Source organism: Falco rusticolus, chromosome 8 (assembly GCF_015220075.1).
Source record: "Falco rusticolus isolate bFalRus1 chromosome 8, bFalRus1.pri, whole genome shotgun sequence".
Taxonomy (NCBI): domain Eukaryota; kingdom Metazoa; phylum Chordata; class Aves; order Falconiformes; family Falconidae; genus Falco; species Falco rusticolus.
Window position 1 is genome coordinate 51,328,775 of NC_051194.1, and position 248,061 is coordinate 51,576,835.

The following is a 248,061-nucleotide window of genomic DNA, read 5'->3' on the forward strand; positions in this document are numbered from 1 at the left end:
AATACATATATTCATGACTTGAGAATGATGCAGCAAGGCAAGAGGGTGCTGGGAAGCCACGAGCGACCCACCAGGGTCATGGCAGGAGTCTGGCTGTCCTGCCAAGCTGGCAGCCAGTAGTAAGTTTTTCTCAGCTTTTAGGGGAGCATGGCATGGGGGCCCGATGGGTGGCCAGGGCACAGGGTGCACAGATTTTGCTCGGTGTTTTCTTCCCAAAATCGTGGCTCACAAGGTCAGGACGGAGCTTGCCTGGGGCTGTTCACGGAACTAGTGACCCGAGCGTCTGTGGGCTGAGCAAGATGAGGGGTGATCATCTGTTCTTTCATAGGGCGCCTTCCACCCCGGCAGCTCTAGGAGCTCCTTGCATGCCAAAACTGCCACCGCTGGGACCCCACAGCAGCTCATACCCGCACCCTACGGCAGGGCAGCACCAGAGAGGGCGAAGAGAAGCTCTAGATCAGCAGGAGGATTTGCTCCCACCATGCTGTCAGCTGGGGTCAGGCTGGTGGAGCGGTGCGTGCCTGCACGCCTGTGCATGCCTGTAGCTGTGTGCAACTTACAGACGTGCCCAGGCGAGCAGAGCTCCCGCCTGCCTGCGGCTGGCCCCCCTGCACACACCAGACTGACACACAGCCTGCAGCTGGCCCCCCTGCCCGCACACCAGACCAACACACAGCCCACCAGTGGCCACCACTCAGCCCTGCGATGGCCACCCAGCCTGGGAGCCGGGGGCTTGCCGCTTCGCTCCAGAGGAAGGGACGGTGCGGTGACAGGCTCAGGCATGGGGGAGCATTTGCTGTTAAAGCCAGCGGGTTTCGTACTTTGATGATGCTCTGACTTCTAGTTGGGGTGAGCTGGGAAGAGCCTCAGCTTTCAGGTCCACAAGGGTTTATCAGCGACCGCTGCCTCTCTACTGCCAGTGAGAGCAGGCGAGCCCCACCGGGCTGCGGGGACCTGAACACACCAGGTCCACAAGGATGAATGTGTTGGCCCTCTGCCACACGTGCGTGGTTATCTCAATCGTATTTGATACTGAGAGGCAACACCTCTTTTGCTAAATCAGACATAGTACATTAAGCACTGATTCTTTCCTTGCCCAAGTAGTAGCTGGTGTGATTTTACAGACAGTTTATTTTTATGTGTCACAGCTTCCATCCGAAGCCCACTGCAACCCATGGAAACCCACCAATGCGGGAGGTTTTGTGTCAGAGCTACAGTGAGTAAATAAACATGCAGAGAGGAGCCCTTCAAGCAGCTGGCACCAGGCACGGCCGCTGTCACCGGCAGCTCCGTGTCGCAGTGGTAAATTCTCGCAGGTCTCCATAACTCATCCCAAACGCCTCGCTCATTTTTCTTACAAATGCAGTTTCACCATGATCTCTGAATTCAGGACTGGCATGAATGATACTTGTTATCCTGGGATGTCAGCAAGGACAGGTAAAAATATTCCTTCTTCCACTTACTGGTACACAAATTGGTTTCGGCAGGACATACGTGCACCACCCTCGCAAAGACTAATCACCGGCCAACCCCCAGGTAGTCAGAAGAGGGGAAGGCGTCGAGCCCAAGCACACAGAGGGACCAGGAGGACAGCAAGCATCCTCCTCGTAGCCGTAAATCACAGAAATCGAATTAGACCATCTCAAATTGAGGGACAAAAAGCCAGTTATAGATCCATTTTGCAATGCCAGCCGACATGACTTCCATTTGTGACTCACTGAGTGACATTACTTATCCTGAGTGCTCCTCTGACAATATAAGCACTTAATGTGAAGACGTGTGTAAAATTACAGCAAAATGAATGAAACCTAGGAAATTATGTAAAGTTTATAGGGTTGTACTTTTTTGGGCTTTTTTTTTTTTTGGCTTTTTTTTTTCTTTTTTTGAGGCCTCCTCTCAATTCCTGCCTTCTAAATGAGGATCTGGGCAATGCATCAGCTGACAGTGGCTTGCCAGGGCAATGGGCTCTTCTGCTCTTGATGCATCTGAGCGACTTGAAACTAATACTGCTGTGCACTGAACAACGAATAGACCTTCATGTTGATGAGGCAAATCCTGCGGCACTTAAAAGCTATGCTGAAGTGTCCCGTGTATCTCTGTCTTCAAAGTGCAACACACTTATGGAAATTGCAGATGCTGTGGTGCTATCTGTCTGGAAGGAGACATTACAGATGACATATGAACCTGATTTCTCAAACAGATGAGGTCTGTGAGAGGATTAAGGAAACATCTATAAATTAAGATGCAGAATAAAGTTCCTGCTGTCTTCCTTGGCCTCTCTCTCGTTGGCTTGAGAGTCAAGTGCTCACGACTGCGTACTTGGCAGAGCACCAGGCATCCCTCCCTTGCCTGCTGCTATCAAACAGGCAGATCTCATGCCACGACCCCCCTTTGGTAGAGCGGGCAAACCCCCAGCACACGGGGCTCTTGGCAGTGCCCCCTCCCCAGCCACCCGCAGCCAGCCTCTCAGCAATCAGCCCCTGTAAGCCAGGCATCTGGCATGCAAAATGTGTATTCATCTCAAAATTATTTTTCTTTTTCTAGCTGTGCACTGCAAACCTGCGTGGTGTCCATTCCCAAAAGCCATCAGAGGCAGCATGGAGATGTCACCCTGGCCGGGAGCGCAGGCAAGCCGGCAGCTCGTGGGACTGTGGGTACAGCCTGCGGTCCCCACACCAGGTGGAGGATCCCAACAAAAGGCCTCACCTTTTGTTCAAGACCCACACGGAGATCTCTGGGTTTCTTCAGTGTTCTTTATGCATGAAATAGGGTTAAATGCAAGAGGAGAAAAGTTCATCTTTCTCCACAGTGACCACATGAGCGGCATAATTAAACCCGTTTCACAGCCCCATTCGCACTCCGCAGCAGCCCCTCTCGCAGATGTGCTTCCAAGGAGAAAAAATACGGGAAGGGAAACCAAATTCCTGCTGCCATCTTCAGCTCTGCCCTGATAATGCATGTGCGCGGGGCTGCGCAGGGGCAGCCGGGCTGGGGTAACCCACAGCCCCTCAAAACCTCCCACGGGCAGATCCCACCCTGGCTGTGCCCGGGAAGAGCGCCCGGCAATGTGCCAGGAGCAGGCACTGGTGGCCGAGCCAGGGAGCGCCGGGCTAACACCATCCCAAAATCAGCACCCAAGGAATAAGTGTTAAAAGTCCCAAGATGTTCGCAGGATTCTTATAGAGGATTCACAGTGACAGAGCAAATGGGAAAGCACCAAAATATTTTTGGTTTTCTTCAAAACAGATTTTTTTGTTGTAGCATTGGACATTGATGGGTTTTTTTTAGAAAGGGTGAAATAACTCTAAGCCATGAGGGTCTGTACCAGCCAAACGATCTGGGCTGATCTGAACTACATCTTTTTTCTTGACCTGGTCAGAAAACGCACTGTTTGTGTGACTCCACAGACTGTGTAAGAGGAAACACACAGTAAGAAATTACTCTTTTCTTTAATGGGCACAAATCTTGGTGGATAAGGTCCCAGGTAGGAAGGCAAATAAAGGGAACAGAGATGACTTGGTCTGACCGAGGTTGCAGCAGATGCTGTTGCCAGTACCCGTGTTTGGCTGAAGCAGACCATCGGCCAGCGCTATCCCCCGGGACAGTACCGTCTGCACAGGGAGTTAGTTAGGAAGGCGCAAGAGGTGAAGGAGCTTTCCTCTGTCTTTAGGGTCTCACCTTTCCTGACTGCAGTGGAAGCAGGGCAGCAGGCACCCAGTGAGACCAAGCCCCGAAAGCAGCCTGGGGGCATTCAGGCTGCGCTAGCAGCTTGGGGCACCTCACAGAGGCCGGCTGCAAGCCATTCTCCTTTTTGTCAGCACAGTCTGCTTCACAGGAACAAGGAAAATCTCCAAACCTGGAACATAAAAAAGGCATCAAGCAAAGACACAGAAGTATTTCCATTTATTTCATTGCAGATAATGGGTGGCAGCTACCCATCGAGATCAAGTCTTGCTCTGCTGAAGACCTCCAGCTGACACATCACCAGTCATTTACAATCTGCCATTAAACATCCACAGTCATTACAGCTCTTTTCTCTGCTAGCTGCAGCTTCAGGACTTTTGCTTAGGTTGCACATAAGGTCTTGTTTGGAAGATTTAAAAGGAGAAAACAAAATAACAATCTTGTTCTCCCAGAAGCTGTCTTGTGGTGCTGGGAGGGGAGATCATGCTAGTGCCCCAGCAGGGTGGCAGCTCAGCACTGGGCATGGCATTCCCGTGGGTGTTTCAAGGGGGAGCAGGGCAGCGTGCCCAGGCACAGAGCCCCCAGCAGAAGGTGTGCCCCGGCCCCCCGAGCCCCCAGCCAGGCTCCTCCAGCCTAGGAATGGGGGTGGCTGTGGGAAGGGCTGGGGAAGCAGGGTCCTGCCTCTGCCTGGGCTCTGTCTTTCTGTGATGGGTTGACCCTAGCTGGACACCAGGTGCCCAGCAAGCCACTCTATCATTCCCCTCCTCAGCTGGACGGGGGAGAAAAATACGACGAAAAGCTCATGGCTCAAAATAAGGACAGGGAGATCATTCACCATTTACCATCATGGGCAAAACAGACTCGACTTGGGGAAATCAGTTTAATTTATTTCCAATCAAATCAGAGTAGAGTAACGAGAAATAAACCCAAACCTTCCCCCCACCTCTCCCTTCTTTCTGGGCTCAGCTTCACTCCCTATTTCTCTGCCTCCTCCCCACTGAGCAGCAGAGGGGACAGGGAATGGGGACTGTGGTCAGTTCATCCCATGTTGTTTCTGCTGCTCCTTCCTCCGCACACTCTCCCCTTGCTCCAGCGTGTGGTCCCTTCCATGGGAGACAATCCTCCACAAACTGCTCCAGTGTGGCCCTTTCCACATGTTCTTTCCACAGGGTGCAGCCCCTCAGGAACAGACTGCTCCAGCGTGGGTCCCCCGAGGAGTCACAAGTCTCACCAGCAAATCTGCTCCAGCCTGGGCTCCTCTCCTCATGGGTTCATGGGTCCTGCCAGGAGCCTGCTCCAGCCTGGGCTTCCCACAGGGTCACAGCCTCCTTCGGGCATCCACTTGCTCTGGTGTGGGGTCCTCCTTGGGCAGCAGGTGGGTATCTGCTCCACCGTGGACCTCCCTGGGCTGCAGGGGGACAGCCTGCCTTAGGTGGGCTTCACCAGGGGCTGCAGGGGAATCTCTGCTCTGGCACCTGGAGCCCCTCCTGCCCCTCCTTCTGCACTGACCTGGGGGGCTGCAGGGCCGTTGCTCTCACACAGTCTCACTCTCTCTCCTGGCTGCTGTTGCACAGCAGGGTCCTTTTACCCCTTCTTAAATACATTATTCCAGAGGTGCTACCACCGTCACTGATGGGCTCGGCCTCGGCCCACTGTGGCCCACCGTCTTGAGGCCAGCTGGCAGTGGCTCCACTGGACACGGGCGAAGCTTCTAGCAGTTTCTCACAGGAGCCACCTCTGCAGCTCCCCCAGTACCAAAACCTTGCCATGCAACCCCACTCCTGCCCTCCCAAAAGCAAGACCAGATCTGCAGGGAAAGGTGATACCCTCCATCGGACCTGCTGCTGCAGTAAAAGCAGTAGAAGTTTCGGCACTGCTGGTGTTCTGCAGGCATCGCAGCAGCCACCCCTGTCCCACGCTGCACAGCAGCATGGAGAAGGGCCTGGCCCGAAGTCCACCCCGTTTTTCCAACTGCATGCTTTATTCAGATCAGAAATATCACCTCTCCCTACAAACCTTTCATCACTTGAGATGCCTCCCCGCAGAGATGACGTGAGAGGAATGATGGGGAAAGAAATGATCAAAGAACACTATTATCAGGATTTTTGGCAGCTGAGCTGCCGTAGGCATGGCAGACACCGCTCCAAAGCGCTGACAGGCTCATGGCTGCATACCTGGGTGAGGCATCCTTAGCAAGCGGGGATCCAGCGCAAAGAAATCAGTGCTGGGAAAAACATTCCTTCCCCCTCACGGTGTCTGTCATGGGGTAGTTCAAGTGAGCTGGCGTAACAGAGCAGACACCGTCATCTGAATTTGAACTTGGTTAAGTAACCAGCATCCAGCCCGGCACCCTCTGCAGATGAAGCTAACCCCAGGTTATCTGGACTTCACAGCTGTTTAACTCAAGGTTATTCCTGCTGGACTGGGGTTGGCACCCTCTAATAAAGCTCCAGTGCTGTGCTTACAGAAACAGCATGTTTCTGTTAAACAGGAGTTAGTGCTGTATCATGGTGCTTTCTCTTGCATTTTTGGGTTTCTGTGGCTCTCACCCTTCTGCCTTGCTGAGATATTTGTGTCAGCCAGCCCATGAAAATTTGGCACTGAAATTGTGCTGTGTTGCGTTGCACTCTCACTGTATAGCTCATGACCCCTCGCGTTCCACACAAATCACAGTAATCGTAAGGGCTGCCAAGCCTTGAAGCCAAAAGCAGCTTTGAGATATTTATCCCACCTTCTTGTTTGACATGTTGATGTTATAGCCACAATGGAAGTGGCGGTAAAGGCAAGCCCAGAGAATGAGAGGAGGATGAAATCTGGTGCTCAGGAGCACAAAAACTGCTGTAACTCAGGGTGGGTCTCGTGTCAGCCGTGAGAATCTGCGGTGGGAGACATCAGGAGGGAGATCATATCTGTCTATGGCTTCGCAAACTGCAAAGCTCCTACTGCGTTTCTGTTTTGAAGAAATGCAGATTCATCCAGATGTGGTTGACTGAAAACTCCAAATTTCAGTGAGAAACCTGGATAGACAGTGTCCAGTTTGTTCCTTCTCTGCTAAAAACATCCGTGAATGAAAGCAAACTGTTGCCATGGGTCTTACCATTGGTTTTATCTGCTTGCTTATGCTGCCAGAAGAGCTGAATGTATTTGGCAGATTGAGATAGGTCTGATGGGTGGAGGGCTATAGATCACCCATGTCCAAAGCCAGATAAAAGTGAGGAAATTACGCTAAGCAGCCTCAGGTCCCCACGGGCTGGTCTCCCACAGCATCCTTGCCGCTGTCATCCTTAATCTCTTCCTACAGATAGAAATGGGCAGGAGAGTTCCTCTCTCATGGTAACTTGCTCTTCATCCAGGGCAGAGTCTTTCCGGCATGATGCTATTCAAATTAAATCACAAATCTTCTCTTCTATGGATAACACCCTGCTGTCTTCCCAAACCTGTTCTTGTTTTCTTTTGCTGTTTTGGCACCATTAGCCTTCCACAAGTGCTAGCACACACACAGAGACAATACTGTTAATTTTATTGTGCTTGAAAAGGCACAGAAGAGCCTAAACTCAGCCAAATGCTTGGCTTTGCCTTTTCCCTATCCTTTTAGTTATCTTGCCAAAGAGATCTGCAGTCAATAGCTGCCCGTTTTCCTGCGGGCAGGGCCAGCGTCACAGCTCGTGTGTGCGGGCTGCCTGCTGCCCGGCCAGGGGGAGCGCGCCATGAAGCTCGCTGCTCTCCAACCCAAAAATCGTCCAGCGGATACAAACCCACAGAGAGGACGGCGCAGGCCAGCCAGCTGCCTGCAGAAAGCTTTACCATGGGCTGCTGCCTTGTCTGGGAACCATGAGCATCCTGGGGCTGCTGGTCATGGCTGTGGGTCGGAAACATGGCACATCTGTAGCCCTCGGGGTTAGGGGGAACAGCAGAACAGGAGGGGAGCGTCCACTTCCACGGCTGTAAGAACAGGGGCTTTCCAAAAAAAAGGATGCTTTAAGCTGCAGATGAGGAACTGCTCTTCAAACACTAATTTCTTGTGCAGACTTTCATGCAGACGGTCCCAGGGCTGTTTCCCCAGCCCTCAGCAGCAGCTCACTGGGGCTCGCTGGGAGCAGCCAACAAGGCGGGTGCACATTGCAGCATCAGGAGACCCTGGGCAACACTGAAAATGCTGCTGAGCATGTTCCCAGCAGTGGCGTGTGGGGGTCACTTCAGTGGGACTGAGGGCCATAATACCAAAGAGGGGGCACCAGGTCAGACAGGAGCCTTGGGGAGGGCTGGAGGTCACTTCCCACCGCAGCCCTCACCTTCCCCCAGGACATCCCCCCCAGGGAGAGAGACAGAGGGAGAAAGCAAACATTTGTTCCCCAATTAACTGACCAAGATTTTTTAAATGACTAGATCCCTTCTTTATGCACAGTTTTTATATCAGGCATGGTGTAGAAAAAAATCGATTTGTTTTTCTCAGTCCAATTCCCTTCTGTCTAATAGGTCTGTTGTAAACGCCAATTTTACTGTCATTTGCACTGTGCCCATCTGAGCTATTTTATCAATAGTTAAATAAGAATACTTTAAAGTAATGTGATTTTTTATTTGAATTCCAATTTATGTTCAGATGGTTTGACACAAATCTAGTAAGGAAGGCTCACTATTTTCATAGAACAAATTAAATTATATGTTATATAGCCACACAAGTAAATATGTTATATAATTGGATAAATAAATACTTGTGATTAGATACAGTATCTCATTCTTACCTACACATAATAGCAAGGCTAGTGGAAGTATTGTACAAATCACTGTGCTTTAATAGTTAGCAGGCCATGAAAACCAATCTGAAAGACAACAGGCAAGAACAAGTACAAAAAAAGCTAAACCTAGTTATTTGAAACAAGGTTTAAGTGTGATTCAAATCAGCATAGAGTCATTTTCCCTTAAGCTAGTGCATCTGGGCAGAGAGGTCAAAGTCTAATTAGTTGTGCAGGTGGTGGTGGTGGTGGATAAAAAGTGATGAAGGACCCTGCAGGTGGGATGGACAATGGGGATGAGGATCGATGATGGGGATGGACAGTGGGGATGTGTCACCAGTTACAGGGCACAGTTAAAGCCTGCAGGGCCAAAATCCATACCTGGACAACCAAATGGTTGAAATTGCTCATTTGCAGGGAGTTTGAGACAGAGCATTGATCTTGGTTCGTGCTGTCAGACAACGCTTTCCTCCTGACTGGGGAAAAGAAAATCAGTTCTTTTTAAGCTGATAAACACAGCCCAGCTGGGACCCAATTTGTTGTTTGGATGATATTACAGGCTGAGAGACAGACCGGAGTCCTGGCATGTTTTAAAGAAATCGTGGCTCCCTCATGCAGCTAAATTAGTAATGGATAGCACACGCCTGTGATAGAAACCAAAGAAGGCTAATGGTAATCGTTCCTCTCTTCCACCCACCCTCTTTCTTGTCTGCATTTTGCTTCAGATTGACCTGTGCTACTTTTTAAGAGTTTCCACTGTTTTTTCTGTTCCAAACAACCTCCCCCTCCTCCCCACAACTCCTGCAACCTGACTTCATAGTAAACGGATGTGCTAAAATTTGGAGCTGTTGAACATACGCAGACATTTGTTAAACCAAGACAGTGAGATAGTGACCCTGAAACTGAGCACCACACGCAGGCTCTCCTCTTTCTGCCACCACCAAAATTATTCACCAGATTAGTGTTTTCTAGATTCTTGCATGGAGGAAAGGCAGCTAGGGAGGTGTAGGATTCATTTTTTTGAGGTATGAAAGTCAGTCTAAATAATACTTTCTATATGATAGGAACTGACTCGAAACCAGCAGGCTGTGCTGATAGAAAGGGGGTATTTACCAGAGCAATGTAGAATGTAGACAAAAATGGCCCTAGCAGCCACCCTTAGCTGAAATGTGGGCACTCAGGGCCAAAGCCAAGGGTTTTTCCAATAATTATTCCCTAACAATTTCCCCCCCTGCCCCCCAATTCATTCTGACAGCAGTTACTGGGTTGGGTTTGGGGTTTCGTTTCAGCTTTGACTTCCACTGTGCCTCATCCAACAGCTTTTTCCTTCATGTGCGGCAGGTGACATCCCATTCCCATTTGAAAGGAAAAGCTCTCCGACTGGTGGGTTACTGGGAAGCCCACACTCCTTCTCCCTAACACGTAGGGCCGATGTGGCCTCATGACAGCAGTTGCTTCATGGCATGCAGGATCCCGGGTGTACTTGCAGCACCTATCTACGCCAGGTCAGTATCCCATTCATATTGTATTTGCCATGTCTGCTACTTTAATGAGCTCTAATAGTATCAGTCATCACTTTTTGTAACTTTTAAAACAACAGAAGGTTTCTGAGGTATGTGATAAGAGTTTAACAGAGAAGAAAAAAGGTCACCATCATTTGGAGCATAACCAGGTATTTATGGTATGTCTAAGCCCCTCCCTGGTCAGCAATTCATTTTAGTTGTCCCTTCTGTGTGACAGTCTGTCATGTGAAAACACAAGATGCACTTCAAAGCTTGTGTAACCTTTAGAGGCTCAGCCCAGAGCAGTTTTGCTGACATCTGGCACACGAGGAACTTGCCATAAGTTGGAATAACAGCAATAACCAAGCTTCTGCAGGGCCATCATCTGTCAATCCCAAAGCAGGGAAAGAAGCACAGAGGAGTGAGTCTGAGAAGCCGCAGCTGAGCTTGCACTGCAGCGCTGAGGCTGTCACACCTTCGCCAAGTCATGGAGGGGACAGAGGTAGGGACAAAGGAGGCAGCCCGGCAGGAAGGGAGTTTAGTGGGAACACAATCATTTATCTTTGGATAAAGAGTGGGGCCCCCCAGAAGGCACTGGAACTATGTGAGCCAGGGTATCTCTGTGATGAGAAGACACTGTGTGGAGAATTTGATCTAAATTCACAGTTAACTCAGAACAAAGTAACCAAACCCAGAAATGGTTAAGCAAGGGTTAAGCAGGAGTCAAGCAAAGTGAGAAGAAATCCAACTTCATGAGGAAGACAAAGAAAAGTGAAGCTATAGTGGCAAGAAAATTACTTTCAAGAGGCATTTTTCATGGACTGAAGAGAAAGCCTAGGCTTCTCCCTAGTCTGCACGGAGTTGTTCAGACAGTGGGCTAGGCTGAGCTTGCTAGCGTGCTCGGGGAGCCAGAAGATTTATTTTACTGGCTAGGCTTAGAAAACACAGCACACAGCATTAAAAAGCTAGTTGTGTTCATCTACTCCTGCGCTCCTGCCCTTGAAATATCCCTTCTGCTTCTGGGGGGGATGATATTTGATAATTCAATTCAATTTGATAATTGAGTTATTTAGCAGAGAATGTAACTAGAAGTGTTTGGGGATCAGAAATTAATTGCTACGCCGGCCGGAGCAGGCAAATCCTGCTGTGGCAGCCTGTGAGCCGGGAAGCTCCTCTGCTCCACACAAGGTGAGGCACGGCATGCTCGGAACAGAGGATTTCCCCTCCCTGGCTGCTCCTTCAATGGAAGAAACGGATCCTGCTCCAGCGGGATGGTACGGCAGCGGGGCTCCATATTTCAAACAGCAGGGGTTAAGCAAAGTGACCAATTTCCTTAGACTAATTGAGCATGCAATCTGCCTGCTTGTAAAGCCTGTATTTGGCCAGGAAGATTTATTACTTTTAGCAATGATGAATGTCCAAGAGCAGTGAGGGCAGACCTGAGCTGCAGTTCATTAACTTTAAGTGGGATGATGTTGAAAAACCATTTCTATTTTTGGTTACTTTGTTCTGAGTTAACTGTGAATTTAGAACTACTTCTCTAACAAAGTGCTCAGGGAGTCCAGTGAATCTTGTTCTCTGTGGCAGATATTAAACCTGTAGGGGTTTCTCCTTATCCTGATGAGTAAGCAGTTTCAGTTGGTCCTGGGAGGATATGAAATGACAAAAGACTGCTTTGTACAAGAGTTTGAAGTTGAGCCTCCATCTGTCTCAGAAGTAGAGACTGAAATGGAGGACTGACATGCCTTTCTCATTGGGTTTCAGCGTAACACCTCTTCATCATCTTCGTCTTCTCCTCAGAAAGTGATAATCAGTTCAGTGCTTTGCCTGTGCTACCGAATGGCCACCCATCACAGGGGTATGGTGACACCCCTACCTTCCACTACATCTGCTTTTAAATCAGTTGCTCTATTTGTATAGAATAGAAAGTGCAATGCAATACTCCTTCCACTGAAAAGTGCTGGATACTTTACTAACTGTCTACGTAATCAATCTGCCCCCTTCCACATTTATTATTTGCAAATACTCTCTTTCCTTGGGGGAATACCCATTAGTGACAGTAGCTGTAAAGCCCCAGAGCAGACCCTGCCTTCTTTTCTCCCCAGCAATACTTGTGCTTAATGTCACACACACCCTCTGTGTCCCTGCACTGCAAGACCACACTGGTGCTCTAGAAAGTGTCAGTGAGCGTTTGATGCTGAAAGATTATTTTGTCATAAATCATTCCCAGAGGTGGCTGTAAAAAACACTTTTGTGTTGCTGTCTTTACAGCTGTGTGTAAGCCGAAAATGCATGTCTGTCTGTGTTTCCACAATAAATATTATTGTGCATGCTACCAGTGTCAGCAGTGTCCACTGCTCCAGAGTGCTTCGTATGCATTGTGGCTCTGCCACGCCTTACAGCCAAGCGTGAATCTTTCTTGATCTATAAGTTACCCGTTAGCCTCTATGAGCCCTGGGCCGTGGGCAATCAACCTGCAACGCTGTATGCAAGGAGTCCACTGCCCAGGGTAACCAACCTGGAAGCTGCAAAGCTAATGAATTTGCCTCTGAGGCTTAATTGTAAGAAAAAGTAATTAATCTTGCTGGTTTCACTCATCATCAAGCAAACTTTTACTGATGAAGAAGAAAACTGCTGAGCATTCAGTTCACTCCCCAAGTCAGGCTCTCCCTGTTGGACTTTGTGGGTAATTGGCACATCATTACTATCCCATTTTCCACAGATTCCTCAAGAGGCAACAGTGAAAGGAACATGTAGATGTCAGTGAGGGAAAGAGGCTTTGCAGCGCAGGCCTTCAGTCTCACTCCCAAAGAAGTTCCAGTTTTGCTTTGTCCTGATTTTGCTCAGATGTAATGTGAGGCAAAAAAACCAAACCAAACCAAACCAAACCAAACCAAGAAAACCCGTAAAACCTGTAAAGGAAGGAGGAATGTACAAAGCAGCTGCTCAGAAGGTTTCACAGCAGTTGTGTATGAGATGTTCACCCAGCCCTGCCACTGTGCCAGCATGAATTAGGGATCAATCCAGCTCCCATCTGTGTACGGTCTAAACCTCAGCAATGGGGCAAGAGATGAAGATACCAAAGACACGCAACATTGGGTGTAATCTCAAATCGCTTCAGGCATCTGGCCTATCTGAGGCATCTGTTTTAGTCTGAGAGATAAATTGCTCTCTTGAGTTGTCTGTTATATGGGGAGCCTACGCTGGCTGGCAGAGAAGTACCCACCACTGCAAGATGCCCTTTGCAAACTCATCAGTGATCTGCCAGACTTTCAGAGAAGTGCTAAGGAGCTGGCCAGAGAGCTGTGAGTGAGAGCAGGGCTGGCAAGAATCAGCAGAGAGCCACAGTACTAGCCCTAAATGGGCAGCAGGATCAGAGCCATGCAAGGAGGCACCTAGCTAAGGGCAGTCCTGGCTGGTCTGGGGGACCAGGTAATTCAGTACCACCAGCAGCACCCTCATCACTCAGGTTGCAAGTGTTGCCCAGGTTTCTGGTAGGAGCCATTTGCTGAGATCTGGTTAGAGCATTTTAGTTGCTTTTTGAGGACAAAGAGTTTATTCCCTTAAAGGCTTATTGCTGTGATTCTTCAGATTTGCTGAACAAGGGTGAGCAATACAGTTCTGGGAAACATGCACAGGTGGAGAATGTATGCGATTATGGTCATTTGGGGGATAAAAGAAGCTGATGCAACACAAATATTAACACAAAGGGAAAGAGAAGGATGGCAAAAAAGGTAAAGAAATCCATGACTCAAACAGGAGACACTCAGATAGCTACATTTGTTCTGCTCATTATAAATATTTTCTCACAGAAAGTAGTTTACACCTCCTAAGAATAGCACAAAGGCTGAATCCTTACACTTCGATCTCGGAACCCCTCCTTGAAAAGCAGGAGTTTTAGAAAACTTTAAAATCCACACAGCAAAATGTCCATGGTTTAGCTGAATTAAATCATATTTTTTAATTACCTAATCTGATTTTGTAACAAAATGCATAGAAGACACTTTATGACACACACATTAAAATATCAAAATGCTGTGCAATGGGTCTAGAGTTCAAATATCAAAACTGTCAGAAACAACCTGCTACCTCAGTACTGGAATGAAATGAGAAGGGCATGATTGTGAGACAAGCCTTTCGCATGTCTACCAGTAATTTGGAGTGGAAGTATTTCCATTCGCTATCAATGAATAGACCAAATTAGAAACACTGATTTTAGATTTCTCACCTGTCTCAGAAGCTTTAAATGGCAGAAAAATTCTGCTCCCAATAGGGGTTGCAAATGACTTATTTAGTGGGTCGAGCTCACATATCCTAGCAGACTCTAAAAAGAAAAAATAATTTCCAAAAATTATGTCAGCTGTACACTGCAGACAGGATTGGGCATGAGCCAAAGGCACAGCACAGGTCCATAACACCCAGGGGGAGAAGCAGGCATGAGGAGGGTAGCTCCCAAGGCTACGCTGTGCTGCAACCTTGGAACTTCTGTCCACAATCAGGACAGAGGGAAAAAGCACAGCAGAAGCAGAAAATGTGCTGCGGCCCAAGCCATAGTATGTGTCGTCAATAAAACAACATTTTATCTGTTTAACTTCAGCTGCCTTTTTTTCTAAAAAGCATCAAAGGTGGATTGTTTCAGTTTATTTTAGAATAACTGTAATCAACAAAATCAAAGGCAAAGTAAACCCATAATTGCTCACTGTCTTTTGTAATTTTTGATGGAGTTATGATATAAGAATTATTTACTTTAAAAAAGGAAGGGAAAAAATCTAAATATCTATAGTGAAAAACAAGAAAAGAATCGGAAAACAGAGGATGTTAGTTAAATCCTTATAAACAGTTAACAAAACATGGCCTTGGGAGAAGGAATAGACATCATAAATATGTCAAGCTGGGACACAGCAAGATAAGCTCAAGGAGAACCAAATGGTTAATGAGACTAAACAGAAAATTATTTGAACTATATGTGAACTATGCTAATTAGCATACTAAAAGATCCACCCTCGAGCAAAGAGAGCCCCCAACCAACAAAGCCCCCTCCCCACAGAACATGCGCAGTGAAAAAAAAGGACACTGTACCTTTAAATGGAGACGAGGCTTGTAAGAACCAGTGAGAATTAAGTCTACATGTAATTGTAAACAATTGTTTGAAGTGTACAAGAAGTTCAGCTATGTGTTCCACCTCTGCCCAGGCCTGCTATTAAACAAGCATCTCGGCTCTTGCACACTGATGCTGTGCATCGGCTCTTGCACACTGGGTGAAGAACCTGGATTTGGGATAAGAGTTTTGGCCACCTGGATGGGACTGCCATAAGGCCTTGCCCGGATCATCCTGCCATCCCTGACCAGCAGAACATGGACCAAGCAGGACTCCAGCATGCACCACCCTGTTGATCGGGGACTCCTCTGGCCCATCTCAGCTGTGGGGTGGTAGGCAGCTCAAAGGTGCAACACCCTTAGAGATATTTTTATGGGGGGGACGGGATCGTGGAATTGGTAAGCAGCCGCTATTATTCCTCTGCCTAAGTCGTGCTCAGAATGTTTGCAGCAGTAGGATTAAAGGTTGTAAGTTTCAACACACAGACGCGTGACAAGGAAAGGGGTAAATACCTTGTCTTTGCTGACAGAGAGGATCAGAACTGAGCATATGAAACTTTGGGTTAAGCGGAATTAAGTGTAATATGGGTATGGCTACTTCCAAAGAAGTTTCCCTGTGCGCTCCTCTGGGATGCATCCTGAAACACTGGAATAAGTTTGGAGGGGAACCCTTAACTAAAGAAAACTGACAATGCTGTTGTAACAACTAGAGGCCAAATTATAAATTGGGTGATGGTGAACGGTAGCCAGAAAAGGGGTCTTTACAATTTAATACTGTATTACAACTGATGCTGTTTTGTTGCCAGTTGGGGCAGTGGAATGAGGTGCTTTATACTGATGCCTTCATATAGAGACCCATGTATTCAGAAAAAGTGTAAAGTGAGGGGAGATGTGTTCATGCTGTATGTGCTAGAAAAGAGAGTGCATGTGGAGGCAAAAAGAATGGGACTGTATATTGTAGGGGGGGAGGAACCAGATGATGTACACTTGCTGGTGCCCACAGTCCTATCCCTATATGGTACAAATCCAGGAAAAATCATCAGATACTTCTGAAAAGAAGGAAAAAAAAGAAAAAAAAAAAAGAAAAAGGAAAAAGAGAAAACCAAAAATCCAGATGGGTGACGAAAACTTTAGTCCTGCTTCCAGCAGGCCTGATCTGAGACAAGCAGTGGGGGTGAAGGGCTTACCAGTTTTTGTACATGCGCTGTTTGCTACCTCTGATTTATGGAACTGGAAGCAATCTGTCAGCTCTTGTCGGGAAAACTCACGGAATGTACTAGCTTTTGGAAAACAGGGTCCTAAAGAAAGTCCATTGGCTTAGATAGCGGAGCAACTTATTCTGCAATTACTAGTTGTAAAGGGCCTTTAAGTAAAGTGACAATCCCAATTGTTGGGGCAACAGGAAAACAAGCAATACAGCCTTTCTTAAAACCTATGGAATGCACAATTGGAAATCCTAAATTAACTCATAAATTTCTGTATATGCCAGAATCCCCCCTCCCTCTACTAGGATGAGAATTATTATGCAAACGGAACGCTCACATAACTTTCTCTGAAAATTCTGTACAGGTCCACATCCCACCTGATGAGGCATGGAAAGCACAAATTTGCTTGCTGACAGATAAAACTTTTGAGGAGCCTGAGGACAACATCCTGGATGGGGTACTGAATGCAGTAATTCCCATGGTTTGGGCATCTAAGAAATCAGGAAGAGCAAATAATATGTCTCCTATTGAAACTGAGTTGAAACCTGAGGTAAAATCGGTAAGGAAAAGACAATAAATGCCCTATCAAAATGGAAGCTATGAAAGGGTTGGAACCAATAATTACACCTTCCTAGAACATGGACTGTTGCGAGAATTCCAGTCTGACTATAATACTCCCATATTTAACCTGTAAAGAAGCCCAAGACTCATGAGTACGGGCTGGTCCAAGATTTAAGGGAAATAGACGGGATCACTGTGGATGTTCATCCTGTGGTGCCAAATCCATATATGCTTGTAGCCACAATAACTAAGACATGTTTATTTCACAGTTCTGGATCTGAAAGATGCTTTCTTCTGCATACCTGTTGCTGAGCAGAGTCAAACTCTCTCTGCCTTTGAATGGGAGAACCCAAGCACCAGAAGAAAAGTGCAGTTATGCCGGACCATGATCCCGCAAGGTGTCAAGAACAGCCCCGCTCTGTTTGGTAATGTATTGGCAAAGGAACTGGAGCCATGGCAAGGTAAATACCCCGATATTACTTTACTTCAATATGAAATAAAAAGAAAATTGATGGAAGCTCCAGCTTTAGGCTTACCTAACATGAATAAGCCTTTTCAACTCTATGTACATGAAAGACAGCAGTTAGCATTGGGAGTGTTAACTCAGCTGCCTGGTGATTGTCGCTTACTTTTCTAAACAATTAAATGAAGTAAGTAAAGGCTGGCCTGCTTGCCTAGAGCTGTAGCTGCCACAACACTGATAACTGAAAACCAACTTTAGAACAACCAATAACTGTCCTAGTGCCCCATGCAGTAACAGCCATTCTAGAACAGAAAGAACATCTCTGGATCTATCCTAGTCAACTAGTGAGATACCAAGCAGAGTTGCTTGAACAAGATGACACTAATCTTAAAACAGTAATCTCCCTGAACCCTGCTACCCTATTGCCCCTGACAGAACAAGAACCTAATCTTGGGAAACAGATAAGCAGATGCAGCAGCAAGAAGGGAATCAATAAATGAGTCAAGACTAGGAGCACCGATACCCAAAAGAAAAATGGGTTTGGAGTTACCAGAGTATACAGAAAAGGAAGATAAATTGGCTGAAATACTAAAATGTTCCAAAAATTCCGAAGGATGGTGGGTGATACCTGACCATCAAATATTAATATCAATAAGAATGATGGAGAAACATGCAGAAAATGCATAATGAAACCCATTTGGGAACAGAAGCCTTAGTAGCCAGTATCAAAAGATATGCAGTATCACCAAAATGCAGACCCTTGCGGACATCACTGTGAAGAAGTGTCAGACATGCTGTATGAATAATCTTAAAATCCAAAAGCAACCACCAGCAGGAGATGTGGAAAGAAGAGTTGCTCCTGGGGAACACTGGCAAATAGATTTTTCTGAGTTAATGAGGTGTAATCAGTATAAGTAGTTGCTTCTTTCAGTAGGTACCTTTTCAGGATGGCCAGAAGCTTTCCTTTGCCATACCAATCGGGCAAGAGAAGTCACTAAGGTAATAGTAAAAGAAATAATTCCTAGATTTGGGATTCCAGAAGGATTGTCCTCTGATAACGGACTTCATTTTGTCGCAGAGATACTCCAAGGAGTGTTCAAATTCCTCCAGTTTAAATGGGATTTGCACACCCCTTAGAGACCACAATCTAGCAGGAAAATAGAAAGGATGAATCAAACAAATAAGAGACAAATAACAAAATCGTGCCAGGAAATTCATATGAAATGGATTGAGGGATTACCTGTGGCCTGAGGAGAATTAGGATTGCCCCTAGAACAAAGAAAGGGGTAAGCCCATTTGAAATTTTGTATGGGAAAGCATATCCAATTAATAGCCTAACCACAAAAGAGGGCCAAATGCATATTAAAGGTGAAGAAATATTAAGGAGATGCTTAATCTCTCTGCCACCCTCCTTAAATAGATAAGTAAATCAAAGAGCTCCTTTGCCTTCAGATTCACCAGTACATCAGTTTCAACCAGCAGATTTGGTTCACCTCAAAAGTTGGAAAAATGAACCACTAAAAGAAAAGGGTAAGGAAACATATACTGTTTTAATGACTGTCTACAGAGTAGTGAAATGAGAAGTCAACTCCTGGATACCTTACACCCAGAGGAAAAAAGCACCTATAACAAAACAGTGGACCACTGAACAAACCGGGGACTGTACATTAAAATTTACTGTATTTGGGTGAGCTCCACAAAGGATTCTGGAAAACCATGTCTTGAATTAGATCGCGCTTAAGGATTAATTTTGTATTATTGCATGCTAATAATAGTAATACAACATAAAAAAGAATAGTAGTAGTAGTAGTAGTAGTAGTAGTAGCAGTAGAGTGCATCCAGAAAAATATTAATTTTCTTGCAATGAGAAATGGTACTACAAATTGCTATCCTTTGCTTATTTATAGTGATAGGACCTGGGAGAAGCAGCCATTAAAGACCTTTGGGAGAAAAGTAGGCATTTTTTAACTAGTACAGGTAACAATACATACAGCAAACAGAACCAATTGCTGGATCTGCACACACTTCCCAGAAGCCTTGGAAAGAGGAATACCTTTCTAATGTATCTTGGGGAGAATTATGGAGCATTATGTCCTTTAATACAAGCCAAAGGATAGAAGAACAGGAATGGGAAGTAACTACCCCAGATCTCCCAGCCCCAAAAGGAGCAGGTAAATTAGACTGACATGCTGTTAGCATCTAAGGGGAGTGTATGCGTACCGAAGGGGTAGAATATCTACCGACCTTAACGAGATTTGAAAAAACCCTAAAATTTTACATGAGATACAAAAGAATGACACTTCTCTTGGCTTTGTTGAAACGTAGAAATGGCTGACCTCTTAGGTCATTTAAGTTCATGGATAAAGTGATACGCATCGTGATTGCAAGAGTTCTAATATATGACAAGTATATATGTATTAATTCAATGTACACAGAGATGTTGTTTGATCTTGTGTGAACCAATTTATGAAAAGATGAGACTAATATAAGGGAAAAATACAAATTCTTCCCTTATACCATCACAAATGGGGGATTTGATGTAAGAAGTATTTACTTTAAAAAGAAAGAGAGAGTGAAAAAATGTAAAAATCTATAGTGAAGAAAAAAAAAAGAAAGAATACCAACAGTTAACAGAACACAGCTTTGGGAGAAGGAGAGACACCATAAATACATCAAGTTAAGAGTTATCAAGCTAAGCTCAAGGAGAACCAAACGGTTAAGAGACTAAACAAAAAATTGTTTGAGCTATGTGTGAACTATCCTAACTAGCATACTAAAAGATCCACCCTGGAGCAAAGCAAGCCCCCTACCAACAAAGCCCTCTCCCCACAGAACATGCCCTGTGTACCTTTACGCGGAGAGGAGGCTTATAAGAAATGATGAAAATGAAGTGTGCCTAAACTAAAGATAATTGTAAACAATTGTTCAAAGTGTACAAGAAGTTTTACTGTGCGTTAGGAGGTGTGCTGGCTTTGCAGGGTTACCTCCTAGTACCCACCTCCGTCCAGGCCTGCCATTAAACAAGCATATTGGCTCCATGTGCATCAGCTCTTGCACACCGGGTGAAGAACCCAGATTTAGGATATAGGATAACAGATGAAACTCAGAGTGAGTAAAATCAGTTCGACCTTCTTGAGAAAACAGGGCTTGACAAGAGGAAAACTAATGTAAACCACACACCAGTATCACCGGACTGCACGGTGGCCTGGCAGCAGGTAGGATCGCTGGGTGGCTGTGCCATGTGGCTGCAAAGACGAACCACATTTGGAGCTTCAAATCTTGTTGTGTAGTGCCATCTTGAGGTTTTGTGAAACGAAAAGTAGCTTCTCCAAGGCTTTCTATAGTTTTTATCTGGTTGTAGTTCCAGCAGTTCATTCTTCAGGGTGGATGGTCAGGTGGATGTGATCACCTGTGTGTGTGTGGGAAGCGGCGGAGCCGGGGCTGGCCTGGCCCCGCTGCAGCTCCACGGCAGCATCAATGCTGAAAAACCTCCACTAGGAAAAGTCCACCTACCCAGCGTCCAAAATCCCCAGCGACAGACACCACACGGGCACTGCCGATGGGGTCAAGGGCCACAGAATGCAGCTGCTCCTCTTCAATGATGAGATACAAACCCGCATCTCATCCCCTTCCCGGCCGTGACACCTGTCCCTGCGGAGAGGTGGCGAGGCATGGGGCCGGCGCCATGGTGCAGCCTGCCGCCTCGGCCACAGCCGCTCCGAAAACGCCGGTGTTACAGCGTCAGTGCCAATGCAGGCTTGTCCCCTCAGCGCTGGTGGAGGCCTGTTGCTCAGGGCTGCGGGATGTCACAGGGATACTTGCGTGGCGATGGAGCAGCAGGCACCCCGGGCCTGGTTCTGGGCTGCCAGGGCTGGCCGCAGGGCCAGCAAGGGCCGGGCGCAGGACCGAAGTCGAGCCCCGGAGGGAAAACCAGGCAATGGAGGAAGGTTTGGAGGAGCCACCTGAAGGAGATGAGCGCTTCCCCACGTAGGGAGGGGGTGGTGGGGATGCCCGGCTGCCGGGAGGCAGCGAGGAAGGGCAGGATGGCTTGTCACCCACCATGTTGGGCCTGCGAAGACCAGGGACGCTTGGCTCGAGGGGTGGGAACCGGGGGCCTGAGGAAGCCCCCTTCCCCAGGCGGCCCGGCAGCGGGGCACCCGGGGAGGGGACCCGGGAGGGCGGCACGTCTCCCGGGGTGCCAGTCCGTGCGCCCGGACGCGCACGGCGAGCTCGGAAGGGCCGGCGCCCCCGGGGCGGGGGGCGTCCCTGGGGCAGACGGGCCCGCGCTCGGCCTCCCGCGCGGCTCAGCCATTTCCGTGAGCGCTCGCGGCTTTCCGGCCTCCTCGGCTCGGCTGCCGCGCCCGGCGGGAGCGCGCGCCCCCCCGCAGCCCTGCTCGGTGCTTTCCCCGCGGGCCGCCCCGGGCGGAAACGCCGTTCGCGCCTTCGCGGGGCCGCTCGGCTCTTTCCGCCGCCCCTCCGGGGCGCTTCGTTCGTTTCCGCGGTCGCTCGGCTCTTTCCGCGGGGGCCGGCCGCGCGCTCGGCCGTTCCCGCCGCCTGCCGGGCGCTCGGCGTTTTCCGTGAGCGCTCGGCGTTTTCCGTGCGGGCCGCGGCGCGCTCGGCGCTTGCTCCCTGGCTGGCGCTCCTCAGTCGGCCGCTGCCTGCCTGTCGCCGGGCTGGGAGCGCCTGTGTGTGTGTGAGTGACGCGGCGGAGGTGTAGTTTGACGCGGTGTGTTACGTGGGGGAGAGAATAAAACTGCGGCGAGATCCTAGGCGCGAACGAAAGCAGTGACGGAGCAGCCTGGTAACCGGTAAGAGGAGGAAGGCGCCCAGCAAACAGGGGCGGGGGGGAGGGAAGGAAATGGAGCCCGGCGGGGACCAGGGGAGCCGCCGGGCGGCAGGACGCGGGGGCCCGGCCTTGCACCGCCCGCGGGAGGGGCGCCCGCTTTAAAGATGGAGCCGAGCCCTGCAACATCCCCGCCGCCGCCGCGCCGCGAACAAAGGATAATGGCGGATGGGAGCCGGCCCCGGCGGCGGCGGCGGCCGCCACGGCCGGGCGGCGGCGGCGGCGACTCTGGCGGCAGCCAGCGGCGGCGCTCACCGCGGCGGGGAAGGGGGATCGCGCCCCCCGGCCCCAGGAGGAGGCGGCGGAGGAAGACGACGAGGGGGGAGCGGCGGCGGCGGGGGGTGGCCGGCACCCACCCGCGCCCCCTCCCCGCGCCGCCCTCCGTGTGCGCCCCGCGGCCTCCCCCCGGCGCTGCCCGCCTGGCTCGGCGGCGGCCCCGGGCGCGGCCTCCCGGCCGGCGCGGCCCCACCGGGCTCCGGGGCCGGCCGCCGCGGCGGCGGGGCGGGCGGGCAGCCCTCCTGCGGGGCCGCCCCGGCCCCCCGCGCCCGCCGCTCCGCGCCCGGCCGGTTTCGCTTCCCCGGTGACCCGAATGCGCTGTATAAATAAATAAACAGACTCTTGCCGTGGTGGAAGCGAGTGCGTGGGGCGCTCCTAGGCTCTGTAACACGCTCCCAGGCTCTGTAACGAGAAGTTTTTAATAAAATCTGCATGGACGCTCGGGCCGGCGCTCGGTCTGGTGGTTTGCTTTCATTTGCAGCGCGGGGCAGGGCCGCCGCGCCGGGCGGCTGCGGAGGGGCCGGGGCGCCCGGTCAGCCACGCCGCGCTCCGCCGGCCGCTCGGAGGGGAGCGCCTTCAGCCCGGTGCACTTACCGGGAACGGCGGTGCCGACCCCAGCAGCCTTGCTGCTTTCCCGGCGGTATTTTTAACCCACGGTGAGCTCGAGCCCGGCCGCGGCTGGTAAATCTCGGTTTGGGATTTGCTTTTGCCGGTCTTGCACGGGCTCCCGGGTGCTGCGCAGCCGGCAGGATTTGACCTCTATCCCGGCTTTAGCAGCAAATGTCAGCTCGGCTGCCGGCTTCCACCGGCCTGGTCCTGCCGCAGCCGTGGGGCTTTTTCCCCCCTTCCATTGCCTAGGAGAGAAGCCGTTGTTTTGGCTTCATTTCTACTGTCAGAACCTGCATATCTGCTTTTTTGGGCATAGTAGTAAGTAAAAACGATGTGGCAGTCTTAAAAAACCTTTTAACCAAAGATTGTTAGCACCTCTCAAACGTGTGGAAGGATACCAAAATTTCGTTGGCCATATGACTTTTCTTCCCAGAAAGCTGGGGGCTTTTCTTAATTTTATTTTGTTCTCCCTCTTAAATGTTGAAGTGTCTGCACGTAATCTGCTGCTGGAATAACACCTGTCATGAATATTTCCCCCCCCTCCCCGGCCCCAGCCCTGCGGTTAGAAGCAAGTTTCCTATTTCTTAAATAAAGGACTAGAGACTTACTTAGGAATATCGGATATCTCTGTTCAGTCCCTTGTGACCACTGAACACTATTTCAGAATACAGGAATTTTGAGATTCTACTTGTTCCCTTTCCCTGTATCAACAAATGTGTTGTTTTTTTTAAAGTGTGAAGTCACTGACATAAGTTTTTATTCAAGACGTATATTTGTGATTCACATGTGTAGATAGGCCTGTCCTTCCTTGTATGTGAATTTCCATTTTCTGACACTTCCACCAGTTCTTTTGAAGTAAAGGCCGAAGGTGCTCCACATCACTTCAGAGTAATACCAACATGAGAAGAGGTTTTCTAAAGTTGTAGTTGATTAATAGGCATCTGAGGACTTCAGTAAGCAATGTAGCTGCTATTAGTGATTAAAGAGAGTGTAGTAGTTGGTGTATTTCATTCATTCTTGGTTCAATGGAATATGCACTTTATTTTAAATACAAAAATGACCGTAAATTCTTGCATGTTTTTTGTAGCTTTAAAACACAGCATTTTATTTTATTCTATTTCATAATAGAGGGGAAGACTTTCAGATCCGTATTTTCTGATACAGTTCTATTTCCTTACCAGCTATGTATCCTCACAGATCAGAGAGAAAAGGGAACAGGGAGGTGGTTGTGTATTTGCTAAGCATCACTTACAGGTGACCCAAAATGAAATATTTGCATGTAGGAAAGAAGAGCGTAATCATTTTTAATGCTTAAGTTTCATTGATAGAACATCAGTGTTTAGATTAGTACTCTCAGCTTTGTGTCTAAATGTGCAGTAAATTGTCTGCAGCTGATCTCTATATTTTTTTTTTCCCTTCTATACTTCCGGCCATAAGGGTGTCTGCTACACTGGGTGAAAAAAAAACGCAAAAACCAACAAACCGAAGGTCTGAAAGGGGAGAGGGGTCTGCTGATACAGAAAATTTAGAAGCATCTCATTTAGACTGTCAAGTCATCAATCTATCTATTTCCTGGAAGCCTACACCAGCGTAGCTATTGCTGGTACTGATGTCAAATATAAAATACTCTGTAGTAGCTGATCGTATTCTGGAAAGTAGCTGTTCTGCTGCAGTAAGAAGCAAATGACCTCTTCTTGCCGAAGTGCAGCAACAGCTCTGTAGGTGCAGATTTTGATAGCAGACAAGGTCCTGACGAGGGGTTTCTGATGACACCCTTTTGAAACAAATGGGATATTCACACTTCACCTCTATTTTGGGATCTCTGGAAGCAAGTCGAGATCAGTTACTCATGTCACACTTCTCAAGGCTTTTGTGCAGTGAGAAGGCCATGCTAGCTTTCTGCCACTAATCTAAGGTTACTTTCATGGGACATGACAGCAATCCTCATCCACAGGAACAACCCTGCTGAATTCAGTTTGAGCCCTCTGGTGCCCTACCTGCGTACAGTTAGTTTCGTGACAAGGCAGTGATTCTTCTCTGAATCAAAAATTGTGTTGCCTCATCTGCAGTCTGTGTGATCATATTTCATGGTAATTATGAAAACCTGAGCAATCTGCAGTTACCTTTGTACACCACTCAGCATGAAGGCATTGATAACTCTTTTCTTCTTCACAATTTTTAGATTGCTTGGTTGTACCGCAATTAAGAAGGTGAGTGAGAACAAATACGGCACCTTCCATTTTTCCATGTTTCTAAAATAGCCTTTCAGCTGTACAGGAGATGAAGATGTGCCGGGGTCTAGTTGGTCTTCTAGGTAAAAAAGCATTTGAAAACAGACAAGGGTTTTCTCATTCTGTGCTGCTCCTGTTTTTCTCTGGCAGTGCTGGATTTAGAATATCCCATGCAAAGTGGACAGAATAGGAAACTAGGTGGTGGAGGAACCACGTAAAGGAAAGAGGGTAGAAATTTGGAGGAAGTGTGTTCCTATTTGGATCAATGTATATGTTTTATATATAGGTAAAACATATACATACATACAAGTTTAAAGCAGCACTGATGCTTGTTAGGTCAGTGATTTTGAGCAAAGTGCATAGGTACAGTGTTTCTTTTACTGCTTAAGATAATAAGCATACCTTTTTTTTCTCCTGAGAGTATTGTGAGATTTGATGTTTGTCATAAATCAAGGCCATTAGGTGAAAGATGGAAAAGTATTTTGAAAGACAGGAGAGTCCTGACAGTTGCTGTTTTGGTTTTCATTGCATTTCAGTCAATCTCTGACATGAGACTGTGCTAGCTACTTTAGGCAGAGCTGCAGGAAGCATTATAATGAACTATTTTGAAGCTACCTTCATGCAGGAAGCTGAAAAAAATGTCTGCCCTTGATGTTTTCACACTTTGGAGGGGAGAGTTCAAGTGATGTGTAAAAATCTCTGATCCTCTAAGTGTTGTTCCAGTGATAGCTTGTTTGGTCAATGAGGTTATTGGCAAATTTTTTTTCCCTTCATTTAGAAGAACTGTAAAGCTGGGTCATATTTTCCTCTTTTGGCAGAAACTTTTTCAGATAGCTTTCTAAACTTAGGAAAGATCAGGTTCTTTTCTTGAGCAGACTCAAAAAAACCCCCAACCTAACCTGAGAAATCCAAGAATTTCTGAAGTTTGTCTACTGCCTGATGGACTGAAACCATAGTGCCACACACCTTTTTTTGACAGTAATATTGGCTGAAGCATACTCCATGTCTGGTGATTTTTTCATGTCTTCTCCATTGCACCAGTACAGATGTTTGGGCTACTGCATGGCAGGCCTGACGGGAAACAGTCCAGCAGGGTGAGGGCTGGGGAGCCTGATTATTTGTCACCTGGATCATTCCCTCCCCTGGTTGCTGCATGGCTGCACAGTAGCTGTACCAGCATAATCAGGGGAAGGAATGGGGCTGGAATGAGCAGAAAGATGAGGGCAGCTCAAACAGCAGTGCTGCTAAACAAGAAAATGCAGCCTACGTAAAAAAAAATTAAATTATCGCTGTGTTTATAACTAAGCTGGATGACATAGGTCCTGTTGTGGTTCTTCTTGCTGCAGCCCTGGATCATTTAGCTAAGTTTAAGTTTTCATGTGCGCTAAATGGGAGCAAATGAACATGAGCAGCAGCCTTTCCCAAACTTTAATATCATGTATACATACTGTTCATTGTGCTACTTATTTACTTGGCTTAAATACCTTTTGTGTGTTTTTTTTTAACGTCTGTCATGTTCATTTCCTCAGTCCTGTTCTCATGTGTTTTGTTCTAACTTCTAACCTCCTGTTGCTGTTCTCTGCAGCTCTTTGCCACAACTTCTTAATCATTTCTCCAGCAACTCTGCAGCCTCCTGTGACATTTTGGTTCCAATAATAGCATGCACTTTTCTGATAGGTGCTACCCTTACTTTTCTCTTGTTCACTACTGCTGTTGCAGTATCAATTGAATTTTGCTTTCCCTTGCACCTTTCCTAGGGCTTGAATGTAAAATCTTTTCTCATTTAGCTTATCTTTCATACCCCATGGAATAATGGATGGCAAACATTATTTTCTTGCCTTTTTCTGATAACTCTTCTTCTGGCTCTCTGTAGCTGGCCCGGCCTCAGACTCTGCTGGTGCCTGTCCATTCCTCCAAGTGACATGCAATATGAGCAGGGTTTGTAAATTTATGCCTTTGTAGATTGCAGAGAGCTTTCTCTTAAAAAAGAAAGCCTAGGGTGTTACTGTAAAAGTAGGACCCCTGCCTGTCTTCGTGAAGGTCGTCCAAATCTTTCTCTCTTGTGCTGATAGGAAAATTCTGGGTGATACCAAGGGAGGGAAGATGTGGAAAAGGGCACTGTGTGCTAATGCCGCAGCATAATACCAACAGAACAAGTCTGTTGCTGTGGTTTCATCTGAGCTGGTAAACTGTGTGTGTCTCTCAGGAGACAGACATCATACTCCTTCCTGCTGGCCTCCTCCTGGCTGTATGGTATTCAGCCATCCCTTACATTGGCTGTAGTGTTGATTGTATGTAAGGTCTAATGAGCCAGTTCAAATCACTAACCCAGGAGAAAACTGTGCTTTTTTGTTAGGTTAGTTGTCTCCTCTGTGAGTGAGCTGAATTGGTTGGTGATTGAGATGCTGTAAGCACCAGCACTGGTGCAAGTTCGCGGGGGGAGTATATGGAGAGGGTGGAGGGGGACGCAACTTCCTTCAGCATCAAAAAGCTGGGTCATCAAACCCATCTTGGGGAACTGCAGCGCATCCATGATCCACAGTGAAAGAAGGAAGAGAAAGGCTCTGTCCATGGTGATGAGAGCCACATCAGTTTGTCACAGCTGGGAAAGCTAGAACACAGTGTCTCAGTTGAAGGAAAAAAAAAAACAGGGAGGGGAAGTTTCCCTCTTGAAAACCTGGTGACAGCTGTGTGATTAAATTGGCTACTCCTTACCAGAAGCAGGTTTGGGTCCTCTCAAGAGGTTGGATCAGTGTAACTCCTGGGTCCTTTTCTTTATGAGAAGCCTTGTCAGGTGGGGAGAATTATACGTAACATTTCTTTAACCAAGCCCAAGTTGAAAAATGAAGCTCCAGAAGGGGTCCAGATCCAACCCGGTGGTGGAAATGCTGTCAGTTGGCCCAAGGCGTGTGGGTGGTGAGCTCGTGTTAGTTTCCTTTTTACTGTAAACTGTAAACAGGCCTGTCTTCCTGATTTTAAAATAATAATTGTGGCTGAAACTACTAGCATGAAAATTTGGAGTGTATAATCAATGCACATTATCCTGGGATGGGTAGAGGAAGAAGTATGTTACCTGCTGCAGACAACTGCTTTGTCAGCGATATGGCTGTTTGAAAAATGCATCTCTCTGCCCAATCCTCAGAAAGCTAATGTTGACTCTGTAAAAAAGAATCATCCTGTTTCCAGCCTCCCACTCTTAAGTGGAGTCATCATCAAATCAAATCATCATAATCAAATCACAGAATATAGATGTTTTCTTTTCTTCAGCATCTTTGTTAACTTCCCACAGTCTTATGACACTTGTACCCCATGATTTGATCTACCTTGCTTTCATTGGCGGGCCTGGCTGCAGCAGGGTAGGCTCTGTTCCACCTTCCCTGTTCCAGCTCCTGTGCCAGTAGCATCAGTATGGTTGTCTGTGAGGCAGTGACATGAACTGGATCAGAGAACTGGTCCAGGATAAAAATAAGTTGTCTTTTCTGGTCTATCTGTAGGGCAAATTAGTTGCCCAGTCCCATTTACTGCACAGCCTCAGAGGCAGCTGTAAAGGTATGCGTAAGAGGGAATCCAGAGAAAAGCAGAGCCTGAGCTGGCAGTGCTGCCAGCAGAAATGCTTGTAAGACTGTAGCTGCAGTGGGCAAAATGGGGGGTTTCTTTTGTGTGCAACACACTGATGCAAAACATGGATTCTGTTTCTTTCTCTGGCTGTTTCTGGTTCATCACTGGCTCCCGTTGCTTATTCAGGGTCATCATTCTGCCCTTCAGTGTTACCAGCAAGTCACATCTCTGTTCCATGGAGACAGGTGTGTTGCCCACAGGTAATGCAGGTCTTAAACTCCGATTAAGTATTTGAGAACCAAGATAAATTGTGCTGGAGGTGATACTTATGCAGAGTAGGTCTGCCTGGCAGGTATATGAGAGGTCTTTCTCATTTAAGAAGCTCTCCTGCACTGTCCAGACAAATATGAAAATACATGAAAATAAATCAGAATCCACTCAGTTGGTAACATTAGTCAAAATTATTTTACTACAAAATTTGTAGCATTTACTACAAACTTCTGTTTCAGTTGGTTTTTAGGGAGAGGGCTAGTCATAGATTTAATTTTGGTGTGTTAAGCAAGATGTGCCTGCTGTTGCTTCAAGACTAATTGGCCAAGCAACAGTGATTTCAATATGACCAGTAAAGCCAGAGCAATTTTAGGATATAAAATATATCTAAGTCTGAGCTGTGGCTTAAGCATCAAATCTTTTGGGTTTAATGTTGCAATAAATTTTGTGAATAGGATGCATTCAAGAGTTGGACAAGGGCAAGGTTTGTAAGGAAGTGCCGTTTTTCTTGTGCATACCTGGGCATACTCTACGGTAGCACTCCCAACTGCAGAAAAAATTCAAAGGTTTTCACTTACTTGAGACAGTTGAAGCAAAAAAATAGTCTATATTGCCTGTTAAGAAAGAAACAAAGCGATTAAACCATAACAGAAATATGTTGTTTGTACAGATACAGGTTATTTTGAATTTCAGGCATTTGACTTTATAAGTGGTAAATGTCAGCTTTGTATAAATAGTTCAGTCTATCTTACTTTCAGATGACCATTTCTAAAGATAATCAATAAAACAGTGAAAGTATTGGTCTGAAACATCTATTTTGTTGTGGTTTCTTTCTGAACTCACTAGAAGTGTTGAGGTTTTTTTAATTAAGAATTTCCAATGTTTACCAAGTTATATAACTTCGAGCTCTTATACTATGGGTTGAACTCTAAAAATACTACGTATGTTCCAAGCATCAAACAGAATGAACAATGTTTGTTTTAATAGTTTATGCCTATAAAGCTTGCAGCGTAAATACATGAAATGGCATTTTTTAATTAATTAATCCTTTAGTCACTGTCATTCAGAGGTGGGTTAGAAATGCTAGCAGTGGAGCTGTCCCTTCTCACCAACAGACAGAATCTCAGCACAGACACAAATTCTACCTAAAATTCTCTTGTCAAGTTTAACTACGCTGCTAATACCTGAAACTCCATGCCTATCCTGAATTTCTTAACTGATTTGGTAGCTTTCTGAAACAGAAGAATGGTATAAAAACAAGTGTGAACTGTATCACTTTGGGATTCCAGCGTCAGACCCTTTTCGATCTGCAGTATTTTGCTGAGGTGACCCACAGTGTTTAAATCTCAGGCTTTTTTTGTTTAATTTTTACATGAACAAACCAAATGGATGATGACATTCAGATATCTAATTTGACCAAACAGAAAACTTTACCTCCTGACAGTTAGCCTCCTCTTTATAGAATGGAAAAGGAAACATTTACTTTATTCATGGGAGAGTCCCCTGAATTTCTGGGACTTTCCAGAAAATTAAATTTCAGAATATATTTTTAATTCATAATGCATTAGAGTGTCATCTTTAATCAGTGTAATCTTTAAGAACCTTCAGTCTATTCTTATGCTGTTCTGATAAATGTGATGCATCTGTTAATATTTTCACACTGTAAAATTAACAGAGACTGTGGAAACATTATTTTGGAATAGAAAGATCTCAGGTAATAATAAACATGCTTATATGCTTATCTGTCTTTAGCACATTCCTGCATGTGCTTCCATTAAATCATACCTGGTAGGTAATTTAAATTGTTACAATTAAGGAAACACCTGTATGGAGGTAATTCCTTTCTCTGTTACAGGTGTAAGATTACTGTATGTTGTATTCTTGTCCCTTGGGCTTGGAGCACTCAGGTTAACCAGACTGATATGAATCTGTGTAATGCAGTTGTTTTTAGGTTTTAATAAGTTGTTCCTGATTTGCTCTGAGCACCAAAAGAGAGCTGGATAATCTTCTATATAATTTCAGAGTAGCTTTAGCTTTGTTCACTTAAGCATTTGTCATGTACCCAGTGATCAAGACTGCATGAATCTGTACCACATATATAGAGCAAATCCTATGCAGGAGACACTTTTGAAAAATACCTTCATCTTAACAACATCATAGTCCTACTTCACTCTTTCTATGAGACCGGCTCTGTTGAGCAGTTAGTCATGGCTCCTGCAGTTTGCTGAGAACAAGTTTTAGTAGTTTCCCCACCTCAGAGTTAGCAATTTTTTTAAAATATGAGTATTTGTAGAGTCTCTCCCTACAGAGTTGCATGCTGCCAGAGGTTTGGGATTGCAGCAGTTCCTCCAGCTGATGCCTCTGACGTGGGATGTTTAAAGGTTGCTTGTCATGTGGACAGAGATCCTTAGAACATGTCAAGCCATTGTCAAATACGTCTTGCAGCATTTAGGTGGTTCTTATTCTGCCAGAATGAATGATGGGGCAGTGAAAGACAGTAAGAGGCAGAAACCCATGTGGAGGAGAACAAGTATGATCTGTCTGAATTGCTGTGGCAGGTAAAGTGGAAACCTCAAGTCCTGACAGGTCTACCTAGTGGAAAAAAGGAAAATACGCACCTTCTTAGATGGGTCTTAACCTGGCTAACTTGGCATAATTTTCTGCTCCGAACACTTCCATTGGTGGTAGGGACACAGTCCTCTTTTCCACCATCATCTCCCATTTTCTTCTTGTCACTGAAGAAGGAGAAGGTCTCTGTCTGCTTGCAGAATCAGCTCTCCTTTCTGTCACTCTGGACTGCCTTAGTTCTTCTGCTTGAACACCTTCACAAGCCAGTGTTTGTTATGAAAGGAGGTGGCCCAAAAGGCTCTGCTTGTTGACCAGCGCAGCAGGATAAATTATTTGGCATACGTAGATAGCTGGGTGGCACCAGAGCACTGTTTCTCATTTGCTCACTGTGCCAGCCAGGTTCAACCTACCTTCTTACACAGGGGTCATGTCGCTGCTTTAGCATGGCACTGAGCCCAAGCTAACTACCCGTACTAAGAGGTAGGGTGTACCAGCTTGGGCACAGGGCCTCATGAGCAGAACAGAGATGTTTATCGTACCCATTGCTGTACTTGCATCACTTAGGTTCAGGCTGCGTTAATACACCCCATGGCTTTTAGATGAGTGCTGGTTCATGTCCAGCAAGCTTTCACCACAGGCTGAGCAGGTGTCGTCCCCACCTTGCAGCATGAGGTACCTGCTGTTTGCAGAAGTCAACACTGCTGGTGAACTGCAGCGCCTAGCAGCATCACAGGGGCTCCTCTTTTGGAGAAACAGACAAACAGACAGACAGACAAAGATACTTCACTAATCTTAGTACCGATGTAATCATATCTTCCTATTTTATTAAATACTGCCATCAGACTAGTGTGTAGTCACAGTTTAGCATTGAAGTTAGAAGTGCAAGTATGAGAAGTGGCTGGCTTCATGTCAGTGCAGTCAGTTGTGCTGAGAGGTCAGCTTCAGGTCTCATGCAGTCATTCATTCCTCAGTTCTCCACTTGCTGCTGTTTAAGTCAAAAGCAAAAGGGGAGTTTGACAAGGGCCAAAAATTAAACCTCGTCATGTGTGGCTATGCTGATTATTTGCTAGGCCTGTTCCAACTGCAAAGAGCTTGTTTCTGGAGTTCATCGTGTATCAGTGGGAACGTTAGCTCCCGGTTGCCATTATGAAAAATCATTTGCTGCCTGTATTTTATGTGGTGTTTAAGATGTCTGCACACAAATTACACTGTTCAGATATGCTGTTCTGATAATTTTTGTTAAGTAACCAGCAGCTACACATTGCAAAGTGAGCCGCAGTGCTTTCAGCAGATACGTGGAGAAGAGAGGCACTTATTTTGACAATTTCACATGGTTTCATTTTCGTGAAAGGAAAACTTCTTTCTACAGTTACTAGGAGTTGCAAGAAATCAGCATAGATTGAAAACTAGGTGCTTTTTATGTTCTAAAAATAATGTTGGAGAACAGATGGTAAGCTGTAGTAAAGTGTGGTCACTTTGTATGTAAATACTGTGCATAAATATGGTATTGGCAACAAGTGTGTAAGAACTACAAAATGTGCTGAATTCTCAGAAATGAGCAAGTTCTCATTAAGTCCTCGTGAACTGATTGTAGATACTGCCCAGGACATCCTTAAAATACCTGGTTTCTCTCAAATTCAGTTTGCAGATATCTTTCAGCTTTTTTGTTTTGGTCTGGGTTTTACTACACGTATTCACTACAGGTGTTTATAAGTAGTTACAATAATTCTGTCCTATGTTAAGGATCACAGGGGTAAAGTATGTGAATTAGTCTTTTAATACTGTAAGTGCATTCAGTATGAAGACAGAGCATTTATAATTAGAACGTATTTATAGAATCGGTTTTCAGTAATCATAGTAGTAGTTACCCAATGATTTTATAACCTTTCCTGGATTTGTTTTGACATTTTGTTTTGTCTAAGTGAAGTCTGACAGTATTTTGGGGGAATTTCTGAATGGAAGGGGGTAAGACAGTGGAGAGGCATTTGTTTGCTTTTCATTGTTAACGCCTTAGGAGATGATTCCTCTGGTCTATCCACTCAGCCCCTTTGCAGAACTGGTGTATTCACATAAGACCTATCCCAACTATTAGATAAAGTTAGGGAAAAGGTGGGGTTTGTAAATACATATTATCAGTAGAATTAAAATAAGTAGTTTTGTTCTTTCTAAGCTGGCTTCACCTTTACTTTTAGTGCCCAGTTCACAGTCTCAAAAGGAAAGGTTGTAGTTCAGTTAGGTTCCTTAATTCTATATTGAGCAAGAAAAGGCAGCATAGATTAAACATGATTTAAATAATGTGCGTGTAGCAAGTACTTTTTGGATGCTCTTGTATTTGTTCATAGAATCTGTGATGCAAGAAATAATTTGTAGTTAATTGTTGTCACAATCTCTTAAAAAGCTTGAGGGCAGAAACACTAGATACTAGTAAAATGGCAAGAGCGTGGAGTCAAATCAGAAAAATCAATCAGTGAAGTGTTTATAAGCAACTTTCACTTGCACACCTTACCTGTGCATACTGATTCACCATCTACGTGATAAATATCAGCTTTCTTGTGTTACGCTAACAGAAGACAGTATCTAGACATGATCACTGATTTGGGTGCTCCCTGCTGTAGCTGTGAGATCAGGTGTTTGGTCTTCTGCCCTTGTTTTAAAATGTGCTACTGCTTTTTCTTTAGTGAAAGGGAGATTGAGCATGCAACACAACTGATTTGTTCCGGTACTTTAGTCATTTACATACCTGAATCTGTTAAGTATGAGAAATTTTAACTGACTTTGGAAGTACAGCTACAACTGCACTAGAAGTTTTGTTGGAAAAGTCATGAGCCAGAAAAGTTTCTTACACATAATCAAGGCTCCTGGTTGCATTTCTTCTGTGATCTGTATGAAAATAACTACATCATTTGCCTTTCTTGCATTGGCTGTTACACCATGTATTCAGTCAGCAAAGAGTTGTCAGAAACTTCTCAGAGTGTCATCTTGGTGGAGACAGAAGTGGGACTAGAGGTATTACGTTCAGGTGATGGTCTGATTCTGCTTTGTGCAAGATCTCTTTACAGTGAGATTCAGTTTTTCTTGGAAGTTCAAGATCAAATACTTCAACTTCAGTGACAAGAAGAATTTTTCCAGCTTTTTATTCTTCGGTTTGCCTGGCAGATTGCTGTGTGTGAATGCAAATAATCTCTGCAAATACTCTTCCCCATTTTTGATGTTTTCAGTGGAGTTGGTTGTCGAGGCCATTCTTTTACTTCCACTTCCACTCGGTTTGCCAGGCCCTTGCCCAGCCGTGACCCAGAAGCTGGCATGATCGTTGAGTGTCTATGTGGTGACTTGTTCAGAGAAGTGGTAAAAGGTAGATTTAAGACAAAGCAGCAAACAGGTTGTGTTCACAGTGTGATGCACAGTCCTGTCACCCGGAGGAGAGGGCAGGAGGAGCAAATACCCAGGGTGCAGCAGCAGGGGCAGTGCCAGCTTGGGATGACAGAGAAGCTCTGACATAAATTGCAGCTCCTGTGCCAACCCACTGTAGTCGTTAGCAACAGAGAGAGATAATTATGGGCCTGTCTTGTCCTTTTGAGCATTTATTACTGGTTATTTGAAGTCCCATGTGTTAGCTGTAAATAAAATTATTTTTCACTCAATGTTTTCAGTCTGGCAGCCATTGAATGGAGTTCATAAAGTGGCTGTTGAGCTGCAGCTGAAAGGGCTGCAGATGCTACAAGGTAACAGTGGAAATGTTTCAGATTTCATGTGAATGTTCTCGGTACTTACACTGGAAAGGTGAAAACAAATAATAGCACACGAGTGGGGTTTGATGACCCTTTCAGTCCTTTCATGGTGGATCTGTGGCTTTATAAAGCCACACGTAGTAAATACAGAGTGAGTCAGATTCCTGGAACTTTGGACCGTGGAGCTGTATTTGCTTCCTGCACAATTGTACTGGCATGCCTGCTATGAATAAAGCCGAATACAGGGCTTGAGAAGCAGGCATTGCCTCCATTTCCCTTCCCTCAGCCCCCTTGCTGCCCCAGTCCTTCGCTGCCATAAGCAGCTGGGTGGCTGAGTATTGAACTGGATCGGGAACCTGATGTGGCTGCAGGTGACGGCTGGTGAATGTCTGAGGATGTTGCACAAGTTGGTCTCCAGGTGGGCGTAAGTTTGTTGGGTCTCTGCTCTGCACTGTTTTTGGAGGCTGTCATGTTGTTCTTCAAAACCTGGGTGTGTAATTCAATAAAATAAAACCAGAATTTGTATCTAGCTATGGAAGAGAAGGAGACTTTAAAGTGTGTCAGTTGGTAAAGCTGTGCTCGCTTGTGAGCGGGCTGTGGCAGTACGTCTGAGGTGTAAAGCGAACTGTGTTGCCTCAAGGTGTAGTTATGTTGTATGGCCAATAACTGTCAGTGTAAGCATTAACTGATAACTGAATTGTCACCATATCACTAAAGACAGAAAAGGAAGGCTTGCAGGGAGAGGTAGTATGTTTTACTGTGCCAGCTGTACCACTGAAAAGCACAGAAAGCTTTGGGGCATTCATTTGCGTTTTTAAGGATTAGAGATTGATTTAAATCCTGACTCATGATGATTTGTCTTCCTTTCAGATCTGCACTTTTTTTGGTATGAAATAACCATAATTTGGGATATTCTTGGGTATTGTTATCCATGTGCATGTCTTAACACCTGTTTGAATCCTGATAACTTGCTTAGCAGCAGCAGCATCAGTGCTCTATTTGTGCAGTACATAAAGTATCAGTTTTCATAATATTTAATACATATTTGTAAGTTTTCATTTTCATACTTTTAAATTTGTCACCTTTCATCTTTGCTGTTCTTATAATCAGACAGTGAATGTTTCAAGTTTACATACCCTGTTACCAATATAAATTATTTTTTATTGTTTGAAGCATTTTTCTCTTTGGAGTAAGTATTGTATTTCTATCTGGTCTCTTCATACAGCAGATTTTCATTGCCCCAAATTTTTGCTTTCTCTGCACACCCAGGTTCCACAGAACTCATTTTGAAGATGGCTCCTAATGTCTGTACTGTCATCCAGCTGATGTATAGGGTCCATCTATACAAACAAAATTTTTAAACATTACCCTGTCTCTTATTACTGTTGCAGTGTACCACTTCAGCTTTTCTTACCATGGATGCATGTTAAGCAGAAATCTGAAGTGAACTATCTGTAGTAATGCCCAGGCCCCCTTTCCAAGTTTACACAACTAACAAGACAGATTTATTCAGATTTTTCTACAGTGTGCCGTTCCATTTCCCTGCAATCTGCAACTGTTTGTGTTTATTAGCATCTGTCTTCAGCTATCATGGTGTAAATTGAGCTAGTATAGTTAGTTGTCTTCCACTGAACTTCTTTCTCCCAGTCCTGATTTGGCTAAAACAAATTACTGGGTGTCAGCTGAATGTTTAGCTTTTTGGCTTTTCACCTTCAGAGTTTCAAATCATTAGTAAGCACATTATTAAGAAAGTATTAGTAAGTATAATAATAGCTGCTTTGAACTAATAAAGAAAAATGTGTATTACATAGAAGTCATGAGTTAAACCATCTCTAACCAGGTGATCTCATCAGCTCTCTTAACCTGTGTTCAGAGTTCATAGCCGAGTTGCTTTAGGCAAGCATACTCTGGTTTTCCAACTCTGGTTGTTAACAGCTAACTGTTCAGTTAGTTTCATTTAGAATACTTGGTTCAAGATGAACTACAGCAGTTATTTATTTTTCCTCAAAGTGGGAGTACAGGTACTCTCCTGACAAGATGGAAAGTAACCTGGAAGCAGGGAGGGATGAGAAGAAGGTGTGCTCCCTCTGCTCCTGTATGCGCTCCCTGCCTTGGACACATGTTCCCCACTGGGACACTTTCAGATCCCTGCTTCCCTTCGAGATGTCGAGGTGTGGTGGCTGCCAGGGAAATCAGTGCCTGGGAGCAGGGTGGGCCACTGTGAACAGGGCAGGAGGAGCAAAAGGATGGTGCGGTGGGGTGGGCTTGAGGACCCACAGCGGTACTGGTCAGCGAAGTTTGTCTAGTCTAGGGGTATATGAGAGCTTAGAAAGGAGGTAGAAAGATTGGCATTCATTTGTAGGTGTGGGGAGGTTAAGGTTTCAAACCAAACATCATTTCATCTGTTACATTGTAAATTACAAGAACTAATAGGAATTGACAGCCTTAATTTCAGCCATCCTGGTCTTAATCTGAACACACAATTTACTAAGTATTTATGTTCTAGGTGCCTGCTCTTATATATCTTGGCAATCTTAATCATACTGTACTGTTAAAGTTAAAAATAAAACAATGTAGTAATCATTGTATCTGGAATATGATGTTGTGATGCTAAAAAATTGATTCTTTCTTTTCCTCACAAGTTACCGTAAAAGGTAGTAGTGAAGGTGTTAGAATACAAATAATGTGATCTGTAAGTGCAAGGTAAATGGAACCAAATTCAAGAGTACTTAGAGCTTGTGAATAACACGAGACTAAGAGCTTATCCAAAAACTACAAGTAATGTTGGACACTCATTTAAACTGCATGTGTTAAGGTGTAAATCTTGCAGGCAGCTTCCTGCATTGTTTGGTGCTTACTGTACATTATGAGGAGGTTCCCTTTAGGTGTTTGCAAGTCACGTTAAGAATTTGATTGCCGACATTTTGGTGTTGTAGAGGAGGGAGCACCCCAAAATGCTAATGTTTTTGCTGATTGCATATGCAAAAGATGATGCAAGTATGTAAACCAAGCTTGTAAAACCAGAGGTCCTTTGCTGAATAGCGTGTGAGAGAATTGGAAAGTCTTCCTAGGAAAATACTGCATTTATCAGCAGGAATTTGGCAACATCTACCTTTGCAAACATTGCTAAATACCTGATTCAAGAGACTTCTCACTTGCACATTTCATCTATCTCTAATTCCATTTGTATAGCAACTGACTCCATACTGGAGTAATGGTTTCTATCAGCAAACAAAAGCATTATTAGTTTTGAAACATACTCGAATTTGTAGCTGGGGAATTGTTTTTAAAGTTCTTTTCAGATACTTGGCTGGGAGATGTTGCGAAAGATCTGCTCCTCAAATGGTTCCGATGAGGTAGTGTTTTGGCTGGAGTCACCATGATACATGCATCGGAATTGGGAAAAAGTTGTTGATTTTCTTACCTTGGACCAAACTGGCTGATAGTTGCAAAAAAGTGATAAAACCAGATATCTCTTTAAAAATTATAAAAATCGAAGAAACCTACAGTAGTCTGGTTTGTAGTTTGCACTTGTGAAAATGCGGAATGCTCAAAAATTTGGTGTATAATAGAAGACTAAGACTGTTACAGTACAACTGGTGTGTTAAAGTTCTGATAGAAAGCCACTTAAACTGCTGTCATTAATGAAGTCTTTAAGAACTGTTTGGTAATATATATTGCAAATAGTAATAGTGCATGGGTTTTCTTTTGTGCTTTCTGGGAGATGAAATGCAGCACAGAGATTTGGTACAGTAGGAAAGAAGGGGGGGACACAGGCTGTTCTTGAAACTCTTATAAAAATAGTAACATCTAGACTACTTAAAATGCAGTGAGTTTACAATTAATTTCTTTCATGGCCAGTTTACCAGTATATGCATAGAGGTAGAGTATTGTTTATCTGTGAGCATTTGTCAGACTAATACCTAGTTTATGTGGGACAAAAATCATGGCAACAGGGAGAGGCATAACAAAATCCCAGGTGCTTAGAGGAATTTTAATTACTTTTTCCAAAAATTTCTAAATTGTATGTCACTGTTTTTAAGGAAAATCAGGTTTAATTCTTTTCCTTCTTTTCATTTCCTAAGAATTTTTAAAATTGTGTTGGAACTAAATATTTGGTACTTAAACATTTCACTGTTCACACACACACACGCTCATTTGAACAGTGACTTTCAATACTAAACATACGGACTTTGATTTGTATATATTGACTTGCTTTCTTTTGATGTGAGATGCAGCTACTGCTTTGAAATGCTGTTTTATCTTTTTTTGATTAGTGATCGTTTACTGTAAGACAGAATTCCACATTATACTCTGGATTGAAGTGTGACTCTACTGCTTTAGGCAACACATCTCCAAAGAGTATTCTGTTTCCTGTAATACTGTAGTATAGTCTGCACCGAAATGGAAGTTTCCCTGACTTTGTGTTTAAAATGAAATGTCTTGAATGTGGTCATGGTACTACCACCTGTATTGACACTTCTAAGTCTTTTCCCGGGGAGGGGCGAGGGGGGTGGTGGTGGTGGTGGTGGTGGTGGTGGCAGTAAAGTTTAGCAAAGAGAGGCGCATTTCTCCTTCTTTCCACCTTTCTTCTAATCTGAGCATCCTCTGCCTGCAGGCTCTTCCCCAAAGCAGAAATGCTCTACTGGTTGTTTTGCTCCAGCGCTGAAGACAGGTATGTGCTGCCCTAGGGTAGCCAGAGGCCTGAGTAGGTTGGGCAGCACAGGGTGGGACACAGAATAAATATTGTGGCTATGGACATTCTTAGTATTTGATATTTGGAGTTCTGTATAATACAATGGTATTGCTGTATCACCATTGGGAGCATTTCCTTGTATTTTGAAGTAATTTTTTATATATTAAATCTTTCCATACCAGTATTTAGAGAAGATCTGAAAAGTAATTTTTGCAGATCAGTGCAGGATTTAACATTCATTGCACTCTGCCTACATGCATGGTTTTGGAAGTTATGCAACCTCTTTTTTTATAGAGTTTCGTGTTATGGTGATCTCAGCTTGCTCAGTTATTGCTTAGAAATATAAGTGTATTAGGAGCTATATATGATAGAAAACCTAGGTCATGACAAACTACTATGTACCTCTAAATACAAAAACATCTATTCGCAGTAAGGTTCAAGTAGAAATGGCTTCCATCATTTATGTATACTGACTTTAAAACTGCTGAGTAGAGAAGACTAAGTTGCTGTGACATAGGGCTGTACACAGTCTGGTTGTGGAAAGAATTTGCATGGAGATGTTGCATATTTAGTTCAGACAGAAGAAGACTGAAAACTAAATGCCCAACACAGAAGCAATTGCTATTGGTTATCTGCAAACTGCAGTTGCGGGGGAGAGGGAGGGCTGTAGCAGGGCATCTTGTCACCTTGGCACTGAAGGAGCACCCTTCCTGACAGACTGCCGGTTGTTATTCCAAATTCCGGGGGTACTAGATCATCATAGTGCGATTGCTCAAGCAATTTTTTTAAGATGAGCAAAATGCATTTTTTCTGATCTCATTATTGGAGGAGACTGGGCCTGTTTTTCAGAAACATTACACACAGAAAAATCAACCTGAGAGGCAGACACCTGGCATGAAAAACATTTGCCTGAATGCTAATAGTTTGGCAACAGTTTAATAAGCAAATGAAAACAGTATGTAGTAATGGGAACTCAGCTGCAGTGATTGCTACCAGATCCACCAAGAATAATGGACTTGCATACCAACCCAGACTTACGACAAATATTGTGATTGTAGGTAACTAAATGACCATGGAATCTGGAGCAGAGAACCAGCAGAGTGGAGATGCAGCCGTTACAGAGGCAGAAACCCAACAGATGACAGTACAGGCACAACCACAGATTGCAACGTTAGCCCAGGTATAAAATCATACGGTGTAATAGTTTTACCTATTGGATAATTTTTTTAAAAGGGTTAATGTCTGCTCATGGGCCTGAGAGAAGGTTCCATTGATATGATTCTGAAACAGGTGCAATGTATAGTTCCTTTAATATTTGTCTTCACATTTTTAAAGCAGTAGAGATTTTTAACTTCCCATCACACTAGGCTGGTTTTAGTCCTGAAGAACTGTATGTGTGTAAACTGTAATGTTAATAGAATAATGAATGAAAATATTTCTAGCATTCTTTACCACAACCATACACTGAAAGGTATTTTTTTCAAAACATGTAATTTACTGTCTTTTTCATATTGACTGGATTGTTTTGCTGTTATGCTTTTTGTTAGAAACTTGTCTATAGCAGTCAGTTTAATTCTGAAGAGAAGAAACCAAAAATATAGATAAATAATGCAGCAAATACAGCATCTTACCAGAAAGGATTAGTATTATAAACATTATAATCAAGTGGAACAAGCTGGCATTTGACAGCTCATGTTATCCTGTTGTCACCAGAATTTCACAGAATTGTTGGCTGTTTAGAGAGACAGTAGTAGATCGTTTATTATCCTCCAGTTATTTTGGAGAGACAAGAAATGCAATCCCAGCTACATCTCTAATTTTGGAACCTGGTTTCATTCCTGGATACAGTGATGGTTGGCAGAAGCAACTCCATTGTGTAAATGAGTACAGAATTTGTTCATCTCTCTTCTGTAACCATTTAATTTTAAAACTGTTTGCAGTCCACTAAGAACAAACAGGTTTTTTATATCTCGGGAGTTTGGGGAATTGAGTGTCTTGTAAGTGGCACAAGTGTTAAATCACTTAGCATTTTATAAATTATTAAAGTCATTGCACCTTTCGGTAAACCAGAGCTATTATACTTCCATTCAAGTGATAGTATAGGGGTTGGAGCTGTTAAAATGCACAGGGTGATTTTGTTGAGTGAAGCTGTAGTGTGAATTTACAGGCCACCAGCTGCCCTGCACCAGCTTGCCTCTTTGGGCAGTGTTCTCACTGTCTAACTTAGGCACAGGATGTAGGTGGTGCGAATAACACTTCAGTGTGAACTGGGTGGAAGTAGTTTATTACTCTTGCAAAACCAGTAAACTGCTTCTTGCTTGCTATGCATTAAGATTTAGTCCAGAGAAGCAAGAATGTTTTAAATTCTTGTGTTAACATACTAACCTCCAGGCAGCTGAATTTACAAGTATGTAGTGGGTTGAATGCAGTTTACTCGGGCAAAATTACCCTGGTACTTGAATGAGAATTTTTCCAAGTAAGAAAAATCTGTACAGCTATGGTTAAAATCCATGTGAACCACAAAGAATGATGTTACGTTTTTCCTGATTTCCTCTGTTGTCATTCACTGTATTATTTGCACCTTAGCTGTTCCCCTGGCTTTATATTCCTTGTGAAGGTGATGTAACAGTCTAAACATAATTCTTTGCCTTGTTCACATTGGTGTTACATTATTACGATATTTTTGATACATGAAGTGGCAGTGTTTGGCATTAGGGAGTGTCCTCGGAGGCTTAGACAAATCTAAATAACTAATTATGTCAATTTAGTTCTTCCATTATCTCTTGTAAGGTCACCCCTCTTGTAAGCTTAGTTTAATTGCTGCATTTTTACTGAGTTCAGGGTAGTTTTCAGAGTCAAAAGGAAACTCGTTCCAGTTCCACAAGGTATGAGTCAGAGACATCTGCGGAAGTTACACTCTGCTGTTGGCTTAATCCGACCACAGAGTGGCCTCCAGTTGATCAGCTTTGCTGTCATTGCCAGGGACGGTTTAGTCAGACATGCATTATTAAAAAGGTTGCTTGGTAAAGGAATATCATTTGCCAGAGGGAAGTGCGCGCATGTTAATCTCAGCCCGGGTTTCTCTCAGATGTGAGTTAAGTACCACCGTGTAATGCTGCAGCTGTTTTCCTGAAAAAGGAAGGTAAAGGCAAACACAGATTTGTGGATTTGGGAGAGACATACGTGGAGGAGAGAGGTCTACATGTAATTCCCTTTATTTTTGTTGTTAAGCAAGGTTCCCTTGTAAGCAGTGGATGTTTATGGAAATTCAGAGATCAGCTATTGCAGCTTTCTGAGAACCACGTGCTCACAGGGACAGCAGAGGATTTACTTCTGCGTCCAGTACACAGACGCTCTTTGAGATTAGATAGGACAGCAGTGCAGCCCCTTCTGGCATTGTAGCTACATGGATCAAATTTCTTGAAAATGCCGTTGAACACCAGAGGATTGTTAAATTTTCAGAAGCTGGGTGTCTAGAAGACCTGCCTAAGGTCTGCCAGAGCAGCTCACGCTTGCCTGCAGTCCTCCCCTGAGGGCTATGGTGGTGCAAGTCAGGTGCAGACGGAGGGCCATGTACACAGGTGCGGCAGCCCTGGCACCCTCCTACCTGTCAGGAGCCCCCCAGCCACGAACACATGCATCGTGTCATCGTACAGCTGCTGCATTCTGGATGCACACTGGGGCACCTGCCCAGCCACCTAGCATCCTTTAGCCGCCCATAATAGTTCTTGTGACTTGCCAGAGTGAGCCTTCTCTGCGTGATTTGAACAGCTCAGTATGGATGTCGCTGTCCTCGGAGCCCCTGCGCAGAACATGCGTGGCTATGTATGCAGTGGTACCAACTGTGCTGCAGTCTTCAGCGTTTCCCTGTTGGCATAGCCACTATGCCTCCAGGCCTATGCTGGAGAAACAAAGTCGTTTAGGAACTGAAGGTTTAAAATGTGGGCAATTTTTCCTCAGAAATAACTTTAAGGCTAGGGTTTCTGTTGACCCGTTACACTGAATCACAGTAACTGCCTACAAACCATTTGTTTTCACTGCAAACCCACAAGTTTTGTGTCTGAAGACATGGTCAGTTTTCCTCACTTAAATGGACTGTGCCAGCTACTTAATACGGTTTGTGTCTAGAAAGTCTGAAAGCTATGGCTCCCTAAAAAATTTAACTTCTTACATCTGGCAAACACTTCGCATTTTCTTGAGTGAGAACAAAAATAGCTGCACTCCCATATGTTTCTGCCTTTGACTCAGCAGCGTCCGTAGGAGTACACCCAAGTCCTATCAGTATCTAACTGAAGTAGGCGAAAGGTAATAATGTGTTTTTATTAGGTTACCTCAAAATAGAGGTAGTTGTGTTTTTCTCATTCTTGTCAGTGGTTTTACAAGCAATGTTTTGAGCCTGCAGAAATTCTGCATTAGATTAATTTGTAAAGTAGGTCAGATGTTGGGCTTAGGCAGGTCAGGGGGTTTTGTATTACACTGTAACATTTGGGTCATCTAATTGGGCTCTAGAAGAGACTTAATTCTTTCACCAGAAAGCGTTCTTGGTAGTGAAATAAGATTTTGCAATAACCTAATTTACGCTCACTGTCTCTTCTTTGCAGGTATCTATGCCAGCAGCTCACGCAACGTCTTCTGCACCCACGGTGACCTTAGTTCAGCTGCCCAATGGGCAGACAGTGCAAGTGCATGGAGTAATTCAGGCTGCCCAGCCGTCAGTTATTCAGTCTCCACAGGTCCAGACAGTTCAGGTACTGACTGAAGAAATTCCTCATATGTGAATTGGGCCTTGTGATAGTCCTGCCAGTTCACTGGTTTCTGATGTGTTTGTGTCCTGGATTGTGATTTTGCTTATATAAACTTTAAGAGCATGTTGAAGGCAAAATCTGTACAGTATTTGCTACTCTGTGACTGTTTTTTTTTTTCCTGTTCTGGTTTAACCACTTTTCACTTTCAAACATTGCTCAGTTTCATCTCCGGCTAGAATGTTGTTGGTGAGTTTAACAGCTTCATGGTTTTTCTTACAGTATTACTCTACTTTTTCTCTCTTCTATATTTTCATACATCTTTATTGAGTAAGAGTTCATGCTGTTCTGAAGTCAACAAAAAAGATTTCTTTTTTTATAATGTAATCTTTAATCAGTAATGAGACTGATATTCTGGGATGAGAGTCTTTGCTATTGAAAAAATATTTGCATTGGTTTATAGAACAGATGTCTTAAAATAAACCTATCAGTCCTCTCATAAAAATGGTTTTAAAATTTGCCTGTTGAATATTGTTTGCTTTGTAAAGCTTTATCATTTTCTCTTCTGTAAAGTAAGACAGGTAATGTGATATGATGAGGTAGCTTGAAGACAAGTAGTCTGAAACCTTTGAAACCTGTAACTTTTGGGTTTTTTGAACCACTTTAAGCTCAGTGTTACTGAACGCAGAAAGAGAAATTGCTTGGCATACAGCAGCTACACAGGGCAAGGACTGTACCTCATTTCTTTGCTCTTATTGCACTGAACTCAAAAGTTTAATTTAAAATGTAAACATTAAAAGTAGACATTTGATACAGATACTTAGCTGGATATTATTTTAAAAAATACTAAAGCATGCATAATTTAAAACTAGGCCATTCTGATAATCATCTTTGTTTACTCCTTGTCAGCTTTAGTGCTGAGTTTGTGGCAGGCTCTACCCTCCTCAGCTACTGGAATCAAAAGTTTAGAGTTTTAGTTCATTGGAGATGAGCAAGTTACTAGCCCAGAGGTGGAAGACTGACAATGAAACCATGCGTGGAATTCACCTGGCTCAGTGCAAAGCCAGCCTGTTTGGATATTGAAAACCTGGTAGTTCACAGTCAGCCCTGGACATGTTCAGGCCCCCTATCTGGTAACTGTGACATTTGGGCACCAGCCAGCTTTTTGAGCCTTTAGGAATCTTCCCTACAGTGCATAAAATGTCAGGCTGTGAGCTATGTTTCTCACACAGGCATTTTACGATTCACTAACTATTGTTAGCTTTTGTGTATTTGTCACATATGTGACTATAGTCTTTAGGAAAACAGTCTCTGCTTTTATGTATTGGAGATGTTTTAAAATTTTTGGCACACTTCAAATCTAAAATTATTCAAATATGATTGATGTAAACATTTCCGTTTTCCTTCATAAACCTTTGTCTTTTCTTAGCATCATCACGTATGACATTTTTCTGACAATCCCCCCTTCCTGCCAAAAGGCAGTCTCTCTATACCTAATTACTTACAAACTGCTGTTTCTCAGCTTCACTATTTTGTTAGTTTCTGAATGTTTCTATCTTGGTTTGGTTTTAGTTATTCTCTCCCTAAATTTTACTTAAAAAAAATAAAAATCTTTGTTTTCTTAAAATGAGTGGAAACAGGGGATCGTGGAAAGCAAAAAGTGTGTAGAACTACTGTTTATATTTTCTTATTGGAGTATTTAAATTATAAAGGACATTCTCACAGGTAGATAACTCACCATGATCATTCTTCACTGGATCTGTTACTAAACAGCCTGCCCTTTCTGTTCATTGCTTAGGCAGAAGCACTGTAGAATACTTGGGTTGTAGCGTGTTTCACAGGATGTCAGCATTTCCTGAAAATAAAGACATTGGAAGTGTCGTGTTAAGTTTTATTGCTGTTCTTATTTACAGATCTCCACTATAGCAGAAAGTGAAGATTCACAGGAATCAGTAGACAGTGTCACAGACTCACAGAAACGAAGAGAAATACTTTCCAGACGACCCTCCTACAGGTATGGAGGTTAAAAGCAGAAGCATTTTGCTTGATGGGTGGGTTCTTCACATGGGGAGGGAGACAGTGTGATTGTATAGTTATTTTTAGATTTACCGTTTAACTGAAATCTCTCTTCTACGATGACTTCCCATGGAATAGGATGTAAAGAGAGAACCAGATAGGAGGAGGAGGAGGAAGAAACCTCAGCTGTTACACTTTGTTAAGACCGAAGTGAGCTGAGGATAAGCTGAGTGCCATATTTGTGAAACATTGCAGTATTATTGTGCTAGGTGCCTTGGAGATAGCTTTAATGGATACTTAATACATGGGAGACACTGAAGCTTTGCAAGAAAGTGGCTTCTATATAATTGGTATTCTGCAAAAAATCAACTGTGTTGTTTTTCATTATTGTTGAAATGCTAGCAGCAATAAAACTTAATTCCTTTCTCCTGTGAGATTTTCAATAAACACGTGGTGTTCTGTGGCTCAGAGAGAATTTCTGCTTGAGCAAAATTGGTTGTGTTTACAGTTTAACTAGTCAGGGTAGGAGTTGAATGTAGTGATAGGCATCTAGTACCTTTAGTTGTCATGGCAAGTACTTCTGCGGTAAGAGCAACTGAGGTATGCCCCTTCACATGGTGTTAGTCATATGTTACTTTATTAATTAAGCCCTTGTACATCTTTTCCTGGCTGTACTAAATCTCACTTTTCATTCTTAATACATGCTAAATAGTATTAAGGAACAGCTCTGGAGTTCATCAGATTTTAAGCGACCTGTGCATTCCTCCTGCTTCAGAAAACTCAGACACTCCTTTTTTCTTTATGAGCATAGCCTTATACAGAGGGAGACTGTAGGCCTGAGCATATCTCAACGGGGTTTTTTTTAGTACTTGCAGATTATTTTTTACCTTCTCCAGCAGCCTTCAAGGCCGTTCTGCTGAAGATAGTCAAAATCACTGTTGAAGAACCCTAGCCATAATAGATCTGGGAAGATGCTTTTATTTGTGAGGAGCAGTGTTGCTGACTTCAAGGCTGCCACAGACTTTCTTGCAGTCTGCTTCACCAGTGAGACACTTGCTTTTACTGTACATGTTTATCATGAGACAACAGAGCTAAGTAACCAAGCAGCAAAATTAAGAAGAGGGTACTTGTGCATGCTCATTTCTCATTGAGTGGACTCCTTTGCATGCACTGTTGCCACACCACAGCCTCTGTCCTCAAAGCAGATCCTGTTAACTCAGCAAAACATTGTAATTGTAAAACCTGTATACGTAGCTCAGACTCTGGGCCTGTGTAGGGGTCATGTCAGAAAGGCTGAGCCATACTGATGTGTTTAGTGAATTCCTGGTCGGCATTATTCAACCTGCTGTAACTGCTTACAGAGGCAAGATAGGTGCAGACAAGTTCACAGAATTGAAAGCTGTATCTCTTCCTCAGAAACTCCACTTTGATGTTCTCCATGTCAGTTCATAGCTCCTATATTTGTAAAGCTGCCACCTTACCTCCTATCTTAAATCCATCTTTATGATGGCAAGGATAGGTTTTAACCACCAGATCGTATCTGACATGAGCTTAAAAAGTGATGAGCTGTGGTTTCTTTTGTATCTTGAGCTGCTTCGGTTTTGTTCCTCATCCTCCCTGCTCTGTCCATATTTTCAGCTGTTCTGTCCTCCAGATTTTTTGGTCTAGCACCTAGGTTGCACACTCTCTGGATGGGAATTTTTTATTTGTCCAAGTAGTGCTTGGCACAGTGAAGGGCTTGTGCAATCATAGAATCATGTAGGTTGGAAAAGGCCTTTGAGATCATCAAGTCCAACTGTTAATCCAGGACTGCCAAGTCCATCACTAAACCACATCCCTAAGCACCATGTCTACATGTTTTTTAAACACCCCCAGGGATGGTGATTCTACCACCTCCCTGGACAGCTGTTCCAATGCTTGACCACCCTTTCCGTGAACAGTTTTTCCCTAATATCCAATCTCAACCTCCCCTGGTGTACTTGAGGCTGTTTCCTCTTGCCCTGTTGCTTGTTATCTGGAAGAAGAGACTGACCCCACCTGCCTACAGCCTCCTGTCAGGTAGTTGGAGAGAACAATAACGTCTCCCCTGAGCCTCCTCAAGGTCCCTCCTGAGCTTCCTTTTCTCCGGAATAAACAGCCTCAGTTCCCTCAGCTGCTCCTCACATGCCGGGGTTCTTGCATGCACACAGAATCAAAACAGCAACAGCAAAGCTCTGTTTGTCAAGTTGCTCAGCAGAGTGACTGCTCTCCCCAAACAGCACCATACAGATGTTCTGGCTCCCAAAGCTTTAGGAGCCTTATTTAAGAAATGAGTATTGTCTTGGAGCTTGGGGTCTACAGCTGTGTTTGCTTCACACTTTGAGTTGCAATGAGAATCCACAGGAAAACACAGAATTACAAAAAATGTTGTTCTAAGTAGTGTTTTGCAGTGACAGACTAAGCCAGCAGTGAAAAGAGCTTGACAGTCTTCTGAGGGACAGTGTTTGGTCTAAACGATGCTGATTGCAGTAACTGCTGTGGTCAGTCTTACAGTCATGTTCAGTGGGGACCTGTAGCCATGATGTTAGTTTTGGCTTTGGATAATTAACCCATGGAAGTAATTAAACGAACTGTTCTTTCCTTTACCCATGCTAATCTCACAGCTTTCTCAGGCAGGGCACCTGTAAATGTAACTGTGACTTTACTCAAGCACTCAGTGTTGCCTCCCGGGCAGGTGTTACGTTATAAGCTGGTTGCTCTTTACAAGCATTTGTGCTGTCTGCCTTTATACTCAGCTGTCTGGCTGAGGTCTTTATGGTCTCTGAGATGGAGCAGTTCCCCTAATGTAAGTGAGGAGACAGGTTTTTACATACTTTGCTTTCTTCAAATCTTCATGTGGCTAAAAGCAGGAAACAAGTAAAAATGAATGAGAGAGAAAGAAACATGTTTTTAAGAAAAAGGGAAGGTTGTAATAGCTGTATCTTGCATTGAGAAGAACCTGTTGAGAAGCACCTGTATCTTGTGTTTTGATAAGCACAGCTGTTCTGTACTGGCTCCCTTGCCCGTCTGTGCATGGCACTTTGAACAATCCTCTCCAATAAGAGTTTGAAGATAGTGCGAGTTTTTTATTCTGCACCCATATTTTCCTTGCTGGCTTACTGCACTTTTCAGTTTTATCCAGCATTATGTATCAAATAGACTTTTTTTTTTTTTTCTCGATTTTTATTAAAATCTCTACAACACACTGTCTTTGCCAGAAAAATTTTGAATGACTTGTCCTCAGACGCCCCAGGAGTGCCAAGGATTGAAGAAGAAAAGTCTGAAGAGGAAACAGCAGCACCTGCCATCGCCACTGTTACGGTGCCAACTCCCATTTACCAAACCAGCAGTGGGCAGTACAGTATGTAGTCTGAATTTCTCAGTGGTGCTAGTAAGTGGGGATGAGAAGATGAAGAACTATTATTTCTGTAACTGTTTGGACTAGGACAAAGCAGGAGATGAAAATAAGATTACTTTAATTTGACTGTTTGATAACCATGCCTTTTAAACACATTCTTATTGTAAGTATTTGAAGTGTTCAATTAACATTCCTGGGACTGCTTGCCAGTTAGTGCAGCTAATGCATCCTGAGGCAAAATATAAACTAACCATAATGCTGTTATAAACTTTTTCACTTCAGGAACCAGATGAGGTAATACAGAAGTTTCTTTTTTTCCTGGCAGATTATTAATGCTGATTCACAAAATTGTAACCTCATCAATAGAGAAAATATTACAGTCTGCAAATACGTTTTTAGAAAGTCCTGAAAAAATAAGAACTTCATCAACCTTATGTAAAATGCGTAATAAATATATGTGTCCATGTTTTCTTTATTCATAAGATTTTATAGATGTAGTCCTTTGATTTAAAGGATTGAGTATACAGCAGTAAAGCTAGAATTCACATGCTGTCTCACACAAACACACACAGTATTAAATATACAAAAATGAGAAAGGACTACTTGTTTACATCTTTCTATTAACATCTCTTGAAAATTTTGTATCTCTGGTTACTACTCGGCCACTTTGCCTAATATCTTACCTAATTTTAGGTAACAAACTGATGTCGTTAACTCTGCTTTCCTGCCATAACTGTAAAATAACTGCTTGTGCAGATACTTGAGATTCTGATGTGTCTGTATATAGGAACACAGTGAAATTCTGTGGAATCACAAATGAGGGGTGATGTCTCAGTTCACCTGGATGGCAGGATTGAGGAAAGGAAAAATATCCAGCAAAGTAAGACGGCTTGAAGGAAAAAAAAAGTGTGATACTGGACCTTTATGAATGAAAACACTGCTAGGAAGGTGCTGAGGAAGTTGTAGAGAAGGGGGGATACAATCAGAAGAAAAAAAAGCCAAAGCAAGAAGAAAGTGAAACACAAGATGGATAGCAATAGCAGCAGAGGAGACTGAAGGGCATAAAGCATGGAAGAGGAGAGGAATTTCAGATGAGAAGAAAAAAGAAGGGACTGAGGAAAAGATCTAAACCAACCAAGAAGAAAATCTTAACTAACAAAAAGTATTCCTGGGGGAGGATGGTAGTTCTTCTGTGTGACGCTGTTTTATCAGAGAAACTAAATTGTGTTTTAGGCTGTGGTTTTTGCCACCCACCTGCCCCCCCTGCAATGGGTCTCATGAAAACTTGAAAACTTACTTTGAAAGCATGATTTCTTTAATGTACACTAAAGTCACGTGTCTGATTTGAGGGTGTATAAGGGCTCAAGGGATTTAACTGAGATCAGTATTCTTCCATACCTAGGTTTAATACTGTAAGTTAATGAGTAAATTAGTGTCTAAAATGCTGTCTCCATTTTTTTCGTCTTCAGTTGCTATTACCCAAGGAGGAGCAATACAGTTGTCTAACAACGGCACAGATGGAGTACAAGGTCTCCAGACATTGACTATGACCAACGCAGCTGCAACCCAACCTGGCACCACCATTTTACAATATGCACAGACCACAGATGGACAACAGATACTTGTACCCAGCAATCAAGTTGTTGTACAAGGTGAGAAACATCACAAACAGTCATTCTGTATAACATTTTCTCCGTGCAGATATAAGCTGCAAACCTAACTCCTTCAAATGTGTCAGGAAGCAATTAACAGATTTGGCACAAATAAGTCTCCAAAATGATTAAAGGAAATTCTGGACAAAGCTATTTGTTGCATTTTCTGAGAGCCTTTCCTTTCAGATTGATAAAACTGTGGGTATTTTGGGCTTACTTCTTAAAACGATATATTGATTTTTGGTTTTCAATGCTATATTTCCTGTATTTTGTCCACATGATTTTTTTTATTGGTATGTTCTGCAAAAGCTGATACTACTTCAGAGTTCTGAGTTCTCCTAGATAGTCATCTGCAACAACAGTAAATTTAAAGCGAAGCATTAAAGTTAGGGAGGAAGGTTGTTTGATTCTTTCAGGACTCTTTATTAGTAATTTTTCCCTCCTTTCAATTGCAAGTCATAATTTCTCCCTATTGCAGCTTTTGTAACTAGTCACCAAGTACTTAATCATTGAGTCTTAGAACCATAAAGTAATTTAGGGAAGTGCCTTAAGAGATCGTTTGGTCTTAGCCCTCCACTTAGAGCAAGCAGGGCTACTTTGACTAAGTAAGTTGGGGGGGGGGTATTGTATTAAAATACATATTTTGGTTTATCAAAAATGGGAGGGGGGGTATTAAAAATTATGAAAAATAACAGAAAAGTGTACCCCTGCTTTTATGATTGTAAAGCAGGTTATTTGAAAGTTAACCCAGCGAAGAGGTCTCTGGGCATCAGTGAAACTACAGTCGAGAAAAATACTATTGTTGCATTGATCTTCTGGGTTTAGTGTTCTTAAGGATGTGTGATTTCTTTAGGTGGCACTATATTTTCTTATGAGCTCAGGCAAATATAACACACTTCTAGATTACAACAAACAAACAAAAGAAACCAAGACCTTGTTCATTCTAGAGAAGCAGTGAAGTTGAGTGTCTAGTTTGCGCTGTCTCTCTCTTGTTGGAGTAAATGCTACTTTTCTACACCCTTTTTTCTGTACCAAATACTTAAACATGCAGTTTCTCCTTTTGTAGACCAACATTTGGAGCATAGCTAGAAATAACTGTCTGCCCCATCCTTCGTCTTCTTAAAGCTGCCCAAAAAACAGGGAAGTAAAAAGGAAGATACTAAGGGAGAAAGAAGCATAGCAATACAGCAAGACAAAATCCAGTTATCAAGCGCAAGTGAAGACTCCTTCAACAGGAATGCCCCAAACCTTGCATACGTTAATAAACTAAGACTGAGACAGCAGTGATGACCCAGATGATGGTCATCCCTCCGGTACTGTACCCCAGAGTACATAGTTAGCTAGACGACAAGGTGCTTTTTGCACCACATTTAATGTTGCTGTCATCAGAGTGACATCATGTTCCCCTGTGTCTTTCAGCTGCCTCAGGAGATGTGCAGACCTACCAGATTCGCACGGCCCCTACCAGCACCATTGCACCAGGCGTAGTCATGGCGTCATCCCCAGCACTTCCAACCCAGCCAGCAGAAGAGGCCGCACGGAAGAGGGAAGTGCGTCTAATGAAGAACAGGCATGTATATTTAGAGAATTTTTTTTCCAGTCAGCTCTGCATAGGACTAGAGTGTTAAGCACTAAGAATCCTGATCTTTCTTAGTCATGTTATGAAATGCTTCTGGAGAATTTGCCTTTGTTTAAAGATGCAAAGCAAAGAAGCACATCTGCTAATGCCATGTATTGTGACTATGAAACCTTAAGTAAAGGTGTCAGACTCATTCTGTGAGGTGTATGAATTTGTTGCCGTAAGGAGAAAAGTAATTGGTGAGAGACTTGTATGACTGTAGGTATGTTCTTGCAAACACCAAGGTGAGTTGATTTTTTTCAGTTAATACATTTGTGTAGTTTCGTTTCCCGGATTCTTTACCTTAGCCTTCTGCATGTATTCTCCTTGCTGCTGGCCCACCTGCGCTCTTTACAAGTGCTTTCTTGATTGTCTCACTTGTTTTCTTTAGCTGCTTGCCCTTTGGGTTTTATCCTCCAGAGACAGAAAGACTCAAGGAAAGGCCAAATGAGCAGCTACTCCTTTTGAGTTCTTGTGGAGCCAGTAGTGGCAGCAGAGGAACTGAGAGAGGAGGTGGGGGGTAGACTTGACCCTGTAGGATTTAGTGTGTGAGGAGGAACAGCCAAGCCTGCTGAGGTGGGACTTGGTGGAGGCAGTGAGGGAAGGGAGCAGCAGAGAGAAGTTGGGCATGATGTTCCTTAAGCCTACTGCTGTGGGCGGGGGAAGGGGTGGGCCTGAGCTGACCCATCACACCAAGTTTGAACTCCATCCCCAGGCCACAGATGGGAGCCTGTGCACTACGTTACACTGCGGCACTGGGAGAGCAGCAGCAGCGCTTCCCTCCCGTCTGAGCAGGGGGAGCCCCATGAAAGCACCCTTTACTTATCTGTCAGTCTGAAAAAACTGTTACGTTGTACAGGTGCATTGATCTTCTGTAGATGGCTGAGCTGTGAACACAATAGAAAGTTACATGAGCAGACCCAATGCTTATCTGAGGAGTAAATTTATTTAATGAAGTAAATAATGCTGAACAGCTGACTTCACTTTTTAAAAAGGTTTTTGTATAGAATGTCACCCATCTCCCTTTTTATATATTTTTCTGATGTCAGTGAATAGTAGATGTCACCCTTTCAGGCTCTGCATTTGAGAAGAAAATTAATTGGCGTTCTGAATCCCCTCATTTAGTCAGCAGTCTTATTCCAGTAAAAGAAAGCTTTTGTGTTTGGGAAAGCCAAGAAAAACAATGGGGAATTACCCCCACTTGAGTTAAATTGACAGCTTTTTCAACAGTATCATGTTGCATGTGGTGCTTCTAGCCTGCCTGCTTAATAGATATTTCCAATCTAGGCTCCATAGCAAAGCAGGGAAAGGGATAGAGGCAGGCAGATGGTGAGGTGTACTTACTGGAGGATTATAGCGTAAATATTCATAGATATTATTGTGCAAATTTTCTGTGTAAATTTTACATTTTAAAAGCTCTCTTGTAATTCAGTATAGCTGGAGCTGTTCATAATGAATAACTAAGGCACGCAGACTTGCGGTGGCTTAATATACTGCCCAGGCTGGCACAAAATCACAAAAAGAAAGAAAAAGTTGTCACCCAAGAAGACAGGTTTGTAATTTTCAGCGGAAGGCACTTCCTGATCCAGTAGTACTTAATAGTTTGGTGATACAAGTAACAGCCCAGAATTCATTGAATTCTTAATACTGCACATGGCCCACTGAGGTGTAGCAAGCATGTGAAATTGTATTTGTAGGAGTGACAAATGGATACCTGAGTCCTTTCAGGGTTTACAAACTAGGTTTTCTTCATCCTCTCTCGTTTGTGGGCTGGATTTAAAAAACTACTTTTAGAGTCTTCTTACTAGGTAAGTCCTGGAACAGACATTCTTTTTTACCTAGTACTACAACTACTGCATATCTGATAAGCAAAGGAACTGAGTTCAGTTTTGTCCTCTCATTTCCCAGAACACTGATTGTATCACCAATATGTGTAGTATTTGCAATGAAGAGACACTTCAGCTCTCCTTTCGAAGCTGCTCTGCTTTGTGCTTAAAGGCCTGGGCAAACAAGCGTGTGCATTACTTACACGTGTCTGTGGTGTGCTGCTTTGACAAGCTGCATTGCAGGAGAGCCCTCTGCCTGAACTCCCATCCACCTGCAACATTTAGCCTTGTGCTTACTTTGCACATCAGTACCATTACTGCTGCTGCGCAGGATAGCTTCTGCCTTGGTGTTACTGCCATCAGGATGCTCAGCAGCGTAGTAACATGTTTCAGGTATTTTTCATTGATGGTGTTTGTATGTTACCAAGTTACTTACAGGCAGCTCGGTCTTTACAAGCAAGCCTTAGAAGTTTAACTGTCTTCAGATCTGCTTCAGCACATTAATACTGCCATGCTCTTGGCACAGCAGACAAGGACTAAAGAATGATGTGGTTGCTAGTGACTGTTTATTTTGTGATTTTTCTGAGTTGTTTATATTATTGCAGTGATGCAAGCATTATTAATAAATTGAAAGTATTGCTTAAGAGCAAATACATGAATGCTCAAAGTACAGCTTCGATACCTACATATTCTAAAAATGGCAGTACTAGGTAAAGATTTGACCTGAACGGTTAAGTAGCCCATGTCTGCAAGTGATCGTTCTGGATTTGAATGGCCTTTTTTGCTTTGCAGAGAGGCAGCACGTGAATGTCGCAGGAAGAAAAAGGAGTATGTGAAATGTCTAGAAAATCGAGTGGCTGTGCTTGAAAACCAAAACAAGACACTGATTGAGGAGTTGAAAGCACTTAAGGACCTTTACTGCCACAAATCAGATTAATTTTGGATTCCCATTTTCACTTGTCCAGGTGGGATAGAGACTGGTTCTGGCTATACCCAGAAAGACAAAATAAACTTTTTATTTTCTAAACATTTCTTTTTTTCTATGCGCAAAACTGCCTGAAGCAACTACAGAATATACTTCATCTGTGCTTTGCATCAAACTGTGAATGTTCAAGTACTTGCCTCCACTTCTCCCCCTACAAGATTATTTTCATCATTGATCTCAGCGTGAAGAAGAACAGGCTTCTTTCTTGTCTCCCCATCCTCTTCAAGGAGTAACAGTGGTCCCTTGGGAAGTTACTGTGGGGAGGGTCCTTCTGTAATGATTTCAAGAATTTGTGCTGAGCTCTTTCCATTGCCTTAGAGACAGAACCACCCCAGCCTCTTGGTCCGGAGAACTGTGGGCCACATACGTGGAGCATGCATGGTGCAATGAAGAAGCAATGGTTGCCAAATTGGTTTCACATATTCATTATGAACTATAAAAATACACGGCTAAGCAGAATGCCAAATGAACAGCGCTTCACAGTCACGTTCTTGGTGTGGAGATAACATACCTTTTTCAAACTAGCCCAGGAGGGGTTTTGATCTGTAATCTGTGCTAAACCCTCCTAGGCTAGTGAAAACTTCTCCATACCTCAGAAACAAATGCATTGAAATGAGCTTCACTGGTCAGTTGTTGCTTCTTGAAGCTTATGTGTGCAAGTGTGCTCAGCATTCTGAATGCACAAAAAGCAAACATCAGCTTCATAAGATACTCGTTGGGAAATGGTATTTGGATGGGAAAGGAGTTCAGAATAAAAAAGGTACAATAGTGACATTTCAAAAACGGTCGCATAGTGAGCAAGGGTAACATGAAAGCACTACCAATTTGTGTGCAGAACAACTAAGCAGTTGAAGCGTGGCCAACTCCACATACATACTCCCTGATGATACTATAGTCTGTGTCCCACGTGCTCTCAAGCAATGAGGTTATTTCTGTTTCCCTACCACTGTCTATGTAATGGAAATTACTGTACCCAATGAAAACATCAGCCTGGTTTGCTAGATTCTTTTTCAAACTTTGAGGCTGCCTTCTATACATAAATTGAATTGCAGTATGAAAACTACCAGGACAACCTCAAACATTGAAGAGGACTTCAAACATAAATACTCCAGTTTCTACTTCGCAAGGGACAGTATTAGTTGAACCTGGCCAGGCTAGCTAAAGTCTTAATTTATTTGGAGGATTTTTTCATGTAAAGGGTCAGATTTACCAAGTAATTTATTCCTGTGAGTAGAATTACTCATGTGCCTCAGATGTTTGCAAGATCAGATTTTTTGTGTGCGCTGAGGAAATGTGATCTTTCCCAGATTTACATTGTTAAAAAAAGGTAGTTTGTGTTTAAAAACAACTCTGTGCTAAGCATTAGGACTTCAAAAGAATCATGCTTAAAAAGAACCAAAAAAGAATGTCAAGAAGTTGTCAAAAAGCATGTGTTAAAAAGTATCATGTGCAGTTTGTTTACTGGCCCTCTGGAGCCAGTCTCTTGATACATTAACTTGGGTCATTCAATGGAGTGAGTTTACTTTGTGCTTCTGGTCAAACTTTCATATATAGACATATGAATAAGGCTCTGGTCTGTACTAATGCCTTGCGCAGCAAAGTATTAGCTAATTTTTTTTTCCCCATTCACTCTTATCTGTTTTTAAGATAAATTTCAAACATGAGCTTCTAAAAGGTTATACAATCAATGTGACGTTACAAGAGGAACATTTTGAAGTCTCGGGGCAGTTGAGTCTCAAACAGTTAAGCAGTATTAAAAGTTTTAGTTTTCTCATTTGAGAGGGCATTCAGTTTCCAAGAGACTTTAAAAGGAGCAGGGTTAAACTTAGAGCGTTATTATTAAATCTGTCAATAATTTCAAATTACATTTGTATTTCAAGAAGAGAACAGAAGTATCAGAATTACGAAAGAATTCATTTTCACACGTTTTGAGGGGGTTTATTAATGGGCTATTTTTATCTGCCATAGAGAATTGATTTTCATGTTTTATTTATTGGAAGATGAATTTATTAGTTTAGCAGTGCAAATTTAAAGAAGACCCTAAATTCTCAGCGATGCTTTTATTGTCTGATTCTTAAAGGTCAGAGAATACAAATACAATGGTAACCAGTTTTCAGAACTAGTGCTAGAGTAGAACTGTTGACAACACAGGAGTCATTCTTGTAAAACATGAAGCTCATGATAGCCTCATTTACAGTTACACGGAATGGTTCCCCCAGCTTTGAGAAACACGGCAAAGGCTGTACATGCCTACATTAAGGCTGTTTCTTTTGTAGAACCACCTATCTGCAAAAACTTGAGTTTTTGCAGTGAACCTGAATGGGGCTAATTGTGTTCTGAGAGCTCTTTCTAGTGGGTAATGAGCACTGTCCAGCGCTTGCTGAGAGTCACTCAGCACAAAGCCTGGGAGCTGAATGGACCAGGAAGCTTAAACTGGTACCTGGATGGGATTCTTCTAAAACAGGGTTGGTGCAAATTTGTGTGGCAGTGAGAGAACTGTGTTGCTGGTTTGTCTGTGCATGGTCTGCAAGTAGTCTGTAGCGTTATTAATCTAGACCTCATTAGCAACTAATGTTTCACTAAGAAAAAGAACGTTATTTTAAAGTACATAGGGATCTGCAAGAATCTTTTATTTTTATTTATGCTGCACTGAGGATTTAGGGACTTAATGGAAATCTGAAATGACAATAATTAAAAATGTATTGGACCAAGTACAGGGCTGGCTAGGGTTTCCCATACATGCTTTACCATTCATATTGACCCAAAAAGGGAAAGAGTATGACACAGGAATCCATTCGTATGTTATTTACCAAGTAGTGAGGTTGGGGTAATCAGCTTCTATAAACTAAGGACGTTTGGAACTAGGACGAAAATTATGCTGGCAGGGGGGAGGGAGGGTTAGTTTTATATCTCACGGTTGTGAGTTTTCAAGAATTGATAGCCTGTTTGACCTGAAGAGAGGGTTAGAAAGGGCTAGATCCATTATGTTCATAATAAACAAGAATTGATTTGAAATATAATTTTTGTAATGTCATTATTTTGCAAAACAACAGCACCGATCAGGCAGTTAAGATATTGTCAGAGGTGCTCTTTTAATTTAGATATTCTTGGAAAATACATATGTATAATATATGTACATATATATATATACACACAGTATATAATCTACAGCTCTGAGAGCTTTTAAGTCAGGAATGCTGAGTATTATAGTATATGGAGGTCAGAAAAAATTTTTACTTGTCTGTGTGTGTCTGGGTGTGTGTGGATGTGTGCGTGTGTGTGAAAGCTTCCCCCCACCCCAGTAGTTCTGGGCTGCATTATTCTAGTGCTTATTACTGATTTGTTTTGTGCTGTTTCTCAGTTATCCATTTTCAAGAATTTTATTTCATCTTTCATGGCTTTTGTAGAGGTTTGATTTTGTGGGTTTTTTTTTTTATTGATGGAGATTTTTGAAATTATGTAAACAGTTGTTTTACAACAACCACCACCACCTAGAATAATTCACTTTTGTGCTTTTTCTCTTCGGCAGCTATATATCAAAGGCAAAACAATTGGAGTGGTTGTTAAGGTGTTATTTTCTAAAGGAACCACTGATAAGACTTCTGTTTTCCTCCTGGGGTAGTGGTGATGCATCTTTATTTAAGCAGTGATTTCACCAGCATCAGGTAGTTGCCAGCACCATCGCTTGTAATCTGAAAGCACAATTTTAGCCTGTCATGCTCATCAGGACTGTACAGACACCTGTAGGTTCTGGCTGTTCTGTAGTTGGCATTTGCGTTGTAGACCACTGTCTTCTCTGGTACTTGTACGTAGATCAGAAAACTGGTGGGGTGTTTAGAATCATGAAGAGGCTCAGGAAAAAAAAAAAAAAAGTTAGATTTAATAAGGAAAAACAGCCCTGATAGTTTCTGATCTAAATTTGTACTACAGTTGTTTTTTTAAATCTGGGCTTCCAGTAGACTGCAGCTGCAGGTAGGCATCTGTTAGCAAAAACTGGCCACTGCTTTTTTATTTTATGTTTTTTTAATTTATGACAGACAGCCAGTGCTTTTTCTGGGTTGAAGTGAAGACAGGTCTCCCCATCAAAGCAGGCTCAGTATCAGTGGTTGCAGATCTATGATGATTCATAGCGGATTTCATTGGTTTTCCAAGACCCTATTTTTATTGTCATTTTTTCACCCTGAAGCTGGTTAGTGATGTAACATTTGCCAATGATCTAACCAAAAGGTCATGTATTTATTTTTGTTACACTATATTCTTTGTAAATGTTTAATTAAAATGTGCACTTTTAAAAAAAAAAAACATGCAGAACAAAACAAATTAAGAGCAATTGGGTTTGCTTGAGAAGCTTCCTGAGACAATTGTTGTAATCCTGCTGCCTGCACACAATTCACTCCTCACAGCAGTTGACTCCGTCGCAAATTTAACTTGCTGATTAGCACCTGGCATCCAGCAGGCGTTACTTCAAAATGGCAGGAGATCTGAACTGGCAGTACTGAAGACTGGAAAGAATTAAAGTTGTGTGGTGTCTCAGAGCAGTATTACAGGATGGATGTGAAATTATTTTTAGAATAGAACTAGTTCAGTGATCCCAAGTGGGGAAAGGGAGGTTAATTTGGGAGGAAAGCTAAACTATTTTTCAGCCGCTTGATTTCCCTTTTCTTAATTTAAGATTTGGCTGCAGACTGTAAAAGCTGCATTCCAAGAAAATAAATCAGAAGGTTTTCCAGTGCTTTGACACCAGGAAGGAAAGGTACATTGACAATGTGTCACCCTGCTTTAAAAGGTAAAAAAAAAGCACAACCACCTTTCTTTTGCAGGAACAATGATAATTTAGCTATAGCCCTGGAATCTGTCACTGTGGGCAGGTTTTAAAAGCATACAGTACATTGATGGTTCTCTGTACTGTGCCTGGGAACTCATTTCCCTGAGCTTTTGGATTTGCTAGCTGTAAAAGACACTGATTTTGCAGAAACCTGAATGTATCATGAACCTCAGTTGGTCTGGGAGAAGCCAGACTGATGGAGAGAAACGGGGTGCTGAAATCCAGTCTGCTGTGTGCTTGTGACAGGTTCAGGTCTGTGGATGGATATGGCTTAAATCTACATCTTTGGGGAAAAGGGACCAGATCCAGTTGGTAAAGAGGGTTTGAATTTCAAGTGTTTTGCCTTGGAATGTTGTTTTTTTTTTTTAAGTATTTCAGTTCTGGCCCGCAAACAGACTTGCTTGGGCTGGTTTGTGTAGCACAGATTGAAGAGGGTGACCTGTTCGCGTTCTGGTGCCGCAAGTGCAGTTTGTGGCTTGCGGCGTGATGGGTTCAGGTCACGCTGTCACCAGCCAGAGGCAGAAGCCAGCTGTGCTCAGGAGCTGTGTGCTGGCAGGGAGAGGGCCAGGGGCAGGCTGTCGTGACCCACGGCTGGCGCAGTTCATAAGCTGACCCAGTACTGTACTCACGACTCTGGAGCAGTTGGTTCATGCAGTCTCGGCCTTGTCTATGTATTTCTTTAAATTAGGGGATAGCTGAGCGAGAGCGTGGGGAAGGAAGGCCTCGAGCCAGTTAGCTTTCTGGAAATGGCCGCTTTTAAGAACTAGGGATGTTCAGATGCTCTCCACAAGTTGTGTTTTATCCAGGTGCCACTCCATTTTGTGTGTGTGTAATGACATTTATTTATATTAAAACATTAATTTTAAAAAATTCTAGAACTTCAAGTTTGTATGAGATCTGAAATGGTGCTGCTTGTATGGGCTTCTAGGGATGGGATGGGGAACAGGGCAAGAAGACGGGTTAGTTGACAGCCAACCCTTCCACAGACTTGTCCACAGATTGGTTGTTCACTTGAAAACTGAGTTGGTTCTAGTCTGGATTTATAATTTGAAATTGTTCTGGGACAACGTTTTTCAGGGAAGCTTCCAGAACAAGGGTTATTATTCTCCCTTTGTAATGTAAGCTGGAAAGAGAAAGTTCACCTCATCTGCATTTCTGATTCTTTACCCAAACCATGTCAGCACAGAACAGGGTATTTGAGCTCGACTCCCACATACTTGTGGAAGTTAAAAGACTAAACGAAAATCCATTATTGGGGGAGAACATCTCCCAAAAAATCTAGAAACATCCCCGTTGTGTTTTGGGTTTTTTTTACTTATTTTTTTGTGCTTTTTCTGTGTTTTAAAAAAAAATTGTACTGGGTTATAATGCATTTTATTAACACTATGTACATATTAGCTGCTTTGTGTTTCAGAATGGTAGTAATTGCTTTGTATATTAAAGTGATTCTTGTGAATTTGTGAATTACTGTCATAAAGAAGTGATTTTTCTTACTGTAACCTTTGTGGTATAAACTGTCATAACTCCCTTTTTACACAAACATTTATGTGCAGTCACATAAACATGCTTTTAAAAACTCTACAAAGTCTCTTTTTTAAGCAGGATGTTCCATTTACACTAATTTAGTGGCAGATGGTAGCTAGATAGGAATATGGGAAAAGGTGTATTTTAAGCAGACTATGGTGTCCTCTCATGATCTGTGGCCTGCTGTAAGTATTCATGAGATGTTTTCCCCAAAGGGAAGGCTTTTTTAATCTTAATTAAAGTGAATTAGATTAGGGAGAGGTTAAGTCCTGAAAAACAAAGTTTTTCTTCCACTTCTAATTTTTTTAAACCTGCTTTTCAGGACCCATTCTGGTGGCAGTTAGTTCTCTTGTTCAATAATGTGTGAAAGACTTTTCCCTTTTGCAGTTTAAATATGCTTTCTCACTTCTAAGCATTCCTGTAAACCGTGTACTACGGATGTTAATAACAGAGCAGAACAGAAGGCAGCAAACACTGCAAGGATCACAACCCTATTATGTAATCTGCAAGGCTGGATCCAAACACCGGGATGGAAGCCAGAAGAACAAATTCAGCGCTGAGGTAAACACACCTCCAGTGAAATGAAGGGGAAGCAGTAAGGTCAGCTCATTATGGCTGGGATTTTGTGGTTTTCACAGCTGAGCGCTTTCATAATGCCATTCACGTATTGCTCAGAAAAATCTGCATCTCGGTAATGAGGGAGAATCCCAAACAGGGGTTAGTCTGTGAGACAAAAATGCAGTTTGGCTTGAATTTTGCACGGAAAAGAATTTGGTAGCACAGGTCCCTGTGCAGTCAGTAGGTCAGCTGGCAAACCTGATTCTTCTGACACTGCTGCACCTTGAAGCTCTTTGTCCCGAAGATGCAGAGCTGAATTTCATACCCTGTGTCTTAATCAAACATGACTTTAGCTGCAATGACATTTTAGAAAAGTTTGTTCCCTTGCAGAGTGGCATGTTTCAGGGATGGTTTCACAATCTCACAGCATGTTCATGTCTTATCTGGTCACTTCCCTGTGACTTGGATCCTCTCCCTAGGGTATTTTATTTCTCAAGAGACAATTTATGCATTGCCCCACTACTCGGGGACCCATGCCCAAACACATCCTCCCTACAGCTGAGTTCACATCATCTGTTACAAAACAGGACCAATGCAATGGAACCACTCCAAGGAGAATCACACCGACTGCTCCAGTGCTGAGATGAACAGGGTGATAGAAAGCACTTGGGCAGGGTGTCAGCGTAACTGCCAAGCAGCTGCTGAAGCACTACTGTGCTTCATCTCATACTAGAGCAGAAGCTCACCTGGGACCAAAGGCTCCAGACACCAGAGTTCACAGGTGTCATCGTGGAGGTATGGTTCACTCCCAACATCTCCCTGTTAGTGCTACCCAGCAGGAATGGGCTGCAGGTTTCAGCAGTTACGTTCTCATGGTTGATGCCTGCCCCTGAACACTAGTTTAAAGAGCAACCAGAACAAATGTGCTTGTAGTGGTGGACTAAGCACAATATTCCTGGGTCTGGTCTCATAAATCTAAAGGAGCGCCCGCACCCCAACAGCAGTCGGAGGAAAAGGTGTCCCCCTTGAGGGGTTGCCACTTGCTGAGGTGGGGAGGGGCCACCCAGAACTCAGCTCTGCAGGTCAGGGGCAAGGCACTCGCCTGAGCTGCTGGTGTCACCTCACGCTTTTTGCCACAAGTATTTACTTAGGAGCAGTAGCATTTGCTTCAGCCTTCAAACATACCCTCCAGGCTAGCATACGGCTTGCTGCAACAGCAACACAGCAAAAGAAGCCAAGCCTGGTCTCTTCTAGCAGGTGCCTGCTCTCAGAGGAACGCTATGGGCTGTAACAGCAGCAATGGGAAAACAGATGCTGAAAGCTGCTAAACCATTAAGTGCAATTAAACTGATTTGTTTTAAAAGTACAAAACTTTCCCTATCATCAAAGCAAGGCCTGGAGCAAAGCCCCCTTCTTAAAAGTGCCTAGGTTTCTGCACTAGGCTTTAGTCTATATTACACCGGGCTTTATTCTGTGCTGTTTAAGCAGGCTTTTTAAGCATGTTCCTACTGACAACAGTGCAAGCTGCTAAGGCTGTCAGTACTGCAAGCTGCAGCCTCTTGCAAGGGCTGAGGACAGCCAGGTAGCAGGTTCTCCCCACGGACCAAGTCACACGCGCTTACAAGCCCAACCACCAGCACACTGCGTTCTGCCAGCTCCAGCCCTGGAGTAGCCTAACATACAGTGACCACAGCCAAGCTCAGAGACAAGGGAACACCAGTGGGGAGGAAAAGGAAGAGGAGTGGTGAGAATTTACAGCCATACTGCAAAAACTAGACTGTAGAGAAAGTCCTACTCCTAATTTTTTTTCAACCGTTGTTCACCCAGTTCATAGGACAGAAAAAGCCATGTCTAGCACGTTAAAGCTCACACTGTGTTCTGTTTTTTAATTAAAGGTGCTGTCTTCCTTCCCTCAAAGAGACTTCAGCTCTCGTTTCAGACTGCGAATTCCCAGCCAGCTGCCTAAGTACTGTTTTAGTGACACCATGTGGCTTCTGAGGATACTGTTGTAAGCAAGCGTTTTAGAGCAGCAACTCTCAGGCCGAGTCCAGAGCCAAGCAAGGAACTGAGCTGAAAACACACAAGAGGCGCACCAGGCATGAGGCACAAGACCTTCGGGCCTCCTTCATGAGAGCTGTAGTGATAAATGTGTCGTTTCCAGATTACAGCCTGCACATCACTTCTGGACCGTGTACCCCATGCATCTTGGAAAAGACACATGGAAAGTTTGTTAGGAAGTTTGATGGAAGCAGAAGTAAAAAAGAACTCTTAACATCCATGAGCTGAAGCAGCTGCTGGTGTTTCCTGTCGCCAGTGCCAATGACATGCACACACCTAGAGCCTGAACCTGACCTGGGGCTTTGTAAGTTGTTTAAAGAAAAAAAAAGTTCCACATCCACCAAAAAAAAGTACTACAGCAATTCCTGCATTTAGAAGCATAGCTGTCTTCTGTTATCACATTGTTTTCACCAGTTTCATTCTTCCACCACTAGAAAGAGAAGGAAGGCTGCTGCTGGTGCGAGCCAGATTCCAGGCTGCAGCATTTTTCACTTAGGATCTCATGGGATAAATACCCAGAGTTGTTTTTACAAGCTCAAGGTATGAATTCAGTTACTTAGAACAGCGTCTAACCACTACTGTGCACAGAGAGCATGCTGAAATCTAGACACTGGCCTCAGGTCCCAAGTAAGACGAGAATAAGTACTCACGCAGCTACAAAGACTTTGTGGCAGTACCCTCCTCTCCCAAATAACAGCTCTCGGAGTGAGCCACAAAGGCAGAAAGTAGTACTGTGAGAGACAAGGACTGTTTTGATATTTAAGGAACAGTTTGAGTCTCCTTGTTGCACTTTCCCTGGTGGCAAATGTACATGTGTATCTGCTCCAGGGAGCCTCTATCTGTGCAAGGGAAAGTTACCTTGTTAGGGACAGCCCAAAAACCACGACTGCATCGGTACTGCAGGCATAGCCTCCACGCTTGCAAGTCAGGTAAAAACACCACTGACTTGTAAGTTGGCTTACACTGCAGTATTGATTCTGAACCTACACCCCATCCCACCCCAAGCCCAGATCTTGTTCTGTTTCCCTATGCCTCTTCAATTCAGCAGTGATGGCAACAGGACAACTTTATAGCACCTGCCTTTGTTGGTTTGCCCTTTAAGTAGCTTCTTTTACCACAACTTTTAAGATGCAGAAGGCATGAAGAGTTAAAGCATTTAAAGCTGGAGTCTTAGCTTATATTTCATCCACTTTTACTTTTCTGAAGTTAAGGATGTGATAAGGGGAAAAAAAACCACCACTCTAATCTACTTTTAAGTTTCCCACAGAAATTTAAGCGTGGTTTGATTTTAAACAACAGACCTTTTGATGACATTTTTGATGCCTTGAGATTTCTGCAAATTAAATCAGTTTCAAAAATGATATTTGATAAAAAGTCAGTGGAAGACCCTATACAACTCTACTGAGAAATGAGGCAGGGGTTCAATATGCAGAACTTAAGTACAATCCTTGCTGTATCAGACCAAGTGATCAGACAAGATCATCACAATAAGAAGCCAGTGAAATAACACAACTGCAATTATATGCTTAGGAACAAGTGTATTGAGTAAAACAAGGGGAGGACTGAACAGCATCAGTGGTTTACTAACAAAGCATAGAGTCAAAAGTCATCCTTGCAACTACCCTGCTGTGCTTTGTAGATATGAACATCTTTACTGGAATCATAGTGGACCTCATATACAGAGAAACGGCTTCTCAGCATCTTTAAGAACTTGTGATCCCGTTCATAGCGGATACGACAGGAAAGAAGAATCACAGTTTGAGCTGAGCACAGGTGCTCCAGCGTCTGAAGCAGTTCTGCAAAGGTTTCTTCCAGATAAACGATGTCTGCACCCAGGATGAAGTCAAACGCTCCTGGAGGGAAGTTAGCCAGGTCTTTTCCCCAGGTCAGCTCCTTCACCACAGCTCTCGGACGTAGTTCAGAGGGTAAGTTAGCCTGTACATTTGACTCCAGAAACTCCAGTGCTGCCGCCCTGTCTGTGATGGTAACATGAGCACCTAAGCGGTACAGGAGTATATGTCTTAGACAAATAGTCAGTGTCCATAAATACAGCATTTGGAATACAATGCTCTAAGTCAAGCAGGCTCCTCAGTTCCTGTCAAACATTAACAACTCCCCTGAGCTGCCTGATTTAAAACAAACAAACAAAAGGACTAAACAAGTAAAAAGCCCACTATCTATATACATCCCACCCTTCACCAGTCACTTAAGGATATAAAGTGTACTCCACATGAAGATTAAGTTGGGTGGGAAACAGAAAGTGTTTTCCAGAGCTTTTTCTTAGTGCATGAAATTAGAGGAGTTACTTTCTGCCTTTCCACAGGTGACAACAGAATAAGTTACATGGATTGTTAGAACTAACCTGCTCAAATTCCCTATTTGTTCAGTAGAAGAGAGGCAGCTAGAAAGCCTCTTTCACAGCAAAAGTTATGCCTGTGTGATTTTGCATGGCATGATTGTATTTTCTCAAACTGCTTTGGTTTTATTATTTCAGTAGACACTAGACACCTTCCACAGCCACTAGAGCTTTGAATTACAAAGTTAACCTGGGACAGTTAGCACAAATTCAACATATTCAACAAATTCAACAATCCCTGCTTCAGCCACAGACAGATCACAGGCAAATCACTTCATTTCTCCAGACTCTGGCTTCCCTGTCTGCAAGATAGGCTAACAAGGCCTACACAAGCTCAGAGAGTGATTTCTGTCTGTAGCTTTTATCTGTGCTGTGTATGAGGAGAAGTGGAAGATGGCAAGCACAGCAGTTGCTCCTTGGGGGAGAATAGCTGCAGGACTGAATGGTGCTGAGCTGAGTACCATGGTAACAGGCGTCAGCCTTAACAGGGTCCCGTCATAAAGTAAACTGCAGTGGCACCATCACTACAATAAATAACGCAGCAGGCTCTCAAGTCTAACAAGAAAGGAAGATGACTCAGACAGGAAACATCACAGTTCACATATGTAGCTTTGGTGCTAACTTCTATACCAGGCATGTGGATGTAAAAGTGCTAGTTTTACTACAGTTGTAAACCGCTTTAAACAAGCAAACAAAAGAGGCCCTTACCTAATAACGTGGCCACTATTCCCACCAATCCGGTTCCAGCTCCCAGCTCAATCACAGACCGATCCCTGACATCGATGCCTCCCATCTCCAGATAAGTACACAGGACAACAGCCTAAACTAAGAGACAAAGGCAATTAAGCACAGGGCTCATTTCAGTCGTACTGAACACAAGATTTCTGATTTACACTGAGAGAGAAGGTTATGGGAAGGGTCAGGCACTTCAGGTCTGCACCAAGTCTTTGTTCAGCCCTTCTCTGCCTCCTGTGTGCACATGCGGTCTTTTTATGAGTTTTATGGAAGACTCTTGCAGGCAAAAGGAAAAAAGTACCACGGAGGCCACAACTCAGCTGTAGTAACACTGCTTCATGAATCCCCAAAACTAACATGAGGCAGAAGGAGTTGCATTTGGAAAGGAAAAGCTGGGAGGTGTCAAACACTGATGAACGATCACAGTATTGCAAAAGTCCAGGATAAGGTTTCATAGTATCTTGTGTGGTATTTCAAAAGGCTTCTGCACAAGGCTGGCATGCTGTCAGGAAGGACATACGGAAAGCAAAGTGATAACACGTTTATCTGATTGTATGTAATGTGTTACATTCTACAGAAGTCTTGATCAGGAGCTCTCTCCATAGCAAGATCTGTCAGAGCTGATGCAGCAGTTCATTTGAGGAGTTTGCTAAAATTGCAACACTTGTTCTTCAAAACTAGCGGCAAAAGTGCCATCTGTGTGTGAGCCAATGCAGACCGATGGGATGGCCTTGGATTCCTGCAGTGGTACTGTGCCCACCCCACCACCTCAGGCCCGCCACAGACCCCCTTGGCTGGCAGGATCCTTATCCCCAGGACAAGTGAAATGCTGCCAGCAGCCCTTAGCACCACAGGCAGCAGGGCCGGGCGTGCTCTGAAGCGTGTCAGGTCGGAAACGGTGAGAGCTCTGCGAGTTCTCCAGGGTATGGCCTGTGTTCGGCACTGGCCGTGCAGAGTTTAAGGTGGCCCCTTTCCCTTGCAAGTCCTCCAGGATCTCTTATGAGGGAAATCAAAGGTAAGTTAAGAGTTTAACTTTTTTTATTATAAAAGCAAACAAACAAAAAAACCCACACAAAAAAAAACCCAACCTTACAGGAAGAAAGCCTTCCCTTGGCAACTCAATGCTAAATAGTTTCTCAGGTGACTCTGGAAGCTCGGGCAAGTGCCACCCGAGGACACCAAGCACGGAACACCCCGCCCGGCGCCGCCACCTACCGCATCCCAGACCACGGCCGCCACCCCCAGCCGCCGCCAGTCCTGCCTGAGGCGGATGGTGCGGCTGGCGAAGCGGTGGGTGGCCGAGGGGCTGTGCAGCTGCCGCGCTCCCCAGCCAGCTCCCTCCTCGTAGGGCACAAGGGCCATCCCGCCGGCGGCGACCGCCTCCGAGGCGCGGCGGGGCCCGGCGGCCGCAGCCACAGCCCCGCGGCCTCACCGCTCCCGCGGCCTCCGCGCCCGGCGGGCAGGGCCCTCCCCAGCGCCGCCTGCCCGCCGCCGCGCCGCCACGGGCCGGGCCGAGGGCAGGGGGAGGCCCGCGGCCGCCGGCGGGAAGGGCCCGGCTCCCGCAGCGCCTGGGCCCGGCCCCTCGCCGCCAGGCCCGCCCCGCCGCTCCACGCGTGGCAGGCCGGGGCCGCCCGCCCGGGGGGCGCCCGGCTGGGTTAGGGCGGCGGGGCCAGAAAACCCCGGGTGAAGAGTGGTGAGGCCGGGGCTCAGCGGGGCGCTCCTGTCCCTCAGCCGCGGCAGAGGGGCGGGGGGCGCAAGGCGGGACGCCAGGCACGGCTGGCTGCGGGGCGGTGCCGGCGGCCCGCGGCTGGTGGCGGCCACCGGGGGCTGGCCGCGGGCGTACGGCACCGGGAAGCCGCAGGCCGAGCGAGGACCGTGCCTGAGGACGGTGCCTGCGGCCGGCCCCGGCGGGCAGGGGGCATCCCGGCGGGCAGTGGCCCTGCGCGGCTCCCGCTGGGGCCGGGGGCTTCTCCGTTTCCAGAGCGGGGTGCGAGACGCCCTGTGGGACGGTGCCGGCTGCGGCGCGGCCTCTCCGTGCCTCTGGCTCATGGCGTCTGTTCCAGGCGCTTCTGGAACTCAGCGCAAAGGCACTTGTCCAGCCCGCCGGACATGGCCTCCGCAGGCGCCTGCCGCCGGCCTGGGAGCAGCCCCGGCAGCGGGGCACCCACCGCGGGGACGCTGCGCTGCTTGTGCGGCTCGCTCAGAGCCCTGGCTGGGACGGGGAAGCCACAGCGGCTCTGGGCTGGTGGTGTGGTGCAGCGCTCCCACGGCGCTGTTTGTGCATGGGCTTCTCCTCACCTTTGGCCCTGTTTAATCTCTTGTTTGGCAGAACAACACAGTGCGCTTCTCCTTTGTGTGTCTCCATCTCCAGTTACTTGAACTTGCTCCAAAGACTGCTAAAGGCCACGGGAAAGCTGGGGAAGCGTCCTGGCTGCGCTTGCGCTCTGGCTGCCTGGAGGCACAGCCGCAGGTACTCCACAAAAAGGCGCAGGACCTCCAGCCATGCTCCTCAGCCCCTGGGAAGGACTGAGTGTGCAAAGGGCCACGCTCAGGGGAGCGGGGAAGGCGAGCAGCATACCTTCTCTGCACCCATCTCCAGTGCCTGTGCAGCTTGGCAGCGCCCAGTGTCACCATGAACAGGGCAAGGCTGGCCCTCAGAGTTGGGGAGCTTAACCGGCTCCAGAAAACATCCCCACTCTCCCCCCAGGAGCAGCAAATCTGGCTGGCAGGCAAAAGCGAATGTAGGTACGTCTGAAAGCTGTTGATTTCAACAGTGGCTCAAGAGTCACGAAAGTCTTTGTGGAGAAGCGTTACAGGCTGCACAGGGCTAGCAGGAACTAAAGCCTGTTTTTAGGGTTCTGCTACTTTAGGGGAATGGAAACCAGAATTTCACTTGCTCCAAACCAGTTCATACTTGTCTTATGGCAACTCAGACTTCTCCTCAAAAATGTGCCAGAGCGGGTACGATGATTCAGCTTACTGTGGTTTTATGTCCTAAAGTACTGGTCCCTTGCCATTACTCCTGCCTTCGAGAGGTTGAAACTACTTGTGCTATTACCTCAATTATTTTTTTCAAGTATTTATATAGGCAGTGTGGGAAAAGCAATGAGAGTGATTACACTTGAAATGAGAACTCTGCTTGGATGAGTTTTTGAATCGCTTAATGCTGTGCCTAAACTGCATCATCAGGCAAATGGAGGGAAACTCCCAAATGGCACAAAGCTTTTGCCTCCACCTCCCACAACACATGCCAGCCCTGGGATCTCCAACCAACACATGGAGGAGTGTGGCAGGGCTCCAGTGCTCCCAGCTGCCTCTTTTTTCCCTCCCTTAGATCACTTTTCTTCCCCTGCAGTATTTCATAAGACCATGGGTCTGGCTGAATAGCAACCAGAGTGGAAAAAGACTGTATGTGAAAATTCATACATTTGTTCCCAAAGATGATAACGCAGCAAGTGCTTTTATCCTGAGAACATTGTTTTTTAAGTCAGATATCCCTGAATGTCTTTGGAGCCCAGCAGGTTCTCTACCACTCCTGCTCTGCTTCCCAGAAGTACTTCCCCTTCTTCCTCCCTGATGTTACTTTGGCTCTGACTTCCATGAGCCTAAATAGGAGATCAGAAATTACTTTCCAGATCGTAACTGGAGAGTGAAGCTATTAAAAGGGAAGTGAGTCCACCAGAAATTCAGTAAGGGCCCTGATTCCCCGTATTCATTCTAAGCCTATACTTACCTTTTTCTCTTTCCATATCCCGTTTCTACGAAGATACAATACCTGGGCGTTATAGCAGCAGAGAAGGAAACTTGGTTTCTTCCACTCTTCCTGACAGTAAAAAGATAAGGAAAACACAACAACAAAGGATTCTGGCTAAAACAGCTGCCCAGAACTGAAATGCTTTTTCTTCCAGCAGGGCTGGAGCTTAGCACAACAGTAAAGTCGCAAGAATGTAGCCTGGTTCAGCTTCTAAATACTGCAGAAAGCTAGGACACCTAAGCTACAGATAAACTTGCAAAGTAGGAAATAGCTGATTTTAAGGTAAGCAAGAATGAGTTAAAGTATAAAGAAACACTGACTGAAGTCCATTCTTATCTCATTCAACTACTTGATAGAGCAGGCAAAATGTGTCCAATTATAAGTAAATCCTCCTACCTCAGATGCAGGTGAGCTGCTTGGGGTAATTAAGAAAAATTGTTCAAGAGCAATGGTCCTTGTAATACTTAGAAGATCAAAGAATCAAGTAGATGAGGCAGAAATTACTACCAATTATTTTGAAGCTATACTAATATACCTTCCTTACTGAAATCTTCTCTTTCCCGCTTAATATTTAAAATGAAAGTGACAGTTCTTTTGATAGTTCTGCAGACGCTGCATGTGCCGCATGGCTGCGCATGGATTTTGGAGCCACCCATGATGTGGGGAAAACACTGCAGCCCTCACGCAGTCTCTGGTTACCAAGGCAAAGGCAGGTATAAATAGAAACAATCTGATTTTTTTTAAAACTCTATCTAGAAGCCTGTGTTGTTGATAACCCTCTGACAGCAACGCCTTATTCCAAATGGTTCTGTTCTACATTTGTGTAGAAACTTCTGGTCGTACATGTTTAATCCTTTCCTCTCTAAATAAATAGCAGCTACTTCTGGTTCTCATTCCACTGAAATACAAAAACTGCCTTTGAAGTAAAGTTTGGACAGATACCTATTTTGCCAAGAGCTTTCATCAACCAAACAAACATGAACTAATGCAAAGCTTGGAGGAAAACCCAGAAAATAGAGCAGCCTTTCTCCCTATGTATCCGTGGCCGTTCAAGTGACTAACAGTGAAATTATTTTAAAATTTTTACATTTTCATCTTCACCAGTAGCTTCCAGATTCTCCACACCCGTGAGATAGATAGGGCGGTGAACCACTTGCTGTTAAATACAAAGGGAATAAACCAGAGATTAATTTGGCTGCTGACAGCTTGCAGTTGCAGAATCAAGATAGCCTCAGCTTGAACTGATCTGGATCATCTTTGAAATCAATGGGGTGAATTAAAAATAAAAACTTAAGTTTCTGCAGAAGCTGACGGATTATCAGTAGACCTTTTAACTTGCTGCTTCAGCAAGGTCCTTGCAAAAAAAGTTAAATATTGAAATAAGTGTATAGTCTGATCTAGCATGTCATTTCCTTTACACAGAGAGTTACATTAAGCAATGGAAGTAATGATCAAAAATATGAAGATGTATAATTTTATAAGTGCTTGAGCTGAAGTTGCTGGACCCTCTGAAGGGGGAATAGTTCCCATCAATAATACTACATTCACGCCTTCAACCTCACATCTTGATAAACTGTCAAACATAATCACCACATTTATTATAATGCCGTTACAGAAAGATCACTTAGCATTTAGTGGCATTATGTGACTGATCTCTCAAAGTCCTTGCAGGTCTGAAAGCTGACATTATTCTGAAGTTTTAATTAAGGAACAAAAAGCAAAGTGAGTAAGCTCTTCTTCGCAAGCAACCACTGCAGTTCCAGCTGCGCTTCATTTGCTGGAAACCTCCTCCACTTCCACTGCACTTGCAGATGTTCACAGACTTACAGCCTTACCCACAGCTCCAGCTTCTGGACTTCCAGGCCATGAGATGCCACATGTTGGATCTTGTGATGGGAGAGCCCCGAACCCACCTGAGTGAGACTGACATGCCAGCAGGCATCGGCGCACGCTGGGAAGGGCTGCTCCAGCAGTGCTCCCGTGAGCGCAGGCAGGGCTGTGGTGGGGAAATGGCAGAGCAGTGCTGTGATTTCCCTCCTCTGCCAGCAGCTTCTGTGCTCGCTGCAGCTGCCTGACGGTTGTAGGCCAGGGTAATGTGTGTCTGGCATGTGGGATAGTGGGGCGGGGGGCAATGCTGCAAAAAAAGATCCTTTTTATGAGGTCTGAGCATGGATCTAGAGGCTTCACGTTAGGTGGCCACATTTCTGATGTGCTCTATAGGTACAGTATTATGTAATCGAAGAGGAAATTAGAATGCAAGCAAGGCACTGTATTAACTTAAAACTAGTTAACAACAGCTAATTCATAACAATCTAAAAACAATTATATGGACAGGGAGACAACAGCTATAGCATTCACATAGATGCAGAAGCATCTGCCTCAGTGCAGAGGTTACCCTTTTAAGACCAAGAAGAATCCAAGATTAGGAAAAATGTGGGGATTTTAGTGTTACTTGTAATGGTATTGGCAGTGTTTCTCTTCTTCACTCCATGGAAAGAAAATCCTTCAGACAATGGAGAAGAAGGAAGAGTCAAGACTAAGCAATTTCAAGTGCCTTAAAGCTAACAGGAAGGGCTCCTCAAAGCCACATTCCAGGCCTTGGTGGCCCAGGGTTGGAATTAAAACCTTCAGAAGTTTGCCCTAAACAAACTTACTTGCAGGGCTTATGCATGCAATTTGACTTTTCTGGATGAAGTCACACATCCATGTTAACGTTTGTGTTAAAATACTGGAAAGCCTTTTCCTTTTCCTCATAGGAAATTTGTATCCATGACCCGCAGTAACAGCTATTTCTAACACTTGGGACATCAAAACAGTACTGCCAGCCCTCTGCCCCAGAGCACACAAAGTACAGCTTTGCAGACCTCCATCTTCCTTGGCTTGAGCACATCTTGAATTCTCTTATCAGGTACTAAGTCTCCATTAACTCTATCTGAGCCTTTGATAACTGTGAAGCTGGTTTTATTTTACCTTAAGACAAAATGAAAGTAGGACCAGAAAAAAGAAGCTACGGTAAAGAAACATTAACTCCCGTATGGGCGTGCTGTTGGTATCCCTGCAGTGCTCCAGATGCTTGCGTGCTAGCCAAGAAGCCTCTGCATTGCCTGTAATGACATCTTAGGTTGCTGCAGAGACAAAAAGATTTAATCAATGATACCAGCACTGAAGTCTGTCCTTATGCTATGAAACACAGTCTCCTGGCCTTGGTTTGCACATATTCACCACCAGCCAAGGGTGGTAAGGAAAATTTAAAAGCATGAAAATTTAGAGCTACTAAAAATCCACCTTGTGTGTTCTGAACAACCTCTCCAGTTACTTTTTTTCCCCCCAGACCACTGGAATTTTCTCTTTCCTTGACTGCTGTTTTGCTTCAGGCTTTTCCCCTTAAATGGCCATAGTCTTATGTTACTTGTCAGCTTCAAAAGACAATCACGCATGCAGTATTTTTGTCCTGTCAGCTGGTAGTGGACTTCAAAACAGGATGCCTATTTTTCCCCCCATTATTTGCAACAGTGAGACACAGAAGTCTGAGCTTTTGTTTTCAGTTGGTTATACAGGTTCAACCTGGTGATTCATTCTTCCTGCAGCTACATTTCCAGGAAAAGACAGTGTCCTGGCTCTTCTCCAAGTTATCCGTGGACTGCTTGAGAGTAAGATCAGAAAGCACGCCTCCTGCAGCTGGGACACTTTCTAAGAAGGGAGAAATTGAACAAAACACATCCCAGAGCTGCTGTTTATCGCCCTGCAGACAAGCAAGGAGGCACATGGCCTTGGAAAGGCATGTGCAGTACTAAGTCAAGGTGAAGATAACAGCAGAATTTACAGGATTTGAGACCCTTGGCCCAGTGAAGCACAACCGAGGTTTGCAAGGAGCCTTTCTGTGTTTCTGGGACTGGTGGTGACTGTGAAGCTGGATGGCTTACGGAGAAGCCGACAATTTAATGTCAAGCATTTTAGGAGAGACTCAGCTTCTTGTTGCAGTTGGTGTGGGCAAGAACATACCCTTGGATTAGGAATTTTTCAAAAGTTGTTACTGAGATAGGAGCTGGTAACTATGGTTTCAGATGTCTCCTCTCAGGGATACTGCTGCTCGCAGATGAAGGGAAGCCTGGTTTTGCATCATGAAGCAAAGGACTACAGGGTCGTGTGGTTATGAACGCTTTCAGAGAGGGAGTTAAATAAAAACATGCACAACTCTACCTACAAGTAACCATGGCAGGAAGTGTAAAGACTTGTCTGAGAAGTGGAGTTCCTTTGAACACAAGCAGACAGCGGCTCACATATATGGGGCAAATGGGCCAAGTAAAGCGAATTACCTTCCTCTATAAGCCCACAAGCCAAAACACAGCTGGTAGCACTAATATTAGTCCTGTCAAGCCTAGCAGTCTTCATTTATTATGCACCCTGCAAATAATTATACATACAGTTAAGCTTACAGCTCAGAAGCTGCATTCAGCAGTTGTCAGGCTACGTTCCTCACTGGTGCAGATCCTTTGACCTCATTGGACTCACATCAGGAGTGAATCTGGCCCTTTGTATTTTCAGGATAAATCATAGGACTTTCTCATCTCCCGATCTTGGGAATATAAACTGCTCCTCCTTTGGCTGTCATCTCGATCTGAATTAGGTTTTGTTTCAGGACCCCGCCTTGCCTGCCTTAAAGGCTGTGTGGAGTTCTCCTGGTGATTAGAGCAACTTCCCTAGAGGGCTTAAATTAGGATTCCTTTCCCACATTTTGCAAAGTTGCCTTCCCTTTAGTGAAAATTAAAGCAAACGTACTCTCTCCCCACCATGCATTATTAAAAGTTAAACAGGAGCTGTCACTTGGTGGAGGAATGATGGCCTGTAAAACAAACTTGGACTCTTTAGGGAATAGTGACATTAAGTGTCACATTTATAAACTCCCATCCGTGCTGGCATTAACACCTGCAGGAATCCATTCGGCAGTCAGTACCCTTGAGCTATTCCTTTGTAGGTTACATTTAGGTCACATTTTCTTTGTGAACACTAATGCAAGAGAATTACTTTTTATCTTCATAAAACCAAGATTCGGGGTTGGGCGAGGAGAACAAACCGACAATGTCAAAACAAGTCAAAAGCTGCTCTGTTCCTCTCTATTCCTTGGCAGAAAGATGCAGTGTGCTTTTAAGGAACAGACTGAGGGACCCTGCTGAAGTTACTTCTGTCCTTGGTTTCTAGAGAGGTGCATCTCACCCCTGGCAGCTATAGGGCCTGTGTCCCTGCCCCGACAGTATCCATCTGTGCTCTGGGCACTGCAAATCCCTGGTCTGCCCATCGTGGCTCAGCTGGGAGACACCTTGCAAGAAAACCTGCTGTAACCCACTCACCAGGAAAGGTTTGCCTTTTTCACATTAAGGCATGGCTGTCTCGGCGGGGAGTAGCTGCCAGGCAGAAGAGGGGATGCTCTCCCCGAGCTGAGCTAGGCACAGCACATGGCCTCTAGCTGTAGTGCAGTCACAGTTCCTGCTGCATCACCCTGCTCTGTGCTCAGAGCCTGGCAAGCACATCAGGGCACTTTATTTTTATGTACCAACCTTCAGGACAGCGCTGAGAGCTGGTCCTTCTTTGCTGTAATGAGCAACTGAAACCTGCTAGGCACGCAACTGAAACAGGAGAAGAGAAAACAAAAAAAACCCCAGAATGCCTTAATTTGGGGCTCACACCTGCCTGAATTCCAGAACTTTGGTCTGTGCCCTCCTTGCCTGAGTTATCCTGGCTGAATGCTGCGCTCAGGCAGTGTTGAAATGAAACTAAATGTAATTCCTAAGAGGTAAATTGAGCATGAATGCTCAGCACTAATCCAAACTACTAATACTGCATGCACTTACAGCTGAGCAATAAACTGTTTTCTCATCCCATAAGAAAAAGCTTTCACCATTTTAAGAAGTGCTTGCCCAGTGCAGAGGGTGACACAAGTTCTTTCCGATTTGTTTGAAGTTTTTCTGCAAACACGCAGGTGTGAGCCCCATTCAGATTAGGCTGTAGCTCGTCGTCAGGCTTCTGCCCAAGTGTCTGCCTCTGGCTTGAAGCAAGCAAGCAAATACACCGATAAACCCCATTTCCATCAACTTGCCAGCCTCTCCTTGATGGTGGTTTTCAGCCGGTACACCTTGAAGCTGGAGTGTCCTTCCCAAGTAAGGTGCAGAAATGGCACGCTGCTATCAGTGGGACTGGCCTCAGCTACTCCCTGGGAATAGCAGCAATTCTCCCCCATTACCTGGGACATCATTATTGCTACTCTGCAATAGGACTCGCTAATCTTTATGGGCCAGCCCTGTAATCAGGAGAGCTCAATAAACTGACTCGCCCTCCTGCACCGCCATCTGCACTGGGAATTGCCCTACCCTGGCCACAGCCCTGGTGAACCAGGACAGCCCTGAAACCAGGTGGGGGGATGAACGCTGCAACCAGTGGGAAACACTTCAAGCAGGGTGGAAAACAGTAAAACCATGGTGTTTGGTGTCTGTGCGTGAGCGAGAGTTACAGCCCGCTGGATGCCCTGCTGAGAGAGAACAGGCAGTAACTCGGCGTCCCATGGCACAGACCTCTCTTCCCAGAGCAGGAGAAAAAGGGGTTGAACCTCAGTGGTTCGTAGTAAGCTATTTTCAGCTTACGCATTCATTATTGCCAAGATCTGCCATCCAAAATGCCTACATATCATGCAAAATGTGGAACTAGATACGTGCTGCCCATTGTACATCAAAGTAATTGATTTTTTTATAATGGAAACTGCCTGATGATTCACTGGGGTAAATCAAGCAAAACAGTAGAAAGACAAGACAGAAAATAGGAGGAGAACCAGGACCGGTAATAAATCATGATAGATGGTACTCAGTATATTGCTATAGCAGTAAGTCAATGGAGTGCTAAGCTGCATAAATGAAAGATAATGTGTTTCATCTCTGCAGGGTGTTGCTCAGGCTGTATCTATTAACAGGATTCCTGGTTCTGCAGAAAATACACACAGCAACAGGTTTAGTCATATTATCCTGATAAATCAGTTCTGTATTAAGATTTCAGGAGTTACTTTGCCAAAATGGAGGGGGAAATTAATATTCTTCATTACTGCAGCTACAGGGAAACACGCACAGATACAGAAAAATACTCTTTACTGGCATACCGAGGTATGTGGAAGCGGAAGCTTAAATTCTCCTGGAACGATGGGGTGGTAGGGCAGTTTGCTCTTTCTGTGATTTCCAGGGATTAAAGTGAGCTTCCTCTTGCTTAAGACCTACATGAATAAGGCTACACAGGGAAACAGACTACTGGTTTCTTTCCTCCCTCTGTATGTTTGTATAAATCCTGATACTCTACAGCAGCGCTAGTGTGGGGGAAGAACAGCCCTCGTCTCTTCCCCTTTGCGGCATTACACACTGAGAACAAGTATGAGACCCACAGGAAAATCCAGCCTCTGGCAGGCAGAGGAACCAAAACCTTCACGCCCAAATAGCAGTGAGACACGTCACGTACTCCAGCCACTCCAAGCTCCCAGCATTTTTCCTATAACGGGACAAGTACGTGGGGTTTTGGCTGTTGCCCTCAACAACTGGGTCCCCGTGCTCAGCTGCCTAGTGAATCACTGTTGCTTACTTCTTCTTCACCCTTGAACAAGGATTTTCCACCCCCCAAACCCGCAGCTTTGGCAAAGGGCTCCCCGAGGCTGCTCCGAAGCCCAGACTTAGCAGAGGTCCCAGCTTGCTGCTGGGATCCCAACAGGCACTTGCTGCGGTTGTATCTCCCTCCACCAAAGCTGGGCAGCCCCACTACACGTGCTGGCACGGCTGCAAGGAGCAGGATAGATAAGGTTTAGGAAACACATTTGGCGCTGTGGCTGCCTGGCTGAGGTGTGCGGATTTGCCCCTGGCCCTACCCGCACTCCAGGTGGAGCACGGTCACCTCCGTCAGCCATGAGCTGCTGGACGGGCCAGCAGCGCAGCAGGGGAGCAGCTCACCCAGCTGCCGCCACTTCTTAAAATAGAGACATCCAGGTGCAAATGAGTAAGGGTATTGCTTTTCTGGTGTAAGAGGGTGAGTTACTCTGGCTGCAATATTAAATAGCACAGATGCAAGCCAGCTGTTATTCTTGCTCGAGAATTAATTGCTTCACTAAACCACACCAGCTTTTCCTCCAGCTTTCTTCTCTTCCCTCACTATCCTCGCCAAACATCAGTGGATACAACAAGAGAGTGAAGAAAACTCCAGTTTCTGAACGGCTCTTTTGCAAGAAGACGCTTTTTCCCCTCCCTGGCTTGGGCAAGTCTCCTGTCCCACCTGGTGGTTTAGTCCCCATCCTTCCTAGACCTGGGACTACGACCTGCTGTCCTGCGTCTTTCCCAGCAGAGCACAGCAGCTGTGGAGGGATGTGGGGCTGAAGTGGTTCCAAAAGCACCAAAATCAAAGCCTCGGTGAGGCGCTCCTGTAACCCACGGCGAGGCCGGGAGTAGCAAAGCCTTACAAATCGTCAGCGGGCTGCGAAAAGGCTTCGCTAACACAGTTTAGAGAACTTGCTGGCAAGTGAACAAGTATAATTCATCAGTGTGAGGGCATAATCCTCATATAAGACTATAAATCGTTTAGTTCCCCCCTCCCCTTTTTTGTGCCTGGGATTACGTTGTACAGATTCTAGAAATGCAGTATCTGTGACTTGCTGTTGCCGAAGAAGCAAGGGGCGGTTCTGCCTGAAAACTGTCTGTGGTCCCTGACCACGTGGGAGAGACGCTGGGATTTGTCCTACAAAATGGAGTAACCCCCTGAGCCCACCTACGTCCGGAATAACTGCCAGCACGACGGCAGCCTTCAGTAATACTTCTGTATGTTCTTAAGGTTTCTGCAGAGCCGTCTTCTCATCAGGGGCCAGGGCTGAAGTTCTGTAGGGGCGGTGAGGTGACGACCCACCGCAGGACGGGGTACGCTCGTTCTTATCGGGGCCCCTGGTTGCTGTGGGTGCCTTGCCCCCTAATCCATCGTTCCCTGGAGTGTGTTTGCGCGTTCCAGCCCTCTGAGAAGCCTCGCAGGTAGCTGAGGCACACACACCATGGGAACACACAGCTGCCGCACACCTCCAACACAGCGAGGCAGAACCCCTGGGGATGCCGGCGGCCACGTGTAACGCTTCCTGCCCGGCCCCGCGCACCGGCCCTGCACCACGGCGAGCGGCAGGCTGTCAGCCAGCAGCTGGACACGGCCTCGCTTGCTCCCAGCTGCTCGAGGGACCTCACTGCAAAGTCACCAGCACCGGCCACAGGGGTCCTGGGCGGCCGCTGTGACCGCCGGCCCAGCCAAGCGCCCAGCGGCCTTTCAAACCCCCGGTAAGGTGAGACAACACTGCCATTGGCTAATACATAAGCCTATTACCCGGTTACTCGATTTATTGCTTTCTGTCACTGCACAGTCGGTTTTTTACGATCGCACTATTACAACTACGGCGGCAGCGGCGGCGCACCGGCAGCACGTGCGCGGCCGGGCCGCGGGAGCCAGGCGCGCCGCGGGCGGGGCAGGCGCGTGGCCCCGCCAGGGGGCGGGGCGGGGGCGCGGCCGGCGCTGCGTGTGCGTGTGCGCACGGGGCAGGATAGGGGCGGGCCCGGAAGGGCGCGGCGGGCGCCGCGTGACGATCCCCGCGCCCATTGGCGGAGCCGCGTCACGCGGCGTCCCGGCGGGAGGCGATTGGGTGGGAGCGAGGCGGAGCCGCCCCTCCCCCCGCCCCTCCCCCGGCCCGGGGGAAGGGGCCCGCTCGCGCGAGGTCCGTTGCTCGCCGCGCGCAGGAGGCGGCGGCGGGGCTCGCGCGGCCGTTGGGGCGGGCGGGGGCCGCGCCCGGCCGGGGCGGAGGCGGAGGCAGACGGTGATGCGGCGCTGAGGCGCGCCCCGCCCTCCTCCCGCCCTCCGTCCCTCCCTCCCGCCCTCCGCCCGGCGCCTCGGCTCCCCCTCCCCCGCCCCAGCCCGGCAGCCGCGTAGCCGGGGCCCGGCGGGGGAGCTCCGGGCTCCATGGGCAACACCGTCACCTGCTGCGTATCCCCGGACGCCAGCCCCAAGCTCAGCCGGGCCCGCGGCGGCGGCGCCGGGGCAGCTCCGGGGCCCGACCGCTGGGCGGACGCGTACCAGCCGGCGGCGGGCGGCGGCGGCGCCGGCTCGGGATCGGCGGAGGCCGAGTCGGGGGACTCGGATCCCGGCGGCGGCGGCCCCCACCTCCAGCACATCAGCGACCGGGAGTTCCCGGATGGTGAGCGGCGGCGGCGGGGGGCGAGCGCCGGGGCCCGGCGGGCGGGCGGCGGGGAGCGCCGGGCACCGCACCCCCGCCCCGCCGGCGGCTGCCTCCGTGGTGCCGCCGCCCCGCTCCGCGGCGGGTGGGCGCCCGGGGGCGGGGGGGACCGGCAACCCGGGGCGCGGCGCCTCGCCGCCCGCAGCGCGCCCCCTTTGTCCCGGCGGCGGGGGCAGCGTGCGAGCCCCGGGGGGCCTGGCCTGCCGCCTCCCGGCAAAGTTCCCCGCGGCTCTCACGGCCCTGACAGCCCCGGGCTCCCCGCGGCCGCGCCGCCGCCAGGCGGGGGTCCGGCACCCCGAGGGACGAGCCGCGGGGCCGGCGCGGCCGCTTCACGAGTAACCGGCCGAGGGCGGGGGGGGCGGCCGGGTGCCCTGCCCGGGAGTGCCCCGCTGGCCGCTCCCGGCCCGCTGCGGAGGGGGGTCGGGGGGAGCCCCCGGGCGCCCGGCCGAGGTGCGAGCCCGGCTGCGCGTTTCTCCGTAACGATGGAGCCGTGACTCGGTCGTAGCGTCCGGGCGGTTCGCAGAAGCTGGTGCATATCCAGTCTGTTGAACAGGAGGAAGGAAGAGGGTGTGTGGGGAATCGGGGAATTAGGAATTACAAAGATCGTGTGCATATGACATCATTGTGGCTGGACGTGGGTAACTTGTCATCTGCCAGTGCAGGGTGTTGGGTTATAGCTGCGGGCTCGTTCCACCGAGGTCCCTTCGCGTAGCTCTTGGCGTGTGCCTGATTTGCGTTCCTTGAGCTCATGGGAAAGTAGGTGTTTGCTGTTCCGATTCCTTCCAGTTACACCTGGAGCACTGGTGTCACGGACCCCTCTGTAACGCGTCTCCTTCCCAGGCATGCCTAGGAAGAGCTTGCAGGTTTGTGCTGCGGTGAGGGTTACCGAGACAACGTCTGCCAGGTTAGGGGTGCTCCGCTCTGGGTGTTCGCTTGACACCGTAAGCATGCAGCACAGGGTAATAGCTTATGATGTTCAAAACTTAGTTTAATTAACAAACGCCTTGCTATTCTTCCTCCTAATTATAACCACACCTATATGAAATACATTCAGTCGACAAAAGATAAACTGTCTGGCATCTTTTATGTACAGTGCACACAGTAACAATTATCGCTGACCCTCCGTACTCGTCTTAAGGGAAAAAAAATGGCTGTCAGCGAGAAACTAGCTGCAGGAGAGTGTGGGGAAACCTTCAGAAATGAAATTATTAAACTTGCATGGTTTTGCACAGCACCATATGGTGCAGCTGTTACAGAAGCGAGATGGAACAGCCAGCCCTTTGGATCTCCTTTGAGACAACTGTGCAGTTCTGCAGTAGGAGAAATTATATTTGCCAACTAGGAGAAATAAAAATGTTTGTGGGAAGATAATACAGAAATCTCTCAGCTCTCCCAGACTCGTTAAGGGAGGAGGAGCTAAACTCTCTAAAGTTTCTAATAAGCCAAGGAAAAATGCCTAAGCTAAATAAATCTGCTCAGGAATAAGGGTTGTATTTGTTTGGATCTTTAGTATGTGATCATGTCAGCAGTGCTAAGTAACTGGGCTTAATTGTGAATTCATCCAAATGTCGGAACCGGCCTTGAAGTAGGGAAGTATTTAATTTTTTGAATTTGCAGACACGAGTGAAAGTGTCTGAGGATAAGATGGTAGCTGTCTATAACAAATGTTACTTTTGTGGCTATGGACACTTTAGTCTTGAGGCAGGAGGTAATCCTAATAATTAGAATTGCATAATTAGGTGATTTTAAAGATCCATTTTACAGTGGTATGTCGTTCACTGTTGCGTGCCCTCGGAAGTAGGTCTGCTACAAATGATAGATGCTATTTGTCTATATACCAAGTTTTCAGATTGGTATGACTGGGGCTGCAAAAAGTATTGAAGTTTGATATCTTTATGATGATGCAGCTCTGGATGGTCAATATTAGAAGTAAAACTTCTCGTGTGCATTTTTGAAAATTATAAAGCACTACCTGGGTAGGATTGAAAAAGTAGTTAACTTCAAAACGTAAAGCATTATTTGTGAAGTCTGAAATCAAGTGTTATGAAACAGATACGACAATGAAATTTTAAGTGATACTGCTGTTTAAGACCTTCCGTGAAAATAATAAATCTGTAAACGCAGCACTTGCATATACCAGATAGCTATGCTTACCCCTCTTAACTCTAGGTTATAAAGGCTGTCAGCATACCTAAACCATGCAGGCAGCCTACATGCTTCTGTGCTGGGACTACTACAGAGCATTAGTTCGTTGCTATAGTGGTAAGTAGTCCAGCAGTTTCATTTGAGGGATAAATATTACTTCCAAAATTTATTAATGTGTAATATCATAGGTTAGCTAAGATGCCAGTTTTGTCAGTAACAGAAGTCTGGGAATCTACTGACTGGCCTTTTCTTGAATGCTTTGGCAGGGGGGAAAAGAGAGAAAGCTGGGGGGGGGGGGGGGGGAAGTCAAGATCATCTTGGCTATTTTTGTTCCATGCTGCTCAGTTCTAGGAGTTTCTAAGAACACAGCTAAATATATCAGAAAGCTAGCATCCAAATGTGATGGAGATGCTCCCCATTCCTTAAATTTCTATCTAAGTGTTTTTGTTGTTCTTAAGTCTATCTTAATACTTTTGCACTTGTTTTGCTAAAATTGAATGTTTAGGTTGTATCAGGAACGCAGAAGTTACCAACTTTGTGGTTCATATTGTTTTGCCTTCCTCTTTTTTTGTAGCAAGTGGAATGTGGTTCTCGCAGGTCTATGCTGTTAGATGAGGATTATTCTATAGCTTCTCCAGCACACTACTTAACAGGGGTACTGCTTTCTGGTCAGCACTGCTTAGATTGTCTGTATCAGATCAGAATTAAACCAGAAAAATCTCACTTTCTTGAAAAGGGGAGATTATGAAGTGGTGTTTATGTAAGACAAAAAAGCAGTGGTAAGTGGGATGGAGATAAAACATGCTGTGAAACTGAAAGTGTAATGTTTCAGCAAAAGTTAATTCAAATGGGAAGGGATTGTCAGATCCACTGCTAAGAGGGAATTTAAAGGATGACTTTGTGTTTTGTGGTTCTCAAGATCCTAAGCCATAACCTGTTCAGTGCGTGCTTTTTCAGAGTGAGAAATAAGCCTGCATTTGTGGTTTGATATGCTAAGCCGGGTTGTATTAAGTAAATGGGAATAAACATAACATTGAAAATGATAATTTCTTCCACATAGGTTCATGCCTACTGTTAATGTTAAATATTGAAAGCTAAAATGAACCTAAAGCTGCTAGTTGACTGCTTAGCTGAGCATTGTGTTTCTTCTCTCGGCGTGCAAGCAGTAGTCTGAAGCAGTTTGAATTGACCAAAAAGGCTTTCCTACCTAGTTGTAGAAATGGCAGCTCTTTGATCCTAATGTGCCATATGGGCTGCGTTGATTACTGGGGGAAGATGGGGTTGTTTTTTCCTTGGATTTTTTGTTTGGGTGTTGTGTGTCCCAGTCATCACCCACCCCCACGCCCACAATGAGTGCTTGCTCATTTTTATTTTGGGCTTCTTTTTTACTCTAATTTTTTTTTTTTTTTTTTTTAGTTATTTGGGGGAGAACTTCCTGTGGCTGACACTTTCTTGCCAGATCCCGATGTTTAAACATAGATCTAATTTTTCATAAGTTCTTTGATCCTTGGATAAAACTAGAACAAGGCCTCGCTTGGCAGATTTTTCTCGCTTGTACTTGAGAACATTATCTCCCTCCACCTCTGTTGTGTACTGAGTTCAGCAGTTTTGGCAGAGGTTTGCCAGGTTCACATGAGCCAAGGGGAAAATTGTTGACCTGCTGAACTGGTGGGACAAAATGACCTGGTACCTTTACCTGGAGAACTTGAGGGTGGGTGGGTGGTGAAGAATGACAAGGGAAGAGACAATCAGGCATGAGAGAGAACAGCAGATGGGATCAGGAGAGGTGCTGGGTGGGATACAGTCATCACACAGAGGGTAGATGGGAGGCCAAATGGAAGGGGAATTTGAAGAGGAGAGTTAATAGAGAATGCGGTGAGATTTACCTGAACAGGCTCAGGCAGACTAGTGTCTAGAATAACTCTTCAAGCACCTGTGTGTCTGATTTTCTTTCTTCAGCAGCCCCCTGGCTCTCTAGAGGCTGTGCCATGCTGAAAGGGGCAAGCTTCAAGTTGCCTGCATGCCGCAGTTACTAAACAGTGTTGAATACAAACAGGTATTTGTGATCTGATTTCACCAGCTGGTTGTCTATGAACCTCCTTGCAGAAGGTCTAAATACTGTTCATTTGCTCCTCTCTTACATAATGTCAGCTTACTTCAGGCATGTGGGTGGAGGTGGTTTTTTCTCCCGTTTTTGTTTTTTTTTTTTAAAAAAATCCTGGTTAAAATGTTAGTAAGTTAAATAATAATAATAATAGATTAACACTTTGATGCAAGGAGTCAGCTTTTTGATGCCAACGGTTTTCAGCACAGGAAAAGCTTAACCATCTCATGCTGGTTTTTGTGCCTCTCTGTTGGTAGATCTGTGGCTGCATAGGCTGGCAAATACCGTAGTCTAGTTAGTCAAACATGAAATTGGGGGTGAAAATCAACTGATGTCCCTTTTCTGGTGCTCCTCCTCGTTTTTTTCCTTGTATTTGCAGAGTCTCTCACTGAACTTACCCTCGCTGCTCTTTCCCAGAACTCTCAATATCTCTTTTCCTATAACTGGCTAGGAATTAGAAAGGTATTTGTAGCAGCTACAAATAATATGTGATCGTGACCAAACGTGAAGGAATTGACTCTTCCATGTTGTTGGCTTAAGGTGCCTAGTGTCAGGGCCTTTATGAAATGATCTTCGAAGTGCCTGTAGTGGAAATGACAGAATCACTAAGTCGTTTAGAAACAATGATGAAATTGATCTAAAAATTTGGGAAGTGGAAATAAAAGAAATCATTGCCATAGTATAATATCTGTATTTCTGTTCTTATGCTTGGGTACTGCTGACAGCTAGGGAATCCTCTATCCTTTTCTCTCTTCACTGAATTTTGGAGACTTCTGCAGTGAGCAAGTTTGTGTAAGCCTTGGGTTTTTAAGAACAGTTGATATGGAACATATATACATGAAGCTCACATGGAGGGAAACAGATTTGTTTTGGTGAGTGTTTCTTCAGACGTCCGGTACAACAGCTATGACAACTGTGAGATTTTCATAAAATGGGAAATAACTGAAAGGAAATAATATGGCTAACCCGAGCGGTTTGATGAAACTTGTGGAACTAAGGAAACTGAATTTTTTCATCTTGACTTTTTTTTTTTTTTTTTTTTTACTGTTTCCATGTAACTTATCTCTAGGGTCCTTTCCTTTTCTGGCTTGCTTTAGGAGAATTGCTCTTCCCTCCCCTACCTGTCAGGGTAGATGTTGTAAAGCAATAGAATTTTTGTGGCTAGAAGTATCTGCTCTCGAGTGTGATCAGGGCGGTGAGGTCATACTGAAAAGCTGACTAACAGGGGAACAAACTCTTGCACAAGCCAACAAAACACAAAAACCTACTCCTCCCAGATTTGCATTACATATTAAATGAAGGTTTCTAACAACATTTCTTCCACATACAGGAAGAAGTGACTCTGAGATGCAGGAGGAAAATTCTACCAAACATTAAGAACCCCAGCCGTGGATCTGTAGATCCTTGCCAATTAGCTCATCTTGAGATTTCTGTTCTCTTTGGGTTTTCTTCATTACAGCTGGAGTTTGAATGCCCACTTTTATTTCACTCACTAGAAAAGTAATGTTTAAAGAGGAAAACTCTCAATGTTTTGACTTGAAGGGACAAACAAGTACGCAACTGGCTTAAAAAGCTTGGCACTATTTATTTAAATGTGTAGTAAAGCCAGATGAGTAAAACTGAAGATCATACTTGCAGGTGATGCAAATATCAGGGTTACCTTAACAACTTACACAAAAATCCCACTGTCAACCAGGTAGCGTTCTGCATGTTTGAGCTGTGTCGTTTTTAAAAAAATAAATAAATAAATAAAAAGCGGCTTTGCTTCTGGAGCAACAGAACACAACTTGGAGTTCTGAAAGGGTCTTGCATCATTGCAGGAATCAAACATGGTGGTTGGGTTTTTTCCAGTGTGAAAAGTCATCAAACATGCCAAGCAGACTCTAATTATTGTCTCTCAAAGACATAAAAAAAAAAAATCTTTAAAACGGTTGAACATGTTTTGTTATGCAGATAGTTATTTTTCTTTTATAGAACAAACTGCAGGTAAGCTGGGAACACACAAAGCCACTGTGTTTGAACTTATGCCTAAAATGGCACAAAACTTGATGACACTGTTAACTTTCATAAAAGCTCAAACTTGATTTCAAGTTTGCATTAATGCAAACAATTGGAAGAGCAGAAAAACCACAACATATGCCATCCCATCAGGTGGCATATGACACCTTGCACACAGTACAGTGCATCTTATTTTGGTTACCTGCAGACACTAGATGAGACTGAAATTTATGGTACTCGCCTGTTTTTCTTTCTGAACCATGTCTTGTGATAAGTAAGGCAGAGCGCATGTGAGGAGTTATGGGAAAGGCTTTCCTTACACTTGCAGTTATCAGCATCGATCTGGGATTATAAGATTTGGTTGATATGTAACGTGTTAGAAAATTTTGTTTTGGCTTAACTAAAAAATTAGAGCCGTGGAGTTCTGCTTTAGCTTCTGATGGTAGTGAATTGTGTTCTGTGTGAAGGTCTATGTGGGGAATAAAAAGTGGACAGCATGGGACCAGTTCTTTCTCTTACCTTTTTAAAAGGTCCTATGTTAAATGCAGCACAGAAACGTTTGTTACTTTAAAAGTCTATCTTGTGAACTGCTGTTTTCCTTCTAGTTCCAAGATAAAATTGTAGGGGCACCTAGTTCTCTTCCCTTATAACTGGTCCTTGCCTTCACTGTGGAATTTGGGGCACTCCTGACATCCTGCTGTTCAGTCTAGCTAAAATGTGTAGAAGGGATTCTAACCCTGGCAGGTACATCATGAAAGCCACAGAAGCCCACTTGACCTTGTTCAGTCCCAAAAAGGCTAGCTGTTGTGTGCGGTGGAACAGATCTGTCGTGTTTCCCCAACAGGGCCTGTGAACCAAGTGCAACAAGATCATGTTGGGATTTGTTGTGGAGGTCAACGATAGTGGTGTGGATTCTCCTACACTTTTAAGAAATGCAAGAACACTAATATTGTATTGATTTTCCTAAACTGTAGAAATTAATATAGAACTTAAACCCTGTCTAGCCCACAGTATTTAATAGATGGTTTACACTTCTGCTTTCTATCTGAAATGCTTACGGTGTCAGTTTCTTGTTGCACCAGCACAACTTAGGAGTGTGGTGTAAAAGAACAAATAATTCCCTCTTAATTAAGAGAGCTTGTTGTATATTGAAGTAATTTCTGCAGCCTTCTGAAACATCATAGTCCGCTTAGATACGTGCCAGGTATTGGTAATGATATTGCTGTGTTCTCAAAGTAGCGCTATAAAGAACAACTGACAGATCTTAACTAGCTTTCTGTGTGTATTGTGTAAAGTCACGATCTTTAGAAATAATCATTTAACAATGAGAGTGGTCAAACACTGGCACAGGTTGCCCACCCACAGAGCTTGTGAAGTCTCTGTCTGAGGAGACAGTCAAAACCTGACGGAGAGAGTCCTGGACACACTGCGCTAGCTGGCCCTGCTGGAGCAGGGGTTGGATTTAGGTGATCTCAAGAGGTCTCTTTCAACCTAAACAGTCCCTCTTTGTGTGAACAAAGGCCACCTGTGTGGGCTGGGTTTAGCTGGTTTTCTCTCTGTATAAAGAGTTCATTTCCCCTGTGGAGCTAGGAGTGTTTTTAAGGGGCCTATGCATATGCAAGTGTTGGTCAAGACACTTTTCACCAAGATTCTCCCTCAAAATAGGGTTCCTTTCTGAGAACTGGTTGTGTTTGAAAGCACTTAATTATGTGTATATATAGGTATATATTTATACACCTTTATGTATTCAAATTTGCTTGTTTTAGTTAGGAAAACGGAGCAAGTTTTGTATCTTTTGAGTCCATCCCATTATGGAAGAGATGTAAATTGTTAAAGGTGAATAATCAGGAGATCAAAGTTCTTTCATTCTGTCCAAATTTGGGGAAGGAGCCACCCATGGTGTGTTTAAAGGATAGACTAACCCGTGTGTAACTGAGGACATAACAGGAGAAGGCAAATGGAGAACAACCTGTGTGCTGGGTGCTGTGGTGCGCTCACTGTGGCTGGTGAGGAGGAAATGAAGCAGGTTGAATTTAGAAACCAGAGTTGTAACTTTTAGGAAAGTTTTTGGTAGTAGAAATAGGATAGCATAATTTAAAGGACAAATAATTTTATATGAAGTTATTGTTAGGAATAACATTTCTGAAATGCATTGGCAAATTTGTTAGTCTAATTTCTTTTAATTTTTAAATCTTTATTGGGAGCTTTTAAGCAACTTGCGTCTTCCACACTGTAAGCTAATGAAATACAAGGGAGACTCAAACATTAATCAAAGCTGGCAACCCAGTGAGGAAGGGAAGAAACTATTTATGGCAAAGAGATGATATAATGTTTTAATGCTTTAAATATGTGGTGTATCCAAATGTTACTGCTGTCTAGTAAAGCAGAGGATGTGGCTAAAATGAACAAAGGGACCGCAATAACAGAGTGTTCTAAAGTAGTGAAGTTTTCAAAGGGCTGCTACTTAATAACAGTGACATCTTTGACTGTCAGCTTTATTCGTGAAATGATATATGTAGTGTGATGCAGTGTGTAACATGTGTTCTTAATCGTTAGAAATCACTCGTGGAGGGGTGTAAAACAGTAGATAAATAGGTAGCATTATAAATGCATAATACCCACACGCATTCTTATATGGCATAGATGAATAAAAGTAAAGTCTTAATGCGGATTTTGTGTTGAGGGAAGGACGTAAGAGCTTGAGCTAGGGGCAGAGGTTTGCTTTTAGAAGTAATGTGATCTGCCCTGTGGGGGACCACATGCTCTTACCAGCGCGCTGAGCACACAGCAGTAGCAGAGGTAGCTGAGATTGTCTGAAGGGCAAGCAAGCTGCAAGGGATTCTTTAAAATGAGAATGCTGAGAGGGGGAAGCAAGTTCAGGCTTCTCTGTGCTCCAGTTGGAGACAGGGTTGATCAGACAAGCTTGGTAGTGCCACGTGAGTAAACGGCACTGAGAGATGCAGCGAAATAAAGGGAAAAGCTGTGTTTAATATGTAGCTCTCGGAGAGGTGGAGGGCTGTTGTAGCGTGGCAGTGTTACTGCGCTGTTCCCGCAGGCTTAATTTCTGATGGAAATCTTCCCTTCTCACCTCTTCATCACTAAGTGTGAGGGTCCAACAGAAAAAGTGTTTTGACTTCTATTGAGTCAATAGCCTCTAGAACAAAAATCTTTTGGAGTTGTTTTCTTGCTATTTGTATCTTCTTGTTGCTTCTCTCATTTCTCATTCTTGTTTCTGCATGTTTTAATTCTCGTTATTTCGTTCATCTTGTGGCATATCATGTTTCTTTCTTTTTCTGTTAACTTTCTGTGAAGCTTGAGCTTTTTGTCATGCATCTTGTGATGTAGATCCTAATCAAGACCCTTATTTTCAGGGCTAGGTATCTTGGGTTTGGACTTACAAGTTCTACCAGGATGAAGTATTAAGAGTTATGCTTGGTTGTGAGTCAGATTGTTTGCAGGCAGATTTATCTCTTCCGCTGGCTTTCCTTTAGCCGTGTTTCCCGTCACATTTTGCCTCTTTTCACGTCCTTACCTGCCTCTTGCCTTATGCTTCCTTCATTAGCTGTATTGCTGTTGCTTTTTGGTATTTCATGAGCAATGCTGGCAGTTTAGAAAGAGCAAATTGTGTGACTGATTTTTCCATTGCTTGGGAAAAAGCATTGTCCAGGGAGAACAGCACAGAAGAGACGGTTGAAATTCTCTGGCTGCTTAGAAGAGGAAAGCTACAGTGAAGTGGGCTACTAAATGCATCTTTCTTTCCTTGCAGTGTCTTGCAAGACAAAAGCAGATGTACTGTTTCTGCTAATGCCACGTTATTCTGGGATAAGAAACCTAGCTACAATTAGTCTTGATCACTTTTTGTGGGGTTTTTTACTGGGGCCTGCACAATGTGTCTTAGACTTCATTAGTACCGTAACTCTGGTTGTATAATCTGTGGATTAGTGTGCTATGAGTACTGATACACAGGACTTTGTCCAGCAGAAAGCATCTTGTGTCTGGCAGAGGCACTGTGGACTTCACTGTTTTTCCTCTCCTCAGATGTGTGGGTCTACTTGGGTTCAGGGGGACAAGTTTGACTTGCGTGGCCATGTCAGTATTGTGTGCCTTTGTGCATCCTGCAGTGCTGCAGGTCTTAGACCCTTCTTGTCTGGGATGAGAGTTGGCTGCATTTGCAGTGCAGGTGTTTTAACTCTTGTAGTGCTTTTAGCCCTAGACCTGATTTCGAATGTCTAAGCAGCGTGGATATAGGGACTAGCAGAGCACAAGAAAAGGCAGAAACTATAAGAAGTGAGCTTTAGCAAGTCATATCATTGCAAAGTAAATCAAAACCTTGGGGAAGTCAAGATTTTGGTGTATTTTATTTTTTTTTAGAGGGTGAGGGCAGGATGGGCATTATCCCGTACTGTCTCTTCCTTGGGGAGAAAAGCACCTGTCTAACGTTAATTTGTCGGTGACCTGGAGGAGGCAATGGAGTGTGCCCAAATTGCAGATGACACCCAACAGGGCAACAGTCAGTACGCTGGAGACTGCTTGTCCAGGGGGGCCTAGGTGGGCTGGAGGACTGGGCCAACAGGAACCCAATGAAATCGAACAAGGAGAAACGGAAAGCGCTGTGTTAGGAGTTAATGAAGTCAGCAGCCCCTTTCCTTCTGTTGGCCTGTGCTTGTCTTTGCCCGTGCTGCCTCCCCCTGAATATCAGACAAGTCTCCTACAGGCCTACATGCTCTTCCCTACGGAGCAAGCCCCGTAGCCTCGTAGGCATTAGTCCCCCCTCGGTGGGAAAGGTGATCGGGTTCTGTGGACCCTTATTGGAGGTTTTAAAGACTCGGCTGGATAAAGCCTTCAGCAGCGTAATTATACCTCATAGCTGACCCTGTTTTCAGAGAAGAGGTTGTATGGGAGGCTTCCTGAGGTCACTTCTAACCTGACTGACTCGTTCTAAAAGTTGCTGCTGAACTGTAAGTGAATAAATTCTGAGTAGTTTGCTCTGTTTGCATCCTAACTTGCTAGTCACTATTTTAGATCTGCATATTTTAGTCTTGTTCTGCCTGTTGATGTACTTATTTGTCAGACCAGTAAAATATTGCCATTTCTTAATCACTCCTTTCTCAAATCTAAAAAGTTGTTTAATATTTGCCATTATTAGTGAATTCCTTGGTCTTTGTCAAAGTTTGTTGGGTGGTTTGGTTGGTGTTTTTTTTGCTAAATCAGAACTTGTCAACATTGTGGACAAATTTGAAACAACAGTTAACACTATTTTGTTGAGATGTTACAAACATATTTATATACGTTTGTACAATATTTATACAATATATAAATATTTATACAAATATTTAAAATGTGCCAGTGTGGCATACTACTGCATGCTGATTTGTTTTTTTCCAGAATCAAATGCGTCTTCGTGGTACCTCAGGTATGAGCTGTAACACGAATTCCATTCTAGGGTTTCTAAACCAGGACTACTCAGACTAGAACTACATGATTAAATTCAGGTATCTGTTCACTGTGTACCATGAATGAGCACGGTAAGGTGAAAACAGAAATACTGGTTTTGTAGGTTAGCTTTTAAAAACTGCTTGAGATGGTCTGCTTTCATAGCTGACTGGCCGTTTTTGAGAGGGGGCAAACGTGAACAACTGAACGGTTTTTCTAGATAGATGTTGGCTACCTTACACAGTACAGATTCAAAATTACAGTGTTCTGCATCCTGGACCAGTGTTTGAGCAGTAGCGTTTGTCTAAGGCCAGTTATGTTGTACACCAAGTACTTGGAAAACAGAGGTCTGGATACCAGTGTTGTGTACCAGTGGGAATCTGGAATGGGACGTCTTGGGGACACACACACTTCTGCAATTACGTCCACTCGCCAACGCATGAGGGCTGTGGCTGTACTGTGAGTTAGGTGCAGCACAAAACATTTGCATAGTTAAGATTTCCAGCACCAAGACAGTTTGTGCGTACTTCGGCTACTATTTAACCAGAGTTCTATTGGTTGAGTGCATAAAATTCTCTTAAGTTTGTGGGGTTTTGTTTTGTTTTAATTAAAAGTTGATGGTGATTCTTAAGGGTGTGGCAATTGCATTGCTGTAGCACCTTAAACACTAATGTGCAAGTTTGTGAGCTTGCATGCTTTTGTGGTTAGCGTGGCGTAAGTAGCACGCAGGAAGATCAGAATGCAAATTTGCTCTTTCCAGGATGTACAGGATCACAGATTATTCTGTTCATAAGTTTGCTTAAGTCAGTGTGTCTGTAGTGTGACTTCCTCAGAACAGCTGTTTCTTCTGTCAGAGCTAATGCAGCTCAAAATTTCATCGTGATGTTTACAGTTTCATCAACAAACTTTTTAGTAATCAGTCCCATCTTAATCTAAGGGGGTAATAACATCCTCATTAATGTCATCACTTGTTCATTGTGGCAAAGGATTAAAGCAGTCATTTTGTTCTTCAATAATTACATACTAGTTGTAGAGAGTTTTTCTTGAAATTCCAAAATAATAGAATAGTGTAAGACCCATGTTTTGGTATTTATCAGCACTGTAAAAGTTACTTATTAGGTCCTTTTATAAGACCGCAGAGATTGTTTCCTGCCATATTGGGTACCTAAAGCATAGAGTGAAAGATCAGCAGCGTCCTCTTTTTTTCTTCTTTTTTTTTCTTTCTGTCTGTGTGTTTTTGTTTTGTTTTGTTTTAAATTATGCTCTTGATAAAGTTCTAGCTTTCTGCCCTCTGCTGAGCACAGGCTCCACATCCAGCTACCCTAGCATGCAGGAGTGTGTACTGACTTTTGAAGATGTTTTTTGTTTTCTAAGATCTCCTTTTCCAGATTTTGTGTTGATGGAAACTATAAGCTACTTCAGAGCTTCATGGCAATAGGAATAAGTCCACAGGCTTTTTTTGTTTGTTTGTTTGTTTTTGTGTTTGGTTTTTTTTTTTCCCAGAAAGGAAGATGTCAGGTTTTTATTTATCATGGCAAAAGTAAGGGTTTGGTTTAGAGAGGCAGCCCATTCTGGTCTTGTCTCCATCACTGTGCTTGAGCTTGTTAAGGCTGGGTGGGAATTGTTGCAGTAATCAAGTAATCATCTTCTGTTAAAGGTGTCTCCTTTTTTTGTCCTTTCTGTTTCAGATTTAGCCTTGGAATCTAATCCATCTGATCATCCCAGAGCAAGCACAATTTTCCTGAGCAAGTCTCAAACAGATGGTAAGCTAAATTTTTTCCATTTTAAAAAAAGGCAGGAGGAAACCTGGAAAAATAACTATTTTAATTATACAGCTTGGGAACACTTAAATTGCTTCAATTCTTTCAAAGCATAGAAATTAATAATTTGCATGTTTACACAGAAATGCTCAAATACCAGGAGATTTCAGAGTCTGGATCCCAATAGTCTGAAGCAGCATGCCTTTCTTCACAAGTGTTAGTTCAAGCTTCAAGCAGTGGTGGGCTTTTTTTATGACCAAGGACTGTTTCAAATTAAATTAAAAAGTATTTTAAAAAAAAGTTAAAGGATGTTTCTTTGCAGATCCCTTGCTTACTTAATAAAGTCAATTGTGAACAATACTATAGCTTGTTAAAAAGTGGAGGCGTTTCCATATTGTACAAATAGAAAAGAATTCTGACAATGGTAAATTTTGAAGTTGCAACTAAAAAGGGTTTTCAGATATTCTTTTAAAAATGCTTCTGTTCCTTTTATAGTTGCTTCTTGTTGGAAGAAGTTTTTTCTTCGCTGTTTTTTCTAAAACAGTGTTGCACTTGAGATTGGATGTGTTGATGGAAAGCTGCCATGTGTCTTCTACCTTGGCATAGCTTTATCACGGAAAAGTAGAATTATTTTGACAGATCTGTCAGTTGCAGTCCTGCTATTCAGAGTCTTATGGCAAGAAGTAAAATTGTCAGTTGTATCAACTTTGCAATGCTCAGATGACCTGTGAGCAGTGGAAACAAGCACTAGCATGATTCTCCCAAAGCGATGATACCAAGGAAGTGTAAGTCTCTTTTGTTGATGCCTCCAAGGCCAGTCCTCAAACAGAGGATCTGACCTGCACATTTCAAACGCCTGTTAGGTGACCACTGCTGAAGTTGCAGTTAGTAAGTTGACATAGTTCTTGTGCATAGCTCATAGTGCAGCTTCGCTGTGCAGCCTTTCAGCCTTGCTGCAAGTAACATTCAAACTACATGGACATCCATCTTGGGGGTAGTATTGCTTTTAAAACATGATTTGGTATTCTTCAAATTTAATGTAATGTATACACCCGTGTTCATATGGAAGAATGGTCTGCTAGGTGACATAACAACTACTAAACTATTCTCTGAAGTTTGTATTAGCTGGATGAATTGATTTTTAGAGGGTGTTTTTATGGACAAGTCAGGCATAATAATTTATTTTTGAATTTCACTGGATCTTCTTTGGTTAACCCTCCATAGAACTAGTAGAATTAATATCTTTAAGTTCTTTTATTGATATATTATCAGGATGACAAGTTTTGATTTATGCAAAAAGACCAAAAAAAATGTGGATAATCTCTTCCAATTGTTAATTTTTCTAAATACATTAGAGACTGTGTCCTGCTAACAAGTGGTAATGTTCTGAAGTCAAAACTTTGGAGAAGTCACCTGTCCAGGCTGATCACGTTTGTACAGCTTTCTGCATGTATGCAACTCTCAGCTCTCCTCTAACAGCACTATTTTACTGCTACCCTTACAGCTGGAAGTTAAACCTTGCAACCTTTGTTGAAAGGCTGATGTAGTTTAAAATGATCAAACAACATGGTTGCAGCTATACGATAAATAGGCATGGCTTGTGCCAGCATCTTCTGCAGAAGGTAACAAGATACTTAATAGGAGGAGAGAGAACACATAGGTAGTGCTGGGAAGTGAGCTTCCTCCTTGTGTGTCTTTGGCAGGTTCAGTGTGTGATGTTTTTACTTCTGATTGCTAAGTGGTTGCTGTTGGATGTTGGACATTTGAACTATCTGAAATCATCCATTTTTTTGTGATGCACAGCATCTTTTAAAAGCTGAGATGTTTTCCCATTAGTGTGATGAGTAGAAGCAGTTCCTAAATGTGTATGTGGATAGTTGGAAGTAATATGTAGTTTACTAGCTTGATAAAACTCAGTGTTTTTTTTCCTCCAACTACTTTTCCAGACATCTAAAGTCAAATTTGAAACCTTTAATACTTATGTGCTTCAGAAGACTAGGTTAATAGAATGACTTTATTGAACATAAATTGGAATTGTATTTTAGAAAACTTCCAGTTCACGTTCTCTCCCTCTTTCTAGTGCGAGAGAAGAGGAAGAGTAACCACATCAATCACGTAAGTAAACAAATTCCTACTGTGCTATATAGATAATACAAGCATATTAGGACACAGACAAATTCAAGAGACAACTGTAGTAGTGCTAGGTGTATAGTCCTACACATGTTCCAAACCCTCCTTAGCAAAAAGCCCCTGAATTATCATTGCCTGTCTTTAAAAAAAAATAAACAGGCACAGTATGGCAGAGTATAGAATGGCTGATGTCAAAAAGCATAAGAATGGATTTTTTCTTGTAACAGTTTTGAGTTTTCAGAGCAGTAGAGGAGAAAACATAAGTCAATCTCACTACGTTTTTTTTTAAATAGAAATAAAACTGGCTTAACTTATCAGTGGAGATAAGTCTTAAATGACTTGCTGTTTGAGCATCACTGCAGGACTTACTGTAAGAAATGTATCCAGCATGAAAAGGGAATGATGAGCAAACAGCAGCAGCAGCATGAGAAACAAGTGATAGTCCATTAGTTTTACAATCTGAAAATACGCTCTAAGCTTCTTCTCCAAATATTAGTTGGTTTTGACCCCTCACTTAACAAAAAAAAAAATACAGAAAAGATGTAATGTCATTAATAAGTGGATAAAAAATCATTGATTAGTGAAGCTAAGAATGGAAGTTACTAATACAAAGCTTAAAAAATACTGTATAGTGAAGTGTCTACTGATAAGTTACTGGTAAGAGAATGATACTTCAAGTCTGTTGTATTTAGTATGATTATGGGGGGTGGTTCTTTTTTGCTCTTTCTTTTTCTTCACTTTTTCTTTCACTCACTCTATTCCAGCTTCAGTCTGCCAGCAGCAAGCTGAAGCATGATTGGATTATTTTTGCTGGCAAACTTCAGCTGGAATGGGAGATATTCCCGGGCAGCCATTGCATGGTGAAGGGTGCCAACACTGTCATATGGAAGACTTTCAAGTTTTTAGACAAGGCATTTAAAAAGATTCTGGCAAAAACTAATGAATCCTGAATTGCTTGATTAAAACTCTTCCCTCAATTATGATGTCCTAGCTCATCAAGTCTACAGGATTAGGAGAGATCATGGAACATACTGCTAGCTCTAAAGAGTAAAAGTAAGGATAATAGTAACACTTTTATTTCCAGATGCTAAACAATACATGGGAGAAATGAGCAACGTCAGGAAGAGGCTTCTTTTTTTCTGAAATATAACAAGACAAAACCCCAAATGCAAAATTTTCTCTGCAGGCAGTGATATTGAATAACCAGAAAATGTAAAGGTATAGGATGTAAAAGAAAGGACAAGATTATTATGGAGTCACAGTAATAAAGTACATCACAGAGAGGGAAGACTGAGACCTGAACTGGCAAGAACGGAATGGAAGAGAACTAAGCAAATCAGAGGACTTGCTGCTTTACCTGCAGCTATTTCTGCTGAAAATTACCTACCTAAAACCATCGCGTTGTATATTACAAGGGATGATTTATAAACTTATCGTACACAAAGGGTATCCTCAGGAACTTGATAGCTATAGGGCAGCTTACATAGCAGGAGCACTCATCTACAAAGACCTCCTCTGCAGTAACTACTTGAGTAAAGCCAGGATTCAGTGTGGTAAACCAAAACTTACAGAATCCCTCTTCTTTGAATTTTTTTCTGTTCTTCCCCTCCCCCCCCCCCCCTCCCCCCCAAAGGTTTCTCCTGGGCAGCTTACGAAAAAATACAGCTCCTGCTCAACAATATTTATAGATGACAGCACCGTCAGTCAACCCAACCTTAGAAGCACAATAAAGTGGTAAGAACCATTTGTCATCAACAAGAGGCTGAGCAGCATTGCAGGGTTTATTTGGGATTTTGTGGTGGTCTTGTCTGTTACAACACCAGTTACAGACTTGAATGGGAGGAGCACAGCACTGCTTATTCAGGGTGGTCGTGGAAGGGGTGTAGAGGTCTGGCTAATCATGACTGCAGAAGTGAGCTGCATTTTGGTTTTTTCCCATTACAGAGCTAATATAGTGTTGTAGCTCAAAGTAGTTGCCATTGTGCACTTGAGAATCTGAGGCAGCGAAGCGTGTCAGCATTTTGGGTTTAAAGATGTGTGTTGGGGTGGGGAGCTCAAAGGCTTCACACTGAAAGCCAAATCCAGAAACTCCATCTGGGAAAACTTGAAATGGACTTCGTATGGAGTTGCAGGAGAAGTTTGCAGGACTGGTTGCTGCTTGCAGTGGTATCAGTCTGCCCTCTAGTCGTGGATAACACATGTTGCTGGCTTGCGGTTTGGTTCTAGGCTTTCCACTTCGTCTTGTTATTTCAGGTAGGAGAGTTTGATAATTTTTTAGTTGTCTTGGTTCTCCAATGGAAATGGCTACTTGACCTGTTGTTCTGGGCACCACACAGACAGTTTTTTGCTTGTCGATGATACCAGCCGAGAACGGAGAAGAGAGTTTTACTGTGCTTGAAGGGAACGGAAGGCAAAGTAGCTTCAGGCCCAGAAGACTTTACTGCTTTAACAGTTTAGTAGAGTTTGGAAATGTCCAAGTTAACCTGTCGCTTTCAAATTTGGTTTCAAACAAAGGTATCTGGCATGTCCCTCCTTTTCTAGAGAAGAAAGAACCTAAAAGACAGTGCTTGTGCCATTTTGAAGTGGTGTACAGCTGGCAACAGATCAGAGCTTGCCTGTGATGAATTCCTGTAATGGCAGCGTTCCTGTTGTCACTGCCAGTAAAGGATCTGAAATTTGGCCATCGTAGATGAGTGTCAATATGAAATCTATTGCCTTACTTGACTGAGCGGAGACTGAGATCTGTTCTCCCCTTCTTGGATTATGCTAGTATAACATAATCTTCATTAATATTCTCTTTCTTTTTTTGGAAGACAGGTCCTAAATTAAGACAGCCAGAGATACAGAGTTAAAATAGCAGAATATCTACAACAGCGTATGTGACATCAAGTAGAACTTTTATTGTATTTTAGTTGTGAATAGTCCACATTTGCAATAAATGTCACCTAATTAGGCAATGAAAGTGTGAGTTTAAAATGCAGCATAACATTTATTTTGTGGCAAAAGTATCTGTACAATGATTGTCAAAGTAGTTTGGGTAGCAAATTTGCTTTGGCCAGTTTATCTTCAGGCAGGTAAACATTAGAAATGAGACAGAGTACTTGAGAATGTGAGAGGAAGCCAGTACGTAATGGATTCTGAACATCTTGCCCTGAACAACAGCTTTTGTAGTGGAAGAGTGTTCACAGAATATGCTTTATTAAGTCTTTCTTTTTATTCTTCTCTTTTTTTAGTGTAACATTAGCAATATTCTACCATATAAAGAACAGGTGAGTGAACTTTCTCTTCTTTCTGAAATATAACAACTTTCTTTTTGAGCCAAGGATATGATCTTGGTCACTTCAGTAACAGCTAGGATAACTTAAAGGAGCTGAAAAATCTGGAAGTTTATGCTGTATCTGCTTCCTCTTTGTACCCTCTCTGAAGATGATGTGGAAGGTCAGTAATACCACTGTCCAATGGCATGTGCTTCATTGAGAGCGAAGCATAAAAATTCAAAAGAGGGAGTAAGGAAAATACACTTAACTCATCGCAAGTCAGCCTTTGGACTTTGTTTAGCTTTACCTGAATACAGAGGAACAGATTATTTTTGATGGTTGAAGGAACACTCTGTCCCATGTACAAATAACCCTTGCCATGACAGCTAGTTGCAGCATATGCTTCAAAATTACAGTTGCCTTTTTGAAATAAACGCTATTAATGAGATGGTTTCACATTTTAAGGGAGAACTGTACTAAGCATAATATGAGAACATGGATAGCTATTATTGGTTTAGCTTTAATACTCAGTTGTAAGATCTCATCATTAAATGCTTTGGGAAAATACAATATAACTTCATACCATATTCTAGGAAAAGCTGAACTATAAAATATGTGCTTTTATTCTTTTTAATGAATAGTACTTTTTAGTGGAGCACAGCATTAGCAACTAACTCCTTTTGCTAAACCAGAGAATTTTACTTTGTAGAGATTCCGACAGATCATTGGATATTTTTGATGAAAAATCTCATCCTCTCACAGTAAGTGTAACTTTTTGATTCTCTGAATTGAAGAGAGTTTAACATCTTGGTTTGTATTGTATAAATCATAAAAATATCTTAGCAGCAGGTCACAAGAAAATTGATTTTAAATTGTATCTTACATATAACATACAGTGTAAACGGTCTCCTCTGGACTTTCGCTATCAGCTAGATCGTGAACAGAACCCAGTCTTTCTGCATGTTGCAAAGTATGTTTGGTTTTCTATGCTTTGAATCCAAATAGAAAGCAAGCATGTGCTGATCCTTGCATATTTCATATCTGAACTTTGTCTGTCTTCCCCTCTTTAACATTACCTTAAAAGTCTTTCCTATTTATTTAGGAAAACATAGTTAGTAGGTATGTGCCTAACCTTTTCAATGGCTACAAACAGGAGAACATAATACATGAAGTGTCACACAAAGCACGAGACAGTGTGTTTGGTCTTTTAAAAAAACCTGAAAAGCACATTTTAAAGCCGATGTGCTTAATGCTGCTTGCAGTAACAGCTAGGAGTTTTCAGCATGTGATTGTAACATGACTGTCCTGGTACATCTTTTTAGGCAAAGGCAAGCTCAGGAGTGGAGTGTGTGCTTTTTATGTCCAGTTTGAGCTTAATGACTGTCCTACAGAATCACTCCCTTCGTTTTTCATTTGAAATGTGTTACTTTTCATTTGAAGTAAATTTAGCAAAGCTCTAGTGGCTTTAAAAGTTGAGTTTGCTCTGGGACTTACCTGAGTGAATGCAGCTTCATCTGTCTTGCAGATTTGGCTTGTTAATAAACAGTTTTTAATAAACAATTAAATATTTTAAGGTTTTTTTAGAGTTTCATCCCTAAACGTGACCCATTGTGCTACTTTTTTTTGTACACTTGAATAAATACAATCCTTTAGTCCATAAAAATAATGAACTTCAGGAGAAGAGCTATACAGAAGATTTCTTGTATGGATGATGGCACTTCAGTTTTGGACCAGACTTTTCTGCTGATTTAACTACCTGAATCAGTTGTTTTACACTGAAAATGATTTATGTAAGATGAATTCCACTTCATCAGACAATTTCTTTTCTTTATTTGGCAACCTGACATCTTTTGATCCTTTCATATAGCCTACCTCCTAGTTAATGTGTATGAATGGAGGAGAATCATTGTGCCCTTTAGGGAACACTTAAAGGTTTCTTCTGTTTTACTGCAGTATACAGACAGAAATACACTAATGGCTGTATGTCATACTTCTGAGTGGAAAGACACAAATGGCTTGTTAGTATCAATAGCAGTGGGGTTTTGGCTAGGTACCTACTGTTCCTTGATAAAGGTTAATTTGCTGGAAGAGGTCTCTGAACACCTTGTCTTCTAAAGATTCAGTCACAAGGAGTCCAAATCCAGGCTCTACTGACCCTAACAGCAGAAGTAACAAACTTAGTTAGCAGCACTGCAGGCTCAGTCATACGTACCAGTCTCAGTCCTTTCCTCCTCAGTTCCAGTGAGCAGAAATGTACTTCCAGATGTGCTTTTGTACTGCTCGTACTGCAGGAATTACACAAGGGGAGTCCTGCTCATGTTACTCTTAATGTTGCCTGCCCACCTGGAAGAGGTAACCTCCACTGGCTGTGTGGAGAATACAGAGTTCACTTCCCCTTCATTGTACTTGACACGGCCACCTGGCTGCTTTAAGCTACAGGACCACATGAAAATGCTTGCTGCTTTGCTTCCCTTATGACTGCTTCGTTAATGCCAAGCAGCTATGCTGTTCTCATCTGGTATCTTTACTGTACTATAGGTCTAGCTTGGACTGTGGACAGAAACCTATTCAATATCGGTCTTGCAGAACCAGTGTGTAAAGTTGGAACTCATCCCTCCAGGAAGAGTGCTGAATATCAGAATGTCTTGGGGGGCCATGGTCAGAATTTTCAAATGCTTATTTTAGGATTTCTTTTACAGACTGTTTATTTCTAAGCTTTTCTTCTCCCTTGTGTCTAGAAATAGTTAGCATCCTGCCAAACTTAAATCTAGTTGTTCGTTAGCTTTTTTGTCTTTCTGGAATCTCTCAAGAACAAGTCCTATGAGGCCAGTGTAACGTAAGTTACCTTCCAGTTCTACCCGTGACAGAATTACTGACATGAGTTTTTCAGCTCTTCCTCAGCTGGAAGGGGAATCTCGTGAAGTCTCTTAATTTTCCCTTTTGAAAAGCCAGTGTTTCTCTGATCTGTATGTATCTGATTTTTCTTGTAGGGAGAAACCTTTTTTTAAAATCTCTTTTAGTCTATAAAATGTTCCGTGGACAACAGTTAGCACCTGTAATAATGATGGTAGTTCATGCTCTTTCCCGTTAGCCTTACAGATCCAACAGTGTTCAAAACAAAGATACCAGTTAAGCTATTGCGTTTGTTTGGAATATTCGTAATTTTGCAAGGCTGCTTCCTTCTTTCAGTATGTAATTTTGTTCTGTCTCTGTGACAGGGAAGGGTTGTATGCACTTCTGCTCGGTGAGAAGAAACAACCATGTGTGGCTGTTCTTTAAAGTCTGTATTAAGTAAGACAGATTTTCAGTAATTCAAAGAACTTTCTTTCAGCGGGAGGAAGTTCCAGATGACTACTACAAGCATGACCCTGATCACAAGCACATCTACCGGTTTGTTCGGACGCTCTTCAGTGCTGCACAACTGACAGCTGAATGTGCAATAGTGACACTGGTAAGAGATGGCCTGATTACTGAAACTTCAGCTTTCAAAATTTTTTTCCCTTTTTTTTCCCCTTCCCTCAATGAATGAACTGGGCTGAATTGACATTAAAATAGTTACAGTATCTCATTAAACCTTGTTAATAATGAAGACCCTGTACAAGTGAGTTCATTAGAGAAGATTTCTAAGTAGTCACTAAGTGGATAACTGAAAAGGAACTTACCTTTTCTACATATGAATATGTAATGCTTAATTAGATAATTATCAGTCAAACACTCTTTGTTTCATAATATGTAACTCTCTGAAGAAGTTTGAGAAAGGCAGAACAGCCGGATGCTGTAAACAGTGGGGTATAATAAGATCGGACATGAAGACATCTTCCATTTCAGTTGTGTGGAGGGGAAAGTGGGAAGTTTTGGGTTCACATTAGCCAGAACAGTGCAAGTAACACCGCCTAAGTGGTTGAGAGGATCAATACTGTAGGAACTCCAGGAGATGAACTTTCTCACTATTATGTTCTCCAATCATTGCTGCCTTTCTATGAAACTTTTATTAAACCAAAGAGGCTACAACTTTTCCCCAGGTGACATGGAACATTATGTATTTGGAACAGAAGAACAACAGTAAGAAAATAATCTCATTACAGTTTGTTGTTTGATTTCAGAAAGCAAGATGGATATAAAAAAGTGATGATGATACCATGTGCACACACACATATATGCATATGTATATGTACAGGAAAGGAAAGAAAACCCACAACCGATATAACTGCGCCATTAGACAATCTTTTAAACTGCACTTTGTTGCATACTAGATTTCAGTCTTCGTTGTGGCTTCTTGCTGAAAAACAGTTTGAAAGGAATACAGAAGAGAACTCTCACCAAAAGACAATGTGGTAATTAAGCAAACTGAGCTTGAAAGACTCTCTTTAATAAGGAAATAATTAAAAAGGCCAGATAGTTAGAGCTGTTGAAACTCTGCAAGTAGTTTGAGGTTTTTGCTTTTCCAAAGACATGCAGGTAATTTTGACAGACAAAGATGATCGCTAACCCTGGGCGATCCTAGTCGCTGAAGTAGTTAAAAAAAAGAGAGGTTTTTAAGCGGATTTTACCACTAGATGGCTCTGTTATAATAGGAACACCTTCAGTCTGCTTGACGGCTACAAGCACAGGATGGGAAGAAAATGTGGGGAGACCCTAGTAATAAAGACGTGATCCTGCCCTTAGACCTGTACAATGGCTTCCTGCACCCACTAGTTTCTGAGGTTTCATTAGGACCTTGGACTTAATTGAGGGACTAGAACATTAAAAACAATCTATATTCAAATTTGAAAGTGCAGCTTACTTCGTATGTGAATTATTATAGGAGTGTGAAATAGAAAACTTTTAAGGAAGAGACCGATTCAACATCTTTGGGCTGCTTGGAGATTACATGGGAGAAATGAGTAAAAGACCAAGACACGCTTTGGACAAGGGTATCTCACTATCTCAGCAGCTGGTGATGTAGGTAAAAGCAGAGGATGACACTGCTGTAGGTGAAGGACTGAAGTCTGTTCACAGAGTGAAGCAGAAATAGCAGTATAACGCCTTTCACTGTGGAAAGATAGCAATTAACACATCTTTGTCCTGTGAGTAGAGATCACATTGCAGGTGATGTGCAGGAAGTGCTGAACGCTTCCTGTTAGGCTACAAGTGCTGAACCCTAACGGTGATGAAAGGCTCGCATGATGCTGAGTGATGTGCTGTCCCAGACAAGCCCTCATGAGAACCTGTCAGTGACTGCCTGGACTCGTTGATGGAAAGAACTCTAGCAGTGTCTCCCTGAAACAGCAGTGCTCGCTGCTCAAAACTGATTCTCCAGTGTCTTTATTGTATACCTTGGTGTTACAGGTCTTGTGCTGGAACCTGTAACTCCTGACAGCTTGGATTCTAAAGCATAAACAGTAATCACCAATACTTACTTTGACACACTTAGCGGTAATGGGATAAAACAGTCATATTGGAATGGCAGGCTTGCTGCTCAGAACTTGGCTCCTGGTCTTAATTACACATATAAAATTGGTTTGGTTTTTTTCTTTTTGTAGGTTTATTTGGAAAGGCTTTTAACCTATGCAGAGATTGACATATGCCCTAGTAACTGGAAGAGGATAGTCCTAGGAGCTATTCTGCTGGCTTCTAAAGTCTGGGATGATCAGGCTGTGTGGAATGTGGATTATTGCCAAATACTGAAGGACATTACTGTTGAGGACATGTAAGTTGCATGGTTTGGCTAATCTACAGTGGTGGGGTGTGTTTTGTGTGGTGTCTTTTTTTGTTTGTTTGGATTTTTTTGTTTGGTTTGTTTTTTGGAACAGCAGTCTTTGTGATCACACTGACAAAATGTCTGTCTGGTGCGATGGTATATGTATATGATGTATATCTGGTGTCCAGCCTCGTTCTGTTTTTTAACCTAGGAAACTTTGGATAATCCTACTTTGAGACAAATCTGTATTAATATGTCTAATGACTTGGGTGAGTAACTTCAAAGTTAGTTTTCTTTACTTTCTTTCCCCCAGTGATGAACCATGGGACTGGCTTCTTGTTTCCATTAACTTTTTGATTTGGTGTAACGCAAGTGCCCAATTTATAGTCTTATCAAAAGTCTTTTTGGGAAGAAAAAAACCAAGTGAACTAAATTTGTTCCCTACCTTTTCTGGTTTAGAATTTGAAAAATTGCAAGGTAAGCTGTAACTTGTGACTTATGTGTCTGCATTTGTATCCGCTTAAGGCCTAAATATATCCCAAGGTTTGAATTCCTAGCCACTGCGGCTGGCAGACAGGCGGTGTTTGTGTTGGTACCTGTGGTTGCATGTGTTACATCCAGCTGCTGCTACAGCTCATCCTCTTTGGGTGAATTCTTAGACTTGTCTACAGTGCTGAGAACAAACTCCTCCATTTTACTACTGCTTGTTTCTGTAAGGCTGTTCCTTGTACCTAGTCTTGTCTCAGATGTAGATTTTAGTTTTTCAGAAGTTCTTTGAATCTGCTGTTTTTTTCTTGGTGCACTCAGCTTTAAGCCCTGCAGTTTCGGAGGATGTTCATCCTTGTGGCTCCAGGCTCGTACTACAGGCTGGAGGCGTGTTTATGTGGAGTGGATTTGGCCCATTAGACTTTCTGTTAAATTCCTTCTTGCAAAGTTCTATCATCTCCAACAGCTTTGAGATGTCAACGTTATTGTTTTAATTCTATTTGCTAGCTTGTCCCCCTATTTCTCTTATTATCACAGCGGTAGAAATGCCAGAAGGCTAGCTTAATACCAAGCCAGGTTTTCTGGCCTTAATAAGCTTCATGACGTGTTTTGTGTGTGTTTGAGTTTTATCATGCTGCTGTGCAGTAACCATCAGTCCTAGTAGTGGAGCAGACTGAGGTGGCAGAGGTTTGCACGCAGCACTGAGAGGCTACCCGTGTAGAGACTCTGTTCTTGCCCCCAGCGCTCTTCCCTGGATTCAGCCTAAAGCTAATGTTTAAAATACAGTAAGTAATTATTTATCTGGGACTCTTTAGGAGGAGGAATGTCCAGTTTTCTTCCTTCTAGGTGGGGGTTGGAATTTCTGAAGATGGGGGAGTTGTCTGCCCCAAACCAGTTTTTGTTACAAAAGTTATGTCACACCACAAACAGCAAACATAGTACCGTGTTTCATACACACCCCTTGCCTGGGAGTTCTTTGTCTCCAAATGCAGGGCTGTGCCAGCTCTGCTTTCAGGAAAGCATAATTAGTGATTTTATACAATGTACATCTTCACTCAGCCTGGCTCAGAGTGCTCATCTCTCTGAGGAACATACTTGAGGCATAACTATGAGATGGCTGAAGTGGGGTCAGCAATGCTAGGAGTGCTGGAGTGTACATCTTGCTCTTTTTGATGTCTCCTCTTCTAGCCCTATTTGGGACAAATCAAATTGATAGCACTGAAAGTATCCGTAACAAGCAGGATGTTTATTCTGTATTGCCAGTGCTGGGTCTCCTGAAGCTGTCAGTACTTAGATTTTCAAAGCAGTGATGGTGGTAAGGAAAATAGACTGAATTTAGGCTTATTTTTCCCTCCAATTTGAAGACGGGATATTTGTAATCCTATCTCATTTGAAATGACTTCGACTTTTGAATTTAGGTATGGGCAGAAGTTGTACAACCCCTTTCTGACAGTGGCCCGGGGCTGTCCTCCCAGGCCCTGCAGTGCTGCATTTGGGCAGACCTCGCTGCTCCTGGGCTGGGTAACATCACCATGATCAGGACCTTGGAAAACTGCTTAAAAGACTCAGCAAAACTGAGGTTTCTGTTTTTAAGTCTACTTTCAATTAATAGTTGGTACTACAGTTAATTGTCAGCCTTAGTAGTTTCAGTAGTTTTTTAAACTAGTCATTTGATGGTATTAGAATACAGGTGTTACTGCGAGGAAACAACTGGCAAAGGATTTCAGGCATGTCTGCATTCTAGTGCTGGGGACTTTGCAACACTGCCAAAAAATCCACCCCAAACCCCAGCAGCTTCCCAGCTGAAGATTGCTCGGCAGGGCTGTACTGGGTATCGCTCCCTGGGCGGGCCATTCCTGTGCAGTAAAGGCTTGTCCACAAGGACTGGTGGCACGTTTTGTTTGTGAACTTCCTGTGAATTTTCCTCCTGGCTCTACATACCTGGAATGCTCTTGCTAACCTGATGGATACTCTTGTTGAGCCACTGCAAACCAAGCATAAGAGTTACACCACGCTGGAACTGGCAAAAGGTTTTCTGTCTGGTTTAGTTCACCCAGTTTGCAAATCTGTGTGTGTGTGTACGTGTACGAGCCAGACACCTCTCCAGAAGGCAGGGTAGGTGCACCTCGTCCCCACCAAACACGCTGTCCTTACTGCTCAAAGACACTTGCTTGGCAGCGCCACCTCACAGCTCTGTGAGCGGTGCGAGCCGTGCGGTTCTCACAGAAACTGCCAGTGGGTTAAAGTTTGTTAAAGGATACGCGATCCAGGCCTTGTCACTAGCAGATGAGTTCATTTGCCTTAGCTTCTTCCTACTCAACACAGGTTAAAGTGTTCGTCTTGTTTTTTTCTATCACAAGCCCTTTCTTATTTGACCAAAGCAAAGGCGGGTTTTTTTACTGAAAGGGGGTTTTGTTTTGGCTTTTGGGGGGTGTCTGGTTTTGTTTTACTTATTTCTAATGGGGAAAAAATCAAAGGAAATTAAATTGGTATTTGGGAGTCATCCTTTGTCAAAACTTGCTTGTTTTGATGAGAGTGAATCCATAATCACTGAAAAATTAACTGTGCAGCTGCTAATCTTGCTATGATTGCTTGTAAGGGGACACATGCTGTTAGTTCTTTTGGCTACCTATATTTGTAAATAAGGCACAGAAAACACACAGGCATTATCCTTTCCCAGGTTTTAAACCACCGTTAATAGACTTGTTAATCCAATGAAGAATTGTATTTTTACAGAATTAAAATGTATTAGCCTAGTGAGTACAAAAGGGGCAGTGAAGAGCATTTATTCACAGGGTAAATCAAGCTCTGATCAGCTGATCATCAAAACATTATCTGATTTACATTTCTATAGGCTTATGACCATATGAACAGGAAATTAATTTTGGCACTAGGTTCAATGACACTCAAGTCCACTATGCTAGAAAGAAGCACAAAGCTGCTATTCATACTGAGACCTGCCATCCAACACAGGATACAACCTAGATGATTCCTTGATTTATATCCCACCACCACCACCCCCTGATAGGTAAAACATCAATTTCAAAAGCCCCCCAAAAGCAAGAACAGCCTTGGTACTGAATTTGTGCAGCTTGCTTTCTGGTGTATTCACACTTGGCCCATACAGCTGCTCAGTTCTGTTGAGACAAGTCAGCTACCGGTAGGAACAATCGTTGAGTTAGTGTTGAACTGAATTGCTTGGTTTGGGTACCACCAGTTTATTTTAGGTTAATTTGTAAAGCATTGTTTGTCCTCTGTAGAACATCTCTGATTTAGCTGACCATGGTACAGTAGCTGAAGCAGCCTTTTTCATGTCACAGTGCTCTCCTTACTCTCCTCCAAACGTTTTGCCCGGTGAAATTAGACGAGCGAGTAAAAACTGGACAGCGCCCTTTGACATAGTACTTTGTTATCCTGCCTAATGCTATTGAGGAGAGAATTCCATCTCCCACCTAATGCTGCTTATTTATTTATTTATTGGAGATGAATCCATGTTGCTTCAAGAGGCTTTTTTCTGTGAGATAATAGCAGCAGCTCTTCATAGATCCATTTGTTGCCGTGGTGATCTGCCTACTCCTTTTGTTAGTCCGCCTCTACTTCAATAAACCCCCTTCCTGTTATCAGCCCGGTGAAAATGTCTGCAAGTTCTTCAGAGCTAATAAACAGCATACATCATTCCTTTCATCTGATCACTATAGTGTGGGGCCGTACAGAGTGAGAACGGCGCATGAATTGTACAGCTGCACTAATGGAACTCTGAAGAATGAACCTCCCCGGTCGGCCCGGCGAGTGCGCGGCAGGGCGTGCTACCGTCCCCTCCGAGCTGGAGGTGCCAGGACTCAAAAGCTGCACCTTGTTTTGAGCACTGGCGAAGGACCCGTCTCTCAAACCCAGTAATACAGAGCTCTGGATGACTGTTTCCAAGTTGCTGCTTTTAAAAACAGGCTTAAGGTCTCTTCAGTGCTTTCAGCCAGCTAAAACAATCTTTTTTTTCCTTTGTCTTCTGCCCCTTATGCCTCCTAGGAACGAGATGGAAAGACACTTCTTGGAGCTACTGCAGTTTAATATCAATGTTCCTGCCAGTGTTTACGCCAAATACTACTTCGATCTTCGCTCCCTAGCAGATGACAATAACCTGAGCTTTCTGCTGGAGCCTCTCAGTAAAGAGAGAGCACAGAAACTGGAGGTAATGGTCTGAGACTGGCTGAGCAGGGGACTGTGCCTGTACCTGTAGTAAGAGCATCTGTTGCTAATCATGTTAAGTGGTGGTTAGGAAAACTAAAAAGCTTTTAGATTAGTGTATTATGGGGTAATTTAACCCCTTTATAACTACAGTTAGCACTTCTAAAACCATGCCTAGGCTAAGCTAGTATTCCAAGGAAAGGAAGGGACAGAGATTACGGAAGTCTAACAGATCACAAAATAAAATGGAAGTTATTTTGGGAACTGTAGCTCAGCTAGGCTGCTTAAGATTGAAAGGATTAGTGTCATATGTAATGGATTGTCTGTCCTTCCCTGGCCACAGTCTGTATTCCAAGCACCTAGAGACAGTCACACTTGGACCTTTCTAAATACTACCAGCTGAAGGTTTCCCACTGCATCCCACCGCACAGCTGCTTTCAGATTTGGGGGAAGCACTCTTACTGCTGTCATGGTGTAACAAACCATTTGTCTGGGGACAGCTGCAGCAATAGTAATGTTTCTTTTCACAACTCTTAGAACCTCACCTTCCCAGAGAAACGCTGCTTTAAGATAAACTTCTGGTATAGCCGCTTCTTAGGAGTCCTTTAGAATGCCCAGATGAGTGTAAATACAGATTACTGGCCCTTTCTGCTCAATAGGAGAGCAGCCCCCCTGTGAGTCCCTGCAGCCGCCTCTGGTATGAAGGCTCGTTTTAAAATAACTCGGAACTTTTGTGGAGTCGGTCTTCCTAGTTGCTGGAGATACATAAGACATTTTGAAAAATACCTAAATTACCTGGGTTCCCAGGCAAAACTTCTTGTTGGCTCAATGCAACCTTTCATCTGTCCAGGTTTAATTGATGACTCTGCATGTTGTTTTGTTGACCTTTCAACAAAGGCATTACTGCAGGCCCTGTGTACACCGGTACCGTAGCGCCTTTCAGAGAGCGTGTGCTACGGTATCCTTGGCTTATAGTGTTCTGTTGCCCATCCCCAATAATTCTGCCAAGTGCCAGGGTGGGGTTTTCTATTTCATCCCAGAAGTGGCTGAACTTTGGGAATAAGTGGGATCCTTCCTGGTCCTTTGGAATGACAGGTATGATACGCGTATGAATTCCACTATTTAAAGTTAAGCAATGCAACTTTTCTGCTTTGTCTCACCCTTGTTACTTGCACTTTAGCCTAATACTGTCACTAATTGTAAATGTGGTTGTAGGGCAGTTCATATTCCACAGGAAATTGTTTACTGAACTGCTCAGTGCCCTGGCATAAGTAGATGATTTACAGGTTGTGAGCCTGGTTTGTTTGTTCTTTGCTAGTATTTGGGGGCTTGGTATTTAAAACCAGAGTAATTTTCAGTACAGTATGTGATTTGCCATAATGCACTTACTAATGCATGTATATAGGACATTTTGGATTTAATTCTAAAACATGATAAATATTTAAACCATTCGCTAAAATATTTAATTCTACGTTTTGGTTAGAAGCACATGGAGCAGTTGACAGGAGCCTGTATGAAGCAGCAAATTAGTATTCCAGGGACTGAAAACTGATTTACACCATATGGGTGACTGGGGCTAAATATGTCAACACAGGTTGCTTTATGATTGATGTGCTAGTGTTAAAACAGGATGGAGAGTCTGTCTGGTCTTGCACCAGGAGCTCATGCAGCCAGTGTCTCAAAGAATGCCACTTTTGAGCCAAATGCATGCTTCCAGAAGGTCGGCAGAAATAAATGTAAATAATTATTTTAAAATACACTTAGAAGTTTATTCATGCTCAGAGTGTTTTTCACCTTTTGAACTTCCAGAACACTGGGCTGTGCTGAATGGGTGCTGCCTTAAAGGGAAGGTGTAGGCTTGTAGCTGAGCGCAGGACTCTGAAAGATCATCTGGTGATAGGTGGTAAATTATTAATGGAAGTAAATGTTCAGGACTGAAATTCAGTTCAGCCTTTTATTACAGGTATCCTTATTTATTTGCGTTGATAATGCCTGAAGGCTCCAGTCAGCAATAGGTGTTGCAGGGGAGGACACACTGTTTTCTAGACAATCATGTGTTACTAGGATTTAAATAATTATTACTGGAATAGCTGCACCAGAATAAAGGCTGCTTGACTAGCTAGATCAGCAGAGCAGAGGCAGGCCAATAAATGCATGAAAAAGCAGTTAAATACTAAGTTGCCCACATGTGCTGATATTGAATAGCTGTATTAAAGTGCCATGGGCATTGCCGTGCCATCCAGCAGTGGGCTGCCCTTCCTTCTTGGACCTCTTTAGGAACCTGATCATGTGAGTGATCCCAGGAAGGACATGTTGGGGGCAAAAAGGTGTAGAGAAGGTAAAGGTCAAACAGACATCCTAGTAGAACTTCGTTTCCTAGGCCTGCTTGCACTTTGTGGCTGAGGGCAAGGTGTCCAAGGGACACCTTTTCTCTCATAGAAATGGCTGCGTGCGTTTTTCTACTGTTAAAATAATTTTTTTGTGCTGCTGTGTGCACCAGACCTAACTACTAGGTGCAATTTTGAACATAACTTCCACAAACTCATACATCTGAAATGGGTCCAAGTCCTCCATTAGATAGTGGGGCTGGTAAAAGAACAAAGATACTTGGATATGGAAACCACTCACCTTCTTCGTGTCCTCCTTCCTGACGGGTAGCGTTGCTGTTAGCATGGGGACAGACCCCTTTAATATTTTCCCTCCAAAGTAGTTCTTATTTACTATCTTTCTAGGTAAAAAAGCTAGTGGCGTCACTGCTGCAGAGCAGCTGCGCTGTTGGCATTACGCTTGTAAATGCTTCCTTGGAACGTTCAGGCTTTTCTAACGCGTACTTTTCATTTTGTATCTCAACATGGTATCCAGGCTATCTCCCGGCTGTGTGAAGACAAATACAAAGACTTGTCAAAAGCTGCTATGAGACGATCTTTCAGTGCTGATAACTTAGTTGGCATCCGCCGTTCTAATGCCATCCTCTCCTGAGGAGAGAGAAGGGTGCAGCACCACGAACCAGCATCCATATGAATTGGAGGAATACCACCACTCCACGCGCACAAGCCAGAGGTGATGGTGTCTTCCAGCACGAGGAGGAGAGAGCCCAGAGCTCGAGGAGCATACTTGGTGCAAAAGACAAGACCTTTGTCACATCAACTCTCTCCTCCTTCTAATGTATCCAGAGGTGCAAAAACAAACTTCTCTCCTTCTCTCCCCCACAGATGTTTGCTTACTATGTAGGCCTATAGCTGTGAACTCTTGAGGTTTTTAATAATAAGTAGTTTTCAATTTTAGAATTTAAACACTAACCACGTGACTATAGTTACAATGTTCTTCCCTCCTCTCCCCTGTCATCCAGAGTCTCGCTGCATATGTATTTCGGGTCAATGCAGTGTTAACAAAAACAAAACAGAACATGGGACTCTTAAAAGTATAAAGCCACTCTGGAGCTGAAAACAGTAGCATAGACACGTGTTGACGGCTTTTCCCTGGTTTGGCTACTAAAAGCTGCTATTATTGGTGATCTGTTCATAACCAAGAAGCTGCCCAGCAGGAAGGAATTCCAACTCTGCGCCCACAACTCCACTCAGTAGAGATTGTCAAAAGACTTTGAATGTTTTGACTGGGGGCAGAGACACGGTTTTATGTATTGTTAAAATGTATAGGGTCCATGCTGCATTTCTTGTGAGTTATGGTGCTTCTCTCATTTTCTAATACTTACATTGCTCTGGAAGAGATGCAATCTGTATATTTTTCTGAGGCATTGAATGAGAAAGTTGGTCTGGAAACATCATCACCATCCCCAACAGTGTAGCGATCCAGTGGTGAATGGCATGTGTGCAGCACTGCTTCTCTGAGTTCTACTGCAGATCTCTTGTGCTATATACAGTGGAGTTCCTAAAGCTGATATTGTGCATCCATCTGGCTTCCTTGGGGTTTTTGTTTCCTGGGAGGGATTTACATTCATAATGAGACAGTAATGAGTTTTGAGAATCCTGGGCTACCTGACAAGGTAGATTGACAAATATTGTGTTCAATTGAGAATTATCAAAAAGCTTTCTACAAAACCCAGGTGTTTGTTTTTTTTTCTTTGCAAAGTGAATTTTACCTTGTGCAACTGCTCTACAAGCTTGGGTTTTGTTCTTTCTGAGACTTTGGAATGGAGCTTACTTTCAGGCTCTGAAACTGAACTCTAAACAGGATAAGTATTATTAGACTATTCCTGTTACAAGTCTTTGTGGTATCTTCCCTTCTTGGATCCAAATAGATTCTAGGCGGTTTGTCCTAGGAGCAGACCTCCCCCCGAACGGCGCGGGTTTTGTGCACTTCCTTTTCCAGCCAAGGCCCAGACACTTACACTGAACAGCCAGTCCATATGCCTTTGCGAGTGGGGCGCTCTGAGCGTAGCCATCAGTTCGGCTGCGCTCAGCTGTTAAAATGATGCATACAGCCTTTTGCGGTATGCAAACGTGTCAGCCCCTGGCTCCCAAATCCATGGAACTTGGCACTTCAGGTATTGATCACAATTCAATTTTGGAAACAATGCTACATCTTCAGGTGGTTTTCCTTTCTCATGTTTGTATTAAAAGAAAAGCTAATAAACTCTATTTTAATTAAAGTTAAAGGTGAATTGTGTGTTCTGTACAGCTGTCTGATTTAATTCCCCATCATGAGTATCTGGTGCTGGGCAGCTCCTCTCAAGTGTGAAAAACCCCCAGTGGTGTGCATTAAGGCCCCTCGCCTTCATTTTATCGGTGACTTGTGAATGTCTGGGGAGCCAGCAGCAGAGTCAGGGGGCAGCTGCGACAGAGAGCCGCTCGGTCGGTGGCTGGGGCAGGGGCACGGCTTCAGCTGAAGGTGCGGTAGGGACCTGCGGAGCTGCCTGGCTATTCCCACAGCATTTGGATTTAGAATTTGACTGGGGCTGCTCAAAGGACTATCACTGACAGTTTCTTTGCACCGAAATGTCCTTTAAGTAGGACCAGTCTCACTGGAGGCGATTTTATGGTTTTTAAGCCCTCCCTTGAGGAGCACTAAATCGGAAGCTACAAGCGACCAACTCCAGGATTGACTCCTGACCTAATTGCTAAAGAGCTTTTCTTCCCTTTGCACTGCCAGGCGCCCTCAGCTTTGTGTGATGGGTCTGATGCATTTTGCTGTGGGCTGGCATGGGGCAGTCATTTACCTCTTTTGCCAAATGAGACAGAGGCTTTTGCTGCTGGCCTGGATGGCAAGAGAGTGACAGCTCAAGCTGATGGCTGCTTCTGCAGTGCATCCTGCAGGAGACTGCTGCTCTGAACTTAATTTTGTCCCCAGCCTTAACTGGCTTTAGTTTTACTGTAGCATAGCCCAGAGCACATTGTCAATAGGATTTTGATCTGTTCAGCAGATGCTAAACAGGGCTCAACTTCTTAAAGGAGAGAAAAAAAGAGCAATTCCGTTTAATTCAATGTTCTGGCTCCCCTGAAAGAGTTGGATTCTGGAAAACACAGCTAGTGGATTTCTTAAGTAAACAATAAAAAAGATACAGCTCCCTTCTGAAGGGATGAGCGGCGATAACATTTTGGAAGAAATTATATTTAGGTGGTTCTGCCGGAAGATGAACTGGGGGAGGGGGAGATTCCCTGTAACTCTCAGTAGTATTTATACATTAGCAGCACTTCTCTCAAAAAGGCAAAAGAAAAATTACAATCATAGCTTGAGTATTGTAATTACCGAGATTGTTACCTACCTCTGCTCCCAGGGAAGAGCAACCAGCTACAGGCTCAGCGTACCTTGTGTCTCTTAACCCGGCAGCTGAATCCTAGTTAATCGATGTTGAGGCGACCTCTGCCTGCATTCAGCTCCAGGGCAGCATGCCCCATCTGGCAGTAAATACTGTTTGCAGAGACAATAGCTAATGTTACGGCCCAGCAAGAGTAAGGCGAGCACCACCAAGAACAACGCGAGCACCGTGTGTCAGCGGTCAGCAGGGGCAGGAAGCCACCAGGGACCTGTCTGTGAGCTACGTGATGCCCTTGGCCTCCAGCAGCCCCTTCCCTCTGTGTACAGGGACTGTGTATTTTGTTTCTAAGGAAATTTTATGAGAACTACTTCAGCGTGGGTTTGGCAGTTAAGAGGACAGGCACTCCAGGGATGGAATAAATGTCAAGGCTGGTGCTTCTGGATAAGAGCATAGGGCGTCAAACATAACCTAAGCAAGCGAAGGGGACAGAAAAGCAGTTGAGGCAAGAGGTTGCGGAGGGGGTTGGCCGGCATGCGCGGGGCAGGGTGAGCTGGTGTGTTCAGAGCTCAGCCCCGGGCAGGCTGCTGCCCCCACTCCGCACGGGCATTTCCCACAGCGCAGCAGCGTTAGGTAGGGCTGGCTTTCCATAACGTTACCTGGGAAAACTACACTTGCACGAAGTAAGCTGCTTGACAGGATACAGTGAATTACACACAGGGTGCTGCCAACGTGACTGCAGCGCACTTACTAACCCACGCCCCCCAGCCCCTCGCTGACTAGCCAGGGAGAGAGTATTTACCTGGCTGAACACGGGCTTGTTTGGCATAGGATTAGAAAAGTCTCAGGCTGCCTCTGTGGACAAGGCATTTTTTTTAGGGTGACGCAACCACTTCGGCTTCTGCTCTGTGATATTAAAACCTGTTTGAGAAGCCATATGGTCCCCATGCTGTCAGACACTGTCCCCATGCCACCCAGCCTGAAACAGCTGCAGTTGCACTGTTCAACCCCCAGGCAGCCGGTGACTACCTCGAGGATGGCCTAAGCTGCCCAAACGGGACATGGAGCAGCATGAGTAGTTAGTTCCCTCACTCCAAAACAGCAGCTCCAGGTAGGCAGTGGGCAGCAGTTCTGCTCAGCTCCTACTTACTGCGGAGCCGAGGACACAGCAGCTTGCTGAGGGGCGAGGATGGCAACAAGGCTGCCAGCGAGGTGCTGGAGTTGCTTCCAGAGGCAGGCGGCAAGTGTCCTCAGCTCCATCAGCAAGAGCCTCATGCTGAGATGGCACATGTCCCCTCCATAGCCCATAACCGCTGCCCTGCACGTGGGGTGGCCCCTGACAGCATGGGGGGGATCACCCAGCACTGAGGAATCAGGTGAGTCAGTCAGTGCAGCTGTCAGGTTTATCTCTGGGTGCTGGAATACTGCTTCCAGGTAGGAGATCCTATCTAGTGGGTCCCAGTGTGTGCCTACACACCTAACTAGATAGCAGAGTCCTGCACCATTAGTCACCATGGAGCCAGCCTTAACCCCCTGCTGTCCTTCCTCAACTACGTGCTCCTCCCAGCATGAGCGAGCTCACAGCAGATGGCAACAGGGACACTCAAATCTGCGTGCAGTGTCCTGCTTGGCTAAGAGCTGTCACCTGCTCAGCCTCAAAAGTATCAAAGGGCACTTCTTCAGGGCCCAGTTCCAGCACAGGGCAAGGGACTGGTACTGCGCAAGCTGCAGAACACCAATAAAAGTTGATAGTTAACCCTCTTCTACGAGCAAGGCACGACCTTGGCCTGACAAGGAGACACGCTGTCAGAGAGGTCACGGGCACACGGGCAGCAGCGTGCGGCACGGCAGCCCCTGAGGATTAAACCCAGCTCAGCACAGAGGCTGCACATGGGCCATGGCACGCAGCACCGTGCTGGGCTGGGCCACAGTGTGGCATCCCCATGCCGAGGGCAGCGCCATGTGGGCTCGTGCACACAGAAATGCTATTCCGGCGCCATGCAGAACTCGCTGGTCCCCCACGATCCCTAGGGAGCTAGAGCTCTGCACTGCCCCCCTGCACATGCCTCCCCGTCCTCCCGCAATTAAGTTTTTACGGTAATTAATATTCTAACAGAAGCAGAAGCAAAGAAAACAACACACGGGGGGGGTGGTTTTTGTCCTCATAAATAACTAATCTTGATACTTCTCTTTGAATAAAATTTCTTCAGCTTTTCACAAAATATAGTACAGTTATTTAAACAATGTTGAACAGCATCAGTAACGGAAGAGGCAAAACCCAACATGTAAATTGGCTACAGCATACAGGGCACCCAGCAACGGCGCCTTCCCCCTCCTGCCACCTGTTGCTGAGAAGCCAGGCTCAAACACGTTGATTGTATTAACCTACCATTAGATCAAAGCTGAAAACGCTCTTGCATTTTTCAATAGGCAATGATTTGTAGCTAATTTTGGATATTTTTTTTTTTACCAAAAAAAAAAAAAAAAGCTTTACACAGTCAGTTGCACTTTGGAAAAAAACAAAAACAACAAAACACCACCTTTGACATGGTTTTGTTCATTGTATTGCATGATGTGTGTTTAGCTGTATCTACAAAAGGCACTATAGAAAGAGAGGAGTCCAGCAAGGCATAGATTGGGCAGGCTGGAGTTATTTAACACCCCGGATCATAACCCGAGACTGCCCACAGCATCTCTGCACCTGACCTGCCCTGCTGCCGAGAACACACCTGTCCCAAACCCATATCAAAGGTCACTACGGCTTCTGTATGTACAACCTGGGCTATAATACAACTATTCACAGTTTGTAACACAACACGGTGCAATTCTGTCCACAATGAAGTACAGCAAACACGCTGGAGGGAGGGAGCGAGCGCTCTGTCGCAAGAGTGCTGGTCTGTGCGGCTGGGCAGCCCCTGCCGAGCCCTCATCCCCTGCACTGCTGCTCTGCCCGGAACCCCCCAGACACTCATGTGGTACCTTGGGAGTAGCTTTATCAGTACATGTGCCTCTCGAGCATTGCCCCGCTTCCCTGGATTTGGTTTTAAAACGAGGTGGAAACCTTCTTGAGAACAACCTGGGATCCTTGCAGTCCAGTGGGAGCAAAGCCAGCAGCTGTTCTCCAGCGCTTGAGCAGCTGGGTCACGGTGCCACACTTGAAGGCAGGCAAAAAAAATGACTCAAGTAATGGCTGGGTGGATCACCACTTAGGGCAGGGGAAAGGGGAAAAAAAACCCCCAAAAAACCAAAACCAAGCGCGGGTGCTTTCACAAGCCACCTCTCACCACCCTGTGCCACAGCCGGAGCCCCTTGCCCTTGCTGCGTTCCATGAAGTTGACAACAGCCACCCCCCTTCTCAGCATCATTCTACTTATTGAAACCCAGCTGTCACCACCGCTTAATGCCAGGCACCGGTTCTGTCGGCGCGCTGCTGCTGTCTGACACAGGGAAGGGAAAAGGCTTGGGAAGCTGGAGGAAAGGCAGTACGAGCGTTCTGCTAAGTTTTCCTAAATTAACTGCTCACTCTCAAATCCTGCAAATCCCACACTGTCTCCGACAGAGGCACAGCTTTGAAAAAAGCAGCAAGAAGTGTTGAAGCTGGATAGCTGGAATATCCAGCCACTCCCCAGGAGAGACAGACTGCTGCCTGGCACAGAACCACCGCCCCCCCCCCATGCCCACACTACCTGCTGCAGTTGTGCAACCACCCTTTTAGCGCTGGTTGTGCCACGCTGTGCCGCAGCCAGCAGGCTGGCAGGCAGTGCCGGGGCTGCCCATCTCACCCCAGGTAACCTGCACGGCGCAAGGCAGACGTAAGCAGCTCGCCAGGCTGCAGAGGCAAGAGGTGCAGAGCAGCATCGACCCGTTCCCAGCGCTGTCGCTGCCACTGCCAGCGGTGCCCAGGGCTCCTTGTGAACCCCGCGCTGGGACGGCAGCCTCGTCACCCGCGCAGCCCCCAGGCTCTCCGGGGTGGGCAGTGGAGCAGCTGCCCATGCACAGCAGCGGGCCAGACCCAGGCGTCAGCACCGCAGAACTGAGCCCCACCAGCACCGGCCTCTGCTCAGCCCCCTGCCCGGGGAGAGCAGCACGTGCTGCCCAGGGGAGAGGGGACCTCTGGGGTTACCTAGTCCCCGCCTGTGCTGAGGACAGCTGGGACCCTCTCCCTGCCTGCCTCGAGGGCTGGGTGGCCGTTCCCCTCTGCAGCCCGTTCCTCCCACACTGCTGCTGCCCACGAAGCCCCTGGCCCACGCAGCTCCCTCCCCGCGGCTCAGCGGGCTGCCATCCGAGTGGGGCCAGCAGCAGCGTCACATCTGGGGGCCCCCAGCCCTGTCCCCCGCAACACGTAGCTGTGCCCAGGGGCTCAGGTGCAGCACGGCAGGGAGGCAGCCCCAGCTGCCAGCTCTCCCCAGCTCCCTCGCACCCCGTGGGCTCCAGCAAGTGGCTCGGTGGCAGTGCCGGAGTACTAGCCGGGATTGGGGGCCACCACCCACCCTACCTGCTGCAGCTCTCCCCTTCACCCTGGCACCAGCAGAACCTGCCCAGAGGCTCATCGTAGGACACAAATCAGAGCTCACAGGCTACCTGCCACCTGACTGGCCTGCAAGCAGCAGCACCCTAGGACCCCAAACAGGGTGTGGGACCCCAAATGGAGCACACACAGTATTGCCAGGCTCCAGGCGTCCCTGTCTCTCTGCTCCCACATTGTTGGCAGCACCTCTCCCTGCCCTGCCTGGGGCTGCGGCCGCTCCATACCCCAATGGGCACACATGCTCAGTCCCGGGCAGCACCACCACAGTGGGGCTGAGGATGCTGGGGGTGGCCCAGCTGCCACCCCTTCTTCTGTGGCCCAGGGTCTTTGCAACCCTCTCCTCCCTGTGGCTGGGGTCACCGAGGCTCCCTCCGGTCACACATGGGACAGCGGGACCTGCTTGTGGTAGGAGGCCATGCTGGGCAGCACCGTCCTGCCCGCCAGTGCCGGGCTGGTCTCGCCGTACATGGAGGCACCCGCAGGCTTCCTGGCCCGGCAGCAGCGGGCTGTGAAGCGCCTCCAGGACTCGAGTGTCTTGCCAGACCAGATCCAGACGCCAGAGGTGATGCCCACCACAAGGCACATGAAGTACTTGAGCATGAAGACAGCGTAGTCAGGCTTGGGGCGGTGGGGGTCCCCCGGGCAGGAGCAGTTCTGTGCCTGCTCCCACGCCTCCCGGTTGTGCTGCTCGTAGATGTAGCAGGCGATGACGATTGTGGCAGGCACGGTGTAGAGCACGGTGAAGATGCCGATGCGGATCATCAGCTTCTCCAGCTTGTCGGTCTTGGTGCCGCCCTGCTTGATCACACTGCGGATGCGAAAGAGCGAGATGAAGCCGGCCAGCAGGAAGAGGCTGCCGGTGAAGAGGTAAACCACCAGTGGTGCCAGCACAAAGCCCCGCAGGTTCTCCAGGCTCTGGTTGCCCACATAACAGACCCCGGCCACTGGGTCACCGTCCACAGAGCTGAGCGCCAGTACAGCGATGGATTTGGCACTGGGGATAAGCCAAGCGGCCAGGTGGAAGTACTGCGCGTAGCTAGCAATGGCCTCGTTGCCCCACTTCATGCCGGCTGCCAGGAACCAGGTGAGGGACAGGATGACCCACCAGATGGAGCTGGCCATGCCAAAGAAGTAGAGGAGAAGGAAAACCACCGTGCAGAGAGCCGGGCCCGTGGTCTCATAGTGGATGTGGTGGTGCTCTGGGTTGCAAGCCACGTTGGCGTGCCCTGCCACCAGCCGCACAATGTAGCCCACGGAGACGAAGAGGTAGCAAGCAGAAAGAAAGATGATGGGGCGCTCAGGGTACTTGAAGCGCTCCATGTCGATGAGGAAGGTGGCGACGGTGGTGGAGGTGGAGATGAAGCAGAGGATGGACCAGAGGCCAATCCAGAAGGTGGCGAAGGTCTTCTCGTCCTGGGTGAAGTAGGGCTGGTAGCAGGGGATGGCGCAGTTGGGTACCTGCCCAGTCCGGACGCGGTTGTACAGCGGATGAGACTCCTTGGAGATGGGGATAAGGGGCGCTTTGCACTTGCAAGTCCGGCCGCAGTCCAGCCCGGAGGGGCGCTGCCCATCGAGCGGCGTCAGGTTTTTGGCTGCGTCCCTGGCAGGGCGTGTGGGCTTCCCAAAGAAAGGCGGCAGGGTGGTGGCTTCCGTGCGGTTGTAACCCATGCAGAGCACCTCGGTGTCCCCCAGCACCGGCAGGCTATCGCAGCTCATCCTCTCGGGCCAGGCGAAGCCATACTGCTGCATGATGGGCGAGCAGCCCGCCTTGGCCCGCTCGCAGACAGAGCGGCAGGGGGGCAGCGGCTTGGTGTAGTCGGGCAGGCAGATGGGGGTGTACATGCTGCAGAGGAAGAAGCGCAGGTCCGGGGAGCACTGGATCTCCACCAGCGGCCAGAACTGGTGCACCTCCAGCCCGGCCTCATCCTGCGTGTCGTGGTTGAACTGGTTGGGCATGTAGGTGAGGTTGTAGCCGATGCCCTTGCACATCGGCACCGTGATCTCCTGGCACACCAGCGCCTTGGAAGCGGCGCGCCCCGCCGCCGGCAGCCCCAGCAGCAGCGGCAGCCCCAGCAGCAGCGGCACCGGCAGCCCCCGGCCGCCCATCGCCGCCGCGCGTCCTACCGCTGCCGCATGCCCCGGGCGCCCGCCGCCACCGCCGCCGCGCCGGGAGCGGGGGCCCGCCGGGACCGGGACCGCCGCCGCCGCCGCCACCTGCGCTCTGGGGCGGGCGGGCGCTCTCCCGCCGCGCCGCGCCCGCGCCCCGCCCCCGGCCCGCCCCCCGCCTGCGCCCCGCCCTCAGCCCCGCCCCCGCCGGGGCTCCCCGCGGCCGCCCCTCGGCCGAGCCAGGCGGCGCCCCGCCTGCCGGGGGCGGCTCCGGCCCGGCGAGAAGGGACGGCGGCGCCGAACCGCGGCCCACGCCGTGCCTGCCCCCGGCCCCCCGGCGGCGGGGGGAAGAGCAGAGCGGGACAGGGCGGCCGCCGCTTCGCACCCCTCCTCCTCCGGCCCCCCGCGGGACGCAACGGCGTGCGGGGCAAAGGGGGCGACCCTGGGGCGGGCAGGGGTCCCGCCCCGCGGCCGCCCTGCTCCGGCAGCCGGGCCCCGGCCCCGGCACAGGGGTGGCGGCAGCACCTCCCGCCGCTGCCAGCTCCGCGGCCGCCGGGCAGGGCGGCGCTCCCGGCCAACTGAGCCTCCGCGGGAGGGGCCCCGGCCGGCCCGCCCGCCGCCCCCTCTCTCCCGCCGGGCGCGGCGCGAACGAGCGAGGCCGGCGCTTGCCCGGGGCCGCGGTCCCGTCCCAGCGCCCCGGGGCGGGCGGGTCCGGTCGCGGCTGCGCTCGGCCGCCCGGGCTCGGCAGCGCGGACCTGAGCGCCCAGCCCGGGTGGCGCCCGGGGCGCGGCGAGGAGCTGGGGCCAGGCCCGCTGCGGCAGCGCTCTCGCTCCGGCCCGGGAGGCAGGCGGCTCCCCAGCCCTGCGCCGCCCGGGGCGCGGGTGGAAGGGCGGCCAGGGCCGCGGCACTCGCCTCCAGCACCGGCCCGACTAGCCAAGGCGCAGCCGCGGCCCGGCACGGTCGCTCTGCGGCCTGGCGCTGGGGAGCGCCTGTGCCCAGCACCTCACACACCCGAACTGCCCCTCGCCGCACCCGCGGCCCTTGGGGCAACGACCCAAAGCGCGACCCGTAGCACGGCTTGGCTCCCGCCTTGCCCTCGCCTGCTGCCCTGCGGCTCCTGTGCTGCGGGCAGCGTGCCCCAAGGCCACATGCACCCTAAGGCCAGAGACCACCCCAAATCCGATGTGCCTGCAAGTGCCCCCGGCCAGGCGCACACGCTATCTGGTACTGCCAGCTCTGACACTGAACAACTTTCTAGAAAACAGGCAAAGAAACAAAAGCTTAACTCTCTATACCTCTTTGCTTTATGCAAGGTTTGCCTGTAATAAAGCCATACAGAAGAGAATTACAAAGTCACATGTTCCTTTGGAACACAGTGGTGTATCCCTGTAGCAGGAGTCATAACTTTTAATTCTGCCCAACAATGAGCTTCTGTGAACTAGCAGTCCAGCAGAAAGCAATCACAGACAGTTTCATTACGGCTTTCAGTTGATTATCCAAATTATAGCTGAGAGCAGAGGGCAGCCTTTTTATTATCATCATTGCTGTACAATTAGAAAATGCTGATGAAGCTCCACAAGACTAGAAATTCTCCTTTTTTGCTGGCATTTTTCATTTTTATAAGCATTCCCTTGGGCAGTATCTTGGTTTGATTCAACACACAACGGAGAACCAGTACATAGGTGGGAAGGGAGAAGATAAGAAGGGGAAAATGGGGCAGCTCTTCATTTCAGTTAACCTACCAACTCCCATAGTCTGGTTCAGGTTTCACCACTCCTCCAGATGTATCTAATTCTTAGAGCCTGGCTGTAAATAATGCTGTATTTGCTACGCTGGGGACACATAAAATCCAATTAAGAGCCAGGTAGACATCTGTTGGCTTGCTCTGTGCTTCTGTTTCCTTTTTGTTTTTTATGAATATGTAGCAGAGCAACCAGAACAGCTTGTTATTCATCTCTACAGTACAGTATGAGAGTACAGTGCTTTATGTGCATCCAGCACTATTAGTGACAGAAGCTGTGCCTGCACAAAACCTACCGTGCCAAACCCTGGAGAAAAAAGAGAAAGTGTTTCCCACCCCTAAGAACTTGCTATTGTTGTTAAAAAACTCTACAAATTATTAGGAAATCATTTTACCTTTAATCCATATGCAGAGGTGTTCGTAAAGCTCTACCATGGCAGACAGATCTGCTTAACAGCCCAACCAGTCCCTGCCGGTGGCTCCATCCCAGAAGAGATGGGCAGGTGTTGACAATATATGTGTCCTCATGGACATAACTTCCACCTGTTGAGGCATTTTCAGCTGGGATGCTGCAGTTCCTGGCAGAAGAATAAAGTAACAACGTGGTAAATATTTCTGTATTTGGTTCTGTCACTGCTTTATTGTCAGCCTGTACTGTTTACCTGGAAAAAATTGCCTTTGTGAAGGATACTGTGACTTTTAAAAGACTTTAGAAAAGGACTAAGTGAGCTTCCTTTGTAAAGACTAGCTGTTGCCCTTGCCCTTGTTAGACTATTCAGCAGACTTTTGCAAAGAGCTTTTCAGCCCAGGCTCTGGGCAGGGACAAAGCCGGGGGAGTACTGATCTCGCTCTTGGCTTTGCCTGTACCAAAGCAGGGCAGGAACCTCCTGCCCCTCTTGTTGTAGGACCAGCACGCCATCCCTGGCCCTCGACCCTTCTTCCAGCGGCAAATCCTGGCTTTGTCTGCACCACTGACAAAGTGTCTGGCTCCCAGGAAGGGAGCGGTGGGGGCCCAGCACAGGTGACAGTGGGCTCCTGGTGCTGGTGGGCAGCCTGCCAGTCACCAGCTGGAGGCTGTGCTAGCTCAGGCTCTGCTCAAATTATCAGTGACCCCTGATTACAAACAGTTTGACTGAGGGGGTGCTGGGGACCACAAAGTGGTTTGCAGCAGCACAAGACTGGCAAGGCTGTGCGTTACTGCCTGCCGTGGTTGCAGAGATGGACTGCTGTCATGCTCGCTATCACGATGCGGCCCCCAGGCAGCTCCAGCACAGCAGACCCCGTGTACTGGTATAAAAAGGAGACTGATGTTTCCCTTACGCACTGGACATGGCTGCATGCTGCACCAGGACGGGCGCGCTGTCCGCCTCCACCTGTGCCAAGCATTTGCCTTCCCACCCAAAAGCTGTAAGGCTGCAGGCTGCCAGCACCGCACACCTGTGCACCAAGACTGATGGTGGTAACTGGACCTGGAGGAAGGCTCTGAAGTAAGAGACCAAGGTCCTTGCTGCCCGCAGGCAGAAAAGACCCAGCAGGTAGGGAGACTGGGGGGGAGGGGCTCTGAGCCCTTTGCCAGCAGGCAGAGCAGAATGACAACCACTGCCAGCACGTGCAGAAGGGACCCTGGCACCTGAATCCTACCGAAGTGAAACTGCAGCAGGGGGAAACATTTTCTCATCTGCCCAAATGATTTAAAAGCAGTGGGCTGGGGACAGGAATTCCAATTTAAATCAGTTGGATGCTTTTTACCATGGATGCCTTGTTGAAATCCTCTTGAAAATCCTAACCTACATCAATACTGTTTGCTTTTACATAGGCCTGTACAATTACGCACCTTGACCCATCACAGGAAAATAAAACCATGCCAAACCGTAGTTATCTTCAAAAACCTACATGCAACTAGACGGCTTCTGAGTGAATTAATGCAAAACACGATTTCTAACAGTGCCAGAGCCTTCAGCAACACTTGACACAAGCACCACAGTTTGTAAACTGCTACCAGATGTTCAGGTAAGTAAGACTAAAGTAAAACCAGGAAGAGCGGCTGCATTTGAAACTCATCTTCCCAGACCCACCAATAATTACTTAACAATATCTGTACATACAAATGAACGTAAAATCTACATAATTAGTTTGCATTAGTCTCCCCAGGCACTGGGATCCCTTCTGTGAGGCACAGTTGGTACTCCGAAGGGGTGCTCCTGTCCCAAGGTGCCACCACTGCAGCACGCAGAAGGCAGAAGCAGGGTCAGGGCCCCAGTTCAAAGGCACAGGAGGGTCGGTGGGGGTGAGGAAGGGTCCTGCCATGCCACCGCCTGGCCATCAGCACCACAGCTGCAGCTGACCGTTAAATCTTGCTGTGATTCACAAAATGCTGAGATGAGGAGGTAGCAGTGAACTTCAATTTGACTTTGTTGGGGGGCATAGTGCAGCCTGAAACTTTTCAGATATGCAGTTTTTGAAACACATCATGTCGTGCTTTTAACTTTTTTTTTTTTTTTTTTTTTTTTACACATGGGCCCTTGGCAAAAAACGACCAGTCCCCATAGTTAAGTTGACATGATAAATTAGTATGGCCCTGGCAAAGCCCTCACTCTTCATTGGGCAAATACTTATTTATGGACTTTCAAGTTGTGGCTTATGTAACAACAGGGTGAGTGACTTTCAAAAACCTCCACCATGTATTGACCTGATAGAGCCTAATGGGTCCTTCAGAGCAATTAGGATTTATTCTGTTAGCGTCTATTGTGTATAGAGACCATTTTCAAAACGTGTTATTTGCCCAGAAGGTAGTAATGACTGTTTAAATACACAGTTAGATTGCTTCTGAAATGCTTGCTGCTCTATACATTGCAAAGAATTTACTCCCAAGTATTTTTCAGAGTTAAATACTTTGCTCCACTGGGATTTCCAAGCAGGGTGATTATACCACACATGCATTTGTATGCTTACAGCTGTAAGTGAACTGAGCTCTCAGGAAAGCTGCCAAATGATCAACCTTGAAGCATGAAATCTGAGGTATTTTCATGACCAAGGGGCCAGTGCTTGCCACTCCAGTGGTCTGAGCACTCAGGCCATTTCCCAGCTGAGAGAGCAGGGCATTTCCCATGAACCATCCAAGTTTTGCCTTGTCTGAACTGAATGTCCAGCAAAGGTGACCTTAACAGCCATGAAGCTGTGGTTTCCACCATAAACCCTCTGTGTGCATGTGAGGTGGGACCATCACCTCTTCCCTGTAGCCTGACCCCTGGCCAGGCTCCTCAGCAGGCACGAAGGAGCACAGCTGCACTGCCTGGCCAAGGTCAGTGCTGGCTTACACCAGCTTTGACTCTGACCATGTGAATAAAACAAAACCCCAACTCATACATGGGAGCTATCAAATGTCTCTATGAAATAATAATAATATAGACTAATTACTGCATATCTTCAGACCAATGCTGTTCTGATCAGTGCCATCTCTTAACAGGAATTTCCCTTTCCTGCCCTCTCCTTAGCTGTAAGACACCTTCAGGGTAAAACTACTCCAAGCAGTTCAGCTTTGGCACAATGCTTTCCCTGCCCTGCCTCAGGTCACAACCTTTGGAAGCTTGTTTCTATTTGCTTGGTTTACACCAACATTAAAATAATATCCATTACAGCTGCAGTCCTTTATTTCTGGGGACAAAAGCACTAAGCCATTTTCTAATGCAGCAAAGGGAGAGACAGGTTAGAGGAACCTCTGGCTGAAAACATAGCAAATACTTTGGAGTTAGAAGGCAAGTTTGTAACCGCCAATGGGCAAGATCCCCTGGAGAAAACAGTTCGGCAGCCTGGACGGAAGCTGGCTGAAACTTGCGATTTCTGTTTTGTGGAAAATCCCAACATTAAAACCCAATGTACAACAAACCAGTTTGTGCCAAACAGGGTGAGCTGCCCGTACTTCTGAGAAATTCTGCAGCATCAGGAAAAGCTAGGAGCTTTCCTGTCACAACATGAAGTCCTAGAAGCCCCCTGCCTGGGAATGCTGTGGGAGCACAGGATGGGGGAGGTCCTGGGGTGCCAGGAGCTTGCTGGGAAATTGGGCAGAATTCAGCCAGGAAACAGCCCAGTGAGCACTTGTCCCTTAGATCCTGCCTGGCTTTCAGAGAGAATTGGTCAGTCAATAGAAATGTTCCCAAGAAACTTGCTGTCTGCTAAATCTGCACCTTACAAAGAAATGGCTATTGGGATGAACACCTGCGGTTATGGCTGCTCTCTCCTGGCCTTCCGCTGTCGGTATGAACATCTGTGGATATGGCTGGTCTCTCCTGGGCTTAAAATTCACTTGGTGAAAAACATATGATAACAACTGTTGCTGTTAGGAGTGACTTCAGTCTGCATTCAGAATAGCTCAAGTTCAGTCTCACCTTTTCTGAAAATATGAGGTTTCATACAGTCAAAATAGGTTTCAAAGGCATAAACCACTTCGCATTTCTTCACTAACCTCTCAAGATGCTGTGATCAAAATTTTCCAGATGCAGCAATTTTGGACCTCTTGAGGAAATCTTAAGAGATCTTTATTTCCAGACATTGCTACAGGCCCTCCTTTATAACACGCCACATTGCCCACCCAAGATCAGAGGCAATCAAAAATCACACATTTGCAAGTTTTATCCTGTATGCATACTCATCTGCGGTACCCTTGGAAAGTTCATATGCAATACACGTGTTTTCCTGAACCAGTACGTACCCAGGCCTTTCAGGAGACACCTCCTGAAACAACGTCCCCTCCCTGACCTTTCAGGCATTCTTGCTAAGACCAGGCACTTCAGATTCTCCATATCTGCTTCTGACATCCTTGAAGTGCTTGACACAGGGCTGGAGGAATATTTGGAGCTAAGCCTTAGTGAGTCATGTCATTCCCATTAAATGAACCAAATTATGTTGAAGTACAGATTTAAATCCCTGCCTTATCAACATTTATTGGATACAAGTAAAAAGGGACAGAAACAGATGAAAAGGCAATTAGCACTAGCTGGAACTATACATGTTTTGATTACTTCCTTCTGCAAGTCATTCACGGGGTAACGTAATACACAGGTCAAAGTGATTTTGGAAAGGATGTCGCTAACAACGTTCACATTTAGGCATTAGTTAGATGTGAAAAATTAATACATGCAAGTGACCCACAGAGCTCAATCTTAAACGGCAACAGCTTTAGCAGGGACTAGTGTTACAGAATTGGAGCACATCAAGAGATTTGCTGGGCAAAAGAAGGAATTCATTCTCTAAATCCTGTAGCTCACTACCATGTGCAGCACCATGCAGCACACGATGTTACCCTGCTTGGGATTCACCCTGGGGATGCAAGAAAGTGCTCCGAAGTATTTTCAATCCTTCCACAAGTGCTAGCACAGGGTTGTCAAAAGTCTTTGATGACCAGGTTGTGCAGTCCTCTTACAGGCTTTTTTTACCAAACTGACACAATCAAATAGATTTTATATAAGCAACAAGCTGACAAAAAAGGCAGCATAACCACTGCAAAGATGGGGTTCACACAGGCCACCACCTTCCTTACGGCATGAAAATGGTGGAGTAGCTTGGTTCAGCTTTTTGCTTAGAGAAGTCTGTTCAGCTGCAGCAGAATTCACTATGTATTTCCCTTATGCTGATGAAATTAACCATTCCGCTATTTGGGACAAGGGAGCGGCTGAGCCCTTCTCCATGCCTCCCACAGGCTGGCACTGCCAGACCCCCAGCTGTTACTCTGTCACGAGGCAGGCAGGACCCCACTGGGTGCACTCAGAGAAACTGCTGTGCAAGTTTCCACCACGCGACATCATTATTTGCCTCTCACTGTGCTAGGTGCTGAATGTACCTGCTGTACAAAGAGCTCTTGGGCCCAGCAGCCAAGGAACCCCAAAAATGGGAGAAAGGACAGGCAACTCTCCATGCTTTTGCAGTTCTGTGACTCGCCCTTCTGGCCACACAGAGCTGGGAAATCAACCCTTCCCTCCTGAGCTGGAAAAAGACTATTCTGGCTCCTGCTGCAGATGCTGCTCTCTGTTTCCGTTCCACTAGAGCACATTAGGCTGACAACCCCCGGCACTACGCTGCAGGGATGCGATGCTGTGTGGCCGTCACTCAGGGCCAGACTGATTGTCCCGGGGACAAAATCTGTTGCTGGTAGAGGGGCTGTCTGGAGGGGCACGGGCCGACCCCTTACCTGGGCCAGCCAGGCTGCATCCCGACAGGACTAAACATTCCTCTTTGGGGGAGGAAGGGAGAGGGCAAGGTGAGAACAGAGCATAATCCTTTCAGCTGAGGCTCTGCCAGGGATGTTGCTAATTAGTAGAGAGAGGATGTGTTGTGGCTGGTGAGAGACAGACACGTTCTGTGTTGTGAGACAGCGCCTTCAACTAGCTCTATCTGTGAGACACGTACGCCGTGAGCTCCCTGATGGTGTTTGCATTGTGGGAGCCATCCCAGCAACGCCAGCCAAGCCCTTGATGCCCGCTGTGCTGCCCTCAGCCTCGTGTGAAACCCGTGATGGGATTCTGGACAGACCAAAAGTCTTGGTTGTGAATCTTATTGTCGCTGTTCTAATACAATCAAATGTATTTTATATAGATATACAGAGCAGCTGTGGCTTCCAGGTAGTGGAAAAAGACTGGTACTGGAGCAGCAACTGCATTTCCTAAGCTTGCCCGTGTATCTTAGAGGAACTCTCTGCTGCACCTGTAGCTAACAGAGGAAATGAGAAGGTATTTTCAGTCTCTAGCAGAAGAGAGACGGTGGTTCAGAACCGTATGTGTGTGTGTGCATGCGCGTGTATCGCTTTCATGTTTGCAAACGTTTCCAGCAGAGACTACTAAATTTGATCAGTTGGTGTCTGGTCTGATTTGTACTGAGCTGAATCCACAAGAGCCCAGTCTAAGTTTGTGGCGTTGTGTGTGGTTGTGCTTGAGATCAGCACCTGTTCCAGCACCCCTGTATCCAAGGATAGCTGAAATGCACATCCATTAGCTGAGAAGAGCCAGCAAACTAACCACCAGGCCCTGCAGCTTTCTTCCACAGATTTTAATTAGATTCCCTGACAACGTAAAAGGAATGATTCATAATTTTGTGTCTCTGTGTACTTTCCATTTGGGCTAAGACGCCCTGAATTTCTCCTCATTACTTAAGCACATTTATGTGACGTCAAACCTGCCTTATGGACCTTTTAACGTGGCATATTCCTGAGACACAGCTAACTCTGCTGGGCACAGGAGCTCCTTACTAAACCTAGTACGAGCAGTTCAGGAGCTGAGCTGAGCCTGATAACAGCAACAAGCTGAGCTCCACAGAAGTAGAGATTAAATGTACTCTGCTGCACACTCATGCAACTACCCAAGACAAGCCCCAGCGGTGCTGGGCCAAAACGTGCTTTAAGAAACTCTGTACGTACCAATGAAGGCCTTAGCATGACTGACAGCTGGCACAGAAATGAGGGCAAAGGGGTGGATGCAAGTGCTCTTTGCGCTGTGCAGTCTTTCGTGGAGAAGCAAGGGCAAGGTTTGGTCTTCAGCCTGAGCAGATTCCTCACAGCTTCTAATCTGACAAAGCTGCTATCAGGCTTCTCCCTAAACAGATCATTAAAACCTGTACAGTTGATTGTGTTATGAGCAAAGAGGGGAACAACGGAAGCAGAAGGGAACCACAGCAGTGACCCCCAAGGCTCTGCCGGGGGAAGAGGGACAGGCCATGGGCAAATGCAGCCTAGCCGTGAGGCAAACCGTGCCGGGCTGCCAAAAGGGACCGGGCTGCTTTACAGGTCCTTGGCACAGGTACAGTGCTGGCCCCAAAACCATACCCCTGTGCCCTGCTCTGGCTGCAAAGTACCTCCTGTAATCGGCTACAAGCTTTAGAGAATGAAATCCAATTTACCTGCCACAAAAAGAGCTAGATGAGGCCTCCCCGGAGCGTGGTGGGTAGCAGAGGGCTGCTAATTCCCACCCCGGAGCTGCTCCCCTCCCGGCCAGAGACGGAGGGAAGGGGGAAGGGGCAGCGGTGGCAGCAAGTGCAGGAACAATTCACTGGCGAGCCACCGCGCTCTTTGCAGTTTGCCCACTAATTACTATTAAGCCCTGGTTCCTTTTTGTGTTCCAAGGGGCGTCTTCAATGTGGCACTGCTTCTTGGGCCTTTCATGCGGCTGGGCTAACCCCTGAATAGCAGGCTTCACCCCCTCCTCCTCTTGCTGCCTCTCTCTCCCCCCCTCCCTTTTTCTTTCCCCCTTTTGCTTTTCTGATAGTATTTTCTGTCCATGTTGTGTAAGGCCCTAAATGAATCTTGACTGCCCCTACAGCCGACTGGAGATGCACAAAAGCAGCCCATTCCAGTGGCCACAGCGCCATTGTGTGCCCTAACAATGCACTAATTGGCAGTGACAATTGTGCGGCTGGGGAGGAAGAGGGGGCTGTGGGGGGGACATGGGTCTTTTCCAATCAGCAAGGCAGGTCAATAAAAAGAAGCGCAGTGCGAGAAGCAAGAAACACACTCTGCTCCACATCTCTTCTGCACGCAAGCCCCTGCCAGTCCCTAGCGATCTGCTCCAAGGTCCCCCACAAATTCCTACACAGAAGGGTAAAGTGAATAGTTTTAACGGCTGGCTATGCAGAGCAAGAGATGTGCAAACTGAAAGGATCATCTCAATCTCCCAAGCTGTCTCACCATCCCAGAGGCTGAAGAGCTCATGTGATGAGGACACCACTGAGATTTCATGGGAAAAGATCACACACAAAGCCCAAGGGGATGCTGGTGCTGTGGCACTCTGCTCTGGGTACAGATGCAAGAGAAAGTGCTCACCTCTTATTGAACTGAGCTTAAAATACCCTTTTTCTGCACAAGGATAGTGGGGCGCAAGGACAGGGTATCCTACAGTGGCGGTCCTGTGGAGTAGGAGCCTGCGGTGCTGTTGGGAGTAGGGGAACACACTGGGCCACATCTCCAGCACCAGCTGAGCGGAGGACTGGAGGACTGAAAGGGACAACAGATGACATGGGAATGAGGCTGTTTATTGCCACTGTGACACCTCCCAGGACTCAGAGGGAGGGACCAACCCAGTCTCACACATGGGCTGGAGTGAGCTCATGCACTGTGAGGGCTGCCCCAGTGTGAAGTTACCCCTGGAGTTTAGAGGCTGATGTATCTGACAAGTGAGGGACAGATTTCAGCTCTACTCATCAGCTTTTAAGATCCAGTCTGGGACAGGAAACGGCATAGGCAATGCTTCTGGGAAGGAAGTATGGAAGGCTCATCCAGTTGCCTAGGCTCAAAATTATTTCAGACAGCTGAGAGACATGGAATCAAACGCTGAAGCGCTCAACACCTACCCACCTGTTTTCCAAACAGCCCATATCAGCTCCCGCAGAGAACAGCGAAGACCAGCAGGTGTGGAGCACTTGGTTCCTGACACGAAAAGCAAAGCAAGCCAGGCTGGCAGCAACGCTTGGATTTATGAAGGGCTCTGAAATGTCTCTTCTCCACAGAGATGCTTCTTTTTTTTTGAAGCTGGCTGATTTCTGAGCAGCATTGTCCAGAGCAGGGTCAGGAAGCAGGCAACTCTCTATCCATGGCAGGACCGCTGTGGGACTGCTACGGTGGGGAATACTTCTGCTAAATGCTTTGATGGAAAATAATTACCTCCTGCGTCTGGAAAGAAGCAGGAAAACACCCTCCCATGCAGTGTCATCTAACCAGGGAACAACTACATAGGAATCACCTCTAGTGGAAGAGCAATACCTCTCTGCAGCAAGACTAGCAGGTCCCATGTATCGGCTTGGCTTGGAGAAGAAATCTTGCCATAACCTCATGAAGACCAGAGACAATGAGCATGGAGGACAAACTGAGGACAAAGGAGCCACAGAGCCATGGACAGGCAGGCACTGTGCCTGGATCTAAACTCCCTGGTGCTCTGACTGATTGGGACTGGCATTTCAGTTTCGTCCACTACATATAAACACTGAGCTCAGCTGCAAAGTCTGGTCCTGCAGCCAAAATGTTGAGGGGAAGCCTACTGTGAGCCCAGTGTGAGAAGTGAAGCTGCAACAGCCTAGAGCTGAAAGTGTGCCGAGCCCAGGGTACACTGTGCAGAAACCCTGGGACACTGGGCTCTTGCTCTTTTCACCTCACGACCACCCTGAGCCCAGAATTTTTCTTAATGTCTTCTCTCAACTTTTATGGGCCCTTGTCAGCATTTCTATGAAACACCAGAGGACAATACAGTTCAGATATATCCCTGCTCCCTGGGAGGAACCCTCATCTCTCTGCTGACTGCAAGGTGGACTTGTCATCTGTGTTAGGCTCCTAAAGTTTGGTGGTGGCAATATCTCCCCCAAGACAAAATCACTAGTTACCTACTCTAAACATAGTAAACGTGCTGCTTCTGCTTGCCCTCCCCTAGCAGGCCTCCACACAGCTCCTGCTGACAGCTATGGAAACATTCCCATGGATTACCAGGGGTGCTGGAGGAGGGCCTTATATAGTGAGACTTCTCTGCCTCCCCTTTGCCCTAAGCCCTTCACAGAAGTACTTTATTGTTTTATGACAGTACAGTTACACTTGACATAAATCTCTAAGCACAGCTAACAATGTCAATACTGTGTAAATACCTACAGTAGAGACCCACATTTTATTATGCCTTCGCCCTCTTTTACCTGTTATCACCCAGGGTTAAGTCTGCGCTAGATGCACACGCATTTTACAAGGAATCGGCCGATCTTACACACTGCTACAGCTCATGTCTCTAAACACTGAGAGCCCAGCTCTGGTTCTTTCACAAACTGCAGCTTCCATTGGAGTTAGCTGAGCTTGAACCTGCTTGAAGGATCGATCACGCTGTCTGTTAAATCAGAGACGAGCACTCTTCAGAAGTGCAGAGTCCAAGCCAGAACAGGACGTTTTGCAATGTGTACACAACAAACAACATCCACCAGTGTCACAAGCAATTGTGTCTGAAGACAGAATGGTGCTGGGTCTGTTTTTCCACTCTAACCTTGGTCCTGTGTGAGTCTGTACCCCCTGCTCTCAGAAATCAGGATTACTTGCAAGGCAAGACACCAAGTCAGTGGAGAGCCACTAGACACTCATCATGTTTCATGACTTAGTTGTTGCACTTTAGGTACCTGCCTGCAGCATCAGTCACAAATGAGATTAATTTATAATCTTTAGTGCTAGGAAAGTACTTTGGACTGAGCTGCTCCATGCACACTGATTACTCTATTGCTTTCTTACGCAGACTCAGTGACTTCATTTTCTTCTTTTTAAACAATACTTAACTTTGCTAACATTTCCTTCTTATTCCCTGCTAAATACACTATATTGTACCTACATGATAAACACCTGGAAACTTTCAAGTCAATGAAAGTTCAGGCCTTAACACCAGCTCTTATCTGACTTCTCTGCTTTCCAGATGAGCCTCACAACTTCATTTTTAATATCTGAGGCTAATGCCTTGAGCTCAATTACAGAAAATCAAAAGTCACTTACTATAAACGGCAGACTGACTTCTGAGCAAGTTTACAGCCTCAATGCCAATTTGTCTATGCTGAAAACGGTTGGAATTTACTCCTGCCTGCCTTGGAGGCTTTGTCTGGTTTTACTTGTGACACCTGATTATCTGAGATGCTTTTCACCACCTTCTCATAGTGGTAATAATCAGGCCTCTAGATGGGACCACTAGTTGGGAGAGTATTTAGTTAAACAAGAACTATTTCAAAAAGACAGTCCAGAGCTATGTATACACACTCCCAGAATATTTTTGTTTGCCCTCAGCATGCCTTTCACTGAAAAAGTATGGTAAGCCTCAGACCTGGAAGGTCCCTCTCTGTCCCTAAGGAAAGGAGGAGGAAGCTAGCTTCAATTGAGTTAATCTATTACTGTAGCGTAATTGGGATTGTATCATACATGTTATGGAAAAGTCGAAAGAAAAAAAAAATTACTTCCTTCAGCCAGCCTAGAGAATAGTTCTGGACAAGGAGCTTGTACCATTTCATTTATTTTAGACAGTGTCCTCAGGACTTCACAAGCTTGAGGACACTGTCACTTATTCCCAGAAGAAGAGCTGCATTCCAGTTCTGCCACCTTTTAGAAAACCGGCCACCTCCCCATATTAAAGCAAAGTTAATTTTGGTCTAAGAGCTAGAAAGGTAACTTTTTAAAAAGGAACTGTCCTGACCTTTTAAGAGAAGTGCTGGAGCTTGTCTTAGCAGGCTTAGGCAACATGAACCATAATACCACTCATGGGACTTGGCCATAGGCGGTGATCAGCTCTTCTGGCTCAATGTATTGTAAGGCATTTAACATGCAACAAGAAAATGTTAAGTACAAAATCCAACAGACTGGCTGTTGGACCTAAGGGGTTATAAGATTTGCCCATGATCTAATATCCCCAAACACATAAGCTTATATGGTTATAAAACACTGTTTTGCCCCACCAGCATGAGGAGTATCAACCATGAAGAGCACAAGGTGGCCAGTCTGTGTCCCTTGCTCAGCATCAGAAATGAATGCCACTTTGCCACTGTTTCCCAAGGGACCTGGAGGGGACAATGCAATTCATGGTCTGACTGGTATTTTCTGTGGCCTGCTGCGTGAAAAGCTAGCTAATAAATTAACAGAAATGGTTAACATAACCCAAAAAGCATGGCTTTTGGGGGTGCATGTGCAGGAGAACAGAGCTGCCAATGAAAGGTTTTATTGGCAGAGCTACACCTCACTGGAGGGTACAGCTTTCACGTAATGACAATGTACAACAGGGAGAAAAATCCCACCACTTTAGTTCCTGACTGGAACCAAAAGAAATACTGCTTGAGACTCCAGCCCCAAGCTGCCCATGACAGCTACTGGAGGATGTCCTTTCAGCAGCTCATTTCAGTGAGGGTTCATACACTGTAACAGAGCACAGCAGGGAGGCTGGGAAGGGGCAAGGAGGAGAGAAGAGGTTGTAAATACAGCCACCAGAGGACAGAAAAAATCCCAACCAAAGTGCTCCTCCCAGGGCTCCCTAGGCCCCACGGTCTCTGCTCTGTGCCGATGCTTTTTCCCACCATCTCTAACAGGGTGAAGTGAGGATGGGATGTGGCAGTGAAAGGGGGAGGACCTGTCATAACAGAATTTGCTCACCTTGTAAAGCAAATAAGAAGGAAGAGAAGGTCTTGCACGTGGTTTTCTTGTGCAGCTTGTGTGGTCCCTGTCATATATTAACTCCTTGCTTGTAGCTGATTTCATCACAGGGATGAAGTCCAAAGGTTCCTGCAGGAGAGAGGATTGACATTCCTGGTGGACTTCTGGTCTTTCTGAGGAGGGGCAAGACAGTGAGGAAAGGCATGTGTCTTTCTCCTTGAAGGCCACAAGAGCATGGGGCTAGGTGTGGATTTCTCTGGGGGCCCTCAAGCCGGGGGTTTAGGTCCATGAGCTCCACCACAGCTCAGCACTGTGATCCTTACAGTCACCAAATCCACAGCTCCCTGGAGCTGTGGAAGCTCCTCAGCTGGTGCACTGGAAGAAGCAGCCCAGAAGAGCAGGAATCATGCCTGCTCAACACCCGCTAGTCAGACAGCCCTTACAACATGGGCAAACCCCTGCCCTTCCAGCCCTTCAGTGGTCCCTTCAGTCCAGCTGGGAGATGCCTCCCTTACTTGGGATTCCAGGCCTTGAGCTTGGACCCTTCTGGCAGAGGTCCATGTGACAGCCACGCAGTGGGGAGCTGCCTCCCTGTGCCTCCCGTGTGCCTCCCAGGAGCCCTGTATCCAGAGGTGCCCAACAACAACAGCTCCCAGTAAGCTCCCCTGGAAGCTGTTGGGGGTCAGCACCATTAAAAATTCAGGTATCCGTGGCTTTCAAGAAACACAAGAGATTTAACTGGGAATCCAAACCCACAAAGCTTGATGCAGTCACTAACCGTATTTCCAAAGACCTCCCAGCTCAGACTCAGGAACTGTAAATATCATAATTTGCTTGGATTTGGAAGACTTTCACCAGCAGGAAACTAGCACTCTTTCAAAGCTTGTCCTACCCGTGGTGCAGTACCCACCAGAAGGCAAATCAAAAAGGACGAGTAACATTTTTTTAGTGTTTATTGAGAGTTGCCTTTATACACGAGGGAGGGACTGGTGCACTAATGCCATCACAAGTGAACCCAAATAAACCCCGCTCAAGTGTCGACAAGCAATTCAACTCACTGAATTTAAATTATAGCATTATTACACATCAATAATAAATTAAGGCTATTGCCTAGTAGTTGCAGATAATTTAAAAAAATCCTTGTCAAGAGTAAAAAACCAACCAAACAATGTAAACACAAGAACAATGAAACACACATAATGATGTTGCCAATAGGTTAATAGTGGCACCACACGTAATGGTTTTCCAAAAACTCAGGGTGCGCTGCCAGTGATGCTAAATCCATCACAAATGCTGCAGGTGAGCTGGTGCTCTGGCAGGAAGGAACGCCCAGGCTGCCAGGGCCAGCACCAGCCACTGCGCTCTGCTGCCCGTGCCCGGCTTCTACCTGCCTTGGCTGAACTAAAGTTGATTTGGAAGCTGCCTTTATCACTTAAAACTCTTCAAAGACATGTTTTGCTCATTAGTTCTTACTCTTGCTTAGCTCAAGTATAGAAGGGACTGTATAAGCTAACCAGATGTCACACGTGTCAATGCCATTAAAAATCAGGCCCAAAGTACACTTCAGTTTAAGTAAGATCAACTTTGTAGACAAGTGCATCAGCAAAATGTAACGATTTCTTTTTCCACCAAAACAACGCTGTGTATTCAAGGATTTATACTGGTTTAACATGTGCGTTAGACACAAATAAATAAATGAGCCGCTGACATTTGTGCAATTAGATGAGGCCTAATAGACTTTGCTCCTAGAGAGCTGACAGCTTTCCAGGCCTGGACTTCTCGGATGCTGCCCACAAGTGGCATCTCTGTGACTGGGATTAGCAGCCACCCTAAGGAATTTGGACGAAGTTGGCATTTTAAGATATGACCCAAGCCAGTGTGTGCACACCAGGGTTTTCAAATAAAGGAGGACTTTGCACATTACCATCCGGGCTGTCTCCTCACAACACTGCTAAAATGCAGCAACAGCACTGCCATGTCAAATGGGATCCTGCTACTGGTGTCAAACGTGGACTTAAAAGATCACAGTCAGTATGGACACGTGTTCAGGGCTGATACATACTGGAAGAGTTAGCCACATACTTTAGCAAATAATGCTAAAATTTAAGTAGGTTAACCCTCTCTCCAAGGTGAGGCTGACCAGACGCTCACTAGGTTAACCTTCAGGGAACCAGGCTGCATCAAAATGAAGCTTTGAGGAAATGCCCTTACTCCCCAGCGCTGGACCCCGCTGTGCATGCGGGTAGGGGGTGCCTATGGGAGGCCCTTGCCATGCGGCGTGGTCTGGGCCAGCGGTCCCAGAAGGAGCACAATTGCATGTGACCCAACCCTATTTTAATGCCTAGTGCTTGCCATTATTGCATATGCGCAGGTCCTGAAGGTCTCACATAAGCACCATCACATTTCTGGCTGAAAAGAAGCCCAGCTAGTCTCCAAAATATAGGTAATAAAACCCAACACAATCTCCATGCCACCCTTTCTCATATTTCCCTCTCAAAGCATAGACAGTAAACACATTTTATGGTCACCCCTCTTAGCAAGACAGAAACTCCACGAGCAAGGGTTTCGAGCTCCAATGCCAAACACACTGCATCACGGCAGAGCATTCCTGACAAAATACTTCACTTTTGAAAATTTAAGGCACCAAATTGAGCAAAAGTGAGGGGTTTCGATGTCGCTTGGTGTCTTCAGAGCTGGTACATGCAGCCTGTAGAGCTCACTTCATGAAGGGAGAACAAGCAAACCAATTTACTCAGCTGCCTCTGCAAAAGAGCATGCGCAGCCACAGGAGAGTTTCAGTTCAAGCCTACAAGTTAATCGAACAGCAGATTCAATCAGGAAATCCAAACCAGGAAGATAGACACTAATATACAGTACTGTAAGGCACTCCTACTGGGAAGGGAAAACTGGAGGGCAAATTGCAAAGGAGAGAATGATCAGACTCGACTGGTTCAAAAGCAACACCATGAGCTATGAAGCTCAAAGTCCAGCTGTAGGCTCAGCACTGTGAGCAAAGACAGGGAAGGGGCAGTGAGAGAGAGAGGGTGGACTGGCTTGCAGCAGGAAAATAGAGAGAAGATTATGGTGATTACTCAATTACATTTCTTTTCTACAGACCAACAGTCAGTTGCAATCCAGGCCGTGACCTTGGGAAGCCTGGGAAACTCAGTGGCTTCTGCTGCTACAGGGAAAAAGCATAATACAAGTGTGCAGCTTCCCCACTTCATTGTTTAATAAATATCCCCTGCTTTTTTTTTTTTTTTTTTTAAAGTCTTCAGGACGTTATCATCAATCCATTATAATACACACAGTATCCTGATATTAAGAGAAGCTTTGACAAGAGGAGCCCTAGAGGTACCCTGATGATTTACTCCTAACAGGGCCACGAGAGCTTGTGGAGTATTATAAAAAACCAGTTCCTCACCAAAAAGTACCTTCTCCCACTTACCTAGGAAAGCCTCACACCTGCCAATTCCTATCATCCCAGCAATGAGCTCATATTGGTATGTGCCAGCCACAATGTTGTGTCACATCACAAACCCATCATTTTTTATCACCTAAGACAGGCCCAAAAAAGCAATAAAAAGATTTCTACGTAAGAGAGCCAAATTCCTCTTTTATAGGTTGGTAATATAAAAAAGAAGTGCAATTTCCATCCCCTAGGTAGGTCTTTCTTCCCATTAAAGGAAAGCTACAGGGTCATGGTAAAGAGGAAAAGAGACTTGAATAAGGATCGCTACAGTGTCCTAGATTAAAACAATATGTATCTAACTAAACTGAGATGAGACATTTCTAAGTAGTTGTAGAGTTAGGCTATAGTCCATTGCGGTGAAGTACCCTACTTCTACACCGATTACAAGTTCTGTACAAGCAAAAGCAGTACCTGGATGTACAGATCAATCCCTCCCCCATCAGCTATGAAAGCACCTCCTCTGTGAAGGAGACAAACAGCACATTTTATTCCTGATGCACAATTAAAAGCTGTTGTTAAAATTTATTGCATGTGTGGGTAGGACAAGATGTAACTTCACCTGGGGATGGGGGGTGGAGAGAGCTGTGCAATCCGGAAAGACCGCAGGTACTTTGCCAGCCGATGCCCACCCAGAAGTCTGCAGAGCAGAGCCATGTGCAGGCTATGGGCTGCAGGTTGGGAAAAGAATCTAAATGGGGACCAGCATACAGCACTGTCAGTACAGCAGAGGCAACCACCCAGGGGTACGGCGCTGTCTGACACCCATACCGTCTCTACAGGACCCCAGACTGAGTCCCCTTCTGGCAGATGGCTCTTGCAGGAAAACTGTCCTGTTAGACTTGGGTCTTCTGAGCTAGTAATGTGAGCAGTAGTTTCAGTTTACTCTTTTGCCTTGCAGTCCTGAAAAATGAATAGGGCTTGTTCCTACTGCATCGGCACCTTCTGAGGCCAGGCTCAAGCCTTTCATTATGCTTACGAAAGGCAGCAACAGAAGACTTTATCTTAACTGTTCATACAGAGTAACTTTTTTTGAACAGGAGCTAGGCATCCCTGAGAGGAAAGCATCTTCCACATCACAGTCTGCTCCTATAGCTACTGTGAAAAGCTGTATTACTTTTCCAAAGTAGAAATGAACATGTATCCATTTTAGAAACTGGCTTTTTTACCACAACATTGGATTTTAAAGAAGTGAGTTTGACCTGTATTGTACAGCATTCTTTTACATAAAGCTTTGGGTGCTGCCAGTATATTGTAACAACACCCTTCTGCTCTTTGCCGTTAGTAATGGTAGTGGTTCCAGACCCATGACTAATGATTCCAGTAGTTTTACTGACATCATACTCTTTTTTTTTTTTTTCTTCTTTTTTTTCTTTTCCCCCTCTCCTCTCCATCAGCAAAGAAACTGCTCTGTAATACCTGCACAAACCCAGAGTAACTCCAATGCTGTCTATGTTGTTATTCCAGAATCAGCTAGGATATCTAACTACCCACACACGACTGGTACTTCGGAGATCAGGACATCTGTCAAAGTCGTAGTTTGCAATGTCTAAACCTTGATTCCCTGACTCCGTAGGGTTTTTGACAGTGCACATAAGCAGCGTTCTCTAAACTGAGCTGGACATGACCAGCATTGTAAGGGATCTTAAACACCAGAGCATGATGATATGAAGAACACCGCCCTTTTTTCTTTAATGGTCTACCATTATGTCTAGATCTAAGTTAAAATAGTACCTGCTAGATTCTGACAGTTTCAGAACTACTGGCTTTGCCACAGGACTAGTAGTAATGCATGCTGAAAACCCCAGGAGCATACTGTTTATTCAGCCAGTACCACTGCAGTTCCTGTTTGCATGACTAATTCCACAATACTTCCCTAGTGTTTGCATTGTGAACATGCAGGGAATTCTTCACGTGGGAATGGACTTGCAAGGAACATCACATCTTTAAGGATGATAGCCAAAAGCAACGCTTTTCACATGAGGAATAGTGAGCTGAGACAGACACTGCCATGTAGGGGAAGTGACAAAGGTGCATGATTCACTAGGTTTATTAAATATGGGAATCCCTATACTACTTTGCCAAGAACATGGAAAAACCCTCACTTCCTTCCAAAGAATCCCACTGAGAGAAGGACTTCTGGAAAAGAAAGGCACTGGTTGTCTAATGTATACAGATATAAACATGCTTTTATATAAATATGTATAGAGAGAGACAGTAGTCGCACTCAAAATCAAGAAAGCTCAGATTAAGCTACTTTCCTTGACTGGAAGCTAGGAAAGGTAACCACTTACACTCCAGTACAAGGCAATTCATTGTAGCATTCTACCTTTTAACATAAGCATGACGTATTCCTGTTCTTTTATTTAAAATACTTCAGCAATTAGTGAGGCGCTTCAATGACCAAGACTGCTTTCTGCCTTGAATACAACAGCCTGCAGATTATATAGGAAGCAAAGATCAGTATTTTGCATTTTCATAAACCTATGTGAGAGGAGAGGAAAAATACACATGCAACTGGCTTTTTTCTCCTGAAACAATATTTGCTTTCTGTACATAGGTGTATGTGTGTGTCTGTGTGTATATATATGTGAACACTTTCATATCTATGTAGTACACATATTACTGCAGGGTCTGGAGAAAAGAGTTAAGAATGTGGGCTGGAGGGACAATCTCTAAGTGCTTACCGGAGACGAAGCCAAAATGAATTAAACACACCGCCAGTGATGACACATCTCCCCAGTTAAATCCATCATGTACTCCCCTTTCACAATATATGTAATTCACCATGTTTAATACTTCCCTGTGTTCCAGGTGTGTGGAGCAGAATCATATCTCGAGGAACTTCGCTCTCCACCATGGAAGTCACTACAGAAGTATAAAATCCCTTAGTGCTCGCAGAGAACACAGGACACAAGTTGCAGATGAACACAGCAGACTAGTGTTTCACAGTTTTGGAGGCATTTTCTCACCAACGTGGGCAAGACCACTTTCCTGGCTATCAGTCTAACAGGTTCAGGTTAGAGAAACATTTAAAGTAAACTTCATGAAATAAAAACAAAACCAATGTGGACACTTAAAATGTCTTAAAACACGAGACTAGCAGGAAGTCAGAAAACAACATGTTACTGGAGATGAGGATGTGGCCTCACACAGGTCGAGAATAACCAGTGTAAAACTCAGCGGACTTCAGTGACAGAGCTTAACCGATATACCCAGCCTGAACATAAACAGTAGCAAGTCCCCTGCTTATCTGCATATGGAATAATTCACTGGGGTGGTTATAAATATATAAACAGAGCTGAAACATTATTCTGCATCTTATGTTTGCAAGCACCCCAAATAAGGTTTGATGGGAGATACTCTTCTTTCCTCAAGGAGAAGTGACAGGTAAATGCACTGATCCTTTAAAAACAGTTCTCTGGAAACACGAGGAAATGGAACCATGTGTTCACATCAGGAGCAGGTGGGTTTAAAATCATTCCTGCCCTGTTGGGTTCTGTGAAACACCTCACCAGAACCTCTGCCGAGGCTAATAATAAATAAATAATACACATAAATAAGTAGATGATTCATCAATTCTAAATGAACAACATAAAAAATAATGTGGTCAGGGCAGCAAGTGTTTACTGCCTTGATGAAAAATCTTCTCCAGAGGTGGAAAAGAAAAAGTTGGGTGCCTAATTAGCTAGACCTAAAGCATTTCAAGTAAACCACATTTTGTATGACAGCTAGAGGCTGGACTTCAACGCAAAATGCAGTTTAGCCATTGGTATTTCAAAGCCATCAAGGCTTTATGGCCACTTTGGCAGCTGCTATTCACAGATGAAGAAGGTCAGATAATATTTTGCAAAAAGACTTCTGCCTGGCTAAGCTGAGAAGCTGCTTGAACTGGCAGCTGGGAAAGGGATTCTCTTCAGACTGGCTACTGCCTTAAGAAATTCATGTGTTCTGATAAGACAACTCAAACATGTTGCAAGACTCTTCGAAGTTTTCATCCATATTCAGTCGCCTCCAGAAGGATTTCTGCTTCTTCTGCAATTCTTTACGGACACACCTGGGGCATGGCACAGCCTTCACTTTACACTCAGAGTGGAAGACAGCACCACAGCTTTCACACCTGCAAACACAAATTAGTGTCAAAATTGAATGACAAAATAGGACCAGAGCATGCAATGGACTTCACATGGATTGTGGGCAGTGGACATTCCTTCAGACAGTTCTGGTAGCTCAAAGAGCATTATGTTTCAAAAGAGTGGAGTTGCAAAAGACACCGTCTTGCCCACACCTCTGCTGGTTTAAAGCTGCTCAGGACCACAAAAGTTGACTTGCATCCATTTGCAGTTAGTTGCTGAGAATCTGGCCCAGCACTTCAGACAGAAATTTTTAGAAGGATTAACACTTATCTTCTTATTAACTAGTATTCAGGTCTATCACGGAATAGACATCAATTTTGTTTTATGAAAGACAAGTTTGCTGCTTTGGTTTGTAAATGAAGAGCAACAATATTCATTTCCATTAAGATATATTCCAGCGTCTGTAACAGCCAAGATATGACATTTTCCCGATTGAAGTTCCAGTGGTCAGCTGTTCTGGAAAGAGTAAAGTACAGTCCACTTCAACAGCAGGAGAAGAAGTCATTCCACAAAGCAAAATATGAACCAGAGGTATGCGATATTTTCTGCTCTGCGTCCTGTGGAAGATCAGACTAGATCAACACAATTACAGCTCCTGGCATTCAAAGCTGTGCTATTCTGTTCTCAAATGTGATATTATGACTTCAAAAAAATCAAATGCTCAAACAAGATGACTAGATTACTTTTGGGGCACTCTGAGGCAATGGATGTAATGTCACAGCAGATCAAGCCCCAGCAGTTCCAGATGGCTGTGGAGCAATGAAACATCTGGTGATCATGGAGCGGGCTACAACTAAACAGTTGGATATTCTCAGCCTTTCAACGCACGTAACTGTCTGTAATGATGAGTTAAGTCACTACAGCTTTGTAACCAGATGAAAAAAATAAAAAGGATGAAAGACGTGCAAAGTCTTAGATTCCAGTGGGATAATCAAATAATGAAAGCAACAAAACACCAAAATTTAAAGCAATTCTGTAATACAAATGAGGGGCATTGGTCACCCTAGTGATTCTGGGGGAAGTCTTGAAATGCCTTGCTTTTTGCCTTTTTTGCAGCTATTGTAGTCAAATGACTATATAAGAATCCAAGTACCCATTGTTATCATTAGTGGGGTTTTGTCTGTTTGCTTTAAGCTTTTTTTGTGTGGTTTTTTTTCCCTCTCGGAAACAAGATTCTTGTCCTCAAGACTGTGAAGAAAAATTGAAAACATGAAGAAATAAACCCCAAACACTGAGAAGCCCTAAGGCAAACTGTAGTACCTGGCATGCTGTCTGGCAGTACTGAGAGAAGTCCATAAGCTAACACAACCTGTTATATTAGGTTGCATCTGCATCTCACCCGTAACTTTTAAAATACTCCCGATCCTGTTCCTGGTGTAGCTGCACTTTAAGTTTTATGCAAAAGCCCAACCATGGTCTAGATTTTAGTAACTGCAGGGCTTTGAGAAGGCTATGCAGAATTTTAGAGGGACACATTTCTAGCTAGCATAAACTGGTAAAACTAAGTATAATGTTGTATATCTACTAACATCTATGCTCTCTTGCAATAAAACTTGATCATCATATTTTTAAGTCCCGCTAGTAAGTCTAAATCTGGTTTTGAATCAAGAAACTGGCTGACACAGATATTTATCATTTCTGTACTCAGAGTGTGTGTTATGGCCCTGATCCAGTGAAGCACATAAACACATGCTTAAGACTCATATCCCAGTGATTTCCTTGGGATTACTGATCTGCCTATAATTAAGTATGTGCTTACGTGCTTTGCTGGATTGGGATCTCCAAGAACAGACACACTAATGGATGAGGGAGAGAAAGAAAGGACAGCAATGTCTTTAAAACTTTACATCATTCTGAACTGACACTAATGGCGATTTTATCAAGCTAATTCTCCCTTGTTAGTCAGCAATTTGCAGTGCCCTGGACGCTGCTAGAGGGAATGATTGATGAGGAGTGTAATTTTGCGCTCTTGCACTGCCACTCCCTACACTCGCTCAATATTTCTCCACAGCGTGCATGGTGGTGACAAAACCTCTCAGAAATTGTTGCTGAAATTGATGGAGCAGGATGAGAGAGGAGCCAGCACACCTGCCTTCTCCAGTCAAAGGCCATCAGCACAGAAAAAAGTAAGATTGATGGTGTTTAAATTAATGTGGATTCATTTTTCAGAAATAAGCTTAGCAGCAGAATTAACAAAGTTTTCTCACACTGCTCAGAACAAAAAGAGCAAGAAGAAACGTCTGTGCTGTTAATTATAAGAGCTGGTGCAACAGCTGAAGCTCTGACCAGGACCCCACGCTGTCGGGCACTAACCAGAGGCAGCACGAACAGCCAGCTCCAGGTCTCACAGTGCACTGAACTGGCAGCCACTGTGACCACTGCCAGTCCATTCTGGTGCCACCACCTCTGCCTGCCTGCCACTCTGAAGACCTATTTTCTGCCTTCTCCAGTGAAGGCTGATATACTTCTCAGCCCCATCTGCAGGGTGCAGATGACAACAAAACACAGCCTGGAAGAACAGTGCTCCAAGCTGGAGAACAAAGCTGCCTCTTGCTCCCCATAAGGACAGATAGAGAGGATACCTGTGTCAGCCTTCACCACATGCTTGCAACCCTCATTGCTAAAGAAACTCAGTCACCAGCCCAGGGGAGCAATGCTGATTTTGCTCTGCCTTTGTGCAAGTGGTAAGTTACTCCCTTTGAAGTGATGGAGCTATACTACTCCAAGCCTTCTACAGCTTTGCTTTTCATCATGTCAAACACAGTCATTCTTAACAGACCCTGGAAATGTCAACTGGTTGACCATTCTTAATGTCACTGCAAGAAATTTTCCATTATATTTAGAATGTTACCAGAGATGTGATACCAAAAACCCCACCAAAATCATATTCCTTCATGGAATATTATGAACAGACTGCTGTGTATTTAATCCTGACATGTAATTTTATCTCCATATGTGAGTTTCACAGTTTTTCTTTACTATTGTTTTCAAGCCTCAGTATTCCAAACTGCTTTTATTTCTCTGGAGAAAAAATACATTTCACGGGTCTAAAAAAGGTCCATGTAATAGTTCACTACACTCGGCTATCTTTTCCTTAACCCTTGTTGTTGTCATAGGTAATTCACAGTTCAGGTACTATATCTGAATTCTGACTTCTTCTTTGGTTAGAGGCCAAAAAGTCCCTGCATCTTTTGTGAGACTTCTATACACCACTGATAATAAGCTGATGAGCCCACAGCCATTCAGGCCTTTCATGTTTCCTTCTTTAATGAATAACATTGCGATACTGCACATTAACAGCATCTTGCTATTTTTCAAACATTATTTGAAGAATTGGTGAACATTGCATGTTGTTTTCACACAGACTTTCAGCCTTCTAAGAAGGCATCTGAAATAGCTTCCTCTCCGGTTCAGTGTTTTCTCCCTTTTTTTCTTTCCTGATTAACTCTATTTCTGTTGAGACTATAGGGAGTGTTTTAAGGATGTTTTACTTGTTTGAACACCAGAGTAACAAAAATGCAGAGAATTATTCAATTCTCTGAATAATTTCTATTACACTGGAAAGTGCAAGAAAGGGCAAAGCTCTCCACAGCCAGCCAGGCACTACAATGTTCTTATTATTACTAGTTACAAAAGAAAAGCCTGTCTACATTAAAAGCATAAAAATCATTCCTTGTATGCTGAGGAAGTGCCGATGTTAGTGTCTCCCATTAAGTCTGAGCATTTGAAACACATACATACCAGCATTCGGTAAATTGTAAATTCTGGCAAATTCTTTTTCATGCTTCCCAAGTGTATTTCACAGGCTTATGGCTCAAGTAATTCTAGATTCTGCACAACCAACTGACAACTTGTATTTCTCTTCTGTATTGCACCACCGTTTAGGTGCCACGGGTAAGAGCAGATGCCCAAAGAGAGGGTGTAACAACAAAGAGGCCTCAAAGACCTTCCACCTTAAGTAGACAAAATAAACCAGGGATGATCAACTGGTGGTCCAAGATGTCACCTAAAAGACAGTTTTATTTGTCTCCTAGGTACCTCACATGTTGACAGACTGACCAGCGTGACCATGTTGGGATGAAGCCACTGGGACTAGCAGGGTGTACTAGGACAGCTTCAGTACCACACACATGGGCTGTACCCAGCCAGCTTCCAAACACCAGGCAGGGAATCTAACAAGTCATGGTTATACTGTTTGTCCCCAAAATGAACAAGTGGTGGATGACAGGTATACCACCATTCCCACCTCACAAATGGGAAAAAAGATGAACTCACTTGCTCAAGGTCAGCCAGAAGCTCTTAGAAAAGCTGAGAGGGGCACAGAGCTCCCCTGTCTCACTCAGTGCCATATTCACCCACCATCCTTTCTCTTACAATTTTATATGCTAAGTTTCATTTTTTCATTTAAAAAAACCACTTCCTTTTTACCAGACCTTGCACACATTTGCTCAAATGAGTAGTCCGTTGAAAGGAATTTCAGTAAGGATTTGATTTAGGGCTGAACCCTTCATCAACTAGAACTCTTCGGGGTTTTTTCTTTCCCTCCATGCACAGTAAACCCAAGATAAAACATGGTTGTTTGTTATGTTTTCTTTAGGTGATGCTATACATTCACCAAGCATCCAAAATACCAAGCCACCTGTAACTTGGCTATCAAAAAACCCCAAAGAGCAAACCACAGCAGCTGAAGTAAGCCTTGCCTAGGGATTCCAGCATGATCACCTTCCCATGCTATGCACATGTGCCTGTCTGCAAGTATTTCTGAATTGTTCAGCTGTGAATATCACAGATGTGCCCTTCAAAACTCTCAGAGACTAGCAGAACACAAAGACAAGGAAAATGGACTAGCCTGTGTTCACTTACAACACAAAAAAAGCCCCAAGGGCAATCAATGCTTGACACACACGTGCAGCATTATTATTACAGTTGCCTAGGAACCAAAGCAAGGAACCTGCCTAGGGAGGGACGCCCATGTAGTAGATGAATGGAAGAAAGTTGGCACTAATATGACAATGATTTGTCCCTAGAAGGAGCTTGTTAAGACAATGCCTTGTATGCCACACGGTCTTTACCAGATACAGTAGGTTTTTTTAAACACCATACTTAAAAACTGTTAATACTTCAGACTTGCTTTTGAAAAATTTGCCTCTGAAGAGGAAAAAAAAAACCCAGGCCAAACAAAACCAGAACAGTGCTCAATATCCAGCCCCTCAAATCTTTACATCTGAAATTCCCTCTAAATGATTAATTCAGTGTTCAGGGAGCCAGCAGTGATTCAAAACATAATCAGAGTCTTCCTTTCCTTATACCTGCTCATCAGATGGGGGTTACCCTTGACATGCCAGCACAGCTTGAAGTTGCTCCTCATTTACAATGGCATGGTTGGGTCCTGGCCCCTGGGGGTACACAAACAGCAGAAATAACAACTGTAACAGCCCAGCTTGTGTGCTGGGGGAACTGAGCTGAGGGGTGAGCTGGTTACAGGCGGCAGCTAGCAAGGGTTGTACAGCAACTGCCAGCCTGCGCTGATGGGACTCACCAGGTAGATCACCCATGGTTTGCACCTCTAGGGGACAAGCCCAAACACAGCCTGATGTCTGTGACCAACGCTACCACTGCTGCTCTACTAATGCCACCCGGGGTAGCCAAAGGACACACTATCTGGTGTCCCTGCATGAAAACTGCCAGCCCAGGCTCTGCTCCTTTTTACCCAGCATGGGTTAGACTGAGCTGCTAGAAAAGCACCCCAGGCAGGGTGGGGAGGATGAATGAATAAGCCTCTATTCTGGCTCAGCCACCCAGGGCTTGCTACTGGGTGCCTCTTCGTCTGAGCCATCTCTTGCCCCAAGTCCTGTTGTGCCAGCACCCACTGCTGAGGTGGACTGCAGCCAACAGATGTGCAAAGTGGTCAGCGATATTAAAGCCTCACAAATGAGGGGAAAAGAGGGCTGCTCACGGGAAGGGAGAGAAAACCCCCAGTGCTCCACCAGTGGCGGGGGGAGCCTCAGTATCAGCTCCTCCATTGCTAGACCCAGAGAAATCACAGAGCAGGGCTTTAGTTTGGGTGCTCAGAGAACAATTCATTACAGGCCAGGGTTGAACAAGAACAGCTTGATTTAACCACCTGCTATCCTCCTCCTGTGACGGTTGTGTACGCAGGCTGAATTACCACACCGGAGCACAGCAGTGGGGTCAAGCAGGAGCCAAGGGATCTTGCAGCTCCCAGACCCCTCTTCACAGAGCTCTGTCGCTCCTGATTAAGGAGGGATGCATGTCCTCAGCTTCCCCCCAGCTTCGGCTGCAGGGATTTATGCTACACTTATCTATGTATATTTTCATACTTGCCTCCAGCAGAACTAAGGACTGACTGTCAACCTCAGCACTGCACCTCGCAAGTTGTCTAAGTTCAGAGATCCCAAGCCATGTAACGTGGCCTGTACACAGCAGTTCACAATATAATACTAAATATATTCTATTTTTATATATATAAATATATAAATACTAAAATCAGTATTAAAAAATTTGATCTGAAACTCATGATTACACTGTAGTGAGTGGAGCTAGGTTACTTTGGAAAGGGGAAGAGCCCTGGCAGATCCGCTACTCGCAAACCACTGGTGAGGCTGAGATGCCACAGATATTCAAGTGTTTACATTGCTCAGACACATATCCTCTGCCTCTGCTAGCTGCAACAGCATGAACTGGACTTCGCCCCTCCACCTGTCTTATTATTAATTAACTGTATTCACAAAGTAGTGGTTGAAGACCTAAAAGCAGAGATTAAGGCATATTATTAACAGTAATATTAACATACTGCCCTCAACTGTTGTAATTTGACTGCATGAGTCTACAATTTTGCTTTTTTCTGTAAGTCTCAAGTCTGGAAATCCTGTGATTACATTTATTAAAACAGAAAGGTAAAGGCATCTGGACTTCAGAGCTCTGCCATAGCGTTGAAGACATGCCTATATGGACCCAAGATGGAAAAAAACAGCTTAACATTTAAAAAATAAAGTAAGTACAGAAACAAAAAGATTCTTAAGGTAATCGTAGAATTTCTGAGTGCTTAGAGCTGGCAGTGTTGGCTTTTATAGGCTAAGTCTGTCTTAGAAGGGGAATTTGCATGAGGAAGGAGAAGGAAGAACTAAGAGGTCTTGACTGGCAAGTTGGAAATATCTAGAGTGAGGAAGAAGGCTGAGCAGAGAGCTGCAAAGAAGAAACTGGAAGCGAGACGGCTGCCTCGTTCAGCCAGCAGTACAAGGCAGCACTGCAGAGACCTTCCTACTTGAAATAGGAATCTGCCTTTACCATGAATATTCTAGTTAATACCACTCTGAAATGAAGCAGATAAAAACAACCTATAAAGCTAATTCAGTTCTAAAATACAATGCTTGATGAAAAAGCCAGTGTATTTTATCTCTTTCTTTTTATGTGTTCTAGGTAACACTACTGCACTAGCCTGCACAGACAAAAATCAGAAGATCTGGGCCAGAAGATTTTGACCAGTTTTGACAGATTCAGATGAAATTAAATTATCGAGAGAACCTAACACCTACTTAGTAAGTTTCTTTAAAGAAAGTGCTGAGCAGATCACTTCAGGGTGCTTTGAACCAACTATCAACACCCGATAAGCTAAGCTCTTTCAAAAATTAAGTACTAAACTTCTAGCACAGCTCAGGTAAACTGGGCTTGGGAAACGGATGTCTAGTATAAAATGAACTTTTCAGAGCAAGAGGGAAAACAACGTACTTTGAGTGATGCCTTTGACCTGTGCCAAGGTAATTCCTGGAAATGCTCTGCACTACGTATTTCAGTCTCTCCACCTAATATCTATCTTTAACATTCTCCCAAAGTATCAAATAGCTGGTTTTGTCCAGTGACACAACATCCATAACACAGTGAGCTGTAATCTTGCAAAGACTTCGGCACGCGCATAGAGCTAAGCGCTGCCTCAGAGCCTTTAGTAAGACTTCTTGCTATGTGTAAAGTTAAGTACATTCATAGGTCTTATCAGGATGGTGGCCGAAGATTATAGAGGCATCCAAGCTGATTGATATAGTCAAGCCTGTTCTGTGGCACATCTATTTTTAAAATTGGGTCTTCTGGTTTGTATCTTAAAAGGTCTACATGCCTTAACTGATCTGTAGAACAAATTAACTTTGCAAAGTGAAAACAGTTTAGCCTTGATAAATGCATATGAACACAAAAGAGCAACTCTCCAGGGTTCACATACATCGACAGTCACCACATAAAAGGCAACGAATTGACTAAATCACAAGCAAGTAGCTTTACCAGCAAAACACAACAAACTGCCTGTGAAAGGAGTCCCTAGGATGCTGACACACAGGCAAGACCAAAACTTTATTAACTGGGTAGCATATATCAATCTTAAACACAGCTATAATTACTTAATTATCTAACTGGTCACAAAACTCTTTCTAATGAATAATCTATTATTGTTCCAATGGTATTTTTCCTCATTATTGCTTAAGTTTTAAAACTTGTTAAATATTGTTCTAGGTTATAGAACAAACACAACCACATGCTACAGACAGCAGTATCACTACACGGGCATTTTCTTTTCACCTCTGTTGTTTGTTTGTTTTTAATTTTAGAAGAAAGGAATAAAAACTTTTCACCATGGTAATGAAAAATAAGCAATATCAGAATAACTTGAAGAGCATAGCCTGGCTGCTAACAAATGGACAAGAATAGGTCTAACAAGTCAATTCATAACCAGGGATATTTAAATATTTCACAACAGTTGTAAAAATAAAATTAGTGATATAATAGGGTAATTTTGTATGATTATTTACTAAATTTAAGCCCAGGGCGAATTTGGTCCAATAAATAAAACAGGAGGTAGATGCTCAGGTTAAGTTGCCAGAGCTCCAGCAAAGGCAGAGCTGTGCAAATTTACGTTAGCTGGCAATTTGCTCCATGAAACTGCAATTAACTCAGGAGGATTTAAATATAGTCCTCATTATTTAAAGGCCTTCAAAAAGATGCTGAAATTGTGACATTTAGAAAGAATCCTGATGAATTGTTATATAAATATGGTGAAGACAGAAAAGAGGGAAATGGGGGGCAGAGGAATCAGACTGACTGGAAGAGGCACCCAAAAGGATGGGACAATTTTTAGAAATTGTTTAACTACTGAATCACAGCTTTCATTACGCTCTGTGCAGAATGGCCACCTCCCAAGAAAAGCCACAGAAAGGAAATATCATTAGAAAGCTTATGACTTTGTGAGCCCACTCTTACACTCAAGGCAGAAAACTGTTGTGCTGTATTGTTCAGCAGGATGTAAAGAGCCTGCCAAGCACAGCCCACAGACCCGCTAATTAAGTGAACTGATTGTGTTTGTTTTGGAACCGTTTGCCAACAAAGGAATGTGTCATGCTGATTAGTGAGAGAAGGGTATGTAATATATGTGTATTCAAACCCTGAGGAGTGCATAACCCAGGTATTCACTCTGTTTGCTCAAGGACTGACAAAAATGACTCTCAAGCAAATAACCTGACCAAAGAGAAACTCCAGCCCTCGAGAGGGGCCCTGCTTTTCTCTCAGCTGTATCTATCCAAAGAAGATCCATCCTTCATGAATTCCTACTGAAGATTGCTCCAGAAACTGCTGAGAATGTTTTAGAGAGAAACAATCTCTTCACCTCAAAGCTGTCCTAAGAGACCATGAAGATGGAAAAGTAACAGCCAGCTGAGAATCACCTCGGAATTGTGCCCTCTGACAGCTGTCACTCTTCTTTCCAAAGAGCAAGAAAGGTCAGGGAGGTAGCCAGAAAAACAAATGCCAGCTCAACACACCCCACCACCACCCACACACATGCAAACAGACCACTTTTCAAACATTTCAACAGAGAGATGAAGTTTGCAAAAGCTGTCATACACCCACTTTTGAATATTTCTAACCTAACAGCACAATTTGCTGGCAGAATTAGTAGCATGCTCAAAAGCCAATGAGCAACATTCAAAAGCAAGAAGGAAAACATGGTCTTCAGAGCTCAGCTGCTCCTCCCTCCCAAACTCAGCAGCTACAGCCAAGGTACCTGACAGTCCAGTACTGAGTATAAAATGTGAATATTATGTTGTAGACACCAACTCCAGAAAACCAGGATGGTGAAAGTGAACTGTAGTCAATTCTCACTGCACACTGTGGACTCAGAACAGTACAACTAAATCCCAAATCTCAGCTAACTGTTCACTCAGAGCTCTGTATGACACTTAACAAACAGGGAAAGCTGAACACGTCATCAGAAATTTCAGGTGTAATTGCAAGTCTTCACACGAACGTTTCGTGACTTGCCAGTCCATCTGCCACAGGTTACTCTGTACATTATTTCACCTCAGCTTACCCTTGTCGCTGTAGTGGTCAGCACACCTACCTCAGAAATCTCTCAACTGTAAGAGATGGAAAAAACACAAACCCCCTCTAGCCTGCCTTCTCCCTCACTGCTTTGCAGCTGATGAAGCTGCACAGTAAAACATATAAGAGCTCCTCTGTTGGCATGACTTGCCTACAGTCTGAAGGTGGACAAGAGCAAAAATACGGAACTGAAATAATCTGGTTAGTTTCAGAGGTACATGCACACACATGAGCAGTAATGAGATGAGAAAACTAACTAGGAAGGGAAATGGAAAATTCTGGGGATAAAAGCAAGATTTAGTGATAAGGAGTACAAAAGGAGTAAGCAGAACGACCTCTGACAAAGTTAAAAGGAAAAATATTGGAGGACCTCTCATGTTGATCGTGTTCTAATTAAAATCATTAGCAAAGACCACTGTCTTTGGCATGACATCAACCACAACTTCACATTTGTAAAACATGAACAGAAGTCCTTCTGGTTTCTAATTCACATAAAATGAGGAGCCAGAGCAGCTTCTTGTGGCTTTCACTGAACTGCTGACAAATACTACTTGATTCCAGAAGGTTTTAAACTCTGTAATTGCGAGGTATGCCTGATCTCAGCTGAAGGGCGGGGGAACAATATACATCCAACAATGGTTTTGTGACCAAAAATCCCCCAGACAAATCAAATGCACACAGATTTCAAGTAAACCTGTCTTCCCAAATGCTCTTACACCTTCTCATCAATCTTTCAGGAATATCTTCAGTCACCTCTTACACAGCCTCAACAGACATTGTATGTTTTATGTCATCTTAGTCTTTCTCTTTTTAACTCAGCCTATCTCACCATGCACCCTAGGTACATTCTTTCTTGAAAGCCATTTATAGAGCTCAGCTGCACACCTTGTTTAGCTTATGTCCACCTCTTTGTCAATGCATCTTTTAGAATGAAAGTCTGGAGAAAGAATGCACAAACAGCCTTTGAAATAGGTCAGGCTGAAAATCCCCAAAGACTAGTCCCTGGTTGCTTGTAATTTAACATCTTTGTGCATGCAAGGGAATCAGATTCTTAATGAAGCCCTTTTAACAGGCTGGTCCTGATTGTTTCCAAAGGTGGCTCTTCATTTTTTTTCCCCTTCAATGGAACACTTTGGAGAACAAATTAAAATTACTGTATTTGAAACAGCCAAAAAAGTACTTTTCTAAGGAGGAAGGCTGTGCTGTCAGACATACTGTCTTTCTGTTGAGTTAAAAGAAAATATTTTTAAAATCTTCTTTATTCAAAATCCAAGACATTTCTGAAGAACAGCAGTAACACTTCTGTGTTGCCAAGTCTGCTCTGGTTTCCTGCATTTTGCTACTAGGTTTTCCATGCAACTCCTGTCCCTGATCTGGCGTCCAGTACTCCATATAATATGAAATGTTCTTTTGTTTAGCTTAGGACTGGCATATGCTTATACTTATTATGTAGCCACCTGAGAAAAGCAAAGTCATTTAAAAAAAAATAAAATCTTGTACACACAGGCAACAGAGGAGTATGCACACAGAAAAACAGAGAACTAGCCATAACATTTCATGGGGAAAACACTTCAGAATAGATGGTTATTTTTTTTATAATGGACAATCCCAGCACATCATGGGCTCAGTGACGTCCAGAAAGATGTCTGTGATCACCCCAGAGAATTCATCTGGCTTTTCAAGACACCTTTCAAACTCAGAGGAGCTTTGGATAAATCACAGTGTGATGCAGCTGGGGACTCTTCCCTTTCTGAACAGCTGTTCTGAGATTTACAGAGTTTGGGAAGTAGCTCTTCCCATCTATTTCCAAGTCTGCTTGTGGTGGCCTCCCTGGACCTGTAATCTAGTGTAGCTGCCCAGAAATGTGCATGGGTGAGATCCAGTCCCTAGTTATTTAAGTAAGAGCATACAAGGCTGAGAATCCGCAAGAATATGATATGCAAGTCAAATGTAAGACTGACATTACAGTACCTGCTTGTAGACATGTCCTCAAAGGGGTAAAGTATTTCTCCATTGTTGCAAATCTCACAGATGAAGCCCTTTTGACTACAAAGGCTACAGCTGTATACATGAGAGGTGGCAAACTTGATCACCTTCCCCAAGAAAGGAGCCAGTTTTCCTTCAATAACCTGAAACGAGAAGACAATATTGAATGAACTCAAAAAAACCCCGAAAGACTAGAACTCCCTGAAGGACGGAGACAGTATTTATTAATACAGAAATGCAGCTAAGTGCTGCTGGTTAAAACAACTGAAAAGTTACATCTCAGCAATTACAGCTCCATGAAATCACAAGTGATAATAGTAGCCAATGAATTGACAATGATGTAAATGTAAAAACTAAGTTACTATCTCTCTGTAAGTCTCTATATGGCAGTAACATACAAGATTAGTAGTAATTTTAAGTACAACAATGCATTCATTTACTAAGGCACAAAAAAGCAGATCAGAAAAGAGTTTAAGCCTCCCATATTATCATCTGATAGTTATAGATACTGCCTTACATTTATGATTTTCACTTGTTATTTTTTATGCACAAATCAAAGTTTTGTCTTTGTTCCTTTTCTTCCAAAGTGCAAGGTTTTTTTGCGTATTTTGTGTGAATGGAACCCTGGTTTTCCTCCTTTAGTGAGGTTGTGTTTCCCATTGAAAACCATTAAAATACAATATTCCCCTCATTGCCAAAATGAATAAATTCTCAGATAAAGTCTTGAATAGGAACTGGGGTTTTTTCCTTCAGTGTCCAGCTCTCAAAATCGAGAAGTCCCTCGCTGCCAGACAATCCTGCTAGACCATTAGAAGTGATTAGCACTCCCTGTACTGTTGTGAAAAAACAGCCATGCAGTATAGATTAAACTGCTAGCCACAACACTCATCTAAATTTCTGACTCGGTGACAATGCCTCCATAAGGGGTGCTATTCAGGCAAAATAGTTTCCATTCAGATCAAACTTCCAGAGACTTTAAGGAATTCTGCTGGTGTAGGGAATAATGAAGATGGAATAAGGCCCTAAGTGTATATTCTTCTCTCCAGAGCTTCCTGTGGTCTGAATGGCAGCCTGCCAGATTAGTGATAAAAATGTGTCATGGGATTTGATAGTGACCTCTATAAAAAGGAAAAAGAATGCCATAATTGCTGATTGAGGAGGACTTGCACAGGGCTGTGCCCTGAATCCTAAAAGTGAGGAGATTCGTACTTAACTATGTGCCAGATTCGCTTCAGGCATCCCTTCCCTAAACACCGTAACATACCACTTGTGATTTGGGTTTAATGTAAACCAATCTAGAGAAACCAAAGGTCAAGGGAGAGAAGAACAACAGAGATACTGGAAGCACTCCTCCCCTATGTAAAGTAGAAAGGAAATAAATTTGTGTTCCAGGGCAACTTCCTGCCTGCTAGCCGAGACAGGCTGCTGAAGAGTACATGTGGAAAAGGAGGTGCATAGATAGCATTGATGGCATTGAATGCATGAGCTGAAATGTGCCCTCTCTTTCGCTTTCAGCTCCAGCCGGCTACCAACATCTGCAACAACAGGAAGCGGCAATGTTATTGCTAGTACTGCAGATAGGACATCTGCTCATGTTAGAGGAAAAATGACGTTCCTATTGCATCCTGGTATAGGAAGATCCCCTTCAACTAGAACATAAACAATGCAGAGAAGCTGCTGCATGAAATATGAAATGAAGGTATAGTTCAAGGTAATGATGTTACTAACCTTCTAACAGATGGTCAGAAGTTAGTTTAGCTCCCCTAGGCTGTGTTTTGTTTTTCATTTTAAAGGGAGAAACTTTCTGCTTGCAGACTCCAGAGTTACAGAGGGTCTGAAAGCCGAACAAGTTGGGAGCAGGGCAGAGACACAAGAGCTGACAGTACTCAATAATCAGGAGGAAAGAAACAGTGAAGCCACTCAGCTAGTGACACAGCTACAATCACCCTCCAAAAAGCCATTTAGCAGTTACAGATGAAATACACATACAAAGATAATAAATAACCCACAATATACATACATATTTTCCAAAGCATTTTCATGCTACAGCAACCACCTCTGACAGACTGCCAGAGCTCAACTTAAAATGCCAGTCTGACAACAGAGCTGCAAAGTAACACTTTTAAGTCTGTACTAATGTCACTATCAGCAAGGACTTAAAAGTTAAATCTCTGAATTAAAATCACATTTTATATAATGTAATAAACAAAACTAACATAATATATTACCTTCCTAAGCACCAGGGGTGAATTTAAGTCTGTACAGGGCACAAAAGTTTCCCTATGCTGAAGAGCTCACAACCTAAGCAAGACAGATTGAGAGTGGGCAGCTGCCCCTGAGGAGCTGGTGTTACTTGTCCCTATTTATTTATTTGTATGGCTTGTTGTAGCACTGTAGTGGGTTGGCTTGTAACTCTGGCCACTGCAGACGTACAATGAAGATGGTATCTTCAAAGAGCCATGCATGCCAATTTTGCAACATGAATTACAGGCCATTTTACTGCATTATAGCAGGAAGACAAAATGCAACATCAAACTGATGTTATCACTGTTTTTAGCATCTGTAAATTTTGTGTCATTTTGTTTCATCAGAGACCTCAAGGCTGCGCACAGGACATGACTTTTGCCTGCAGCCTTCTCTCATTTGTGTTTGTAGTTAGCAAGAATAAAATCCTCATCTCCGTTTACCCTGGCAAGCAAAAAGAAGATTTCTACTTGCTGTCCCCAAGAGGAGTTTCATGATAACACTTCCACAGTGAGTGTTTTATGGCCTGGGAAAAGAAGCATAGGACATATAATCAAAGGTGTCAGAACTTCTCCTGTGACTAAGCACTCTCTTGTAACAGCCAGAGATCCAGGGTCAGTCAGTTTAGACATCCCAGAACCACTATGGCAGAGTCCCAGGATGCTCTCCCAGTTGATGCTGCAATCTGATTTTGAGTTTCAAGGAAACACAAGTGATTAAAACGTAGAAGTGTGTTAAACAAATGTAATTCATTATCCAGACATCGGGGCAAATCAGGACAATGATGACAACACCTGAAGAGGCAGCCTTGGCAGAGCCAGTAACACCTGTGTCGTTCTTTACAGCTGTATCTGTTGCTAAAGCCTTTTAGAGATGGAGACTCCACAGCCCCCAGTGCAGCCTAACCCAGCACACATCTGTTCTCACTGCTGGAGTCACTCCTAAGCTTTGACCTGAACCTTTCCTAAGGACATTTCTACTTGCTTACAAAGTAAGTTCACAAAACAGAGAAACAGTGAAATCACACAGTACAAGTTGCAGGACAGTCCATCACATTTCATAAGAAATGTGGAAATTTAGCAGAAAACTAAGTTAAGAGTATGCCAAAGGAACAGAAACCAAAAATTTCACCATTGATGTATCCCTGTAACATAATACAGCCTCAACATGCACCCGGAAAGGCTTAAAAATATATTTGTGCCTCTTAAAAAAAACCCCACCAACCAAAAAAAAAAACCAACCAAAAAACCCCATCAAGCTTAAATTAAAATCTTTCTGAGTTCAGATTCTCTCCTATCTACAGCACACATGAAGAGCAAGGTCTGCTTTCTAATTGAATTCTTTGTAGTGCAAGCGTTTTGTCACCCCATATTAAGGGTGAAAGGCGACTGATGATGGCACCCTAGTCATCAATTGATGGAGGGTGGAATGCAGCTTTCTCTTCCTGAATTGGTCAAGCATCCCATCCCAAAAGGATTCTGGACACGGGCCATGTTCTTACAGTTAGCTTACCACTGCTGTACCTGGAGCATACTAGGCTATGCTGCCTGGTGGCGACGGGAGGCAGATAGTTGTCTTTGGAGACCCAAAGCAAGCTGTGTCTCTCAATAGCCCCAGCAATTCACATCAGAATCACTGTCCACTTCTATGGGTCTGGATAAAAGACTTCTCTAAGCTACCACAGGACAGAAAGCCATGGCTTTGCATACTGCTGCTGCTAACTGTGTGTCTCGCATTAGGAACTGTATAAAAATACACACCCACATGTACACACATAAAAGGCAGGCCCTGCCCTCAAAGCACTTACTATTTAAACCCACAAAACAAGCATTGCTTTTTACACTAACTGCCACTATCTCCCACCCTAAATGGGACAATCTGCGTTATGGAGAAGCCTCCGTGCCCATAATCCAGAGAGCATCCCTCCGGCCAGCGCACAGCTGCAAGTGCCAGGAAGGGGAGAGGAGAAGCCAGGAAAGCCAGCAAGGGCAGCAACCCACCCTGCTGCCCAGCCTCCTGCACCCGGCTTGGGAAAGCTGAGGTGTATTGGCAAGCAAGAGGGGAAGGCAGAGCCTTGTCTGCAGCAGTGGGAGAAACTAAAGTGTATACACACAATCTGAACACATGCCAAAGAGGTGCCGGGACAACTATTTTAGACGATTTCTACAATAGAGGCTTTTCATACAAGTGAAAGTTATGAGTAAAGGTAAATAAAATTTTCTTCTCTGTATATCTTTGTGCTACTGTTCAGTTAGGCAGCAAATATAAATCTAACAAAACAATTATGCTCTGTATGACTGAGGGGGGGGCGGGAAACGTGGGGACTGCCAAACGCTAGCAAAGAAGCCAATGCTGGCAACCACTGCAAGAGCCTTGGGTGGTGGGAAGACACAAAGCACATGCACTGGGCTATGTTTTTCCTGATTCAGCAGGAAGACAGAAGATGGAAGGCAGCAGGGGCTATGGTACAAGTTGAAAACTCTTTGGATACATCACATTAATATGATCATGAAGGCAATATGTGACCAGTCAAAGTTTAACTACTTGTCAGGAGGGCTGCTGGCCCCCAGAGGTTTCTTGATCCTGCTGTCCAAAAACTGGAAGTTACTCATAGTTCCCTCGCTCTCTTAAAGTGATCTTTTCAGAGCCAGCTGCCTCTGGAGAGCAAGAACTGGAAAGGCCATAGATCACAGCACCTTCCACAGGCGAATCCTCCTTAGTGGCCCACTGTATGCACAACAGGTCATTGCCCGTAGACAACTTCCAGGAGCAGCACGTGTTGCCCAGGGGACTCTCACCGGTATCCCTGTGCCCTACCTTCATGACACATTTCTGAGCCCACGATGCTGTCCTGCACCAGAGGAGAGGCAGTCCCCTCACCTCCAACACGCTGTGCTACAGCTCTGTACTGACTCCATCCCTCTTCCAAGCTGCCCAGGCTAAGCAGAATGCTAGTAGAAGCCCACCTCTGAAGGTCCCCCATTCCCCAGCCCTAGCCCTGGCCCCTAAACCTCCTTCTCCCATGCAGCACAAGACAAGGGGTTCAAAACCCCAGCCCATTACACACAGCAGAGAGAAGTCAAGCCACTTTGTCTTCCCTTTTCAGTCAACAAAGACTCCTTGTATGTGAACATACTTGCCAGCATGAAGGAGGGTTGCACAAACTGGTCTCACGGGACAGCAGTGTTGCAATATGTATGTTTTCATACTAAAAGCCAAACCAGAAAGGTGGCCAAGGTAACAGTGGCAGAACTTCTCATCTCTGTTGGGAGTTCTAACCCAGAGAGATGGTAACCTAAATCAATGGCTTGTGATAATTTTCTGTTTGGAAAACAGAACAAGACCAAAAAAAAAAAAAGGCATAAAAAGCCCTAATACAAAATTAGTTAAGAGTTTGTTCCAGTCCCTGACAGTTGTTCAAATCAGAAAAGACATAACAGAAGCCTCTGACTGTCAATGAAAAGCAATCAAATATTGATGACACAAGGTAAGTATGTAAGTCCTCTCTAAACTCAGACTATGTCATTCCCAAAGAGGTAATATTACAAGGGCTTTGGGGGTAACTAGAGGGGGAATGCATAGAAACAGAAGGAAAAATGAGTCAGCTGTAATCCACTATTGCTTCAAGTAACACCTCCATAGCCCTCCACCCACCTATTAGACCACGTCCACAGAAATACCTAACATTTGCATCGTGACCACATAAATCAACACTGACATCTATCAGACATGATGAACTTTCTGGACAGGAGAGGAAAAAACAGTACAGTTTTCAGACATTTCTCAGGGCAGCGAGTGTTTGTTTTGAGGGCAGGGCTCCTATCAGCAATGCTAGCTAACAAGTAAAAGGTAAAGAGTAAGACCTCCATCCCCGCAGGAGTCTATATGGTGAATTTGAGTGAGGGCCATCAAGTCTCCTGCTCTGTCTGCACATTTTTACCAACTTCTGAAAGTGCAGTAGATGTTTACATAGCATGGAGATCATAAATACCTTTGATCACCTACATGAGGACTGTCCAGACAGGCGGTAAAGGGAATACAGTTTGCTGAGCTTTCAGATACACTGTTCTGCTCGATTCTTAACCTCTGCCAAGGTTAAGAAGTCCAAATTCTGAAAAGTGTCATGGTATGTTAAACAACATCAAGGGTTTCAGCATTAAAATAATTTAGATTAAATTCACTAGTCTGAGTAATTTCCAACATATGATAACAAAAGGAAGAACAGAAGCTGTTAAAAAATAATTTTTTCTTATATTAAGATCCAAGAGAATGGAGAATCAACAGATGAAGAATATTTTAAGAGAAACTCTCCAGAATCTAAAAGAAGGCAATCTACCTACATCTGTATATTTTGCCAGCTCTGGCACAAGGGACAGCCAACAACCACAGGCATCATGTAACAGCGTGCCCAGGAACCCCATCACTTTACTGTGTCTAAGTGACCAAGGAATAAACACTGAGAAGGGAGCTAGAAATGTCCTCAACTCTCCTGAATCCTCAGTCCTGGACCTGTGATTTCCTCCTTACCAGAAGCACAGGAGGAAACCCTGGTTATCATCCTCATAGATTATCTGTTGCTACCGTTCTGCTTTAAGAACCCCCGCACCAGGGTTACGTATTCCAGGTAAAGTGGTGAAAATACTGTAAAACTCAGATTCTGTATCAGGGCCACTGTGAGACAAGCTAAATTTGCAAAATGGCTTTGTGACCCCACCCTTGTAAATCAGCTTGTTAATCATTATCATCACAGAGGTGATAAAGTTGTTTTATAAGCCAACACTGAAGCAGTAACATTAACTACCTATGTAGGGGCTGGTGTATTTCTCTGCAGATAACATTTATTAGAAGGCACTCTCTTTAAAGACACAGGTTTCCTTCGTAGCCTTCTGGAGCACGGAGCGATCTGTTTCACTTATTCCTCCAGTCTGATTTACATGTCAGACACAAGTGATGCCTGGAGGGGATGGGTTAAGTGATATGAAATCCCTAAAACACCTTGAATTACAGGTTCAAATCTCAACTGGATTGTCCCGGCCTCTCCTCCTGACAGAACACAATTTATGATTATTTCTCAAGGCCAGACCCACACTTGGCTCTCTCTCAGAGACAGACACAGGCAGAATCTGCCAGCAGGCACTGACGCAATGCAGAAGAGACATGAAAAGACCAAGAGGCACTGAGAAAATTGAAGGGGTGGTAGACATGAAGCTCATTCACCACCACCAATTATATACATTGAAGGGATAGAAAGTACTTTAATTAGTGGCATTAGTGTCACAAGCACGTCTGGCAGAAGGAAGTTATTTGAAGGAGCAGTCAATAATCGTGCACAGCCTTCCACCATCCTCTAAAGACAAGGTTTCTTCTTCTTCCTGGTTGTTTTCTTTCTACCTCTCCAGAAACAGCTGGTCTGAACCAAGCCTTTTGCTAAGAAGCTCAGAGGAAAGCTCCAGCTTTGCCTAGACTTCGGAGTACCACAGAGAGCATACTTCCTGGACAGAATGAAAGGGCAAATCTCCTGAACAGATCTGCTTGGATTCACCACTGTGCTCACTGCCCTCCAAATTCCACTGCTGGAAACTTTGTGGAGGAGGACTAAACGCTCAGCAATCTTTCTTCACCTCCAGGACAGATGAGAAATATGCTTTTGAAAGAACTACCAATGATACAAGAAAATAAGGCTAGAAAAAACACCTCTAGAAACCTCCAGTTTACTCCTCTCCCTGCGGCACAGCCGTCAGATGACTGACTTGCTTAAAAACTTCTCACCAGAGAGATACCACAATGCTCCAGCACCTAAAATGGCTGGAAAGGTGTTCCTAACTCCTGCCTCAGACCTCTTTTGCTCCAGTCAACTACCTTTGTTTCACACTCTACCTCCCATCCTTACATTGTGCAACCTGTTTCAGAATGCGTTTTCTGATGCATTCTGTTCTCTGTCACAAGCGATCACTGTCACAAACTGGGAAGAGTAAGAACAGATTAGGATGCAGGAAAGCTACAATGGTTGCCTTTACCTGTTTGCTAAGTGGAGAATAAGCAAGTGTTTTCCACATCCCTTAAGCATGGAAATTGGGCATTAAAGCGCAAAGGGTAAATGGAATCTCTGCCCTGTGAGAGATTTCAGCAGGGTCAGGATTTCTGTGATGAAAACATGGACATGGAGACAAGCATGCCACAATATGCTTAGCTAAGGATAATGCAAGCTGCAAAGAAAGGGAAAACACATTCCCCTGGCTGGGAAGTTCCTAGTCATTTATTTCTAGGGAACAGACAATGCTCATGGACTGCTAATTTCCTTGAGGATTTTTTCCCCTTCCGTTCACCAGATTCCTAACACCGTGAATCCTTGTTATGATTTCAATGCACAATTAATCTTTAGTTCAGAGGAAAGGGAAATGGAACGAGGCAGGATGATCATGCAGTAAAAGCCCCAGGGAGGTAGATATCAGATCTCAGCTCTGCCCCGTCTTTTGTGTAATATACTGGTCCAGTCAGCTTTCCTTGCTCCATTTTGACTCCCAGTCATCTCTTTCAGGTTGCCTGTCCTGTTTATTTAAATTGCAAGTGACTTAAGGCAAGAATAATTTCTTAATATTTGTATGCACACACAGTCACTGTGCACTGCCGTAAAACAAATTAAAAAAGAACACAGCAGTAACTTCAAGAAGAGCCCCATTTTTTGTTGCTACAGCCATGCTATGGGCCACAACCCCAGCTCCAGACAGTAAGGGTGACACCACCCCATCCTCTCTCTCTCTCCTCTTCCCTTCACAGCCTTTGCAGGTCCCTGGCTGTTCCAAAGGCCTGTTCAGCTCATGGTATGGGTGGCAGCAGGGTGGACAGGAGTAGGTGAGGCTAGGGACTCCACTCATCCACTGCTGACATCAGCACAAGGCACTGGCTCTGACATACATGTCACCATTTTGCCATCGCTGGCCTTGACACAAGGCAAAGCAACATCACACAGCCACACACTGTGCTGTGCTAACTCATCACTCACCCAGGGCAGAGAACAACCTGAAAGGAAACCTGGCGATAAACATTGCAAAGAACAAAAAAACCCACAAAACCACCCACCAAATAAATCAAACTAAATGAGAAATGAGTGAGAATTTGAATAAACAGAAATCACAAGCTCCCTTTGGCTTCTTTGCACCAGGCAGACCACACTGACAGCAGAGCTGTTTGCGGTCCCTCCAAACCAGACCACTCAACATGTTGCACTTTAATTTGGTATTAAAGTGATATTCCACAAATTAGCTACTAACTATAACAGGCACTGGGAAGAGGAGGAAAAACAAAACAAGGTCAGCAGCAAATGCTGCTAATCTGTGACAAGCACGTATAGGCAGGGGGCAAGGTGAAGATGGAGTTTTACCTTGGCTGGGGGAGAGGAACAAACTGTTGACAGCCCAAGTGAATTTACAGCAGGAGGCAGAGAGGCTGACAAGGTCTCTCCGAGCCCTCCCCCACTCCTCCCTTGGAAAGGAAGAAGAGCCTGAAATTTCAGCACATCTCTGGGTGCAAGCTGACACAAGTGAGAAAGAGATGGAATTGTCTCAGTATAAAAAACACGCCTGGAAATCACTCGTGCCAGCTCCCCAGCAAGCCCTGCAACAAGGCTCCAGCCCTACAACTTCTGCCTTCACACTCACTGTGTTTCAATCACCTTACCGCCTTTCTCTTTCCCCCAAGGTTTCCAAGGCAGCTGCATGTCAATTTTGTCACACCCCAAGTTCTCCTAATCCTGTTGCAGGGATGAGTTATAGGTTGTTTTAAGAAACAGGTATTCAAGCAAAGGTTAAAGGCTGTTTTAATCAAACAAGCTTGAAAAAATACCAGGAATTTGGCTGGTAGAGAACAGAAAGCGCTTGCCGTAGCTTAAAAACATACGGGACTCTATACACACAAGCAAATACACAATATGCATTCAGGCAGAGAGTATATGAGCTAATATATGTGCGTCTTTTTTTTTTAAGATTAAGCAGGCAATTGCATGCAGAGATAACTGACTCTACACGCCCACTGCGTAAGTTGTTATTTCACGGTGATATCACAAAATTTGAAAATTTCCTGTCTTGCACAGGACTGGATCAGGGCATTTTAAGGCGGAGTCCTCTGAAGGATTTTAGAACAAGACAGCAACATACCAAGAAAATGGCTAGGGTTACTCTGCGAGTACAAAGTGTATTTTAAAAAAGTCTCTAAAAAAGAAATGTTCTTCTCTCATCCAAGCAGGTACCCCTGAGACAGTATTTTGGTTTCTCGGTAAATATGGTTTCTTGGGATGTTATTCCTTGAGATATGCCCAGCTGCCTCTCCTGAATAGACATTTTACGTGAAGTACGAGGTTAGAGCCCTATCTTCCACACTGCTAAGCCTGACCTCCATTCCGCACAGCCAAAAAAGAACAGAAGAAACCTGGTTAGCACAAAGGACTAGAGAAGGGGTAGCTTCTATTGCTACTGCCTCTTTCAGGGGCTGAAAAAATTAAAAATATCTCTGGACCTCTCATCTTAGAAGCTCCTGCAAGCCTCTGGCACCACTGATGCGTTGTTTTAAACAGTTTCGTTCTAAAAAGCCACACTTAACCCCAAGCAGCCTCGATTATACATTCAGATGGAAAAGCACCACACGTATTTAATAAGCCCTGTTGAAAACTCTGGTTTCAAGCAGTGCAAAAAACCAGTTCTGCTCTTAAAAATATCTATTAACAATCTTGCTGTATCACCACACTTTGTCTCCAAGACTTTAACACACCTAACTCAGATGAACTTGTCTTCCTGGCTGCCACTTGCCAAAATGCTCCTGGCCAGGTCTTCACCCACGAGCCTGGCCAGCTCTGCCACGCTCTCTGCCTGACCATGAGCCATTCTGAATGACAGCAACTCCCTTCCCCAGTGAAGCTGTGGTAAAAAGGAAACACCAGTAAGATCGTTGCCATTACCACTAATTGTAAGCAGAGCTGTCAGCACTTCAGGGAGTTATACACACACCTGAAATATCAGCTAACCTGAAGTTTCCTGTTCTGCTGACAGACAGCTCAGTGCTAGCAAACTCCAGGGAGTGACAGAAATGAGTGATAAAGGAGCCATAGCCACAGGAAAGTATACCAGCTGCTTAATTGATCTTTTGCTATCAGAACTTTTAATATTTAAGGAAATGCATATACTGTGCTTCTCCCATTCTAGGACTACTCTTCTGCTAATACAGTTACCACAGTCAAGCAGGCACAGGTTGTAAAAGAAGGGCATAAAGATGGCTATTAGCATCATGTCATTAGGGTCCAAGATGCATGTTTACACAGTTCAAGCACAGAATTATCTAAATGCCTCAAAATCTTAGTGTACTGTAATTACACAACATATTTAAAATAGGTCAGACAGACTAGCCCTCCAAAGTGCTGGGCTTCCCCCTTTTGAACTCAATTGTGCTTAGGATGACTACTTTAAACATATGCATAGTAAAGTAGGACCCATTTTACCTTAATCCCATTAAAAATTATTTGTCCCGTGTCAGAGAAAGCCTGCAGCAGAGCGGGAAAGAGTCCAGATCTCATGTGCCTGAGGATAAGAACTGGACCACCATGCAAATTAACGATGTGTAGATCTCTCACCTCCCCACACAACCATCTGTTTCTGTCTACCTCCTCCCCAATACTTAGGAGCAGCGGCTGCCCCTGGCATGACATGGCAGTTAAAACCCACCACTGTTTTAAACCAGCTCTAGTCTGAGCAACATCTTCCAACCCATGGTCAGCTGAATACTGGTAGTGACGCACTGGAGGACTTGCATCTCTGTCACACATACCGTGTCAACTCTTGCTTGTGAGGCTGGGGAATAAATCAATGTTTTCACTATGGTACTGAACTCTGAAGCGTGGCAGCTACGGCACAGCTGTGCCTGGCATTTTGCTGCCCTTGTTGAGCATGGTGAACTCCCACAGAGAACTGCGACAGACAAATCTTCAGCCATCTCAGCACAGCCAGGCCTGCCAAAAAGCACATTCTCCTTCTCATTTGCTACCTCCTGCACCTCAAGCCAAAAAAGGGCTTGCCTAAACTTAAAGGATCTGCTGGTACAGCTACAAGGGTAAACCCCTTTGGTAAATAAAAGTTTAAGCTGATACAGTTTATATTGAATCACTGAATGAAGCAAACGAGAGCAATCGACCTCCTCATTGGTATCACTGAGTTTGGGCTAATGCTTTTACAGCTGTGGCTATATCCATTAAGAGCAGGGAGTGGGGTGGGGGGTGTTTGTCACGCATCTACCCCAGTAACACTTCTAGAACTAGAGCAAGTGCAAAGCATGTAAGCCAAACCCCAGTTTTGTCACTCAATATAGCCACATGCACACAACCATCTTTCACCAGCACAGGCACGTGGGTTGGATGCCACATCCCATCCTTTTTACGTGTCAACAAAAAGGAGCTGCTGGACAAGGACACCACCACTGATGGGCTTGGAAGTCATTAGGCTGTACATTATACATCTAAGCTAAGCATTTCTCAGTAATTGTACGAGGACTGAGTGATCAGAAAAGAAGTTTTACTTCTGAAAACACCAGCAAGTAAAGAGCAAAAAAAAGTCCACATGTCCTTGTTGTCTTTGCTATGTTTGGGACTTATTAAACAACTTGTCTAAATCAACCTAAAATTCTGGACATACAAAAACCTAGAAAGAGCACCTCCAATCTCCTCCACCTCACTCTAGGAAAATAAAGGGAAAATCCAAAGAAAATGAGGTATTATGATAGTACGAAATGGGTTAAAAGCCTGGAAAAGTGAGCGACACCTATCAATTTCTTTGTTCTCCTAAGGCTTCCTAATCCTGCTTTAACAATATACTAGGCTCAAATTAAGTACAACTTCTGTTTCATGAAAGTTCATTTTTATTCCCCACATTTTTGTTAGGGGACTTTACATGCACAAAACATGTAAAGTTTCTCCTGAACAGAAACATTAGGAGTTTCCTATTGGGAATGCTTCTGTTAGATCCAGCTGTTCATCTAGTGCGAAATGCTATCAGACACTGTGATCAGTACCGTATATGTCAGAGGAAGATGAAATCATTGATCTGTCAATAGGGAAGACATCTTCCTAATCCGCTCCATAAACAATATGTCTATTCTGTAACCTTAAAATCTCTTTATCTACCATAGTGTAACTGTGGACATTCTCATTATGGATATTTAATCCTCTCAAAGATGATAAACTTCTGGCCTCAGCAATATTACTACGGCATTAAGTTCCTCATGCTCACTGTGTGCTCTGCAAAGCAGCATTTCAGTTAAGGATTTTTATGCACATCATAGTCACTGTATGACCTACGCTATATTATTGTGAGAATAGGTCTCTCCTGTTCATCCTTTCTCTCCACTGTTCTTCGCATTGTTTGTAGGTTCATCTACAGGTAGATAGTCAGGAAAGTTGATCTGAAGTAAATGGATGTTTTAATTACATTTTAATGGATTAGTTTATCTACAATGTAAAAATAGATAAATTATACTACATTAAATCCCTGTTGGACATACACATTCAGAATGAAAATGGCCTTAATACAATTTAGCTCACTTTGCTTCCAAAGTAAATGGAGATAAACCAAATGAAAGCTGCTTATATTTTGAATAACAGTATTTACACAGTGATTCAATGTAATTCAACTCATCATTTTAGATTCCCATATCTTGTCACTTCAGTTTTTTTACCCCAAGTGTTCCCGTGTAAACAAGTCTTCAAATCATCATCTTTTTAAATCTCGCACCTCACTCACAATTTACATCCCTGACATCCAGTCATCTCTGCTGTTACGTGGATCCTTTCTATTTTAACATATCTTTTAGGGGTAGTATAACCAGGATGAAATAATTGAGATGATTAACAGTGTTTCCACCGTAAAGTCCATCACTACAATAATCTACGTACAATTGTGTATCTTCCTATTTAACACAAAAAACAGGCAAGACATTAGTTAACTCTGTGTGGATTAAGCATCTGAATTCTGAACTCATCACAATAGCTTCCTCAAGTCTTTTACTTTAAAAGCTCCCATTAATATGGATTCTAATGTAAACAACAAGAATTACTTTTCCTAAGAAATGCAAGAGTCTTGTCTGAGTCTGTTTCTGTCCAAATCAATGTTTAACAGTGTAAAAACTGTTAGTCTCAACAAAAGCAGCCCCATAGTCACACAAAATGAATGGACCGGTTTTAACTCCAACTTGCATGAACTGTGTCCACTTGTCCATAAAACCAGTGATACGTCCATTAGTAATGCCTGCAGGGAGCAGAGTTCATAAGTCCAGTAGGTTTAGGGTGAAGCTGCCCCGGACTGTGACTGCATCATCAGGGACCATACTGCACATAAATAAAAGTAATCCATTTTTCCAGTGTACTACGTCTGCTAAAACCAGCAATTTCAGGAGTGAATACTGGCTTCCTAACAACCGGAGGTCTTCCTCTTTAAAGCTTTAATTGATTGGAATAGCCCTGGATAAAATGGCTAACAGAGACGCATGGTGCTACGGGTGACACAGGGCAGGTTACTGCCTGAGTAGATGACACCAGGGAGGGTCGAAAAGGAAAGCCATTGAAGACAATAGGGGAGAACAGGCAAGCTGTCACACTTTGGGTTTCTGTTTCCTAAATCTGAATGCACCTGATTAGTTATCTTATCTGCTAAACACCTCCAACAACTGCAACAAGAGGATTCTGTGAATACGTACCCAACAGGAATGCCCATCGACAGACCTGCTGTAAACTTTACTGTAGTCCCTGGGTCCCTGGTCTGCAGTGAAACCTTGCTGGGGTACGTGTGTGCGTTTGTGTTTATTTTAAACAAGCATGCACATACAAGTAAAGATGATCACTTGCTGCCTCTTTGGTTAAAGGTCAGACCTACTCACATCTGTACTACAAGCATCTGTGAAGAACTAGCAAAACCACCACCTCACCATGATGTGGTGAGTTTCCAAGATTAAGGCCATTTTTTTCAAATTCTTCCGCTCTGCTTTTAACTTTACAGTTAAGGTCTTCCCATTAGAGCCCTATCCAAACTGATCCATCCCCAGACCATCAGATAGCTCAAGTATGTACTCTGCCACATCCATAAGGTCTAGGCATGGAGCTCTATGAAGCTTAGAAATAGATTCAAATTGGGTTTCATTTTACAATAGTATTATATGCTTCTTCATCTACCAGCAAACAGGCATTTCAGCCTTTTTGCACCCAAGAACAGACTTTCATACCACATTTTTGAAACTCACCTGCTTGGTAGGAAATGACCTTTAAAGAGAACTTGGCTAGGAAACAAATCAGAATTGAGCTGGGACTAACCAGGGTAAAGGTTGCTTATATCTGCAGATTACCCCTCTCTGCTTTTCTAATTCACTCACCATGCCTTATCTTTCCATTAATCTTTAATAAACCTTTTAGTTAATTCCCCAAACACATGCAATCTACATGACAGCAGGATACAGTGGACAGCAGGATACAGCAGCCCATGGATATGAGGAAATAGGCTGCAGAGGAATCAAAAGGAGGGGAAACTTTTAGGATTAAAAACCACCCAAACTGCAGGTTGGTAGAAAATGATGAGCAATCGGGAGAAAGCAGTGGTAAGGGGCAAACCACAGGGGAGGCGGGAGCTGTAAGGGTATTAGCGTTTCTCTGGTGGTTGGGTTCTTTTTCTCAATGAAGCCCTTTCCACTTCGGCTCCGTTTCGACAGAAACAGGCAATCCGAGTTCAAACTTGGAACCTCTGAAATGTGGAAAAGCCTCTCCAGGCTGACAACAAGGATATAACTAGATTAAAAGGTAAATGCAATTTAACCCACCCCAGCAGAAATAGTAATGAAACTATATAGCCTCTCAATATGATAAGTTTGGGGCTGAGGCTCTCAAGGGAAGAAAAGGTGTCTTGCAAACACAAACACAAAGAAACGTGCGAAAGCAAACTGCTAAATCAATGGATGAATTGTGACTTCTACCCTCCCTCCCTCCCACAGGGTGCTTGATAAGCTGCTGATTGCTTCTAAAATATCTACTACCAATGTTAGGAACTGATTAAGCAGCTTACAAAGCACTGGGGCTAATAGACAGGCCCACCAGGGAGACTGCAGCTCTGGAGTTAAGTAGCTTGCTTTTTTAATGGCTTGATTATTAAAGATGAGATAGCAGAACATGCTGAAAAGATGTGCAAACAGGTTTAGACCTCAGATGACTGGCCTTTCTATTTTATATATGGAATCATTTCTACCCTGTGACTTCCGTGTTTCCTGCAGTTCTGTAGTCTCCAGCTCTGAGGGACATCTGAACCTGAACTACCTCAACTTAAATGTGTAAACACCCATAACTGACTATGCGACCCATTATCCTGCAGAAAAGGCACCACCAAACAAGGGAAACATCAGTGGAATAAACTTAAAATAACGTGTTTTACACATCACTGACAATGGCATCAGAGTGCAAACACAGACATGCCCAGGTCAGCTAGCACATCTTACTCACTGCTCCCTCCATTGTGCATCCGAGTGGTGCAGCACATTCACCTTATATTCCCTGTCCTCTCTTTTCAGCTCTTTTTGCCAATTTCTTCTTGTTCAATCTGGTACGTAATAAAATTCTGCTGTTCGGGCAGATGTACTGCAAGGTGCTTGTTTAGTTCAATCAGTATGAATGCAAGGACATGTTTTGCTGGTATATTACCTCTTCTGTGGTCACATCTGCCATAGTAACATTGCATGGCTTAACTCTGTACGGCAGGCTTGCTGAGTTTTTTCTGTTGTTTTATTTGTATTTTTTTCCCCCCCTCTTATGGTACTGCCTAGCAGATTTTGTAAATAAGTGTGTTGCCCTAAGGACTGTACAAACTCATAAATTCCTGAATAACTATTCCTTCAAGCAAAGAAATAAATACTACTTGTCACTTGTACGCTGAGCCTTAGATGAGCCTTCATTGATCAGATGAAAAACTCCTCACAGCAAAGTTCTCTCTGCAGACTACGTTTTTCTTCTGCAGCCTCTTTCCAGCTCCATTTCAACACCGATGCTCTTGGCTTTCTCTCTCTCAACCCTAACTAATGCCCCATTTAACCTCTTTTTACATTAAACTATAAATCACAGAGATGGCTTGGAAGTAAAGCTATTTATGCTACTACTAGCTAAAAGGGGGACTGTACAGTTAGCACTGAAGACGAGAACAAGCTTGATGTGTAAGTTAAAGAAACTTACCTGCTGAAGGTCTGCAAGGGAATAAAGATGGATTTGCTGGAGAAGATACTCTCTGGGAAAGATCCTGGAAAAGAGAAAAAAGTGTGTGTCACGCCTTTTTGATGGGGAAACTCAAAAGATTTCCTCTCCCCACCAAGACTGCAGAATAATGACGCTAGAGACAGAGCTTGTCAGAAACTGGAATTATGTCACCCTGTAAGAACCAGCTACTTTTACAGCGTTCCTCACGGGCACACAGTTCCATAATAAGAACGAATGCTGTGCCAGTGTCATTCTCTAACTATCAGGTAAGCATGTACCATGACATTTAAAGCTATTGAAAGCTCATCCTGAGGACAGAAGGTGTTTCTTCAAACAATTAATCCGGTAACAAAACCAAGTAACTCAAACTACGCATCAGAAGTATTTCTTAGGTTTTTTAGTACAAGATTCCTGGTCTGCTAGAAAGCTATAAGAGTTAATTTCAGATGTGATTTATGGTTTTGTAACTGAAATAACTATATTGGGGAAAATGTCATGCAGATACATTTTTTCCAGATACTTTTCTTCCAGCAAAGCTGACTGACATCAGTTCCCTTTTGCATACAGAAATATATAGATTGGTATAGATTTTATAATGACTTATTTGAGAAAGGTATATTTTCCTTACATAAACCAAGGTTTCAGGCAAGACCATTGATTATCCACTGACAGACCTGTTCAGTAAAGCTAAATTACAGAACCCTGAACAGAGAAGAGATGTCCTAATTAAAGTGACTTGAAGTAAAATGAAAACCTAGGTTAAAGTAACATTAGAGAAAAATGAACCTTGTAAAGTAAGCAGATATTAGCAAGAAAAGTTTATGAAAACCTACGAATCTGCCATAAAGATGTCAGGAAGACGAAAAGTGCATCTAATTAAAATGTCTATCTTTGTGTGCACACACAGAGAAACAACTAGCTGACCAGCTTTATTTTCTATCTACACAGAACAAATGTCACACCACACAAAGGCATCATGATGAGTGGAGAATCGCATCACTCCTGCAAAAAACACAACCAAATATCTGAAGAGGTGCAACTATTTTACACTACCTGTTGCTTAGAGAAGAAATTGTGAACTCAGTTCCTACATTACAATCATGTAATTTTAACGCAATACAGAAATCAAATTCTTGACATTACTAAATGCTTGAACAAAGCTCTGGCAAAGACTGGTTTATAATGGTGGAACTGAACGGCAGTGAACAGAAAGACCACTGGACATGTTCAGAAAACCAAAAGGTACTGAAAGGACGATGTGAACTTACATGGTCATGATATGAGACTCATGAAAAAGTACACAGCAACTCAAAGAGATTTTTAGAAACTACGACAACGTAATTAGCTAAAACACAGGTCAGCAGGGATAACAGCACCAACTGCAACCTTTAACAGAACACTGAATCTAAGAAATAACGGAAGTACCCCTCTTCATTTTAGTCCATCAGTTGTCTTAAACAACTACCTTAAACTGATGCTTTCAAAGCTGTGTTCCAGGGACTTGGCCTTTTCACTGCAATTAAGGTGAGTGGTACAAAGTCTCATACTCCTTTTGTATGTTTGGAAAAAAAAAAATCTAAGTTTTACTGGTGTGGGAGGGGAAGAGTCCTGCAAGCAAGGCACTGACAACTGGGCACTGCCATCTGACGGCACTCTTCTGGAGCAGGACTGTGTCCTTGCTCCTTCTGACTCAACAAGCATGTATGCTCTACCCACCTAATTCTCAGCTGCAGTCTCACTGGGATACTGCATTTTCCGCTTTGAGTTATGTAGGCTACACCACTGCTCCTATTAGAAGTGACCATGTTTCAGTGGCTCTGCTGTATCACACCTTTGTAATACATTTGGCACAATGTTAAAGACCACTAGAAAACAATCAAATTCCAGGTATTAGACAATATATGACATTGGGATTCCTCATTTGCACATACACGATTTATTAAAAATGATTGCTAAGGAGTCAACTCTGAACAGCATTTTGAAGCCATTAGTATTTTTCAGTTCTGATACAATTTCTTCCATTAAAATTTCCCCATTACTCCTCCCGATCACACAGGCAGGCACTAAGCAGTGTGGTAGCTTTGCTAGGAACTGTATTATTTGCTGATGCCCTTACAGCAGTGCTAAGGAAAATAACTAGCTAATCAAAGATTTCCTTTTTCAGGAAATAACCTGAATAACCCATAAGGCAGAAACTGTCAATGACTAATATCGATGACTAACATCATGTTCCCCTGCCTTCAAGGATTGCATTTTATTTCCTGCAAGTTCTAACCCCTAATAAAAAGTGTGCAGATGAAAAGCAAACTCATGATCGAGGGACCTCCTTTATCAGGTGGTGTCAGCCAGCACAAGTCCTGGCGACAGTTATTCTTTCCCTGTACCTGCCCCCCTCCCTGAGGTATGTTAGCTTGCAGCAGCAGCCCTGCAGAGCCAGCACCCAACACTACTCCTCCCTTCCTTCCAAATCTATTTCCAGGAACAGAAGCAGGCACTGCCCTCCCAGTCTTATGCAAGACACATATATACATGCACATACCAGGCACTCAAGTGACAGGAGTGCTTATTTCTATTGCTATAGAAACTCTACACATTAAAAAACCCTCAGTAAGTAAGGATGGTCCAGCTTCAGATTTGCAGTCCTCCTACTGACTCAAAAAACCACAATTTGGTTGTGATGGGCAAGAGAAAAAAGCTGAGCAGACAGAGCTCCCACATTCAACAGCATTTACAAATTCCTTATTAAGCAACCGGACCAGTTCCTGTATGACTCCCAATACGTGTGGAGATGCAAAACACTCCCTTTGCCACCTGCCCACATCACCAAAGGTGGAGAGCACACAGGTCCATGAGTAGGAGATCACTGAAATCACCTTCAAGTAGGCAGCTCAGTCCCTGATCACTTAAAATATAAATGATGCACCTTCACCACACCTGTGGTGAGCTGAGCAGCTGTTTCAAAATCACATCTTGCTGTGCTGCATGTCTGCAATTAAGATCACCTCCAGAAAACTTCTATTAGTCCCATTTGGAAAGGAAAAATGAAACTTAACAGCTACCTGAATGTAACTTGTGAAGCCACCTCTCAAATACATTATTGCCAGTGTTGTCACTGGATGAGGAACAAAAATATAAGCAGCACCAGAACGTCAAATTCAAACACATTTTCTAAAAATCTCATGATAAAATGCAAGCAAATCAGTTGGGGCAGGAAATCCACACAGACCAAGCAAGAAAATGAATGACAGCTGGTTTCCAATAGCTTGCTTGTCTGCACAGGTTCTTTGAACCTAATAAGGTGGTGGCTTTATATAAAGTATTTTTCAGTAGGGGGCACACAGGACGAATTTAGCACCTCTTACTTCTCAGCCCAGACACTTCCTCTCGCATAATTAGTAGAAAGGTAATGGCTTTGCCATCTCCAGCCCTCTGTCAACTGCAACTGAAATTGGTCAAAGGAAGCCAAAGTCAGTAGAGTTCAGCAGGCGAGATGGGCTCACACAAACACCATGCCGTTGCGTTAGTGTCCAGACAAAGAAGTACTACGTGGCAACCAAATCAACCTAAAATCACAGTCATACCTACAAATCTGACACAGACCACAGAACAGGTTAAGACAACTACACTTAGAAACATTTCACTAGAAAACACATATTTACTTTCTGCACGAGATGGATCTTTGAGCGTGCTTGGGTTAATAGAAGGCCTTAATCCAAAAAGACCAAAACATCTGCTTGCATTTTATTTTTCCCTTGATATAAAGGTCCTTTACAAACACCAAATGGGAAATCTCTAATAAGTTATTTGAAAGCAAAATGAAAGACGTCAGTTTTGTAAATATTTCAATTGATGCGTTACAACAAATTGGATTTTTTATTTAAAGTTGTTCTATTAAAACCATTCAATAAACAGTGTCCTTTCAGTCAGATCTTAACACAGAAAAAACCTGGAGCAAGCTAGACAGAGGTCAAACACAAGATGTTAAGACTCATCACAGGAAAAACGCAAACCTCTGCTGCCTCAGAATGTGACCTGTGACCCTTGAGAGGCGAATGGTATCGAGTGCATGTCCACTAAAAGCACCTCCTAAGCTTTCACAGTTTGGAAACTCCCAAACCAGTTTCAACATCGATGCAAAACAGAACAGTTGTGAGTCACAGGGCTTCTGTGCTATAAACCCTGGCTACCAGTCAGGGTTAAGCCTGCAATGAACAAACCAAGTTCAATGCTAACCAGCCCTCCAGCTTTGCCAGTTCCTGTGAACAATGAAATCCAAAGTCCTGTTGGTTAAAGGTCTCTAAATTGCTTTATTGTTATGTGCTAGAAATAAAGCAATCAGTGCAAGCAGGGAAGAAACTCACCATCAGAGACTTTCAGTCCACCTAAAAGAGAGAACTGAGCATTCTTGGTTTGTGATTATTATTTCTTTTTGTTTGATACTTTGAAGCATAACCTTCAGGCAAGACAGAACCAGAAATTTCATCCCCTTTCGGGTGATCTTATCAAGTAAGTATTTGCACAAACAAAGGTTATCTTTTAGTGTCCTCCTGCAAACAGAACCACCGATAAGACTTTGCTTTTTGCATGTGGACAAAGTGCGTAGTCATGGTGCTTTGTTAGCACTAAGTAATTGCTCTGCATTTAAAGCCTGTTCATCATCAGCTCAGGTAATTTTTCTCCAATGGGTTAAATACCCTGACAGCTCTGCTAAAGCTACAACCAATTAATCTGCCCAAGCCTGACACTATAACCAAAGTACAAACGTGATAAGCAGAGCGAACTCTTCTTTTTACAGCGCAATCAAAAGAAACCAAGTTAGCTGGCAGGTGGGCACAACCAAGTCTCTTTTGTACCAAAACGCCTGTTGAAACCTAGGACGGGAGGGGAGCGGGGGGGGGAAGCTGGCACCGCGATTTCATGTGCCAGCCAGGAGTGTCTTGTTTGACCAGGCTGAGAATTGTATGACTGAGCTCTGACTCACGGGAGACGCAGATGCACCAGTCTAACACGCAGCCACACTCACACGTCCTCTCCACCCCTCTGAGGAAGCTGCTACACCCACAGCTGGCACAGCACCACAGGTACCCAGGCACCGGCACAGTTCATACCCTGGCACCGTGACTTACACCACCACCAATTTACTTTTACACTACTGCACCACGCTGCAAACTAAAGCAGCTGGAAGGCAAGCGCATGCTGCTTACTGCTGCTCCCACAGTTTTTCCGCCCCCTAGACACAGGGCAAGAGGATCTCTGATCCCACTGACAGGAGCTCACATCTTTCTGAGTTACTACTTGATTTTAAAAGTATGGAGGGGGATCAGCAAACTGCCAGCTACCCCAAATATATGTAGCAGGGTACATAACATCTCTTCCTAAGTTTTCTCTTGCAATTCATTTGACACGGAATCTGTTAATTTAAGGTAGATAACAGCACCAGAGGCGAGGGGGAAAGGTAGGATTTTTTCCAGTGTTGCTCATTCTTATAGTTTTAGTCAAGCTTTTGATTTTGTATTTCCTTGGAAATTAACAGAAGTATGTTGGGCGAGGAGAACCCCAACTTTCCAGCAGAAGTAAGTTACTCGAGTAAGTTGAGCCTTGGGAAACCCAACAACTTGGAAGTCAAAAAAGTAGTAATAAATTAACGAATTAAACCAAAACGCTACTTATTTAATTCATGTGGTATTATACCACATTAGTGATTTTTTTCTAATTCTATGGGTTTGGCTAAAAAAGCTTTTGTAAACCATTTCACATTCGTGAGGTACAAACACTCTTCTGGTTATGTTCTAGGAGCAGACATTCCCACATATTCTCAGTCCGCATTAAGTGCTAGAATTATTAGCAAGCGTGTCCAGGTAAGTTACTGTTTCATGTTGTTATGAAATTCCCCATGAGCACCCCTATGTTAAAACAGTTACTCTTATCATCCACCAGCAATCCTGAACGAGGACATAAACTTTCAGCTAAAATGCAGTACACATTAACTCTCCTCTGTGGTTACTTGAGCAAGGTTACGGTAACATTGTGAAAGACAAGAATTACTACATATCAAACTCAGGAATCAAGTACCGCTGTTACTAAAAGCAGGATGCAGAGAATTAGAGGCACACAGTTTCATTTTGAAATCAAAACAGCTTATAACTTGAAGTGAAGAGTAAGAAAATGCTCTCTTTTTGTCAGGCACTTCTGAACCCTTGCAGTTTGCTGCTGGAAGTTCTGATATAAAAACACAGTGATAAAAATGGCACAAGTCAGATTTAACATCGTGTCTAGATCTAATGGGAACCTCTTTTTAAATCATTATGTTTTTTTAAAGCAATCTAGTCTCAAAAAGTGAATGGAAACCACCATTTTGAAAGATGTCCAGTATTACTGATCTATTTGACAAGAAGATGCAAGTGTGCTCCTAGACCAGAAAATGCTAACATGAACTGAAAGACCCACCCGTCCTCTGGAAAATGTATTGTATATACCCTGGCATGCTCCTCAGCTGGATGTTTACCATGGTAGAACACTGGCTTGTGCTTTTAACCATCCCTTGGCTTGAACAGACAGCAGCACTGCCTCCACCCTGGCTGCTCTGGCACAGGTCTTGCTGCTCCAGCTCGGTTTGTTATCCCTAGTTGGAATGAAAGCTCAAAGTCCACCTTAACTCCATCCCCTAGAGCCTTAGCCAAACGCTTTTTAAGATGCTAACTTGCAAGGACCCTGCATACACAGCTACTTCTTCAAAAAGACACAAGAGCTGGTGCAAAGAGGTGGTCTGTTTCTAAGAGCCCCATCAACAGGCATGCTTTATTTCAGCTACCGCAATGACTACACACATGCAGCATCTATATAAAACAACAAATGGCTCGTGCCATCTCTGCATTTATTTTCTCACCTTTCATCACTTTAGGTTGTTGTTTGGTCTTAACACCGGATCCTCTCGGGATAGCCAGATACCCTCTTTGAATGAGTTTCTCTCTCACAGTCTTTCCAATCACCTGTGCAACAAATCTTCTTCTCTTGGTCTTGCCATTAACTCAGAGCCCTGGGTGCTATGAATCCACACCCTTCTGTTCCTTTCCTGCTTAAACTTTCTTTTTGCAGTCTACTGCTTTCACGAGATATGTCTTTGTTCTCCCACTTTAGGATTTTCCACTTTCCAAATGGCCTACGCATTGCTAAGAAAATGGAGGAAACAGTCTCCTTTGACAGTCTGAGCGTGACTTAATGACCTTCTCTTGTCCTTGGTCTGAAAGATGACATAGTCCCAGCTTCACATACGTGAGGTATTTGGTGGTATAGTGATTGCATAAGATCAATCAGGATTCCTGTGATGTGTTTAGACAGGCTCCCCAATTGCCACACAAATATTTTGAAAGTCATCTGCTCCTGTGTCAGAAGTGGTATGCCTAAGGCCCCACACTGTAGGCAATGACAGGACTCTGTTGTTCGGCGTTAACTGAATTTGGGCTTAGAATCATTCAGGTTGGAAAAGACACATCAGGTCCAACCATTAACCCAGCACTGCCAGGTCCATCACTAAACCATGTCCCTAAGCAACACATCTGTGTGTTTTTTAAGCAATTGCAAGGATTCCTGGGCAGCTGTTTCAATGCTTGAACACCCTTTCAGTGAAAAAAATTTTCCTAGTATCCAATCTCAACATTTCCTGCTGTAACTTGAGGCTGTTTCCTCTTCCCCTATCACTTGTTACTTAGGAGAAGAGACCGACCCCCACCTGCCTACGACCTCCTTGTAGGTAGCTGTAGAGAGCAGTAAGGTTCCCCCTGAGCCTCCTCCTCTCCAGGCTGAACAACCCCAGTTCCCTCAGCTGCTCCTCATACGACTTGTGCTCCAGACCCCTCACCAGCTTTGTTGCCTGTCCCTGGACATGGTCCAGCACCTCAATGTCTTTCTTGAAGTGAGGAGCCCAAAACTGAACACGGTGTTCCAGGTGCAGCCTCAGGCTTGTTTTGCATCATGCTGACAGACTGCCAGGCTCAGCCAGGACCATACATCTGTGGCACTGGAGGTGTACGTTCAACCTCCTGCTGCAACAGCAAGCTCTAATTTGGTCTTCCTGTAAGATGCTAAGTAATGTATGCAGCACTGGTGTTTTGCTAGGGTAAAATTCATGTATTGCTGTTCTGGAGCTGGCAGACAACAGAGATGAGTAACAAGATGGAAGTTTTTCCATATAATTTCTCACCACCATTCAGAAGATTTACTTAAAGAGTGAGGGCACTGCAATGAGCACTAATGTATAGGGGAATGTGCTGCAGAACATTTACCTTGTGTCACTGCCATCTGTCTAAAATATCTGAGCTAGCAACACCTGAACTCCAAGTTTAGGTGTATAGCTGGCTGAGAGAGAAGAGAGCCCAGAGAGAGTTCCAAGGCTGACTTGGGTTAGCCTACCCTAGAGTAGATATGGAGGTGCCTGAAGATTGCTCAAAAAATCATTCTGACAGTTCCTTGACCTGAAAAGCCTTCAACCATGACAAGAACAGAGGAAAACAGGCTGTGGCATATGGACACACTGTTAGTCTGTCTTACGTCTAGAGATAAAAGGAAAAAAGCAAAACCAGAATAAAACTTGCAGATTTACAGAATAACCTCATTATTTAATGGACTTGGAGATTCTCACTCTTTCCCAGCTATCAGTTTTACTGGCTCCATCCTGCTTGTCTGTGCCATTCATTCATCATCCCTAATCTGCAGGTCTTGGTGGGACCTGTACAGCTCCACTTGCACTAATGTTAAGTTGGCTCTAGGTTTTGGTCTTGTATATTTCTGCCTGAATCCTGTCCACACAAGCAAGGCAACCAAAACAAGCAAGAACTTGTTGAGTAAAGACATCTGAGGCAAATTATGTCTGTTGCAATACTGAGGTGACAGCCACAGCAAATTGGGCGTAACAAGGTCCCTGGTAAAACAGGGAGCTCAGCAACAGGCTTGGAGTCTCAGCTAATGGCAGAGGAATGCTGCTGATTCGCACAGGTGGAGGGCCTTATTTCTCCTCCCAGCCGTGTTGGAGTTCCTTGCAAATATAAAAAGAACTTAGAATCCAGTGGAGCAATAGGTGAGAATAAATCATTATAACTGATGAAGACCACTTTTATTGTAAGCTTTCTAGCTACTTTCAGGATTTCTTCCACTTCTTTTCCTTTCTTCCTTCCTTTTTAATTCCTCTCTTTCTACTTAGTCACTTTCTTCTTCAAAGTTCACAATGTGGTTCAGCCCTGAGTTCTCTGCTAGATGCCAAGTTTCAAAGTTCCCAAGTACCTAATCCATGCACACGAAGCATTATAAATAACATTTCCACATTTATGCCAACTGGATCCTGAGCTAACCTGGTTTATAGCCATCTGGAATTCTTCAGAAAAAGTGACTTGCAAGCACTGTAAACAGTTTTGTCTTCCCGGAGGACACCAACAGTTTCCAACTTCATTCCCATCTTCATTTTGTGATCTGGGTTCAAGGGCAAGGTATAGATTTAAAGATGATGATAATGCAAATAGCATTAATAAAAGAAATCTCAGAGTGATCTGCTTTTCCCTAATAAGGCAGGCTCTATCAGTGTCCCAAAGGCAGCAAGGTGCCAATACAATTAATCAGACTGTTTTTAGTTCTCCCTAGACAGCAATATTAACAGTTTGTTTCAGTCTGTTTATATGGGTCTGACAGGTCTTCAAGATGCAGTGTTCACTTTCTTGTGATTAATAGTCATTCACATACTAAGGTAAAGACCAAGCAGAAAAAAGAATGTTTTTAGAGCAGGACTGATAACCAGATTCTCTCCCCCAGTCTTTCATTTCTAACTAGCAAACAGTACTAAATTTAGGAATGCTGTCTCACTGTACTGTTTTAACTCCTCCTTTTTTTGTAACTTGCCCACGTGATGAGCCAAAGGGAAATTTAAATCACGTATTTTCTTTGTTTAATTTTCAGCTGTGATCTATAAAGCAATCACATTGACAGTGAATGTCTGCACCGGGGATAACAGATGCAGAAAACAAAGCCATTGGGACTGTTTTGAGCAAGGAATAAATCCTGGGAAAAGAACTTTGCCTCCTTTCCATCTCTGCAGACTTCTTAGAGGAGATATGAGGGCACAACTGAGCACCAAACCCACCCTGACAGAGCCTTCACAGACCAAGAAGGAGCTAGAATCTAAGATGTGTTTTGTACATTCCTTCAGTGGCTTTCACAGCCCTTTTAACAAGTCCTACCAAACTGGAGATCCTTCCCCTAGTACAAAACCAAACTCTTCTTCGGCTGGGGTCCTCCTCTCCACCACAGAGAGCTTTACTTGAAGACAGTATGAAGGAACTCATGGATAAGAAAACGGACCATTGGACTACTTCCCAGTTTCCCCTTCTGCCATTCTGGGTGTTTCATTTTGATACAGGCAGGTTTTCCTCTCTCCTCCCTGCCCCAAGAGAAGACCATGGCACACATTTCTGTGCTAAATTTTCTCCATTCTCTCTTCTCTCCATTTTCTCAGCACTCGTCATCTGTCCTTTTTGGAAGCAGGTTTTGGGGCTCCCCTTTTGTCCTGTTTTCTTCATTAACTCTTAATTTCCTGAGATCCCTTCTCTCTTTGAATCTCCTCCTTCTCCTGGCTTTCCCTCATCCTTTGTCTCTAGTCCATTCATTTCTCTACTTAGGCCTCCTTTGATCTCTCTTCTTTCACTTTCTTACCCAAGTCCATTCAGTCTTGTGCCTCCTCCTGTCTATCTTAATCAGGGTGTTCTTTTCTTCAGCATTAATCAGAAAGCATAATTTCTTTTCTGCCATTTATTCTGAACAGCAGCCTTCACAAACCTTATTCCCCTTCTAGTTTTATTGCAATTGAAGAGGATGGCGCAGGAAAAGTTATTGTAGCTGAACAGCAAAAAAGCTCTGCAAGATAATACCATCCTCTAGAACAGAAGAAAAATAATCCCAGTTTTTAAAATGCTGTAACCTGCCCTATCAAATAACAGGAACTGGATAGTAAGACACAAACTCATAGTAACACACAATGTCCCTGCCACAAGAACTCAGTAGTGCTCTCCAGAAACCTGCTGCTGTATCCTTCTCTTAGTTGTTAAGAGGTAATTCATCAAAGCAGTGACATAGGTTATATACCAAATAGCATACTGTCTCACTCCTTACCTGGGATAAAGGCACTAGTGCAAGCCTCCTCTCCCTCCCAGAGAATTCAGGTCCCCCATCCCTAAAACCACCATGCTCAAAATACAGGCACTGTTACCACTTGCTTTCTTGCCCTTTGGCAGCTCATAATTTCAAAGCAGAGGCTTTCCTATTTGCAGTCTTGTCTTACGTACAAACTTGGGTATACAAATGCTTACAGATGCATTTACCATCAGGTCAGCTGCGTCTGCCTGAAGCCACTCACCTCACAGTACAGCATGGGCACAGACATCTCCCCCTCTCTTGAGGAGATCCACAACACAAGTAACTTGGCTTTTTTAAGGTCACAACTGTGGTTTGATGGTTTCAAGATTATTCATTTTTAGCTTGTTAGAAAAATGCAGCAGCAGCTGGATAGACTTAAGATACAGCCCTTTTAAAATGAAGTTCATTTTTAATAAAACTACTGTTTTATATGAAACATCTTCTGCTGTGCTGTAATCATGTATTTTCCAATAAACAAAATGCTCAGCGCAGCCATGTCATGGATGGAAAGGATAGTGGCTGAGCAAGAGCACAATTGCTCTGGTGTCATAAATCATATGCTGGGTCACATACCAGTGGACTACATCTGGCCCCTGCCTTTGTGTGAGATCATGTCACAGAAGAGGGCAGAAGTGCTGGACAGGTGGGTGGCTCTGGCCTCTCTCATGCTTTGCCATACAGTGAGGTGTTTCAAAGGTCCCAACAGTGACTACCACACTGTGATGCCATGGCAGGGAGCATAAGTTATTACACCTGACTGAAAATACTCACGCACAGCCAGGAAGCCTGAGGACTGAGGAAGAATAAAAGATGCTTACCACAACGTGTGACCCCTGGGCTAATAGTTGCCAAGAACAATTTCAGGTATTCAAACCCTATAAAACCATTTTCTCTGGAAGCAGACAACCCAGCTGCCCAGGGAAGTCAGACACAAGATACAAGCACAATAAGGTCACACCTTCAGAAGCAGATTGTGACAAAAAAAAAAAAAAGAGAAAAGCAATGTGACAAGGAAACTACATCCTTGTGGTTCTTACCTTCTACGCAGATCTTCAGCCACTGCTGCTCTGCAGCTGAACAAATAGGCTCGGAGAGATTTTAGCTGCTGTCTCAGGCGGACAACAGTTGCCAGAGGTTCAGCATGCTTGTACAACATGGGGTTTTCCTGCTGGATATCAATCAATGGCTCCTCATAAACATATTCCAGGAACTCTTTGGCTTGCTTTGACACCTGAAAAATAAAGCAGTTTAGCTAGGCTTTCCTCCCAGCTCTTCCTAAGCAATCTTTCCCTCTGTGATGTGAGCTATTCTCTGCATCTGAAAACTTAACTCTGTTACCAATTACAAATGAAGACAGAGCTGAGAGAGATCCAGCTGTCTCTACTTATAGCCAAGTCAAACTTCATCATGCCCATCCAAGTTGAGTGTATGAGATAATTACTTACTTACCCAAAGTACAGCGATATCTGCAGCCACACATGTTTTCACTGCAGGCTAACATCCTTACTACATGTTTTTCAAGTCTAAACACTGATTACCAAGTTTATTCCCTGTTAATATTTTTCTGTTTGCTGTTTTCTTTTTGGCAAGAAGCAAGTGATTAGCTACGTGCCAAAGCACAACATTATAAAAGGAAACATAAACACTGCAAATCCAATCACATTGTACTATCCCAGGGTACAGAACTCCAGTGTAGAGTATTGCTCCCATTTGTTTCATGCTCAGCAAATATGGTTAAAATTATATAAAAAGAAAATAATCAGAAACACATCTATCAAACTGTTGTGTTTTTTTTAAAAATACAGATAAATAAAGTTGAATTTTACTGGTATTGCTTACTCCCAGTGTTTCATCTGTGAGAAATTTGTGCTGTGTTATACCCCCACCTGCAAAGAGGTACTGTAACCTAGACAAAGTAATGGGACTTTTGTTCCCACTAGAAAAGACACTCCTGTTTCTGAGGTGAGAAGGCCAAATTCCCTCTCATTCCTTATTTCTGCATTTTATCACAGCTGGAAAAGAGAAGATGGGATTATCTGAAATGAGCTGGAAATCACTTGAAACTGTGCTATAGAAATGCTATTCCTTCCACAATTCAATTAGTCCTCCTGGACCTTTAAATCAGTGTTTACACTGAGTTGAGGGAGGCATGAATTAGGCTAACAAAGGGAGAAGGGCACACCATAGCCTCTTGAGATTTAGGATGTTATTTCCCTTCCGGTGCATTAAGGTAGGAAGAAGGGAAAAGCAATATACATCCTTACAAATAGCACCACTTCTGAAACCAGCACAAGTTACAGAAGTCACTAGGTACTTGCAGGGAAAGCGAGCTCCAAGTGTAACCTTTCCACAATGCACAATAAAAATATAAGAAATAATGCAAAAGCCAGCCTTCCCACCAATAACTACACAGGTAACACAGCATGTAATTTTAAATACAGCACACCATAACTCCACAGGTTTCCCATGCCCTGAAGCTGTATTCAATATCTCACCTACCTGTATTAAATACCTCACTCATTTCTCTTTTTTTCTCCCCACACCCCTCCTTTTTTTTTTTTTAATAATGCACATACAAGGAACTGTGCTACTGAATGGAAGCACAGGTAACATGCTGTGTGAGGAGCAACACAGGCAACTTGGATTTTGTAGAACAAAACTCTACAAACTGCAAATATGTCAAGTTTTCTAACACTAGCAATGTTGATGTTTTATTAGACATGCTAACTGCAGCGCACAAAAGAGACTACAGTTAAACAACCTGTTTTTACAATCATTAAACTATTCAGCGGTAATATCTCAGCAATCCCCTGACAACGCTGTATCTATAGTAAATATTATTCCTCTTCCACTGATGTGCAAATTAAGCCACATATTCGTTGATTCCCTAGGAGGCACACGAATACTTGGTACAGTGACTAGCACCTCCCACCAGGAGGACCTGGTGGGAGGTGATGTCTTTGTACTCTTACGTCCTTGCTTTAAATCCCTGCCAAAGCGATGGGTTCCTCATCCACCTGCCCTGCTGCCTCAGGAACCAGAGGACGATTACTCTATAGTACTACACTCACACCTGTGGACACTTATACCCTGTATAGGACAACCCTCCTGGGACTACAACATTAAGAATATAGAAACAAAAGAATGCCAGAATTGAGGTCACCTGAGTGAATCTGCAATACATGTGCACTATGATGCCAAAGTATTACTGTGCAGCTCTGGCACTGCATGGTAAATGCAGCCTTTAAGGAGAGAGGAGCAAAGCAAACCTTTCTCTCTCCTTGCCAATACAATGTACCTGCAGGAAAAGTAGCTTCGCCCAGCATCACTGGCTGACAGGAAGGTGTCGGTTCACTCTGCATGCCTGACACAGGCACACAAGTCACGTAAAACATTAACTCACATTGCCAACCATAGCAAAGTTACAAGAAGCTGAAATGCCGTCTTATAATGAGAAGGGTCAGGCAGCCATAACAATTCAGCTTGCTACCAGCCAACAATCTAGTACATGTACTAGGGTACTCACAGTCCCCCAGTTTCACTGGACAGATTAGACAATCCTATTAAACAAGCCAGAAGGAGTGAGAAGATGCAAAGTGCAACAGGGTTTTAGCTTGAAATGTCATACAAGGACGGATGCTAACATTTCCAGACCTTTCTTTTTTAGAGGCTGAAAACCTAACAGTTCAGAATTCAATCTATCAGAAGTCAGCCTCCCTTGAAGCCTTCTGGCACAAGGAGTTCCTTTCCTTCTGTGTTTGTCTGGCATTTTGCACAAGCTGGAAGCCACCTGAACCAGAGTGCAATACTTACTGGTTTTTGCGTGCAAATGGAGAAAACAGTTGGTCTAAGTAAAGGAAAGGGGAAGGGTGTTCACAAGATTGCCTCTTTTCTTTTCCCTTCACACAAACACGAGAAAAACACAAGTATGAGAACAGCAGTAAGACAGGAGAAAAAAAAAAAAGCGAACTGGGGGACTTAACTGCTGCTTCAGTTATGACAGAAGAAACATGCCTGCCTAACTGCCAAGTCCTTTCAAAAAGCTTTTATTGCAGTCAAGGGGATTTTTCTTTTCCTACCCATGTGCTTTCAGGTGTTAAGTGCATTGTTGTTTTTCAAGATCCTGGGTATGGGAAGACACAATCCCACAGATTTCTACTGCTTCTGTTTTTTCATGACTCGTCTTGCCAAAAGTGGACAAGAACCTCTCCATTTGCAAAACTTACTTAACTGAGGAAAGTTTACCACAGCTGCTCAAATATCTAGGAGTCCATGAAACAGAAAAGAAATGTAACATGTTCAATTACACTGTACCATGATAAAAGCTCACATTGTAGAGTACCTATTGTTGCTTGCTGTGCCAGAGACAGGCAGGACAGACCCCAGAAACCCCTGCAGATGCAGGGAAAAGGCAGCAGGCAGGAAAAAGTGCAGGCTGTCAAACTCTTAATTCACTTTGCTTCCATTTGGTGGACTGACAGGCATGTTTCAGGCTGTGTGAAACACAAGCTTTTGAAAACTGAAGCCTTGTTTCAGTTCTGACCATCAAATGTGGTATGTGCTTATTTCCTGCAGGACCTCTCTGGGGTATGCTATGAGTCTTGCCAGGAGCAAATACCCCCACCGGAGAAGCTCCACTTGCAGGCATTGCTGAGGTACCTGTGAGGGGCAGGGCTGTGCATTTAGGAGAAGCTTTGTTGTTTAGCTTCATTTTGGAATGCTGCTGCACAGCTTTCTGTGGGCATGCTGGCCAATCACAGGAGGTGAAATGCTAACAAATCAAAGTGATCTTCCTTCAAAAATGAGCCCAAAGAAAATTATTACTCCCAAGATCACAGAATGCTCGGGGTTGGAAGGGACCTCTGGAGATCATCCGGTCCAACAACCCCCTGCTAAAGCAGGTTCACCTACAGCAGGTTGCACAGAATCACATCCAGGAGGGTTTTTAACGTCTCCAGAGAAGGAGACCCCACAGCCTCCCTGGGCAGCCTGTCCCAGCGCTGTCACCCTCAGGGTAAAGAAGTGCTTCCCCGTATTCAGGAGGAACTTCTTGTGTTGCAGTTTGTGCCCATTGCCCCTTGTCCTGTCACTGGGCACTGCTGAAAAGAGCCTGGCCCCATCCCCCCGACACTCGCCCTTAAGATATTTGTGTACATTGGTAAGATCCCTCTCAGCCTTCTCTTCTCCAGGCTGAACAGGCCCGGCTCCCTCAGCCTTTCCTCACCAGGGAGATGCCCCACTCCCCCCATCATCTCTGTGGCCCTCTGCTGGCCCCTCTGCAGCAGTTCCCTGTCTTTCCTCAACTGGTGAGCCCAGAATTGGACACAGTTCGCCACAAGAAAGTGGGACAAGGTATCTGTCTTTGCCAAATCAGCAGGTTGAATCAATACACTACCAAGGATTCAACGTAGTTTCATTGTAACTATTAAGTGCAGCAGCCAGCACTAAGCTGCCTTTTAGACCATTCCGAAGAAGTATCAGACCTTACCTCTAAATGGAGAAAGGAAATGCAGATGTAGAAGTGCAGGCAGTATGTGTTCTGCCTCAAAAAAGTGCCGCTTAGTTCCTATGGAGGTATAGCAGGGACAGAAATAAAAGCATATGTATGCAGAATTGACCAGAAAGGGGGAAACCCCAAAGGTTTCACAAAAGTAAGAAGAACTACTTGTTATTTTAATGCTATACATGCATGGGATGGAACTGAAGAGAACCAACCACCGATAGCTCAGTTGTTACAGTGCCACTGCGGCACATGAAGTCTTCTTCACCCTCCCTCCCTGCCTTAGTCTCTGCTCTAGTAGCTGGGGATGCTGCAGTGCTCTGCCCAAGGGATGGTGTTCCTTTCTTAAATCCACCCCTCTGAGCACTTTGGCACAGAGACTGGTAAGGTATCTGCACAGAATCTGCTTGTGCTCCCAAGCCACATCACAGTTGTTCTGCCTGTTTACAAAAAGTGCAAATTAGTAAATTCTCACTATTAAAGTGAGATTACAGTAGATTAAGCCTTCAATAAATGCTTAAGCTTGAAAGTCCCATTTATTTTTGTGCCTCAGCTGCCTATACCAAGACCACAGGAAACTGAGCATAGACCACAGTTTTCACCCTGCAGGTTTAGAAAACAAAACAGTTTGTTTTCACGGCAGTATTACTGACAGCTCTTTGCCTTACCATCCACTTGCCCCATATCAGGTCTAACTATACTACCATAGGCGAGCAAGTTTAGTCCTTTGTAAAAGCATTCAAAGAAAGAAATCTTAAATATTTATCCCTAGCTTCTAGGAAAAAGAGGGGGGGGGGGGAGTGTCTCCACATGTAGGAACATCGTAACTCCAAAGAATCTTGCATTTCATGGCGCCAGACTATCATTTTCCTGATGGCAGGCTCTGGCTACCTTTTAATAATCTCCCCATCTGACAAATTTTCTTCTTCAAGAGAGCTGCTTTTCCTCTAATAGGGCATGTACTCGTGGTTTTTCCTTCTCAAATAGCCCATAATAATAATATTCACAGACACAAAACATCAAACAGCCTCTCCTAACAGTGGCTGCTAGGTCTGAAGCTCTAGCATGGTCTGGATTCCTTATGAGTTTGTTATTGTTTCAGCGTATGTTCCCCAAGATAGCAAAACAACACTGCTACCGTGTTTGCTGGCATAATGCTTTAAGGCATGTAATCAGTTGACCCTATCTAGTAACCAGCAGCCAAGGCAGCAGCAAACAGCAGATTACGGAAGTTTTAGAAAAGCTGCTTGTGTGGCAAGTGAACAGCTGTAGAATTTTCTCTTTGTGTTACTTTTGGTTGTCTGGTCCAAACAAGTACTATAGCAGTGTACTTCGAGTGTGCTTGAAATGTTCGTGCCAAGAGACAGGACATACCGGGCCTTGCAAACACCACATGTGGGTACGCTTGTTTCCTGGGGGCATTTCCACAACTGAGCCTCCATCACCAAGCAGTGGCAATCCATAGTCCCTAGCACTCATGAAACAGGTACTCCTCAAGTGCCCAATAATTGCAAAGATTAGAGTTAAAAGAAAGGCTTCAGTGTTCTGTCCCTCCCTGTCTCTTGAACAGCCAGATAAGCAATGACGGAAAAGATGTCACCAAGAAAGAGTATGGCTACTTTTGCGGAGGAATGTCGTAGGCCTGGCTAAGGAAATTGTGATGAAAACATCTGTCTTGTTGATAGAGCATGGCTTATTCTGGCCAGAGGGACAAAGATGACAGTATTAGCAGTTAATGCCTGTAACCTTCAACCTGTTACCATGTCTGTGCTTCTATCTGAAGGGCAATTCAGCTGACTTGCTAGCAAGCCAACCTACAGCGAGATTACCTTGTATTTGGAAGTATCCCAATTATGAACCAGTCGTGCAGGGATGAGGAAGCTGTCATCCACATGGCAGGTGCTGCAGTAATACCATCCACTGTAGCTGCACACCTTGGCTTTCCCATTGGACAAGCCTATGGAGCGCTGACAGCCTAGAGAAGAGTGAGAGGAAAAAGTCTGGATTTGTACATCATGCCAGAGGTACACACTCAGATGCAGTAAGAAAAGTAGTTATTCTACCATTTTAAATTGTATTTATTTTACCAATGCGCCATTCCTCATTCCCTAAAAAACAGAGGAATAGATATCAGTATTCTTGAACTAGCACTGAACAAGCATAAACTAACTTGGGCATCTATGACAGAGAGTTCAGAAAGCAGTCAAAGAATACTTAGCATTTCTTAATAAACAAAGGGAGAAGACCAACTCTGAGACACTGGGCATTTAAAAGCCATGGCTGTCTGAAAACCATGACCTGCAGCTTAGACAAAAAATAACAGACCACGGAAGTACTGTGTGCTTGCTCCAGAAAGCTCCCATTTTCCCCACAATGGAACAGGCCAACACTGGCTGCTTGGAGGAATGCAAGCCAGCTCCTGCTGACAGCCAGAAGGGATGCTGACTTGGCAGGTAGGATTCAGCCACATTAGCACAGCCAAGGCAAATGACAGTCAGACCATGAATAATAACTGTGAGCAGCAGTCACATTGAGAATGAGTAGTCCTTGACTAGCAGTAGTGACACAGCTCAGTTTCCTGCAGGTTGGTTGGGGTTTTTTCCTTACAATTGGATTACTCTGGGTCTTACACAGTCTGAGGTCTGCCTGATACTTTTTTCACAGCTGGATCCCTTGCGTCTTCCCATGCCCTCCTGTGTGGAGTCCCTAGGATAAAACAATGCATTCAAAAACTGCTGCTTTAGTTGGAAAGAACTAATGCAGAGCTCTTCTTCACCTGACCACCTGTTTTCACGAAACACATCGAAACTCCACGTATTTGACACCCCTGTCTTTCTCTCAACTGTGACTAAAACGAACCAACAGGTTCAAATAGTAGAGTGGAGGGTTGAAGACAGACAGCACAGTCCCATTAAGCAACCTGCTCAGGAAGTGAGGCTAAAAATGTTTGGATAAGATACAATGAGATATCTATGGTTATTAACACCTCTTTGAAACAGCACACATGACAGTGTTTCTGCTTTTCCTTCAAATGCTAGTGTCCTTGTATGACATTTACAGCTACAGACACAATTAGCACCAGAGCCCCACTCCAGCATGTGCTGTATGCTCAGACGATCTCCACTGGAGCTGGTTAGTAATGCTGATTAGCGGAATCCTTGTACATCACTTTCACAGCAAAAGTATTGGTTAAAGAGAGTTTTTCAGGCAGAAGTCAACTGACTGACTGCTTTTGTCAGTATAACTGATTTTGTTTATTGTAACTATGTAACTTCTCTCACTGAGAACATCTTTTTTCCCCAGTAGAAGTTACCCTGACTTGAGGAGAGTTTACAGTTCAACTACTCTAGGCATTAATCAAACTCCTCCTTCTCCCCATTAGCTGATGCTACCATGTCCCCTCTGCTCTAATCAAAACAATTACAATAACCTGACCACACAATTAGTTCACTTCCTCCTCTTCCACACTCCAGAGCCATTTGGCCATTGATTTCACACTATTAAGTGAATCAGTGTGGAACCTGTTCTGTCTCCATCTCTCTCACCCTTCCCTTTTTCTGAAGTGAGGATATGCAGTTGAAAAAGGCAAATATATCAACAGGTCAGCTGATGAAAGAGCTACTCATATAGTGTCTTCTCCTTTACCATCCATAAAATCAGAGCGTAAGTATAAGCATGTATGTCAAGTGGTATAATTCAACGTACATAATGCAAAAATGTGATCTCACCTTAGCTAATAATCAAGCAGAAAACCCAGACATTATGACTGTAAACTATTACCACTATAGAAATAATTCTTGTACAGTAAATCTTAGCAAAACTTTTTGGAAAGCAACATTTTTTGGGCAGAAAGAATGCGGGTATGCCTTTTATAAGGGTAAAGTCAATTCAGGTAATTCAGCAGTGTGTTACAAAAAAACAGGTGATCTATGACTGTGGCTTGGGATCAGAACTTAAAGAAGCCAAAAACTTCGTATTTCCCTCAGTGCAAAGCATGCATTTTCCTGTCTTTCCTTTCCTGTTTCTTTTTTTCTGTATTTTTTTCAAAAAGGCAGTTTCCTGACTAGTCTGTTAAAAGTGTTTCCATGCAGTACTGCTCCACTATGCTGTTATGGTTGAAGTCAGCAGGCATACTTGGTAGTAAGCTCAGTATCAGTGCCCTGTAGTACATATAAAACTATTCTTTCAATTTTTAAAATGCATTCATACATAAAAGGTAAAGGTTTTGATCAGCTAAAGAGACATGAAATACCAGTCCTGTTTGGCTGACATGAAATTAATCTGACTAGTAGCACTGGAACATGCTTGCAGAAGGTACTCAAACTGTTGCTATGGAGCCTGTGTTTTTATAAGCACAACAGAGGTAAATCTTGCCCCTCTGTAAAGGAAACAGAAGTATGCCCACTCCTCATGGAGCAAGATGAAGAGATCTACAAAACAGAGCATCCCTCTTTCCCAAGCTAAACAGGAACAAGCCCTCAGAGAGGATGTTTGTGTTAGCAGTACCTCAGTATAGCACATTCTTCTGTGCCAGCCTTGCTAAAAGAAATGAAGAGTCTGAATCTTTCTCCTCACTTGTTGCCTTTGAATTCCCTATCACTGAAAAGCACTGAAGCATCTGTCTTTACACCTCAACTGGCTCCAACTTTAGCTTTCATTACATACAGCCATCACCTCACATCGAATGAAACAGAGACTGCTAAGTGACTTGTAGCATTCTCCAGTTCAATGTGACTGGACCAGCTGATGAAGTACTAGTGGTAAAGCTGTGTCTGAATGAGACTGAAGTTTCCTAACTCAATGCCACTGAAACCTTCATCCACACTCCTCGCTAGCCAACACTCAACTCATCTGGCGGATGGGGATGGGGACAGGACACACTGATTTCACCTAACTGCCACTGTGCGCTCCTTGCCACTCCACAGGCTGCTTAGTTTGCCTCAGTACCCTAACTCCTATCCATTAGACTGAAGGTAAGAATAAGCTAAATTCCAATTTGAATTGCCATCATCCTAAACTAAAACGTTTGCAGTTGAGAAGTCATCATTTTAAGGCCTGATTTCTTGCACCCAGAAACTCATTCCAGTCCATGGGGTGAGTTTCCTCAGGAGAGGAATGACAAAGCACCAAAGTGCACCTCCTCCTCCCTATGTCCAGCCCATAAGAACTAAAGGTCTCTGGGGTGAGGAGGATCTCAGCAAGCAATCCTGGATGCCCTTGCCTTCAGGAAGGGTGGTTTTATAAAGAGAGGAAAGTGGAAGAAGTTCCTACCCAAGCAGCATCATTGCTTTCTCCCTTATCCCAGCCCTTCTCTGAGCCCATGTTTGTTTTCCTGTTCCTCTGAAACACATTTTTACACAGACTATTTCTTACTCCATATCCTCAAGTAAAATCACATTCTGTAAAGCTACAAAACAGTTGCAAGGTTGCTGTATTTTAGATGAGAATGGAGCACTGGCACCTACCTTACATTCTCCCTTACCTTGCAAGCTTTGCTGTTTGAAAATCACCATCTTTTCCATTCCTATCTGTTGTGACTCATAATGATGGCTATTTCTACAATCCTTTCAAATCAAGTTATCAAAGCACTGATTTTCTTTGATGTTATGCAGTTCAAAGCGATGTAGTGTGACAAACATATTTCTGTGGCATAGACCACTTATGCTACTTTTTTTTTTTTTTAAGATGGAAAAAAAGAAAGCAAGAGTGAGAGAGAAAGAAGAGAAGGAAGAAATAGCTTGTGGCTTAATGCTCTTGGAAATCTGGCACCTGGACGGTCAGGTACATAAACCTGCCATCATGTTTACCAGAAGCAAAGCTAGTACTGATTCCTGGCTTTAAACTGTTAGGCACCCCTCCCAGCAAGATAGTCAGATGTAGCTGACCACCTCAGAGGCAGTAACACAACACAATAAATAGTTAAGGGTGGGGAAAGGGACCATTCCATGTTTGCAGAGAAAACTGTTACCTCCCTGTGGTTAGAGAGCACCTTCCACAGATGGGGGTAAAAAACAGCACAACTTTCACCAAGCCTCTCTCACCTATTCCTAATGCTCTCACACAGAATATTATTTCTATAACATCTGTACAAAGGTCTGGCAAACCCTGAGCGTAGAGCAAGGAGAATAGTGCAATATTTCCCTAGTATCCCAAATCATCCCTACCTAAACAATGTTATAGAGCAAGCTACAGAGGGAATAAGTGTAGCTGTAGGTGTACTGTTAGCAAAGTGAGGGAAGGAGTAATCTCAAACCTTTCATCACAGAAAATATAACAAAACAGCCTTGAAATCAAGCAAAGAAAATAGGGGTTAGAAAAAATAGCAGCAGGAAAGTGCTGCTGAGTACAGATGAACTTCTCTCAACATGTCTGTAAGCAGAGCAGAGTATCAACATCAAGAGGCTCATCTCCAAATGCTAAGACTTTGGGAAGCAAGAAGCACAGGAAGATTAGGTTAAAAAGTTGTTGTAACAAGTCTCTCTCCTTGACTTAAGATGGTGGTGAGGATAGTATGGAGGAGGAATCCATGACACTGGAATACAATTCCTCTTCTGCAAAGTGTGGAAAACACCATTTCTGCCACTTTCAGGGTGTTGCATACTCTTACGGTCAAGGAAGACACACACACAAGTACTCTTTTTATCCATATACCTATTTCTTCAGTCTTTCAGTAGGAAGAGATTGGAGTAGCTCCACAGTGAAACAGAAAAAGTGGAAGACCAAATTAGAATTAAGTACACAACTGGTCTCCTTATTCAGTGAAGTTCCTTGCTTAGTATCAGGAAAAAGCAACTCCCTCGTGATTGTGTACCATAATTAAATCTGTGACAGATTAGCTCAGAAGCTAATTCATTTAGAAACAACATACAATATGAAGAAAATGACCCACAGACTTCAAAAGGCTTTCAGCTTGATAAAGCCATAAAACAGACTAAGCAGGAGAACCAAAGCAATGAATTTTCAGCGTGTTAAATCAGACATACAACATTGCTCTAGCTGCTCAGCACAATCAGAAAGAGAAGGTGAGAATTACTTCAGCTGCTGGCCTTGTGTTTCTGCACCTATTCCAATTCACTCCACCATGGGAAAACTCAAACTCACAAGGAAAACACACTAACAAACCAGCTCAGTTTCCCCTCATGCCTATCCAGGCTTGAATGTGCATTACACTTGGTCCTTTTCCCAGCACTACTTTTATTCCAAAGCAATTATCTTCCTAAAGAAATAATCAAAAACTCATAAACCTCCAAGCAAAGTCCCACACTTTACTTACCTTGCCTACTTTTTTGTGAGCTTCTTACAGACTTTATCTAAGTAACATACAAATCCCACATTATTTATGGCAGCAATGTACAAATCCCACTTTAATTATAATTTAGATCAGCTTCTCCAGAAATAAGGAACAGCTCACTATTCCCCAGCTCCCAGATTCTTCTTTTTTTTTTTTTTAAATAGACTCCAAAGGATGGACTAACCGTTCTGAGTCAATGGAAACCTGTTCAGCTTTGCTTTGCTGAGACTCTGAAGCGCTGCCTGACAGCAGGGAATAGGAGCTCCTGTGGAATGACTTATTGGCAGGATTCAGTAATTCGCCAGCTCTTAGTCAGGAATGGGAACTGAACACACTCTCTGGGCCAGCTCTTGAAGTCTGCCAGCTAGGAGTAAGTAGGTAATTTGAGCATAATTAATAATGGTACTCCCATTCCTACAGTTGATTACAGAATCACAGAATGGTCAGAGCTGGAAGGGACCTCTGGAGATGGTTTAGTCCAACCCCTGCAGGTTCACCTGCACCAGGTTGCACAGAATCACATCCAGGAGGGTTTTTAACGTCTCCAGAGAAGGAGACCCCACAGCCTCCCTGGGCAGTCTGTCCCAGCCCCAGCGCTCTGTCACCCTCAGGGCAAAGAAGTGCTTCCCCGTATTCAGGAGGAACTTCTTGTGTTGCAGTTTGTGCCCGTTGCCCCTTGTCCTGTCACTGGGCACTGCTGAAAAGAGCCTGGCCCCATCCCCCCGACACTCGCCCTTAAGATATTTGTGTACATTGGTAAGATCCCTCTCAGCCTTCTCTTCTCCAGGCTGAACAGGCCCGGCTCCCTCAGCCTTTCCTCACCAGGGAGATGCCCCACTCCCCCCGCCATCTCTGTAGCCTCCGCCGGCCCCTCTGCAGCAGTTCCCTGTCTCTCCCGAACCGGGGAGCCCAGCACCGGGCACAGCGCTCCAGATGAGCCTCACCAGGGCAGAGCAGAGGGGGAGGATCAGCTCCCTCACCCTGCTGGCCTCGCTCCTCCTCATGCCCCCCAGGGTGCCATCGGCCTTCTTGGCTACAAGGACATACTGCTGTCTCATGGGCAACTTGCTGTCCATTACACTCCTATTCGGTTTTACATACTGATAAGGTAAACAAGAGAACAGCAAAGAGCGTACCAGGTACCTGTGTGATCTGAGCAAACACTGGGGCCAGCGTCCTCAGCTGTGGCCAGGTCCTTTAGCAAAGAGAGTCTCTGCTTAGCTCAGTTTTCATTACTGCTCCATAGTTAGTTTGAAGACCACTTATCCCTGGCACTGCTCACTCATTTACCTACACTGAAGGCTATCTGGTTTGCTAAGTTTAATTTATTTGATACAGCAACTATTAAATGTACTTACAAATAATCAGCTCTGTCTCTGTTTGAATACACAGCTGGTTTGGTACCTCCTTTTAACATGAGGAAGAACTGTGCGTTAAGTGTGGTTATGTATTTTTTGCCGATGCTGTTTGGCTATATTTCTTCTTGGTCACACATCACTACCACAGCACTACCTTGGGCACAGGCACTGTTCAGATTTACACAGCACAGTTTATGTATCAGAGTCTAGTGACAGTGTAGAAGGCCAGACTCACAGCTGGCCTGTGGTTTGTTCTGTAACTTTTTACACTTCCCCTGACCTGATCCACATGCAATAGTTTTGCTGATGATACACTGCTGTGGGACGTAACAGAAGGCGGGGAACCCTGCCAACACACACACAAATGCCCTGGTTTTCCAGTAGTGGACCTAAAGCAGCCATTTTCCTTCTGTATTTGTCTCCCAGGGCTGCACACCTGCACAGATGCTCTGATGCTGAGCAAATGCACAGTGCACACCACAGGTTTTTTTCCAGAGCAACATTAAGAGGGGCTCCCTATGATGCCAGCTTCTGTGAAACCTCTAAGATTCCCAAACCTTTGCTATTTATCCTCTTCCAAATTTTGTTAAAACAGTCAGGTAGATTCAAATCTTATGGGGCAGGGGCAAAACTGTGAGCAAACAGCATTATAACATAAGCTTTTTTCCTAGGAAACTAAATTAACAGGTATGTCCCAAACTAGCTCAGGGACCTGGTATAAATTGTAACTGCAGAAAGTGGTGTGCAACTAGTTCCTGCCTGTGCCTTTCTGTAAAGGCAAGGCCTTTATTAGTAAAAGCTGGCTTGACTGATTTAAAAGATGCTAGCCCAACAAGTAAAGCTGTCTCTTGTAACACAACTCATGAGGAAACTCTGGGTTCTCAAGAGAAGAACTGGAGATGGAGGTGTTAAAGAGTTTTGGGGTCTGAAAATGCTTCCTTTTCTCCAGTAGCTTTTTCCATCCCAACAAAGGCGAGACTTGGACATTTAGACTCCCTGGTTTTGGCATTCTCTTCTTTAAACTCTATGCCAAAAGATTCATCAAGCCTGGCTTCACACAATAAATGGACCAAAAAAATCCCCCAAGCAACCAAGAGTTCTTTGGGGGCAGAGGAACTAACACCTAGCACCCACAAGCCAGGAAGAAACATGGCACAGCCAACAACAAACACAGAGCCTACACTGAGGGTAGAGACATACTCACACACAGCAGAACTGAGCTCTTAACAGTAAAAGAAATAAGCACAGATATTTTATTTGTGATGGAAAAAAAGAAAAAGGAAAAAAAAAACCATACTGAAAGCTTCCAGATTGTTCACAGAGGCAGATTAGAGCAATGGGGTCACCTATCCCCATACAGGCAGCACAGGCACCCTTAAAATCTGACAGGGGGAATATGTAGATTCATCAGCCAAGACATTTGTGTCAGCTGTTCTGACTGAAGGGCTGAGGCAAAGAAGTCAGTAAAACACCAACTGAGGATTGCAAAGTGCACATCAGGCAGGACAGGCACTGAACTGGCCAAGTATTCATCTAAACTGCTCTTCTGGGCAGCAGCAGGGCAACTCCAAACCAAATCCTATGAAGGGGAAAACATCACCGCAAAGGTGACGGCCAAATCCCAGGAAGGTAAGGGATCTAACTTCTACCAGCTCAGACAAAAAAAATAGTTCTTGCTGCCATTCCCCCTAGTCAAAGCATCTTAAAGCTGTATTGAAGAGCTCACTCACCTTACCAGTGAAGATTAAATAGCTTCTGTGATCACGTCATGCTCATCTGTGATCGCTGATAACAGGTTTAATCAACTCAAGCAAGTAAGAGAGATACCATGCGGTCTGATCTTTCCCCAGACAAGATGCCACATGGCAAAGCACCATGGACCAGCAACCTTTGAAACACAGAGGTAGGTCCACTGCAAATTAAGTACTTTGTGCTACACAAATTCAAGTCACCCTTGTCTGCAAACCTTCCCCCGACTCCTCCCAACAAGTCAGGGGCCTTTTTTAGACACGTATTTTCCAAATACTACTTTAGACATGGAGGATGTTTTTTCTGCTCAGCTGGTGTTAGCTACGAAAGAGTAAGAGTTTAGAAATACCACTGTCAGCAGTGGAAGTTTTACTTCGGAATCAATAGAAACTGGGCCTGAATGTCAAATACAAAACTAGAAGACTGTGGTCTAAAGCGAAGATACTTAACAATAAAACCTTTAGAGTGCAAAACACATTCCCAGGGGACTTCACAGAGTCTCAAATACAGGGAAGGCAAAAAGCTGCTGAAGTCTTGGAACAAAGAGATCAATTGAAATGAAACCAAGCACAAAATACATATAGCACTTAGAAAGCACAATCCTAAAAGCCCTGGACAGGTAACAACAATTGTTATTTGGGACTAAAAATGTGACAAGAGTGCTGACAACCTTCCAAAGGACCTTCTGGTATTTTATTATTGTGCTACATTTGCTAAGATTTGTCCCCTAGGATTTTTACTTCAGTGACATGCTACCAATAGGTGCTGGGTGTGATGACAGTTCACAAACTGTATTTACTAAACTCAGGGACGAAGCACCCCTGCTTTTCAACTATCTGGATTTGAGAAGTTTCAACTATATGGCTTTTCGAGAAGCTGAACAAGTCAACATAGTACCTGGCTAATTTTTTTCCCTTTTTTTTTTTTTTAAAATCACACTTTCTGGCTTGCAACCTATTAGGAAAAGACTTCCTTCTCATGAAGGGGGGGGGGGGGGAGAAGAAAAAAAAAAAAAAAAAGGAAATAACTTTACGTTTATTGCAGTAGGGGATGGTTCCAGACTAGGTGAGCTAGAGCAGAGGCTGCACGAGCTGGGCACGTTGCGCTGGGCTGTTCCCCATCTACACACATGATCACGGCACTAGAGGCAGAATGACTCCTTGAAAGCCAGCAGCTTTCCATCTGCTGCTCAATTTGACAGGGCGGCAAGCTCAGGAAATAGCCCATTTACTAACCTCGGCTTCTCATTCAGCTCAGCCAACTAAGCCAGTGGAGCCCTAATAGCAGTATTTATCCTTCTGGCAAGTGAGGAGACATGGAGAAAGCAGGGAAATGAAGACAGAAGGCACCCCACAAGAGGAACCATACAGGCAAATAAAAGCATGTAGAGCACATTTTGCAGAAGGCACAAACTCCCACATCCATTAGGACTTGCAGTCTAAGCAACAAGAGTTCCTGGCAGACACAACTGACTTCTCTGAAGAAATGTTTGTTTTAATATAGGACAGGGGGAGAAAAAATAAAAGGTGAAAAGGAAGTCAGACATCAAAAGAACAGGAGCTATGCAAAAACAGGAGGCAAGGGCAAAGGCCGTTTGTCTTCCCCATCTATGGAAACGTGAAGGCACATGCCAAGGGAACAGCAGCAGTGAAGGGCACCTGAGGACATGAGGGCTCCTTACAGACCTGCAGGAGAAATGCCCACCTTGTCCCAGCAGCCCATAGCCGGCCCAACAGGGAGACAGGACAGCCACTGGAGTACTCACAACCAGCAAGCACTGTCTGCAAGGTGCTGCGCTTACCAAACATGTTTTGATGGAAGCCACATCATCTCAAATTTGTAACATGAACTATTTGGGAATTTCTCCTTTATCCAGGTGAAATAAAGACATAAAAATAGCACACACCCCCCAACAGATCCTCCTAACATAATGCATGTGTCATTTCCTACATACTCCTAGAAATCATAAACCCTGATATTTACCTGCTTGGACTTGCAACCAACTTTCACTTCATATCCATTTGAAGGTAAGGGGTAGGTCCCTCCAAAGTCTCACCTGAGCAGACTGACACTCACAAATGCCACTCTTGCTCAGAGCCCCAAACACTTCCCACAGGAACACAGCTGTACCCAGCAACAGCAAGATGAAGCCTTCAGTTATACAAACACACAAAGGACAAGGCAGCTGCCATTCCAGTGCTACCAGTTGCTAGTTAACCCCATGTTCCAAAATGTATTGCTCTTCCCTGCCAAAAATATAAATAATGGCAGCAAAGGTAAAAGTGTTTTCAAAAACCAAGCCTCTCCACTGTTCAAGCAGCGGCCTATTCACTCATTTCCTGGAAATCAGGAGAAATAATGCCCTGCCCTCCACAGCAAGACAAAGAGTTAAAAACGTGTGGAAAAGCTTTTGCATCTGCTGATCAAGCAAAAGAAAACTTTTTTCAAGCTGCCCTTCTGACTCCAGTGCATCAACAGTTTGTTCCCCCTGTCCCATAACTACATCTGACACCACCGTCCTGGCTTATATCACGAGTTGAAAAGTGCTAGTCAGCCTCCAAGATAAACTTGTCAATAGCGAGGCACAGACATTCGCATTCTTCCCTACCTGCTTTTGAGTGTCAGCTGTGTGTCTGGGAGCGGTCCCTTGAAAAGCTTTTACGGAGGGAGAGAAGGAAAGGGGGTTGCAGAGGGCATTTCAAACAGAAAAAAAATCGGGGAGGAGAACCCCACAAAGACTGCAAAGAGAAAATAAAATAAAAAAACCCCTGTCCCCATCAGGTCCTCCCAACAACCTTTTTTATCAGAGGTTCATTGTCAATCAATTAGCCAAGGCAGCAGGGGTCTGTAGGAAGGGGGCTAGCTCGAGAGACAATGGTCTGCCCTGTTGTATTACTATTTAATCACTTTTCCTAAATAAATAAAGCAGCCCTGAGGTGCTGTCATGTCAAGGGAATTTATAACAAAAAAACCCTTCATTTTTCATTGGTCATTACTTTTCCTTCCCTCCCACCCCTGCAGGACTAGAGAGGGTTATTACTGTAGCCTTAAGTTCCATCTTTGTGTTGCTTGTCTTTGATTCCCACTCGGACCTTGCCACTTTCTGGCACTAATTTGTTAGGCCGAACAAAGGAGGGATTTGTACCTCCTGTAAGGTCTCAATTAGGAAAGGCTTCTGCTGTATTATGCGCCATTGGGACAGGACACAAAGACGGTAATTACAGGAATTTGCACTAAATGGCTGAAGAATTCACAGCAAAACTTTTCTTCCTCCCCCCTCCTCATCCTTTTCCAAGCTTACCCCTCCCAGCAGCCCTGGGGAAAACCCAGTTCTCAATGCCTGCAAGCTGTAATTACCAACAGCAGGCCCCTTAGGTTAAACAGCAGCCCATGCCAGGGAACAGCACAAACTGCCTGCAGGGAGCAAGGCACAAGGAAGGGCTCTCAGCTGCTGGTGTGCCTCCGAAGTCTTCTCAGCACAAACTTTTCTGAGCCACACAAGTTTCCTCAGTTTCTCCCAGTTATAATTACAATTATTAATTTCTTTGTGATGTGCTAACAGCTACAAGTTCCAGTTTCAAAGACCAGCTTTAAGGGTCTCAGGCAGACGGCAATGTGTCCACTCCTACAGCAAATGCTGTGCACCCCCACCCTCAGGTACGGGGAATCCCAGTGGCCAGCTTCTCACAGACTCCACAACTCTGCATTTCCCTGCACGAGTGTTCAGTCTTGCAAACTAAAAGAAGACCACAGGAGCACTGGGAATCCTCACATGCATCAGGAAAAGACTCCACGCAAGCCTCACATGGTCAGAGTACCATATTTCTGTGGGGAATACGTGAGTGCAGATGCATCGACCCCACGTTTGGGGTTGGAAATGAACCCTTTCCCACAGAATTCTGCTCCCATAGTACATAATGCAAGACTAAAACCTAGTCCACATTTAAGACATGCATTTTGTTGCCATCCCAGGTCCTGATCCTATTTTTGAGGAGATCACTAGAAATGCTCATTTGAAACTCTCCTGCACCTCAGTCAGAGGATGAAGCAAAATTACAAAGATTTCCTCTACTGAGCTTTGAATTAAAAGAAATTAGGAGAAAGGAATAAAATTTTAATGTCAACTGGGATGTTATCTTAAAATGCGGCCATTAATTCTGCTGTCCTCTTGAGTTTCACAAGGCTGTCTGCTGGGTAACACAGTGGGCTGGATCCATCTTGGGGATACTTACTGGATCCATTCCCAGAGTCTCCCTGCAGTTTTCTCTCTCACAACTACCTTGAAAGGTAAGAAGTGACCATTGTCCAGTGGTGTTCAGGTAATCAGTTACCACAGGACCTATAGGCACCTTCAGTTTCAGCAATAATTTGGCACATAATTACTCCCTGAAAAAATTGACATGCAGTCACACAAAGAGCCTGTGGTAAAAAAACAGAACTGATTTCAGGCACAGGCCCAAAATACTGTGACCAAATCATTAATTGCAGTGAGGCCAGCCTTCACGATGCTCCAGCTACCAGGCGGGTGCCATGCACTGTGCAGAGGTGAGCAGGAACACCACCTGCAGATGACTACCAGAAAGGGATGAACCTAGCTGAACCCACTGCCAGTTCTGAGGGCAACCCAGTACTTCTGGGGCTCAGGTCTCCCCTGGAAGGGATTCAGACCAGCCACTAGGTCCTGAGCCCACACAGACACCACGCATACTCACACACACGCACCCTGAGCGTGATTCCAGAGTAACAGGAGACCTCCACACCAGACCCCTACGCCAGGCCAGAGCAGGGAGGAGGCAGGACCCTGACAGTTCACATAACAAAAGAGGAAAACCCTCCAGAAAAGCTGTTTCTGATACAGCTGACAGTTGCTAAGTGAGCATAACTAAAGCCAGCCAGAGACTATAGTTTAGGCACAAGGTGCCCCAATTTGCTCCACAAAAGTGCCCTTGCTTAAGTAAAAGGACACTGAACTGCATTTACTTGGGCTTTCTCTATTTCCACTTAGTTCCCAAACTGGATAAAATACTCATCTTGCCTAGGACTAGAATCAGCAGTCAAATTAACTGAAATTTACAATTAGATGCTGAGGCTGAAGGTTGTTTTCACCCTTGCCTCAAGGGAAGAACCAAGCAGAGAGCTCACGCCTGAACCTCAGTGCCAGAACACATATCACCAAATGATGGTGTTTCAGGGAAGCATATATGCTTTGAGGAGTCTCCCCAAAAGGCTCAGAGCTGAAAATGAGTTCCAAAAATGACCCAGAGGAGACACACTAATAAAACGAAACAGAAGTGCTCAAAGTTGGAAAGTTGCATCGTATCCAGAATTCAAATCCCTTTGATTCTGGATCACCTTTCCAGTGTCCTGAATCAAGAAAACAGCTCGGTCACCCTGTAAGGCGGCACTGGCTCAGTAGCACTGTATGTGCAGGATCTAACATTCCAGCATTACTCATCATCCAGGTGAATCCCTGAATATCCCCATAGGCTTTTCCTCCATATCTTACAGACAGCAAAGAAAGGCTAACGCACCTAAGTGTCTACAGCCATAGTGAGAGGCAGGGAACGGCTGTGTGCTGCTAAAAAATGAACATGCTTTTCCAAGTGATTTTCTTTTACTGCAGAAGGGGAGTGGGTGCAGGAACCTGGTTGCTTACCTGCACACTTGAAGCTCTGAACTGTGAGCCCCCTCTCTAGAGACAGCGTGGTCAGGATGCTCAGGAAGCTGGTGGTCACAGACTGGCGCTTGCTCTTTCTAAGATCATTTCCAAAGGGCCGATCTCCAGGTTTGTTCCTAAGTGTGACCTGTGGATTCTGAGTTAAACTTCTGGTAGTGCTGGCTGCTGCTCTCAGTGCGTCCATCCACTCCTGGGCCCTCTGACGGGTCTCTGCACGCAGGCGGAGGACATCTTGAGGAAAAATGACCTGAAAGCAAGAGTCACAGCCATCCTGAGTATCTGTCTGGACCGACAGGCACACATCGACATTGTAGCTCAGCAGAGGATCTTCATCAAGCCTACCCGGCTGGAATGCCATGAGGTAAGACCTGTTCAAGACAAAAGTAAATGCCTTCCAGTTATTCTGGACAGTTAACCTATAAAGAGTCCCTGATTTGAGAATATTTTGGTACTCTTTAGTGTTTTCAGTCAAATTCATGGATAGGAAGAGTTCCATAGGCTTCTCTAACAATCCATTGGTTTGAGAAAGGTCACTGTTATTTTCAGGCTTTGGCACATTCTCCAGTTTCTCCTGCTGTCTTGTGAAAGCAGGCACAGAAGCACGCACCACTTCCCACAGTTTCTGTCCCCAGTCCAAAGCCTCCCATGAGGACTCCGCCTTCAGCTGCAGCTGTGAGTTGTCTGACAAGACAGCGTCCACCACCTTGGTTTCAATGCAACCACTAACAGTGACCCTTTGAAAAAGCATGAGTGGATACACAGTGGGAAGAGTCTGGTTGCCACTGCTGTCCAAGCAATATAGGTACAGTTTGTATGGGGAGAGCTCAGCGTAACAGGTTTGCCAGTAGCTGTCATTGTCTCTTCTAATTTCTAAATATCCCTTCTTCAGAATATTTGGGAACATTGGCTTGTGTTCTGGAGGAAACAAAACGAGAACATTATCATTAATTTCTTTTAAATAATCATTTTGAATTGTCATTCCGGCTCATGCAACTCTCCCACCCATACATGATACATCTGGAGGATAGGATCACAGAAATAGCCTTCACACAATAGGTTATAATTATTAAATACAAGCACTGACTCCACATCTGAGACAAAGAGAATGCAGAATTTTTTTACCCAGAGGTACCAAAGCACTTCACAAAAAAGGGGACAGGGAAACAGAGGGACAAAGGAGCAAAGCAATTTTTCTAAGATTATCCTGGATAGCGACAGAGCAACAACACTGCAAGTCTCCCAGAATCTAGTCCAAAAGAATACAGTATTATCAAGTAATCTATTGCCAACTAAAATAGATCTCACAGTGAGAAACACATACAAACTAAAATGCCACCTTCCCCTCCTGCCCTTCTCTGTCCCAGGCTCAACTTCATGCTTTCACACACAACCCCTCTACCTTGCCCCTGTCCCCAGCAGCCCAGGGGGAAGGAGAATGGGGGGTTGTGGTCAGTTCCTCTCTGCTGCTCTTTCTTCCCTCTCACACTTTTCTCCTGCTCCAGGATGTGTCCTCTCCAAGGGCTGCAGTCCTTCAGGATAAACCTGCTCCTGCATGAGCTCTCCATGGGCACAGTTCCTTCAGGGCATCTCCACCTCCTCCAGCATGGGGTCCCACATGGGACTGGAAGGAGATACCTGCTCCACCACGGTCTGTCTCCCCAGGGCCTGCAGTGGAATCCCTGCCCCAGTACCTGCAGCACCTTCTCCTCTGACCCTGGGCTGCTTCTCACACTTTTTTCCTCACTCCTCACACTGCTGGGCAGTGCTTTGTCCTTTCTGACATGCAATCTGTCAAAGAGGCCCATCTGGTGGCTCCCACAACTGTGCCCTGCATTGAGGCCACTGGAACTGGCTGGAACAGCTCCGCTGCCAGCACCTGGGCACCGCACCTGGCAGTGACTTACCTAAGACACGGGGAATGGAGAACTGTGACCAGCAACAGCACATCTCAGCACGACCTGGGATCAGAACATTTTGCACAGCTCCATTTACTGGAGAGGAGCTTTGCTGATTTCTGGGAATCACGGTCAGGACCAGCAGACATGACCAAAAAAGAGAAGCAAGAGGTTTCCCAGACCCACACACAGATATCTAAGTGACTCAGCACTTCAGGTGCTTCAGACCCTTTCACAAACCTTGGCACAAAGCAAACTCAAGGGGAGTTTTCTTCACCCCCAGAAAACCAGCCATATATGAGTCAGTCTGGGCACCAAAGTGATAGGAATTTAAAAGAAATTATCTAAAGCATTTCTGAGTTTTAAAAAAGGTTTCCACGCAAGATTTGCCCCAATCTGATTTGCACCACTTCAACCATCATCAATACATGCAAACTGTATTTTCACCTTGGGCAGGACATGTGGCTCTGTACAATTTTTGTCAGTCTCTGTATAAATTCAGTGGCATTCACACTATTATGCTCTAACACCAACTTTAACAATTGGACCCCAAAACAACCCAGCCCTGAGGAACAAATTTTTGCTTCCATTTGACTTCTAGTTCCACTTGCTTCACTTACAAACACTGACAAAATTAACAGACACAAGTGAAGAGGTTGACAATCTCCCTCAGAGAACAGTATTACTGATGCAGGAGCAAGGTAGCCACCTGGGAACAGCTCCTCATCCACCGCCTGGCACAATTAGGTCAAAACAAAATCAGCATCAATTGACCTTAACAGGCAGTGTTACAAACCACATCAACACAGGAGCTGTTTCACCAGTGGTTTCTGCCCTCAGGCTGACAGCCTTTGAAAGAGCATAGGGCAGACAGCTGGAGGCACAAAGTATTTTCAGCATCTCAGCTTAACCAATTACTACTCATGTTAACAGGCCACGCTCTAACAAGTTTTAGACATGATCACCTCCGAGTGTACCTAGGATGCATTCAGCGCAGATCTAACAGAATAGAAGCTTGATGAAGCTTGGAACAAAGAGCCAAAGAAGAGCCTGTAAAGAAGTCACCGCATCCCCAATCTGTACTGGGCTTCCCTGCTAACATGGCCAGGGTTACTGGCCATGCTGCTCTTCCCCACCACCAGCTAATGGGCCAGGAACTATGAGTGTTTGAGGGACTCAGTTACTGTCCAAGGGGCTTCTGACACCAACTGGTGAGAAAGCAGAACCTGGGCTGTAATGTACATTCTAAGGAGATGCTCCCACCCTTGGCTGAAAGCACTGCTATAGTTGGTTGTGAGTGTCGTGTATGGGCAGGAGGAGGATTCAGGACAGCAAGCGTAAAAATAAAAAGCTTTGTCTAGCTCTTCAGTGAAGACCAACTTTAAGGATTTACAAAGATTAAGCAGACAAGTTTCAGTTAAACTTAATGAACAAACATAAGAATTAATTGTTTGATATATTTAACGTGGATATGCAAACCTTATAGGGTTTAAAAAAACAGGGGGAGGATGCTACCACCCATCCACACTAACAAGAAGGATGCACTCAGGTTTTGCATTGCCAGCTCAGCCTCAGCTTCCCCACATTACCCACATACTCAGAATGGAGCCTGCACTTAACACCACATTCAAAGCACTCTACCTACAAAGATTTCCTGCATATATGACTAAAATCATAACAACAATTTAAAAATTGCTACTGTGGCACTAGGTCTGAAAAGGTGGAAAAGAAATCAATATAACTATGCCTTGCAGACAAATAAGCTACTCAAGAGTATTTCGGCTAAATATGAAAACTGAAAGCCTAATCTAAAACTCAAAATGGCAGAGAAAAACCACTTTCATAGCCCAAATGGATAGATACACACGCATGCACTCACACGCACTAAAAGAGAACCGATTTTGTTCACTGTACATCTCTGGCCCTGACATTCATTAGTATTTCTGCGCTAACTCAAAAGCCATTAATTTCTCTGAAACCCACACTAATCCCTTTGTAGTGCAGATAATGGGCAGCCATTCTAGAGTCATCTTCCCTTTCTATTAATCCAATCAGGGAGGCAGCCCTTCTGCAGCTCCAACTGCAATCTCTCTCGCTTCCATCAAGTACAGATGACAGTTCAAGCTTCTCCATAATAGGACAACTCGTAACCTTCCCCCAGCCACTCCTCCATCTGCACGCAGGTTTGCTTGTCTTTTGTTGAGTTACAGAAAGGCTATCTCTCCCTGCCTTTTCACAGAGGCATCCCCCTCTCCCGCCTTCACCCCACTACTTCCCTTCAAGCTCCCATGAATCAGCTGCACTGGCTCTGGCTCTAACTGGGACAGAACCAGCAGCCAATTTGATTAAAATTCAAATGCTTCGTATTGTTTAGGTCTGGGCAATAGAGGTTGGCAGAAACAGGCTGAATCCATATGCTGCACATACAAACACACCTTACAACCCTCTACTCCTTTATCTCCTCAATGTGCAGAGTGCCAGATAATACCTTTCCACTTAGAAAGCAAATGCTCCATCCACCTTCCAAACAGAAACTGCATCTCTTTTGCTCCCTACAGAGACAGGGAGAGTAAATTGAAGTAGAGTAAAAAAAGGGAAATAATCACAGTAAATGGCCCACACCTGAGCCATCTGGAGTTCTAATTTCAAGGGAAGAGGGGGAAGAAGGCAGAGGGAAACAAAGAGAGATCTAGAAGCTGGGGATAGGGCAGTATCTTCCCCTACATTTCTCCTCTCCTTTGGGAGCTGCCCACTTGTCCCGGCTAGGAACTCCGCACCGAGCACACATCCACTGCTCTCCACACTTGGGGTCAGTTGGTGCGACCAGCACCACAGGAGAGGGAGTTGTCTCAGCACGTCCAGAAGATATATGCTCCTGAACAACCGGCTGTCCCTCTTGGTATGGCAGGAAAACTTCCCCTGTTTTCCACTACTGAAGCATTTCTGATGACAATAATAACAAGTAACCTGGAAAAGGGCTGAAGCAGAGATGCCTTGTTTCTGAGGGGGTTGTCTCTTGAGGTGGCAGTCCCCTCTGGATTCTCTAATGCTTAGTAAAGAGATGAGTGTAAGTTACAGAGTTTTTGTCAATAGTCCTTGTCTCTGATTTCCACAGAACTTAGCAGACACCTTTGCGACCCAAAATGCTCTCAAACTGGGTTGGGCTAGTCACGTCCTTGGTGTGGGTTGCTACATCAGGGACAAACTGTGCCTCAGCCAGTATGACTCAGATCCACAATATCCATTTCCCTTCTAGTTAACAATACGGTCTTTTCTTCCCACCTATTTTCCTATCTGGCTCTGCAGGTATAGCTCTTTCAGGCATGTATATCCGATTCCACTTGGTACTGTAATAACGGCATTGACATTTAGCCACAAATTTCCAGCAGATGGCTGTCCTCAAGCCAAAACTGGCTGCTTCTCCCAATGCTACTTCTTTCCAAGGGACCACTACAGCAACAGGACTTCTAACTAGGCAGGAGTTTGCATTAATTTATATAAAGAAACAGCACCCCTCCCCACCAGAAGGGCATTCACTCTTTTTCATCTTCCTTAGACACAGGGAAAGGAAAACCTGCTTTGATAATGTTGGACTTGCAAACCCTTAATTTTAGATTTATGCATAGCTGTTCATGAAAAAACAGCTCCTCACTGAATGAATTGCCTAAACAGATAAAGAACTGAACAAATTATTTGTTATGATTTTCCCTTCAGATGTGGCATTGTACAAGGAACATACAGGAAACTGCTGAAGTCCATAGCTGCCCAGCCACTCCATCCGACCCTTTTTGCTCCTCTGCAGCAAGTCAAACACTTGCATACTGTTTGCTGAGCAGATGCACCAGCATCCTGTGCCTACTGACACAGTGCCTGTGCCAAGAGGGCAGTGGAGTGGAGAAGGAGGTTGGATCCAAAGTGCAAGACCAAACCAGAACAGCACTCAACTCTGGCAGAGACAAAAGTATAATGAGTTCAAAGAGACGGTTACCTACTACCAGTTAGGAGATGCAAGCAGCACTTGCAAAAGAAGTGAGAATATCAAAGAAAGATGGATTTGCTGATTTTTTTTATATATTTATTCAATTCAGTTTAAAAAGAAGGAAGAAAGGGTATAAAGTGACTGCCAAAGCTAAGAAAACAGGGTCAGTTCACATTAGGAGAGTTAGCTGACATCACTAAGGGAATGATAGCAACTAACCAGAAAATTCAGTTATGAAAGTCATCACAACATCACTGGAAGCAATCAGCACTGCCCCAGGAGATGAAAACTCTGTTCATTAGCTTTATGGAGTGTCGTAACTCCAGAGCAAAAACCTCCATAAAGAATAACCCTTGCAACCAGAACAGCTTCACAACCAAACTCACCAGCACTGTTTACTGTAGTCCTCCTGCACTGTGAATTTATCCACTGTATGTGAGCCCCTCCCATCCCCTCCCACCGCACTCCCCTCTTCATCACTCTGCACCCTCCCAGGCAAGGGAGTGGAGTAGGTCATGTTTCCCTCTACTCGGGGCAGCTGTCCAGCCTAGTCCCCTGCTGCTGCTCTCTGCCAGCCCCCAGGGCCCTTCCAGCTCAGAGGGTGCCCAAGCCCAAAGAGAAATCAGGAGTGAGCCTGCAGGGAATAAGTGTTGCACTCCCTGAATTAGCCAGGGGAGTTAGTGGAAAGTATCATCTGGCAGATGAGTTGAAGTCAGGTGATCCAAATTACATTCCCATTTGATCTTGGGCAAAGCACCTCACCTCTGTCCTTACTCACCCTCCTTACCCTTACTGTGTGGTATATTTAAGCTGTGATCTCCTGGGAGAAGGGGCTCTCTCTTGATAGATGCACAGACAGGGCCTGGCACTTACAGACTCCTGCAGTGGAGGCCATCTAACTCGTATTCTATTTTAAATAACATTTTTGCCTCCTCAAATCTTGAAAGGCCTCAAATCTCTGCAGTACAGCTACCTTTTTCTTGACTACCTTCTAATGCTGAAAATAAATCGGCCACAGGAAAGGGCATCAGTTCTCCAACTGGCTTGATACCTCTGGGATTATTTCCAAGTGGTTTGAGGCTTCCTGCTCTCCAGAGGGGAAGGTGCAGAAGTGTTATTTCCGCACCATCTGCTTCTCAAATGGCAGCACCATTATCTTCTGCACAACAACCACAGACCTATAATGTTGTGCCATCCCAGTGGCAATTAATGACCTGTTGGTCTGCCCTGGCTATGTAGCTTCTACATACCACAGAAAAAGGACAGCATTACAGGGGTGTTTTGCAAAATCACAAATGGCAACTAGGTTTCAGAAACCTCCCTGGTAGATAGGTCAGGAGCTACGCTTTACCTGGCCGTCACTGGAGAGAAAATGTGAAGGCTGCATGTCACACCTCTGGTATTTCACACCTCTCAGGATCTCTGGCCACCTCCACCTCGGCAGCAGCTCCTCCTTCCAGCTAGCTGCCTTTGCAGCTCCTCCCTGAGCAGGACAACAGCAGCAACAACTGATGGCACTGCTGTCTGCTGCTGTGACCCACCACCACAAACCTGTTCCACACACTGGTATGTACCCCGAAATGCTGCATGAGCCAACATCACAGGCGCAGAGCTAGTACCAGCCACCACTACTGCTGCTGCTGAAGGTGAGGATACCTGGCAAACAAAGAGAACACCCCAACATAACAGCTGTGCAGTCACTCAAACAAGAGAAAGTAACACTGGAAAACAACTCCTCAGAACTCAAGGATCACTCCTAGTCCCCAGCCTGTGAATCAGTGGCGTGTTGCTCATGAACACCAATTTAGATGTCTTACCTCCATAAAAGCACACTAGAAAAGTATGCAATATGTACAAGAGCTATATGAAGAGAGTCCCAAGCCTCTCTTGAAACATCCCCTGCAAAAACTGACTACAAGGTCATACTTTTAAAGTATCCCAAATGATGGCTAGGCTCCCAGACTGATAAAAGAATTGTGAAGAGAGGGGGGGAAAATAGGTGTTTTTTTAAACCAGTCAGTCAAAAGAAAGAGGTGAAATTCTGGCCTTGATCAGAGACCATAGAATTTGGGCCTGTTGGCCAGTTTTAAGGCAATCACCTTTCTCTGATATCTCTGTTCTGCCATGCCATAGCGTTGCAAACATCTGGTAGGCTCAGCTTCCTGGCAGAACATACTGCCAGAATCAGTGGGGCTGGCTGGGTACCTCCATAGCTGCCTGTGGAGAGAGGCACAAGGTGCCAGCCTTCTGCAGTCAGTTTGTCATGGTGCAGGTGCTCAGCACAATGACAGCTGTAGGGTTCCCCAAGCTCACAGGCATGGCAGGCAAACAAAACAGCTACCCAGGAAAAGTGCTATAGCATCCCACAATCTTGGGAGCAGCTGTGTTTGAATGAAAACATCCACATGACTATCAAAGATAACTGCTCACATTGTGTTTTAGTGATCTAAGCAAGCTTTCGCTGAATACTACAGATGCAGCATTCTCCCTTTGATTCCCAGGCCACATGTCCAGAAATACAAAAGCCTGCCTTGAATAGGCGTACAACTTCCGTCTTTGCTAGCTCCACTTCCCCCTTGACACCGCTCCCTAGCACAAACAGCGTTCGTTTCTCTTGACCCTACTCCCCGGCACAAACAGCGTTCACTTTTAGTACACTAGCTGTTCCTGCCAGCAGGCCTAAGGAGATACCGCCCCAAAAGGCACAGCTTCTTTTCAGATCCTTTTCTTTCACAGCACATGGGAAGGATCCAGTTTCATTTTATTTGTATTATAAAAAAGCAAGCAACAGGAACAGATAAGCTCATAGTAATAAATATACTATGAATAAAGGTAAGGAAAAAAAACTGTGAAGAGTTAATCTACGCAGCAACTTGGCCAGCCTCGGAGGACGGGGAGACCTCTGCAGGCTCCAGATGGAAGTCCTTCTACAGCAATGAGGCCTGACCAGCAGTGGCTGAAGTTGCTCTCAGTATTTCATATGCGTTCATTTCATCTGTATTAAAGCCCTGGAAAAGGATGTCTCCACAGGCTGCAGCCACTATGACCCCTTCAATCACTGCAGCAGCTTTCAGTCAACCTTAAAACACATTTTTCAGTCTTTTGTGAAAACAATTACCAGTTCCAGATACACATATCTGCAACACCTACTTTCTTGCTTTTCTCTTTTCAGCTCAGCTCACAGTAGCAGCAAACTCTATGGCAGGCTCTCCTGTAAACACAGAGGGAAGAAATACCATGGCTTCCTTCTAAAACCTGTGCAGCTGTTAAACAGAACAGGTTAAGGAAACAAGTTAAAACAGCGTATTTTCAGAGCACAGAACTTCTTTGAATCTTCATTGGATTAACCACATTTAAACAGTTTAAGTGTCTGCTGAGGGGCTGGGGTAAGTACAACTGAGCTCCACTGCTACTACCAAAGCAGTACGCCTTGGGTGCACACTGCGATGGGGTGACTGAACCCTGGATACAACCAAGCTTAAGGAATCCCACGGTTAGATCCACCTGTACACAGAGCACGTTTCTTGTCTTTTCTCTTCCTCTCATGGTTACATGACAGCAGGTTTTCTATCAAACTGTTCTAGACACTGGTTTGAAGTCCTGTTACAGACTTGACTCTGGACACAGCAAGGCCCTTTTAGGGCTTCCAGAAGGTTGGTGCATCTCCCTGTGGTCTGTAGCCTCTAAGCAAAGTGGACTGAAACAGCTTAAATGGGAGCCAGGGCGGAAGGAAGATTATCACTGCAGACAGCCCAGCTTCTGAAAGCACAGAGACTCTCACCCAGGAGGGGACGAAGACTGCAGCATGCGGTCCCTGACTTTGGAAGCAATGATGTCCCAGCACTGCAGTTCCTAATAAAATTTGTTTGCCAGAAGGGGAAGAAAAACCTACATCATCGTTTCCATTTTTCATTTTGCTTCCTTTTATGAACAGCTGCATCACACTGTCTTGCATCTGTGTGTAAAGGAGAGGGGGAACGTAATTTGCTTCACCCCACACTGAAATGCAACACATTAGGGTGCACCCCAATGTGCTCTTGCAGTTGCCTGAGCCCTGGACTGACAGAAGGGAGAACAGTTTGGCCTCAGACTCTGCTGCTCATACCCGCTGGATTGGTGACTTGCTTCTTACAGGCTGGGGATCCAGTGGCCGTCTGAAACAACTCTAACTGAGTAAGTACATGAACAGGTCTTTAAATACAGAATGGCTTGGGTATTTCTTATCATAAACAGTGTATGTTACAGAACCCCCATCTTTTTCTGAGGGCTGCGTGGGGAAATTGGGCAAAAAGTTTTAAGCTTAAAACACTGTCAGGGACACGTACTGACCTTTAATGGCTAGATTTTATTGGTGTTTCTGTGAGCATATGAAGGTGCTACATGTTAAGTTAAACCCATGAGATACCCAGGACACCACTGACAAAAACCGAGAGCTCTGTCTCCAGGCTTCTGGGCGCGTTCCTGTTCTGCATCCCTTTCACAGGAAGGACACAGAACAGAGACTGCACTCTGTGGGAAGCAGTGTATCTCCCTAATAAAAACAACAGCAGGTATACTTGCCTTTGTCAACCAAAAGCACCCTTCTCTGGGATATAGCAACTACGTCACAATATAACACAACCACCCAGAGGTTCGTGTATGCATATATACATATGTGTATATGTAGAGGAATTATAGAGGACTGTATGAAAAGCTTATTTGTAAGAAATTTGTGATGATTGGTAAACACATGAGGTATGAATTGTTAAAAAGAAAAAAAAAGGGGGGGGAATTGTAGAGGAAGGAAGCTGGGTTAATTAATATTGATAACATACGGCTGTGGGCTGGCTTCAGGGGCAGCGGGTTGGCCCATGTAGGCAAGGTGCAGCTGTGGCTGGTTCTGTGAAGTGGTTGGGCAGCCAAGGAAGAAGCAGAGAGTGTGAGCGTGCCCTGGATGAGGAGAGACTAGGAGAAGGCAGCAGAGGGACTGGCGTGAAGAGTATGTTGGTATGAGATGGTAAAAGACCTTGTTGCAGCTTGATAGTTTGGGAGTGCTGTGACGTATATATATACACACACATCCACAAACACCAAAATTAGACACCTGCTTTCCATGCTCCAAAATAGCTGACTTATCTGGAAAACCTAACCCCAAAGACCTGTTTTAACCCTAAACAGGCCACCTATTCATAACTGGAGTCATTCCACCATAAGCGCGCGCACACACACACACATGCTTTTACCACCTTTTGGTTTTTAAATTCCTTTGTTAAGTCTTGCCTTTATTTAGATTATAACAATCTCTGTGGAACTAACTGCTTTTCTTTTCAGTAAGTGCCCAGTCCACTTTTGGCTTCTGCAAAATAAATCATGGAGATGGAGACACTGGGTCAGTGTTTCCGAAGCCCTGAGCACAACCTCTTCCAGTGTACTGCTTGGGAAAGGAAGAGGAAAAAGTATCACTCGCTGAAACACCGCTTCATATGGCTCACTGGAGACGCCTGCTTCAATCTGATAACAAGACTTCCTGTACCCCATACAAAGCTGGCAGAGATGCCTTAATATTGACAAGCACAAATTGCATGCCTGAGTTTTTGTTAATTGTTTATGGACTGAATAGCCAGCATTTCTTAAAGAAACAGAGCAGAGATCTCAGGCCTCACAGTAAAGCTTTGTATGCCCTTTTTTTGATGGCCACTCTTCAATGTTTATGAAAACTGCCTTTTTTTGGATTTGCCATTTGCCCAATAGTTTGGGAAAATCAGGTAAGGAAATTATAAAAAAACATAATTTTTTTCCTGAGTCAAGCTGAACAAAATAGAAGCAAAAAGTAAAACAAGCTTCATTTTTCAAAGCATGAAAGGAACCGAAGTCAAGACTGGTTTGAAAACTGATCCTTAGGCAGGCAAACAGACAGAGCTACATCACTGACAACAAAGCCATGCTGATTTCTATCCTCTTAAGAGCCACCTCACAGCTGTTTTTTGGGGGGGTTGTTTCTTGTTTTTTTAGAACATGCAGCTCCTCTTTCAAGATAAATATTAAAAACATATAGGAAAGTCCTCATACCAACAGAAACAATAAAGCACCAGCACAAACCTGTATTTCCTTGAATGTCCTCTCCCTTGGTTAAAGCCAGGTAAGAGAGCAAAGCACAGTTATTGACCTGACCAGGCGCAGGTGGCTGCTGCAAGGAGGTGCCGGTGAAGACCATTCCCCAGCTTACATGGCTGATATCAGAGCGTGACCTGTTGTGCCCTGGTTTGAATGTGGAGGCTTCCTCATTCTGCACCAGGATGTCATTCACTGAGCGGGGCCTGTCTCTCCTCCGCTGGCAGATATTGAAGATGTTAAAAGCTGCGGTCTCCCCTTCCCCTGCCCAAGCAAGGTTGTCAGCAGCTGTTCCCCTCTGCACCACATGCTGGTCTTTGGCAGGGAATACTGTTTGAGCTTTGGTTTCCAAGAGGCCATTTTTGCAGTGATCCCATAAGAGGCTACTTTTGGCTAAGGAGGCGACATTCCTCAGATTCCTGCTCCCTGTTACCTGATCAAATACCTCGTGCCCAACCAGTTCCGGCACCTCCTGTACACCGTAGACCTCAGAGGGCTGCACAATCTTTTCAAGCTTAGTATCAAAACTATTGAAAAAGTCTTCAGTCACTTCCAAGGCAGGGCTAATGTCATCAACTTCAAGAGCCTCCATATCCTGCGCTGCCAGTGGGGCCAAGGCGTCGCAATGCGTTAAGAAGACACCACATGAAATCCAGAGAAGGAGATGCTTGACATCTGTCCTTGGCACACCATCAACTTAGAGATGGTGGGGCAAATACATTCACCAGCCACAATCCTTAGTGGTAGAAAGGAACCAAATCAACCCGTCTTCAGATGGGAGACTTACTATCCACTGATCAATCGGGCTACAGTCTCTCTATGAAATAAGCTCATAGTGACGGAGAATACCTGTAAAACAAAGCAAAACATCATGTCAGGAAGGGCCTTTTCCCAGGTAAATACATTTAATCACATCACTTCTCTCACAGTCCCCTTGATTTTACTTTCTCCATCTGACACCACGCTGGTTGTGTATGAAGAACCCCTTTGGGGCTTCTGTTGTTCACTTTCTGTGAACTCTGTATTATCACTTCTTGAACTGAAACTTAGAGACAGCATGATGGGGCACAAGGTAAAGGGAACAAAAGGGATGCCATTTGTTAACCAAGCTTTAGAAAGCTGCACTGAGGGGCACTGCCAACATCACAAATGCAGTCACCTAGGGAATGCTTGGTACAGGCTCCCTTCAGGCTGTAAGAAAAGGCTGAGAAACGAAGGGTTAGTAAAATAGGCCAATCAGCCTCAGAGAGTTTGCCACCTCCTCTCAGATTGCTTGCACTCCCAGTTTTAGGAGACCAATATGAGTTCTACAGCAGCTACTTGGCCTACTTGTCTGCATAAAGAGAACTGTGGTATTTGCCTAATAAATCAATGCTATTAGGCTGCTGCAAAGCACTGCACACAAGAGTTTCCCTCTAGAGTATCACTGGGAACCTAAATGAAACCACATGGCAACCTAAGCCCCAGAAAGACCATGCATTCTACCAGCAAAACAAAACATGCCATAACCCGCACCATCACAAATCTGCAGATCTTTACTTCCAAGCTGTTGACTGACTGGACATAACATAAGAATAGCAAAGGGCTTTAAAGCTAGAAGTACTGAAGAACTGTATTGACCCACCTGAGCGCACACTTGTGAGGTGGAAGGAAGGGGGGTTTCTGTTCCTTGTAGTGTAATAACAGGGTGTCTCATTGCTGACTTCTGTCTCACCAAGCCTGCAGCCTTCTAACCTCACCCTCTTGAAGTTCTATCCACAGTGCTGCCATGCTTGAGGGAACTGCATGGTAGGCATGTTTCAGTTAGGGAAATCAGAAATGTGGGCAAGTTCTTGGGACACGGAGACTGGACATTTGCGCTAGCAGGAGAACAGCTCCAACAGCTGCTAGGAGAAATCATGTACCTGGAGTCTGTACATGCAGAAAAGCCCGAAGTCAGAGATCTACATCCCAGCTTTCACCCCATCAGCTCAATCCTAGAAGCAGCAAAGCTGCATTAGCTCAGTGCTCTACCTAGATTAATACACTCTTAACAGAACTAATTAGCCTGCGCAGGCCTGATAATTAACAGCTCATTAGCTTGTGAACGCTGCTGAAGTGCTACCAGGACTCATGAAGATTTACACTTAGCAGGAAAAAACATCTATTAAACATCATCAAACACAGATAATACTTCTATTTAAGGGGTTTTTTTTTCAATCCAGGACAGTCTATTTGCCTAACTTCTATTAGCAAAGTTGTTTAATGAGCATTCTTTTCCTATAGCAAGGAGTAAGGAGGCCAGCAGCCCGTCAAGAAGGGGGCACAGAATCCTGTAGCACAAACCAATTCCCTCTGTAATGACATGCTGGCTTCTTCCCATCCCTGCTTCAGTTTTGGACAGCCACGACACAGTTGTGTTTGACATCAGCAGTTCAGACCATGATTTCTGCAAACGCACTCCAAGTAAATAACTTTCAATAACCCTGGAAACTTTGAGCCTTTACACGGAGAACTTCTTCCCCATATCTCACTTCAAGGATTCACTTCAGTAGCCTCATGGTGAACCAGGACTAAGATCACTTTCAACAAGTAAATGTAGAGTAAGACATTGAAGGCAGAGCCAGAACCACAACCAGAGGGCTCAGGAAAACATATCTGCAGTGGTTTCGAATTGGAATGGTATGGGAACAGACCCTCGGCAAAGCTGTACAACTGTGTCAGTTGACAGCAGTGGGAAATAAAGACATCCTGGGCACATCTGCATTGTCAGCTTAATGCAGCACAGAGTTCACTCTTGAAGCTCATTCCTGTCAGCAACCCCAGAACAACGTTCTGCTCACTGGTACCCTAGAGCTTGGGAGCTCCAGGAACAGGCTAAGCGATATGATGTGGTGCAACCCATCCACTTAGTCTACATCCTGCTATGACATGTCTTTAAAGCAAGAATGATATTTTGAAGTTGCAAAACTGCAACAGGCATTCATTTGAACAAAATCAGCACTAACATAATCATACACCAACAGTGAAAGCTACAGGCTGGCCCACTCAAAGATGCTGCCTCACAGGGGTTGGCAAAGAATACAGCCTTGCTCCCACTCAAGGGACTGGAGCAGCAATCGCTCCAGAAGGGCTTGTGACATTCCACTGAAGCGTTTCAGTGGTAGTAGATGCAATGTTGCTCTGTTCTTTACTTTAAATCATTAGGAAAGGTGGAAAGCAAGGGGGAAAAAATTGGCACTTACATTTAACAGGTTCATTTTTAAATGCTGGAAGCTTCATGTGGCCGCATGTTTCTCTGGATTCTGTGAGACAGGAGCTATGCAGTGTCTTGCAGCCAAGTGTGGTGATGCCGAACTACAAACTGACCTCGCATCCAGTAAGATGCTGAATCACAAGGTCATGAGAAGATGACAGGCCCCTGCATCACACAGCTCACAAATTGCAGCACTCATACCTTCCAAACTATTCTGTTTTTCCTGCCCAATAAAGATGTGAAATGTGACCTCAATGGTGGCAGGCTCATCCCTTCCTATACCGCCAAGAACCTCCCCGGATCAAAGAAAGAATTGTGCCAGTAATTCCCACTAGCACTGGGATTCTGTGATCATATATCCTCCATAAACACAATTTGGCATTTTCTGACAGTGGCACTCAACAAAAATTTAATTCAGACTTCTGCACTAATCTGGTGCCAAATGAAAGCAAACTTTGATATGGCAGTAAACAGCTCCATCAGAATCGCCTCCAGGAAGGAAACGAGCGGAAATCACTTGCTTCACATGAAGGGGGAAAAAAAGGCAAACAACAGGATAGGATGAACTCCTTTTAAACTACTATAAAATATATTATCTTATGCATTGTTTCTTGGAAACACCTGAAATTTTCCAAAGACAGTCAGTCTAAGGCAGTGAATAGGAGAGGAAGAGAGAAGCATCAGCCCAAACTATTAAAGACTGCCAAAGCTATACGCAACTGTAAGCAGGGATTTGTTATGGGAAGTACAAACCTAACAACTCATTCAGGCCCCTGGGAACTAGTCTTACTGAAAAAAAGGTGAAGGAACATGGTGTACTGTATTTTGCAAAAACTGCTGGGCACAGGGATTGCAGCAGCTGAGAAACATGCTTTTTCTGTATGTCTGCCTAGTGCAGATACAGCTTTCGTCCATGAACATGCAGCGGTCAGGTAATTAATGTGCACTTACAACATGAGTAAAGTCTTTACTATCGTGAGTTTATAGTGGCCATATTACCCACATGGCTGAGGTAAACAGCAAGGATTGCTGCCTGCACCACATGAATCACAGAAGTTCAGTTTAGTCATTAGTCAAGATTACTTCCGTTAGAGAAGCCACAGGGACTTAACCTAGGTTTCAGCACAGTCTGACAGCAAAGAAAAATCATGGATGACAAATGCCAAAGCATGTACACTGGAAGAGATCATTTAACTTCCTGATGTTCTTTTCTGGATCCCCACGGGACAAGGAAAATACCCAGGCATTGCATAGCAAAAATTAAAATGCACAGAAAAGGCAAGGGTAGGAAGCAATCTTGCAGGTGATTCACACCACCACTACAGGCACTCACTGCATACCCCCAGATTACACACTATGTTCAGGACTGTTATTCTAGCTCAGGCAGGAGAGAAAGCTAGAGCCAGCATGAGTTTAGGAACCAGTGACTGAAGAGATCCATTTAGCTCACCAATCCATACAGAAAGTATATATAAAAGAAGCACCTTTCAGTCTAGTTTCCTAAGGAAACAGGGTTTGTGCCACCATCCTGCCTATCTGCCATTTATTCTCCTTCTCTCTCTTTCAAGCTGCATGGGTAAGTTCAACTAGATGTGACAAAGCAGTAGTATCCTTAAAGATGCAGTTCTTGAACTGTTGTTCATCAATGCACAGGAAACAGGCCCAAACTCACCTTCCTGCTAAGGGGGAAGCAGGCAAAACTTGATCCCTTATGGAGGTCAGTGTCACCACATGGGTCTCTCCAAATTAGCCACAGCACAAGTGGTTAGTGTGAGATGGATATGAAAACGCTAGAATGCAGAGGAGGAAAGCAGGAAGGTGGAATAGGAGGCATCACACAACTTGATAAGCAATCTTGTTGGTTTTGGTGCTCACAGGACCTCCTCTTCAGTACGCGGGTAACAGAGATGTATAAAACAATGAGTGATACACAACAGATAAATAGGAAATCCCTCTTTTCTCTTGTATTTGGAGAGAAAATTAGAAAGGAACAACCAATGACGTTCACAGGCAATGTGTTCTGGAGGAAATGCATAAATCAGAGCTCTTGGCCAGCAAAAGATAGCAAAAGGCAGATAATAATGTTAAAAGTCCTCCAAGTCTCACCGATTCCTAACGACTCTTAGGCTCAAATTCCTGGCAAAGATTTGGGTGCTTCTGAGAATTTTATCTCAAGAGCAGAAGAGGAGTTTTACAAGTTACCTGTATGCAAATAGAGGACAAGGGTGCCTCAGCTACTGGAGAGCTTGCCTTATCCCCTTCTCAGCACTCTGGAACCTGCCGTGGGAACCAGCTCTCCTTATCTCATGCTGCATTGCAACTGTGGGCTGAAACTCCAATGCCAACAAAGAAAATAGAAAGGGATGTTCTTTCAATTGGGCAACAAATTGGTAGCAGAAAAAATTCAAGCAGCCTCAGGGACCTTTATTTCTGTTGTGTTGCAGGCCCGGACCACTACAGTGCAGTTTATGGGCTGTGACAAGCCTGGTCTGAACAACAGGTCATAAGAAAAGATCGATGTATACCCTCTTTGAGCACAACCCACTGAGGCTGGAGCAGCTAGTACCTAATGAGTTTTTTCGCCTGTCAGCCTGAGCAGCCTCAGCCTATGACCTGAATGTCTTCCAGTGGTACTCTGAAAAATCACAGCCTACGGGTTTTGCTGCTACAAGGATTTCTGACTAGCTTTATCGGTCACGTCAGCCAGGTATTGCCCAGAACCTAAATGGGACACACTTAGGTCAGTGACAGTCCCTGAAAACCAGGCTCTGCTGCGCAGAATCCCAGAAAAAAGCTATGGAACTGAAGACTTAGGCGTTACCTCTTAGTTAAGAAGTTGAGCTATATTTATCAGCTGGGCACACCTGAATGGGTAGAAGAAAGAATGAGGATGCACAGATGGCTGACTGTCACACACAAAGCCTTTTACCACTGCCTATGCACTTCTATACATCACTGATGCAGAACACTTGCAGAAGTAGTTGAAGAACTGGCAGTGGCAGCACAAGGCCCTTAAGGTATTGTGGAGTGCCCTCTTTCCAGCATCACCTTGCTGCAACTAGATGGCAGATGCTGCTTTATTTATTTACAGTACAGCAAGACCTACTCAGCAAACATTCTCCATCTTGTTCTAACCAGAAGCTTTTTCAAAGCATGATGGCATCTAGTTCTCTCCCCAGCCAGAAGCCCTCTCTCCCTTCATTGTACAGGAAGCACAGTATTACAGCTGCTGTGGTTGAAGCCTCAGCATACACTGTCCCCGGTCAGATCCATCATGCTGCATGCCATCCATATGTAACCAGTCCTGGTTCAAAACACACTCCTAGCAGTTATGAATTCCACACATACACTGGCCAGTTCTTTGAGCAGCAATTGAAAGCTACGCTCCTGCTTGCCTCTCATACTCAATTTGGAGAGGCAACTGATAACTAGGAATTTCATAAGGACAATTCCAGGGAGCAAGCATCAGCTGGCACACTGTCCCCGTACAAACTATCCCATTTTCTTGTATCCTGGCTGTATTTTGTTCCCTCAGCACAAGGCAAGCCCTCTCCCCAAGTGATTCCAAAACTCCAGGTGACCTACTGTTGTGTACACCAAGTGAGCAACACAGCACACAAGGTTGTCACATCCATCATTTAAATGTCTGGATGAAATTTACTGTGCCTTGAAAGAAGATAAAACTACAAGAAACATTTAATATGGAACGGGGAATCACCATTTCAAAAAGGCTGCCATGTGAGTCCATGGTTGGTTCAGCATGGCATGAATAATTATCTTTAGATCACATTGTTAAAGCCCCTCTTCAAAAGCCTCTTCCCCCCACACACAACTGAGAAATTAATTGCTTCAAATTTTCAGAAAATACTAGTTTTAAAGTGTCTCACATGAATACCTTCTGTTTAATGTTCCTGCACAAAACCACTGACAATATTCAGGAAAAGCTCACAAAAACTGAAGAAAGAAGCTTTCTCATCAGGAATGCTTGGCTATAGGGCCAGGTGCTAGAGAGGATAACTGAATGTAAGCATAACCATTTTCATGTTGTAAGCCCACCTGTTTGCTACAGTCTCATTGCCCTTAAGGATGAAATCAACCACCAACATTTATTAGTGAAGAAGAGCTCCCACATCCTGTCTGCTAGACCCAGGGAGAGGCAAAGAGCAGGAACAGCTGCAATTAACTTGGTACAATTAACCTGCAATCATAGTCAAACTAAAAGCCAGCAGTGACCTTTCACGCTACAGAAAACAAAACAACCAACTGAGAAAAGATGAAATGAAGAAAGAGGTGAAACCAGGGAGGTAGAAGAACACCATATTCTGTGAGGGGAAGCAGACCCTTAGCAAAGATACATGAGTCTCACTCTGTGAAGCACGTTTCCCCCAGCTTCTGATCTGACCCAGTGCCTTTAACAAGGAGGCTCCCCAGGCATCCTCCCTATGTGGGCAACTAACACACCACAGCTAAAGAACACCTCATCCAGTGATGAGCACACAGTAATGAATAATAAACAGTGCTTATAGACTATGTTACCTTTAATTTTAACTGCACTTTGAAAACAGTAATTAAAATGTAAGAAACTCTAAGCTGGAAAGCACACAACAGCCTGCTGCGCCAGAACAAAGTGAGTCCAGAGGGTGAGGAGGACCCAGCAGAGGAAGATGGACCACAGAAAGCTTTTCTCTTCTGGAGACTGACTGCCACACAGCTCTCCCAAGATCTTTATCACTGACTCCTTTGCCTTGCAGCCATCTGACACACATCCCTCCTGGCTGAGGAGCACCACCGAGTAACCATGGGCTGTATCACTTCCCGTGGGTGAGTAACCATTTGAAAACTCAGTATCTGGACTGGGACTCGACCCTTGGCAAGGAAATGAACAGAAAGCAAAGCAGACTGACTGGAGGGGAGTTAGGTGATGGTGACACACTGTGCAGGCTGCAGGCCAGCCAAACCCGTCAGCATGTGGGCACCTTTGTACGTTATACGAGACGAAAATCTGGCTACCCCCTTGAGCGTGCTCCCTGTTGGCTGGCTGACCTTACAAGGCAGGGTATCAGGCAGAGGGGAACAGAGGCTCTCCTGAGGTCTAGCACCGCGCCTGTAGATCCTCTGGAAGCAAACACTTCAAACCCACTTCAGGCAGTAAGTCCACATGGACAAACAGAATGAAGCGTTGCAGTGGTTTGGCCTGAGGCACGAACGCATTGTCTTAAACATACCTGTAGCCTCAAATAACAACACGAGTGAATTATCTCTATCCTTGGGTTCATTCGCTTTGTGTCTACAGATTTGTGTGAAGTTCTACAAGTTGCATTTTCCATGTTTCCCATGACTACAAGAACTCCTCCCCGCTCTGCAAGGCAGACACACAACACAAAACAGCCGGTTACCTCCCAAGTTCAACACAAGTAGTACAGAGACTGCCAGGTAACAGAGTATCCAAGACGGGTGATACAAACCTCCAGTACAAAAGGAAACACGACTGAACTGGACACTCAAGAAACAACAACCAACATGGCTCAGTCTAATATTTCTAATTGTATCTGTCATGATGTACCAGCTTGTCTCCTGCTAGGATGTGGGGGAACTTTGTATATGCCAGGTGAAATTTTTTTTTTTTTCAAAAAATAAACATTTCTGGCTAATGCAAACTGAAATTTTGTAAGTATGTCCCTACTCCACACTTCCTAGAACTACACTGAAGGGAAAAGACAGACAGCCCCTAAAAACTTTAACCTTTTTTTTTTTTTTTTTTTTAGAAATAAAGAGATCAGAAATTAAAGTATTTTCAGTTTGTCCCTATGCATTCCGAACAGAAATAAAAGGCACATTTTGTTCTTGAGAATGTTGCTCCTCCAGGACCCATTTACAGAGACTGTTGAGAATCAGGCTGCTGAGCTTTCAGCTGTTGTGTGCAGCCACGTCCTGCTGCACCCTGAGGTGGCTGCATTTAAGAAATGAAGGACATACAGACCGGGGGCTGCCAGAAGTCAACATTTATCTCCTTATAACTAGGACTCAGAAGATACTTTTGGACCTTTCTAGATGAAGCACTAGCTAATATAAACAGCAATTTAATAATTGCCCCAGAGACCAGAAGGAGGGTAAGAAACACAGCATCTCCCACAAGAACATGTGAGACATTTCTTCCCTGACATCATGGTGTGGCCATAAGAAAATATACTCAACATCCAAATCTGCCCAGCACACAGCTATGAGTAGCCCTGATCTGTGACTGCAGCCAACTCATCTCTAACCGTGGTACTCAAAGAGCTCAGCTGGGACAGCACAAGCCTTTCTGCAGTGAGACCTGGGTTCCCCATAACTATTAGTGGTTGAACGCTGACATTGATGGAAATACAGTGTTTAACAACAACTTCATTTCAAACCTCAAACTAAGCCCTCCTCCTGTCTTTCAAACAGCCAGGACCACAGTGGTTTGGCGCATTAAATTAATTGGGGAAAGAGGGGCAGGGAAAGGAAAGGAAGCAGTGATCCAAATAATGCTGAAGTTCTACAAACTACCACAGCAACCCAAACCCTCAGGTCCTGGCAGCCCTGCCACAGCAGCTAACCCCACAGGCTGGTTGTAACCACATGTACCGCTAGAGTTGTGTGATTACTCAGCACAAATGCTATTTTCTAAACTGAACAATAACTTCATTACAGAAGAGGTTAGCAGAGGCTCAGCAGAAACCTCAAAACACCTGATGAAAAATGTTAATACATACTGTGACTTCACTCTGATAAAGTTCTGCAGGAATGATGTATCTAGCTACTGTAGACTACTAAGATCCTTTGTTCCACTACGTACTGCCCCATTTCATATTTTAGACTTCTGGAGGTTTTTTAATCCCAAATTTAATTCACTCATTTTGGATAAATCAGCCTTGAAAGTTGTGAGATGAAAACTACTGTTGCTTCAATCTATGAGCATTGGTCCTACTAAGATTCAGATGCTTTTATTCTAATATACTGTGCCTTTTTGTAGTCCCTTAGCGGGACTACACAGTGCCTACATTAGATTTGTCTGTACGTCTTTGCAGGATTGGGGCCGTAAGTGCATATTTGCAGAACAGAGAACAGCTCAGGCGCAAGTCATGATTCCTTACACAAACCTAATCTCGAGCTTCTTCCCCTTCCCTTACCTTGCAGTGCCGGCGACTCTAGCATCTCTGCTGATACTCCACCTAGCACACACGGCCCACATACAGATACTGTCCTGTCGGGCCTATCTGACTCCAGATGATCTAATTCCACTGGCTGGGTTTGGGTGCTTGCTTCTGTAAAAGCAGCGATTTCACTGCAATGTAAGAAGACCACGGCATTATGTCATGCTCGGAGCTATTACAGCAGAGAGGCATGCCTGCACGCTGTGCCTACACATGCTGGAGTTTGACTCTACCGGCGGGGAGCAGCCCCCATTCCCGCCGAGGTGGTGAGCGGCAGCGAACCAAAGCGCAGGGCCCTTCCCTGCGCACGGGAACGTGTCTTTCCAGACGGGCACATGACCACAGACGTGTCCGTGCTATAAATGCAAACAGGGCCAGGGCCGCGCCCGGGCCGCGCCGCAGCCCGCACACCCGCTCGGCGGGTGGGCAGCGCGGTGAGGGCTGCGGCCAGCCCGGCCCGGCGGCCCGCCCCGGGGGAGCCGGGGGACCGCGCAGACCCTGCAAGCCGCGCACCGACCCCAGCCCAAAGGGAGTATTTACCTGCCGCCCCGGGGCCGCGCTCTGCCGGTGCTCCCAGGAGGCCCGGCGCGGAGCGGAGCCGCGGGCACGGCACGGCACGGCACGGCGCGGCGCGGCCCCTCCTCGCTGCCGGGCGGCGGGGCCGCGTCCTGCCGCAAAGCCGTCCCGGCCGCCGCGGGAAACGGCTCCGCGGCACCAAGGTTCCTGCCGCCGCTGCCGCCCGCCCAGGCGGCAGCCCCGGCGCTGGGGGAGGCCCGGGCGGAGGTGGCCGGGCGGCGGTAGCGGCGGCCAGGGCCCCTCCGGCCTTGCGCCAGCTACTGACGGTGGGAGAGCAGCTCCGCGTCCCAGTGACCCACCAGCTGCTTACTTCCTCGTAAATAAATAAATAAATAAATAATCGCAAAATCTTCGGGTTTTCCTACACACACATAAGGGGTAAAATTGCACCTTTCCACGCATCTAAAGCAACCGAGATTCTCAGGGAGCTGACACCCGACTTAAGGAGAGGCAGAAAACGCAAAATCCTAAATGGATTTTTAACAATCCCAAGTGCAAACACGCTTAGCGAGACACAAAGGCTGCAGTGCAGGGAGCAGCGCAGCGTGTGAATTCAGATCCCCCCAGGGCAGCAAAACCATCTCCAGCCCAACCTGTCACCCAAAGAAAACAAAAAGTTACAAGACAATTACAAATGAGTTTTTTCATTGGTATGGATAGCATGGCACACCACCCAGCACGCCCTCACCTGAATTTTGACGTCAAGCACACAGAGCCAGGCTCCGCGCAGCACCACATGTGCATCACGACGCGGGCGCCACGCTGCCTTCCACTGACCGCAACCCAGGGGAGCCAGCGGCGCTGCTCCAAGCAGCACGGCAAGGTCAGTGCTGAGATGTAACGGCACGAAAATGCGGCGCTGAACTGGGTCTGTAAAAAGGATTCACAACAAAAGGCATGTGTTAGGTTAGCTTCCATCTGTAGTTTTTCTTCTCATATTCACACACCGACCACTTAGCATATACTGTGAAATGCGACTGGCACGACCGACAAAGTTGTGTTCGTATGGGTTACCTCATTTCAGTGACAGTAGGGATGAATCGGAGCCTTTGGCACAAAAAAAATAACAGTTTATCTGACTGAAAATTATGTAATCTTGGCCTTTACAAATTATATATTACTGGAGCACCATACATTTCAAGCACTCCTCCTAAAGATGAACGGCTTCTTCACTGGGTAAGAGTCAAAGATTGATGTTTTTATTCTAATTCAACAGTACACAAGTACACACTGCAATCACTCAAGGGACAGGGACAAGGCAGTATCATCACTTGCCATGTTATTTATTGTCATCCTGCCTTTTCTCAAATGCTACTGAGACATTTATCTCTTGGGCTCCTCAGAGGGGAAGAGGCTCTTTAGGACTCCTGGGTCTGACGATGCTTCAGAACTTTGCCTCTCTGCCAACTATGAATTACGAGTTCCCCTTCCAGGCCCAAGACACTCATGCGGGAGGCACCGGGCACACCAGTCTATCCCCTGTGGGAACAGGAATGTCAGGGAAGGAGAGCAGGTAGGCAGTGTGCACCGCGCTCAAAGAGAAGTATAAAAATCCCTCCCTTTCCTGGTTCTTATTTCACTGCTGTGTTGAAGAGAAATTCCCTGTGTTTAATGTTACGCTCATACTTTGATAATTTTCTGGGAAGTGGCTCATATATAATTTTCCACCTGTAGTGGAAAAGTGATTTCAGGCTGCAGGAGGGCATAGATGTCGTTTCATTTTAGGGGACAGAAGAGAAGAGCCTTGTTCAAGAACGCTCACCCTTCTGCTCAAAAACAGCCTCCCAGAGACACTTGGCAGCCGTAAGTCTGAAAGGACAGTAACCATGTGCCATGAACCCAAAACAATCCCAGTTGTCTTAGCAGCCAAGTCCAGTCCCAGGCATTCAGTGCAGTCAGGCACTATTCCTGCACCCTTCTCTTTCCTACAGACTCACCGTGCTCCATGGGGTTACTTGAGACCTCATTTGCCAAACACATCCAAGTATTACAACAGTTTGCATTGTGCAATTCCCAGCACTTAGCTGTGCAAGAGAGAGGAAAGGCACCTCCTGCCAGCGCTCCATGTCCTGCCAGATGCTTCCCTGGGGCCACCAAGCACCAAGGGGCCCCCTGCATCCTCACAGCATTGCCTTGTGCACTGTGGAGGTCTGCAGGAAACACCGTGCTCCCCCAGGAAAGGGGGGGAACACATAGTGAAAGAGGCTGATGATGGTCTCTTAATTTTGTCCTTCCCAGCCCTCTAAAGAGCACTTTTCCCAGCTCTAGATACTCCTCACTCTGTTCTTACCTGCTGGAAACCATTTGCAAAAGTACTGGGATGGGTAACACTTTCCATTTCATAGGCAAAATGCAATTAATGCGCATCTTTCTTATGCTTGGCTGCTAGGGAACAGTTTGCATTCAAGTTTCTAATTTTCTATTCTGTCTGAGAAGCACTTAATGAACAACTGTTACCATTTACTGACAGAAGGAAGAGATTCCATCCCCCTTTCTAAATCACATTTTTGTACCTGTGATTCATCACATATCCCTCTACCATAGCTTAAAACAACTCAATATGAGAACAGGTGACTTGACATTTTCTTCCTCTAGTTTGGTAGAGACTTCTCTTCCTGCCGCCTGTGTGCCAGTGGAAAAGAACAAATGACCAACATCATCCTTCAAAGCTGCAGGATAACACACTCTAATTCTGAAGAAATCTGAACTTTGGAAATTTTTATTACTGTATCTATCTAAGAATACAAGTTCCAGATTTTGCAATTTTCATTCTTTAAGCATATCACCATCCTCCAACATGAAATCACAAGCTGTTTCAAGCATGATATAGTGATTAAAGATATGATGGTGGCTATTCAACAGAACTTTCCGCACAGCTTGACTTCCAGCTTTGTCCCCCTTGCTTGTCAACCATCAACATATGGCCCAAAACTGAACAGAGTGCATAGAGCCATCTGGTGGTTAACTATACCATTAAACAAATTGAACCCTATATGTCCACATGACGAAGACATAAAGGAAGTCATCTTCCTTCTACTTGGAATGTCTCAAATGTCAGCTTTTTCTTAGCTTTTTGAACATGGTTCTGGAAGTCTAGAGAGTTAACACTGAAAGAGGGAGAAAATGGTTCTATCTGTTAACACTAGAAACCTAATTTAGCTGCTTACCTTGTGGGAGAGTTTGCAGGGCCGAGTGCACTCCTTTAGATCTGAACATCTCCCATGAGTCCTGCCGAATCATCTTTCAAAGACCAGATCATTGTACCACGTATTCCTGAGTTTGGCTCCTGTTGACAAGAATTCAAACATCTTTCTCAAAATAGGAAACTCTCAAGAACCCTCTGGGCACATTCTTTGCTGGAAGGAGCAATGCTCATTTATTGTGGCCATTGACAGACTTGCCAGTTCTCACCAGCTGAGCATTAGACCCACTGTTTTTCCCGGCTGCCTCTGAAGAAGGGGCCTTTTTTCACACGTTTTAATTACTGACTCCCTACATAGAAGCTATTACCTCACAGAAAGGCCGTTAGCTGGCATGTTCAGCACAAGATGAAGCCTTTCCGATAATTGTTCCTTGAGTTCATGTTTGTGAAAATAAGTATCATCAGATGATTAAATTAAACACTGCAGCCAGCCCGGCTATACACTATTTTCACTTATCATGCAGAAGGGGAGATCAAAGAGAAAGGCTCAGGTAGAGTTATTCCAACTCCTCCAAGTTTGGCTGATAGCTACCTATTAAACACACTAATTAGCTTCCTGCTTGGGGTGTGCAGTACAAAATTAACCCTCCCGAAATTGGGCAGTATAGCCATTTCCATGCTCTGTAATCAACTGGATGCAGAGGGATGCCTGTCACCTCATTTTCTCTGTAAAGAAGCAGCACAGCTGGATTCTGTTTTTGGAGCCCCTTGGGCCTCCATCCCCTTTTGGTGTCTTGTGTGGGTGTGAGGGGAGAGCCGTGCCAGGGAACATGGGGAAAGGCTGGGGCACTCCTCTTTTTCAGTCCTGAGGGGCTTCTGCCTCCCAGCTCTTCCCTTCTTCCCCTTTGGTGAGCAGATGTGCCGTCTCTGTGCTCCTGCATCGAGCCGCAACACGGCTCCCGCAAGCCCCCTGGCTCAGGCGTTACTTAAACAGGGATTGTTTTTGAGATGGAGTTCCACCCAGTACTTCCCTGCTTTGCTTCCTTGGGCCGTGGAGGGCAAGAGAGGCGAGCGAAAGCAGTGGGCAGCGTAGCCCAGTTCCCACTGCCAACCCGCAGTCCTCCCCGTGAGCACACACACACTCACACAACCACAAAGCTCTGCTATTCTTCTGCTAATGGGATTGGCACCGCTTAAAGCAGTCTGCGAGGGTATTGTCTGCAACCACAGCAAGAGAAACATTATTCAAAGGCCATTCAGGCCCCAAAAGAAGCGGCAGAGCAGAGTAATTATCGCAGACTCTCCATTAACGAGGGCATCTTTGCTCTTTGTCTGTGTTGGTTTAATAAGGGCCACTAATGGGGCCGGGGGAGGGGCACACTAATGCTTCTAAACAAACCTCCTTCCCTTCCCCACCCCCGCACTGTGAGGAGAGCTGCCTTTATGGGCACTGACAGCCGAGCTGGGAGTTACCATATTGCAGAGTGACCTTCGGGAAAACTTGGTGCGAACCCAGCCGCTTTCAGCCCCATCCCCACCGAGCCGCTGGGAGCATCGTTTGGGTCGCTGTTCTCTTTCAAGCCTTTCCATATTTCCCGGTGCTTGCCAGGCACCCCCTGCCCGACCTCTCTCATGTCATCTTGTGACCCTTCATGGCTGGACACAACGGCACTGAGTGGCAGTAATGAGGGACGACAGTGCAGATTAAGTTCTCGCAGCAAAACCTGGGGCTGCTGTCCGTTATCCAGCAGCTGTGATTGGGAGATGCTGCTGGGAAGGCAGGACGGGAGCAGCCTCCCCTCCCCACACCGCTGAAGGAGGCAGGCTGGGATCTAGCATGGGGCCATACCTCCTACCTTCTGGCTGTGGGTGCTTTTCTGGTGATGGAGAGATGGCGTGACACAAAAGCCAGCATGAACCTCCATCCTGAGATCCTTCAAAGCCGCTGTCAGGACCATTTTAGAATCCTTCTGAGGGGCTCCTAGACTGTCCCCACCTTCAAACACCAGTTGTACGGGGCCAACTTCTGAGGCAGTTTGCAATAGTACAGGGTCAGATGCACGCTGGTCACTTAAACAGTGAAATGTAGACAAGATGTCTCAAGAGGTCTCTGCAAAAGCCAGCATTCAAACAGTGAACTGTAACGATGCATGCCTATATGAATAATATAGCCTTTTTCAACTACAGAGTACAAGGTGGTGTGGGTACAAGGCCGAGAACTGCTCGACTCATTTCTAGCCAATGAGGAAACTGAAGAACAAGAAAAGGAAATTATTTCCTCGAGTTTGTGCAGATCTTTTACTGAAGCCAATCCCTGGACATTGTGCTATTCTACCTAACCTTCAAATGAAGCACCCCAATGGATGGTTGTATGGTACAGCCAGACCACGGACTGCAGAGACAAAGCAGCACCTGTGTGCCTGTGTACCTGTGCACGTGCATGTCACCAGTTTCAGAAACTGCACTAGTAGCCACCCAATGTCAGTGCTGCCTCTTTTGTTATAAGAAATGGCTTTATTCAGCTGAAGTATGGAATGACAAACTTCTCTGTACAGGCACCCACCCAACCCTCTCTACTTAAGCAAATATCCTGGTGCTAAAGTTTTATCCCAAACAGAGGAAGAAAGATTATGTGGGAACTCCTCACTGCTTAAACCACAAGACTCTGGTTTGAAGAAACAGACTCCTCACAGGATTTCACACTTCTTTCCTGAGGGCTTGGTAGCTTTGAAATTTTCATGATTTTGGCCTTTTCCTTTCAACATTTCACCAGTAACTACATCTCTTGTAACAAAAGAAACTTTTCATAAGTGCTCCTCTGACTCATCTCTATAGGATCAAAACATCTCAGAACAACCTTGCAAGTCAAAGAGAGAGCAATCACCCTTTACACACAGAATGCTGAGGCACAGGGAAATTAAATAACAATACCTGAGGCCATTCTTGCCACGGCAGAATGTGGATACAGTTCTTTCTCCAGATTCAGTCTTGCTGCAGTGTTCTGAGATCAGTGGTATCCCTTCTCCCTCTTTTGAACTGTCTGGAGGACCACACTCCTGAAACAGAAAATAAGTCCTAGCATTTCATTCTTCATGTTAATCACAGTTTCTGTTCATATTCTCTTTTTCTTTTTAGAAGAATAATCATTAAACATATACAAAGGAACTGCTTTTGCCTATGGATTTTGCAATCTAAATGAGGGAGTTAATACACTGATAAATAAAGCAATGGGTTACCAGGAGCACACGGCCCAGCCTCTGACTGGCTTTGCTTTGTAAGTGTCTAAATGTCATCCTTCTTTGCCACTAGCAGTTTATTGTAAATGAAGGTGATAGTTGAACAAAAAATAATAGCGACTCAGAAGGGAGAATTGAGATCTTGTTGATATCCAAAGCAAGGGGAAATGGAGAGGTAAAAAGAAAAAATAAAAAAAAGTTGGGTTATGGCTTAGAAGATAAAGGTACCACAGAAAAAGCAATTGTAGCATGGGAAAGGAAGAATGGTCAAGGCAGACAAAGAGATTTATCACAAGGAAGGGGAGTTTTGAGAAACCCCCTCATGAAGGCAAACTCAGTGATCAGCTTGTGCATGGCAGGCTGAAATGACTTGGTCCTGTGGTAGAAGGGAGGAGAGCTCGTAGCAGTGACAGAGATAGGATGGGCAATGAGAGGCTGCTGGGTCTATTTCTTGGAACTTCACCCAGAATAGTACAGTTGAAGGTGAGGCATCTAGTACGAAAGAGATGGGAACACAGCAAGCAAGGTCTTGGAGCAAAAGCTTCAGTCTGACAGCCATGGCCTTGTCAGCAAGTGTTTGTCCAGTGTATTCTCCTTCAGGTATAGCTCCTGCAGGGAGCAGCAAATGACTACATTGGACCTCGTCAAGTCAGTTTTATTTAGATTTGCTCTTTAATACCTATAGTTTAGCACCAGGATATTTTCTCCCTAGTTTTCCCTTCTTTTTTCTGTATTAATTCTACTAGCATTTGAGGTTAACAGACAATGACTAAGTGGATTCCTCACAGGTTGTTCACTCTGCTGCTGTTATCCTGTCACACTTTAATTAAACTATCTAACCAAAATCTGATATGAATCCTACTAAAACAATGAATAGGTGTGCATTAGCTGTGCAGTTTTGGATTGTGCCCTGAATTGTGTTTGAGCTCATTAATGTAGATTTGAGCTGTTTTTTCAATTGCACCTGTGCCTTGAAACCCAGGGGAAAACAAATAGAAGTAAGGACAAATAAAAGATGCCTTTCCAGAAAATCATTTGTGTATGTTTGTAAACTACTGCAAGCAGAAGACACACTGAAATATGGAACAGGAAGCAGCTATTAATCTCTGCAAACGCATCCCGGTTTACTTCAATGTCACTTCCCTGCTTTGTCTTCATATCCTTTCAGCTCTTCTTTCTCTACAAAACAGGTCTCGCTTTGCCAGCTTAGCAAAAACCTTTCCCTCTAATGCCCTCAGCTGGCACTTGCTGCACCTGCCCTCTGCTCTTCATTCCTCCTGGCCAACAAGAGCCGTACAGGGGAGAAGTACTCACCTGCTTAACAGACAAGTAGGCTAAAGCCCCATGAAAACAGGAGGGACAGCAGCAATTGTGTGACATTTTTGCCTGTCCATGCAGCCCCATTTGGAAATGTTTAAAGGCATTTAAATGTTTAAAGGCAAAGGGTGGTGACTTTCTGCCTTTACTCCTCAGACATGCCCTGGGATTCGTTTGTGAGTTTAGGCAAGCTGTTTCTGTCCCCACATCTCCATCTCCCTGTTTGCAATGGGAGATGTTGCTATGAGGATGCATTTGAGAACACTTAAACTCTACACTGATGGGGACTGAGACATGAACTCATATCCTGACCAGTCTGATGTGGCTTCTGTATCCAAACAATCCAAAGACTGGGATCACCAGGGCACAGTGTTCAGCCTCCCAAGGGTATGGGGGTATAAGCAGCCTTAAGGGATGCAGCTGAGTGTTCAGTACTGTCATTTCCTGACATGTCTTTGCTCTGCTCTACTTGCCTATGAACTCCCCGTTTTGCCTTTGCTCCAGGCCCATCTTTCTCCATGTCCTGTCCCCCTCCGGTTTCTTGGCCTTTTGTGGCCTGCTTTGGTGCAGTCCACGGTTTCTCCAGCTTCCCAGTCAGAGGCATTGACCTGATTCTGGCCTCAGGAGATTGCTCACTCTCCCTGTGAAGCCTTTAATACAGCAGACAAGAGGAATATCTGTACTATAAGAGGCAGCTCAGCACAGAGATCCTCTAGCCAGAGCAAATCCTGCCAGCTTTGGACTGTAATACGGACGCCTCAGTGCTGTGCAGCACTTACCTACTTCTGGCACCATGCTAACAGCCATCCTGCACCCACAGCCTAGGTCAGTCCTTCTGCAGAGCAGCACAACTGTGCAGAGCCAATTCAGGGATTTCTCAACAGGCACTGCTTGCATACAATATAGATATAGCCTATGTGAGCCTCTTGCTGGGCAACTAATACTGTAGGAACACAATACTGAAGCTGGAGAGATCAGTGAACAGATGTTATACAGCAATGACTTCCAGCCCCAACTCCCCTGGAAAGGTTTGGACAGAGACACCCGAAACTGATCTCTTCTAGAAGTCTGAGATGCCAGAGCTTTCACAAATGTGATCTGCTGATTTTACTTTAAAAAAATGTCTCTAACAACTGGCTATTGCTAGTTGTTGTTGCTAGAAACTTGGTCATGTTTTCCCCTCAGAAGTTACAGCCAGACCTTCAGTGTCTGCCTCTGTGCTCCTCTACAGCAACTCTTCATCTTAATGCTAATTTAATTAGCAAAGGGGGAAAAGAAGCAAGATTTTGTTGCTGCTGCATTCCTGAGGTCTCTGGCTGATGCTGTAGCCATTCAGGTGCAGCTGCAGTCAGATATGTTAGAGCAGCTTTAACGCTCTTTTTCTCTGTGGTATGAGGAATAAGGGCATAAATGTAACCCACAGGTATACTTTCCCCATAGCTCGCAATTCCTATACAAATCCTGTCCTAAAAGCTAAAATCCTCTTTACTCCATAAAGCCATCGTTGTACTCGTGTTCACAGTACATCCAAGAACATAATCAACCATTTTGTAAATCCTGAATAGCATGTGCTATAATAGTCTCAGCCTTTTTCATTTCAACTTCTATTGTTAAGAGCATAAATAAAAAGAAGGGGAAAAGAAGGCTGACAGAATTTACAAGGGATCTAGCAAAATAAAAATGATGCCTTTGATGTTCATGGAGATGAACCGCTTAAGTGATCAAGGAACATGACTGCCTTGTCCAGAGGATTCTCTACAGTGTCACCTATAAGAGCAAGCAATGGCATCTTTTGGTACTTAACACATCCCTTATGAGCAAAGCCTAAGGAATCTAGCTTTATGCAACTGTGTTACAAGATACCAAGGAGAAAAACTTCAGCCCTCTGCACACATGTATGTCCCAGTATCTTCTATTCCACAAACTAGACTGAGCTATTAATCCTAGTAATCATCAGCACTTAACGTCAGGGAAACTGTAGTCCAGATATCTATGAAGTCAACATGCTGTAATACCTTCCCATCTTCAGCCCTTTGCAAGAGCCCCCTTGTATGGCTTCCTGAACAGCGTCTATTCCAGCAGGAGAGCATGTTTCTGGCTGTAATATTCCACTGAAATCTCCCTACTGTGACTTGCATTTGAGTGATTGTTCTGTGTCATATCTAATATCCACCTGTCCCTATGGCCCTTCCTATCTGGTATATTGTACTTTCCCCACCATGGCTATTATGGCGAAGAGCAGGCTAAAAGCTCCCAGTTACATTAATGCTGGCCTGACAGCACCTGAAAGCCCCCCCAGAAGAATACTGTTCCCTCCTCGCTGATGTGCAAGTAAAGAAAGAAATCATGACACTGAACACTTCTCACCCCGAAACTGGAAAGGGTCAAAGAAACCTCACACTTTTCATGCAGTGGTATCACACTTGTTTATCTTGCATTAAACACTTCATATTTAGAATACACTAAGTGAGAAGAAAACCAGTTCAGCTGTACGTGCAGGAGGTGGCTATCAAGAGCCTGTGTTTGCACAAGCCACCAGCACCCCTTGCTGGAGTGTGTGCCTGTGCATCACTACCCTCTCCCGGGCAGATCTGCCCCTAAACAAACACGGAGCCCTGGTTGCCAAAACTCAGCAGAACAGTTAATTTTGCTTTGCCTCAGACATTGAAGTAATATAATCGTCCACTTACTGTTGCCCTCATGCTTTCAGTAACCTCACTGAGCAACACAGCGACACCTGAGCTACTTCTAAAGGAGTAAGAATTTTTTGAAATATCATTAAACAGGATACAGGTAGCTCATTAGGATTAGAAGTCCACATGTCAAGAACTCTGAGTAATCAAATGGATGTAATGTAAATTAAATTTGCTCTGATTATGCAAAGTTACCTTAACTAAGATATTTAAGCTAGCCTATTTCAAGTGTGGCTGCATTTCAGCCTCCAAAGATTGCAGCTTCTGCTGGCTAATTTCAACCACCTTGTTACAGTGACAGATCATGAGTGCAGAAAACCAAGGAGGTGGCAAAAGAGTCAACCAACATGTTTCAGGATGTCACCTTGTGCTTTCAAGTTTCCTCCTGGGTGCTTTCAAAAATTCCCCTTGAAATACTCCTTTGTGCATATCTATGTATCTCTATATCTACATCTGCAGTGTGTTTGCTTACATCTGTTTGCATGTGCAGGCACTCTCTTCTCTGATCATCCAATCCCTGCACACAGCAATACCATCATGCTGCTTACTCTCTACACTTCCTTCTCGAAGTAGGACTCTTCCATGGTACAAATCCTGTCAGCTTCCTTTCCCAATCTTCTGTTCTGGCTAATGCTTTCTGCAGACACCTGGTGAGCTGTTCCTCACCTCTGACCAGCAAGACAACAACCTTCTTTACAGCCTGCTGCTGGCTGTTCATCTTATTGAGGTGCTTCTGGGATGCCTTAGGCCCACCAGGTTGCCACAGCCTTCACTGTCTCAGAGAGGACCTTAAGTCCAAGGTGTATTTGCCTTTCATCCTCTCAAACCCACTGAACAGTTGTTTGCTGAATGGTATCTCATGGGAATGTGCTTGAAACGCCTGCTGTCAGCTCCCCCTACTCTGAGACAGCGGGCACTCACAGCTCAGCCCCGTGGCCTCTCTCCAGCTCCATGACTGCTGCTGGCTGAGCCACAGCTGGGGAGAGGGCACAACACAGAGCAGCCCAAGATACACATCTCTTAGCCTTGCCCACCCAGCAGCCTCTCCCAACTGAAGCCTTGCTAGGGTGGGCGAGAAGGTATTGTGACAGGTCTGCATTTGTGCCTCAAAGAACTGGCTGAGCACAGAAATGCAGCACATCGGGACTTCTCAAGAAGACACTGCAGCGCTTCCCTGCCTAGGCACAAGACTGATGCTGGACTGAAGCCACTATGGCAGGTACAGTCTAAAAGCTGCACTGCCATGAGTGCTCTCTGTGTTAGTCTGCCAGGTACTAACAGGGGTATGAGGGGGCTTATTTCCTCAGAGGAAGCTGTGAAGATAAATCCAGCCATGACAGAGAGGTGCTCGGATACAGAAGAAATTGCAGCTACAGCATTTCATTATCTGAGTGTCTCTGAAAGCCATGTGTAATTTCCTAAGCAGATAAACTCAGTCCTTCTACTTTTGCCAGTGATGGAAAAAGGTGCATTATTGTCATCAGCGCCACTTTACTTCCCATCTGTTTCCTCAAGAATTGCCCAAGATACCGTGTTTCACTGACTGCTCAAGCCGTGAGCTCCCTCTAGCATCAAAAAGGATTAATGCAGTTGGTACCTTTGCCATCCTGAAGGAACAGAAAGCAAATGTATCAGTAAGATGAGGGAATTCTACACCTTTTCTTAATTTTTGACAAAAAAAAAAGAAAAAAAAAGGTCCTTGAAGTTAGTTGTGTGCACACAGTTAAGCACTGGCACCCTAAGAATTACGAAGGGAAAAGGCAGGATCTTATTTTATATCCTTACCCATGAAACGCAGGTACAAATTGCAGAAGTCCACCCTCATCATCAGCTTTCACAGGAGAACAGTGTAAGCTGTCAAGATGGTAATTCTGGCTGTAAAGATTTCTATGGAGGGAGACCACAGCACTCATTGCAAAAAAAGAGCTCTGTCACCAAGGAGATAAAAAGAGGAGAACAGAAAACAATGAACTTAGATAATAGTGCGGTGAAATAATCCTTTAGAGTATCTCAGGCCACAGTATTAAGGCTGGATTTTTAAAACACTTTTTCTTTACTCATTACTTACATTTTGTAGTATTTGGGAGCAAAACAGAGGATTCTTTTGGCTGTGCAAGAGCTCCCCTTCCTCAAGACTACCTAAACGGTGTCCCTCGAGTGAATTATGTGAGTGGGAAAGGGGTCCCCCTGCTAGTGTTTAGATCTTACATCTAGAGTGTGTTGGCAAGTCTCCTTTCCCAGACTGAGGGAAAGAAGAAGAGGTGCAGCCGACACCTTTTTCATGGCATTTGGGAATGGTTTTAGAAGTGGGAGGTGACAAGCACAAATGTGTTAAAGCCTGTATGCTCTACTGACTACAGTATTTGTGCTGTGCCAAGGTCCCAGGCAGCCTCACTCTGTAGCTGAGTAATTCTCTCAAAACACAGAGGGAGCAAAGAGTGTCAAACAGAATGAGGCAAAACTCCTGACAAGAGAGGGGCAAGGTCAAATGGATCTGCAGCTATACATAGGTGCTGACCAAAACTGCAAGCCAAAATAATATGTAGAAGCAACACCAATCTTTACAATAGTGCTCACTAGTCAAGGGAGACAGTTCCTGCTCCCCTGTTCAGGAAAAAGCCATAATCTGTAGTCCAGGCAGGCATTGCAGGTTTCAGCTGTCTGTGACACTTCCCAAGGACTCCTCTACACTCATGTCTGGTGTCCTGTCTTTGATATCAAAGCCTTGTCCTTGACATACATCACATGTCCATCAGTGAAAGAGGATTCCTTCATACTACCATTGTTCCACAAAGATCAAGCACCTCTTAAACTCACTACAAAGTTTCAGTTTTGAAGAGGCTGTTAGTGCAAGAAAAACGTGTCTCTACTAAACCCAAACTGGCGCAGTCTTGCTGGGAGGGTCACAGACTTCATTCCATGCTGCAAGTTGCAGAATGAGTAGCACTGCAAGTACCGGAATCTCTGATTCTCCTTTCATGTAGTCTGAGATGCTTTATCTTCATGGACTCGTGTTGTGATCAGAGTCCCAATGACCCACATACAAGGAAAATCTCTTGTGCCTATTCTTAGGAAAAGAACAGAATGGTGCTGAGCAGAGAGATTGGAAGTGGAGCAAGTGTCCTCCTGCTTCCCCCTCCCTTTTGCCAAGGCAGGGAAAAAGACAGAAAGGGTGAAGTGCAGGGAAACCAGCTGATGCGGAGACGCAGGTCAGGTCAGGCCAGGCACAAGTCCAGCAGTGCAGATGCTCCAGAAGAAGTGGTGCCCAGTAATGTTGGTATTTCTTAATGCTCATCTACATTTAGAACTTTGGTGCTGTCTCTCCTTCATTGATTGCTACTTTTTGTGATGTCTTAGATGCACCACCTCATCTCTTGTCTATGACTGCATGGGCCACCCCATTGCAATCCCTCTCGACCTGTTTGCAGAACAAAGCAATGCCTAAATACTAGCTGATACAAGCTGAAAACGTCTTTTTGATGTTGGCTGGAAAAAACAGCAGTCAATGATTCACAAACCATTCAGACTCTTTCCTATGGTCTGACTTCACATTCACTGTAGTAAGACTATCATTGACCACAGCTGTTACTAATTTTATCAACATTTCTTAAAATCAAATATTTAATCAGAACAAAACATCTAATTCTTCTATAATGCATGTCAGACTTGAAACAGACTGAATTCTATATTCTCTACTCAAAGATTAAAAAAAACCCCAAATTGCCGAGTACGTGACTAATTTATAATGTAGATTTGAATGACCAACTGCTTGGCACAGAAGCAGGAATACAAGTTAACAGCCATGCTGTTTAAAATTCTTTCAACAGACAAACAAGTTAGCTAACATTTCAGGAAATATGTATTTTTAAATGACTGCCTTTGTAAAACAGCTGTACATACTATCAACAGTTTCTAAGGTTCTTGTCTCATCAAGCTGTCACATGAACGCAAGCTATTTGCTTTTTACAGGATGACTGAAAATGGCTTTGTGCCAACAGTTGTTTATAGGAAGTTATTATCAACAAATGACTGAGCCTGATATAAAAATATATACATGATTGTATGTGTATGCATTGTGTGAGGCTACACATACACACACAAATGTCCTTTTTTTGCAGCCTCCAGAAGTATAGCTACTTCCTAAATTTGCTGTCTCTTGATGCGGACAGAGCAACCTGCTGCACGAAGAACCAGCAACATTTAGAACTGTTACTGATGTTGTCTGAGCAGAGAGCACTGATCCAACACCCACCTCCTTTCATAACCTGTTGGACTAAGTGGTCATTGCCCCCGCAAGCCAAGAACCAGAGAATGGACAGTCTGGGATAAAACATACCTTCTCAAACAGCCTGAAGGAGGACTGGGAAAGTACGTTCTCACTCCAAGTGCTACAGGAATAGCTGAATGACCTAGAGGAGTTCAACTAGCTGCCATCACCAAGCTCTCACCTCTGTTTTCGGTTGCAGTGCTGCTCACTAATTTCTCCTAGAAATCTTTTGATCTAATATAGGAACAACCAGAACAAAAACAGGGCTCGCATCCATCTTCTGTTTCCTTCCTTGTTCTCTCATCTGCCGGATATAGGGATAAGGGTTGTGTCCCTTGCCAATGCTCATAGCTCTTGAACTATTTTTCCAAACAGCAGCACTTTCAGCCTGTCTCTTTTGCTTGACCCTGTAGATGCCAAAAAATTTTCAATACGGCATAGATCCTGTAATTATTATTGTCAGTTATCTACTGCCACTCAAACCAAATAAAAAATAAAAGCCAGCAGAAATGTTTTTGATACCTCACTCTGTGCTAATTCTCTAATCCTGCCTGACACTGTTTGTCCCCGTATTAGTGATAATGTCATAAATGCAGACTAAAAGTTCAAGATGTGAATTAGCAATGAGAACGCACCATCCAAAACCCCCAAATTTGCTTTCTTTCCTCATACAATATACTAAAACACCAAATAAAGTAAATATAGATAAAGAGAGAAAATTAAAAATGAAAATCCCCAAAAGAATGATGCTTTTTATCCTAGTGGTTTAAGGCAATGTTAACACTCCTTTCCGGCACAAATGAATCAGACTGCTAGCCCATTTAGTCAAACTGTCACGGAAAGTTGCTAGTACTGGATTACTTCAGGATGAAGTGCAAAGGATGTTACCCTCCACAGATCCTCAAAGAATATGCCATTATTTTTTATCCCCATCAGTTCACAGTTAGCTTGTACTCGCTACGCTAAAGGTTTCGATTGCTTCAGCTTATAAACCAGTAACATAACTATGGATAGTCTAAATTGTCATTCTAAATAATGTTTCACTTCAATACTACTTTGTGGACATATCCTTTGCAGATTAACAATGTATTTGGAAGGAATTACCTCTTTTTCTCCACTTTAAATCATTGTTTTAACTTTTTTATTCGAAGTCTCTTTTTCAAAAGGAATGGAGGAAATGTCAGTTTATCTTCTTTGTAGTACACACACTGTTGTGTGTACTTTTATCATTCTGAGAATGAACACAGCAAGAAAAACTTCCTCATGTTTCCTATTAGTGTGCTTTAAAGCAATTCAGGAAGTTGTCTTTAGAAGTGAAACTTTCAAGAAGGATGTATCAGTTAATGCTAGTTTTTGTCAAACCTCTCTTGAAACCTTGTTAACCTTTATAACATTATACACAAAAGCTAATGTTTTTGTGAGTGTGGAGGTGGCTCCAGTGCCTCTTCAGAAATTCTGTCCACTCAAAACTCAATACAGTTCCAGTTTCCCTACCTGAAGCCATTTCTGCTGCAGTCAGGAAAC

The 248,061-nt window shown here is 44.6% G+C and overlaps 5 protein-coding genes and 1 long non-coding RNA gene across 12 annotated transcripts; 2 read left to right on the forward strand and 4 right to left on the reverse strand.

The window, feature by feature from the left end:
* Positions 1-21,788: 21,788 nt before the first annotated feature.
* Positions 21,789-62,643, forward strand: CREB1 (cAMP responsive element binding protein 1). 2 transcript variants are annotated; one of them, XM_037397175.1, is made up of 8 exons: positions 21,791-22,053; positions 41,083-41,204; positions 44,626-44,772; positions 46,680-46,780; positions 50,019-50,161; positions 51,628-51,810; positions 53,230-53,380; positions 56,047-62,643. In XM_037397175.1, exons 2-8 carry the CDS (start codon positions 41,091-41,093, stop codon positions 56,189-56,191), a joined length of 984 nt encoding a protein of 327 aa, XP_037253072.1. In that variant the 5' UTR covers positions 21,791-22,053; positions 41,083-41,090; the 3' UTR covers positions 56,192-62,643. The 2 variants fall into 2 exon arrangements, with proteins under 2 accessions (XP_037253074.1, XP_037253072.1); XM_037397177.1 differs by lacking the exon at positions 41,083-41,204 and having other exon boundaries at positions 21,789-22,053.
* Positions 62,644-66,722: 4,079 nt separating this feature from the next.
* Positions 66,723-71,244, reverse strand: METTL21A (methyltransferase like 21A). Of its 3 annotated transcripts, none has more exons than XM_037398365.1 (3): positions 70,594-71,244; positions 68,269-68,380; positions 66,723-67,201 (listed from the first exon to the last, which is right to left on the reverse strand). In XM_037398365.1, exons 2-3 carry the CDS (start codon positions 68,351-68,353, stop codon positions 66,804-66,806), a joined length of 483 nt encoding a protein of 160 aa, XP_037254262.1. In that variant the 5' UTR covers positions 68,354-68,380; positions 70,594-71,244; the 3' UTR covers positions 66,723-66,803. The 3 variants fall into 3 exon arrangements, with proteins under 3 accessions (XP_037254262.1, XP_037254261.1, XP_037254263.1); XM_037398364.1 differs by lacking the exon at positions 70,594-71,244 and adding an exon at positions 69,511-69,770; XM_037398366.1 differs by lacking the exon at positions 70,594-71,244 and adding an exon at positions 69,511-69,781 and having other exon boundaries at positions 67,010-67,288; positions 68,277-68,380.
* Positions 71,245-81,797: 10,553 nt separating this feature from the next.
* Positions 81,798-116,109, forward strand: CCNYL1 (cyclin Y like 1). Its single transcript, XM_037397551.1, has 10 exons — positions 81,798-82,286; positions 95,694-95,768; positions 97,846-97,880; positions 99,529-99,629; positions 101,129-101,164; positions 101,862-101,913; positions 104,484-104,603; positions 106,675-106,841; positions 111,342-111,504; positions 114,363-116,109. Exons 1-10 carry the CDS (start codon positions 82,052-82,054, stop codon positions 114,477-114,479), a joined length of 1,101 nt encoding a protein of 366 aa, XP_037253448.1. The 5' UTR covers positions 81,798-82,051; the 3' UTR covers positions 114,480-116,109.
* On the reverse strand, positions 99,659-104,477 carry LOC119152374. Its single transcript, XR_005105758.1, has 2 exons — positions 103,207-104,477; positions 99,659-100,715 (listed from the first exon to the last, which is right to left on the reverse strand). It is a non-coding gene; the product is annotated as an uncharacterized LOC119152374 (long non-coding RNA).
* Positions 115,571-238,075, reverse strand: PLEKHM3 (pleckstrin homology domain containing M3). Of its 4 annotated transcripts, none has more exons than XR_005105757.1 (11): positions 231,847-232,012; positions 231,283-231,437; positions 220,882-221,742; positions 208,909-209,844; positions 194,684-194,829; positions 188,392-188,585; positions 176,159-176,222; positions 158,665-158,822; positions 138,709-138,837; positions 125,984-126,166; positions 115,571-117,368 (listed from the first exon to the last, which is right to left on the reverse strand). XR_005105757.1 is itself a non-coding variant. In XM_037397547.1 (11 exons), the coding sequence occupies exons 5-11, from the start codon at positions 221,483-221,485 to the stop codon at positions 146,120-146,122; spliced, it is 2,280 nt and encodes a 759-aa protein (XP_037253444.1). In that variant the 5' UTR covers positions 221,486-221,742; positions 232,571-232,752; positions 235,050-235,168; positions 236,881-237,134; positions 237,956-238,075; the 3' UTR covers positions 139,644-146,119. The 4 variants fall into 4 exon arrangements, 3 of the variants coding, with proteins under 3 accessions (XP_037253444.1, XP_037253442.1, XP_037253443.1); XM_037397547.1 differs by lacking the exons at positions 115,571-117,368; positions 125,984-126,166; positions 138,709-138,837; positions 231,283-231,437; positions 231,847-232,012 and adding exons at positions 139,644-146,297; positions 232,571-232,752; positions 235,050-235,168; positions 236,881-237,134; positions 237,956-238,075; XM_037397545.1 differs by lacking the exons at positions 115,571-117,368; positions 125,984-126,166; positions 138,709-138,837 and adding an exon at positions 139,644-146,297 and having other exon boundaries at positions 231,847-232,009.
* FZD5 (frizzled class receptor 5) lies at positions 119,362-123,950 on the reverse strand. Its single transcript, XM_037397548.1, has one exon. It carries the CDS (start codon positions 123,845-123,847, stop codon positions 122,117-122,119), a length of 1,731 nt encoding a protein of 576 aa, XP_037253445.1. The 5' UTR covers positions 123,848-123,950; the 3' UTR covers positions 119,362-122,116.
* Positions 238,076-248,061: the final 9,986 nt, after the last annotated feature.

Bases quoted from the DNA above. Each gene is read 5' to 3' on its own strand.
- PLEKHM3 (XM_037397547.1), bottom strand. From the start codon at position 221,485: ATGGAGGCTCTTGAAGTTGATGACATTAGCCCTGCCTTGGAAGTGACT. The intron at 158,823-176,158 runs GTAAGTTTCTTT...TTCTCGTTTCAG, and splicing joins CCCTTGCAGACCTTCAGCAG to GTTATTGAAGGAAAACTGGC. The intron at 146,298-158,664 runs GTACTGTAATGT...TTGTGTTTGCAG, and splicing joins GAGGACATGTCTACAAGCAG to GTGTGAAAGCTGTGGTGCTG.
- FZD5 (XM_037397548.1), bottom strand. From the start codon at position 123,847: ATGGGCGGCCGGGGGCTGCCGGTGCCGCTGCTGCTGGGGCTGCCGCTG.
- CCNYL1 (XM_037397551.1), top strand. From the start codon at position 82,052: ATGGGCAACACCGTCACCTGCTGCGTATCCCCGGACGCCAGCCCCAAG. The intron at 97,881-99,528 runs GTAAGTAAACAA...TCCCCCCCAAAG, and splicing joins AGAGTAACCACATCAATCAC to GTTTCTCCTGGGCAGCTTAC. The intron at 104,604-106,674 runs GTAAGAGATGGC...TTCTTTTTGTAG, and splicing joins AATGTGCAATAGTGACACTG to GTTTATTTGGAAAGGCTTTT.
- CREB1 (XM_037397175.1), top strand. From the start codon at position 41,091: ATGACCATGGAATCTGGAGCAGAGAACCAGCAGAGTGGAGATGCAGCC. The intron at 41,205-44,625 runs GTATAAAATCAT...TCTTCTTTGCAG, and splicing joins AGATTGCAACGTTAGCCCAG to GTATCTATGCCAGCAGCTCA. The intron at 46,781-50,018 runs GTATGGAGGTTA...TGTCTTTGCCAG, and splicing joins TCCAGACGACCCTCCTACAG to AAAAATTTTGAATGACTTGT.
- METTL21A (XM_037398364.1), bottom strand. From the start codon at position 69,657: ATGGCCCTTGTGCCCTACGAGGAGGGAGCTGGCTGGGGAGCGCGGCAG. The intron at 68,381-69,510 runs GTAGGTGGCGGC...CTCTTAGTTTAG, and splicing joins CGGCCGTGGTCTGGGATGCG to GCTGTTGTCCTGTGTACTTA. The intron at 67,202-68,268 runs GTAAGGGCCTCT...TGTACCGCTTAG, and splicing joins AATAGTGGCCACGTTATTAG to GTGCTCATGTTACCATCACA.